This window comes from Chelmon rostratus, chromosome 12, assembly GCF_017976325.1.
Source record: "Chelmon rostratus isolate fCheRos1 chromosome 12, fCheRos1.pri, whole genome shotgun sequence".
Classification (NCBI taxonomy): Eukaryota; Metazoa; Chordata; class Actinopteri; order Chaetodontiformes; family Chaetodontidae; genus Chelmon; species Chelmon rostratus.
Genome location: NC_055669.1, coordinates 15,319,545 through 15,607,902, shown reverse-complemented (window position 1 = coordinate 15,607,902; position 288,358 = coordinate 15,319,545). Strand labels below are relative to the sequence as shown.

At 42.8% G+C, this 288,358-nt stretch overlaps 13 protein-coding genes across 16 annotated transcripts; 4 read left to right on the top strand and 9 right to left on the bottom strand.

Annotated features, from left to right (window-relative positions):
• Window positions 1–33,416: 33,416 nt before the first annotated feature.
• Window positions 33,417–35,408, bottom strand: LOC121614898 (piggyBac transposable element-derived protein 4-like). Its single transcript, XM_041948994.1, has 2 exons — window positions 34,143–35,408; window positions 33,417–34,036 (listed from the first exon to the last, which is right to left on the bottom strand). Exons 1-2 carry the CDS (start codon window positions 35,406–35,408, stop codon window positions 33,596–33,598), a joined length of 1,707 nt encoding a protein of 568 aa, XP_041804928.1. The 3' UTR covers window positions 33,417–33,595.
• A 54,123-nt stretch (window positions 35,409–89,531) lies between these two features.
• Window positions 89,532–91,649, bottom strand: foxc1a (forkhead box C1a). Its single transcript, XM_041949294.1, has one exon. It carries the CDS (start codon window positions 91,347–91,349, stop codon window positions 89,928–89,930), a length of 1,422 nt encoding a protein of 473 aa, XP_041805228.1. The 5' UTR covers window positions 91,350–91,649; the 3' UTR covers window positions 89,532–89,927.
• Window positions 91,650–96,499: 4,850 nt separating this feature from the next.
• foxf2a (forkhead box F2a) lies at window positions 96,500–99,933 on the bottom strand. The gene is made up of 2 exons (XM_041950011.1): window positions 98,674–99,933; window positions 96,500–97,513 (listed from the first exon to the last, which is right to left on the bottom strand). Exons 1-2 carry the CDS (start codon window positions 99,641–99,643, stop codon window positions 97,341–97,343), a joined length of 1,143 nt encoding a protein of 380 aa, XP_041805945.1. The 5' UTR covers window positions 99,644–99,933; the 3' UTR covers window positions 96,500–97,340.
• Window positions 99,934–101,364: 1,431 nt separating this feature from the next.
• foxq1a (forkhead box Q1a) lies at window positions 101,365–102,669 on the bottom strand. The gene has a single exon (XM_041950012.1). It carries the CDS (start codon window positions 102,501–102,503, stop codon window positions 101,664–101,666), a length of 840 nt encoding a protein of 279 aa, XP_041805946.1. The 5' UTR covers window positions 102,504–102,669; the 3' UTR covers window positions 101,365–101,663.
• Window positions 102,670–135,072: 32,403 nt separating this feature from the next.
• irf4a (interferon regulatory factor 4a) lies at window positions 135,073–142,081 on the bottom strand. Of its 2 annotated transcripts, XM_041950009.1 has the most exons (10): window positions 141,952–142,081; window positions 141,148–141,347; window positions 140,772–140,958; window positions 139,954–140,039; window positions 139,681–139,846; window positions 138,434–138,499; window positions 137,674–138,060; window positions 136,364–136,476; window positions 135,331–135,512; window positions 135,073–135,298 (listed from the first exon to the last, which is right to left on the bottom strand). In XM_041950009.1, exons 2-9 carry the CDS (start codon window positions 141,343–141,345, stop codon window positions 135,363–135,365), a joined length of 1,353 nt encoding a protein of 450 aa, XP_041805943.1. In that variant the 5' UTR covers window positions 141,346–141,347; window positions 141,952–142,081; the 3' UTR covers window positions 135,073–135,298; window positions 135,331–135,362. The 2 variants fall into 2 exon arrangements, with proteins under 2 accessions (XP_041805943.1, XP_041805942.1); XM_041950008.1 differs by having other exon boundaries at window positions 135,073–135,512.
• Window positions 142,082–142,806: 725 nt separating this feature from the next.
• dusp22b (dual specificity phosphatase 22b) lies at window positions 142,807–146,829 on the bottom strand. The gene is made up of 7 exons (XM_041950013.1): window positions 146,562–146,829; window positions 146,165–146,198; window positions 145,982–146,064; window positions 144,997–145,046; window positions 144,063–144,137; window positions 143,256–143,427; window positions 142,807–143,141 (listed from the first exon to the last, which is right to left on the bottom strand). The coding sequence occupies exons 1-7, from the start codon at window positions 146,580–146,582 to the stop codon at window positions 143,001–143,003; spliced, it is 576 nt and encodes a 191-aa protein (XP_041805947.1). The 5' UTR covers window positions 146,583–146,829; the 3' UTR covers window positions 142,807–143,000.
• A 2,619-nt stretch (window positions 146,830–149,448) lies between these two features.
• On the top strand, window positions 149,449–155,414 carry ripk1l (receptor (TNFRSF)-interacting serine-threonine kinase 1, like). The gene is made up of 11 exons (XM_041948753.1): window positions 149,449–149,520; window positions 149,848–150,014; window positions 150,881–151,037; window positions 151,208–151,345; window positions 151,449–151,680; window positions 151,810–151,959; window positions 152,507–152,583; window positions 152,694–152,769; window positions 153,112–153,729; window positions 153,881–154,024; window positions 154,547–155,414. Exons 2-11 carry the CDS (start codon window positions 149,854–149,856, stop codon window positions 154,843–154,845), a joined length of 2,052 nt encoding a protein of 683 aa, XP_041804687.1. The 5' UTR covers window positions 149,449–149,520; window positions 149,848–149,853; the 3' UTR covers window positions 154,846–155,414.
• Window positions 155,415–159,332: 3,918 nt separating this feature from the next.
• On the bottom strand, window positions 159,333–165,563 carry opn7a (opsin 7, group member a). Its single transcript, XM_041948754.1, has 5 exons — window positions 165,465–165,563; window positions 163,941–164,103; window positions 163,510–163,637; window positions 161,409–161,743; window positions 159,333–159,971 (listed from the first exon to the last, which is right to left on the bottom strand). The coding sequence occupies exons 1-5, from the start codon at window positions 165,550–165,552 to the stop codon at window positions 159,333–159,335; spliced, it is 1,353 nt and encodes a 450-aa protein (XP_041804688.1). The 5' UTR covers window positions 165,553–165,563.
• An 11,633-nt stretch (window positions 165,564–177,196) lies between these two features.
• Window positions 177,197–183,477, top strand: mep1bb (meprin A subunit beta b). The gene is made up of 14 exons (XM_041949521.1): window positions 177,197–177,308; window positions 177,419–177,437; window positions 177,533–177,583; window positions 177,669–177,712; window positions 177,825–177,903; window positions 178,631–178,748; window positions 178,940–179,118; window positions 179,743–179,961; window positions 180,124–180,276; window positions 180,888–181,103; window positions 181,227–181,694; window positions 181,810–181,989; window positions 182,361–182,544; window positions 183,133–183,477. Exons 1-14 carry the CDS (start codon window positions 177,234–177,236, stop codon window positions 183,353–183,355), a joined length of 2,208 nt encoding a protein of 735 aa, XP_041805455.1. The 5' UTR covers window positions 177,197–177,233; the 3' UTR covers window positions 183,356–183,477.
• A 164-nt stretch (window positions 183,478–183,641) lies between these two features.
• phlpp1 (PH domain and leucine rich repeat protein phosphatase 1) lies at window positions 183,642–225,843 on the bottom strand. Its single transcript, XM_041949718.1, has 17 exons — window positions 223,990–225,843; window positions 199,745–199,941; window positions 198,555–198,680; window positions 197,606–197,754; window positions 194,016–194,162; window positions 192,549–192,776; window positions 190,981–191,183; window positions 190,534–190,594; window positions 189,837–189,932; window positions 189,041–189,196; window positions 188,487–188,687; window positions 187,911–188,073; window positions 187,691–187,821; window positions 187,241–187,354; window positions 186,705–186,899; window positions 186,375–186,603; window positions 183,642–186,267 (listed from the first exon to the last, which is right to left on the bottom strand). Exons 1-17 carry the CDS (start codon window positions 225,611–225,613, stop codon window positions 184,948–184,950), a joined length of 5,340 nt encoding a protein of 1,779 aa, XP_041805652.1. The 5' UTR covers window positions 225,614–225,843; the 3' UTR covers window positions 183,642–184,947.
• Window positions 225,844–230,080: 4,237 nt separating this feature from the next.
• LOC121614958 (phosphatase and actin regulator 1-like) lies at window positions 230,081–277,824 on the bottom strand. Of its 3 annotated transcripts, none has more exons than XM_041949063.1 (12): window positions 277,743–277,824; window positions 251,842–252,006; window positions 244,303–244,383; window positions 242,548–242,751; window positions 241,764–242,106; window positions 240,351–240,556; window positions 239,286–239,442; window positions 235,799–235,854; window positions 234,631–234,692; window positions 233,331–233,471; window positions 231,450–231,526; window positions 230,081–231,284 (listed from the first exon to the last, which is right to left on the bottom strand). In XM_041949063.1, exons 2-12 carry the CDS (start codon window positions 251,978–251,980, stop codon window positions 231,269–231,271), a joined length of 1,482 nt encoding a protein of 493 aa, XP_041804997.1. In that variant the 5' UTR covers window positions 251,981–252,006; window positions 277,743–277,824; the 3' UTR covers window positions 230,081–231,268. The 3 variants fall into 3 exon arrangements, with proteins under 3 accessions (XP_041804997.1, XP_041804998.1, XP_041804996.1); XM_041949064.1 differs by lacking the exon at window positions 277,743–277,824 and adding an exon at window positions 265,933–266,173; XM_041949062.1 differs by lacking the exon at window positions 277,743–277,824 and adding an exon at window positions 254,707–255,241.
• Window positions 261,297–266,596, top strand: LOC121614957 (zinc finger protein 585A-like). The gene is made up of 6 exons (XM_041949061.1): window positions 261,297–261,372; window positions 262,872–262,973; window positions 263,049–263,144; window positions 263,301–263,411; window positions 263,778–263,901; window positions 264,008–266,596. The coding sequence occupies exons 1-6, from the start codon at window positions 261,355–261,357 to the stop codon at window positions 266,302–266,304; spliced, it is 2,748 nt and encodes a 915-aa protein (XP_041804995.1). The 5' UTR covers window positions 261,297–261,354; the 3' UTR covers window positions 266,305–266,596.
• Window positions 277,825–278,807: 983 nt separating the features above from the next.
• On the top strand, window positions 278,808–286,151 carry LOC121614967 (NAD-dependent protein deacylase sirtuin-5, mitochondrial-like). Its single transcript, XM_041949076.1, has 9 exons — window positions 278,808–278,915; window positions 280,155–280,262; window positions 281,336–281,469; window positions 281,923–282,148; window positions 282,840–282,927; window positions 283,036–283,089; window positions 284,395–284,518; window positions 284,657–284,772; window positions 285,051–286,151. The coding sequence occupies exons 2-9, from the start codon at window positions 280,160–280,162 to the stop codon at window positions 285,121–285,123; spliced, it is 918 nt and encodes a 305-aa protein (XP_041805010.1). The 5' UTR covers window positions 278,808–278,915; window positions 280,155–280,159; the 3' UTR covers window positions 285,124–286,151.
• Window positions 286,152–288,358: the final 2,207 nt, after the last annotated feature.

The following is a 288,358-nucleotide window of genomic DNA, read 5'->3' as shown; positions in this document are numbered from 1 at the left end:
AAAAGGATTAGCAAGTTATCGCATTCTGTTTTGCACAGCGTCCCAACTTTCTTCGCATTGTGGTTGTAGTTTCATAGCCATGTCATGATGGCATTGTACTAAGTTTAGCTGGATTCTATGAACCACTATATTTGGAGGTTAAGGGAAGAGTGATAATAGTTCCTCCTTGCACTGACAAATTATGGTAAGTCCTGGAAGTTGAACCAGGAAATCAGTTACTGTGATGGATATTTAAGGAATAATTTCACAGCTGGCCTCTGTTCCAAATATATTTGGTATTTTGGTTCTCTCTAACTTCGTTAATATGCTGTTATTATCAGTGTTATTATTGAAATCACTAAAACAAGACCGAAGTATAAAAAAGAAAAAAAACTGAATTTTCCATGAAGTGTTTTTCAATTTCAGGAGTAGTAATCATGTTTTCTGTTTCTCAGAGAAACAAAAGTGTTTTCTTTCCAGGTCGATCATGTGACCCTATGTATGTCTCACTGTGTCAGAGGCCATTAACGTACACGTGGCTACTACTGCACAAAATGACCTGCTGTTCCCAATACATGAAAGATGTTTGACAACCTGTTCCTAAAAAAGAGGAAACACATGGTGCGTTTACCCTTCAGATCAAGCTGAGCACACCACTGTCAGTCAGCTCATGTCGGTCTGTCTGTCCAGCACACCCCATATCAGGTACTGACGGCAAGTTTGTCTCTGCCATTAAACAAAAAGAAGAAAAACAAAAGCAGTTTTTATATTGTTTTGGTGTTTCCGTGTGGTCAGCAAGCTCTTTTTTTTTGCAAACTTTCTGAAAATGCAAGCGTGGGCGGAAACATCATCAAATGTAAAAGTTGATTCCTAATTTATTCCCATTAAAAACCTCAAACTTTAAGGACCATTTATTATTAGCTGCAATTAGCGCTCACATACAGAGTTTGTCACAGCAAGATTAAGAGCCTCAGTGCAGAACAACTTTAACTTTAAGTACATAATTGTCTCAATCTGAGAAATACAAGTCCGGAGGGGGAGTGTTTATGAAAAGTCAGGATATTATTACAGCCCAGCTGGGGCCACTAGTGATGCTAAGAGTCACCTGCCTGTGGCCTCAGTGGTACTTTACAGCACTTAGCCTGTAGGGCTGAGGTAACAGCCATGACATCATTGTCTCCAGAAATGCCGGGGAGGTACAGTGCCACACAGTTGCCAGACCTCATAGCCCAGATCAGGAAATTACTTCATCTTCTCAGTTTTCGCACGAGGCCTGTTTACCAGTTTTACCCATGGGAGGTGGTCAGCGTGGGGCTGGCACATTCAATCAGCCCGAGACGGTTACCATTAGGTAAAGGACACCTCTAAGGTCGTTTGTGAGCTCTCCCAGGTCTCTACACCTGTATTTTTGTTACAACACCTGGTTGCTAGGGGAAATGTGAATGTGCTGTACATCAGGGAAATGCTTTGAATAAACAGGTTTTCAGAGGCTGTATGTACAAAACTGTTATTCTTTATTTTTACATTAAGTGAATGAACACTTAGACGTTGTGTCACTCCTGTTTTGGCCTTTATGAAACTAATTATCAATACAAATTATTATTATACAGTATCTATATGTAGGCTTGTCTATAGGGTTATAAATATGGCCACCAGCTGAGGCCTATAAAAGAAGCAAATTAGCACCAACAGCCATCAGAGAAAACAACAAAAGTTATGCTGATTGTATAACACACATTCGATCAGGTTATTCAAACAGAAAAAGGTTCACTTTATTTGCTTAAGTAACATTTGCATAGAACTGTTGCTGCAAAATGCCATTTTTTATGCTTAACTGGTCACATTCAGGCTCTTTATTTTTATAGGCTATATATTTTTTTTACATTCTTATCGCATTCATACATATTTACATTGGAATTGTTGAAGTTTAAAATATGTTTGACTGAGATTGAAATCAATGCACATCAAAGGCCCTTTGACTACCTGAAGTTCAGTCGTGTTGGCTTTGGCAGAAGAGAAACAGCAAATGATCCGTGTCTTCTGTCTAATGTCTTGTGATTTCTACAGTCCAAATCATTGACCAGAACATTTTCAGTATTTCTCTTTATTCCAGAAGGACTCATATATATTGTAAAGTCCCATTATGTTCATTCACACACAAGCACACACACTGAAACTGATACAGGGTGCAGACAAATAAGAACAGAGACACACACACGTGCAGTGTTGTATGCGTAAAAGCAAGTCTCATACAGTACATACTGCGCATAATTGTCTCTAATCCAGCAGAGAGATATAAAATATCCTCTGGTGTGTGTGGATGAATGCAGCTCAAGATACAAACCAGTGAAAGACCACGGCTCTGTTTCTGTGTGTGGGGAAGCAGGTTACGACAGTTAGATCACCTTTTAATGCTGCATTAGCCTCCATCTTTACATAAATGAATATTTGCTGTATGCACCTGTTCTATATGCTGTTCATATTTTTTTTCCTGTTTTATATTTTTACCTTTTTAGAATATAAATGCCAAATTTGTGTCGTAATTTCTGGACCAAATCTGCAGAATTACTTTGAAATATGAACGTCTCAGATGTGTCAGTGTTAATTTTGTGATGCATATTTTGACATTTAAATAAAGATTAACATATTCAAGGGAACTAAATCCAGATGAATTGCTCATTACACATCCGAATGCTATATGGAATTGTATAATTATATCATACAGCTAAATAATAACAATATCCATGTTCCTACAGTGAAAAAGCCTACATTTCAAATAATCATTATGTGAATACACTGTTGTAATAGTACTAAATGATCACAACTGATATAATGTTCAGCAGAGTATAATCAAAAGACTGATGTTGTTAATCTATAACTGCAATAATAAATATTTAGCATTACAGCTTTTAGATGTAATAAAAAAGATAATATTACCCGTTTTTCTGGGTCCACAAACTGAATTCCATTTAAATTTCATCTAATTTTAAATTTCAACCAGTGTTATAATAATTAACAACTGACTTACCTGTCCCATTATTCTTTTCCCTTCTACAAAATATGATCAAATAAAATGAAGTCAAATAAAACAGTAAAATCAGGCACAGTCACCTCCTCACTGGACACTTTGTCTTCCTACGCATTTGAGCTCCTGTTAGTTTTAGCGGCCTGAGTGCTGCAGATCAAGCTGCTTGTTTTTCTGGTTTGGGGCTGCCCATGGACTTTGCTTTTTTGCTTTTTGTTCTAGTAAGACGTAGGGGAGTTCAGTGGTGGAGTGGCTTAGGTTGTTTTCTGGCCTGTGGGTAGGCTTTAGGGGCTTGAAAGCCAGGGTGGTCTTACAGGCCTACAGCAATATAGCCTCTGATTTACTCACCACCCAGCGCCCGCCTCACAAAGCCATTTGTGTAACTTTGTACATTTTCCGTTGATAAACTTAAATTCCATCACATTTTCTTTGGCCCTGAGCCCGACGGCTGATACTGACCTTACACAAATGTGTTGTGTGGTTGGATGAGAATCAGTGAAGTGAGAATGGCTAGCTTTGACTTTTCATGACGAGGCCTCTGGACTTTCTCTCACGATTGGTCCCGGGAATCGTTGACATGTGGCCGCGACGGCTTATTTAATCTCGTTGTCTATGATTTCATTCCTTCTGAAATATTTTAATTTTCGTGTGCTGCAAAAGAGCTTGTTTGGGTTCATTTAATCATGAAAATAATCACAGTGTAACAGATAAATCTTTTGGAAGACTGAAATCGGCAGGATCTGAAGCGCTCTGAATCATTATGGTCACAAGTTACAGACAAATAAAGTCTTACACAGAACAGCTCATAAACACACACACCGACACACACACACACACTCCCATCCTTCACAAGTACACACACAGTACACGCCCACTTTTAACCACCCAGTGGGAATGTGTTTTTCTAGTTCATTTGAAGCCGAAATATTTGAGCTGCATGAGTCCTCTTATGAAGTTCTGCCAAGAGGGAGTACAGAACTGCTGAGACCCTCAGACAACAACTCAGAAATTCCCAGAATTCAGCAGGGCCAAAAACACCCACTTTTGTTCCAGATAGTAATGCTGCACAGGAAACAAAAAATGGTCAGACAAGAAGACGGTTTACGTCACGGAGTGTGGCAGGGAATAAAGCCATTATCTGTTAGAGGTCAGAGGTGGTTGTTTTCATTGTTCTTTGAGCTCTGTTGAAATGTGATCACTGTTAATGTACAACAGCATATTTTCAGATGGCTTGTATTTGTTTTTCCTTTCTCTTTTTGCTCTTAACTTATTAGTCTTAAAGGATAAATCTGGGAATATTCCATATTTTGTCTTACTGTGAACATATCCCATGAAAAAACAATGAATTGATCCTCCTGACAGGTCGCCAAAGTCTGATACAGCTTATTTCTCTGTGCCACAGACCTCCATCGTTGTCCAGAAACTATTTAAAACACATCAGTGAGCCACACAATCGCACCAGGTGACGTGTTCCTGTATTTGGATGAACAAGGACACTGAGTCAATAAGCGTATACACTGTCCTGCTGCCATAAGGACTCACTGGTGCACCAAATCTAGGCTGCAAATAGTCTCCAATAAACACACATTTACTGCTGGTTGAATAATGCATTCAGTGTGCAGCTCCTTTGGGAAATTATTCATCCTTTTTTAAAAATCAAAGTATATATTTACAACCTATTACAGGCTCAGTCCCTTTTCAGGGACTAATGAGTGAGAACTTGAAATCTTCACATCCAAGCAAAACTCCCTACTTGTTTTTTGTTTTAGCATCTCCGTCTCACAGGTTTCATGGTAAATAAAAACCTGTGTCTGTTTTTATGGTGGATGGTCATAGTGGTCAGCGTTATGGCTGTTGGTTTGGATCTTCGTCTGGCCAAGCATCATTTCATTTCATCTTTCCTCAGTCTCTCGAAGCAGACTTCATCCCAATGAGCTCCCCAGATATAACAAATAGTTGGAGCGATACCAACAAAGCAGACTTGTTTCTTAGTGACCAAGTACAAAAAATGAAAACAGTCTGATTATTGACAATACAGATTTTTCTCATCTTCTGTAATGGAAATTCCACACCAATATTTGATATTTACAATCAATAAATGCTCAGTATGCTGCCGTGTCACATATACAAGAGATGAATGTACCTTTGTTCAGGATGACAGCTTGGGAATTCCTAAACTGTGACTCCCTCAGTAGTTTAGAGTATCGTTTTGCTGCTTGTTCCCTCCTGTGCAATTACAGTGCTCAAAGTGATTGAAAAACACTGGTGTAATGTCTCCTGTTTCAGGGCTGCCGTTATGCTGAACAGTAAATCTGTCTCAGCCATTGGTCCATTTAACCAGATAAGGAGTTATTCCAGGCCTCACACAAGTCTGATGTCAGAGCCACTAATGACTTTGCTGGCTTTCAGTGTTTTTACATAGACATATCACAGGAAATAAACTGTCAAATGAGCCTGCAAAGCGCGGATATTTATAGGTTGGTATAGGATGAATATATTTCATTGTATAGCTTGGACACATGTGAGCCTCAGTTCAGAGCGCAAGGTGCAAAACCGCTCAATTCATATATCTTTGAATATAAGAATGACTTTTTCCTGGAATTGATCCCTTCACAGTATTTAGACTTCACTCAGGATGACCCCTAGAATGTGTATTTTACAGTCTGTGTTGTAGCCACAGTGGTACCATACAGTAAGTCAGGTTTTTAAGCAGTAAAAATGACAAATAGTGAGTTATTTTTATCATATCGTCCAAGTTGTGCATCTCTTGTGGCTTTTTGACGGTCAAAACCAGCAGGCCTATCACAGTTTACTGTAGCTTTCAGGTCAAAGCTCACTCAAAGTGTCAATTCTTGGTTATTTTTTTGTCTTCACACTAAATTCATATTAAGTGCCTGAGCCAAGATGCCTCTTTTCCCATTTATCCTCCAGTCTGGAGAGAGGAGAAGCTGAGCTGTGAAAAAGTCCTGCGTGAAACCCGAGCTACGTTTAAGCTGTCGCGCAATAAACCCTGGGCTGTAAAGTGAAAGCCTCCCATGTTGATGGGCAGTTAAAACACGTGGGGTCCCACATCTTTACTGTCAAACTGGCTTTGGTTCTAACCAACCACCTGGATTACAGGAGAGGAGGACAGATAAAGTTGTTGCTGTCATTGCCATTGTTTTCAAAATTGCTTCTGTTCATCATCATTATTAAATTAGATGCAATTATTTTCCAGCATTATTGTTCAGAAGGTTTCAATCTCTGAAGAAAAGCATCAAGAGACAGCATTGGGTTGTCATCTGGAAGTAAGCCATGGGAGTGTTTCAAGCTGAAATAGGCCTTGTCATTGTTTTTTTCCAAGGAGGCCTCCCTCCTTGGAAAAAAGTGCTTTTCTCAGCACCGGCCTGTCTGGCTGCACTTCCTGTCCCTCAGCTCTCCCATTCACGTTGTTATTAGGCCCACCAAATGGCCCTGGTTCAGCGGTGGTCTCCTCTAATAACTGCCACTGATGGACAGGTCTCGCTGCTTGTGGCCTTGGGCTTCGCTAGACATCCAGCAAACAGGCCAAGCGCACGTCACTGTAACATACACAAGAAAATGCTTAACCGCTGTAACATGAGCATGGAATGAAATAGATTGTAATGACTTAAAACACATCTAATTAAGAGAAAATATTGTAGGGCCACCAGTTGCTTTGGGATACTGGAGTTGGTTTCCTTAACTGCACTGTTGAGGGACGTCAGGGAAGAAAGGGTAATCTGATCTGCAGAGTTAATCTGGATAAGTAAAGACATGTTTACACCACAAATGAGGTCTGAATATTCTCCAGTGCACTTTGCTGAATTAAAGTTTCAGTGCTGTAATGAGGTGTATACGCCTTTTAAATGTGATTTACACGATTCCTCAAGCATGTAAAAATGGCCTAAATAGAAATATGATCGCAGTCATTTTAAGGAAACAAGCCAATGATTTGTGTAGGCTGCTACCAAATGAACACCAGATACTACAAGCATGCTAATGACAATGGTGATGACAGTGCGGATAACTGTAATGATGATGTTGATGATGATGAAGATAGTGGCGATGACAATGATAATAAAGTCAATGATCTGTATAAATAAGATTTTACATTTCTTTGCCCTCAAGAAGAAAAAGATTATCCGCAACTGACTGTTCATACAGTTTACAGTAACAGTGGCAGATTTGCTACTCAAAACTCACAGTCGTTTTTTTTAAACTATAAGTCTGAGATTTCACACAGCAGTAAACAAAAGCAGGCGTATCATTTGTAGCTTATGGACAGCGGATATGATGACTTTTGCCAGCAGATTTGATAATTTGAGCAAGCTAGCATAAGATAATAGTACATTTCGTGTTGCTGTTGAGAACGAGACCCTGCAGAAGGGTCTTAAATATGCACCTGATGGCTGCACATATGATATAACACTAAAACGCTGTAATAGTCTATGTCCCAGGCCAAAAACTCACCAGCTGGTTGTCCATTTAATAGACATGTAAATAAAGCAGCACTGTTTGTGTTGCAAGGCGCTAATTAGCCCCTAGTCTCATAGGCCTAGTACTGTCTGAATAAAATAGGCCTGGGGTTGGTGGGGACTAAACGTCACATTAGCCTGATCTCTGGTAGTTTAAAGGACTGGAAATATTACGTGGTGAACACACTGTTCATAAATGTGTCTTCTCTTTAGCTTAACCTGGAGCGCCACAAAATGTGTACGTAATCTTAAGCCTTGGAGCAATCACTGAGCTAGGGAGTAAGCTAATTAGCTAGAAATGCTAATCTTTGCGGTTTACAATGGAGCAGACACTGCTTAAGCCATGTACCTAAAAGCTAAGTTACATCGCTGTTCGTGGGGAGGGGTTTAACAAATGGTCAATTTCATGATTAATGGACTAATGAAAATTGGTTTGTGAGTCCAAGCAGTCTCACAACATTTGTTCCAACACTGCTACGGTGTCATGATACATTTTATTGAGTGCCTTTAAAATGGATCCCTGAAATTCCCCCGTAGGATCTTTTAAGTCTCAGTTTCCTGCTGGCACTTGCAGTCGCTCCTGTCTTTAATGCCACAAACCCCCACAATCTAAACAAGGATATTTGAGTAAAGATTAAACTTAAAAAAAAAAACCCGTCACTCTCCTTTTTGGCATTTTACATTTATAAAAGCACATTCCTTGCAATATTAGCGATTATATGTCTATGAAAAGAGGTCTTGCTTAAAAATATGTTCTAAGGGGGTGGCAGGCTGAATTCCCCATTTCCCATGGGTGTACTGAAAGTGGCCGTCTCCGGACGATGTGAGGGAAGGGGATAGGGAGGGAGATATGAGTCTGCGGTACTCAAAAGCCCCAGCCTCGACCTCACAAACAGCCCAGGCTCATTCCACTCTTGGCAAGAGCTTAAACTCTGTTGCTCTGTTTCCCCTCTGGCAGCCGTGAAGTGCTGGCGGGAAAATTCGGGACAACGTGAACCCTGCTGGCTTCTAGACCAACTTTCTAATGCGGCAATTCAGGTTGTGGCCACTGGGTTGTAGTTTCTTCTTTCATTTGTGACCTCCTCAGATTCTGACACTGAAGGCTATATCCTTAACCAGTCAGACATAATCGCTTTATTGTAGCGCTGCTGCGGTGGCTGGAAGATGTTGGCAGCAACATGTCTGTCTCTCATGTGAGGGTATTTCCCATTTCCAGTGAATCCTTAGTTCACTCTCCAACAAGCCTCTGGCCTGCTGATTTAAACCCTTCACAGGCTTTGACACATTACAGCTTGACAATTCTTCTTAGAAAAGTTACTTTAATCCTTTAAAAAAGTTACCATTCACACAAAAATACAATTAAACCATCTGTTGTCAGGTATTAGGGCTATTAGGATGTCAGAGCAAAATTCTCATGACCACTCCAATTTCAGAGACATTCAATTTGAGTACAGTAATAAGCTTTGCTGCTTTATTTTGTCAATGACTCTGCACAATTTTTGCCTTGTGTCACAGAGCAAATAAACTTCAGTATATACACCAGCAGGTGAATGCATCATCATTCATCTGTTGTTCGCTGCTGGGGGACTGCCCATTGTTCTGACGGCCCATTATTATGAAATCCAAATAGTCTAAAATTGCTCAATTGGACTGAAAGCCCATTTGTACGATAGATGCTATCCTGAAAACAAATGCTTATTGTTACGAAGACCCATTGCTCCGAAAATACATACTGTCCCTGCAGTTGTTTGGGTTAGGAGCTAAGGAGTTACATCTTCACAGAAGAGGCTCCATGCAAGATACTAGAACATATTTGGTTTCACTTTGGTGCGTATACCCATGAGTTTTTAAATGATCAGCCAACCAGTTAATTTGATTGGATGTGGGTACTGTTGGATTGTAAATAATGCTGTTGCTTGACCTAAAACTAGAGTGACTTGAGTTTTTGATCAGCCAACCTCTAGCAACTTGAGTGACAGGGGTGCACAGCAACTGAGGTAGAACTCTAGTTTTAGAACGACAGTGGAAATTGGTCTGTGATGGTAAAATTGCTCGAAATGTCATTTGGTGTAAGGCCAGAAAGATAGCATATTAAAGGCAAAACCTCAGCCGATTCAGCAACATACACAGAATCAGCAGTCGCTAAACAAATTACTGCATGGAGAGTGTAGATTTTCAGAGCGCTGGGTGTTTGTTTGCAGGATAATGGGCTGTTGGACAAATGGGCTTCAGTCCAACGGGAACTTTTCGGACTATTGCCAAATAATTGGTAGTCGGACCAATGGCAGGGCAGCTGCTGCTGATTCCTACTGTCTTCAGTTCAGGAGCACTTTTGCTCTGTTGCAAGTTCAAGCTGTCACATTCAGTTTAGTACAAAACTAATCAGATAAAAGCACCGTCTATAAGGCAATCATTATTGTTTCTGTGACTTTCATAGACTTTTGATAGCTGTTTATGAAGAAGTAACCTACTGTGTATCATCACTGAGCTGACAACAATACTGTCTGTAACCAGTGCTGTGAACTAAAAGCTAATGGTTAACCCAATGATTCAGTAGAGTGGGTTCATTTTGACTAGTTTTGGTTAGGTGTAAAAGGTTCATGCATACTTAACACCTCTGCATCTTTCAAAACAAAGTGCTTTATATGGGGGAAAGAACATCACAATCAAATATTGCATATTGCATTTGTTTTTGTTAAATATTGCATATAGCAAAGGTAGACCTTGGTGGATTACATGGAAAGTGGATTACATAGAAACAATAATGTATTTTCTTCCCTGTTTAATTATTTTAATGAGATACTGTATGTATGCATTATTTACACATCAGTATGGTTTTTAAGGAGTCTTGGGCAGAGACCTCAAAACAGTAAAGTGCTGTTACGACTGCTATAGAGGCTGTATGGGTGAAAACACATCTTGACAGAATTTATGTAAGAATCAGCCCCAATTTAAAAAGACACCAGCTTCTCATAAGAAGTTGATACCGTAGCCAATAACAAATATTGCTTATGAGTCCACTGAGTTCTCTCATATTTTGTGACTTGAGAATAGCAAACTCAGGGGTGTGAGCAAGGTGATAGTTGTGGATTTGATGTCTATGCGATAGTGCCAAAAGGCCCATTGAACACAGCAGGCTGCTGCATTCAAAGCCAATCGCCAAAGAGATCTATGAATGGCAACAAGCAGATTAATTCAAATACATTGGTGCCAGCAACCTCATTTTCACAAATTTTTAAATTGATTTTTTAAGTTTACAACAGAAAGAGCACAACCAACAACAGCAAAAATCTGTATCGATTCCTTTGAAGAGATGCATGAGCATAGATAAGATTATTCATTTTTTTTACGTGAGATCTCAAACTTCTCCGCTGTGTATTGGAGTATAAGTTGACTGTCATAAAGTCCTTATCAGGGGGAAGCATGTTGAGGGCACACGCTGACTGAGGCTCGTAAAAACTCAGCCTCACTTGGCGTCTTTTCCACAACACGTGTGGATCACTGAGTCAGCAATATAACCCAGTGCAGACCAACAGAGGCACACACACAAAACGTACACAGCTATCGCATTCCACGGCACTGTGGCTACTTGATGCATGTGTTAGATAATAAAAAGAACATCCTTTTTTACAATCTGCCCCTGTCGTCCAGAGAAGAGGCCTGGGGGAGGTGAGAAGGGGGAAGGGATATGCTTTCCTGTGTTTTGCTGAGTTCAGATGACTGTCATGATTAAGTCAAATGAGCAGAGGAGGATTTACAGTCCCCCAGTGTGGGGAGATAAGGCGAGAGGAGTCACTCTGACTGACAGCACATGCCTGGGAGGGAACATAACCCACCTGATGGAAAGAGGTTTTCAACTTTCATAATCTCTCCCTCTTCCTCCATCACATTTATCATCCCTTGCTCTCTCCCTTTCTCCACCAGTTGACTGCTTACCAACAGTAAAAAGAGCCTCCAGCGATATGCAAAGCCTGCTTTTAAAACAAAACATCACAAAGCCACCAGCTCCCCTTGTCTTCACCCCTGCCCTATCAGTGTGTTACTCACCTTTTTCAATTCCTCTTAACCTCAGTGTCTCACTTCCCAGTGTAACAGTGCTGTTTCTGTGTCCACCCCCCCGCCAATCCCCTTAAACACACCCCCTCTACTCTCCCCTTTCCTGAATCTGAAATAAATCAATGCTGGTTGGAGCTCACTTGTAATAAATCAGGCCCTGTCCTGGACTGGAGCCTGCCCAGTCAGCCTGTCACTGCCTGGCCTTCACTCAGGATTAATTAAAGGCCTGATATAAAGCCCAGATGTGCTGCAGCAAGGGCGCCCTGAACCCCTTTGAGCAGCTTTAGGCGCTCTCTCTCTCTCTCTCTCTTGCTCACACACACACACACACACACACGCACGCACGCACGCACGCACGCACGCACACGCACACACACACACACACACACACACACACACACACACAAGGTAACCAAAGTGAGCATGCATGCACCTTCCAAGGCCAGTTACTCACACAGACATGGGGCAACAAAGGTCTCCACATGTGTCTATGTCTTTCTTGTAATTGTCATATGGCCATCTTGTGCTCATCATGTCCTCTGTCATCCTCGTGTCCTCACTGTCAGAAACTCTCTCCCTCAGTGATGTTCCTACATAAAGTAAGTAGAGGCGGGGATAGAGGTAGGGCCACAGCAGATGTATTTGCTGCATGTTTTTGCCTGCCCGAGTCTGCATCTGTCCAAAGCATCTAAATGGACAGATGCCGGAGAATGTGGAGACCCTCTAGAGAAACGTTACAGGATGACAAATTTTAAAGGAGGGGTCAGACGTCAATGTGCGCAATTAGTTAATTGGAAATGTAAAGGACAGTTATTTTCGAGCATCCAGGGTTATGGGAGTAAAAGTCCCATCCATTTTAGACAGAGACAGCGTTTGGTGATCTGCAAGTGGAGCATTTCCAAGGTTTAAGTGAGTATGAAAGCCTCCTGGATGAGTCATCAGTTCAAAAGATGAGCAACCACATTAGAAACTATATCGTTCCCATGTACATCATTTGAGGTTGGAAGTCGCTCCCACAGAGCATTTGGTAAGAAACATCCAGTCATCGACCTAAAATTCTGTTGTGTGCACCGCTAATGGTGGACAGACATTGGACAGAATCAAATGTGAATTTACATATATAAAATATATCTCCCTCTTCTTTACAACTTTATTGTATCAACATTTCTTAACAAAATTAAAAGTTTATATCAATTTTTAAAGTGCAAGTTTTAAGATTGTTCTACCTTGGCAATGACAGTGCTTTTGAGGCCGTTAATTGTGCTTCCAGTCCATCTTGACTTTTCTCGTCTTTATGGGTCCCTTGGTGGGGGTTGGCAGGGTGGTGTTGCTGGAGGGTGGAGGGGTTGTTGTGAGGTCAAGGGTTGCGAGGCATACTTTATTGCATGACGACTGAGAGGGGGATTAGATGAGTAAGATATCACTCTGTTTTCTGGTCACGGCTGAGCGAGGTTAACTCACAGTGGCCCTGGGGCCCGGGCTGAGAGGAAAGGGGGGTGGTGGGAGAGGGTATCGCGAGGGCAGGGGTGGCTCGGGGGACCGCTGGGCTGATTTCTGATAGCCGCAGAGCGCCACGGCCTTCCCGTTCTACGGCAAATGCTCACACAGGAAATTAGAGGTCTGGGCTTCCCTTTTTCACACGAGCTCCTCTTGCACACAGCCTCTTTCTTGTATTTTTGCAGATCCGACACTTCACAATGCACAAAAGGCTATTTCGACAGAATTAGCATATGTTGTTTCATGAGAAAACATTTGACATTTTATAGACTACAATTTCGCCTCTGTGGAGCTGTTTTGCCTCTGCAAACTCTTTGTCTTTCTCCACAGCTCAAACTACACACAGCGGAGCCCATTTATTTGTCTGGTCTGTGGGATGTCTGCACCCATAACACATTTATTGTTTTAAGTTCAGGACATATAAATGACTATCATCCTTCTTCATATCTCTGCTCGCAGAGGTCAGTCTGAAGATGTGGGGCCCACGCAGTCAGAGATCATGGCTTAAACAGATTGAGGCCATTCTCTCGTGTCAGATATGATATAGCCGCTTGGTGCCTAATGGGCCTGGAAAAAGAGGTAAACATGTCCTCGACCCTGTGAATTCCATTACATAAAGAAGTTGATTTGCAACTCTGGGTACACTAACAGCGAAGATGGAACTGAACTTCCCAGATAAGCCCCAGAGCTCGAAAACCCAAGGCCACAGAACTCGCTGAAGAAAAACTCGGACAAATAAACAAACTGTGCAGCTTTTAAATCGCTGCTATAACACAACATTAACATGTTTGAGTGTATTATCAGATAATAGACAAATGACTCTGCAAAGTGTTCTCACTTAGACCTTAAGATACAATCAACACCCAGGATGAATTTAACTTGGTATCCAGGCGTTAAAGCAGGAAGAAAAATAAACGCAGAGAGTAATTGCTGATATGTTCCTAATGTGCCCCCTCACCCTTACCTCCCCTTCTCTGTACCTCCTGCTGATGGGCCACCCCTGATGGCTGTCACACCTGGTGTTGAAGACGGTAGGGTGTATTTTATCTGCTCAGGGCCCATTGGGGGGCTATTCGTCTTCCTCCAGTCTGGTGTTGGGAGGTCAGGGACAATCTCTCTGTTTATCCCCCTGTCCGTCAACGCTGCACACATCCCCAGAGTTTCTCCTGCATCTCCCCCGAGAAAGTGAGGCACACTTGCACTGCTAGTCTGGAATGCAGAATTAGGGCAATCAAGATGCTTGACGCAAAAATTCAACGAGGAAGGAGGGAAGTTTCAAAATATATTTAATGCCCACATGTGCGATTTATGCCTCTCGTCCTGACACAGCATGTGGGGTGAGAGGTAAAAAAAAAAGTTTTTACCAACTTGACTTTCTTGAGATGAACATGCTTGTGTTTGTGTTTGCTTTTGCTATATACTCCTGCAAAGTAGTCAACTTGGCATTGTTTAGATGTGGAGTGTGCCCAGTGGCCGGTAAGAGCACTGTTTATCTACTCTGCATTGCACTACTGCTTCTGCCTGCGCACGTGTGTCTGGGATTCTTGGATAGGTCCCCTGGGCCGACAGACCACACATGTGGAGAACGTGAACTCAGCACTCGAACCAGTTCCTCCATGACATACAGAAAAAAAAGGAAAAACAAGAAAATGTAGTCAACGGTAGAAAAGTAGTTAAAATGAATGTTTTTGACACACAAACGAGCATAAAAGGATGCATTAATCACACCATAAAATTGATATGTGGGTGCAAAAAGTTGCTAGAACAAATAAATCTCCTGCATTTGAAATTACATCACACACAGATGAGGTAATGTCTTGCTTTAGCCATCGGGCTATCTCAAGCCGCATATTTCTCTCCCAGTGAACCTTTTCCAGTTACATAAAATAAATCCAACAAGTGCTAGCTTTATGGGGCATTCATTAAACAACGTTTTATGTTTTATTCCCTTTGTTTCCAAGAGGTATCTCTACATGCTTAAAGTGAGAGAGAGCAACGGGGAGGAGACAGGGCGAGAGGGACGGAGGGTAAGAGAAAACGAGTGGAATAGGGGAGGGAGGAGTATGCGAGTGTAGAAGTTGAAATTTGACTCACAAGCTTGCACTCTTGCCTCTCTCTCTGGGACTCCTCTACTTGGCTTCGACTTAATTGCGTCCCCGATATAAACAAGGGGGTTAGTGTGAGAGCAGACCAGCAGCTGAGGGGCTCAAGCAGAGGGCCAGACTGGGGATTGAGTTCAGAGGGGAAGGACTTAACGCAGAAAGTGATATAAAATATGCGAGAGAGCGCAAAGGAGAGGGACATGGACAGGGGATTAAAGATGGAAGGGAAGAAACGATAACTCCTGAGACAGCCCAGATGACAAAATTAGAAGTCAGAAGAGAAATGCGCCGGCCTCGATATTTCACATCTCACCATATTTTTCATCAAAGCCAGCTCGACTGGCGTATCAAGTGGTAATGCTGCGCCATAATACCAGAGCCGGGGCATCAGACGGTAGCCCTTCTGGCTCCAGCGCAGTTAAAGATGCCTCTCTGAACATCTCTTTCACAGATGCTCCCCTCTGATCGATTAGTTCCAGCCCTCTCAAACAGACAGCTAGGGATTGGATTCCATTATAAGTGATCCCTGCTCAGAGTCTTAAGCTGGCCAGTCCCAGGCAGATGCCACTAAGGTGTACCTCTGGATTAAGCTCCTAAACTAACAAAATAACTGAGTAAAGGCCGCATACAGTATGCTTTACAGTAGCAGCACCAAATACCTGTGGCTGATACAATTTCTGGACTGGTAGAGATTGTTGGAACCATGCTACGGAAGGAAAACACTGCTGGGCAAAATACTACTGTGTTTTTTTTTCCTCTTACAAGGTTTAGTTTAAGGGAACAGTTTGTTTATTCACCTTCTTGCTGAGAGTTAAATGAAAAGGTCAAATATGAAGCTACTACTAGTTGCTGGTTAGCTTAGCATAGAAACTGGAAACAGGGGAAAACAGCTAGCCTGGCTCTCCACAAATGTTGCAAAATCTGCCTACAGCACCTCTAAAGCTCACTTATTAACATGTTATATCTCATCTATTTAATCTGTAAAAAAAACCACCACTGTCTGGAGAGTGATTTTAGGGATAATTTCCATGCATATGCATCTCCTGCGTTCCTACAATGCCTGAGGGTCTACAGTTGCCCTCTGTCATTTTCTCTTTGATTCAGTCCTTTCATTTAGCATCTCCAGGTTGATCAGCTTGGCCAGCCCGGCTCCTGAGATGACAGGGGCTATTTTTCCAGTCTTTGTGCGAAGCTAAGCTAACAGACTCAAATAAGCAGGAAAACATCTATTTATATTCCTTTGAAAGCCTTTTCTTCTGGTTAGATGCAGCTTGTTTCCGCCTGCTTCTGGACACCTTGTCCATGTACTGTTAGTGTAGTATTCATATCATACAACACGTAACAAATGAGCTGATGCATAGACAAGTAACCAACATTGGCCACAGAGAGGAAAGCTGCACCTACACCCCCTTAACTTAGTATCCCCCTTTGCCAAAACCATTTACTTTAAGAGCAATTAGGACTGCTTTTATTATTGTGCCACCAGAAGTCATTACTCAGTAACTGCATGTGCTCATGTGTGCTGCCTTTTTATCTGCAATATCATCATGCAACCTGTTGGAAGGAGAACACAGCTATAACTGCATGTACGCTATGTCGTGTTTCAGTGCTTGACAAATACAGTGCAAACAGATTTTATGAAATGTTCGATTCAGTATATATAGGGAAGTAGTGTACCAAGCCTACAAGCAGCATGAATTTAAAACAGAAATTTCAGCCTTTAGTCAGTATTTACATGTTTCTGTGCTGGAAGAAATTTTACACTGATAGAAAGAGGAAGTACTAGATATTCTACACCACCTTTCACTGTACCTTGAGTGTATAAGCCACAGAGATTAATCACTGCTGATCCGATGTTATTTTCTGATGAACCCTGTATTTTTCTAATCACGGTTCTATACGACGCAGGATATGAGAGTTCCCAGGAAACTGGAATTTGATGTGGCATGCTACTCAGGCTATGTTGTCCTCTAAACTGGGACAAATTGTGTCTTGGGCAGCTGCCAGGGTGTAAAATGCCCAATTTCAGTCCCAGCTATTTAGGCAGCAATCATCCACAAGGTCAGACCAGTCTCAGCACTTCATTTCTCATCTATTTTGTTTCCACCCCTGACAGCTAAATGATGGCTGACGTCGACTCCCATGATTTGCACATTGGCTGTTGTAGCAGACGTGTGTGTGTGTGTGTGTGTGTGTGCGTGTGTGTGTCCTGCACCCCTGACCCTTCTGCTCATGTCCTGCAGGGGATAAAGGAGTAGGAGGACAAACACATGTGACATCATTCTAAAGCCATGGATTATAGCACTGACCAGGCTGTGATGTGTGTGTGTGTGTGTGTGTGTGTGTGTGTGTGTGTGTGCGTGTGTGTGACCGAGTCCGAGACCGAAGATGTAAATGATTAGGAGATTTGCTAAGGCATATCTCCTTATTTTCATCAAAGTTCCCATGAACTCCCCCCCCCCCACATGACATCTGGATGCCATCCTATCTGAAATTAGATTATCTTTCTACTCAGATCGTTTGCAGTATGTGCCAGTGTGCATTAAGGGTCAAAATCCCACAAAAGAACACTGCAATTACAGGCACAATCAAGTGGCCCATTAGCAAATCAGTGTCAAAACTTTGCAGCCCTGCAGCATTGGCTTTCAACTGATGATGACGTTGCAGTTAAGTTTAAGTCAGAAAGCCCCCATTGCAACCCATGGACACAAAGCCCCAGTTTATGTAACAGACACAATGCCGATAGCTGCCATGAATTGCAATAAGCACATCTTAGCTCAGAGAACATGATGCTGCATCTCTATGAAGTGACTTCGGAGGGGAGGGTGAAGAGGGGAAGAAGAGGCTTCACACACACACACACACACACACAGGCTGAGAGCTTAGGCAACTTAAGGTGTTCCCTGCTGAGAGCAAGATGAAAGCAGATGCTTGTTTTTCACTGATTGTGTAACCAGAAGCTTTCACATCAACTGGAAATCTATCAAATACTATCAGGCCAGTCAGGCAAATAAAGTAAGTAGGTGCAACAGTTAAAAGTAGCTGGTAAACATTTTCACATTTCACACACGTTTGAGTTCAGTGAGTTTAAGTAGTGATTGTTTCTGAATCTCTCCAGTTGCAGTGTCACATTTTTACACACTTAACATTGTGACATAAACGATCACCTTTAATGTCCAGGTCTGCTCTTGAAGAAAACATGGGTAAACTAGTATGTTTAAAGGTGAGTGTGTTATCATCTCCGCTGTCCCTTTTTGCTTTTTCTGAGACTTCTGGCAGCATCTCCAACCTCAGTCCGCTGACGGATGCTGTTCACCCGCAGGGACATGACGACCATCAGCTACCCACCAACCCTCTGGCTTTTTAGCTGGAATAAACAATTAATGTTTGAAGGCTTTAATGCTTGTCAGTTGCCTTTAACAACTACCTGCTACTAAATGGTAATGAGCGTCATTAAAGGGAGTCTTCCATATGGCTGTTCCTATCACATGCAAACGAATGAACACATGAAAACACTCACATGCACATTTGCTTGGCATTAGCCTTCAAAAATGCTTGATATCATTTATTTATGAACTTTAATTTCTTTAGTAATCTTACAAACCCTTAAAAAGATACACTTTCTGTGAGAGTATTTTTTTCTGCTATAAAAATTCTGATTTTTAAGTTTTAAGTAGAAATCTGTAGTATCCTTTTTTATTCTGGTGAATCTCTGGTGACAAGCAGATATTTACAGTATTTTTTTCCTACTATTTGGCAGCTTCAAAAGGAGTTTCTGTTCATGACATTGAAGTTTATGTAAATTTCTTTGTCAGTCAAGCCATGGTTTCAAATATTAGTCTTTTACAAACATGCAGCTCCTGCAGGAAAAAAAATACTGGGATGAAAAAAACATAAATAGCAAAGTTTTAGACAAAAACAGTGAAAATGTTGTACTTGGATGTGTGTGTTTTGTGTGTGTGCGGCATGTTCACACACACACCGTGTATGCGAGTGTGTGGTGTTCATTGGAGGAGAGCTAACAAGAGGTCACTCTCTGAAAACACTGCACAACACACTTCATGGTTGTACAGCAGGAGCCAGAGAGTGAACCTGTGTCTCACCTGCACAGACATCTACTAATCAGTTTTACACCACAGCACATATTGGTGAGTGAGTGGTCCAGGCTTGTGGACTGTGCCACTGCTGGTAACCACTAGGGTGCAGATGGTCTAATCATGTGTGAGTGAATGAAGCAGCTAGGGAACGAGCTACTTCCTGAACCCTCGAGGTGCTTCACATTCACATGCTTTCCGATTCATTGTGGGTTAAAGGGGCAACAGTTCAAATATGACACTTATCCACATCTGTCACAGAGTTGCAACACTAGCAGTTCCTCGGCCTTGCACGGCTCACTGTGGCTTGTATAGAAAATAAAGTCACCCACAGAGATCTGACAGAAACACTGCAAAATGCTGCTTTTTGTTTTCTTTTTTGGTTTGAGATGAAAATGCTCTGCAATGCAAGATGCTTGTTAATAGCGCCGTTCTCAGTTCAGCTCTTCCTGAGGCGATGCATGGGTCGGGACCAAAGCTTATCAGTTTACAGTTTTATTGTTTAACAAAAATAGATTCAATCCATCAAAGAAACGCTGTGATATGGGCTATTATTCTCAGAGCTACTGAACTGTCAAACACATGGTCTTACCTTAATATGACCAGTTTTACTAACTTTGATACAGGTGATATCTGCGGCGTGCAGCTTTTCTTAAGGATCAGGAAAAAAAAAAGTATTAGATTGAGACTCTGCAGATATTCAAATAACTCTGCTCTTCATCAGGATATAGGAGCTGAAATTTGAGCAGGCGGTGGTAGAGTGAGTTTTAAGACAGGACAGAAAGTGGGTTTGGAAAGCCAAAAATATCACCACCTGGCTAAGTGCTCGATGTCTCACTGCATTGATCTTACAACCCTATAAAACATCTGCAGGTACTGTACTGTGGTCATTTAATGCAGCAGGACTGTAAAAAATCTCACTTATTGCACCTTTAAATCACAGTTTATAGAACAGCTGAGCGCTGACATTATTTAGGGCTTTGAATTATTTAATCACTGAATTATTACGTCTTTGTAACAATATTAATGAGTCTTTAAATATTTTGACTTTCATAATAATCAGCTGTGGCAACCTATGAAATCAAATACAGTCCTTATGAAAAGTTAAATCCTAGAAATCAGAATAAATATACGTATGGATGAGAATGACAACTGTTTACAAACTTTCTTCTTCAAGGATTTATGGCGGCAAAAATATGCCATCTTTATATATACGTGTGTGCTACAAGTTTATCATAACATAAGTGGTTTTGCTGATGTGGAAACCAAATTCTTTCTTCCTATGTGGAAACATTTGAGTGTGTGTATCTTAAAATCTTTGGCCAAAAAGTCTTGAATCTCTATCACTTTGTGCTTTATGAACTAGCGGAGTGTAATGGTTTACCCAGAGGTATTCTCAGGTACACTCACTATGACACTGAGCAAGCAGCTACTCATTGGCCATCATGGTCAGACAGTAGCATAAAATCACCCCATTAAAAGAAAGCTAAATATTGACAGAGGGTTTAGGCTTGGCTGACTGGAAGTCAAAATTTAACATGTGTGAGCTGCATTAGGAGTTTGTATTTTTAAAGCAGTTTTCAAGCCTTACAAGAAGCTATTTGCAATTCTATTATTTTGCAATCAGGCTGTGAAAAATCACCGTCATCCTGCTTTTTCCTGCTTTCTTCTGCCTATTTAATATCACAGATGACTTGAAAACATTTGACCCCCATCTCGGGTTGATTATTTAGCTATGCCTTCACTCAACACTCCACGGCCGCCCCCCCCCACTGACCACCTCCTTTCCCCAAAAGACCACTATTCTCAGGTCAGATTTACTGCAAAATGTGTGTGTTCCACCATATTTGTGAAATTCCCCATGTGTCAACCTCCAGCTCCCCTACGCAGGACTTTGAACCTGCCTGCGAGCTCGAGAGCGCACATAAATCCAGCACGCCCGGTGCAGAGGAGTAGACCTTCTTTATATAGGAGCCTAATTGCTGAACTTTGCCACAGCCGAGTTTGCTGAGCTGAATGATTTGTCAAAATTCCTGTCTCTTGGTAATAAATTACGCGGTCAGCTTGGCCAGCCAGTTAGTGTTTTAAATAAAAATGGGTCCCATTTGGATTCTGTTGGTTGGTAACAACATCTCTCTCTCTCTTAAACGTTTAACTAGGGCAAGGTTGCCTGACAACTGAGAAATGTTTTGACATTTTCGACCCTCCCTATTAATATCATTATGAACTGGCAGAGCCGAGCTGTCATGAAACACGAAACACAGCTCTAAATCTATCATTGTCATTCTGCGAAAATATATAACATGCATCACATATGTGGCAAGAAAAGTGGACATTTTTGCGAAAATTAAATTACATCTGGAACATTTTGTTGTGATGAGTTTCATGACCACCTAGTTTGTGTGACTGTGAATTAAGCTGTTCTGGAGGATTGTGGGAAAAAGTGAGCGCGCCGTCCCATCAGAAGCCAAAAGCGAGTGTTTGTTTTGACTTGGAGTTCTCTTTGCACTTGGACTGACCCTCAGCTAAACTGACTTAGCTCAGTAACGGTGCGTTGGCTCACGCTCGCCGTTCTTTTTGCTCATTTCCAGTTTGTGTATCCTTGCTTAGCTTCTTAAGCCTGTCTATGAATTTCATATTCCCCTGGTTTATTGCACTGGTAAAGCACACACTGTTAATTGTGCATTGAGTCTATTCAGTGTGATGGCAAAACGAAAAGTAACTAACCACATTTACTCAAGTAGTGTACTTAAGTACAATTTTTAGGCACTTGTACTAACTTGAGCTGCTACTCCTACTTCAGATATAAACAAATAAAAAAATAAACCTTTTTTTTACTCCACTACATTTATATTACATTTGTAGTTACTTAAAAAATGTGATTGTTACAGAATAAACTACCCCAGAGCAGAGAACGTAGTTAAAATGAGAACCTCCACCGGTCACTTCACTAATAGAGTAATGCAGGGTAACATGAAGCCTGTGAAATCAGCTGAATATTGTTTTCTGGTACTGTTGAGGAGCTTTGTCAGTCTGTCAAAATAACCCTGCTGATGTTACAGACTACATATTCATAATGGAAAGATGCCGGTTGCATGATGGGATTCAGATCTGTCCATATTAGGGACTAAAGGGCAGGATATCCTGGCCTCTGCTGCTTTGATTTTGGCCATTGTTTTTCAGATTTGCCTCATGCAAATCCCTGAATGGTCTGGAAGCACAGAGTTCCCCTTTAACATTCTGTTAATGCATGAATCGGAAATAAAAATCAAACTACATAACAGTCTTAAAGGAGCAATTTAGCATAGTCAGGAGTTCTGCTTTGAGCTCTATTAATTTGGACATATGGACCTTTCTCACATTTCAACCATATTTGAATTACTGTTATTATAAATTGTTGAACATTAAGCCGAAGATGCTAATAATGCACCAGTCCTGATTGTGCTATGTTATGTAGATCCTCCATTTCATATATGTTTGTCTTTTAAAGTCATATGTTCTTGAGTATATCTGCACCCTGCTGGGCTGATCCACGGGCTTTCAGGTTTTCCAGCCACATCAAACTGGGAGCCAAGATTCTTCACCCTGAGTTCCCCATGAGTGAGGCACTTTGTGCTCTGAGCTCAAAATAGCATGCAGCTCTCAATTATTGGGTAAGGAGCAAACACAGGTGTGGAATCCCAACCACCACCACTGGTGCCCCCGCCACAGAATAAAGCCACTCTTGTCCCAAAGAGCCTGACTAGGAAGGCCAGGTCCATGCCAGGCTTTGAACTGCGAAGACCACTTGGCCTGTTCGTTGCCGGAGCTAAAAGAGACCTTTTAAAGGTGTGGAAATGAAACGTCCCACATCAATCATGCATTTCCACTTCTGAATTATTCAGCAGTCACTGCTGCCTCCTGTTACCCTCCGTGTGTGTGTGTGTGTGTGTGTGTGTGTGTGTGTGTGTGTGTGTGTGTGTGTACCCGCTTAAGCTGTGTGATTGTGTCTTTATCTCGTGTGTATGTGTGTGTGATTGTCTGAGGGAATTAAGGGAAGATTAAAGGTCTTTTTAAACCAGCAGAGCATACGGTTGAGGTACGCCTTTGAACTCTGGTTTTCTGAGTTTTATTTTTAACTGCAGTGGAATGATCACATGTCCCTTATTTGCAGTTTTCACAAACAGCTTTTCTAAACTCAAAAATGAATTCTTGCACCCTAAAAAGTAGTTTTGCAAGCACAACATGCCAGAACAACAATAAGCTCTACATTTCTTCCTTGCAGCGAGAAGTAGTGACGGACAGTGTGCATGGAGGTGGGAGGGGGCGACAAAGAGCAGAGCTCGGTTGGTGTCTGCCACAGACAATGAGCGCTCTGTTCGGCTGGCTGTGATTCTGCTGGTGTGGATCAGGTGGCCTCGCTTAATTCCAGCTTCTTGGCCTCTCTCTCCTGCCGCTCTGCTTTTCTCTTCTCAGCACGTTCTTTGCATTTATTGGGCAACCGGGTCCATCCTGTGAGGTGGGTTTCTGCAGGCTGGCCGGGGCTGTGCACTGATGGATCGCTGACTAATTGGCTCAGATCAGAAGATGTGGACCTTGTCTGACTGCCAGCTGTTTAGAAAGAGCAAACCAAAAGCAGAAGGAAATAAAGGCAGTAATGGTCAACAGGATTTGTCATCAGCTAATTGTGAATGAGTCGACATTGATGCATTAGAGAATAAATGCCTAAGAGCACATTGTTTAATTATTGGATGCTTAAATTCTCCTATTCTCACATCATTTAATATCACTTGTGTATTATTTATATATGTAAAATAGGTATTTGCCGTTCTCCTGCTCCGGGATTGTGGGAAAAATTCTATTCATCAGAAAACTGCTGGACACAGAGGAACAAGTATTAAATTAATCCATTAATTATTTTGTTAACTTTTCATAAGTGGGAGACAAAGCCCTTCACTGAAATCTATTTTTACTGTAAAAATAATGACAGCGGATTCTGCGTCTTAGTTCCAGAGTGCAGTGTGTAGCCAAAAGATCTGTGTAGTTGCGTGTGGCCCACACAGGAAATTAAGAAACCTCTGCAGCTTTAAGCATATTTGTGTCTGAATTATCTTGGAACAGCGGATTTAAACAAAAGTGAAACAAGGTTCAGCATGTGCTCATTCTGGACATGTGTGGTCAGTAACAAGATTCACTTTGACTGCAGATTTAACTGTATTTTTGAGAGTTTAAAGTTATAACGTAAATGATTTTTAAAGTATGAAAGTGTTGTAAAAGTCATGTTCCCAAAGATTTTTGATTTTTAATTAATTTTGTTATGTATTTAGATGCATTTTTCTGTTACCTTAACCCATTTTAACATGGGTGTATCCTAATATGATGAGTGTTACATGATATTACTGAAACTTCAAAGGAACAGGTAAAAAAGTGGAAACAAAAAAGAAAACCTTGTTTCCTGATGTAGTTTGACCTTGAACATGACAACATCAACATCACACTGGCTTGTGCCTTTGCTTTGTTTCTTCAAGTTGGACTGAAGTCCCATTAGCTACTGTGAGTGTGTGTGACAGATAACAGTGTAGGCACTTTACATTTATACAGAACCAGAATAAAACATGCGACTCCTCCACTTACACATGTGAGAATAGATCCAGTATTAGTCAGTGAGTGTGTGTGTGGGTGGCCAACAGAGAGAGGATTATTTATTTTAGAGTGTGAGGAGCACAATGAAGATGAGACAGATCCCCCTTTGAAAGTCTTGAGCCAATCGCAGTTTTCTCAATGCCGTGCACAGCGGATCCAGTACAGTGCAGCCAGCGAGTGTCCGTCCACTGTGGGCATGAATTTACACAGATGGTTCTTATATCAGTGGATTAGAGAGCATATTTCCTCAATAAGTGACAAAAACAAAGGCTTCGCTGAATTTATTATGTCTTAATTGAGGAGACCTACATCAATGTATATTTGTGTGTGAACGAACCTGGATTTCTTTTTGTTTTATCAGTAGAGCTTAAATGTGGGGCCAGATACGTATTTAGCAGCTAAGTTCCAAAGGTAGGTTCTCTGGTTTGTTGTATCCTGTGATGTTTTTGTTGGAAATAGTGTTTTTGATTATGGTTTCGGTTGGAAAATGCGTTCAAAGGGCTTGGAGAAAACAGTACACTATAAAACATGTAAAATGAAATATTAGACAGCATATAGACGTACATCAAATGCTGTACAGTTACTGATGTCCTTTTTTTATGTTTATATGTATTCCCAGAAGACGCATGTTTTGTATATCTATAGTATAGCGGTATCTTGTAATTCCACATGGAACAAAAATGAACTAACTATATAACACACAGTAATACAATACAAACCTTATGCAAAATGGCAAATGTTAGAAGTCATATACACTGTATCTGCTGTTCTTTATATTGCATGTTTCTATTTTATGTTTTATTCAAGTTTAGCTTCTCTATTTCCTCTATTTTGCTTCTCTCCTTTTAAAGCCTATTTATAAGTGTCTTTTTTATATTGTATTGTTTTTTTAGATTTTGCATTAATGGCTTTTTGTGTCTTATGGAGAACACTTTCAATTGCCTTGTTGTTGAAAAGTGAAAAAGTCAATTCGCATGGCCTGACATTAAATTTATTCCATTTAAAATTCGCCCATGTATTTACATGCATGTACTGTATAATAGTTAAAGACATCCAGTGAATTAAGGCTAAAATAATAATTCACTTTTCTTTTAATTTGATTTTTACCTAAATACACGTGTACTGTCATCTACAAAAAAATATATTTCCTTCACATTTGATTTAAATCTTTTAATTTCAATTAATATATAATCATGTATTTTAGTTGTGTTGGCGACCATAAACAAATCTGTGACAATCATTTAAAAGTCAAATATCTAACATTTAAAAATTCCTACATTCCCGCAGAAGCAGTGCAAATGTAAGCAAATACATAAATTGTCTGAGACGAGAAGAGTTTAATGTATACAAGTCAGTCTTACATGTGGCAGAGTGTTAACAGCGATGGCGGAGCTGCCTGGACTCCCTGTGCCCTCCAAGGTGAGCTCTGTCTCCACCAGGCAGAGGGGACCATGGGAAAGCTCACATGCCGATTAATCACGGCTAATGAGCTGGAACAGTGTAGCTCGAGCTGCCTTCCATGACCATCGAACCTCTCACACACACGCTCGCACACACACACGCTCACGCACACACACACAGTCCCATATAATGTCAGACACAGACAAATGTGTGAAGGGCAGAATAACAGACACATTTTTACTTGTAGTGTTAGTCTGCCATTACATTTAAACATGTCAAATGAAAAAGAAGCACACACCTTTTATTGCAGGTAAAGGCAGCATCAGTATGATCAAAATATTGCTTTTTGTTTATTTTTTTTTAGAAGGCAACATTATCACATTGTTAGTCACATGGCTTAAGTAATGCTAACCAAATTCTTGGAAAAAGAAAAGCACTACATTGCCTCAGATTTTCAGAGAAAAAAAAATAGTCTGCCAAATTTCTTTCCTCAATAATGTTGACAAAATTGCAAACTCACCATTGTGTATTCACAGCTCTTGGCATCAAAGTGACCCCTGCAACCAGTGGGCTGTAATGAACAGAGTTTAAACAAACAAGAAAGCAGAGCGATGAATGAGAGACGGAGGGAGGCAGAAATAAGTGATGTCACGTAGAAAGTGACGAACGACAAAGTTGAGGTTGATAAATATACGCCAAGTATTTTTCAGCGCTGAAAGGCATGCCATGCTAAAATGTATGTCTCCATTACATGTGTGGGCAAGAGGCAAATGTGTCCATATACTGCTCTTACTGAAAATACAGCCTTTGCCTTATATATTCTACCTAATACCCAGTTATCACATAAAAAACTAAGAGAACCAAAGTGGTGTAAGCAGAAAAAAAATAATAAAAACATCATCCCTGTAAAGGTCCAACATGGTGCAGCTGTTATTATTTCATGTTACATATGGCAAAACCGTACATAATGTGGTTTCTCGACCTCTCTCTGGCTACTGAGGAAGCTACAGCTGTGGGCCTCTTACTGTAACAGTAATCCTTGTGGCACATATATCTTAACTGACGCTTGTGAGTGCACATTTCAGTTATCATTCCTGGAGGCTCGTATATCTTCTGTCCGACTTCTGCTGCAGCGTCCCCTGTCCTTGCACCGTAGCAGGTGATGCAACCGAGAAACCGTGGAAGGTGATTGTCATTTAAATTCTGGCTGTTCGCAAAATAGACGCATTTGTTGTGTGACTACAGCCTCTGGGGGTGGAGGTCAAGAAGGTAGGGTGGTCTGTGTGTTGTGGAGAGCTATTCTATTGGCTGTAAACCTTCATGGGTAATCTATTTGACAACAGGAGGAGCACTAAGGCAACGGGTGTGGCTGTATGACCAAAAGTCATTTAACTATGAATTTCCTCTGTCTGGGGTTACATTTTTAGATCGCAGCCTGATGTCCACATGTTAAAAAAGGAACTGTGGAATGTATACCTGAGCAGTGTCATAGACTAGCACTTATGGATATACACTCGCTCCTACAGATGCCCGCTTTTAAAGACACACACCTGTCTGCAGTTAAAAAAACGACGAATGGAAATTTAAGCGAGTGGTCCCTGCCAGAAATTTGTGGTACGGGTGTTCGTGCGTATGTCATCCAAATAAAGGAAGGTTTCGCACAATCCGCCAGCTGCTTATGGCACATATCCCACCGTAAGGCATCCAAGCCACAGGAAACCTCCCACCATAACACGCTGTAGTTAAGATGTTATTCTGAGTGTTGCTTCTACAGTAGCTTCACAGTCTCGAGGACTTTAATTCGGTTTAGGGAGTCGATCTTTAATTTGAAGGCAGACGCGATGGTTTTGTCCACCAATTAGTCATAAACATGTCTCATTCAAATAAGTAATTGCTTGTAGTTGCTCACAACATGGAATGCACTGACTCAGTCTCACCAACGGGCCTGGCTACAAACGTCTTCTGCATCCATACTACTTCGTAATTCTCAAATCGACCCACGCCATTTTGCTCCATCAGTGTGGGAAGAGAGGAGGGTGGGGTGACCTCTCTGGTGTGTTTCTAATATCTCCCCAAAAATCCCTGCGGGCAGAATCGTCTTGGGTGTTCCAGGGTGGACTCTGGTGTTGTTATATTTAACGGGTTCCCAGCGTAGAGAGCAGGGAGAAGAAAGAAGAGGAAAAGAGAGGGAGAAAGAAAGCTGTGTGGTGGCGAGCTGACTGCCGAGTATCGGCCTGACCTGGAGGAAAATGCACCCTCTGTGCATGGTTTGGGGTAAGATCTACATTGCCCTTTCTCTTCCCCTCTCACTCTCCTTTTTCTCTTTCTTGGTGGGGAGGAGGGATGTAGGTAATGAAGCTTAAGTGAGCCTGGTGTCTGGTAATGTAATATACACAAAGCCCTTGTCAGGTCTGGATCCAATAATGTGTCATTTACCACGTCTGGAACAGATTGGCCTAGATGATCGGAGTGAACCTTTGCCCGGGTGAGTACTCAGCATCCCTCGGCCTGGAGGCCTTACAAGCAGGTCCTTGCATTGCCCCATCTCCCTTGCACCTTTCACCTCTCCTCACCCATCTCTTGTAAAGGGAGAGACATGGTTCAAATGATACAGCTTTTATGACATTTTGCAGGACCACATTAGACAGTTAGTCTTAGCTGCATCATTCATACCTTTTACAAACCTGATAACTTTTGCCCTAAGTTGTTTTTTGTAAGCAGTTAGTTGACCAGTGTTAGAAGTGTGACGAAAGCACTGACCTGAATTTGCAGACACTTTAAATCCTGCCCATATTCGCACAAAGGCACGCTTCACCACACAGATCTCAGAATGTGGTTTTTGGACGCAAAACTCTCTGGTCTGTCAGAGCTTTCTGATGCTTCAAACAGCACTTTGAAACATATAGTGGTATTAAGGCCATTCAAAACAAACTCCAACACAAGCACATTGCCACTTAACCTCAAATAAAAACCATTACTGCCTTCATCCGGAGAACAGGTGCAGCTGAATATAATAAAGATAACTATAAGGCATTTATTTGAAATAGAGACCCCCAAGGCTTGAGACTTTTACCACTTGCTGTTACATCCAAAGACACACAAGCCTAACATCCTAGAATTTTGTTCATAGACAAAGAAAAAAGCTAAGGTTCAGAGGTCAGGGGCTGTGGTTGGGGATGTATAAACCTTTTGGTCAATCTCATACTTAAGTCTAAGTAATGAGTCAAGTCCCCTCTCCATTAACAATGGGGTGCCATAGGGGTCTATTCTTGGTCTATTACTATTTAAGTTACACATAAATAATACCATTCCATCAGTATTTCAGTGTTCATTTTTATGCAGATGATACAATTTCACATGGCCCTTGTTCCACTCACCCCAGGCTCACCTTCAGTCTACCACTTCTTCTTTAATCACTTGTTAATTATACAGATGAGTATACAGTACATGTACATGTACAGTACACAGTTTTCTCTACACCCACCTGTGTCTCCGCCTACTCTGCAAAACTTTACACTTGGTGTATCCACTTGCTAAGTTATACACATATTTTAAAATTTACTTGACAGGTCATTTATGATTCAAGTTGCATCTTTTGAACAAAAAAAAAAAACTGTAGCACAATCCAGTAACTAATTAACCTTGTATATCCCATGTAGACACTAACCTTAGCAGAGCTAGTTACAGGTATAATGAACCTTTTAAATGGAAAAAAACCCACTGTAAATAATCAAGATAGATTTTCTCAATCCTCTTGGACATTTCAAAGCCTAACGTTTCATGATTTCTGCAATTACCTTTATTAATTCCACTTTGCTCATTGCTTGAAAGCAATGAGCAAATTGGTTGCTGATGTCACTCTTGTATGTTGGCTGTGTGGTTGTCTGAGTCTCTGAGACTAACTCATAATACTAGTACCCAGCATTGTTGATTTGGTGTCCAGTTCAGAGGGCATGCCTGTTAATGTAGATTTGTAACTTTGTTCTGTTTAGAAGTAAAAGGCTTTAGTTTATGATTGACGTGGTACCAGCATTGGGATTGTGCCGTCCTATTTTCAATTCCGGTCAAAAGTGTGATGGTGAGGTCTGAACAAACAACTGAACATAAGCAATTTTCAGATAAAATCAAAGACCTTCATACACAGTGGTGGCACTTTCAAACATTAAGCCAACCATCATGAAGTCTGCCTCACTTGGAACCTGTGTTTTCACAGGCGTGGGCACATGGTATGAGATCATGTTGTTAATGACTGGTAGTAGTGGGCTGTGTTTTAGAAAAGCAGCTTATCAGCAATTTGTAGCTGAGGGAGAGTGCATTCGCTCACAGTGGTAATTACAAACGTAGGGGCCAATGGAGTTGCCGGAGAGCAGGAAGCGCAGGGCTAGAAGGGCATGTGTGTGAATTTACCACTTCATTTGCCAGGGTCCTGGACGCAGCCCCCGGCCCACACAGAGAGTGGGGGGCCCTGGAGGTCTACAGCTGTGGATGAGAGAGAAGGGAAAGGCAAAGAGAGATACTTGGTGTGGAGGTAGAAGGTTTAGAGGAGGCACAGTTTTAATCCGCTGGCTTTTTCTCATTGCGGGGAGCTCTGCACCGGTTTTCCTCACTGACTCTGATCTTCCATAACATATTAATAAAAAGACTGTGAGCCTGTGGGAAAGTGCAGAAGAACCTTCCTCACTTCAGAGGTAATTCCTAAAATGAATGCGTTTTTGATGAAGCAAGAGACAGAGGAAGAATAAAGGAGGGGATGCAGAAAAGGTTTCTGTCTTTGAAACTCCCACCCCTCCTATTACATGCTCCAAATGTGCAACACTGTGCTCACCCAGGCGGAGTCATTCTGGTGGCTCCTCAGGAGTATTAGCTCCCCTCCGCGGCGCAGACTCTGATTTAGTACTGTTAATAAACATGATGTAGAGCTTGCAGCGATTGCTCAGACAGGAATGTTTCTTTTTTACTTCTCTTTTTTGTACCTACACACAGTTTTGCATGTTTGCATGTGGCCCTGAGAGAGAAGAAGAGAATGTGGGACTGCATGGTTTATTTCAGACCCTCGCTGCTTTAATTATTTAAGCAGAGGACGCAGACAAATTGTTTTGGGGGCAGGTTTAGCACTGTGAAATGCCACCCCATTTCCCAGAGTTATGACCAGGTCTGTCCTGTTGCTTTCTGGAGCAAATCCAGCAACTTGTTGAAACGAGCACCAAGGTGACAAGTCTCACTTTATCCCCGTAAAATTCTGAGCTGTTTTTTCTGTTCAGTTGTGTTTACAGGGCAGATGTATTTGTGTTATGTGATACCATACCAGCAAGTGTAAGATTCACTGTCGCAGGATGTCAGGTGGCCGAAGCTGCAGAGTACCTGACACCTGTGTGCAGGAGCATTGAGGCAAGGCAAGCTTTAGCTCTCTTGTGTACACAGCCTGTGTGCTTAAAGAGAAATTTGTCTGATCACGTGCTGTATGCTCAGGAGGGATTTGTCACTAATTAAAAGACAATTTGCTTATTTCGAGTCTCCTCAAACAAAACAACCATACCCAACAAGCTGGATTTATGATTTGCCTGCCAGCTTCTCCCTGGCGCAAATCTTCCAGCAACACGCTCCCGGCGCAGAGCCCACATGACCAGCCACAGCTGGCTCTTATTACAAACCCATACAGTAGCCATTCTTTTTCACTTACCCCCCTCCCTGTTTGGTGACGCTTATTAGAAATGTAACATACTAGACTTGGAGTTTGTTACAGATTTATGCGTCGCAGGTGTTCCCTTTAAAAAAGTGTGCAAGGGTTACTGTACAATCTGCGCTAAAAAAAACACATCTACATGTAAGGAAAGAGTGTCACTAACGCTATTTTTTTTAATGCTTGCTTGCCAACAAAAGCATGTGTACTGAAATTGGAGCACAGATTTTTTGACCCAAGGTTGGTGAGAAATATCAATTCATTTTTACAAAGAACAGGAATTTTCTCATTAAGCCCAGGCTAACTTTAGCTAAATCTTCCGTAGTTCATGATTAACCCTCGTATTGTCTTCCCATTTACTATGCACCTTTTGTCTTCCCGGGTCAAAATTGACCCGGTCTGGTTTGACTGCTTGTAAAGCATGAAGTATAAAATAATCATCAAATTCTGTGTTGAACCTTTTTAGTCAACTTGTTTCCAACACATCAACATATATTTTACACTTATTTTTGTAATGTTTGATATAATAGATGTAATTTATAAAAAATTACGCTTCATTTTTGATAAAAAAAAACAGCAGAAATTCTGATTATTTTGACTATGGTTATGATTTGAGGCACATAAATTGATGTATTATCACAGACTGGCATATGTCAAAGTTTAGTCAGGACACTGTTTTGAAATAATGTAAAATATTTTAATGGCAGCAAATAGTCACACCTGTTGTCCTCCCGGGTCAAAATTGACCCGGTGTGGTTTGACTGTTTATAAAGCATGAAGCATAAAATGATCACACATTTCTGTGTTGCACCTTTTTAGTCAACTTATTTCCAACCAATTACCACAAATTTTACATTCATTTTTGTATTATATGGTATAATAGTCCTCATTTACATAAAATTATACGTCATTTTTGAGTTAAAAAAAGCAGAAATACTGAACTATTTTGAATATAGTTATGTTCTGAGGCACATAAGTTGATGTATTATCACAGACTGGTATATGTCAAAGTTTAGTCAGGATAGTGTTTTGAAACAATGTAATTTTTTTTAATTGCAGCAAATAGTCACACCTGTTGTCCTCCCGGGTCAAAATTGACCCGGTGTGGTTTGACTGTTTATGAAGCATAAATTATAAAATAATCACACAATTCTGTGTTCCATATTTTTAGCCAATTTCAGTCTAACTCATAACCACAAATTTTTAACTTTTTTTTTACACTTCTTATTCCTTTTATTATACTTCACTATACTTTTAATTATGGACAATATACCACATGTACATGAAATTATATTATATTATTGTATTATGTTTTCAAGTAAAAAAAAAAAAGGTTATTTTGGATAATCACTCACTGGTATATGTCAAACATTAGCCAGGACATTCCCAGGTCAAAACTGACTGATACAAATAACAAACAAATGTGATTTCAAAAGTATAACATTTATTTCCAAAATTATTTTGAAATTCATATAATCACAGAAACTGTGTGTGTGTGTGTGCGTGCGTGTGCATGTGTGTGTCAGTGTGTGTGTGTCAACATGTAGGTAGGGGCACATCAAAATCATGAAATCAAGTACAACATTTATTTCTAAAACTATTATGAACTTCATATAAACAGAGAAAAACTGTGTGTGTGTGTGTGTGTGTGTGTGTGTGTGTTCCTATTTGCACGAATGGCAGTGTATGGTCATGATGCAATGTCTTTTGCAAATATATACACCGCACTTGTGGCACGTGGTGCTCGTTTTCTTGTCACCCACGCAGAATCGGCACCTCTTCCTTGCGGGTGATGGAAGAGGAGGAGCAGCTTTGTGAGGGGGAGCTGCTGCAGTGGTCATTGCACCCTGCTGGACTTCCATTACCAAGCTGGCAGAGGCTGGTGTGCGGGGAAGTACCTGGCGTCGATTAATGAGTGGTGTCACAAGTTCTCTCCCAAGCTCCTCGAGGAACAGCCTCCTCTTGTGGCACTTCCCCTGATTCCAGGTTGGGTTGATCTCTCTCCACAGGATGAAGGAGTTGTATGCAGACACGTCAAGCATATTATAGAAAACCACCAGGGGCCAACGGGCTGTCATCCGTTTGCAGCTGTATACACTGGTGACCTGCAGCAAAAGTAATAAACAACAAATCATTCAAAATTTATTATTTGCTTATTTACACAAGCTTTGTATGAATATCAATAAATATTACATGAAAAAAGTTCAATACCTTGTCGAGGTTGTCGACTCCCCCCTTGTTCTTGTTGTAGTCAAGGACGATCTGGGGCTTTTTGTCCTCCATGGAGCTAACTGCAGTGTCCCGATGCAGAGTGCTCATGAGAAGCACATTCCTTCTCTTTTTGGGGCAGTAGGAGACCAGAGCATGCGTGTCAGTAAACACAAACTGGGAAGAGAACTTTTCCCTCTCTCTTGTCGCCAGCAGTACAGGGGGAAGCTCTGGTCTGTTCTTCCTCACTGTTCCCACCATGGCCATCTTCCTCTTCAGCAGCTCCTGGCCAAGGGCATAGGAGGTGAAAAAGTTATCGCAGGTGATGGTGTGTCCCCGAAGACCCTCCGTCACCTCGAGAACTACCTGCTGGCCCTGATTTTTCTCCGGCTGGCCATCCACAGGTTTGCCTGTGTACATTTGCATGTTCCAGGCGTAGCTGGTCTGGGCATCGCAGGCTACCCAGATTTTGATGCCGTATTTTCCTGGTTTACTTGGCATGTATTGCTTGAAAGCACAGCGACCTCTGAATGGGACCAGGCGCTCATCCACTGTTACATCAGTACCAGGATTGTACATGAGCGGCAGGCGACACAACCACTTATCCCACACCTCTCGGATGGCAGCAAGTTTGTCTCTTGCACGGCGTGTTGGTCTGGTGTCACGATCATCAAAACGAATTACCCTTGAGAGGATGTGAAATGTCTTCAGTGGCATGGTGGCACGAAAAATTGCCCTCCCAGATTGAGCATGCCATAGGCTAAACGTACTCTCTTTACTGGACTTGTAGACGCCAGCAAGAATAAGAAGACCCAAATATCCTTCTAGCTGAGTTTTGTCCATCTCGTCCCACTTGTCACCATACACACGACGCCCCTCCTTATTCGTCATTTGTAGTACCACCTCTTCAATTTCTTCTGACATAAACAAGTGAAATGTAGACTTTATGCTATCAGCACGAGAAATAGCATACCTTGTTGGCCCTCTGGGACTTCTCTCCCTCTCTGCACCCAACATACGCCTTCGGTCAGTTGGAGGAATGGAGGACCAGACTACATTTCCATTTTTGGATTGGAAATGATTTTCAGTGTCAGCAGGTTCCTCTTCATCAGATGATTCCTCCTCGTCAGTTGGAGCATAATCTTCATCATTTTCAGTGATGTTCTCTTCCTCTGACACTTCTTCTGCAGGTTCTTCCTCATCTATCTCCTCCTCGACAGGGCTCCAAATGAGCTCAAGAGCCTGTGCTAAGTTGTAGCTCCTCTTCATGGTGCTGTCTCAAAATGAAATGTGAATTGCTCTGAGGGAGCTGAGGCATATCAAAGGTGTGATGATTGCATTATTTGGAGGCATAATGCAAAGTAGTAACACCTGTTGCTTTGAAGCGTGTGGCACATCAAAGTGTGTGGTGCATCAAAAGTTGTCATGGAATCAAGTTTACAAATTAGTAACTTTGTGTGTGTGTGTGTGTGTGTGTGTGTTGTGTTGTGTGTGTGTGTGTGTTGTGTGTGTGTGTGTGTGTGTGTGTCTGTGTGTGTGCGCATGTGTGTGTGGTTATTGTACTGGAAAGCACAATAGTATGATCCATTATACCACTTATTGTGGCCGGGTCAAATTTGACCCGGGAAGACCACAGATGCTATAAATTTTAATAAAACACACATAATTCAAAGAATATAGTCATAATTAATTTTACTTGCAAAGAGCATAGTATGGAACCATCCATGTCATTTTCAAGCAATTATATAAAAGAAAACCATAGTTATGATATGCAAACACTTGAAAACGGGTCAAAATTGACCCGAAGACAACAGGAGGGTTAAAAGAATGCGATGTATTTCATTCCTATGACTTTGTATGTGGAAATATACTAGACATATTAGAGTATATTTGTTTAAGTATTTATTTGATACGTCAGTGTTAATTATATAGGTTTTTTCTTTTCCCTGAGCATTTATGGTCAGGATATTTGGTTTAATGAATAATGCATTCTGTGAATGACACAAGAAGTAAACAGGAACAAATAAAACAATAAATTCATTGTTTATTTATATCCATCTCTCGCTGTTCTGTCTACTGGACTTATTCCATCGCCAAATGAAGTTACTGTGTGTGTTACACCCAGCTAGTAGCTCTGGAAACAATTATGCATAACTTTTAGTACATTCCCGATTCCAAGAAAGTTAAACAGAATGTGATCATCTGCAAAAGAACTGTTTGCAGTTGTAGTAATAGTGGAATAGTTTCTCTGATTGTTCCTGAGTCCATGTGGTAACATCCTTTATACAGTCATGTGTTCACAAAGTGGTGAATCTCGCTCCATCCTTGCTTGTGAACGACTGAGCAATTCATACATATCACCTGTTACCAGTTAACCCGTTTACCTGTAGAATGTTCCAAGCAGGTGTTTTTGGAGCGTTCCACAACTTTCCCAGTCTTTTGTTGCTCCTGTCCCAACTTGTTGCTGGCATAAAATTCAGAATAAGCATATTTTAACTTTTCCATAAAAGTATGAGTGATATGTTTTAAAAGTGAGTCAAACCTATTTTCATTTTTTAATTCTAAGCACATATTGGTTTGCAATCTCAGTATCTCCACTGTAGCATTCATTTCCCCAGACAATCTGAACATAAAAAAACACTAGACGTACTAAACTAGTGAATGTTTGAGCTTGCAGTAATTTGAGCGTTCACTCTCCACGTTGTAAGGATTGTCTGTATTCGAATGAATTTCCAGAGCTGCCTCTTGATGGACTTTGACTGGTACCTGGTGTGTCTGCTGCCCGTCTGTCAACACCAGATACCCTGAGCGTGAGCCTGTGTGCCGGCAGACCGTTTCAACCGGAGTCTGTAACTGCTGCCAACACGTAGGGGTGGATCAGACTCCTGCCCAGAACATGTAACGGGGTCCTGAAATTGCTCCTGACTGACTCCTGGCTTTGAGCAAGCATGGACACATTTGAGAAATAGAAAGCATTCTTGTCCAAGCTACACAACATGTGACCAAAGGTGATGAGTTCATGGACTAAGCTGTGAGTCGTAAGCCGGGGTTCTGACAATGTCTGCCTCTTTCCATCTTTGCCTGTGTCTTCAAGTTTCACAGGCCGGTCTCCCTCAGAAGTGTCCCTCCCCTGCCCCTGTCTCGACTCCTCACTTTGTCTCCACGCTCAGCTACACTTCTCCAGTTACTTGGCACCACACCTCCTGGTTGTTATCCCCACAGCCTCTCTCCTTTGACTCCATCCCCACCCTCTCATGCTGAGGGGGGACACTCAATGCCTTTAATGTGGCCTTGGCCCCGTGTTCCTCCTGTCTGTCGAGTTGATCCGTGAGCCGTGGGTCCTAGCTCCACCCCGGGTGATTGATAGCAGGGATGCCCTCTCCTCTCACCCTCCACGCCCCCACCCCAGCTAGGCGGACAGCATAGCGTTTCATGAGCTCATCTGTGTGGCGCCCAGGAGCTGCACCTCAAACGCAGGCACCACTCTTGTCTCATCCCGCACGACTCCCTGGGGGACACAAAGCATGTGTGACCTCCCTTTACCCAGCCTGCAACCCCATCTCCACACGACCCTCCAGTACCCTCACTGTATCATCACTGTCTCCATGCTCAATCCCTCCGACAGCCAGACTTTAACTCTCACTAAACACCAGAATATCCCTTTGCTCTGCATTTAACTTTCCATCCTAATCTGCTCATTATTAGTCGGATGCCACAAAATCAAATGCTCCCACTTCATTTACTATACTGTAGGAAGCTATCCTTCCACCAGCTCTTTACTACCAGCACTTGTAAGAAATCTGAATGCAAATGCCAGAATTTTTAAAAAGTCCTTAAATATCACAAACAAGGTTTTTTGGTTGGCTGTGGTGGAAAAGTTTAGGAGATACAGTAAAGTCTGACAAAACATGCCTTGCCATTGCAGTGCTTGCCCCTGATTTTTCTACTGTAGACAAAGCATTCATGACAAAGCACTGTCGCATACTTCCACTGAACCAGCACCCGAGTATAACTGGGAGTATTCTTCTTGGAAAATTCCACAGGTCCCAATTTAAGTTCAATGCTAATATTAAGTGCCAATGAAGGAAGTACTGTGTAACAAGGTGAAAATAGTGGATTTACCAAAATGATAAACTTTCCCTAACCCGTAACAAAAGCAATTATTTTAATTCAGACCATGATCTTTCCCTAAACCTGACCAAGGAGTCTCGCCAAAAGGATCAAATCACATCAAGAAATGCGCCATTCTAACACGCAGGTACAAACAACATGTCTGAAGTTTAATTTGGAGAACTTGTTGCTTCTGCTCCTTCTGCACCCTGTGGTGCAACAGCTGTTGTTGTGATGGAAAGGGGGTTGATGTGCAACACTGGCCCATGTTGGTTACAGCCCCAACCCCACCATTTATTCACTCATATACCTCTTCTGATGGCAAACTTTACGCCAGACAAGAATTTATATATGAAACAATTCAGCAAAACCTTAGATTGCATTCAATGACATCCAGTGCCAACATTATGTTAAAAAAATGTACATTTCTACATTATCTGTACATTAGGATTATGCAGCGACTGATGGAAATGGCAATAAACTATGGTAAAGGTTTGACTAGGGTTAGGCAACTAAAACATGTGGGTAAGATAAGGGATCATTTTGTGGTTTGGATTAAAATTTAGTTTGTTAAGGTTTGGGGACCTTTGTTGTCATGGCTACAAAAAATAGGGGAATGATTGTTGTCATGCATTGAAAAATAAAGAAGAAACAGGGACCCTTAGAAGAAAACAAGCTACTGTGTTAGGAGTCCTTTGTGTCATTGTAACATCCATCTTCTAACCCTCCCACCCTCCTCCCTACATGGACTTCGTCGCTCTATAATAACATCGCCCAACTTCCTCCTTTGTCACTTGAATGTAAACAGATGGCATATGGTGAACATTTTGAGGGACTCGCTGAAACATGTGAATCTGTTGTTTTTCTTGGGAGGACAGTCTTAATTGGAAATTAAAAAAAAGCTATAAATCTTCTCTTGGGCACCAACATCTTTGTAGGAAAGCAGCAGTCAAATGTCATGATGTATCAGACTTGTATATTACTTAACAAATATGTTCGCATGACAGCTTGTTTTGTCTGATCAACTATCCAAACCACCCAAATTATCAATTTACTTTCACATACGACAAAGAAAAGCAGCAAATCTTGACAACTGACAAACTACAACTAGGGAGTATTTGGTATTTGTACTTGTTCTTTAGTAACTTTAATGATTAATCAATCATAATCAGTTAAGTGTTGCCAGTTGATTTTATCTGCCATTGATTGTCCCTCATTCTTCCTCAACAAGTCACCCTCACCCTTTCATCCAATTGCCCACCTCACCTTAACCTCCCCTCGGGAAGCCTGTAAAGGTCTGTCCTACTCTGCGTGTACAGCATTCCAAGTGGGAAGGAATCTGAGGACACTGATCACCTAATCTCTCCGACTGCAGCAGCACCTGTTGGGGAGGCGCAGGAGCGGAGGGGGGGATCCAGATCAGTGGCAGCTCTGCGTTGACCTGATAAATCTCCCTCTGTATCAGATAGTGCTGGGTGCTACTTGACAACCACGCGTCAATTTACGCAGACAGGATGAATGATGGACTTCCATAAAACTTTATGTGGAACTATGTAAGAAGTTAGTCTGTCATATTCACTTGATCTGAAAATATTATAATATAAGCTGTAATGAGATGTCATCTGTCATTTAGCATTTTGTTATCTTACCTTATGAACCCTTACTCCCCATGTACTGTATTGTACGTGGGTCTATTTTGAGGAGTTTGCTATGCTGAAGGAATATTAAAGTTTCCTGGAAACATTAGGGCAGCCTGATTGCTGTGACGACATTGCTGAGGGAGCCATCTGACCCAAATGAAACAAGATCATGTAAGAATAGAGCACCAATGAAAAGACATACAATACAGTCTATGAATCCTGCCTGACAACCAATCAAATACCTCACCCAGCTGTTCACGAGGTGACCATGTGCCGAGGAGGACCCTGAGAGACTGAGAGCAGGGACATAAATCACCCAGGAGGACGCTGCAGTTGCTGCTTGTGTCTGCGCGTGGTGAAGACATTGAGATTTTTGCCATAGCTCCTTTTGAGACCTTGTCATTGGACGTCTTTGTGTTATTATTCTGTTTACACATGGGTTTTGTAAATGTGTCTCTCAGTAATAAATCGCTCACTGCCTACAAATACTTGTTTCTTAAAAGTAATCCACCACAATGTCTGTTACATTGGAGCGGAGGAGCAAGCAGCTCTATAATAAGCTTGTTTATTGGTTTCAGATCAGTTCTAAAACTGGATTCCGTGATTAATGTTCTCTGCTGGTCTTTGAAAACTCACTATAGATGCGTAGAACACATGATACTACGCCACATGTGTTCTTTGTGTAGACTACAGCATGAGCGTACTCATGCTTTGGTTCATCTTGACAAATGATCTGGATTTCTCTTGGAGTGAGATTGTTAATGTGGCCAGAGGAGGTCTAGTTTTTCCTCTTGTCCAAGGTTATTTAAACTAAACCAACCATTCCTTTAAATGTCTCAAATCCCGTACAGCGTGGGCCACAGCCTTAATGCCTGACAGAGGAACGCTGCTTTGCATGTAGCCTGATTATTATCTGCTACACAAATTGCTAGCAGCTGGGTTGTTCACGGCTGACGGTCCCATAGTTTATGTATTGAAACTGTTGGAATGTGGACAATTACCACTTTCACTTTCTCACAAAAAGCCTAATACAGTTTACATAAACTGTTCTCTTGAAAATCCTACTTTAAAGAGCTTTATGAGCCTCCAGGGCTGGTTCAAGCAGATAAAGAATTTTGCTTCCCGTTTCATGCTCTCTGGTAGCAAGGACAAACAAAAAGGGAGACCATTTTTCATGCAAAAATAGATTTTTTTTCACATGATTTCACTTTAACCAGGCAAGTCTTTTACATAATTGAGTTTTAACAAGGCTTCATGTAAGTGAAATATGTTCTACCACCCACCACTAAGGTCTGCTGAAGGTTAGCTTTTACCAGACTCTGCGCTGGACTACTACATCTTTGTTGTGATTTAGGGGTCATAGAAAGAGGAAACCGCAAAGAGGTTAGCCAGAAAACAGTTGAACTCCCCAAAACCTACTCCTTAGATATTTTTTCTGCACATCATATGCTGATTTGTCACAATGCAAGGTATGTCGAAGCCGAACTATGTTCCTGCGGAACGAGTTGACATGAGGGTTGATGAAAGTGAAGTTTTATTTAGGGAATGATCATGACTGCTCATTCAGGTAAGACAGACACAAAGCACAAGATTCTGACATTCTTGCATCATTACAAATGCAGTAAAATGGCAAAATAATGAAGTGCCTTTATTATTAAATCTCATAACTTTGAATGTCTATTTTTTTAGGGGGAAAGAAGGAGTAAAGTAGTGGAGAAATGTACTGAAAGGAGTCAAGTTGTCGTCTTGTCTAAAGCTGGTGAGCACCTTGTGAGTGGTCGAACAGTTTAACCTATAATTACTACAATTAAAATAATACTCATATTAACAAAGAAAAATTGCTTCCAAATGGTCTTTCACATGCGCAAGAAAGGAAAAACAAAAACACATGGGCACAGTTCGGCTTCAGGATTTTGGCACCAGAGCGTGACATGACAAATCTGAATTAATCTTGCATAGAAATGAGTAACTGTAGCTGGTTTTTATGATACCATACACCGCGCAAGAGCAGTTGTTGCTGCATGACAGGGTACATTTGCAGTCTGACTTACAATTTCAGGTTCTAGCAACAGAATGCATGCTTAGTTTTGTACAAGAGATATATGGCTATTTTGTTGCTGTGCTCTTACAGTGCATGCTGGGAATCCCCCATGTATTTTGTTGGACATGACTCCAGAGCTTGACGGCAGGCAAAACAACTTTAATGTGTCTTATACCACTGAGAGGATTCAGAAAGTTGTTCATGGATCACAAAACTAAAAAGGTCAAGAAAGGGAGTGGAGGACAAGATGGGGTGTGAACACAATACGATGTGTGTGTCCGTGTGTCTGCGTCTGTGTGTGTGTACTGTAAGTGTGTGGATGTGGGAGCTTCAGTGATTGATCATTTCCATTCTGATCTCTCACATTTAAGTGGTCTCTCTGGACAAAAAGTAAGGCACAGAGAGGTAAATACAGTAAATAGTGCACATACTACCCTGACGTGTCACAGCCTTTTTTTTTTTTGCAAGGAAAATTGCGGGGGCTGACATCAAAGTCAAAAGTACACCGCCGAAATCAAAATGTCAGCCGTATGCCCAATAAAAATCACTGGACCCCTCACTCCTGTGATGAAGAGAAACAAGGGAGACTCCAAAGTCAACACAATTTTCTCCCTTTCTCCAGAAAAAAAGCCCACTCGCAGGTTTGGCCTTTTTGCTGCTCATAGACTGAGGAGCGCTGTTAAAAAAGACCTCCAGCAGTATTACGGCTTGAAGATATTTTTTTTTCCCTCCTGGCAATAGCGACCTCATGTCCAGTAAGTGCCCTCCCAGAGAAGTACTGATGCAGGGGCCTGTTTTGCCGAGGAGTGTGAGGGAGTGATCAGAGGAGTCCTGCAGACAAAATCGCACCGCTGACCCTGGACATCAGTGATTGATGTCGAATGTGACCGTGAAACCCAACAGGGGTTGTTGTACTTTTGATTTTATTGGCCACCATGTCAGGCTGTCTGCTCTCTGTGGCGAAAAGACCTGCATCGCTACAGTGCAAGTCTTTGTACATGTACAGACGCTGCTGGACAACAGGATAATGATACGTTGGGGTTTGGTGATTGAATTCTTGACGTATTTGTAGAGACAACAATACACAGAGTGATTCCCATATGACTGTCATCTGACCACGGTGATATAGAATATTATACCCTGGGTAATTTCAAGCTATGATAATAATAAAACTCAATGTTGCTGAGCTTTTCCAACACATTACTCTGCTTTTTAGTTGTGAGGCACTGAAAGCTGCTGTTTAGTTTTAAATACAGCACTGTTGAGATTGTGTATGAGTGTATTGCTAAACAAAATAGCAGTGAAATGATTTCAGAGCAAACCTATTTGCAGTTTCAGAAATGTTTAGTAATAAACACAATACTGCATAGAATACATTTTTATCAATATAAAGAGAAAATGTGTTTATTCAACCCTGAATTATTAAATTACATTTAATAATACAATATTTTTCACACTTATGTTGTAATGCAAAACAAAATTGCTGTTAAAAGGAAGTGGCACATTTTTGTACTGTATGCATGTTTTTAGAGAGGTGGTCACAGTGGACTGTGGGTGTATAAAGTGCAGGAGCATAGCGGTTTGCATCCTGAGTCCCATCTACAGTAAAGTTTTGTTAAACATAAGGTGTCTTGTGCTTCAGGTCATTTTGGGCTTTTTCCTCTTTTAAACCAGGACCACAATCTTGAGTGAGAACCTGAACATAACCATAAATAGTCAGAGACAAAAACATACGTTTTTTTTTTTTTTTTTTACGTACGAAATTTTACTGATATCAATATATGCAACTTGCCAGATAAGCTGATTAACAGCAGCTCCCTCATTATGTTTGTAAATCTGGAGGACATAAAAATATTTTTTTGGGACAACGTTAAGTATTCACGCTGTGCGCATGTGCAGAACTTTGATTTGAAGCAGAAGACAGGATGTGTGAACTTCTTTAGTATCTGAACATACGATCTTTCTCCTAGCGTTAACAATGTTAGTAGCAGAAAAACAACATTTGGGAGGCAGGAGATAAACTGGAGTCTGTGTAACCAAAGCTCTGGGCTTTCTGCAGCCAACCATTCACCCCGAGCCCCTCCCTACAACCTCTCTGTGTTATAGAAAATATCACACCTCCTTGACCCCGAAAAATATTGCCACTGAACATAATCCATCCAAAGGAAAACAGTAGCGTATGAACATATTTTGAGGAGATTTTGTTAAAGATAAGTATGGCGAAATTTTTATATCCTTCTCATTAGGCTCAATGATGATGAAGGAGGTCCTGATCACCATTTTACAGGAGGTGATCTTTTGAAATCGAATACAAAACTATTCTCCTTTAAAATTCCTAAGCAGCTGCAAAGTGTTGAGAGAAAGCTGAACTCGCTAACGTCAGGTATACAGTGAGCACAGGTTTGTATACAGGAGCAAGCTGGGCGCATTTTACCGATGAGTTGCTCAACATCTGGGTTCTAGGGTTCAGATTTAAATTCTCGCAGTTACCCCTTGCTGCCATTCGAAGCGTCAAAATGTGCAAAGCTGATATTGTTGGCAAGTGGTCATCTTGACCATGCCTGACCAGAGGGTGAGCCACAGGCAGTGGGTGGTTTTACCAAAGGGACCATCAAACTTGACTTGACCAGGGTGGAGTCTGATAAAAGCTGTGCCTGGAAAAACGCCTATTGGCTGCCTCACTAATGTGCTGGTTCTTTGTGGAGACTAAACTACTGGAATATCCCACACATCACCATCCATCTAAAAGCCCACCTCCACCCGTGTTTTGCTTGAACTTGCATGCACGTACAACAATTTGTGGAGGCAAACATATATACAGATATGCACATAAATCCACTTTGAATATACTGGTTACACAAAATATCATGACTTTCAGACATAAACTTTACAGTATTTGTTCTACAAATTATACTTTCATATGGGTTAGCAAGGCAGCAGGGGAGGTGCTGTAGCGCCGAATGTAAAATGATTGTTATGCAGCAGAATATTTCTCATGCGTGTATGTGTGTGGGATTACTGCAGAGGCTAGATGTGTGGAGGAAAGCAGCGATGTAGAACACCCTCCCCTCGGTGTCCGCTGAGTGCAGTCAGAGCAATGGGGGAGACGTAAAACACTGGCTGCATTTTTCTCCACATTTATGCATACTCAGAGAGGAGAAAAATAGACCCGTGGTTTATAATTCCCTGATTTCTCTGGAACATGCATTGAAATGTAAACGAGTACAATAAATTCACCTTTAACTGCCTTCCTGGGAATTAGCCACGTAGTCTGGACTTAAGGAACTCTCATGCTTTCATTAAAAGCCACATCATTCCTTGTTAAAGTAACAATGTCCATCTCGTGGAGGCCGCAGCACGTGTGTAGTGAAACCGTGTGATAACATCTGTGCTCAGACATGTTGCGGTGAAAACGTGGAGGCAATGAGTGCGTTGGGTTTTCACCGGTATCTCTTCACACTTTCCAAAATTGACCTTTTTATAGCTACGTTGTTGATTATTTTTCATATGGCGCAGCCTGTTTATGTGGTGTTGTTTCTGCTGAGGCTCCACTCGCTGAAAGACGAAGATCGAATACGGATCTCGGGGGAGGTTGGCTGGACCAGGTCAGACAGAGGAGAGGATTTCTGTGATGCATAAATGAACTCTGACTTAGGTTGCATATAGTTTTGCCACAGGAACAAGCACTCTTTCGGGCCTGAAGGGTGTTAGTCAGAATTTCTGAGCTAGACCTCAAATTCAAGTCACACAAGTACCCTGTTATTCATGGATCCTTACATTGATCAAGGTACAATTACTGTTTTAAAATATTTTATAAAACTAGTGAGGCTTTAGAGAATAGTTTGACATTTTGGGAAATATGCTTTTTTTACTCTCTTTCCGACAGCAAGTTGAGAAGATTGATTCCGCCCTCACATCTGTACAGTAAATATGGAAGCGACTGGTTAGCTTAGCTTAGCATAAACACTGGAAACTGGGCCAAACAGCTAGCCTGGCTCTGGCTCCATAATTTTATTGTGCTTAATTAATTCGTACAAAAACTGTAAAAACAGCAATTTACTGTTTTACATAACCTCGTGGAGTCTCCGATGCATTGCTGCTCAGAGCTAATAAATAGCCCGGCAAATAACCCCCCATTAACTACAATTTCTCACTTTTACAATTTGTTTTTGGTTTTGTACGGACAAGAGACAATGTATGTTATAAGTGAGCTTTAAAAATGGGCTAGTGCTTGTGTTTTGTTGCTTTCGAACAGAGACAGGCTAGCTGTTTTCTGTCTTCATGCTAAACTAAGCTATTTAGCTGTTGGTGGTAGCTTCATATTTACTGTACAGATGTGGAATCAATGTGTATATATATATATATATATATATATATATATATATATATATATATACACTAAAAAACTGGCATTTAAAGCCAAAAACCAAACTGAATAATGTATTTGTTATTTATCAGCTGTTCTCTGCATCAGTCAGCAATCTACCTCGTTAGCATCTTGTGGTCTTTCCAGAAAAACGTGGCTTCGGGCAGGGCAGTTGGAGCCAATAGGAATGGAGAGAGAGAGAAAGAAGCAGAAAGAGAGAGAGAGAGGAGAAGACAGCAGGAGAGAGTGGAGCTATGTGCAGGGGAACTCGGGAGGCACTGGGGCGTAATTTAAACAGGCGACGGCTGTTGTGCAGACAGGAAATGAGAGGAAGGCTAGTTCCTGGGATGGGACTGAATTGGATGTTTCAGACCCAGACCGGTATCAGAAAGAGGAGACTTATGTGCAGTTGTTAAGGGTAACAGTAAGGTCATTGAGAGCAGCATTTCCTTTTCTGATCATTGGGCGAGCTTGTCAGCACCACTATCTCAGTTCCCACATCCCTCTCAAATCATTTCAATGGGTTGGATTCAAAGTCTGAAATTCAGGCCGGAGCTGAATAAGACCTCCTGTTGCTGCGCCTGTTTATAAGCTCCGCTCCACTCTCATATGCTGACTGCTTTGATTTGAAGTTTTGGGCAGTTTCATCCGATGGAAGGAAGTCAAGTTGAAAAGGCAAGAATGATTTCAATATTACATCAAAAAACAGGATAAAAATATGCTTAGGACCGGTCTGAGAATGCCCGTTGTGACTGGGTCTTTTTTAGTCTGCGGTTTTGATTTAAAACAGACACCAATACCATAGTCAGGACCTAACCATTCACATGTCATTGCATTGGAGAAGCAAGCAGGCCTAAGCTGCTCTGGACTGTGTAACATCCAGCCATCTTGTGAGTTCTCACTGCTCAGCCTCATGAAGTGCAGGGTCCAGTGCCAGCCCGCCAGATTACTGCTCCTAATCAATCTGATTAGCCTGAGAGGGCGGACACCTTGGCTCACATCTGGACTGCATGCTCCGACTCCCCACAGTTTAGTCTGACAGCAAAAGAGCCAAAGCATTCGGCTACACAGGAAGCCGATGCTGATCGTTCAGTGACGTCGGTGGCAGAAGTCTTTGTGTGCTGTGTGTGTATTGCAAGTCTACAGTTTAGAGAGTGTGTGTACTGAGTCAACCAGGCCAAGTCCCGATAAATGAAGCATGGTATGTACAATCATTGGAGGGATTTCTTGCAAGCATAAAATTTTAGGTTTGGAGTCGATATAAAGTTTTATTATGACAGACGGCATGAAAGGAATTCATAGAACGTGTGGGAACTGACGTATCTGAACATTTAATGTGATCCCAATCTCGCTGTTCGAATGAATTAATTCCTGTGGTAAAATTTCGGAGTGCTAGCTCGTTTCAACCATGCTCTAATGATGTTGAGACACAAGGCCACACGTATCAGGGTGCGTTCCCTTTGCTTTCTCTGCTCAAAGGCAAGAATAACAGGCACATAAGTCATCCCAGGCCTCCTATTATAAACAGGTGTCACTTTAGTGATAAAAAATGACATCTTAATTCAGAGGCGAGACGCTTTGTCAGAGCGGATTAACACATCATCAGGAGCGATTTATTTTTATTGTGCCAGCATCGCTTGGGCGGAGGTCGAGCATGTCAGTGGGCCTGGCCTCTGCTTCTCCCGGGGGAGCGCTGGAGGGACGCGTTCAGCCTTGATGTCTCTGAGTCTCCTGACAGGCAATCGGTGCTTTACGGCCGCTTCTGGGAACATATGAGAGCGTTTAAGGTGTGTTGCAAAAGAAGTTGCTCAGCGGTCAATTTAAACATCCGTGTGTGCTTATGCTGTCGGACACTTTGGATTGCGTAACATTACCGTCAGCCAGACCAAGCTGCCTATTATCACAATAACTCCATTAGAGTCAGCTGGAAATCAATGAGAAGTTAATGACAGTATCAGAGCAGAGTTACAGAAAATGACAAAGGCCTGTTTGCTTTTTTAGGTTTGCACCAGGTGTGCTCGGATGTGGGTACTCCAGCAGGGCTGTTAGCTCATCCAAAAAAATGACTGAATTAATTAAAAGTAATTAACTTAAGCATTCATTGGTGATGCTCACCAAGGGATCATTTGTGTTTATTCATGTTTCTCGCACAAATGATGAGCCTGCATGTTTATTTGCCCCAAACAGCTACAGCACCTGTACATTAGCTGTAAGCTAGCGAGCATCTGCAGGCACTGACCGCGTGTGTGTGTGTGTGTGCGCGCGCGTTCAGTTCAGCCTTTAGCACTCACCAGACAGTCTGTTTCCCTCCAGTCCCTCTTCTTTTTCCCCTCTCCTCTCTGCACCCTCATTTCCCCTCCAGTCAGCAGTCAACATGGACAGAGAGGCTAATTACAAACACCTGACAGAGGAAGTCAGCACCTTAGTGAGTCGGACATTCATGCAATCACGGCGTGCGAAATATTCGCTTCACATTGGGTCCGAACACGGCATAAGGCAGCCTCACCCTTAACCAGTATTTTTCCATCGGTGGTGTTGATTCAAAAATGCTTCCTCACATTTTTTTTTTAACCCTATCCCTTTTTTATCAGCAGTGCCTGCTGGTTTTCCCCATTTTGCTTTAGCAAAGAGAATAAAAATTGGCTAATTCACTGATGCGGCACAGGCATGCAGCAGGTAAGACATTTTGACCTCCTGCCTCCACTAATGACATAGATGCTATTTCAGATTTGAACACATGACTACAGATCAAGTATTAGTATCAAGCTTTTTTTTGTTTGATTCTAGTGGATGAACTAGACAGCTCACGTAGCTGTGGATCAGACCAGCTCTCATTCTTTTTATCCACGGTGAATGCTTAAAACTCTGTCAAAATAAATGTGCTGAAATGGCCCATCCTTCACCGTCTAATAGCACAGGGGAACTGACATGCAGCGGTCTCCACAGGCTTGTGCTTGCTGTGTTTATGGACACGCCCGGCACTTACCGTCTGTTTCTTATAAAGGATATCAAACAGGGAGAGCTGCCTGAGCCACAAAGCACCTGTTTCCGACACTTCCACTACACGTGTTTGCCGCTGTGTTCAAAGAGCCTTCAGAGGATGGAGACATGGGTTGTGCTGCCTTGGAACTACTGTATACGTTAAGCCTTTTAATCAGGAGACTTCATCAGCTTTGGCTTGGAGTTTGGAGCAGCGGTGATCTCTTGCTGTCGTGTTTTAGCTGTTGAGATTCTTGACAAATGCATTCCCACTGAAGTGATTTCATTTAAACAGATGTGTTACAGTTGTTTTAGCTTTATTAAGACACTGAAACTAACATTTTTTTGCATTTTGGTTTGGATATACAGTCATCCATCTCAGTGAACAGTAACACGCATCCACCAGATCATTAAAAGAGACCTGCTCTTGAAAAACAAGCTATTGAACAGTGCGTACAGTCCGGTATTATGATGACATTGATGGTGAAGATGTACAGTCAATATTGTGGTTGTTGCAGGGGATGAGCCATGTGTGATAAGAGCAGAGGGAAAACATTTTCAGGAAGAAGGCAGGATTTTTGTGGCTCGCAGCTCCTGCTGTATGAATAGATACTACCATTTCTAAACACACATGTGAAGCGATAAAGCCAAGCCCATAGGAAGGAGAGGAAACCGCGTTATCTCCCACGCTGTTGGTAATGGCAGGGTGTTTCAGGTAGGATGTGATTGTTTCTGTGTGTGTGTGTGTGTGTTTTTACAGGATCGCTGACACTTTACAAGTCCTTCTGTACTGATAAACACCTTTGTTGCTCTTCGGTTGATTTAATGACTTTACCCCCAAAGATTTTCAGTCATATCATCTTTCAACAGAGAAATCAATGGCAGCTGGCTGAATAAAAAGGGTGACACTGTGTTTAAATTGTACTAAAACCGGTCGACAAAAAGTGAATGATCGACAAAGTGTCACTTTGTTAAACTTTGTGTCAGTTTCACTTAGTATGACTTTGAATTTTTGAAGTTTTAAAAAAGGATAAACCAGGCCATGTGTATACATGGATAAGAAACCTGCTGTGTAAAGGACCTCTCACTAGGTTTCGCCTTCAACCCTAATTATGGAAACTGTTTTTTACTGTGTTTTTGTGGCATTTAAGATATCAGATTATCGCAGAAAAATGGCTGTAACATTGTTGCTTGTGTTTATGTGAATGCATAGAGTCTGCACTGATACACGTGGAGTCATCTGCTGCTTCTTTTCACCTGACAGCAAGGCCTTTCATGGGAACGTAAGAGGTTCAGTAGTAGTAGTAGTCTAGTCTGTAAAAAGTCCCCCGACCAACCAGGAGGAGTCACTCGTCGGTTTCCCACCCAACCAAGCCAGTGGAATCCAGGAGAAAAAAGTACAGTTTTGGGCGCAATTTTTTCATCACTTGAAAGTAAGTAGAGTATGAGCATTAAAAATCCACAAAAGAAGTTCCTGTTGGCCAATGGAAGTCAGAGAAAGCCACCTCTGGAGAACCAGTGCCTGCAGAGGGGTCAGCAGTTCATGGATGACAGCAGGAAGGTAGCCAGGTCAGGCAAGGGGGCATTATACAGAAGTTTTCTCTGTCTCCTTTCTCTCTCTCTCTGTGTGTGTGTGTGTGTGTGTGTGTGTGGCGGTGGCAGAGTTAAACTTGTTGACCACATTACCACAGTGATCAGGCAACACGCTGCTCTGCATCAACAGAAAGTTGTCACAGGCGGAAGCAAAATTGGATGCTTATTAATGTCATGTCAGCTAACCGCAGTTCTTTGGTGACAGATAGCTCTGAAAAAGGGCAGTGTTTGTCATCTGGATGTCATCAGCTCTTTATTCTGTCTTTGTCCGCACAGACTCTGCACCATCTCCCCTCAGGGCTAATGGTAGTACTTCGATGGACAATTACACACACACACCACATTTACTGTAGACATCTGTGCACACATGTACACAGAAACATACGCATTAAACTGCTACCTCCACTCGTCTACCCTCCCTCTGCCCTCCCCCCACCCCTGACCCCCCAGTAATGAAAACAAGATGTTTTTATTCTCCCAGGACGGAGGGTAGCAGCAGTGCAACTCAAGTTAGGGCTCCCTCTCCCCTCCTCACTGAGGACGCTCTATAAATACGCTTACGACTTTCTTAAATATGTGACAAAAATACATTAACAGAGAGTTTATGGGCACACGTTTGGCTGGTGAAAGTAAAAGGAGTTGTGCAAACTAAAACCAGCCTGGCAGAGGCGGGGAAGTGACAGCTGAGCTTCGTGGACCTGCAGAGGATCCTGGAGACGCTGATGGACTGAGATGGGGCATGTTGTAGGGGATAGAAGTAAACGGGGAGTTTCTGTGCCTGTGGGCATGTGTGTGTATGTACTGTAGGCATTTGAGTATGAAGTTTCCACTCAGGGAGGTGAGCATTGGTCCCAGACTCTGCACCTGATCTTCATTTTTCAATTTGTAACCAATCTTTTCACAATTGGGCACCAAACATAAGCATAAACATGCCAGATATTCATCTTGTTTACATCAAAGCCCCAAAGCATCACTATACCCGCCCTGCTCCACCTCCCTCACGCAACATCCCGCCCAGGCTAAACCATGCCGCGGTCTGTCCCTGCTCCTTTCCTGCCATACATTAGTCCTAATCAAGGTCAACTCCTTTTTGTGCTTGCTTTGTTTGAAGCTGGCTATCTGTTGTCTCTCTGCATTGACTGTGTGATGAGGATAGATGGATCCTGCAGTGCCACTTTTGGACATGTTTTCTCAAAGCCAGAGGATGTGGCGAGCCTCCTAAACAGTCTGTGACAGCCTAAACCGCAGTTCAGTGTTTTCTGTGGGTCTGGATCGTCTATTTTTGTTTTTTTCCAAACAGAAAAGTGTGCAATTTGAAACCTGTGTAATTGCAAACAGTGTGCAATTAAAACGTCAATGAGCCAATACAATAACATGGCTTTGCATGACTTGTCTCAGGTTTCAAAATACCCGTGCCATTGGTTGATTTAGAGGAAAATGAAAAGCAGGTATTAAAAAAGCCTTTGTGACGTCTTCATAAAATCCAAGCAAAACTCTTCCTGTGTGAATATTTTACATTATTCATAACAAGGGAGCCCTGCTTGTTCCATATGATTGTACTTTAGCAGAGGTTCTCTCAGGAGAACCACTACCACCATGTGAGAACACTCTGTGCCTTATGGAGGAAACCTGGGTTAGTGATTAAAGCCAAAATCCCAAAGTGACAGAAAGGGTTACTTTCTAAACCACAGCCACACTTTACACCGGTATACAGAGAGACTTAGACTCAGAGAGAATAGAAACTGATTTGCTTTGTTGTGGCTTGAGCTCATTGTTATTTGATTGATTAACCTCACCTTTGCCTTTGCAGTGCTGTACTCACAGTTCAAATGATTTGAACTTTACACTGGTTTGCCTCATTACAGCATATTTAGTTTATCACAAAGCCCATTTGAGTCTCCAGAAATATGAGTTTTTCCAACGAGTCGGCCCGTTTTTGCCATGCTGTGTCAAGCTGTGCCATAGTTTCCACTCCTGCCTCGCAGCTGAGGATAGGCACACCGAGCCACGCTGCTGTGGTTCTGCTTGGTAGCAGGGCCAGTACTCCTCCTCAACAGAGCAGAACAGAATCATTGCAGCCACTGGATTGGCTTAAAAATGTGTCGAGAAAAGACAGCGCCATTTAAAAACATCGTCGCTGAGCATTTTTTGTTGTTTGGAAACTTAAAGAGAGCAATGGATCATGTAAGCAACTGGTCAAATGACTGCTCATCGCAGTGTGGTTGGAGGTCAAAATCCAAAATGTCATGCAAGGCTTTGTCAGGAATGATAAATATTTATAGGGAGATAGTAAGCAGAATGTCGACTATAACTGCACATACAGCCAAACCGTGAGGGGAAGCAATTATGAGAATTAAAGCAAGAGTACAAGGAACACAATAGCACAAGTTGAGCAAATCGTAAAACATTCCACGGCTAGACATCCCTCCCACATGATCAAGGTCAGCAAAGTAAGCAACACCTTCAATCTCGCCACTAATTGAAAAAAAACTCTTGAGTCTTGCCTGTACAGCTTGCCTGCAAAGCACAGCACGACATGGCACGATTACCTCTCCATAAAAACCTCTGAATAAAAGAGCATTGCATGTATTGTCAGAAATCTGACAAAGCGACCATGTTTAGGCTCTTATTCTACTGCCAACAACAAAGCTAGCTATGACTAGCAATCCACCATGCATATGCTAATTACCAGAACTGTGCTTCGGCAGCAGTCTAAAGGCACTTGGCAGAAACACTCAAGACTCACTTTAAACTATCAGATTCTAATACAGACATGTTCATTTTTGAACAGCTGTAATTTATCCACAGTTCTTCGTGTTTTTCCACTTAATCCAGCAGGATCTGATGCAGTGTTTCTGGGTTTTTCTCTAACACACTGGTTCTATTATAATAAAAACTTGAATGGCATATAAAGTAAGATCAAGATGTAGATTAAGCAGTATTCCTACCGCCTGTCTGCCTGTCTCCTTGTTTGTGAGCTCTCAAGCATGAGAGTGTGAATGTGTGTGCGCTGTGATTGACACTGGTGTTTACAAAGCTGTCTCACAACACATTTCGGGTCAACCAGGCATCTCCATTACTTCAGGACACCTATTGTTCAGCGCTTCTACACATTTTAGCCTTAAATTGATTCAGCACAAGTTTACACCACTGCTGTGTTTGGGAAAGTCATTGATCTCAATCAGCAGTCCATTATCTTTTGCGGGCAATTATCCACATTGTCACTTTTGCATTTAGCCCTGTGACTCCGAGGTCACAGGGGTCTGGTGTAACTCAAGCCGTGTGGACGACTCCCCGGCCTCTCGTATAAAGAGTCTTCCAGGGTAAAGCACCCCCAAGGGGCCTTTCTGCACAAACACGCAGAATAACCAGTTTCATTCGCTCCTTTATTGAACTTCCACTGCAATGTGTCACAACTGGATAATTCCAAGCAGCAAAGAGCAGCTTGAGCTAAGAGAGAAGCTATGACTTTGCAAACCCATCATTCGTCAGAAGGTATGACGCCGTCCGTGCTGAACTAAACATTCAGGAGATGCAATAACATGACCTCGATTCTCAAATGCCTGCAGGTTTTTATTCTGACCACTGACAGCTGATTTCACCCTTAATCAGAGGAGAGAGGTGGTTGAGTGAAATCACCTGGTTCAGTGATTAGAGTGGAAATTTGAGTGAAAAAAATTTGTTTTTTTGTTGCTTAAGAATCAACATTTGTGCTACTGTTTTATTCACGAGATTGGGGGTATGTGCATGATTAGAATGAGCGCTATGTTTATTTCACAAAAGCTGCTGTGGTAACATGCATTCTACATACATTCAGGCTAGAAATGCACAAAAATGTGATATGCACATATTGAAAGACACCTTTGTTTTCAGCAGCCAATCACATATTCATGTTTTCATCAAATTCATACACATTAATGATGAAGAGCAACCACAGATTTAATGTTTCAGTTTTTCTTACTTCATCTGCTTCATCCACCACACGTGGGACCAAAAATCCTAAGGATATGCAGTACCTCGCCCCTGAACTGGCTTGTGTTTGTGTGAGTTCTACAGTTTAGATAAACAAGTGCATGTAAAGTCATATGAAAGTGAATTTGTTGGTTATAGCATGAAATGAGGCAAATTGTTTCGACTTAAGCAACAAATTTGTGTTTATCCTGATGCTTTATGCATCTGCTTTACCAACAGGGACAAGAATAAAAAGGAGAGAAAACTGGTCTAAGTTCAGTTCATTTTATGACTAAGCACGCTATTAATCTTCTACAAGACCATTTTACATTGATATAAAGTGAACCAAACCAATAAACAGGTACACGGGATCTGGCTCTCGTGTTTTTTGCCCATTAGTGGCTGGCGACTGGAGGTGGTAAACAAAGAAAAATGGCTTAGCTTCAATGATTTGATTGCCAAAATTGAATGCCACGGGCTAGTTGTTCCTCTCTGTGCAAATTTCCAATTCAGCTTGTATAAAGTAAAACATAACAGGCTCTACCTGCAGGAAAATCAGAAGGTGTAGTTTGGCTGTATAATATGCAAGGTGTTGAATGATGCCTAGTATTGCAGGATGGTAAGGCATGATGCAGCGCACTCTCAGTTAATCACCATGGCTATATTTCATGAAAACATTTCAGGGGAATATTTAAAATAGACAAAAGGCGATCCAGCACAAATATGAATGGCTGACTTTAAACACCTTAATGGCCCTCAGACCAGAACTTGGCAGTGGCTGCAGTTATGAGTAATATCCGTCTGCAGGCAGCCAGTCCATTTAAGAGACGAGCAATAAATGGCTCAAGTGAGGGGGAGGAAAATGGTGCAGTTCATTTTAAACAAGGTATGGACTTGTCCATTTCCTTTGTTTTTCAGTTCTGGAGTGGAAATCGTAAATAATAAATAATAGCCAATATTTTGTGGTTTCATATTTAGGGTGGAGCAACAAGGGTGCACTGAGAAATGATAGCACAAATAATGTGTAACAGAATAACCAAATCCAGATTTTAGGCTAGAAGTTCATAGATACTTCTCTTATTTGAAGCTCCACACTCAAACTTTGACCTTCCAATCGAGCAACTCTGCCCTCAAGCTATTTTATGTCTGTGCATTCTTTACTAAACACATTCTTTCGCAACTTCTCTGCAGTGACACACTTTTTAAACAGCATTTGTCCATTTCTTTTTTAGCCCCTCTAATCTCCACGTTTCCTCTTTTAAGCCAATCCTCATGTTTTCTTTGTGGCGTTGCATGTCCCAACCTTGGGAAAAAGCCCATTTCCTCCTGGTTCCAAGTTCTCCCACTGAGGGACCAAGTGTGTCCCTAAGTTCATGCAGCACCCCGGGCAATGTGAGGGGTGAGGAGAGCAAGAGGTGGACCAGTGCTAGAGCCAGGCAATACTAACGAGTGTGTGGGAGAAAGCTGCGGGGTTGCTGACCTTACAGGGAAATAAGAAAGGCTTGAGAAAATACACAATAAACAGGAGGAAGATCAGTCATCTTCAACTCATGGTCCTGATAAATATCATCTGCATGACAGGGAAAAGTCAGAGCATGGATCAGACATTCAGCTCTAAAGGCCAGTGGGTATATTATCGGCCTGTTTTCTGTTTTTATGGTGAGAATAAAAATGTTTGAAGTCCTTGTCATTGTTTTTATTTAGCCAACCCCTTCTCACTCCCAACTCGTCACATATGGACCTCGATCAGGACCCCTTTAGTGTCATTCTTCAACAAGAGGGTAGTTCAATAGATTTCTATAGACAGCTCATTCTCACTCCCAATGCATATAAAGCACAAGAAAAGTAGAGTCATGGAGGAGGGCTGTTGCTGTTATATTATGTTGCATGTTTCTTATTGCTAACCTGACCACTGAGCTCTGCACATTGAAAAATGACAACCATGATAGTCTTGTAAAAAGATGAATAATGCATAAGGTAAAAATAGTAGAGATTTTATGCATATCATTAAAAAGACCTCGTGTTTATTTCTTACACATATAGCATACAATCTTGCAACTTGCAACTTACTCACCTTTTATACAAACCTCATTTATGCTCAGTTGTATGTAATGACCAAAGAGAAATATATCCTGGAGCTGCTCTTGATGTAACTAAACTTCCTGTGTTGCCGCTTCCCTGTAGTTACCATCGGCATGCGCCTACACACAGACATACACAGCTGACACACAATGGATGTGACTGACCTGTACAACTGTGATGACATATGAAAAGCTCCCCACGGCATCAGCTTACGCTGCAGAGCTGAACAGCAGCTTCTTCCAGGTGATGGAAGCACATGGGAGGTCAGCTCTGCTCTCGGCAGCTGGAGAGGACATCATTGTAATACGTTTTCGGTGGTATTCCACTACAGGGTAATTTCTTACAAATATGTGTTGCACTTCTGATGAGTTCGGTGTGTGGTCGCATACAGTACAATGACATTTCTCGGATGTCACACATACATAAATGAGGCTGATTGAAACTGAAAATGTCAGAGCGTGAAAGACAAACTTGAGCCATCATATACCAACAGATGTCTGGTTGGCACTACTGCCCAGAAACGGATTAGCAAAGGAGATTTCATCAGTGTCTGGGCACATAGTGTGAGTGAGGAGGACAGCGGTTGAAAGACAAATTTTGCCAAGGGCCAAGATTAGACAGTAGCATGATGGATGTCCTCCTGCTTCTAATGAAGCTCCTGTCTCGTATTAGCCCAGGGTGAAGGAAACAAAGAGGGAGGGAAGGAAAAGAGGCTGCAATGGGGGGCAGGAGCAGAGAGTTATCTCATGCTAACTTCGTTAGCTGATAGGCTCCGGGGATACAGGAGGAGAAGGGTCAAGACCCCTACCAACGTCCCCCAGGGGACCAAGGCACAGAGAAGTCAACATTCCTGAGAAACTCTGAGACCTTGCTCCCCTAGAGAGATGGAGAGATGAGGGAAAGAGCGATGGAAGGAGGAGACGGAGAGAGCCTAAGAGAGAAAAAGAATGACAGAAGTTTGCATGTTCTTTCCATTTGGCGCCCTGACACAACAGTGAATGCACAAACACACAAAAAACACACTTCTGTATGCATCACATACATTTTCCAGCCCTGCTGCAATCTCAGGCATTATTAGTGACTCATAAACTCACACTGACCTCTGTACACTCATTCCTGTCATTATTTATGAAATATTTTTAGGCAAACTCCTAAAATAGTCTTTCTCTCCTCTGCTCTCCTCCCCTTGGCTAAGTCATTTCCAGTGCAGTGGTGGCTGGCGCCTGCAGAAGTCTGAGGAGCAGGAGGAATTCTTACTCGTTGCTTGGCAGGGAGCCATCGCTCTAACGATATAGTATGTCAGGTTTATCGCTGACATGTGCATGCAAAAACAATTTGCATAATCTGTACCTGTATTTGTTTATGAGGCGCAGTTTAAGGAAAATATGTGTGCAGACAGCTGATCTAACAGCATCTGGCAGCTGCGGTGGTGGTTGAGATTCTGACAAATGCTGTGGGTGCAGGACACTGATAATCACATTATTCATCCGCCTTGTCTTAGACGCTCACTCAGCTGATACTGGAGCTGGCCTCTGAGATCTGTGTGCCGGATGCCGACTGCCTCAACCTTGAGTCAGACCAAAAAACTGCCCAGTTTTATGTTTTCCTTTTGTTTCTTGATGAATGGAGACACAAAATTACAAGCAGGGAATTACAATGACCATCAACCTTTATGTTACATATATTTACTTTTATTAAGTGCTTGAAGGAGCTAACGTGGGCCAGACAGGCTGTGTGAACTGTGCACCACTTGTGCGGCAGCCAGGACCTCTAGATGCAGTACATTTCGAGGTCTGACATCGATTCAATTGACGCACTGTAATCGCACTTTATCTGACCTCGCGACTAAACCCCCATCACTCCCCCTACTGTACAGAAAGCACACAAGACTCAAAGGATTTTAAATCTGTGCAGCCAGTGTGTTTGATCGGCGTCGTGAAATCAGAAATATGGGGATAGAGCTGAGCTTGAGCACACATGATATAGTTGTTTGCAAACACGTATTCCCGTGCTGCAGTGCGTGAGGCATCATTTGTTTTCATGACAACCTGCAACTGTAAGTAGAAAAGCAGATCAGAGGGGCGGCGCAGAATCACACCAAAGCATTATTGTTTTGATTTCCAAGTCATTTCAAGTCAAAGTGAGTGCGAGCACCAAAAGACGGTGAGTCCTGCCTGCTCTGTGCAGCAGACATTATTTTGTCCCATCTGTAAGCGCTTGTCTTTCTTCATCAGATCTAATACAGTGGCGCTTTGACAGCCCTCATTCTGCTCTCAATCCCAGCTTGTTATCCTCACGTCGCTCCTGACAGCCCACACTGCAGAAACCCCCTCCAAACATGTAGGAATGTAAGGGAAATATAGCTTCTTGGAATGCCAGTGGCAATCACCGGCAGCCAACAAAGGAACAAGAGGGCAGTCACAAGCCTTCACAAAGCTCCAGACCAACCTTACAGCATTCTCAATCACTCGTCGATAGCCGCTTTTAGCGTTCAACTTCGGGTTATGTGCAGTGAGAGAAAGTAAATGTAGCATTGCCGGTAATGACACAGTGCTGTCTCGCTGCTCTGAATGGGAGCCATGCCCTCCAGACACCCCTTGTCTGGGCTGAAACCCTGCAATATCTGGCAGCGGGTGTTGGTGTGCTCAAGGGGTGGAAGGATATTCAAACTTTCATCGATGGTTAAAAATAGCCTGCCCCCTCTCTCGGACAAAAAAAAAGAGGGCCCAGCTAATAATCACAGCTCTGTGCAGGCTGTCTGAAGCATCTGGTCTGAGAATGTGTCATTTTTTAGGAGGGGCCTGGGAAACTGTAGACACCACGCTTGCTGCCCAGAATAAGAACCATGGGAATGATTGAAAGGGTCTTTTTTTTTATGTGTGTGTGGGCCGCGGAGCTAGAACTAGCCTGCCTCCAGGATTGGGCTGCCTTCCTTGCCGCCTCCCGGCTGCTGAGCCAGGCATAAGTCACTCAGCGGCTGGTTTGCCAGAAACAGATGATTTTATGGTAACACATAAATGACGGGGGACACGATGAGGTCAGGGAATCGTGGACATGGGAGAGATGTCATCTCTCAGGGGTCAGACAGAAGTCTCATATCGCTAAGCGAGAAAGCATTTGAGTGGTTTGTGACATGGCTATGCAAATAAAATTACTATACTATTAAATGACTGCATGACTTTTGGCCTAGTTTTCCAGGCATGCCCTTCAAACATGAGGTTCGTCTGACCCTTAAAGGAATAGTTTCACATTTAGACTTTCTTGCACATTAAATGAAAAAAAAAAAAAAAAGGCTACAGGGCAGTTTGCTTAGCTTTGATAGCCTCACAGTGAACCCATTCAAGAGCTAGTCCTTAACATAACCCCCTTTTAAAACCACAATTTGACATTTTGCTTTTTTGTATGGATTAAACAAATAAGATATGTTCATTACTGAGCTTTAGAAGTTGATTTTGTTACCACTGGAAAGAGCCAGGACAGTTGTTTCCCCCAGCTTTCAGTGGTAATGCTAAGCTAAGCTAACTGAAAGCTGGTTGGCTGGTTGGCCAAATATGGCGATGGTATTGATCTTGTCCTTTAATTCTCAGCAAGAGACCAAAAAAAAACTTCCCAAAAAGTTGAATTATTCCTTTAAGCCTGAAGATCGCTTCATGATTTTGTGTCACAAGGAATGTTTGGTCTGTCTCTGGCTGGGAGACAAATATCCACAACATCTAGACGATAGTTGTACCATGTCCTTGTAACAAAAAATGCTGATACCTAACCAGTCATGTGAGACTTGATGATAGTAATTCTAGTAAATACAGAGCATGACGCTGAAGATCCACCTCAGGCGGGATCGGTCCCCTGCATACTAATTAGTCTGTTATCAGCAATGGATAATCAGCTACTACAACCAACATGGATGTAAAATGCACATGTGCAAACACACGCCTGCTTGCTGAGAGATGGTGAGTCTTAAAAAGAACAGCACTGTCAAATCAAGCTGCAGTCACAATCACTCTCTTCATTTTAATAACAAATCTAGTGCAGTCATTTCATATATATATATATATATATATATAGGTGATGTATTGCATCAGGGCAATGAAAGTGTCAAAGGGCTCATAAACTATTATAACTACCACTCTTTGTTTATTATGTGGAATGTGACAGGTGCACAGGGGTAAATTGTCCCAAGCAAAAATGTGGTGTGCTGTAAATCGGCTGGCTGAGGAAGGGAAGTCGCTGCTGCCGTTAACTTGGCTAACAATTAGCCTTTGTAACAGACAGAGGTTTTCATGGGAGACAAACTGGTTAATGAGTGCTGTCCGACGAGGACTTATCATGGGAAGCCTGGAGAATGTAGCCTTAGACAGTCTTTGCAGTAGTGCAGCCATGATTTTGCAATTTGCTACGTTGCTGTAATTTGTAAATTGCAATTATGTTTTTAGCACTTAATTGTATCATGCAACACTGCGAATTTCAGCACATGCACTTTTAAAAAGATGAAACCACATTTTACTAAGGATGGAACAAGAGGACTGAATGACATTCATCTGCAAGCTACTTTGCGTCATGCACATGCCTCATTTGTTTTGATGGGATCTCTATGATCGCATACACATGCAGCAGCTTTGCCCTCTATACAGTCTTAACTACAGCCAACAGTGATACAAATCAGTCTGGTGGATGCTCACAAGCATATAAAGGTTTCCCCCATTGCAGGTGTTTAAATATGTTACATTCAAACTGTCTTTTAAAAGATAACGTTAAATTGGAATAAGATCCGTTACCTTACGTGGTGGTTGCAGACCAGATTTTTGTATACTAGTTGTACCCAACCGAAACATGACTTGTTACTACACTGATCAGTTATGATTGTTTTTCATAACTTTGGTATACAAATTAGTTTCCTATTTTGCTCACATGTCATTTTGTGGTAGCACCGCAATGAGCGAGCAACAAACTGTGAATGAGGCACTTGATCTTTTCTTGGATTATGGCCCTGCGGAGGATAAGCATATTGAACATGAAGTAGGTAGCCTCAGAAAAAGATGACAGCACTGATGAAGAACAGATGACAGCGAGGCACTTGCAATCACTATCAAATACGGGTCTGGGAACTCCTACAGGCCCGCACAAATACAAGCACTGAGGCATTGAACGCAACATGATTAATAAGATCATGTAAGCCATTTTGGCAACACTTCAATATGGTGTAAAATCATCTTATTTTTGCTATGATATTTGCATTTTGGCATCAAGCATTCAGTGATTATCATTTGAGCATTTCCTCTCTTTATCACTATCATTAAAATAGAAAATGAATTGTGCTCTACAACCAAATAAATCAGAATTTATGTGTTATTGTGATTTTGAGAGAGGTGAGTTTTCAAAAGGAACACAAATATTGGAAAGCTGCCAAGATTAAAACGGCAAAATCTAAACGATCATTTTGTTCAAGAAAATGCACGTCAGTGAAGGATGTGGCAGCTTGTGTTTTTTTTCCAGTAGGCATCTGATGTTTATTAACTACACAGCTTAATGCTTAAACGTCGCTTTGTTGACAAATAATCTCCCATCACTCACTGATAAAAAATCAACCAGCTCACACTCGTCAGCCCGGTTCATGTGTCGTGAGATCGAGCCGCCCTCCTCACTCATGTGTGTCAGGCCAGTCTGACCTTTATTGCGATAAAAAAAATAAATCACGTATAAAGTCGAAATGTGTTACACCGCAGTTAGTGTGTAACCGCAAACGGAGAGTGCACAAGATGGTGAATCTAGAAATCCTAGCTACACATTATTGTTTGTTGATACTCTGGCTGTCACAAGATTTAAAAAATAATCAAATTAAGTCCATGAATTGCGTCTATAATCGGTCACAGGTAGAGTGTGATTAATCTGCATTCATATATTGATGTATTTTTTTCTCTGTGATTAATGCATCAAAATTAGTGCATTATTTCGACAACCTTGTTTCTTTCTTCATCAGTGATTTGGAAATTTTGTATTATTTTACCTTCAAAAAGACATTGTCCTCTCCAACCATATTTAACATCAACTCTTCTGAGCTCTTATTCCACTTCATGTTGAATGTATTTGTTCAGAGGAGGCTGCACAGAGACTGCAGTACAGTGGGGGAGCTCCATATGTGTGTGTTTGTAATCCTGTCTCCACTTACTACCAATCAAAGCTCCATTACTACTGCGTTTTAAGGCATTAGAGATGTCAACATTGTTAAGGCATGTGTATTGTTTTCTCAGTCAAGGAAAATTAGAAAATGAATTCCTCTGGGCTGAAGTGGAGCGTGTTCACGAGGGGCGTAAGCTAGGGGCGGCGCGCATGTGTGGGGGTCACGGGGCGGGTGTGTGTGTGTTGAGGGAAGGTGGTGGTGAAGGAGGACGGGGAGGGGATGGGCATGCCAAATTGTGCTCAGTCACTGGCAGATCATTTTCACTGAGACAGCTGAATTGTGGGAAAAGAGGAAGCGGTGGTGGCGCTGCCATTTGTTTTGCTTGCCGCAGCCTCTCACCCAGGCGTGCTGAGTGCATACTGATTAAAGATGCAAACACACACTACTCTATCAGGCATCACTGGACAAAATTATTCCAGAACATTTTGGCTTCTGCAAAGTGCAATCGCAGCTTTTTAGCAGGATGCTGTGGTTCAGGTAAAGAAAAAGCACATGAATTTAGGGTATTTTTGTCCTCGCACAACTGGTATAATAGCTAAACCATAGTATGTCCATTGTGTGCGCATATAGTAGTAACTATTGACCTTATACAAAGAAACTCCTCTCTCTGTACCCATACGTCCCCTCCTCTCTCCATCCCTGGAAAGGAAATGGCAGCCTGAGCGCAGTTGAGAGCAGTTATGGCATTAGGACAACAGAGGCGTGGCTGGCCTTAAATGAGGGGACAAATTGTAGTGCAAGGATGAGGAGGAGAGGGCCAGCAGCCAGCAGTGGCACATGGGAGGTGGCCCCTGAGCAGCCCAGCAGGGTCAAGCCGGCCTCCCTGCCATGTGAACAGGAAAGGTGTGTGAACTTTTGCCTTGTCCCGCTCAGTCCATCATCCAGCAAATGGAGCACATCAGCCACACTGGGGGAGAGAGCCTGGCTGGGGTGGGGTGCGGAGAGGTGGGTGGAGGGGGTAGGTGAACACCTCACACAGGCTCCCTTTGTGCTCTGGGCAGGGGTTTGCATTACTATGGGGTTTGGGGGGCAGCTGCAAACTGCAGTAAGACAGATGGGCGGGGTGTGTTGGAGCAACACAAGGAGAAGACCATACTGTTGGTGCAATTACCACTCGGTCATTATCATGCTCAAACAGATGATCATCTATCTTTTCATTTAAGGTGTCACCGGGTCTTTATTTTCTACTCAATAACCATTCATTATTCTGTGAGCTGTCACAAACAGGACCCAGTGCTTTCTCTCCTGCAAGCAGTCAAACACAGGTGTAACTAACAACATCATAATGGCTGGAGCTCATGTAGCTGTGGCAGTAACAGAGTACTGCTGGCTCACCGGCGCAGCTTAACGGAACAAGATCACAATTAATGTTATTTGATGCACTTGTGCTTTTCTTGCTAGAACAAGTCAATAACTCCTGAGTGACGCCACTTGAGGTAGACACTGTATATAATGCAATCAAATTGGTTGCCCCAACAATCGGTGACCTGGCCATTGCAGGATTGCTGGGATTTCTTAGTTATCTATTGGTTTCTATGCTGGGTCCATTTGCACAATAGTAGTTTCATCCCACAAAGAAACCTTAAAGAGGAAACAGGCAACTTTCCTATGTTTTCTCGGTAGATCATACAGACAAACAGACATTGCAGACAAAGTTGCATAGTGAAATCAAGGCTTGTAAGGAACCAGTCTCAACGCAGATGGTGTCGTTACTCTATAGCCAGTACATTGTGCAAACAAAATTTATTTCATAATGATACGTTAAAGCAAAACAAAAAACAAACAAACAAACAAAAAAAAAACGTGTCTATTGCCAGTTTAAGTTAGCAGGTCCAGTCTCTCTCTCTCTGTCTCTCTCACACACAAACATAACAGTTTCCATCTTTACTTCCAGTTTTATTTAGTTCACTCATGCACGCACCCATCCACACACGCCCTCACGTCACGTCACAGTCCTGTACAACCAAGTTTAACAAAACTGATATTCCTATCACTGCAACTGACTCTATTCTGAGGTTCGAGTAAATATAGCCGGCCAGGCTGCTCTGCTTCCTCCCAATGGGAGCTGCGTGGGAGTTCAAAAAGATTTAGAGGAACAGTTAAAACCTGAATATTTTAAGATATGTTTATTATTCCGGAATAGCTGTCAAGATATTTCAGAGAATTTCTGACGATGTGGCTGTTTATAGCTAACGCTGGTGTTGCTCCCTGGCAAAGGTGCCATCACTAGCATTTTTTAAATAATTAATAGGTTTCTCATTTTTTTTTCTCATATTTGTTGCTTCTACATTGTACTAAAAAATATCAGCTTTTAATGTTTCTAAACTACCGGAAGAGCCAGGAAGACACCTTGGTAAAGAGCCCCACTAAAGTGTAAAAGGACTCTTCCATGTATGAGAGGGGGCGTGCCTGGGTACTGAGGAAGAGGAAACTAGGAACTGTAGGCTGCATGTTCAATTAATCATCAACCATTATTTAAAAGGAAATACCCAGTATAACATACAGAAAAAGGAGATTTTAAATAAAGGATTTTTCAGTCAGCTCTCTGAAACAAAAAAGAATAAGATTCAAAACTTGATTGTGAAATTAAGTCATGTAATCTAATTAAGATGTCACTAAGTGGATGGAATATTGAAGGGAAAAAGCCACAGATTTTGTCAATCTCTACGATTGATTTAATTAACTGCAAATCTCTTGCTGTGACCCCTGTAATCCTGTTTTTTTGCCTTTTTTCACCCGGTAAAAATTAAAGTTTAACTATAAATAGAGGTGGATAATGCAGTTGACCCGAGGGGTTAATTCTCAGGCTTTTGGATGCTTTCATCCCCTGGAGGCCCTCAGTCCATGCTCTCCTCAGGTTACATTGCCATGAACTCGAGAACCACCACAAGGAAATGAGTTCATATGGAGAAATGAAGCCAGGATTTGGTCTGCTCGGGCACCTTCGTAGGCACTCCCAAGATGAGAGCCCGGGAACAGGCTGGGCCTAAGTCCCGATTAATACCCTGATTCCACACTACGTCATGAGGTCAGCGAGAATTCAAATAAAGAGAGGAATCGTGGAATGATAAAAGGAGTGAATCACTGAGCTGGACCACGGCAGACATGACGGCTTTGTTAGAATGTGTGGTAGCTTTGCTTTTTCAACACCTGTCAGAAAGATAGACAAACTTACATGTGAGAAGTGAGAAACTTAAATGAAATGTCTCAATTAATACCAGATGAAAGGGCTTGCTGAGTGCAGCCACTCTGAGCCGTGTCCGTGCATAGCGCCGAGCCAGCGGCTTTTTCTGACTAATTGCTCCTTTACATAATCCTAAAATGTTTTTACATAATCTCAAATGCTGTTTACACATGAAAACTCCACAGGATTAGTGTTATAAAGTGCTTCGCAGTGCCAGGATAAATATACATCTTATGCGACAGACCCGACTACTTCGGCATTTATCTTTCTACATTTGTTCACCTAATCAAAATACAGTTGGATAAATAGATATATGTGGCCTGAGTACACATACAGAAGTCAAGCAGCAACGACACGTCAGTCAGTCCGCGCCTGAATTTCCAGTATTTATTTGCCCTTGTTGGTGACACTCAGGCCCGGAGGCCTTGGGATTTATGTCACACTAATATGTTATATGCATCACGCTGCAACGCGTTCACACACTACGCATATTCACAGCGTACAAACAAACACACGTGTGTGCGCACAGCCACGCTCGCTCCCAAATAAAAAAAAAGCACTGATTGCCTGAGCAGCTGAGCTGAGCTGAGGTCTGGAAGCTCCATTTGAAAGTGCTACTGTGGTGGACCTGGAGGTAAAAGTGCCTCCTGGGGTGGTGGGCTCTGGTAAAAAGGCCACTGAAGATTTGTTACTGGGGGCATCAAGTAGCATGTGGCCATCCAAACGTCTTGGTAGGTGTAATTTTTTAACGCTGAATTCACAGTTGTTCAATCAAAACACACGGTGTTGCTCGATTATTTGTCTTTGCAAAAGACCGTGCCTGCGTTCACGCCAGTTTTTAAGTCCTTAATTATAAATCATGTATACTTTATATTACTGCAGACCATTTCTCAAAGAAAGCACAAGTTTCAGATTTTTTTCATGGTTTCCAGGCAGCCATTGATTTTAGTTCATTCCCATATGTTATTAGAAGATTATTGAGGCTTGCTACAGACAATTAATCCATCACCTTGTCCATGTAAAAACTTGGATTTCAGAAGTAAGTGAATGCAAAACCTGACAGAAAAGTTGGAAAAACAAATACCAATACCATTGCAAATGGACTACAACATGCAAAATCACTGTTATGATCCTTAGAAGTGTATGAAAGTAATGCAAATGGTTCACTATGCTACGCTGCCTGTAGGAAAATAATATACACTAGGAGAAAAAGGGAAATTTCTCTGTCCCCAGAGTGTTTGGTGTGTGTATGTGTGTGTGTGTGTGTGTGTGTGTGTGGCCTTGAAGGAAACAGTACAAAAGTTCTGTGTAGCAGTGTGCTGCAAGCCTCATATGAACCAAAATGCATTGTATATACAATGCTGAGTTTTTTAAAAACAAGTGATGTAAATTCTCAAAAATGCATAAGTTGTTCAGTTATGCTCCCTTATAACACTTGTCCCATTGCAGAATGTCCTGCTGAGACCCTGACAAAGCGCAGACCTGTCCTGAATCACTCCTGATCCAACTGCACATGCCCCGAAAGCCCCCCCTCTGCCTCTGGACCCCCAAACCCCAATGCATGCATTAATCTTATACACCCGAGAGGGAAAAATCCAGCAGCTGCCAATGCTGTCCCACCCAGCAAGCTGTGTCCCAGGAGTTCCACTAATTCCAAGGTCATGTGGATGCCTCAGCCCCTTTCCTCTCACCCCGTCTCCTTACCTCAGCAGCAAGGGAAGGAGAGGAAGTGAGGGAGAGAGGACGACTCTCAAAAGCAGCTCTGTCACACAGACTTTTGGCTGTGAAGTGAGAAGTTCCCTCGTGCAACAGATCTGAGAACACAGATTACTCAGGTGTGATGGGGCATGTATTTCTGGAGGTGGGAGGACAGGGGAGGCCTGGTGCTGTCTTCTGAGCCCTCTCCATCTTTAATGATAGAGTATTTCATTAGAGGCGCCAAGACCAGTACCAGACATTCCTAAATCTCTGTCCGCCTCAGTGAACCCTCTCTGGTGGCGGACACTCGAGATAGGACCTCTATCAAACAAATTTCACTGGAGACAAGCAGGTTTGAGCAAAATGTGAAAAATCTGTGATGTCATATCGGTTCTATCATGACAGCAAATCTGAGCTGGTATAAAATGTATCATTTTCTGCATACAGTCAAGTGTCAACTGTTTTGCAGCTGCTGTTAAAATCAGTATTCTGAACAGTTTCAAAACAGCCAATATTCTCTGCAAAATCAGCACATATATGACAAATGCATAATAAATGCACTTACACACAATATTGCATGAACACAGACAAAGCAAGAGAGACAGACTGCATAAACCCTTTTGCCGAAATTACTTTGATAATAACCTGAGAGGAGAAATACTGTCATTATTCTATCATTGGCTTTTTGCCTTCCAGTGATAGAAGTCATGACCTCCTGTTGCGCCTCTGAATACGTGCAAAGCAATGTTTCTTCTTCTTGCTTTGTTTGCATGAATTTGTCCACAGTTTGCGCGGTCTGTTTTAATTGACGACAAACAGCCACTGGACGTTACACACAGTACTGCCAATGTATGTACTGACTGTGTGTGTGCAAAGTATGCCTACACTGGTGTGACAGTTCAGACCTGTACAGATCTCAGAACTAACCGCCTCCACTCTGTTATTTTGCTTCTCTAGAATTCACTAAGGATTAATTTTGAACACACTGTACAGGTTTCTATTCTAACGCTTGGGTGTAAACTACTGTCCCTGCATTGAAAATGAAATAGTTCGACTTGATGATACTGTCTTCTGCAGCATTGCAAGACCTGAATTAAGATTGAGGAGTGAGTGAGACACCGTGCTAATGATTTTTTTTCTTATGTAACTTCACTAAGTTATTTATTTTCCCTACTTTGTTTCTTTTTGTACTTTTGGGAGCCACTCTAACAACTGCATGCTCACATGTTGCCTATGACTCATGTGCTCGAGTTCTGCATGAGTGCAGTCTTTTAGTCCTGTTTTCTCAACACCTCTTTTCAGTACGGCAAACGTGTTGAAAGGATGCCTTCTTTGCATTGGTTATAAGAGAGATACTCACCGTAATAAATGGCAACTCCTGTCAGCGGCATGAACTTTCCGGCTAACCTTGGATGTGCAGTGAAATGTTAAACTTTGGACAGAGGCCTTGCGACGTGTGGAAAATGTTAGCCGACAATTCTCACATAGCGTTCCAAAATGCTGAACGTGAGTGAAAACAAACAGATCACCTGTTGTAAGTCATGCATTGGACAGGAGTGCACTAAGCTTTTGTTTTCCTGGGTAATCAGGTTGTATTTTGTCCCTTTGCCAACCCCATTTTTAATTCTAATTCTATCAGCAAGTCCATGTTGCATTACTTCTTCAAGCATGGGACCTATCGTGCTGCTGCATTAATCATCCCTTTAAGCCAGCTCTCCCACCAGTGTCCAACAGACTCATTAGGTGAACCTGAGATGTGGTAGTCATAAATCCTGTTGGGGGTAGGCAATGGTATGCGACAACCATGGGAGAAATTATCAGCTAGGTGATCCACCATGTCGACTATTGCTAAGAGACAGTGGGGAGTTACCTACAAGAAAGGGACGCAGGGACTAGGAGAAAGAGGTTAGGTGTCAACAAGCCCTGCATCCAATCCTCAGCTCAGGTTGGTGGGCAGCGGGACCCTGACAGTGGGAGATGAATGGGAGGGAATTATCTACTCACTCGGCCAGATAATTGCTCCATTTGGCCCTGAGTTAGAGAATAGCTTCTAATTAGCTCCCTGCAGTCTCCTAGACCTTCACTCCTCCCCCAAAAGAAAACACTCTCACACATGTTGGAGGTTCAACCAACTGGGTCACTTTGATGACACCTAAAAAGTAGCAAACTCCGCGGCCAGTTGGCAGCATGTCTGATTTGAATGATTTTCCACTTTAAAAGAGAGAGAGAAAAAAAATTCTGAGTCAGTCAACCCTGATTACCAATTTGGTGCAAGTTTCACACCTTAGCAGTCCCATGTGAGTGAATGATCTGCAGATCTGCACTGTCATCTGCATGAGTATACGTGTTTGTCATATGCAAATGATCATGGCGTGATGTTGGAGTTAGATAACAGATTACAGGCACGTTAGGTGGGAAACTGACAACCCTTTATGATATGCATCATCTCATCTTTAAAGGTGCAGTTCAACAGTTTGTGATTTATGCTTATTCTCTTTCTGGTGTGGATGAAAAGATCAACACCTCTCATATCTGTGCGGTAAATACAAAGCTGCAGCCAGTGGTTATCTTAGCTTAGCATAACGGTTGGAAACAGGCAGAAACAGCTAGCCTGACTGTCAAAAGGTAACAAAATTAATCTACCAGCATCTCTACAGCCCCCTAATTAGCACCTTATGTCTTATTTGTTAAATCTGTAAAATAAATAAAAGTGCAAAAACAACAAGTTGTGGCTTTTAGAGAGAGTCAGCTGTTTACCCATACTACCAGCCTTTATAGCAAGCAAAGCAAACAAGCTGCTGGCTGTATCCTCACTTTTAGATAATGGACATATATGACAGCGGTATCAATCTTATCATCTAACTTTCCACCACAGAGTGAATTATTAGAGTGAGTGTAGTGATTTGTGATATTGCTATTGCTATAACTAATGTATGAGATTTTCATGCACCTACCTCTCAGTTAAGTTGCAGTTCTAAATGTGCTAATGTAATAAACATTTCAACAAAGTTACTACACTAAACTCGAAGGACCTTTTGGGCCATCATCACCTTAACAGTAATAAAGAGGTGACGCAGCCACCTTCCTGATTGGCAGCTTTCACCATCAGTGGGGGGCCATTTACAACTGAACTTCTCTAATTAGCATTCTGTTTATTTGTTCTCACAGTTCAAGAGCAACAAACCTCACCCATTTCCTCCTGTTGCTGATAGGATCCATAAACCCCTAAGTCTCATCAGCGGTCTGGCCTGGCAAAGACAAAAATTACAGTTACACTGCAGCCAAGCTCTTGTCTGTATTGTTGTGGGCTGCCAAGTGCATCAAACGTCAACCATTGGAATAATGAATGTTTTCGAGTCACGAATCCACATACCTTGCCAGACCTTTTGCAAATCTCAAATCTCAATTCAAAGACGGTTAAATGTGGGGGAAACGAAAGTCATACAGTAGTATTAAAGATCAAACAGCCACAGTGGGCCAGTTGGGACTTCTGGGGGGAAGATAACCTCCAGCACTGGCAGCAGTAGGAGGCGGTGACAGCTTTAGTGCACATGCCTGTGTCCCTGCGAGTGGACTGCACAGGGACCCCTGACATGCGGAAGCCTGCAGAGAGTGGCCCAGCACCAGGCTGCCGTCGGGGTTGAGCGAGGTTAAAGTGAGTGATGACGGTTGCAAGGATGGAAGGGTAGGAGAGGGTTTAAGGCATTGTGATAAGCATCCCGACAACATCTCCCATTAGCCTGAGAGCGTGATGAGGACAGCAGGCGACAGGAGACACTCATTGATATGTAGCTACGTCAGGTGTCAGGACTTTATGAAGCACTTTGGATGTAGTAGATGCCAAGCTTTACTGTCACCGGCATGGAAAGGTGTCCTCACCGTTAAAACGAGCATGAAGCTTCTCCCCCTCACTTAGTATTCATAGGTTTTTCACGCTAGACTCAATTTCAGGTTCATATTTTCATAAATGTGGAATTCCATCTCATCTGTCAGCTGTTTGTTTGAAGTGATTTGAGATATCCCAAAGTAACCACAGGAACTAAGAGCTGCGGAGATTTCATTGGCAAAGGGGTGGGGATAATGGGAAAGGCACCCTGGGAAAATAAACCACAGCCAGTGATCCCTGCATGCAACATAATCCTTTCTCAAACTCCCTTGTTTATGGATGTTGGGATTTCTATCTGCAAGTGTGACATATTTCTCATCCAGATCACATGACTTCCTGTCAGACTGAAGGTGCTACGCATGGAGCGGAATGAGCAACAAAATGCCTCGTAGGTTGTGAAAGTCGACGCTGTCGCATGATTCGGCAGTTGAACTGACACGTTCAAGTTCAGGCAAATACTTCAACACAGACTCACTCGCAAACTGATGGAGGTTCAGCAGCGGCCCTCAGAGACAGCAGTATATCATTAAGTCATTAGTTATTTGTTTTGTTTGACAAGCAGGGATTTATCACTTTCCGCAGGAGGAAAGTTGGGGAAAATACGGGGCAAGAGAGCATTAAAGTTTATTGTGCAGGTAGATAAATGTGTAGTTAGCTGTAGTCATTATACGTTTTATAAGTCAGATGCTATGTTCATGTGTTATATTCAAACCAAAATAGAACTTTGGCAGCATATAACCCAGTTTTGGAGACGTAAATACGGTATAAATCACCCTGTAAAGCCAGTATTGGTGAGTTGAGAATGTGTCACACATCACCTCTGGGAGAATGAGTGTAGCAGAGCTCAGCGAAGTGGATGGAGCTGATAAAGCTGGATTGTCTGGCTGTAATCAGAGCCAGATGTGGTCAGGCCCTCGCCATGGTGGTCCGACCACATCTGCTGTGTCAGGGGGAGAAGAAGGGGGGAGGAGGGGCCACAGCTGGATGACCTCTGACCCAGAGAAGGGAACCACGAGCCAAGCCTGACAGCTGCCATGGACGAGGCAGGCGACCTGCTATCATCTCTTTCGCTCACATGGTTTACAGCTCTGCTTACAAGTTTCAGATCAGCGTCTTTCTAGCCAATGTTTACAATTTATTGATTTTTTTTTCTTTCTAAGAAGTTTTGAGATTGTGTTTACTTCCAAAAACAAGCGGAGCTAAAATGTCTGGAGATATTGATCACATCTGTTCATCAATGTAAGATACAAACACAATTTAGTATCCTCACATGAGCCGATTGACCTGATTTGATACGATACATAGTTATGAGCACATTTGCTGGAAGTATGTGTACAAGTTATTTGTGCACTAGCAAGTTCAAAAGCAATCTGATCTGCGCTGACTATAATTCGTATATGATTAAACCATTTTTACCCATATTTCTAAAATAAAACATCTTACTTTGACTTGCTTTACCTTTTGATTAATATTTAATATGATTCCTCCTGAAAACAAAGATCAGTCAAAGAAATATTAAATCCTCAATTCTGAGACGCTGCCAGCAAAAGTTCGGTGCAAACATACCCCAGTGAAGCTGTCACTACAGCAGGTAAACTGACTGACATTATCTGCACGTTCACTATTAACCCAGAGGCAGAAACTGTAGCTTGATGATGGACAACTCTGTGGTTGAAGCCTGCCCGGGGCTATTAGTGGATCATTGGAGGAGTTGCTTTTCCCTTCATGTCCTTTGCTCTCCTTGGGAGGAAAAAAAGGGTATTTGATGTGATTCAGCTGTTAAACAGGGAAAATAAGATAGCTGCTGAGTTTAGCCATTTATTCCACCTTCATGGGATGTGTGTAATTCCAGATACAGCAAGGACATTTATTTATTGACTGTTTTTTTCAAGCCACTACAAATGAACTTGTGCTGTTTATGTGCATCAGACCTTATATATATGAGTTTTTCAATGGTCTTACACATATGAAGAAAATATTTGGTGAGTGTGTTTTACATGTTTCATCAATAGCCCACAGAGTAACACACAATTTCAGCCAAAAAGGTGATATTCTTTATCACAAATAGTTCTTTCATATCTGGTCTTGATGGATACGGAGGGCAGGCAGTCAAGCATAGCTCCCTATACTTCAGGCCTGTGTGGTGCAGTGATAGGGGTGAGTCGTCATCACTATGGCAGCGGGTGCTCTATCTCCTGTGCTTGATGATGGAGTTACCATAAAAAAAAAGAGATTTATCTGTCCTCACAATGCCAGAGATGAACGAGGTGCTGCATGAAGTATCGCCACGTCAGGTGCCTCATATTTCCTTCCCTGCACCCCCTCATTTTACTACAGTGAAGGTATGCATTTATCAAGAGGAAGAGACCTAAATCATTTCTTGCACCCAAGCTAGGGGTTGGAATGCCAGGGCTGATATGGCTGAACACACTTGTGCTTGAGTGTGCAGGCTTGCTTGTGTGCATGCCTCTGCTTATGCGCAGTTTGTCTTGTTGCTGTTCAAGTTCTATCTTCAGTGTGGTCTAACGTGTGTGAGCCGTGCTTCCAGGTAGCCAAGGTAAGGAAACCATCCATTTGCAGTTTGATTCATTATGTAGAGCCACCTGACCTCCAAAATCTTTCAATTATCTGTGCAAATGGCGACCTGTCCAGGGCGAGCGCCACCTCTCGTTCGGCGTCAGCTGGGCTGAGCTCCAGCTACCCACGACGCTGCGAAGGATGAGCTATTATGGAAATTGGTGGGTGAATGGATGGATGAGTTCTCTGTGACATTTTTGGCAACATTTAATATATCTGGAGTTATTTCAGGCACCTTTTTGAAGGGCCGTTTGATTTACAGTAAATAAATAGTCCCAATATTCCATAAATCTCTACCTTTGGATGCTAATTGGTAAGTCCAGAGGTAAGTGAGTTATTGCTTGGGCAAAGCCTTATTGCCAACTGTTTCTTGCCACCATGAATTAACCCATCATCACCTATACATCATATTATGAATTATTATAACTCATGAAACAGGTTTGCCATTTGAAGTGAGGCATTTAAGGCTACGCATGCACCCATGGTGACACCAGTGTCATGGAAACAAATTCAAAACAAAGACGAGCAAAAAGGAAATTCTTGTTATGCCTCAGAATTATAAACTCAAAATGGTGAACAAATGGATAGAGAAGCAGGCAACTGCTATCGTATGCAGCAACGCATCTAGATAGCTAATAATAACAATGGACTGCACAGCAACAATCCATATTTTTGCCTGTTTTGAATGATAAAGCTCAAAAATAACACATATATAGTCAGCACAGCAACCGTTTTTTCATCTTTCCTACAGCTCCACTGATAAAGAGTAGAGGTAGCGTTTCTCCATTTGCAGATGTCAAAAATCGTAACGTAACATGATAAATTCCTTACAGTCTGTCTGTCACCAAAGTAGCTGTGTTTTTGCCAAGAAAGAAAAAAGCAAAATAGGAGTAAAGTAGTTGATGTAATTTTTTCTTACATCCTGTTATCAGCACCCAGCACTCCATTACATGAGAGCGATAACACCCAGGACTACGCTAAAAGTAATGGGGGGGGAAAAAAAAGATAGAGAGCGCAGGCACCTCCTTCAGAGCTCAGGCATTTCCTTCTGGGATATCCCCCTCTTATGACCTCTGAGGGGAAAAGGAGAGATGGTGGCAAGGAAAAAGTGAGTGTAAAAGCTGGCAGGGTTCGTGAGGGCGTGTCCTCCTGAGGGCTGGAGGGTAGCGAGCTACTCTGACCTTTAACGGGTTTGAGTGACAGGCAGTCAGTGCTGGATCAGCCGGCGAGGAGTGGCTGGAAAGAGGCCCTTTCTCCATTGTTCTCTCTGTGACGTTCCCTGCCATGCTTCAGTGAGGGCAGGTGCTTTAGGGTGTCAAAATAGGAAGACCCACGGACAGGCTTGGCTGCTGTCCATGCTCCTCTGACATATGACAAAAGCTCCGCTCTCGCCGCGGCACAAAAGGGATACCAAAAGTGAGAGCAGGTCGTTTACAAAGAGCTGCTAGAGACTCCGTGCTTCGCTCAAACGGGAAAGGGCTGACTAACCTTTAGACCCAAATGAGTGTGTTCTGGAAAGATTTGGTCATCTCCTCTTTCTTCTTTTGTGAGTTTGCCATAATATGAATGTCGCGCTGATAACTGTCTTTCCATGGGAGATGAAATATGAGCACCATCAACCAATGCGTACCATGACCTTTTGTGTTGACCAGCTCACTGGGAAAGATACCTTTTTTTCTGCAACTTTAAAACATCACTAACGATCAATCACAGGCCTGATATGTATTTCAGATGCAGAAAGTAATTTTAATTCAAAATCATTAACACGGAGATGAATGTGATGGCAGCTTCAATGCATGATAAATGAATAAAGGTCACAGATAAAGAATAGCAAAGCAGAACGGGGCACTGTCTAAATGAGGAGCAAAAGAAAGAGCCAAGTTGTTATCAAAGCCCAAGTGATTATTTTCCACAAGATTTTCCTGTCAGGATGTTATGAATGTCTCCATGTTCGGTGGTCGGTGATAAATGGTGTCGCTTTTGCTGCGCTGATGTCATATGACAGCCTCAAGGCCCGACTTCCCCTCCAGTAAGTGTCAGCTGAAGGATGCACTCGCTGTGTCCGGTCCTGTGTGTGTGTGTGTGTGAGAGAGAGAGTTGTAGTAGATGTGTATTTCATTCTTTCCATTAATGTAAAATGTCTTTCGGCAGATAGCCACCCGTTACCCGCATGCTTCCCCATTTTTAAGTTTCAGAAGCCTGAACACATTTCTGTACAGAAGCAATTAGATCTATCATCATTACAGCTGCTCTCGGGGCTATTATTTACACTAGTTACTGCATTATTGATCATATTTCATCCCCAGTATGTGCAACATGAGGGTGGAATGTATTTATGTTGGCAGTTAAAAACGTTTCCTCTGCAATAATGTATAGGCTACCATGGCATTAAATTAGCAAGTCTCTATGCTTTGTTTGTTTTCATAGTGTATCTAGCTTTTACTTTGCAGTTGTGTGATTGGGGTTAGATTTCCCGCTATGTAAGAAAAAAAAAGCCATGGTAGGAATGTTACTGCTTTCTAACCAAAAAGACACAAAAATGTTCCATCTATGTGAGGTCTCAATGTGGGAGCTGACCTTTCCCAAGAACAGCGACGGTCCATGGATCGATCACATCTTAGCAACAGTAACTAAGCATTTTTCCACTGGCTGAAACAATGTGGATGGAGCTCTGATACTGGGTCTCTGAAGAGTTTTGAGGATGGCATATTTTTTATCACCTTTCCACAACCAAAAACACAAGAGCAAACATGTGGGGACGGATTAAACAGTGTGTTTACATGCTCAAACATAAGCTGTGAGCAAACGTACTAGCAGTAGGTTGCTTACTTCCAATGCCAAGGAACTCATCATTAACTAACTTCGCTGACATTAGCACAGCATAAATTAACTACATTGGTTTGTGGGGTTACAGGTTAGCCTACTTTTAAAAAGCTAGCAGAGTTTAGGCTAAAGTTAGCAGCCCTATGCTGTCCTTTATTGGATTTTTTTCCACCTGCAGCAAACAATATAAACATGTGTGGTCTTGTGTTTTTCATTTTCATGCTACGACTAACTAGCTCTGCACCACAATGCAAGAATACTGCCGCTAACATACACACACATCATTGACTGGTGACGATGCTAATGTTTGTCGTGCAGCTTTAGCTTCACTCTTTCAGCACAATGTGATATAGGCCTACAGTATGTAACCACTAAGTGCATATTTAAGACCTTCTCATTTAGAGACGCTTTTTCAAAAATTAAATTGCTTATGAAAAATGTGATAAAGCTGCAGCTGTTTCAACAGTAAAGTGTTAATGTGGTGTTCCGGAGCAGAAAGCAGCTATTAGCCACTAGCAAGAGCAGGGGAGGGCTTGCGATTGTCAATATCTCCCTTGCGATATGTCTTGAGTTGGAAATATGGAAAACATGGGTGCATTATCATTACGGTAGCGTTAGTGACAACTTAACTGTAACTTCACACATTCAGTTAACTTTCCAACCCACTTTCATGACTCAAATCTTAAGTTATCTTGATTGAGATAGGAAAATAAGAGGTGGCTCTAAACGTGCCTGTGCGCCCACATGCATGCAAGTAAATGTAATTTTTGGATTACTTTCTCTGCTTTTCCTCTTAACTTTATCTCCTCCGTCAGTGCTAGTAAGATTGCAGGCTGACTGCGTCTTCCCGATGCCAGGGGAGCCTGTGACTATTGTTCTAGCCTCTGACGGCAGCAGAGCCGTCGCTGATTGACAATACCACTGATCCCCTTGTGCTTCCTGTTCAGACCCAGACAGAGCTCACAGTTTGCTTCGCCGCTCTTATCATGCATGTCACCGTGCCAGGAGAGAGGAAAAAGAAGGGAAAGCCGGGGGAGTATTAAGAGCAAGAAGAGGGTTTTTCCTTTACGCTCTTTTGCTTGACAGAAAGCCAATATCCAATCTGAGCCGATGACAGAAAAAGCTACGTGTTTGTTTCAGTATGTGCATTATTTGTGGCAGAGGTGGGAGCTAAATTACCACTTATGATTCTGTTTCTCCCTGTTTGGGCACGACGAGATGCAAGATTGTTGCTACTGATAAGATAAGAATGTAGCAGTCGCCTGCTCTGGTTGCTGGTGCAGCAGGAGGAAATGCCTATCTGATGGGATTTTCAAATTGGATTTTGAATGGCCAGACAGGGAAGGAGAAAAATATTTACACTATTGACATCTCCATCCCTGGGAGTTGTACGCATGGCCTCTGGGCAGTGATATAAACAACAGAAACACATAAAATAAAATGGCTGTTTATGAGATAGGGGGAGATTTGACTAGAGGCAGTTTATTAGTGTATTTAACATATTAGTGTCTCTTCTCTTGCTACTTCTCACCTGATTTTTCACTCATTTGTATTATAATAAATCTCGACGAGCTGAAAAATGTGTGAATATTTAAAGGCAATATTGTTGAATCAAAAACTTTTTATCATCACATTTTCTTTTTGGATACTCAGACTTGAACATAATGTGAAAGACTGGGTGTGTTTCAAACTTTCACCTGCCTGTTCCTGCATCTAAAATAATCTAAACATAATTATCCTACCTTCCATGTTGACATATTTGGTCTGACTTTAATCTATAGTGACCTGCATCTGGTACATATGTCTGGTGAAACCCCAGACTGATCCCAAAGCCACTCTGTTATTATCTACGTACTTCTCATCTCTTTAAATATCTTACCAAATAAGTTAATAAGTGCTGCTGCACACATGCGTGTTAGTCATGAAATTTTTGACCTCAAGCCCTTTGTAGGTCAGCTCCCAGCATGGCAGTATTGTTAGTCAGCAGAAGAAAGAATGACTAAGTAGATGTGGGCAATTGTCTGTCAATGGACTGAGGATTCAAAGTCGTAATCCTTTTCTCCCAGAAATTGTGCTCATTTGACATGAAAGGACTCTAATTCGTTACCTTATTGCTTAGAAATAAGTAAATAAGTAATTTCATTTGAGACCTGCATCAAAAACAGGCTTTTATTCTTTGACTTCATTGAATACTCGACGCTTGTATACAAAGATTTTATGGTGAGCCGTCAACTGTAATGAAACTAGAAGAAAGCACGTGGAGCCAACGCCTTTTACTGCCTGCATCAGAAAGGCGAAACCTGGGTATGCCCCCGCAGCCGGTGGAGATAAGGGCCCGAGGTGGCCCCTGGTTCCTTGTGTCCCCCTTCCTTTCATTTCTGCTAACATGCCCCATGCCAGAAATATTTCTCTTTACTTTCAGAGGAAAGGTATTTGAGTCACTGTAGCACAGTCCAGATCAGATACGCAAGGTATAAGCATACAACCAATATGACATCATATCATTTAAATCTCTCACACAAAGCGACTATTGTGTTTATTTTCCACAGCAGAGCAGACTTTTGTGTACGCTGCACCCAGGACTGTTTGAGTCGCTCTCAGCTGCTACGCTAAATACCAGAAAACCACCAACAGAAGCTGAATCCAAGGCGCTTTAAAGTGGACTGACTTACTGGACTCTTGACCTCACTGTCAAACAGTTGTCAGTGCGCATATTTGTGTCCTCTTGTCTGGCAAAGACGAGTCAGTTATTGAGAAAGTGCATGAACGCAGGGGTCAGCGTGTTCTTCCAGAGGTTAAATCGAGTGCGTAACCTCCACATTGCAGACTGATGGCTGCCTCATGACAGCCAATGAAACACACAGCCTGGGGTTTTTGTAAACTTCGGAGTGGCCGGCAGCTCTGGCCCTCGGTGTGACGGAGGTGCTGTGCCAGGTGGCTGAAGCACAGAGCTGTTTATTTCTGTGAGCTGCTGGGGACTGCAGGCCTGCAAAGCACTCCCAGCGCTTTCATGTTTCCCCATACGGCATGCCCTATGCAATCTGCCTGCCTGTTATGAGCATGAAGTAAACAAAACATTAGGTCATCATAAATCACCAGCCAATGACATGTCTGGAGCTGAGATTAGACAACCAGTGCAGAGCCGTGGAGCTCATAGCAGGGAAGCCAGCCTCCCGACCTGCAGCATGCAGCTCCTTCTCTCCTCCTCGGTCCCAATGTGTAAGATCATTATTAAAATTGCAGCTCAATTAAGATAAGGCTAAATTACTTTCTCTGTCTCCTTCTTTGATGTTCAGGGGATTTTTCTTTTTTTCTCCAGTTGAAAAAGAGGCAGTTTAAAAGGAGCGAGGGGGGAGACGATCGCTTTGAGCGCGCTTTGATGTTGGAGTCGTGGCATCGCATGGGGTTTGGGTTGGAAATGATTGTTTTTGTTGTTTTTTTTTTTTTTCTTGTGAGATTAATTTCAGACAAAAGCTCCATTTTCCAGAGCGAGAGCTACATCTCATTTGCTCCATTGCAAAGACAATTTCACCTTCTGGCAGAATCAGTAAGAATTGTGAGTAAGCATTTACGTGTGTGTGCATGTGTGTGTCGCATTCCACTTTTCCTGAACTCTTCGTTTCGGTTGCCACAGGCCCTGAGCGCTGAGACTTCTGTTTTTTTTTTTTTTTTCCTGGGTCGGGGTCCGCCCATGCTGAATAAGTGTAGCTGAACTTGTTTCCTACTGCGTGTGGAGAGTGGTGTGCAGACCGGGTGTGCAAAGTGTGCATAAAAACCTGAGACGGGATTAAATGCTGTTTGTTAAATCCCAAGATCTGTTTGGGACTGCAGGCGATACAAAGGGAACATAATGTGCAGTAGAAGCAGTGTGGCTGTCACTGTTTTTGTTTGGTTGCTAATAATTTATCAAGAAAAGCTTTTTGGATTTTACAACATTTAGAATTTTTCTTCACTAAAGCTAATTCAAGCTCTCTGCCACTGAGCCCATTGTTCATCCTCGTTCCCTTTGTCTTAAAGTTCACGTATTTGCCTGACTTCTCACTGTAAACACAATGGCAAAAACATCAGAGGGCCATGGACTGGGGATGTTTATATGAGCGGAGAGCCTGGAGATGGAACAGAGATATGAGTGCTGATCTGTGAAAGGAACCACCGCTGTATCGCTGCTGCTCGCCATCACACACAAACACCATCTGGCTGCCTCTCACCAGACGGAGAGGACCTCACACCTGCACACCTCAGAGAAATGCATGCCGAGCCACTGGAAGTATATGAGTTTGCAGCGAGTGTAGAGACTGACTTTTCTTTGGGTTTGCTCAACACAGTGAAATAATGTGAAATATGTGAAATATGCACTGATTTATATTCTAGATTTTCAGTGTGAGCCACATGAGATCTTCATTCATTTTTTTTTAAGGTTTGTCAAGGTCACAGTAGAATTTTAGCTTTGATAAATCTACCGCAGGCTGTAGCGAGCTTTTAAGATGCCTGCTTTCAGTCAAAGTACACCAGAATCCAAAGCTTTTTAACACTGCAGTGATTGAGGCATTTCACTCATGCGTGTACTGGTATAACATGAAGTCCTCCTGACCATTACATCATCCCTGGCACTATCCCTCACCCCCTACCCTTCTCTGATATTTTCCCAGCTAATTCCCTCTCTTGGTGTCTACAGATCAAATTTGCGTTGTTTTTAAATCTTTCGTTCTTTTCTGCTTTTTTTGTGCCCTCTCTTCCTTGACCCTCTCCTCCTCTGAATGCTCTTTGCAATGCAACCAAGCATGACAACGGGGCGAGAACGACTTGAAGAAAATTAGTTAACTGGCTGAAGAGTAAACAATGGGAGGAATGGTTTCCCCCTCAGAGGTCAAAGGGTAGATTGTCCATTGACACAAGCTCAGACGACTGATGAGATCTATTTTGCATCACTGCAAAGACTTTTGTTGCACTTCTCATATGTAGGATATTTTTTGAGCGTGGTTAAAATATATTACATATACTACACTTGTTTCTCACCATATTTTGCAGATTTCATTTTGGTTCCATGCTGCATATCTTAATACTACTTAACCTTATACTGTATTTTGACGCTGTCAGGAAAAATGTCCATTCAAGGGTAATGCTGCAAATCAGATCCATGTGATTAATTATATCATGTCCCATCTGCACACTAGAAGTTTGCATCTCCTCAGAAACTGTGAAAATGTGTGATAGTTGTTGCTCAGGTCAGTGTTTTTCTTTTAACCAGTTTGTTTTTCCTTGCCTTTGTTTCACCTCACACCCAGTCTGTGTAGTAATTCTCCATCACGGCATGTTATTCATGTGTGTGTGTGTTTGTGTGTGTGTGTGTGTGTGTGCGTGCGTGCGTGCGTGCATGTGTTTCTGAGTTTGTGGTGGTGGTGCTGGTGGGGAGAGCTTGCAGGTAAATCTCTGCTTCCCGCGATCCTGATTGCAGGGACAGGAACACAGTCCAGGTGAGACACAGCTATGCCTCTGGGTACTCTCCCTCTCCCTCTCTCTGTCTCTCTCACACACACAACACACACACACACACACACACACACACACGCACACACACACACAGTGACATGCACTTACAGTCTTTCAGAGGCGCACTGTTGCGAATAAAACGGCAACCGTGGCAAAGTGAATCAGTCACAGTTAACAGTCTACAAGGAAACTGATGAATAAGTGCTGAGACGTGCTTAATGCTTCATCATGTTTCAAGCTTGAAATAAAGTTTAATCATGATGACAAGCTTCATCATATAAATGAGGGACATGTATCTGAAGGCAAAGCTTCCAGTTAATCAAGGAGAGGCAGCTGATTCATTTTTGTATCTACACCTCAGAACCTCGTTTATCCAAACATCACTTACCAAATCTGTCAACATTGTCAGAAAGGGGCAGTAAAACTGGAGATTTGGAGAAGGGAAGAATGGCACGGCATTTCCCCGATTGGATGTGTTATTGTTGACAGATTTGCTGCAGCAGCTCTGAATTTTCAGCACTTTTTTTTGCCAGATAGTTTCATGACCTACTGACCTCTTTGTATGATTGACAGAGCTAACACATCATAAAAAATGTTCATCATGGGATGGCTGTAAAAAAAAATTTGCACATGTTTCTGTTTCTAATAAATCAGACAGAGTCTATTGGATTAGTCCAGTGTCGATGTCCCAGGGAGCACAGAGCTGTTGTCAACACTATCTTCTTTTGGAACTTCAAAATAAAAGCGGAGAAGAGGGAAGACTTGACGAGGCGCTTAGTGGGAAATAGTTCAAGAGGAAGTCTGCAGAAGACAGTTTTGCTTCTTTTTCTTTTACATCACACACGTCAAATCCCCTCTTTCACACATGATTTCAATCCTGCATGGAGGAGCACACTTCCTCTGCCAGGAATTAACCGCCAGTGGGATTCTTAAAGAGTTTAGATGGCTTTACCTCTGCACACAGGCACACACACAGACACACCACCTCCCCCTATCAAAATCAAATTTCAAGTTTGTTTTCCTCAGTGATCCACCTCCTGTGTGAGGCCACTTTTTTTTTTCCCTTCGTCTATTTTAAGGAAAGATGACATTTACTCTGCAGCCCAATTCATCACTGTCTCTCCCTTCTGGTTGCTGTGACACTCTCTTTTCTCCTCCTTGGAGGAGACTAAAAGGACTCAGGCTTGAGATGGGTCACTTCCAGCACTGTCTCCTCCTCTTTTGGTGCAGATTACACCCGCCTCCCTGGGCTTTAAAAATGTGAGGATCAGGGGAGAGTCTGCTAGAAAACTAAACTGACGTTGCCGTGTGTGTGTGTGTGTGTGTGTGTGTGTGCGCGCATATGTGCAGAGCTACCCCTTGGGCAGGAAGCATATTGCATTCACTGAAATTCAATGTGCATTAATTGAGAATTAATGTGTTAATTTGTCTCTTCTTCTGAATGTTCAATGAGATAAATTCTGGGACAAAAGACGTTCGTCAAAGTCCTAAAAAAAATTGCTTAATTTACATTTTATGTGGTATTATATAGCTTTTTCCCTCACTATTATAAGTACAAAATATATTATTATATTATTTAAATTTAAAACTATAAATATATCCTGTAAAATCATACATTAAAATATTTATATTTTTAGGATATTAAAACGGATGTTTATGCATATTTCTTATATTTCTAACTGTGCTTGTGTCTTCTTGTCTCTGTCCTACAGCAGTCTGAGTCTGCTGTTGATGTTTTCATAGCCCAGTGGCCGCCTTGCACCATAAAATGAGATGAGACCCGCGAAAGACACAGACAACTGCTACTGTGGCTCAAATAGCAGGAGCTGGACAGCCCTGAAGTGGCCCTCTCATGTCACAAGCTACAGAGTTCAAGTTTGCTCCCTGCGAGGAGCCAACTTTTCCCCTCTCAACATAAACCCTCGTGAAGTTTTCAGTTCATGTGCAGCATGTATTTTATGTGCATGTGTGCATGCATTTGTGTACATGTGCATATTGTGTTACACCGTATGTTTTTTTATGTGTTATATATTATTATTCATTTAATGAGGCGAAACAAAAAATCACTGCGCTAACTTCTTGTTTTGCTCTATTAGGTTGTTTCATTCAATTCTGATCCACTTAATTAAAATGTTTATTTTACTTTGAGCTCAGGACTCCATGTGTTTTGCAAACGTAGAAAAAAAAAATCATGCTAGATGCATCAAATCCACTGAAGAGTTGGAAAGTCGCTCGTTCGTTTGACGCATTGGTTTGTTTATTTAGTGATGTAACAATAAACTGTATGTATGCATGTTTCTATTTTTATGAATTTGAGAGACTCGACTTATAATAAAGTAATTATGGATTAACGTAAATATGAGAATGTAATTTTACCACCCACACCTGCGACAGAGTGACGCTTCATTCCTGCCGTTCGGCTTAAACAGAAGGTAGTAAAGTTTAAAGTTGTCGGCTACTAGACCTTCAAAACGATATGCATAAAATTAAACAGCGCTTGACAATAAATTACTGTATGTCCCTCTGTATAATGTGGACATTCAGGTGCTCGGACGTAAAAAGGTGCTATAATTAGAAACCGCGGGCCCGAGCAGCAGAAAAGCCGGTTTTGTGTAACTTGAAGGCAACTCTGTTCCTTTTTGAGGTATCTCGCCAAGGCTGTCGGGTTATTCGCAGGTCGGCCGTTTCCCGTCGCTCTGAATTCACAGTGGCCCATTATCCCGCAGCCCAGCGCCCAGAGGTCCGCACCGCGTCGCTCCTTCAGGCTGGAAGATGCGGCGCCATTTCAAGCTCATTATTTAATCCAGAAGCCTTGTTTACACCTCATCGCTCTGCCTGTTTTGACAAAGCCGAGTGAATCATTTCATCGAAAATGACCATTTGTCTCGAAAATGAGACACGCAGGATAAGAGGCTGCACGCGGCGGTTATTTTTTTTCCTTATGGGAGACAAGTGTTGGACCTCCAACCTTTCACTCGTTTGGCCGCAGACAGAATTTGCGTCTATGGACTGCTAATTAGAACCAGATGGCGCTCGGAGCTCGGGGTCCTGTGCGCTCACCGAGAGCTGCAGCACAGCATTTTCCACAGCGAGCTGAGCGGGTCACTCAGGCATACAGGTGCACACAGTCTGCGGGGGCGAGCCTCTGCGCAATTACATGTTTGCAGGTAGCCACGTAGGAGACGTCTTCTGGGAAAAGCTCAGCCTCAGTCGCACTGCGCTTTTACGCATAGCTGGCACTCTGTACAGCCAGTAACATGGAATAATAATCGGTTGTTAGAGCACCAAAAATTGCAAACATTACAGCCTTTAGATTCAATGCTCTTAAATTATCTCCGCGGCAGGAGAAGGGTGGAAATACATGGTTTCATATTTAAGGGAAAGGAGTTTCAGCCCGTCTGCGCCTCTCTGTTGAGATAAATATCTAAAAACTGCTATCAAATAATTTGCTTCAACACATGAAGGACAAAAATATCAATAATGTCAATGTAATTCCGAGCAGTCTCCATTTGGCCTTATTCACGCCTGTCGAGGTCATGACTGACAAAACTGAAGGTTGCAAAGCGAAGTTTTCCATCTGATCTGCGGTTGTGCTTGACATAATTGTCGCCTACAGCCTCTTAGTCGTAACAGACATCGGTTTGCTCTCGGTCCACATTTACTGAAAACCTCAGAATGACGAGATTATTTCATATTTAGTTAATATTTTATATTAAAATAATATTCTTCTATTATGTTGGTTTGAACTTTGACCTCCGAACACACACGGGCGAACACACATCTCACCTACTGAGCTGCCAATCTATTCAGAATATATAATAATCTGATATGACAGGCCTGTAAACCAGCGCTCTAAAATCACCTTTCAGAAATTCATAATCGGCGACTAAACAGCAATAAAAAAAGACAAAGACATAATGCCCTGTCTGCTTTTAAAAGCCACGACGTCACAGAGTCAATGCGATGGTGCACTTTTGATTTGTTAAATATTAAAGGCTTGGCTAACACAGGCGCTTTTGTCTTTGCTATTCGACCCAAAGCAGCGAGGGAAGTTGTGCATTTTCAGGAATGTAGCGGAACGTTGCAGGAAAAAAGCGCAGCGCGGGCTGAAACAGGGGTCCCCAAACGTCTCCGCGCTGAGGGAGCCCAAAGAGCCAGACGCGGGCCCCCGTTTGCTCGGACTGAGCCCTGAGCAGCATCTGATTATTGTTGTTTTTATTGTTGTGCCGCAGCAGTCTGCGCTGTGTGTGGGGGCATGGCTGTTAAAGCGAAAACGACTCTTTCTTGGCCAAACCTTCTCCTGAGAAGGGAAATGAAAGAGAAATCAAATTTGTAGCTGTTTTGCTGTTGGGCCCCTCGGGACAGGCTGAGGACCTCGGGGGCCCCGCGGAAACTATAGGCTCATTGCTAATTACAGTATCACTTCATTCCTAGTGCCAAAAGTGCAGGTTATACTTTCCATTCTAACCGTTTCTAAGGCGTTTGTGTTTTATTTCGGGATGTTTTTTTTTTCCTTTTTAATATGTAGTAGCTACTTACAATTTTAAGGCATTCAAGTCACAACCACCACGCTGTACCCTCTCTCTCTCTCCCTCTCTCTCTCTCTCTCTCTCGCTCTCTCTCTCTGTGTGTGCTATGTCCTGTTATATTGTTGATGGTGCTTGGGCGGCCGACATCCTCCTCATTGACCCCCGTCTCCCTCTCTGCCTTTTCCGTCTCATGAAAAACGATTCCAGCTCTCTGATTGAATTTTATTCCTTCCTGACCTGGTCTATTCTGCGAGGGCGCCATCAATCTTTTGACTAACACGACGTTTGTTTATTAGGCCTATACTTGGGAAAGTATCGCAGGACTTTTATGAGCCTGATTACAGTTGGTGCAATCGGAGAGTCTGGAGAGACACACAAGCGGCGTTTCATTGTGGTTACACTGAACAAGTGAAATATTTTCTGTCTTACTTTTTTTTTTCGTTCCTGTTGTTGTTCACGAACATTAAGCATTACACTAAGGCCTGTGTAGGCTAAAATGCGCACACGTCCTGCAGTTTGAGGCCTGAAGCTACCGATGGGATGTGAGAAATAAGCCCTTAACCCACCTTCTATTTCAGAATCATACTTCCCATGCTGTACTCTGTCTCTGTCCCAGGCTGCGGGACACGCTGCCGTCCCCTCTGTTTCTGTTAGAGAGCACACTTTGGCAAAAAAAGCCTCTGAACTGGTCTCAAAAATCACTTGGTTAATGAGTTTCGATAGAAAATCAAGCAACTCGATTTTAAATGTAATTGTGCAGTTAATATGCGTGTATTGTAATTGTTGTTGTTATTATTATATTCATTAACAGGAATTATCTTCTATCATATTTATAGACAGACGATATTGTTATAATTGTATACACTCCGATTTTCTTTTGATATAAGAAGTTTGTCAATAACAGCGATGTAGGTAAGTTTGTCATTATTCTTATTCTTATTCTTATTCTTATTATTATTATTATTATTATTATAGACATTGTCTTTGTACGGACTATAGCCTTGCGCAATTTCACGCACACCTCACGCACAATTTTATCCAAGCGAATTTAATTAAAAATAATAATTAATGACATTTAAAATAAATATCTCTGATATTTTAAATTAAATTGAAAGTCCCACCATTAAAAGATAATAATAATACAAAATAAATTAAAAACCCCTGCTTTGATTGTCGACTGTAGATGAAGATCAACAGTACTGTATTTATATCAATCAATTTCCACGCATACGCGCAATAGTACTCAATAAATGGCTGTTTGTGAGTTTCCACTGAACGTGATTAAAAGAGACCGGTTCCCATTCATTAGTGTCACTGAGGGAAAACAACCCTTTAATGCTGTTTCTGAGGAAATCTGCCATCCAGGATCACAACAAAACATCAATCTGACACTTGGAGTACATAAAAGCCAATTTAATAATCTATACTCACTCTTGCAGTAAAATATCCTGCAAACTAAAAAGACTGGGCTGAGGTGCGCATAATAATACGTGGCCTTGGTTGTCTCCCTTTCATGTCCGCGTCGTTTCAGACTGGTGAGAATACAGACATCAAGACTGAAGTGACAACGGGACTATCTTTGGCATGTGTGGTATGATATTAAGTAAGCACTGGTATGCGCCAGTAAACACACAACGCGATCCAAAACAAAGTTGTGCTGTGCGCAGGCTGGTTCCCAGGTCTAGGCCTCGGGTCAACATCTTCTCTAATCATCTCGTATTAAGCCTCTAATTTGACAATAAAAATCGAAACAGGAAGTGAAATATGGATGTTAAAAAGGTCGAAATAAACACATCATCAGCAGGGGGTTCTCACTGGACGTGCGCGTGATATTGGATGCAAATTTGCTTTTTGCTTTAATCTTTTTTTTAATGCTACCTCCAAGTTTTTTGTCCCAATGGGATGAGAGGCGAATGTGTGCTTCTAGGGCATCATTGCAAAAAAGTATTTATCGTTTTTTTGTGAGATTAAAAATATGATAAGATCTAGATCTGTGCAGCAGATTCCAGTCCGAGCATCCTTCACTCATTTCAAATATATGAAAGAAATAAGAAAATGTCAGAGGGTCAAATCAGAGTAATAATTTACCCTCCACACAACACTAACACGAGCCAGACCGAGTGTAAAATATCACTAGCCTGTATTCAAGTCTGTAAGAAACGAGGCGTAACTTTAACTCACATAAAATGACAATTTATTAAACAAACAAACAAATCCTTCAAAATACTTTTCAACAAAGGAAGAATCTTTGAAATAGTACGGCGATATAGGCTACACGTTCCTTTATCTTACTTTTATAATGGAACAATTTTTTTTATTTTCTTTCTTTTTTTTATTTTGGACAATTAAGGCAATTCAATTTCGAAACACTTTTTTTTTGGTGTTTGGTCCATAATATCCGGCTACATTTAGAAATAAATTACTATATGCAATTTACACGTCCAAGAAAACTGACATATCCTTAACATATAAAGCCACAAAAGCGAAGAGAGACTTACGTGTTATTTGCAGTAACACTGTTCTTTAGAAAAACCAAGATCAAGTCTTTTCTGTTTTGTTTTCTGTCTCATGTTAGTCCATGTGGTGCGGGAGGGAGGGATTCACTGACACAGTTCAAACACCGTGCGGAAAATACTGAGCCTTTTTTTTTTTCTCTTTTGGTCAGAACTTGCTGCAGTCATACACGAAAGCTCCCGAAGTGCGATAGATGGATTGGCTCGGTGGGAACGACATCTGACAGCTGTTATTCCCATTCACCGGTGAATTATTCAAGCCAATTCTCTGGGATTCAAACATCTCTCGGACTGAGTGGAAGTTCTGCTGCTGCGCTGGGTACGTTGCGCCCAGATGGCCCAGGTCTCCGGCCTGGTTGAGGTACCATGAGGTCAGCCTCCCTTGGTGGGGATGGTGGCCCTCCTGGCCAGAGTTTAGGTTACCGTGGCTCAGGGAGGATGAGGTGGTCGTGACTGAGTAATCTGGCAACGTTTCGTCCACGGTGGTGCTCGGTGCCAAGTGGCTAGATCTGTCCCCGGCGTACAAGCTCATGGCTTGCATGTTACAATGATAGGTTGCGTTGGAGGTAGTGGAGATGGAGTTTTGGTTACAGGGTGAACTATAGACAGATGTCTGACTTGGAGAATAGTTTAAGGACAAAGACGGTGTTATACCTGTCCTGGTGGAGGCGGTGAGGCTGGAGGTGAGCTCGGTGGCCCCTTGTGGAGACCCCCGGAGGGAGGTCATGATGTTGTCTACGCTGAAGCCCTGCGTCGAGGCCTGGCCGTGGTGCTGGTGGTGCTCGGAGCTGTCCATGCCGATGGACCTATTGGAGGGGATGCTGTGGGGGCTCCCGCTGGACATGCTGCTGCTGTCCGGGCTCTCGATTTTGGGCACGGTGCTCAAAGAGGGCGAGTCGGCCTGCGGCGGCGTGACTGTCCCGTTCTCAGTCTTAATATCCTGGATCCTCACAGGCTTGGAGCCCGGCTGCACCGGCTGCTCCTGGTCCCGGCCTTGCAGCCTCGGCGGCACATCCTTCTGCAGCCGCTCTTCTTTCTCTTTCATCACGTCCTTCTTTTTGAACCGCCGTCTCCTCCTCAGGAAGCTCCCGTTTTCGAACATGTTGTACGAGTCCGGGTCCAGGGTCCAGTAGCTGCCTTTACCGGGCTTTTTATCGTCGCGGGGCACCTTGACAAAACACTCATTCAGAGACAGATTGTGCCTAATGCTGTTCTGCCAGCCCTGCTTGTTGTCTCGGTAAAACGGAAACCTTTCCATGATAAACTGGTAAATCCCATTCAGGGTCACCTTCTTGTCAGGCGAGTTCTGGATAGCCATGGTGATGAGCGCAATGTAGCTATAGGGGGGCTTGACCATATCCTTGGGCTGAGGTTGGGGGGTGTACGGTCCATACGCCCGGGCCATGCTGGCGGGGTATTGGTCATGAGCCGCATGAGAGTACATGTTCATAGGTGCTGGCATCCCGGTGTATCCCCCACCGGCAGCGGCCCGGTAGTAGCTCGGGTCGCTGCTGATGTACGGCACGACGCCCAGCGAGTTGGGACTGGAGACGGAGTAGCGAGCCTGCATGTCTTCACTTTGATCCGAAAATAAAGCTCCAAAATAGGCAGACGGAGAGCTCCACTTCTCCCTCCTCTGACGGCTGAGGCGCTCAAATCACAGTTCCTCACTGCTCGGATCAAAAGGGGGGAAAAAGAGCGAAAATGTCAGCAACAGTGCAGCGTGCTGGAGCTCAGCAGTGTTTAAGCCGTCCCCATCTCCGTGTCTCTACGCAACGCGCATTGAAAAGTTCTGAACTTTGGACATCCGTCACCACACAGGACTTTTGCGCAGTTAAATTCTTTCCTCCTTTTTGCTGCCAGTGGAGCTCCTCCCTGAAAGTGCGCGGCTCGTCCAATGGGGAGTCGGGCCGCGCGGAGGGAGCCCAAAGCTCCCGGCCACACTCGGGGTTTTTCAGAAAAAGCGAGAGGAGGTGTCGGTTAACTCCCAGCCCACTCCAGCCGAGACTCCAGACGTGACAGAGCGACTCACATGTGCACAATGAAGACCATGCAGGGCTTATCCACGCACACTTTGTCACAAAAGACACCCTCTGTCAGACCTGTGTGCGTCTTAAAATAACAGAAACAGATGAGTTATTGTTCGTATTTAAAAGTCCTATATCTGTATATTAATATGGATATTATAGAATTGAATTGAGTCAGGTGTATCTAAAAAAGTCACAATTTTACGCATGGCATGCAGTGAATTCATTTTAAACTAATTAACAAAACAAAATATCTCCACTTTTATTTATTTATTTATTAGACGGATAGAAACACAAAGAAGCCAAAATTACGTGCAGTTCCAACGTCTTTAAAAGTGCGTTTTATTAGTCAAGCGCCTCCTGAGCAGCCGCAGATCAAAGCGGGGCAGAGCCGCGCATCGCGGGCAGTGGGCGGTAAGAGGTGAGACCTCATTACGGCGGGAATTAAAGGCAGTTTGGGCCTGAAAGGTGTGAGAGTTTATTCAAAGGAAGGGTTTGAAAGACGGGGAGCCAAACGGGAAGACCGTGACACCTTACATTTGCTTATCTGTTGTATTGTGATGCTGGAGGCCCCTTTTATTGTCCCTGCAGCCGAATAAACAAAACTAAAAGCAACTCCGCCATCACCTACGATTTAAATAAAAGGAAAAAAAGGAATCCCCGGAGAGTTTATAACGTGTTTTATAGCAGATTGTGGAGTTTTATGTCAGGTAATTATTTTAAAGGCTGAGTTTTGAAATTAAATCAGATTTGGAGCAAAGATAGAATAATCCGACCCCGAAGGCCTCTGTATGGCCCTGCTGTCAGAGAAATTGTAAATGCTCATTGTGAGGCAAAGTTACAGTCCCAATATCGATGTAATCCTCTGCAGGTCGTCTTAATTAAACGTCCGTGCAGTGGCCTGGTGCTCCGCCGGTTTCTCCTTACATGGACCCGGGCATGAACTTTTTCCACCGCCCTGGGCTGTTTACACAGTTCAGGACGGGCTTTTTGACTTAATACCACGGCCTGCCCACCCAGTCCTCCTTAACTCTTTATTATTTAAGGTGTCCACGAGTGCAGCACAGTGGAAAACTGGATGTCAAAATAATCAACAAAACAGGCGCAGCATCTGATGGCTTTAGGCCATTTTTAATGTAATTACAGTAGAATGAGGACAGAATTATTATAAACATAAATGTTATGTTTTATGGTGACGTAGACGCTCGTTCTAATATTATTTGATGTACAGTTTAATTCAGTTTAGGTTTATTTTATTGTTATTGTTTTTTTGTTTGTTTGTTTTTTGTGCATTTGTACCACTTGATCTTCCCTCATTCCAAAGTTTTGCTTGTAAAAAAGGGCCGAGATTAGAGTTAATAATCAGACAAAGGGAATAGAATATATTATTATAAAAGTATGTGATGCACTAAAATTGAAATTAAAAAAAAAACTAATATCGAGAGTCAAAATCAAATCAAATCAAATTCACAATGCTGAATTTTTTAAAACTATTAGATTCTGTTATTGTGTACAAATAGTTGGACAAATTAGTATTTTGATGCTTTGGCAACTTTGTTATCAATGCTCCAATGCCAATAAAGCCCTTTGAATTGAATTGGGAGGAAAAAAATAGTCTATTGAAGTTTCATTATAACTATAATTTTGGCTCCCTCTAGTGTTTCCGTCATTTAGCCTGCATTGATTTGTGTCACTTAATTGGAGTAATTTATTTGAAACCCTCATGAAGTCTTTACTGGCCTGCAACTATTTCATAACAGAAGTTTGAAACCTTCGTTTCTGGAGACAAATTAACAAATAACGGATCACTGACCAGAGGCTGCCGTTAAACTGGAGGTTATTTATTTGGAAAAATAGGTCACTAACTCAGTACTATCATTCATATTGCTCGCTTTTAACAAAGCATACAGCCTTTTTTTATTATTGATTTTAATTTAGATCATTCATTTTATAAATGATAAATACTGTTGAGACTAATTTAACCAATCAACATTAACCTAATCTATCTATGGCGCGTGCGTGTATGGTGTTTGATCTGTTGTCCTACAGGAGCCTCCAGCAGGCAAAGAGGATGCAGAACATTAATAAGACTCTACTGCCACCTCACGGTGTATTTCAGTACTACAGCCTTAAATGAATACTATCCAATCCCATATTACTTCTGAGAATGGAGGCATGAGTTATGAGATCAGGGGAAACCATGACCTTGAATACAGACAGACAGACAAACAGATAGATAGACAGATAGACAGACAGACAGTTAGACAGATAGACAGATAGATAGAGTAAAACTTTATTGATCCCCATTGGGGAATTCACAGTATACTTGGTTACTTTCCACCACTCCATGACGTTATGCATTCAGTGTCCGCTATAATCTGCAATTCAATGGAGTGAGTGGAGGGGTGACAGATCCAGAGAGCTTTCCTCAGAATAAATACACATTGTTTTGGGTTTTGTTTTCACACATTTCATGTTTGTAAAACCATGCTGTTCTTTGTTTAAGGAGTCTAGACACGTTCATACCTCCTGCTTTTCCTACATGGGCACATATTGAAAAAAATTTAATGCACCATAAAAAAAAAATTGTGGTGTGCAGAATTTAAAAAATACTGTGTATCCCTGTATCATTCTTTTCAGCAAAATCTTAAGATGAATTGGTAACTTGCGTCAAACAGGCCAAGTATTGATTTAATTATTCCTTCACTGACTTACTACTACAGGCCACCAAGACAGCAGCGATGAAGATGATGATGATGTGCAGGAGCATTTCCATGCTTTTTTTTGTTGTTGTTGTTTTTTTTCCAGGAAGGGCATGATTTTCATTCAATCTTAAAGAGACATCCACTTCGAACTAAGCCACTAGTGTGTGTTCCTAATGGGATACTTCAGTCTGTGTGAGTCACGCTAACCCTTTGGTCCTAAACATGTGGCAGCAGCCTAGCAGTCTGAAACACTGTCTTCCTGCATCACACAAAAACAATGTTGTTTGTTTTTCTTTGTTGAATTTTAAAGCAAAATAAAAACATAGATTTTCTATACAAAACAGGCTTTTTGAGCTCCATTAGCTCTCACACAGAGAATAATTATATAGTTCAGATAATAATGCTCATAAAAATGAACTAGATTGAGTGTTTCTGTATTATGAGTCTGCATTAAATTGCTTTAGTCTGTATGATGCCATTTCAAAGTTGACTTTATTGTATCATGGTGCAAGTTTTTCCCTCCTTGGGACACTTTTCTGCAGATTCCTCTTTCAGCCTGGTCTTCTCGTCAGTGCTGAAAATCATCTAGAAAAAGAGTATTTATGAAAAACATAAAAATCAAATGTCAAATCCCAGCAGATCGAAGGAAGTGCAAAGAATAAAAAGCTGTTGGTGCAAAGAAGCTTTGTTCAAAACGACCAAAATAAGATAAAGAAATTGAAAAATCAAATAATAATAAAGACATTTAAAAAATGAAAACTATAAATTCCATTAATTATTTGAGCTTGTGAACAACTGTGAAATCTGTATTTTCCTTTTCAAACATAAATGAGATTCACCGTAAAAAATCGCAGACATAAAACAAATTCATGACTAGAGGTGGAATATTTGTACATTTGGATTTAAGACAATTTTGGACAAGCAGCCATTCTGCCAAATGAATGAGGTGTACATGACATGTTCCAGTACATCATGGCTAATGGCTGCAAATGAATAAAAAAGAATGAATAAAGTAATATTAATACCAGTCGCTGACAGAGGTCTAATAGATACATGTTAAATTGATGACTGATGGTGTTTGATTCAGTGCGTAATTGAATTTATTTTTGTAACATCACGTTTACTTTCTTAAACTTACTTCCTCAGTAAAGTATCACAAAACGTCAGCAAGCTACACACCCTCAGTGTTGAATAATATAATATAACAGAACATTAATACACTTCTAATGAAGATGATTCTAACAACCAGCCTGTTCTCACTCTTACAGCCATCATCATCACCATCATTATCATCATTCTCATGTGTGTAGCAATGGTCCAACAGCATCCACTGACAACCCTTACATTACTTGTATACATGCTGTACATATAACCAATCTAATTCAAACATGCAGTTCAATAATACAATTTCTGCTTGACCTCTCCCACCAGGACTCATTATTAAGCTTATAAAATTATTAAATTGGGGCTGAAAACACAGCACAGACTGCTGTGCATCTGATGTTTCAAGACTTATTACAGCATGATCAAATTAAAAAACTCAAACTGGGTTTAATGGACTGGCACCTAGCGCTGGTTAAACCACCTTGATGACACAGCTTTTAGGTTTTAAATCAGTATAGCCTTTTATTTTGGTGTGATATCGAGTCATTTAGTTGAACTGCATCTTAGGCGATTCTCAGGCAACCTGACTGTATGACCAACTGATTGTTCTGCATAACATTTTATTCTCTTAAGAGAAGAAGAATCCATGAACACATCCTGTTAAGATATAACCGCAGAACTTCAACTTTCAGTCACGAGGCGGCGCTACAGTCACGTGAAAACCAACAGGACTGAACCAGAATGAAGGATTTTTATCCAAGAGGTGAACATCGACTGCGCCTTTCATTTTCTTTCTTTTTAGTAATAAATTTAATAAGATAAAAACTATTTTTAACACAAATTCGACAGGATACATTAAAAAAAACATATCTTTCTTCATATGTTAAACTGATGAAAAGTTCAGTACATCGGCTTTCCAGGAGGAAAATAATGTTTATTAAAGTAAGCACTGATAAAACAATTGGAATTCCGTGATGGACGTGAATGCGACAACAGTGTCTCTGATATAACATTCATACCTTGAAGCAGCAATACTGTACTATAAAGTATTTATTTGTTGGTCGCAAATAAAAGAGTCGAAACGCAGTCAAACCCAGCCTGAAGGCTCAGAAATAACGGGACACATGGAAGTCTGCGAAATCGCCCACAAACGGCCATGTTTAGAAAGCTTTTCACGATTAATCAGATTTTGGGGTCATTCTGGGTAATTTAGTCATTATGATGATCATAATCATTATCTTGTAGCACAAACAAAGAAAAGGGAAAACATGAGAAGAGAAAAGGAGAATTGCAGCGTTGGTAAAATTAATGAAAAAAAGAAACCCAAAACATTTTCATTCGAAACATTTATTGCTTAAGACATTAAACGCCTCCACACGATACCTTAAAATAAATCTCTTTAAAGGCTTTCTGCAGGAAATCAGCAACAGTTTCAGAAATTTCAGGCCAACAAAATTTAGTGTACGAATAAGGATTAATTCGGGTATGTCTACGTCGTGCATTCTTGCTGTCAAAATGTAGGTATTTGCTTATCCACGTGCGTAAAGTCAGTCCTAGAGGTCCGAGAGGGTGTAGTCCTCACATCATAACCATCATAAACTGTTAAAAAAAAGGTCAAAGTTCACCGGAGAGAAGAGTCTCTGTCCTCTCTTCACCACAGATCCCGTTGATGGCTCCACCTGAGGCTTGAGGAGAGAAGAAGGCAGCTGCGTCCTCGGCGTCCGGTCACATGACGCACGGCTTTACGTCCTGATAGACGCTCTGATGGTGGTGATGAAGCTGATGATAGTAAGATCCGCCGGTGCTGGGATGAAGAGAGGAGATTCCGTTTAGGTTCAAAACGAAGTCCTTCCTGTCACACACAGGAGCCGAATGGCTGGAATACCGAGACAGTCCCACTGCGAACACACAGCACACATTAGGTCAAACGATCGCTTTGTCATCAGGTCGCATCTCTATGTTTTTATGGTTAAATCTCTTTGCTTTTATTCAAACAACATAAAATATATATTGCGTTTTCAGTAATGTGTGCTGATATTTGTTGGTGCCCCTTGTGTAGTGTTTTTAGGATGTATCTAACGGTTTTATTGATGGTTAAAGATCATTTACAAACGCGCCATAGATCAGTTTATTAGAACGACGTATGTGATAAATCCTTTGGCTGATGTTTATCCTTTTATTTGATAATGTAGTTCTAATGTAGTTCTAATTAATGCTGGTAATCATTAATTCATCATTACAAAGCCATCAGTTTCTGACTGTAAAACAGCCTTAAGGGTGATTTATTATGTTTTGTTATGTGCATTTAAAGACAATGAAAAAGAAAATATCTGAATGGAAACAAAATAACAAAATAACACTTCCTGCTGTAAATATCCTGATTATTGTGCCTCAAGTTAAAGGCCTTAATGAAGTGGCACTTGCACTGAATAAAGCAGCTGTTTTTTCCAGTTCTAAGAATGTGTTTGTGTTCATCGCTATTTTCGTTACTTCTTCACGTTTTATCGTGTATTTATCCTATTTTCTATACGTTCTCCAGCGCAGAGGCCCCTAAAGAGGATGGAAATGCCATCAAATGGTAAAAGAAAAAATTTAACTAAACATTTATTCAGCCTTCTCACACGATTTTTATGACTGATATTAACAAAATAATAATAATAATAAAAAAAGTTCTAAATTGCACCCAAATCTGATCAGTTAATGCAGGTTAGTTTTGGTTTTTACTTTTCTGTGTTTAATTTTAATGCTTTTCCAGAAAGGTTCGCTGATGTTGGACAGATGTTTGGTCAAAAACGGATTCACATGTGCATTTTCTGCAGCCTGTGACTGCTCATCCAATGGAGCTTGATTTGATTAAAATGCATCATGAAAATAGAATTTCCACAGATTTGTTAATAGTTCAATGTATGTGAACTCTTTACGCAAACAATGGCTGATAACTCATCGCCACAGTTTCATGTTAAGCATTCTTACGACTCACTACAGCGAAAATAAGAGTGAGAAAATCGAATATTTTACATTTACAGCTTATGCATGCGGTTATTCAGCGAGGCTTCACCTGAAATCTCGGAGGAATCTCGTGCGTTGTGGTGCAGATAGCCTTGATCCAGAGAGTAAGATGACATTCCCGTGTGCAGAGCAGAGGAAGAGGGACTGCTCGATGCCAGCGACTGCTGCTTGATGTATGAAGGTACACCAGGTGAACTCCAGTGAGAGGCTGCATTTGCATAAGGAGGCTGACAGTCCAGAGTGCCTGTCATCGCTGGGGAGGACTGCAGGGGGCTGCTGCTGCTGTCCGGGCAATAGTCCGCAGAAGAAGCCACCTGACATGCAGCCATGTACGATGACCCGGAGCCTGATGACATATGTGGGACGTGGTGTCCCCCTCCGAGTCCCTCGAAGCCACCTGCCACTGCATTACCCATCAAGTCTATGTTGTAGCTGTTATGGCATGCTAATGAGCCCGAAGGTGACTGGAAATCAAAGTTCTGCGGCAGCATGGAGGCACCAAACCCGATGCCGTTCATCATCCTGTACATTGGCTTCAAAGCTTGGCATTTCCTACGGAACCCTCGGGGTCTGCGACGGAAGGAGCCCTCCTCGAACATAAACTCACTGCTCGGGTCGATGGTCCAGTAGTGCCCCTTGCCAGGTCTACCCAGACCCTTCGGCAGCTTTATAAAGCACTCGTTCAGAGACAGGTTGTGTCTGACGGAGTTTTTCCATCCCTGGTACGAGCCCCTGAAGAAGGGAAAGCGGGCCTGCAGGAACTGATAGATTTCACTCAGAGTAAGCCGTTTACTCGGGGAATTTTGAATTGCCATCACAATGAGGGCGATGTATGAGTAGGGAGGCTTTTCGGGGCGCCTCAAGCCAGAGTTCCCCTTTTTCCACTTGGCTGATGCGTTCTGCGCGCTCTCCATCACCGGCTGCGCGCTCAGCAGAGCGGCGTTCAGAGAGCCGGCCGCTGGGCTGGAGCGCAGAGGATTAGATGGATCCAAATGGTGCTTCGAGCTCTCAGTTGTCATGGTTTTTAGATCCGTTCACTGTGCGGGCCGTGTACCGCCGTGGCAACTAACTTTTCCTATATTACAAATGCTGTCAAAGGTTCCCTAATGCGATGATTAAAAGGTCAGTGTCCCTCTGCGATGCTCTGCGCGTTTCTAACCGTGAAATTCACCAGCCGCTGTTGCCCCTTCCTCTCTCTGGCCATCGCTGCCGGTAATGATCCCAAAAAAGAGGGGAAATGAAGCTCCTCGACTTTGCTTGCGCATATCCACCCGGCCAAACACAACTCGACCACCTATCAATTCGTAAATCTCTCTCTGCCCCTCGATCCCCCCAAAATCCCTCCAAGAAATCGCCAGGAACTACTCCCTCCCCATCTGGCCAGGATCCAGACTAGAAGCCGGACGCAGCGCAGTGGAGTAAGACAAATCTCCTCCCACGACTCACTTTCCAAAACACCTCTGAATACATTTGTCAGACAAGTATTTGATAGCCTTGCAAACCAGGATGAATAAAGCGACACTGCTTGGAACAAATCAAAATACCCCCCCCCCCTTGTCCTCACATGTACCTGCAAACAGTGACGATGCCCACTGGCGGTGTTGTTTTGTAAAGGTGGACGGGAGAAGGAGTCGTGCAGCGCTCGCTTGTTTGGGATCTGTTCAGGGTTAGGACTCTGACATGAGAGGAAGCATGCTTTTTCCATCACAGCGTGCCAACGTACCGCACACAGCGCACGAGTGTCAGTTTACCTCTGGGAGCCTGGGTTACATCCCTGGAGAAATGAATTGATTAGAGGCTCTAAATAAAGTCTCAAGAAAAGATCCAGACAGTGAAATATTCCGGTACATTTCCTGCAAAGTTTACTACTGTAAATGCCGCTTTTTTGGGGTGCATTTCTGGAGTTTTACGCACGCCTGCTGTCACTCATTGCTGGAGCAGGTCGCCGCTACAAGGACGTGAAATAATTTCTCATGCACCAGCAGCAGCTTCAACACAATCCGCCAAGAACGTGTTGCGAGATCAAACCCGCGACCCCCGCCGCGTCCAGGATGCACAGCTGCTTTGAAGGAAATTTACTTTCTAGCCTCAGAAGAATGGGCCTACTTGGAAGACTTTTCTTCCTATTGTGGATTCGAGTCGACTTCGCTCAGGATGCACCATTTGTATGAAGCCCTTCCTGCGCATGTGTGGTGACTGAGGCGACAGCTATTTGCAGCGCCAGACAGAAAACATAAATATTCGATGCCCCTTATCCGGCACCAGCGAGCTTCATAAGCACTGAAAAATAAATAATTATAAGGCGAATTTTTATCGTATTATGCATTATGGAGGGAAACGGATATTAAAAAATAGGCTGCATTCATATTATTAATATTTTATATTTTATTTTCTTACTATTAGCAGTACTGTTGTATGAGCTGCAGGCCTGCACATGGGCCGTTAATGGGTTGGGAACTTCTTCTTCCTTATCGGCTAAGAAGAAATATCTTATCTTTTACTAAATATGGGTAAGGCAAAGGCTAAGCACGAGGCTGCTGGCAGGCTCTTGGTACACTTACAACCAATCAGCTCTCAAAGAATTTTGCAAGGTCACATGAACACACGCCCCGATAAACAATACTGCATTGGGTGTACAGGTGTAGATGTCTTCAGCACGTGTCAGTCCCAATTTGGTGGAATCACCTGCTTATCAGTTTGATATAGAGTCATGTTAAAACCATAGAAAACACAAACCATCACTAGTTGCTTTTTTTATTTCATTGTACAGAGCGTGTTTTTTGAAAGAAGAAGACACAAAAACAGTCAAAGTGCAAATTCTCAACACGTTTGTTAAACAAACAACACCGTTAATGGTCAGTTCAGTAACATTTACAATAAAGATTTGTGTATAAAATTTCAAATCTGATGACGCTTTAAAGGGGAAATGACCAGAGGTACAAAGCTGAGAAAGTGTAACGCCTTGCCACCACAATGATGTCCATCATCAGTGCACATTGATGACTTTTAATCATCAAATCATAAAAAAGAGGTCCAGGTTTATTTGTGGTATCTCAAGACTGCGTGTGAGAGCAGCCCACAGTCGTAGGCGTTTGACACCAGCGCAGCGCAGGAGCCCATGCGACAGGGTGGCTCGGCGTATGAAAGCGAGGCAGGTGTATTTAAATGAGGCATCATTAGTTCAGTGTAGCGCGGCCAGGTGAAGGCAGGGTGCACCGGTGAGCGCTCTTCATGCGAGTCCCTCTTGAACGGCTTGCTGAGGATGCTGTCTATAGCAAACGAACTGATAAACTTGGCACATGAGTCAGTCCTGGTGGGTGCAGGCTGCTGGACGCCCCGCGGCTCCTCTGCGCGCTCGGGCACCTCCGGCTCCCTGCTGATCTTCTTATCGATGCGCTTCCTTCTGCGCCGGAACACCCCATCAGCGAAGGTGTACTCGCTGTGAGGGTTGAGCATCCAGTAATTGTCCTTTCCCCAAGGTCTGGACGGGTCCCGGAGCACTTTGAGAAAGCAGTCATTTAGAGATAAGTTGTGCCGAACCGAGTTCCTCCAGCCGGTGTAGCTGCCTCTGAAGAACGGAAACTTTTGCATCAGATAGTCGTTTATTTCCGCCAAAGTCAGACGTCCAGAGGGGGAGTCCCGGATAGCCATGGCGATGAGAGCGATGTACGAGAACGGGGGCTTGGGTCTCCGTGTGTACGGCTTGGACTTGGTGCCGGTGCACGGAGTAACAGGTGGAGGGCTGTGCGCCACGCAGTCCCCATCCGACCCCAGCTCCTCCTCAGCAGAGAGTGGAGAGCGCACACTCCCCTCTGCATCACTGGACACCTCCAAGTGTTTCATGTCGTAGTGGCTTCCACACAACACCTCCAACTTCATGCTTCCTGATCAATTCTCCTCTTTGACAGTGCTGTAGGAGACCTATCCAGTATCTCTCGGCGTGAAGTCCGGACCTTGTGTGCGTCAAGACGACTTGAATCCAGTGAGGTCCTTTTTAGCTGTCATACCTGCCAGAGAGCTGAAGCCCGTCTCACCTACATATGTGTGTGAGCTGCAGTTTATAGCCGGCTCACCTCAGGACCAACCCAAGAGGGTGGAGTTAAATCATTACAAAAGATTTGGAACACCGCAAAAAACGCTCACATTGCAGCGTGATAATCTACAACAAATCTGTGATCGTACTAAAAGTTTCATCACGACCCAGTAATCTAGTATTTAGAAGATCATGAGATGGTGTTCGCTGAAAACACCATGAGGTGCAGTTTTATCACCGCCTCACCTGTGAAATGTGATCCGGCGCACACCTCGGGACTGTTTCACCTGAGACAACCAGGTGGCGTATGTTTCCTTTGTATTTAAAGGTGTGGTGCCTGCAGGTAGTACAGTATCACTTGGCAACCTCAGTCAGCGCTGCAATCACGGCCAGAACTGTCCTTTCATGCAGGGATTGAAATGATTTACAGTGATCTGCGCTATTTTTCTAGGTTGGGGTGTGATATTTAAACAAGTCTCTGTGAGAAAAGAAGCTTTCTACAGGCATCCACGTGCTCCCGAGATCTCTCACATCAAAGCACTCTGGTTATGGTGCACTTTAGATGTTCATGCCAGCTCAACAGGCCCCATGGAAACCATTGTTATTGTGTTTCTTTCTCTTAAAACAAATAGCGAGTCTGGTCCTTCCTGTTGCTCAGTGCCAAGAAAGCGGATTCACTTAAAAAGAAAAAAAGTAATTTCTTTCTCCATGAACCGCCTTGAGGTCTTGGATGGCTCGGGAAAGGGGAGAGTCACTTGTGATATGATTCCAAGGAAACAGTGCAATTATGGCAACAAGGCCAACAGGTGAGCAGACCCACTGAGGATACTTGTGACATTATACCTTCAATAGCGGTAGTGTGTTCCATTCTCATTAGCCAGACCACATTCTCCTCCCACTCACTCCCTGCAGGTTCATCTGGCAGTCACACTGAACTTGACTACCCATATTTGTATAATTGTCAGTGTTGTTTCCTGCAAATTACCAGACCAAATCACTGGTTTCATTGGTTGTGCTGCAACAGTGTCACCAAACAGCCAAACGGAAAAATAATATCCTCACACATCACCTGGAAACCAATGTTGACATCACACTAAGCCGCTGATATGTTGTTACTGTGACAAGCGGTTCGACTTTTGTTTATGCACACTGTACTTTTCAAGCTGCCTCCGCGTGCAGGTTACACGTGTTTGTGCTGGTGTGGCTGTTTTGATTTTCAGGTAATAATCTGTTTGTGCCGTCTGTGACACCCAATCCAGGTTGAAGTCTCTATTTTGAAAGGTTGGATTCCAGTAAGCTAACCGCACAATGGCAAGAGCTCAATACTCCGGTCACTGCATGTAGCAGCTTGTGAGGCCATCGTGTGACTCTCTCTCTCTGTGTGTGTGTGTGTGTGTGTGTGTGTGTGTGTGTGTGTGTGTGTGTGTGTGTGTGTGTGTTCTCCTGTGCATCAGGATCTGCTTCATAAAACCTTATCTGTCATGGCTTTACAGGTGGAAGCGGGAAGGAATACGTGTGCCTCATACTGACTGTAAGGCAATATTCCTCCCTAACCACTGGTTTCATTTATATCTGCAGGCTTTATGGCTTATTCGAAACTGAGAAACCCATATCTAAATTTATAACTGCATTATTAGCAAATAAAAAGGATAAACAGCAGCCACTGAGTTTTTACAAAACCTGGCAACCCCAAATTTGTCCTTAATAATGGGTTATGTTGGTAAATCATTTATTGATCATTACACAACCCATTACAACCTATGAGCCCTTAATTAGACAGTGTATGTTCTTTAATTTTTTTTTTTTTTTTGTCATGTGTATCTGTCTACAACAAAGTAGAGTATAATATAAACATATACATTTAAAGTTGCTTAACATTGGAAAAAAGGATTTGCCCTGAGTTTATATATGTGTCTCTTACATTTTCCTGAGATTTATGAGCATATTAGGCTTCACTACAGTGCGGTGCCTCTCTGCAGACACTTGATCAGATAAGAGCTTTCCGCTTTCATTAACCCAGTTTTTAAGGCGCGCACCTGTAAGCCATGGAAAGTGTGAAGAATGATGTAGTGGGAGCAGTGAAATAGCGACATCAGTCCGTGAGAAGTGTGTCCACAAACGCTCCGTATTTCCTGTCACATTGAAACTGATTTATACATTTCAGATGGAAGTGTGTGTTTGAGTGCAGTATACTCTGAATCTAGCCTTGAGGTTTCATTCCTGCGCAGTCAGACTTCAGCTACTAACACCCAATTGTCGCTAATACACTCCAGTGTATTTGGATTTGTCGGCACTGTGTTAATTTCATAAACATTCAAGAATCACAAACTGGTGCCAGCATCATAAACTGCATGCAAAGACTTATGAATAGTGCACTACAGCTATGCCTGCACACACACATACAGAAGTTCTATGCAGTTACAGTTGAATTGGGCATTGTGGATGATGTATTGGAGGCCTGCAGTTGCTAACAATCACTTTCTTCCATATTATTTTTCAAGCTCTGAGCTCTAGTTAAACATTACTTTGCGAAGGTCTAGAAGGTGACTGAACCCAGTGGTAACTCTAATGAGTTCCCTCTGTCTGTAGTTGTTTGTGGAGGAAAATAGTTTTCCACTCATTTGTTAGAGGGCACGAGGAAAAAGCGATGCATATTCTGAGTCGACTGCAGGTGTAAAGAATGAAGCTGGGGCCGAACACAGCACAGGCACGCCAAATGCTGCCTGATGTGACAGTGAAATCCATGCTGAGTTTTGAAACCTTATGGTGAATCAAGCTCTTGTGATTAATTTGTTGGCTGAGTAATACACTTGGATACACAAGGGTCCCATTATGACTTAATGAGATTTAAACAGAGCCAATAGTTGTTAACAGAGCTATACAACTGGTCCCAGCGGTTCTTTGCAAGCTGGTTCATGTATTGTCTTCACGTTAAGTAAACAGATTTGTGTAATCATGTATTGATAGTGTGCTGGGGATAGTTGAAAGGTGTGTATTGTCACTCCAGTTTTACGACTGCAATCATGTGAAATACTTAGACTGGGAGGCTCCATAACAAAAGAACAAGAGTCAAACAGGTGTAAAAGAGAGAAGAACAATAATGCAATAATGTAATATGTATAGGAAGACAGAAATCTATTATTGCACACAAGTTAGACTGCACTGTGTGTGTGTGTAGTTTAGTTATCAATTCAGTCTTATGACTTGGGAAAAACTGTTATGTATCATGATTATTCTCAGAAAACTGTGCAATATTAGATTTAGTTTTTACATTTTCCTCACATGTATATTCCAGTTAGTTCATTCAGTGCATCATCTTTTTACGAGTGGATAATTGTCTTAGACAGCAGGACAGATTATGGCACTTTTCTTGAAACACCTGAGAAAAATATTTAAACCCTGCGCAGCATTTCAGTCATGTAAACTGTTGCAGCAAATTCCGCAACATGTCTAAAAATAACCCTGCGAAGTTGTCAACCTGACGGGATTTACTTTGCATAACTCGGCTCACGGCTTGTCTCTCCCTCTCTCTGCAAACAAAAGGCTTTTGCGTGCGAGGCAGCCGATAATTTGAGATGCTGAGATGTTTTGCGAAAGATTACGTCGCTGAGCGTAGAGCTCCCTGAGTGGGGATGTTTTCAAAGGTTGAAAATAGAAACTGAATTTTAGGCTGATTCCAGGCATTACTTCATGCTATTTATGGCAGCCGTGTGTTTATTATCACTGTACAATACATCCCACCTCAAAATATTTCATCAGCCACTAATTATAGTATTTTGGCAGCTCTGTTTTGACACCATGTTACCAGTGTCTCAGTGTTTAACTGGAGCATTATGGTTTTGCACAAAGATGTGTGTGTTCTTAGTCACCATCAGTATGTTTCTTCATGTTTATTTGGCTGCACATGTTTCTTCATGTGTATCTGGTCCCACCCACCGAATGCACACATTCTGTCCTCTCACCTGTAAGTACCTCATGTAGGAAATATCCTGTTTATGTGTCATTTCCGTTGCCCTTTGATACGCTTAAATATAGGTGATCTGTGAGATGCAAATTTAAAGACGACAGTAAACAAAGCTCAAGTTCTCTCATGTCTCCTGGTAGCAGAAGCAGCAGTGATAGGAGGAATGAGATACAGGCCCCTGCCTGCTGCTGGTTTGGAAAGTTTCTATTTTGGTCTCGTCACTTCAGAGGTGAACCGAACGAGCTGCCAGAAAACTGGGGAAAAAAATGTGTTGAAGAAGCAATAAAAATTTCAAGCACGAGAGGTTATCCACAGGTGGAAAAGGATGGACATGTAAGCTTGTTTTCCTGACCACTTCACCACTTCAGGAACCAGAATAAGAAAAGTCTGTCTATGAGTCTCTGTAGATGTGCAATCAACTCACTTTAGATATAATGGAATTGTGTCTTTTTGACCAATCATATGAGTGTGTATTTTTTCATTTTGTTTCATGCAGAATATTATTTTGTATACTTTTCCCCTTAAGTTGGTCAACAATTTTTTCCTTTGTTGTGTTTCTTTTTGTATATGCTATCTATATTTTCTTATTTTTCAACAATGCATTTTTACATGTTGCATAGTTTTGCATCCAGTAGTGTTTACTCAGCCCCTATATTTTATGACAGAATCAAAAACAGGTTTATTGCCAAGCAGACTTTCACATACACAGAATTTGTCTCTGTGTTTTTGTTCATATCAGTGAACACACTGAGTGAAAATGTAAAGATAAAATGCTGATACTGCAAATCAGGAGGGATAAATATAAAATTAACAATAAGAGGATATATATATTCTAAAGTTTTGTACAATACAATTGTTACTTAAATGAAAGAGCTGGACAGTTTTGTACAGGAATGTACAAAATATTGACCAGCGAATGTGCAAAAGTTCAAAGTATGAAGCATAAAGACTATTTGCAATGTGCAAGACGCTCTTAAAGACTTAACATTAATGCATTCTTGTAGTGACTGAGGAGGGGGTCTTATTCGGGGTCCCGGGCCTCCACTGCTCACCACCGACCAGGCAGGAGAGCGTTGAGACGAGGAGAACTGTACATGAAAACTCGTGAAGCTCTAATCTTGCTTTCATATTTGCATCAAAGGCCGTTTCAGTTATTACCGTTACAGGCTTGGTTTGATAGTCCAGGTACTGCAGACGGTTATGGTGTGAAAGCAGAAATGTGCACTTCATGCACGCCATCTGTGTGAGTATTAACCACTTAACTCCTCTCTCGTGTTTAGACAAAAAAGGGGAAATGGGGTAAACACTGCAGCACAGAGGGTGGGGTTGAGATAGGGATGTGGTCTCGCTGGCGAATGGGGAAAGTTTCCACCCTGAAAGGGGCTTTGACGTCATCCCAGTGTGAGTGATGACAGTGAAAGCATTAAGAAAACGGGCTGATCCTTTCACTATTTATTCTCCCTGGGGGTCCGGGTGCTGAGGTCCGTGTTGAGGCCGAGCGTGTAAGAGGAGTCTCGTAAGCTGTTACTGACAAGCAGCAGGGCTGAAACAGTTAACGTAATCACACTATGGATATCCATCTGAGTATGTATGGAAGGCATTCAAGATACTTACAGCTGGCTCAAATTTTTAGTTCTATAATTCTTAGTATTCCTTGTAGAATTTGGGATCAAAACCCCCATGAATCATTTTAATTTTCACAGAAAGGGATAGTTTGAAACTTGTGAAACAACACACAATTAACAAGTTTAATTCAGCAGCTGCTGAGCATTTATCACCTCCCCCACCTCACAGTTTAGAGACACGTTGTCCCAGAGGGAAACATTATATGACATCTGTGTGATGATTTGATTACAGCATTTCAGACATTGTAACAGCTTCATCATTTATGCTACTTGGTGTCTTTGTACTCAGATGTTGTTTTATACAAGGTTTCTGTATGCAATGCTGTGCTTCTGAGCCGTTAGAGGAGATACAGTTTTCAGCCATAGACTGTAATGATTTTCCTATTAAAACACATCATTTGTACCAGGTAACTGTAAGGGCTTCTGGTATGTCTGTAACTGAGTAGAAGGAAGGCAGTTCATATTAGAAAATGAAACAGTATTGCATGATTTTTGCGTGATTTTCATTTATATAAATGTTAATGAAATATGAGAAGTACATATAGCCTACATATCCTAACTCCCCTAAACAACTGCACTGTTCTCAAAAGTCATCAGACCTAATTTAATCACAATTAAACACTAAAAACCTTTTGGCGGCATCAAATTCAGAATAAGCATATATTAGCAAAAATCAATGAAGTTGATGAAGTCAGACATGAAATATATTGCCTTTGTGCTGTTTTCGGAGGATGCAAGTCAATGACCAGCCATTATGGGTGCTTTTAAAGGTCGTCTATTGTAGATTATTTAGTTTACTAGGATGCCCAAAGCTTCAGGACATGGCACTGCATAACTACCACAGAAACAATTCAGAGCTGTAAACAATCAAAAGCACGTTCTCTCTTTTCTTCTTGTGTGCATGGCTTGTGTTGCCATAGCAACGGGTAAATTCTGTCCAGTTCAGTCACATGAATCACAAAGCACGGCTGCAAGACGGAAATAAATATCAAGGCAACTGATCTTTGCGCTGAGTCAGCGCCTTGTGTAAACTGAAAGACGATATTTTACATTTGTGAGTGTTTTCACCCAAATGAAAGTGCATCTCTTCGTCATTCGTTTGCTCCGCAATGTGTGTTATTAAAGACATATTCTCGCTCATCTGTTTGTTCTCCCATGTTTGCACGTTACTGGTCAGATGTTGATGCTGATGTCAGCAGTGACTGCGACCCAGCAGGAAGTTGAACCGCTGTCAAACCTCTGAAGCAGCTGAACAAGTTGCCTTTATTTCCCTCTCTGATCACGCCGACGCCGATACAAAGCTGGTTATATTCAGTGTGACACCCCAGCTCCCCAGAGGAGCAAATGTAAATCAGACAGCGTAAACATTATGGCATTCCTCGCAATGACAGGAAACTAAAAGACCTGCAGGGTTTTATTTCTTTAATCTGGGGCTTCATTACTTCAATGGATACAATCATATATAATCTGTACATTTGTCCTCAATTATTTTAGATTATTTTGTTATGCGTGGCCCAAAATCACAAATGTTCATACTTTTTATTTGTTTTCTTGCATGTCATACTAATTTTGTTTTTTGAGATGTCCAGAGAACCAAAGCATTCTTTCTGTAGTAGACCCACATGATTCTCTGGTGAACTGAAATACACCTTTTCACCTCCTTGTTACAAACAAGTCTGCAAGGACAGCAGTTGCGTGCGGCCACGCTCTGCTGCCCTGTGCCTAAACATTTAAGACTGCTTTCGTACATTCGACATGTGGGATCTTGATGACAGCTCTGATACAATCAACGTTTTAATCCGACTGTATTTGAAGTCTCTGTTTTTTAAGATTTACACACTTAAAGACGCAAGTGGTCTCTGTGCAGCAGCATCTCATCTTAAAAACACAAAACTTGGATTTTTATATTCTAAAATCATGATAAATAGATCAAACATCATAAGGCAGAAATACCCTATGATGCCCTGTACCGTAGCTTACCTGCTAATCATTTGTTGTTAACTAACAAAAAGGTCCTGACACCTCACTTGTATTAACCAGGAAAGTTTTACAGCAACTTGTTCAATAAAAGCTGCTGGCAGAGCTCAGTCTGCCCCAATCGTGCTCAACTTGTCTTGCCTGCCTTCAGGCCTGCAGGCCTCATCCGTGCATGCATAGAAAAAAAAAGTGCGTGTGATGGGATCCCCTTCAGGTCAAGTATGCTTAGATAATATCTTCGTTACTACGTCTACAGGACCTGTTTGGGTTATTTTCAAATGAGAGAAAAGAAGACAGGGGGAAAAAAAGACTCACAGTAGACAACAAAGGGCCCTGCGTGCAAATGGGAGGAGGAACTCCCTTTAGGTGAGTGCTTGTAAAACGGCTTTGCACGAAACCGGCACAGGTTTACCAGCACACACCTTATTTACACCTACTCACATAGGAGTCAATCAGAGGGCAAATGCCATCTTGTCAGGAAGATTTAATGCCCTGTGGATCCAGGGTAATCATAATCTTTATCATCTCATTTATTTTTAGTGTTTTGTTGCCATACTATATATCTGTTGCTTTTGTTACCAGGGTTGTCTTTTCCTAATTGTCCCATCTCTATAAAACTTAAAATTATTTGCTATCATGCATTAAGCTGCAGACCAGTAATCCCACTCCATTATGTGTTTGTGATTGTTTACAGGAGCAGGTCTTTGTCTGTGATCACAGCATAACTTTGTAATCCTCGTTCTCCAACGACAAAAACTACAGTCTGGATGTAAATGAATGAGGCTATTTAGATCTTTTGGGCTTAAAGTGAAATAAAAGCAGCGTCTGTTTCTCGTGTGGTCTCTGTCAGATTCCATAAACAGATCTCCCAGGTGGTCTGAAGTGTGTGTGTGTGTGTGTGTGTGTGTGTGCAGCTTTGTCCCTGCATGTGTTTGTGTCTGTTTCTTTGCAAGTAGTGGTGGTTTTAGCATATGTGTGTGTGTGTGAGAGAGAGAGAGAGGGAAGAAAGAGAGAAAACCAGCGTTCGCGTGGAGGACAGCCAAGTCCTTATGGATGGCGGCGCGCTCGGCAGAGCCAAATGCAATTTGACAGCTGAGTTTAATGATATTTATTTCCAAGCCACACGCTTCCAGACCTGTTCTGGATCTGTTCTCCCTGCTGGACCTCAGCTCAGCACAATGCCTCAAGCCTGGTGTGAGTTTACTCGTATTGTCTGCGAATCCAGAATGTTTAGAGCATGTTTGATGAGTGTGGCCGTGCGTTGCCATCTGCATGTGTGCCGAGTCCTCTTATTGTCTCTATGGGAGTGTGATCGCACACATGCCGACAGCAGTAATGGATCTTTTATGATAGTTTGGATACAGACAAACTCTCCTGAAGGTGAATTAGCCTGCTCATACCTGCCATCAAAAAAAGGTTAACAGTCTCAGCAGCAGGCCAGACGTCTTTGTTTCTTCAGCCCAACCGCAGAGCTGCATCAGGTCAGCGCTCTGTTCAGCATTACCCTAAAGACCAGGGCCAGGCTCAGAAACACCATGAGCAGCATGGCTGTGTCGGTCAGCTAGTCACTACCCAACAACTGTTGAGTTAACATGCCAACAAAAGTGGGTTGCTAATATTTTTATAGACATTCATGGTGTCATCCTCTGGGGGACCATGAGTCTCCTCTTCTTGCTCCACAATGAACTGCTTTAGTAGGCTCAACTTCGAGGTTGTATTCCTCTGAAATTCCAAATCTGAAAATCACCCTCATGGAGATGTGATTGTCTGTGGAAAGTACAGCACATAAACACTTGGGGTTCACATTTTTATGTGCGCCAATTCAAAGTGAACCAATGTTTGAGTCATACGCTGTTTAGTTACAACCTCAGGGATATAATGCAATCATTCAAACAATTCAAAGAACATTTTTCACTTGGTTCAAGTGGAAACATAACTGTGCCATCTTAACTTGGAATTTGAGATGTGTACATGACCTACATCAGCCACAGTAAACTGGCACAAGGTGCAATAGTACCATTAACTCGTGGTCTTACAGCATTTTATGATCTTGAAGTACAAGTTTAAATACACACACTATCAGTGGAACAAAAGCAATCCTTGATTGTGTCGTTGCATATAAAACCATAAAAATTTGGGTGTGTGGGAGCTTTCAAGCAAGGTTGTGTTGATATAAAGTGCATTTTAAGGTTTTAAAGGGTTTTACAAGGCCGTGGATTTTAGCAGTGCTTAACCTTGATATTTCAGTGAGATCTACAATCAGTTCAGAATCACATGATGCAATGTGGAACAAGGTGAGGCTGTGTCCACAATGGGATGAGCAGATAATGATTGACAGCGCCCTTTTTTTATATATAAGCTGCAGAAAGATAATTTCTCCATCTTATATTGTAGCACAGTATCATAGTTTGTCTGCAGTATGCTAGAAAAATATAAGTTTGTACGAGAGTTTGTCCGATTAAGTCCGCAACTGTTCCGAACAGCCACACTCAAAGGAGGAGTGCAATGCTGGCCATCATAGACAGGGGAGATAGATATCATCAAATATGGGGATAACTGCGTACACTTTCAGACGGTCTCTTCTGGAAGGCGTCCATAGTGTTTGCACTCTGTGCACATGAAAGGTTAGGCTGCCCCAATAAGTTGCTCAAGACTCTCCAGCTGATCCAGAGCACTGCAGCTCATGTTCTGACAAAAACTAGGAAAAGAGATCATATTTCTCCCAGATTAGCCTCTCTGCATTGGCTTCCTGCAAAATCTTTGATATATCTCATAGTACCCTAAAATCCCACAAGAACGCTGCGCTCCCAGAATTCAGACTGATTTGTGGTTCCTACGTAGTCCTGCTTTACTCCCAATACAACTGTTATTATTAATCATATTGCTACTATCATTATATACATATGTACATACTACCATACACTAAACATATACTAATACTATCATATACCATCATATTAATAGGCATTTGCCTATTATCATTAGCTGATACTTCAAGTATTATAGTCACTGCTGTGCATGTTTCTGTCTTTGTCTCTCTCTCTCTGTCTGAACCCAGAGCCTGGTTGTGCTGAGAGGTTTCTGACTCTTAAAAGGAAGTTTGTCTTCACCGCCGTCACCAGGTGCTTGTTCATGGGTGAACTGCTGTTTCTACATTAAAGAGTATGGTCAGACCTGCTCTGTAGGGAAAGTGTCCTGAGACAACTTTTGTTGTGATTTGGCACTATATAAATAAAACCAAGATGATCTGAATTGAAAACTGAATAGAAAAAAAAGCTAGAGAGAAGTGTAAACCCTGGCTCCTTTCTCACACCTGGTAGAATGGCAGCATGACGTGGGCGTGAATGTCGGCTTGTCGGTTTTGAAAACTTACAGATATTGCTGGACACAGACCCCTCTAATCCGATGTCTGAAAGCTGTCGGGGGAAGGGGTTTCCAAAGCTATTTGGCCATTCGTCAAGCAGTTCTGATGAAGCGTGCTAACAGCTTTCCCTGTACTAGCAGCCTTGAGTTGTTTGCACATGCTGAGGTTTGCTAAAGAGTCAATATGAGGTAGGTCACACAACAAATATTTGAAAGAGAGTTATCATTCACAAATTAGTGTGCATATGACAGATTAATAAAGAAAAAGTTTCTTATATGTGCCACCTAAGTAGACTTTTTTCACACTGAGGATCTATTATATTATTTACCAGCTTTTAAAAACAACTGTCAGTTGTCAGTCTGTGAAAGAACCTTCCCACGCCTTCTTTACCTTTCTCACAATCTTTGCAAATTCATGCTTAGCTGTCAGTTGTTAGATGTCATTATAGATGTCATTTAAAAGAATGTCACTAGTCCAGATGTCTCAGCATGAATGTGTGTAATAGGATCCGACAGACAAACAGAAGTTGAATAACACATGCTCAGCTTCGCATTTCAGAATTTTTAATGCTGTACCTTCACACCCAATAGCAGATTTATCCAAATAAAAATGTGGCTGTATTCCTGCATTTGAAGAAATCCTCTAAGTCAGTAATGAAGGGATTAAACACAACACAGCATACCAAAGATGGAAGTTGTTCATTGAAAAAAAAATAATGTGACATATATAAAATAAAAGTTCATCTCAGTAACAACTCTGAAGAACTGAGGAATAGCTCATAAAACTAATGACTTTTAGAGCAGGCGACTCATCTTTAAGACCCACATGTCTCTGCTTACCAAGAAATGAATTCTCTCTGAGCCGTGGACATTTTCACTCTTCAGCAGAGCAAGTATGTGTCTCGGTGTGTGGTATGTCTACAACGAGGAGAATGTAAACTGTGCTTGAAATGCGATCTCCTCTCTTGTAATCTTCCCAGGTCTAGAGCGAGATTAAAGCTGCATGCAGCGTGTTTGAAGTCATCAGCAGTGATTGTTCCACTCAAAAAGCAGGTTTCACCATAAAGCGTTGCGACTAATAATTCCCTTGATCATATACGAGCTATACCTGATGCCATGGCAACAGCTCATTTCTTTTTTCTTTTTTGTTTTCTGCTCTTTCTTGCAGTTAACTGACAGTTGCATCCAAAGGCTATCTGCAATTGGGCCACCTTGGCAGTATGGCTTTCAATAAATCTCGCAAGGACAAACTTACACAATCACCCAATCAGCCCATGCCAGGAAAGGTGCGTGAGAGACTCTGCTCCACCCCATTTTATGAATCATTCCTCATCTGTCCGATCAGTAACATCAGATAAAGAAACAAATCAGTTGTCTATATAAACATTCTTGATTGTGACTGGTGAACATGAGAGATTGAAAATGAGCCAAGTCTGTGAATGATTCATGTGGGTAAGGCTCAAACCAGATGACAGAATAATTTGAATTTCACCCAGAGTCTGGTGAGCTGGAATCCAACCAGTGTAAACAGAAATGTCAGGTGTCTTGTGACCTTGTCAGATACAGTGCTGCGGTGGATCTGGAGAGGCAAGGTTACTCAACTAAATCCTGCACTGGTCCCTTATTAGGTGTGTTTAATTTGCATATAAGCACTGCTGACACATTCACTCTCCCCCTTGAGAGAGTTCATTGTTATCTGGAATTAAAAACTTGCCTAATCCAGCTCTTTTAAAGATGGTTAAATGCCGCAAATGAGTGACTTTCGGTGAATCCAGTTGATTCTCTTGGAGGATGAAGGAAATCTGTACGAATCTTCCCTGTTGCGTTAAGTGACCTGCGAGATGCAAACTGCAAATGCAAACAGAGAAAGCTATCATAGTTTATGGGTAATAGTAATCTCAGAAGATTCCGCCATCTTTGGCGGATAGTGCACCAGTGGTCATTGTCTGTCACGGTTATCGCTCATCTTTGAATTGTTCTTTGTCAGAAATGCATGAAGTATGCACTAAAGACAAATTCCCATACAAAGAGAAGCTCTTTAAAGCAAAGGAGCAATACATTACAAAACCGAAGTTAGTTATGATAGAGTTAGAGTTGGCTAATGTTGGGCTAACTGAATGTTAGCCCAACATTGGCTAATCATGCGTAATTAATCTACCAGTCTAGCAAGTTGGAACTTTAGCTTGCATTTGTGTATACTGTCACATTTTGGGTTTTGAACCTTTTTCAATAGTGTCTTTTGTGTTAGTTCAAATACATTTTTTTTGTTTAACCTTCCTCTGATGATTAAGTGCTCCACCAAAGAGGAACGACTTGACAGTTACAATGCAAGTACAAATAGCTGCTAGCCTTCTTATAGTTAGCAAGCTAGCTTGCTTGGAGAGCTAGAGCAGCCTAGTGTGAGTGACTAGCATTAGCTTGTTCCCATGGCCAGTTAGCTCATCAGCTAAAGTAGCTCATCAACTAGCCGGGTAAGTGATCACTAGAGTAGAACACCTGGAAATTCTTGAAAGTGCGTACATGTGATGACTGAACTCAAAAACATTCCCAAACTTGTAGCCTACACAGTGACCAGACTAAACATCTGCATAACAACAGAGGCCAGGAAAAGTAAATCTGTTTTCTAGACACAGCCTTATGCTAGAAAAAGATGAGAAACACTATTGTTTGGTTAACTGTATTTTGTAGACCAAACTTATTGTCACTGTGTAATCTTTGGTGAGAATCTCACAGCCCACTGCCGTGACTCACAGCTGTTGTTGCTAAACAGGGAAGTTCAGGTTCTGAGACGCGCTGCGAGAGACTGGGTATACCTTTGTCAGGAAACTGGCAGTGGGACAACTGTTGGAAGGATGTTTTCTTTACTACACCCAGTGTTTGTCAGGTCTGAGGAGGGAAGGTGGGTTACGATGAGGTCGAAGGAGAAATTTGGGTGAATTGTGATTTCTATTTCAGTCTCTTTGAAGGACAGGGACGTCCGTCCTTTGGGGGTCTGTGGTCCTTATCTTACCTTTGACCCAGACTGTGACATGAGAGAGGAAGAGCAAACAGGCAAAGTAAATCCCTTTTCTGTGTCATGCAATTTCATTGCAATATCTTTGCATTTTGCCCAAATTTTTCAAATATTCACATAAATATTTGAGTAAAATTTACAATCTGGTTTGCCTCTATAAAGGGTATAAAAGGTAAGGTATCATTCGTTGGTTCACCTGTGATTCACTTGAATGAGCAGCAACAAGTAAGGACATCTGTCGAAATGATACAGCGCTCTGGTACCTAATGATGATCTGGGAACTCCATCGAGAAGCGTGAACTTGGCCCATAAACACAATGGAGGGCCAGAGTCAAAGAGTCAGGCACGATGAAAGCATTTCCCGTCCATTGACCTTGTCATTCCAAGCCTGGCGTGTTGTGGAGCGAGATCAAAACAAAGCCTTTGTAATCTGATCCTCATTCAGCATCAAACAACCACTACCAACAAAACAACACAAGATGAGGTAAAAGGGCACAAAAATAGCCGGGGAAAGGCTCATAACGCCACACCATTGTAAATGTAGAAAGAGACACGGGAGACTGGCATTTGGTCTGCTTTCGATGTTGGACAAACCTTTCTGTTTTTTAATGAATTTGTACTTTAAGGTTTGATCAGTCTGCGAAAAGGTCAAAATGAATATGGCAAGTAATGCAGGAAAGCTTTTGTTTTTGACAAAAAATAGCAATAAAAGTCAAATATAATCAACAGGACAAAAATGCACATCTCTCAAACACTTAAGAGAGCCAACAATAAACACAGTATCATGTTTCAACAGAGCTAGGAAGTAAGGCTGCTGGAATAGCTGAAATTCCTCACACCACAGGTGCAAATAACTGAAGTTATGGTGAGTGAGAAACGTCAGAATCTGAAGGATTTATGCCTTTAAATCACCCTGTGTTAAGTTAATCTAAGTGGTAATGTAAGTGAGTCATGTGTGTTTGTTGGTTTACAGCCCTTTTGAATTCAGCGTACACATGATAAATCTAGAATAAAGGAGATAAGATTTTCTCCAGGTGAACGGTTACAATGGGAAAAACCAGCAAGCTCATCACAGAGTGCAAAAGTTTACGATGTCCAGTCAGAAAGCCATAAATACAGTATGACACATCATGACACGTCAGGGCAACTTTAGAAAAACACCTTTGTAAATCTTCAGCGGCCTCCCTTAATAAGCAAGCCATTCTGATATAATGGGGGAAGGTGGTTGTTTTTCCACGTAGGAGGAGAGGAACAGAACTTACATTGTGTTGAACAGAAGTTGTTTTTGGCTTCTATCACATAACGACAGGTAGTACTGTCTGCCAGCATATTGTTGCTGCTGTTGTGGCACCTTAACCATCACTATCTTTATCCTCACACAGTACAACACAGTGGCAGATATCCCCAGAGAAAAACAACAAACAAACTGGGGTGGTGCCATCTTCCCATAGACACACTAGCTGCCTTTGCTATACTGTTTGGTTAAAGTCACTTTCATTAGGCGCATGTTTGGAAGGGATCTCTTAAAGGCCAGTATGAACAAGAGCGATTACAGCAAGCAAAACCAGTTTCCGTGTTTATTTGGTCACTATTGTTTGAGACCTATCCTTTAACACTGATGTGGTCACTACAGCTGCATCAATACATTTTCATACTCCACTAGAAGAGATACAGTGCGCAGTCGGACTGAACAGAGCTTTTTGTTAGAGGGAATAAGTCTTTCAAGGATTTGTCATGTATCAGTATTAATAATATTGTATTTAACAAGTTGATTTCAGAGGCGGCACAAATACATATGTCAGTGAAAAGAAGTGGGTGCAAAATTGCCAGGGTGGGTCGAGATGCGATCGTGTGGGTTGAAAAATTTGTGTTTATCCTGAGAATTAATTAATCTGTTTCATAAAGATAGAAATGAGAGGCAAAAGGGAGGGAAATGGTAGGAAGTGCTGGAGTTAATGGTGTGAACAGGCAGAAATCAAAGCATAATGTCATTCATTCACGCGAATCTGATTGCCACAAACATGCAATGTACCAACTGCATAGATGTTAGCTGTAAGTTAGCGAGCTACCATCCCCATGTGGGGGAGTTTAGCTCAGTTTGCCTCTGTGGCAACATGTCAGGATCTGTAAAAAAAGACACAACATCCAGGTTAGGCGGAAGAAAATAAAAGAAATGACGGCAAACGGCAAAATTATTACCCAACAGATCAACTTCCTGGTTCAACTTTGGAATACTGCACTTATTGTTGTGCAACAAGGGACTTTACTGACATTTTGGGTGTGCTCACCTTCAGTTTACCTCCCAAATAGAGCGATTTAGATAATCTGATCGTCCTGATAATGTTTATTGCCCAATTGGATTTCATTCTATTAATGCCGCCATTTTCACAGATCGCAGTAAAAACTCAGCACAGTGTTAAGATAGCTGATACAAATGACGGCCATAACGATGAAAATGAAACCCGAGTAGTAATAAACCAGAATTATCCTTTAAAAAACACAGAAACATGGTTCGGTGCTGCAGTAAAAATATGTTTATCGCTAAGAGATTTGCACGAGGTGACGCTTAGACTTTGAATAGTAGGGAAAGCGTTTACAGTATGAAGCAGGCCGGATTTTTTTTTCTTCCCATAAATATGACGCTTGTAATTGTATAGCATTGCTGTCTATGTAATAACCGCTCTGTGGAAACCTTAATCATCGCTGAGCATGATTGACCCCAAATGATGTATTATTACTGTTTTTAACCAAGGTCGAATACATACATAGTTAAACACATACTGCTTAGCAACCGCTCTCAGCTGAACTGAAAAGACATTAAGTTAACTGTAGTTACAAACACCTTCTCATTATGATTTTGGCAAAGGTGGAGAGCTTTAAACGCACCCTTGTACCATGCTACGTTCGGTGTGTCGTTTTTATCTTTATGTACAAGCTAAAGTGAAATAACTGTCTGTGTGCACATTTTGGAGGAATTTAAATATCACCCGGAGTTTGCATGTCAGTTAAGAAAATTAAACCCGTCTAGCACCTGGGCGCAGATACGCTTTCAGCGCCGGCTGATCTAGTTCCGCAGTAAAAGCAGCATTAGCTGAATGAAAGCTGTCAGTTGGGGTGAGGCCCATATCTAAACAACCTGAGGAGAAGCAGCGAAGCACACATTGACGAACAGCGTTGAAATTCCTCAGTGTTATTCTTCTGGGGAGTTTAAAGCTTACTTAATAAGCTAACTGATGAGTAAGGCACAAAGTAATGACAGTAGTAAACAGTCATGACTAATGTCTCCATGGATGGGAATTCTATGCTTTGGGATTGGTGTTGACATGAGTGACTCTTGTCTGGCACGCGATGTGGGCTTAAGGACATAAACAAACCTGCGTCTGGCTCCGCCCGAGGCTCACATGCACAACCTTCCTGATTCAGGAATGTCCCACCAGAGGCCTCATTTATAACACAGACTTATGATCAATTTTGATCTTAAGTGTGATTTAGGACGTAAACCACGTATAAGTAGTTATTTATAAAACCTGGCTTTGTCACGGAAATTACCTTTACTCTGAGGAAGGTCTATACTTTTCCCTGCTGGTTTTGTAGTGATGCAGTTTTGGACATGCGTCCAAACCTGTGGTGAGTTTTATGAGCCTGATAGGGATAATCAATTAAAGGTGTGATGAATAAGCGTATTTGCAGTCATTATTTTTGGACATCCGCATGAATTCATCTTGTCATATCGAATTATTTAACCCCCCTCCCTTTGTTTATAATCCTCTGTTAATTTTTTATTTATTTTTTTTTATCAGCCTCCTATTTAGACCAGTGAATAATCTGTGTTGCCTGGCTATAATCTCCTCTACCTTCTTCAGGAGGAGTTTGCCTTTCTCCACAGGTCAGTGGCTATTCCTGACTAAACCCTCATGTGTCCTGGCATCACAGAAGGGGAACTTGTAAGACAGGTGTTGTCAATTTAAGATGATTTGAGATTTATAGATCACAGGTGCAAAAAGTACAAATGGGATTTTTCGATCCTGCAAGAATCGAATGAAAGCACTGCGTCAGATGTGATTTTAAGACCAAGTTCAAGTATAATTCTAAGAACAATTTTATAAATGAGGTCCAGATAGAGACTGGCCCCATGTATGATCCATCTGAGACCACAAACAGCCGACCGTGTGACCTTAGACGACCCAAATATACCACGTAGGGCTTCTGTGGGTAATCTTACCTGTTAACAGACATATTTTCACGTTAGCATCACCTTTAATAAACATATGATAGAAAAGAACTAAGACTAAGAAGAAAACTTTAAGTATGCTAAAAGGATTATCATCCCCTCAACTCATTGTTCTGATTTGTATTTAATTTTTGATTTCCAACTCCTAATTTTAATATTTCGGTTCAACTTCACTGCTCTCATCGACATTGTCACTATTAGCCACAGACAGCTGTTCTCAAAAAAGCTCTAAAAAACAGCTTTACGTTACCTGCATGGCAACAGATGGCAGACGGGCAAAGCATCTACAGTAGCCGGTGAACACAGTGCAAATGTGCTAATGTTTCAGTATCTGCTTGAATGAGTCAATACACAAGTGTTTGCTAACACAGGTCACCAGGTCACCTCCAAGGAGGCAAAATGTCAAAATCATGTAAATGATAGCAATTTCAAATCAAGCCGTCACATCGTTCACATACTTTCTGTTGCGCATCAGAGGGTCAAGATGTTGGATGAGCATCTCAAGACAACAGTCTGTCTATGCCACTGGAGCACCACAGGTTAGTTATACTTGATATATATATTTTTTTCCCGTCTTGTTCTTCCTTTCTGTGTCAGGCAGCATCTCTAATCTGTTCAGTTAATTTATGGGTCATGCCTCGGTTGAACTTTAAGCATATTTATTTGATACCGTCAAGTAATTGAAGAGTCATTTGGAGTCTTTGGAACAATAAATGGTGAAACAACATCCACTTTATAGCCCCGATGATCGAGTGACCTAGTTAGACTTTTGGCATTTTGTAAAACACGTCACCTACTTCTCTACAGACGACCTCATTCCAGCAAAGACAGTGTGTATATTCACCTGTGTGTTTGAGCAATGGCTTGCTGGACCTTGTGTCTGTCTGTAAGTGCATCATATTGAAAGACTATGTAATTTTAGCCACAGTGCTGCCACAGATTTTGTGCAATTTACCTGCTGCACGTTTGTGATCAGCTCCCTGATTCACCCACTTTTAACATGCTTTATGCTGTAATGGAGGAGCTACTGTGGATTTGTTGTGATATTTACAACCAGGATGAATTGTTAATGTGCTGTATTGCGGCCAACAGATAAAAACAATCAGCTCCGGATGTACTAAAGGCTAATTAAAACTGTACTTTAGTCAGCTGTAATTCCTCTTTTACAACACCAAAGAACTTTAGGGACTATTGATCATGTCATATATGACATATATGACATGATCCAGATTTATTTATTCATGGACAGATAAAGAATCACGAGATAATATGAAAATCCATCTCTCTGCATCTGTGTGTGTGTGTGTGTGTGTGTGTACGTGTGTGGGGAGGGCTTCTTGTTAACTGTTTTCACAGCTGAGAGCAGCGGAGAGGCCTTTCCACACCTCTTGACAGCTGTGTTCTGCTCAGTCACGCAACAGAGGCCCAGCAGTGGCCTCCACCTCTGACTACAGGGCCCTCTAGAGTTAGGCTTACAAATAAAGAGTCGCACTCTCACAAGAGCACACCATATTGGACTAAATTCTTGCAGGAACTGTTTTCGTCATGTAAATATCAGCTCTTCTTTTCATTTGCAAACAACACCTTGACCACAAGCGCGCCCAGGCAGTGCTGACTGATTGATAATGTCCACATGAGTGTGGCGTGTTATTGGGCACACGTCCAACTTTTCACTGTTATTACCACACCGAGGCATTCGGTGTAAAAGTGACGCTCCCACTCTCCACACAATGCGTTTGATAATGTGACTAAAATGATGCAAGTTTCCTGGTTTAACTCAAGGCTGCTCTATTGTCCCTGCATGATGAATCACTAACAACCAGCAATCATGCTGCAAATAAGAAGCTAACGTAAAACAGTAAATTCATTTAATATGTAAACCAAATTCTGATGCTTATTAACCTGAACCTCAAAGCTTAACATGTACGCACGACACCATCTAAAGGACAGAAAAATTATAGAAAAAAAAATAGCATGTCCCCTTTAAGAGAGAAATGTGTCTGAATCGAGGAAACCACATGAGTGAACCTATGCACGTCTAAAAGTCATTTGAGAAGATGCACAGAAGTCACCCAAACAGGTCAGACTTCGCAGCCTCTCCAAGCTCTCAGGCTATTGATGGAGAGAAATCCCTGTGTTATTGCAAAAACAGACAGAAAGACATGAGCCAAAAGTACAATTTACACTCTATCAGCTGCAGGAAACAGTAGATGGGGTTATCAGTCACATAGTTTACTGTGAGCGAAGATGAAGAAGAAGGGGAGAAGGGCAGGTGAGAGGACCCATACAGGACCTGACTACTCGTAACACGCTGACTAACACGAGACTGTCATATTTGTGTTTGGCTGAAATTAAATGTTATTACCACCGTTCCTGTTTAGAGTGAGGGCGTGCGCTATTTACACATTTACAGCACATAATGTAGATAATATTGTCTCATTTGACAAAGCCCATTTAATGACTCCTCTGCGTTGTGTTTGCAGATAAGGGTGCAGCTTTCACATGCATTGTAAATGCAGCATTATTCATTTATGATCGTAGTGTTATAAAATGACTTAACGATAGTCGAAATATACAGTAGTTAAGTGAAGTCAGCTTTGTTTATACAGGCCGGAATCACAAATCACAAATTTCCTTCGAGAGGCTTCACAGTCTGTACAGCAGACGACACGCTCTGCTATTAAACCCTCCTTTCAGAAAAAAACACTTTAACAGCAGCAATTCATAACATCAGAACATGTATTTACTTATGTTCAATTGTTTGCAATGCAACCATTTTGTTGTAGGTAACGAGTCACTTTCAGGTTTAGCTCAGTAGCTTTGAAGATGCTTCCTTGCGAGATAATGTTTAGCACCATAGACAGGTGAAATTACTTGCACTCTTCAGCTGTATAAATTGGCTATATTTCAAGCTGTTTATCTTTCTAAACTCAAGTTTGTGTAATTAATGTGAGGCAGAGTCTGCCCGAGACTACACTTCACTACTATACTCACTGCTGGTGGTATCCAGCCTTCAGATAGTTTTTACTCTATCTGACCAGGTTTTCAAATGACTCTCTGGACCCCACCACAGTGGAGGTAAATTGAATTTTGTAGAGCTGACGATATTGAAAAATGGCATTTACATATTCAGCAGCAGCTTGTTTATCGAGAAACAGTGCCCACGTTACTCTGGCTAATCCACAGAGCGTGCTCTGTCGGGGGTGTGCTGTAGAGTAAAATATTAAAGTTACATCAATGTCTCTGCGCACATTTGTTTGTCAAATCACGCTGGGCCCAGCTGTAATTTGCCCTTTTATTATTTCATCTGCATGGAGTGAGGGTGGCTTTGACAAAGCCTCGTTGACAGCCACTTGACACACGTGTATTGCCTCCTGAAGAGAATCTTTCACAGGGCACTTGTGTATAGTGTTAGAAGAGGCATATGGAAAACAGAAAAACATTGCAAACGAGTTAAGCAAGTTCACGTTTGAGTGTACAGTCCATGTAAATGAGCTGTAAGGGTCTAAGGAAGGAGTAGCTACGTGGCACTAGTGAGCAGATAAGCTTTGTTTGTGCCAGAGCAATGCAGACAGTGGGAGGATCAAAGGTCAGACGCTGTCCAAACTGAAATGCCATAGCACACACACACTCCAACGCACACACACACACACACACAGCATGGAACATAAAGTGGGTGGTGCGGTGTACAGAGGGCAGCTCATTCAAATTTCTAATCAACTGCTTGAATGATAACATTCATATGCTCCTCTAGATCCATTACTTTTTATTGGCAGGATAAGCATCCCACATTTTGTGAACAACGTTTAACAATTTATTGCATACTCGTAGCCAACATCTGCTAATCTAGAATCAGACCTACATAGAAATGAAACTACTACAGTAGCTGCTCCCCTGTAGGTCCGATGTTCAAGCGGTTCTCTGGATGCAGCACAGAATAGACTTAGAAAAGTCTCTCTTGCACCTTCTCAGTAAACTACAGTACAGTAAGCCAAATGTCATTTTAAAAGGGTCACAGAGGTGCGTTCAACCATGCCCCCTGCTGGGCAGAAGAGACAGGATGGTCCCGTGTGTGTCAGCTGGACAGATCCAGTGACCTGCTGAATTTACGAAACTGACTTCAAACTGAAGCAAAAGGGAAAAAAGGATGAATGTTGTCTATAGAAAGTTCTGAAATTATCCACCAATGAGGTATTTATAATGGCATGCTATTGATATTATCACACTGTGTATATGATGGTTAAAGTTTAATATACATTTAAAAATTGAGCAGCTGTTGTAGGATTTACATACAATGTACAATACATGATTGTTGAGCAGTGATTTAAAAGCATCAACATACTGAAAATGGGGGGTTAAAGGCACGATGGAAAGAACACATAAGGAGCATCAAACAAGTCATATTTTTATCCCAAATATTACAAATTAGTGTTCAAATAGAATTTGTGTTGCATGCAGCACAGATCAGGGTCCAGTCCATTTAATCAGAGGGGGAAAAGACATCATCTTTCATTGACTCTGTCTCAGAAATGAAAACATCAGGAAAGTACTTGAAAAGGTTTGAGAACAGTTAAAGGAAGCGTACGCAGAAGCTGCTGTGGACTCAACTTTTTCAAAAATTGTGCTAATCGGTGCATTATGATTCTGATAAATGTTTCACCTTTTAAAATTAAACTTGGGTTCACAGCAAGAAACTTAGCGAGTATTATTTTCAATTATTGGGATCATTCTTCAAGGTTTGATGCATTTTCATCCATGCATAGCAATTTTTTTTGTCACTGAAAATAAGAAGGAAAAATACACAAATTCATGGCATCCCAAAATCAAAAAGTAGTGTTGTAAAAGCAACTGTGTTCTAAAGATTTTTATTGGTTTGAGGTGTTGAGGAGAAATTTACCACAGGTTGCCTGCTATTTGTCTCCCATGAAAGAAGAACAGGTAATTATTAGACTCTGTACATAATCATTGTGATTAGATTTGAATGAAAATAATTAAAGCAGCATTTACAGTAAAACTGGTCTATTATAGGCTCAAATGATTTTTATTCATCTACTCATTTATATTTTCAAACCACATAGACTTTATGATTAGTTCAGGCCTAAAGTTCATGTATAAAACTCAGTAAAAGTTATTGGAATTTGCTTTACATATTTAGAAAATCATCTTAGCGCTATACCTCAAAATTTACACTAGGCTGAAAAACTATATGACACCAAATTATTCCCTAATATGGACACAAGCACACTGCACATTTTCAGCATCCCAAAGATTCTGCTTGGAAACTGTTTTCCAGCTTGTGGCATCACCCTGCCATGAGCCAAAGTTACAAATCAGATTGACTCAGACGACATTAAAACTGTAGCCGTAGCACACAAGAGCTGCATTCATGTTCTATTGACACACCAGCTCGACACTAATCTTTATTATCACACAACAAATGAATATTCTCTAGGCAAATACACCTTGATGTTGTTCCCACTGATGTTAAGCAGCCCATTTAATCTGGCAACGGGGTGTTTCCCTGCTGTACCGGTCTGCAGCATGTTGTTCTAACCGAGGTTGTTAAAACCACTACGCTGCTGTTAAAAATACATTCCCCAGAGGGCTTGCAGAGGTTTTAACATTTAAGCAGGACAGAAAGCTTTAAGTCTCATTTAATGGAAGGTCAATATTAGTGAAAAGTTCGCAGTGTGTCCTTTTCATTTTTACACCTCGAAGAATGTAATTGCAGCGGTGCACTTAAGAATTAATGCTGCCTTATTGTGTTTTCCCATATTCCAAATGCAGTCCGGCCGTCTCCAATCCTGAACTGTGGAACCGACTAAGAGGCCTGATGGACTGTGTGCAACTCTGGGCTTCCACTGTTTCATGACTCATGAAAGCTTTTGACCTGTGGTTTACTTTGTGCATTCAGAGATGATGCACAGATTTCTGAGCCTTAATTATCTCCATACTTCTAATGTGAACACCCTTGTCTATTTTAGCTTGTTAGCTGTCGGTCACGCCACTAGTTTGGTCCAGACTAAACGAAATCTCAGCAACTATTGGATGAATTATCAAGTCGTTTTATATGGACACGTGGTCCCCAGAGGAAGAATCTGTTTTCAATTATCCAGTCAAATAACTCAACTTCTAAAAGATGGATTAGTACAATTTTTTTGTCCCTACATTCATGCTCCTAGATGATGAATCCTAAAGGCCATAGCGCATCCCTGACTTTTCCTGTAGCGCTGCCATGAAGCTGTTTGAGTGAAACAGTCAAAGAACAACTGGACTGATGTTCCTTTAGTGATTCCATCAAGTCGGTTTATAGCCAAATGTCTGATTCTAGCACTAATAAGAAAATGTTAGCGTCATGCTAGCACAATGACATAAGATGGGGAAGCATTACCTGGTAAACATCGAGACATCGGCACGCAATGCCACTGTGAGCATGTTGGCGTGCTGACCTTAGCATTTAGCTAAAAGTACCAGCAATCTACAGCCTCACAGAGACACTAGTGTGACTGTAGACTGTGGACTGCAAGTGAAATGTGGATTTGTGTATATGCAGTAAGAGGACAACGCGGTCTCCAGCATATATTCCTGAATCTCTTACTCGTACAAGAAGTTGCACGAAATTCAAAATTCTGCTTGAGTGGTGGATCGCAGTTTTACCAAGTGAGTAACCAGTGTCTCTGTGTGTTTACACTGAGGTTCTGCGTCTCAGAGTCAAGGCAGGAGAGGATCTCCCCAGCCCTGTGTTTACACTGTCTGTTTCCTGTATGGCTGTTTGGGAGCCTGCGAGGGAAGAGACGCCGCAGTCAGAGACCAATCAAACATAAACACCGAACAATGGATGATGGACGGAGGAGGATTTGCGCTAAAGTCCCAGTTTTGGGGTATCTGTGTTGGTGCCATCCAAGGACAACTGAACAGGACACAGTGTGAAAGTTTGTCCTTTTGCTCCACATAAATACACAGTGAGGAGGGCAAATCATTACCTCAGACTTTATCTAAATGAGCTCTGCCCTTTCCGGGTGAATTATAGTCATTAAGAAATAATGTGGTGATGTCCCTCACAGCCATATCTGGAGTGAAAGTGACTTTCATGACACAGCTATTTGACTCTCTGGGGTAATTAGACTAAGTTGTATGTTTATCTTAACTAATAGGCCCTGTGGTGTTTGCCGACTGACCACAGCTGAAGCTGACCAACAGGCAGCTCGACCCAGGGAATGCCAGGCGAGCCTATCAGACTTTGATCCAGCAGCTATCAGGCGAACTGCGCTATGCTATCAAAGCACCATCTCTCCTTAGAGAAGGCTTGTCTTTCTTATCACAACAAGGACCTCGCCTCTGCCTCGCACAACTGGACCCCAGCTCCTGGGTGGTCTCGGGGCTTAGCCACATAATAACGGTGCATAGCTGTTCCAAGAAGACGTGGAATAGAGCGAGAATGCCTCATTTCAGCCAGATAGGAATCGCCTGATAACCTCGATGGGACTGATAAGGCAGGCTGGTGTGAGGCTTGGTTTGAAGTAAATGAAATGTTTGCGAGGTGGAGACATGTGAACCAAAAAATCTTATGTATTACCAAGATTATGGTGATTTTCATTGGTATAAGTATCAAATCCCATGCATTCGTTCCATGCCCATATCTGAGTTTGGTGGAAGCTCATGTGAGTCCCGTCCTTGAGAGGCAATGAGAGGAGGAGCACGCTGGAGCTGGAGGGGGATGTGCAAAAACAGCCGTAAGTGGGGTCCTGAATGCTGTATTCCCCTCTGTACTGCTACTGTCCCATGTCCCTGACCTGGACCTGGACCTGGACTCTGAGAGAGTGGAGGATAGAGAAGGGGGTGTGGTCTCTTCTTGTCTACCCCATTTCCTGCCTTCCACACCAGCTCTAATTGGAAATTTGGGTGGCCCTGTTTATTTACATGGTTGAAATGCAGCGAGGTTGTATTTATATTTTCATGGCGCGTTCTCAGCAGTGCTGCATTACATAGCCTTCCCCCGAGACCGCTGTGGGAGAGGGAGAGGAGTGTAGAGTAGTGAATGTGTGTGAGTGTGTGCGTGCATGTGCGTGTGTTTGTGTATGTGTGTGTGTGTGTGTGTGTGTGTGTGCAGAAGGGAAGAGTGATGGATGGAAGTAGCATGAGGTCTAATTTCCTTCACTGTGAATCTACACTTAATGATATTAAGGAAAGACCTTTAAATTATCTGTGTCACCTTTATATAAACTGAATGAAATTGAATAAAACAATGTAATAACTCGAATTGCGAAACTGACTAGATTTTATCCCAAACAAAACACACTTAACAGACTTTATGTCAAAATATTCACAAAGCAAGAAAACGAGATTAAAAAATAATAATAATAATTAACCAAACTGAGCTTTTACCCTTTTAGAATGAGGAATCCCATCAGAATCATGAAGGCATAGTTACACTATTCATAGTGCTGAATCAAAAAACACAACATGTATACTTGGCTTAATTGTAAAAGGGAAAGAATTTGATCATTAAGGAAAAATATGTGCAGTAAAATGCTATCAAGGCCATGCTAAAAGACAAAGGATTAGAAAATTTTAATGTGTTGTTTTCTATGATAATTTTAAGTAAGTATGTAAGTAAAGTGTCTTTGATTACCCAATAAAGGGCTCCATAAATAAATTGCATTATTATTATTGCTGTTGTTGTTATTATATATTATTATTAAAGACATATAAAGGCTAAAAATTCAAGGCAAGAAATTAATATATGCAAAAGAAATAAAATGTGCATACATCAAAGTGCATTCACTGCATGTCCATGAACCCACTCTGTAGGAAAGATTAAGGAATTGTGTCAATCTCTAATCCAGTACTGTTAGGACAATGACTCTATACAAGGCTATAGTTTCAGAAATTACACACCAGCCTAAGACCCTCTAACCTAAAGGTCTCTCAGGTCCCGTAAGTATACAAGGATAAAAATGATCCTCAGATGAGCCATGTCAGAGTGGTGGCAGTGTGTGTTTATCTTTCAGAGCGGGGCTGTTGAGTGGCGGAAGGCAGAGCTTTCTAGTCAGGCCACGGCTACGGAGAGCCTGGACCTGACTCTGGATAAAGTAAATACATGAGCAAGCGCGCGCGCGCACATACACACACACACACACACACACACACACACACACACACACACAGTCAAAGGGGTCTCCCGTCCTCCTCCCTGCCCGTCAGCTGGAGACCACACACCCAGACCACACAGAGTCTGAGAACAACCCGAGTCACTCTCACGCAACACAGCCCACGAGCTGTCACTCTGTCCACCGGGCTGTCCGTCAGCGCTGGCTCTGCGTGTCACTGGACGCACAAAACAAAGTGTATCTGTGTTTAGAGAGACGGAAAAGGACAGAAGTGGAATACCAAAACTCTGTCTTGAAACTGCAAAGAGCGTGACTTGATCTTAAGAGGAGGAAATACTGTAAATCATGCGATTTTATCCGTGTGTGTGTGCGCGCGCACTCCTGCATGTGTGGCTGTATATTTGTATGTTGAGGCAGGGGTGTCACAGGGAGTCACGTCTCTGGGCCATAGTGAGTGATCAAAGGGTTTGTGAATGCTATGATTCCTGCAGTCCAACCCCTCAAACGTGTGAACATCTTTTTTTTTTTTTTCATGAGGAGATTTCATATTTCCACTACGCTCCAGCGACCAACCAATGATACATCACTCCCTGCTGGTCGTTTGTTTTACTGCACGCATGTTCATGCACGGCCACACTTTCCTCTCTGTTTCTTGTGTGTCTCTAGAGGAAATCCACATTATGGTGCAAATGCATCATTTCCTACTTTGTCTTGTGATGTTTTAGCAGAACATCCTTTACCTCCGAAACTTCTGCAAGTTGCCAGCCAAACTAAACAGCCGGCCCACCCCCTTGCACCAGTGCCAGGCAGACCACCATATTGTTCTGCTTATCAACCCTTATCTGTTTACACGTGTGTCCCAAGTCATCTGATTGTTTTCCATCACTTTGTGTCTCCTTATCCGACAACTGTTATTGCTTTCCTGCCATCATAATGCATTGGGTCGAGTGCATTGTTATCTGAAGCATCTCAGATAAACAGACATCTGAAAACAATTCAAGCCGATTAATTGTGCTGATAACATTTTTATTTACTGGTGATAAAGGAATTCTCATGCCTCGTGCAGGCCATATGCTGAGATTTAACAATAATAGGTTTTTATAATAACAATGTAGATAATGCATCTGCTCCCATGAGCTGCTGCTTCATAAGAACACTGACTCAGCAGTGGGCCTGGGAGTGATGATTTGTGGATTTGCAGTCATTCTGAGGGGTTAGAATAGGTTAAAAAAAAGGAGAATGAGGTCAACACCTTTCTAACCACGGGGTCAACAAGCAGGATCAGCCAGAGTCGACCAGGGTTAAACAAGACTGTCATCAAATCCTGAGCAGGGGTCTGACCCCAAACATACTGGGGTCTGAGTCCAGGGTAGAATTACCAAAGGTACGTTCTCAGGGATAAGGGTTTAAAAAGTAAGGGGGTCTAACCAGGGGTTCATCAGAACTGGTTGCACCATGAGTTTGAATGCAGAATATAAAGTCTATACTTACAATGTGCAGCAAAAGGTTATTCTTGTTACTGTAGATTTTTCTCTTTAAGAAACCCATCAGGCCTGCAGGGAGAGCAGATTTCTTTTTTTGTGCCAGTTTTCATCCCCGGACTCCTTTTAATCTCTGATACCACAGCAAGTCAAGTTACTATGACCACATGTGGCACGGTATGTAAAACACTGAGAATGATGTATGACCAGTGGTGGAATGTAACTAAGTACATTTACTCAAGTATTGTACTTAAGCACAATTAGTAGGAACTTGTACTTACTTAAATTATGCTCCTTTATACTTCTACTCTGCTACATTTCAGAGGCAGATATTGTATTTTTTACTCCACTACATTTATTTGACAACATTAGCTACTTTACAGATTCAGGTTATGAATTCAAAATATAAATCAACTAATAAATTACTATACAAAACAGTATTAGAGGTTAAGCCACCCTGCAGCATATAATTAAAATCACTCCACTTTTATCACCTGCAACAGTAAAGTGATGCACACATCAATACATCAATAATTAGAATCCACTAATACAATACATATGATTCTGAAATGGGCCATTCTGCAGAATGAGTGCTTTCACTGTTAGTACTTTGGTTTGGCATCAAAACAATATCATCAAATCACTTCTCCTCATAAAAAGTTAGATAATTCAATGAACTCTGAGCAATTTCTTATCTCCTCCAACTGTTGAATTTCAATTATTTTTACAGGTCTGAAGATGTAAGTAGTATTTTAGAATAAAGAAGAAAGCACAGAACAATATTTTCTGTTGTAAGATATAAAACAACATTATTTTAAGGAGCAGAGACATCTTTTTGTTCTTTCCTGACTCGATGATAACCTCGCCAGCCTTCACGTTCATCCTCTGGACCCTCTGGAGCTCAACGCCACAGCAGGAGCTTTTTGTTCAGTTGCAGCTACACAAACCAGCAGATGTCAGCAAAACATTACCACGGCTTTCTTGTGATACATTTGTTCCTTGCCTCAGGGCCTCTGTGTATTATGGCACATAAATAAATAGATTAAGAAATCAGCACTGCTTTGGATACAAACTAGAAAGAAAAAAAAATCAGAATAACAGAAACATGAAATGAGCATCAGAGCGTCTCAGCACAAAAGACTGAACAAAGCTGCACAGTAAGTGTGATTAGTGTTAATGCCACTGCAAATGTGGCAAAACCCCCCAGGAGATGTGTGACAGGGAGGCAAAGTAACTATAATGGGATCAGATGGAGATATTTACAACAATTCAATGGGATAGTGATTCTTTTCTTCTTCTTTTTTGACACAATTAGTTGCTTCTCTTATGAGGTGGAAAAAATAAACATAGACACCGTATATACATACTGGATAACGAATCACTTTTGGTCAGATTAATCATAGTCACTGAGTCAAGGCAAAACCAACAAATCACTTTCTTTGGGAGAAAGTGTGGCACATTAGTGTCAGTTTCATTTCTCTGAAAAACGCCTTTTAGGTGATGTTTGGGGCATCGGTTGACTAAGCCAGCCGTTCCGAAGCGTCGAGCGAAAGGCTAAGGCCGTGTCGCCTGGAGTAACGGCTCGTTTGGGCGGAAAAACTGAAGCCTGACTACTAAATGATGTGGCTTCCTGCAGAGGGGGAAACACCATGGCAAATGTGCTTTTTTCTTTTTTTTCTTTTTTTGGGGTCTTTTTCTTTCCAAATATGGGTCTTTCATTCTCTCTCCCAGTGTTTATAAATCAAGAACAGCTCAGCAGACATGTAGTAGAAAACTGATAACTTTATTTCAAAATAAATCATTTGGCAATTTTATATTAATCAATCTCCTCAGAAAATCCAGTCCTTGGCATTATTCAGATATATTGTACAAAATGCTAGAACGAGAGTAAAAAGAACTTTTTTTTTTCAGTATACACACTTGTTTAGTGATTTCCTTGCTAGCGTGTTCTGAATGTTTTATTGTAACTGTAAAGTGTGAAGTGAAAAGAGTGTGCGTGTCAGTGTTTGAGTCACTGATGGTGTTGTAGGTGGGGGAGTCACATGTTTTATCCTGAGTCCATAAATGTCAATTACTGATAACAGTAATAGTGCAACTGTGTGACACAAATGTACCCACCCACACACACATGCGGGCACACACACGCACGCACACACACGTGCACGCACACAGTGTACAGTGTCTACCACCACGGTGCACTGTACATGTGCATGGAGTAACATTTTCACATCGTATCACAATTTGGTTTTGAATGAAACAAAAGTTTTCAGCCAGCAGAGAATCGGGGGGACTGATGAGATGTTTGAGAGGGAAAAGGATTTATGGTTCACACATACACACACACACACACACTCAGAAAAAACATTCCTGCCTGTGATTTTGGTCGTAGTTTTGAAGCCATTGTGAAAGTGATGTGGTTTAAGCGTGAAGGAAGTAAATGCAGAAATCGAAACTCTGGACTACAGAAGGAAAAACACAGCAAAACCTGCATCCATTCCACTGCAGCATCAGCTGTTAGACCATCAATAGCATGAGGAATTCCATCATTCCCACTGTTGGATTTCTATGTTTCATGAAACATTCACATTCCCGGGTTGTTAGGATCTTAAAGTAGCTTTTGTGTGGACGTTGCATCCGGCCTGTGAACCTCTTCCAGTCTCTCTGGTTCTCTCTGGTGTCTGAGAGACACGGGAACCAGAGAGCTCCTCCCTGGACCACGTAGACCACAAAGGGAGTTTTCCTTCTCATTTGTGAGGCCGCTGGTTTCAGGTCAAGAGGAACAGGTGAGGTTTCCTTGCAAGTTACGAGATGAGTGTGAATTTTCCAATCAACCTCCCTCAGTCCAGTCAGGTCAGACCTCGAGGCCTAAGCTGCTCTCTGATCAGGTGCTGTTGCGGGCACTGAACCAGTCTTGTAGGCAATTCTGTGCTTTGGTTTATCTGTACATGATAAAAGAAATGTTTGAAAAGCTTCTGCACTTGTAACTTAATCTACAAATGCTTTCCATACCTAACAACCATTATTTACATATGTAAACAACCCCTGAATGGCTTGAAATTACTATTAAAGCTCAAGCTTGGTCAGTAACTGTCATCTTACAAATATAATACAATGCAGCAAATGCTCAATGCATGTATATAAGGTGGACGTATGGGCTTTAGTTCTGCTTGCTGCTGCAAGCAAAAGAGGTCATTTGTCCTGATTGCCTCCTCCTGCTTTGTCATTTCTGTTGACAATTAAAAAGATTGAGATCTTTTAAAAAGCTGATGAGATTCATTAGAAACAGATTTGCATTAACACATGCAGCAGTCCAGAGGTAAACAATTTGTGATAACTGCTTCCTGCACTGCCAGACCAGTGATAACATCGGTTTCTCTCACATTCCAGTTGTAGCTTTTCTGTTTTTGCAATTAAACCTAGAACTGAGGTCTATAATAGATGAAACAATGACACTGCTGACACAATACATAATAATATAGTCAGTAATCACTCATGCTCTGTTTTAATCCCTTTGACATATCAGTGTTTGTCTTAGGGGCCATTCTTCCTGTGCACCTGTGCTAGTACTTCCTGTCTCAGTCGCCCTCCCCTCATTCCCCCACCCTCAAACCGCATTCTTCACACTGTCACAACAATACTTGTAGAGGAAACAAAAAAAAAAAAAAAACATTACTCCACAGTCACAGAAACAAAGACTACGACGCATAGGTGTGCAAGTAAAAACAGCAGGGTCTTCCCCATCTCTACCCCCCAGTGCCATGACAGCTTCTATCATTTACAGTACACAGCACTACAATCACAAGGTGGCAAACAGGCAGTGGTTTACATTCACATTCATGCCCTCCTGTGCGTAACTGTGTGTGTGTGTGTGTGTGTGTGTGAGTGTGTGTGTGTGTGTGTGTGTGTGTGAATGTGTGTTTGTGTTTGTGTGTGCATGCTTGTCACTCTTGAATATGCTGCAGAGGCCTCTGGGATGGATAGTCAATTGTTGGAGATGTGCTCTGCTCCTGGATGTGATCATAAGCCCGCAGGTAGTGGCCATTGTTCTGCTGGTAATAGTACACCAGTTTTCTGGCAAACACTGGCTCCACCTAAAACAAAATTAGGTCTTTGTGTGAAATGTGTCTGCTCAATGTTGTGGCCTACAAAGGAAGGAGTGCAGTACCTAAAGACACAGCGAAAAAATAAAGGTGACTAGCAAAATGCGGAACAAAGATCGATTTAATTTCATGTCTTTCTAATTTAAATTTTTTTTCCCAAAAAAGAAATCATTACCATAGAACAAACATAAAACCTTAATTTATATTATAATACATTTAATGGCAGCTAAAACGCACTGTATGCATGAATGCACCTAGTGAGAGAGTCACAGAGAAGTGCTAAGTTAATCAGATTTAGCAGTAGTTTTTCTTTCTCATGAATTGTTGGATTTAGCTGCTGCCTGATTTATTTATGTGGGAAAACTACTTGAATAACTAACATGTCAGTTCATATTAGATTCAGTAAATTTAGCTTTAGTTTTAGCTGAGGCTAGCTGTGGCTATATCACCAGCGAGCGGTTAAATAGTGGAATGGTTTTGTTCCAATGGTTCGGCTTCATTTGAGCTCTGTTCGGCAACAAGTGCAGTGTTTTCACAGAAATCGCACATCAATATGGTGTAATATGTTCCGAAACAAAAAGTTGGATTCAAGTCATAGCTAAATTTTGACTTAATAAGTTGGCTTGTTACTGCATTTTGCATTATTAGGATATTATTGAGGTCTCTAATTTGTAAAAAAAAAAAAAAAAAAATCATCAACCATATATGCATTAGCCAACAATATGCACATATGGTCGTTAGAGTAATTCTGACTTCTTTTTAGCACCAGAGAATGTAATAGCTCCCATGCTTTTTAGAAAATGCACCCATTTAGCAGCTAAAGTCTCGTAGTGTATTGGTACCTGTGCTGTGATCATCTTCCTCGGCCGCTGTGGGTCGGGGAACTCGTCTCCAAAACACAGCACCACCTGGTGTCTCGGTAAGTGACGGCCATTATGGACGAAATCTTGGAGCTCTGAGAGAAGAAGAAGAAGAGGAAGAAGAGTGAGAAAAGAGAGGGTTGCATCACCCTCAACAAACCAGCTGTGTGCTACTTCTCACATATCTCATTTAAATGTACATGAAAGAAACACTTAAAACCCCTGATTGCTCACAGAGCATTCTCCCGAATCAAAACGGCTTTTCTGGAAACCACTGACGAGGATGGTGGAAATTTCAGTGTGAAGTGGCACAGAAAACACCATCTTGTCATGGTGTTGTGGTGGACCACAGTAGGTGGGTGGGGACTGCACACACTTTGGCCCCTTGTTGTGAATATGATTAGCTTCTTAGAGCCATCTCAACAATGACAGGGACTTACCCAGCTAAAGCACCTGCTGCTCCTTCATTATCATCATCATCATCACAGCCATTACTGGCATGATCACAAGCATCGTCATGTAGTAAATAACTGAAGAAGAGTGGTTATCAGTGCACTCTAGTTATTAAAGCAGTAAAAGCCAAATCTGTCACTTAAGTCCATCTCATGCTATACTTATACGATATAACTATACTTTTGTATTTGTTTGGTACTTACGTATTGTGCTTTTAATACTACCAGATTGCTTATTTAAATTAAATTTTACATAAAAATCAAATGATCATTTATTAAAATATGATGCATCACTATAGATCAAACCACCAACTGTATATAAAGCAGTATATAATCAATAATTAAGTGGTTTATATCACACTGCAATGTAGCCGTAAGCAGATATAAGAGTTTATTGAAGTATTTGTCATCTCCTCCTGAACTACAATATATTAAAACACATATTTAATGACATCAAATACATAAGTTATATTTTTTGATAAATACTGTATGACTTTACTTGTAATGGAGAATTTTTATTTTAGGATATTGTTACTTTTCTCTGGATAAAGTGTGTCATGTGGTGCACAGACTCGAAAGTCTGAGGCTAATTTGTGAATTTGGGCTGTACAAGTAAAAAAAAATTAAAGACTGAAAAAGACGAGTTGAGTTTGATGCTTCTTCCTCTCTGGATAAAAAGTCAACGTTATAAACTTGAGCATAAACAAATAAAACCAAAAGTAGTTTTTATACTGTCTTCATACTGTCTATTGAACAGCATCCTACTGCACAGGTGTTCCTGTCATTGTGTCCAAACCTGCAGGTGTGAACAGAGCGCTACAGAAACATACTGATGCTTACCAATAAGGAACTGCTGGGTGTCAAACAGTTTGCATGGCTGCTCCTTCTCCAGCTTGTTGGGTTTATCCATATACGGAGCCAGAGGTCCCTCCCAGTACACCCGTCCCTGGCAGAGGCGCCTAGCGTATAAGCCATCAGGCGTCATCCACAGAAGCACCCCCCGCTCCAGTATGTTAGAGAGCATCTCGGCGCCCTGCCTGTGAGACTCAGGGTAGGGGAATGGAAAAAGGATGATTTCGGCCCCGCTGTGAGATTTGTCCTCTGGGCACGGGGAAGAGGATGGAGAGGATGAGGGAGAAGAGGTGATCCGACAGCCCTCTGGGCTGGTGGTGGTAACCTCCTTCACCAAAGACTCTCTGTAGTATAGGGACACATGCAGGCTGAAATCTGGAAGAAGGACATGAGGATTTAGCAGATTTATCCTTGATGGAAACATTGTCAGCAGCACTATTTGAGCCTTGCAGCCTGATCAGAAGGCGGCCCTGAAAGGTCAAACTTCAATAAAACTTAATTCTCAGTTATCTTGGCAGGCAAGTATAACACACTTCTCTCTTATCGTTCCAGGCATTTTTTGAACCATTTTTTTTTATCTATGATCATGTGAAAGATTATAGAAACCTCACCGCTCACTATCAGGACCTGCTGCTCAGAATAGGGAAGTAAGTATGTGTTTGTAGTTTCTTATCTCCATATGCAAATACAGTATAGACCTATTGAAAAAACAAGCATGTCTTAAAGTGAAGGAGAGAAGATTCTTTACCTGTTATGGCATTGTTGAGGTCCATTGTATACACGGGCGGTTGGGTGTGGAAGGAGAGCTGAAAACCTGTGTTGAATAAATTAAACTCTGGTCATAATTAGACTATTGAATGTAATTATTATTGTTTTCTTAGTTATTATTGAGGTCTAATTTGGAACAAAAGCAAGTCTGGAGACAGCATGAAAAATCCCAGGTGAAGTTTCACATTCAAATCCATGGGGACTGCACACATGTGTCCTTTCAATATGGTACATGCAGTGCACACTGTGTTGAATTGTTTGATTAGTCACTGATTTCTTGTCCAATACATCACGTATTTGGTACATGGTGACTTTATGGCTAGCTCTTCATCTTTGTGCATGAGAGGATCAAATCAATATATCTTGACCTACATGGAAGGAAATATGTGCATCTGCTGCAATTAATTCCTTTGCAATTAACTAATTTCTGTCATTTCGACCCTAATGTTGCTGTAATGATGTAATTCACCCAAACCTAACCCTCGGTCTTGCCTTAAAAAATCAGAGACTGAACGTCTTTGAACTTGTATTTGTGAAGGGGATTTCCACCTTAAAGTTCAAATCTAAATTCCACTTAAAACTATATGTGAAGGATTGTGATAAGGGCATTAGAAAGCATCTAATGTAGCATTTTAAACTACCTAATGACCTATGCATCAAAGATGACTACCTTATGAGCTGTTAAAGCCATAGCTCATAGATGGATCGGAGCATTGTGCAAGGAAGCAAATCTGCATGATGGCAAGCGCTTAATGTAAGGCCAACTTCTCTTTTGATAAAAGGACTGACAGGATGCCACAGCCCTGTGTTTGTGGCTGGAAGTTGATGCATTATTTGGATAATATTTGTGACATCTGAAAAAAAATGCTTATTTTCATACAGTAAAGCGATCAAGAAATCTATGTAATACACCAGACGATATCTAACATTGTATCATACTGTAGATTCAAATCAGTTCAGTTCCATATAAAAGCTGTTCATAAGTGCTTTACATAGAAAAGAAAAACAGCAAAAGGGGCTTATTGGTGGAGACATCACATAAATGCACACAAAGATACACACATACAAACCACACACTGTACGACTAAAAAGGAAGGTCTTTAGTTTGATCTTGTTGGAGCAATTCTGAGATCATTATGTATGCAGTCAATGAGTAAATTTATCTGTATGTTTTAGGATGTAAGATCTAAATGGTGTGTCCGCCATATGTGTATGGTCATATCTTACCATTTTCTGCGTGTGAACCAGACCAAGCCCGGGTGAACGGCGACGTGTAGTGGCACTGACCATACTGCACCTCTGCGTGGTGATGTGGAGGAGGAAGAGGTTGTTGCTCTAGTGGTGAGTAGTCCCTCCAGTCCCTTCTCTCCTGAGAAAGCATGTAGCCAGGTACCTGAGCAGAGGCCGCAGAGGTCACTCAGAGGAGGTGTCGTTAAAACAAGACATGTGCAATCATTGCAGATCTGTAGCACACAGCAGCCAAAGAATCTATCTACTGACCTGGTTGTGCAGAGACGCGTATGGTGGGATGTAGCCCAGGGAATTTACATGTGACGGTGTCTCCTCCATACTGCTCATCTTTATCCCTATAAATGTAAAAAGCACCAACACATTTTTCAGATAACTGCTCCACAATATTGGCCGTGCCTTGCTGTGAAGACATTGCCCGTCCACTGTAACAGCTCCCATCCTAAAAAAAAAAAAATCGATTGTACATATCAACAATAAACTTAACTAACCTAATTCAAACTGTGAATATGTTTTGTGCTCTTGTGAGGTCCTGCTGGTCTCGCTTGAGTGGGTGCTTTGAAAAAGTGAGTGCAACTGAAGTGCCAATCTAAACCTTATTCATTTCGAGAATTTAACAGCAGTGCAGAGAGCAAGAACTGCTCTGGTGGGACAAAAACTGTTGTACGATGGCAGAGACTTAGTTATGCAAGGCTGGAGGTCGTCAGGCTGTGTTATGTGCACGCTGCACTTAGTAACCGAAGCCCTCTAAAAAAAGCACTATGGCCTTTTTGGTACATGCTTTGGCTTCCTTTGTACTTCCTGCCTCATCAGAATCAACTGCAGTGGTGCATATGTATGTGGAGGAGAAAAAAAAATGCTAATAGTCTTGAAACAATGCGAGATGCTTTGTGAAATGCAGCAGCACATGCAGATGAAGCATTGCTTTGACTTTAGATTAGCTTGTTGTGACATTTCATCCAATAAACTATTTCACACCTCACCTTGTCACATCTGTCACAACATGCAGGCAGCTGTAGTTCTCACACGCTATGGTGCATTCTCTGTGTGTGATATTTACATACACGCACCTTTTTTGGCTTCCTCTGGAATGATTCTGTAGACTTTATATGGCTCTGAGATGTCCAGTTGGCTGTTTTCCACTATCTCAACAAAGTCATTGCTTTTATTAAGAGCACAGCGTAATCTGGTCTTCCATGTGGGGGGATCCGGCTTGTCGACTCCTTCCTTATATTTTCCCTTAAACAGTGCCCATGCCTGAAACGATCAGTGAAAAGAGTCATTTGCACCTCCTCTATAGTCATGCACATGTTCCAAAAATTTGAATGGAGACACAACTTTAATCTGCTTTTTTTAGAGTAACCACATTACTACATGTTGCATGTGCAAAAGTGTGCTTCAAATGCAGTGTGTGCAGCGTGAGAGGACGGGTGGGACGGGTATGACCTTGAAGAGCGCAGCATCTTCCTCTCTGTTGTAGTCTTGCTTTCCTGCGTGCTTCCACGGAATCCTAAAGATGGACTTTTCATCGTTCTCCCAGATCAGGCCGGGATACCTCCTGCTGTCTATCTGATCAATCAGCCACTGTCTCAGTTTGCCGTTGCCGCAGCTGACTGGCAGGCTGCTGTCCTCATCCAGGTTCATCTCTGAGGAATGAAACAGCACGTCTGGGTGGTGCAAGTTTGACTCAATCCAAGATTTAAGTGGTTAGGATCAGATTAAAACAGTTATCATGACCACAACTGCCAGTTAAAATTACTTTCCAGTTACACTTTTCCCCCTGCAGCCCTGCAGCTGTAGTATTAGTAACCACTTTAAAAACATTTTATCTGGTCATCTAGCCACGGTTTTAACACTTCAGGCCATGCTCTTTCACAAAGGGAGGGCATGGGTGTATGGAGGTTGAAGTGGGCAAGTGCAAACTTAATCACGTTTCTCACAGTTGCCATTTCTGTCAGGGAAAATAATTGTGATTCATTTGAGATACGCATGAAGAGAAACGACGCCAGTCACGCAGCTCTAATGACATCCAAAAAAGTTTTAACACGGCTATAATACACACTGGACTATTTAAGATCATCATGGGGTCTTAAATTTCACGTCATCACTTCAGTAGGACGTCAATTCAGCTCTACAGAGGCGAGTGGCTGAAACTGCAGGGGGTCAATCAATCAATCAAGTTTTTTTTTTTTTTTTTATCAACTATGATGTTGAAAATCGTTCGTTTCCAGAGGAGCTGCTGCCGCTTACCTTTGATCGGGTGAGCTCCCCCGCTGAAATCTGTTTTCAAGCCCTCGGTGTCCTATTCTTAAATGTGATTCTAAAATGTGACAGATTTGAGACAGGGAGGAGCCTGTCGGAGGTTCAGCGGGAGATGCGCAGCTCTCATTTCTGTGAAAGTCAGCGCCCACACGGCGCTGCGGTGGGGAATCCCTCTAGTGACACCCCGCGCAGACACCGGGACGCAATGGAACAGGCACCTGTGCACATTACCGACTCTGAAATACCCCCCAGACATATTATTGTTTGTTTAAAAAAAAAAAACCTCGGAGTTCAAACTAATTTCCACTGCCATGACACCTGCTGACGGGAGATTTGTAGAGCGTCTTCATTTTCTCATGTCCTGATGAGGCATGAGTCCAGAAGACACGATTCTCAAAATCTATGCATTTTAGGCAACTTTCTTAGTATTACCGCCCCCTAGTGGCTAACCATGAATATGCCATCATATCTGCAGTGTTAGAGGACCTCTGCATGTAACGTCTCACCTTGGTGAAGTGAATGTGTTTCAATGCTTTACAGTGTCTAAAGACTGTGGAAAGAGTTGGAGAGACAGCGCGGTGAAAGAACGTGATCTTGGTGTTTTTGATGTCACCATGCATGACCTCCCTTGCACATCAGACAAACAGGAAGACAACCAGGAAACGGAGACATAAACACAGAGCAGAGTGTGTGCTGTCACCTTCGACGTGGCAGCCCACCGACTGATGAGCGCACACACACAAAGCTTGACTTCAGCGCCTTTTATTTCACTCGTTGAAATCATCATGACACAGTACAAAAAAGTTCACGACATTCAGAAAGAAAGAAAAAAAAAACAGCACCAGAACTATCAATCGATGATTAAAAAAAGGGTCATATGTGCTGCACGTATTAATGGTCTCTTCAAGTGTTCACGTCCTGATATTTGGAGGATACCTCATCCTGACTCCGCTCCAAAGCATACTAGACTTTCAGACAGGTCCAGAATACTCTAGCATCACACAGTGGTGTGATCGTCCAGGCCTCGAATGATCTGATCAGATGCCTCCTGGTGGGGTAGATCCCTGTTTTTCCACCTCCTCACTATTGACTTTGCACGTTCCAACAAGCAAGTCGCGTATATCAGCCTCATCATTGAAGGGGTTGTCTTTATATTCCATCTGCAGCCATTCTCTGAACTACAGGAAAAGAAAACAGCTCACAATTTCACGAAATGCAAAATACCGATGGGGTACTCGTTCTGACGGCAATACTTGCACTCCATCGTACCCTCGCTGAGTTCCCGGACTCACCTGATCCGCTTGAGTGGCCTCAAACTCCTGGAGCTGGCGCTGGAAGCCCAGGTTGGGCCCGGCACAGGGCCGGACCACCTTCACTGCGGCCAGCGCCTCCTGCCAGCCGAGCCTCGTCACCGTCATGATGTAGGCTACCACCAGGGTGACACTGCGGGACACGCCTGCCAAACTGGAAGAGACGAGGGAGGGACAAAGAGTACGACGAAATTAATTACACTTCATGGTTAGCATATTTTTTTAGACACTAGATTGTGTGTGTGTGTGTGTGTGTGTGTATTCCAGTTAAGTTTTGCACATGTAACTATCCTATCCTGGTAAAATAAGCGGCCTGAGGTGTAGAAAGTGATTAAACACACATTTTACACACCACATATTCGAGTGAAATCTGAATTCTTTGGTCATTAAGTGTAGGAGAGAGAAACCTGTGCTTATGCAGCTCTCATAAATAGCCTCTTGTTCCCCTGAGTTTCTCAGAAGACCCTCTGATAACCAAATATATCCTCCCCGCTGTGAACGCATGCTCAGCTTCTCGGCTGCAAACACACAGTGATTGTACTGTATTACTGTACTCTGTTTTGGGAAGTTCAAGAATAGGCTTTTTGCTTATCATTCGATCTCTTCTGTGCAGCAGTTACACATGGGTTCACTAGCGCGCTTGTCTGATCTCTCTTTTTTTTCAGCTCTACATGAACTGCCCTTTATATTTGTCCGCGATCACAAGATGTTTGGGGGAAATCAGCCGAGTTAGTTAAGCAGCAACCTTGATTCCAGCTTTGAGGCAGAGACACGACAAGCATTTCTCACCAGTGAACGAGGCAGCCTTCTCCTTTCAGGCGGGACTCGTGCATGAACATTATACTTTCTTTAAAGTGCTGAGTCCTGTGGAGCATAAAAAAAAACGGTTGTAATAGGCCACGACCACATTAAACACAGCAAGAACTGCTTTAAGAACTGCGACTTTGTCTGCACCGACACTTAAAGCTCTTACATGCATCTAAAAGCAGATTGGTAGTGTATATGTGAGGTGTTTTGTTTTGTTTGTTTTTGTGTGTGTGTGTGTGTAGCTGTGCATGTTTTTGCACCTGACTTATCAAACCCTTTTAACCAATCAGGTCCAGGATAAGAAATAAGTCTTCACAGTCTGAAGACTAAGAAGTGGGCAGCAAGAGTGATGGGGCATTAGCATGCATGTATGTGTGTGTGTGTGTGTGTGTATGTATATATATATATATATATATATATATATATATATATATATATATACACACATGCATGTCCATGTGTGAGTGTGTGCAAGTGTGACAGGGAAATAGAGGCACAGCTCCAAAACCATCATGCTAAGGCTGCAGAACAGAGCTGCGACACTTCCTTCCTGCTAACACACAGCCTGACATGTGAATCAGGCCCTGGCAGATCTGAGCGCGTTTGAGTGTGTGTCTACACCTTCGGCACCACATGCACGTCACATTAAAAACACCTGCACGTGTGTGTGCGTGTCAAAAGAGAACGGCCTCGCACCCAGACCAAGCTGCCGCGATTTAGTCAGACAGCAAGTTCACAGTTAAACGCTGGGCTCGTGAAAGCATATCATTTACACGATAGCTTGGAGAACATGAACCTCAGACACCCACACGGGCAGCCTCGAATGGATGTGGTACTCGCTCTCTCTCTCTCTCTCTGTGCCTCAGCCTTTCATTGTTCTGTGCCGCGTTGCTGGGCTGCACATTTTGGTACTTACAGGTTTTGTGTGGGCAGGTCAGCTGCTGAAATGCAGAGATAGGTCATCTCCTGAGGGACAGAGCACACTGGTTACCTGTCAGCATCCACAGATCAGTAAGCAGCATACGCAATCAACCCTGCTCAGGGTTCATGTGTGTGTGTTGCTGACAAACTGTGCGCTGCTGTGTGCGGTCGAATAACAGGCCATCTTAAGCTGACTTGCAGGCAGATTCGTGCGTGCCTCTTCTTAAAATCACCGGGAACAGGAGCTGCTTTTTCCACTTTTGCAGCTAATAGAGTAACTTTACATCAATAGAAAAAAATAATAGTAATGAGGCGAGACAGTCCACACTGGCTGAAGCAAGAACAACCGCCTACTCTCAAACCCACACAACTCAGCACACTGACCAAACCAACTGTTGCTGACTGGCGTTTTGCTCACAATACTCCCAACAAATCACATGAGTAAGACACTGCCCTGCTCATTGTTTACTCCATCTGGGGCTGACAGCTGTTTGCTGAAGACGCAGCACGGCCCCGCTTCCTGATCGTCCTGACAGACCGGTTCACGGCCTGCATCGGAGCTCGGATCACGAGAGGAGCCTGAGCCCATCGAAGCTGCTCAGCCTCGTTGGCTTGAATTGATAAGTTGTTACCATTAAGTTAATCATCAGCTATTCTGATAATCGTTTGATTGTTTTGAGTGTTTTTTTAAGAGAGAAAATTCTGTGATTCAGGCTTCTCAAATGTGAATATTTTCTGGTTTCTTCGCTCCTCTATGACAGGAAACTGAATATCTTTGGGTTAAGGACAAAGCAGGACACCTGAGGACGTCATCTTGTGCCCTGTCTTTCACCATTTTCTAACATTTTGATTGACCAAACAACTCACCGATTGATCGACAATGAAAATGCTGGTTGGTTACAGCCCTATTAAAGATAAATGAGGGAATTTCAGGTGCACACTGGGGAAAAGGTGTCATGCGTAAGGAGGGACCTTCTCACCTGGAGGATGGGAGCCGCGCTGTCGTGAATGGACAGGATGTGCGTGATGTTGTTTCTGCCTAGCTGTTCTCGGTCTCTCGCGTCTGACGAGGACAAATAACAGCAGAAACATGGAGCGTGGGTACATACCCTCATATGCCACAGCCAGATCAAAACATTTAAAGGAAAAATGCTGAGACACACCTTTGAAATTCCCCAAGTACAAGTCAGGCAGGACCTGGAAGGACAGAGACACAGAAGTTTAGAGGAGACACATACAGCACTGAGGTCCTAACATGTGACTCTAATGACACCCTTAATATATGAGGTGATCATTAGAAATGACAGCTAAGGGTTCAAATCTAAACTTGAGATCATGTGACTAGAAAAACAAGCAAAAGATCAGGTGAAACATGTCAGTTACATGTCAATATTCACAGTCAGACCACTTATTTCAGCCTATACTTAAAGAATCGCGTTAAACTAACGAGCAGACACAACTTTCCTTGCTAAGCATCTCACAGACTCACGCATGACGAGTCCCGCATCAACAGATCACCTCGAGGACCACCCGGTCGCGTGCAACAGATGAGGATCATACCTTGTTGATGCCGTTGCCCATGCTGGCAGCCCCCGTCTGACACACAACACCGAAAGCAAACGCCACGCCGTGTCCCACCGGTGCTCGAAAACGCCCATCCAGCGGCTCGACGGCTGCCCAAACCTCGACGCACTGCCGGGGCGTAAATGCTGCAGCTCCGCGTCCGAAACGAGCCGAGCACCGCTGCCCAAACCGCCCGCGGTGAATGCTGGGAGTTGCAGTTTGCCGATCCAAGGAGTGTGGCGTTTTAATGGCAGGACTGTTAAAGGGCTGCAGGTGATCCAGGTGTGGCTCTAAACCCAACCGTGGCTTTTAGATCATATGTTTGCAAGAATATTAATAGTCCTTCCTCCTTGGCCTGGTGACAGCAAATACTTCACTCTAAAATAAACTACAACAGGCTGTCCCTGCATGCCAGAGTAAAATTAGCCATCCCCTTGTGGACATGTGAGGCTATATAATGGGCCAGCATGAAGTGAGATGGAAAGTAGTGGGGTGAAAGAATGGAGGACAGGTGTCACTTTCAACATTTTGAGATGTCGAAGAAATCGCCAGTTTTCATGATGTGCAAAAAAAGTTAGGTATCAGCTTTCTACCCGTTTAAGCTTGTCTTGTCTTGAGCTACACTAACAGACGATATTTATATGACATATGATGCTAATAAATATACCACTAACATGCTCTAAGGTCCTGGACACCGTTCCATTGGACTTTATGCAAACTGAGAAGCACAGAGGCTTTCAGAAATGGCAATTGCCTCATTGTTGAATAGCAAACAATGTTTATTAACAGTCTTACTAACAAAGTTGGTGAATTTAAGCTCTCCAGCCATCATCCAGTGAGGAAGTGATGATGGGCTGTGTAAATTCACACCTGAGGAAGACTCAAGCTAACCTTGAGTGATTTACTTAAGCCTCCAACCATCTTTAAGAGTAATTTTGCCTCTTTGTCACAAATCCCTGTGCTGGTGCATGAGCCTGAAAAAGGGCAGGATGTGTAAGCACCAAGGACCGCCCTCCCCCCTCAGCACCATGATGTTCTCAGAAGTGGAGTAACAACTACAGTGGCAGTGAGGAGATGGGTAGGATCGGCCACACCAGCCACACACAGGGCCTCTACCTTCCCTGCGCCCTGGATGGTCGCCCTCTCCACCATCAGAGCATCATTTGTGACTTGACACCATTGGAGAGGGTTGTCCAGACGCCACCCGTGCCTAAGGGTCATGCCAAACACCAGGAGAAGAGCCAGCTGTCAGCACGGCTGTACCAGCAATGGACATCCGGACCACCTCCACTGAGAAGCATTTCAAACCTCAGGGAAAGAAACAGACAGTGGTGCCGCCAGTGAAAACGACCACCTGGACTCTGCCCTGGGAAGCTCCTGTGGACCCTGCTAGTTGACTAGTTTGCCACCAAGAAGGGCACTCAGACCAGCCTACTGCAGCATCATCCACCATCAACCGTCATCCACCTCCATCTCCAACATCTCTTCTAGCCAAGGGCAAGGACGCTGAGCAGAAAACCAGCAGGATGACTCAGGCAGGCAATCGACGCCATCGGGAGCTTCTTTGGTGCTGTTACAGAGAAGGGATGGCACCTGGTAGATCTGCACTCATTATTATCATGTTAACAACATCAACAGGAAGGACTGCTACCCACTGCTCCACATTGGCTGCACATTTACACCGCAGGCGCCAGTTGATTTAACTTCCTGAGGATCTGTTGTTGTTCTGTGTGGGCCTGGGCCAGTGTGTGACCGACAGACTACAGCTTGAATGTGAGGACTCCTCCATGCTATTCCTCCGTGAAAGTGTTCCTGTTATTCTGCTCAGTTAAATACCTGTAACTCATGCTGTTAGTAATAAAGCCGGTTGAGTGCATGGAGAGGGTGTCTCATTTGTGACAGGATGCATAATTTGTCAAAATACTGCCAAAGCTGACCGATAATGCACCCGTTATGGAAATTGGTCTGACCGCTTGATCTATAGGTTAAAAACTGTTCATCAAACAGTTTTGATTGCTGATGGAAATGAGGCAATTCCATTCGCCTGTTCATCTGTTTAATATTATACCATAGTGCTCGTTATACTCTCACTGCTGGAAAGTTTACTAAATAACCTGAACATTACCAGCAACAAATGTGAATAACAGAGAAAGAGAGAGAGAGAGAAAAAATGTAAACTAGAAAACCTAGGCAATACAAGACAGGTAAATATGATACTGCTTTGTTGTGGCTTTAGGGTGTAAAAGGAGGGAATTATAGTGTAGGTGTTCGCAGATAGGCTGCCCAGAATGTAGGCCTTCATGTCATACATCGCCTACGCTTTCAGAGGCCACAATTCGGGTGGTTTCCCACTCTAGTTTCACATAAACGCTTGTTTTATCAATGAACTTGTTTGGGGTTTTTTTTCCTCATTAGGCTGGGACATCATTTTGATATAGTTTAGCTCCTCGTTATTTTAGGTTCTATGAAACATTTGGTCTTTCAGATGACAGATGCTGCTTAGAAGCAGCTGATAATTGTGTAACGGTAAAGACAACTAAGCATCACCGTCAAATCTCGATTGGGCAAAGCTACAGTCCTGCTAGGCATTGTGAGGTTGTTTAGTCTGCGATACTTAAATACACCACTAGGCGGCAACAACGCACCACAAAATGTACAGTGGTCCTGTTTCAGAGGAGTTATACATCTCAAAAAACAATTTAAAATAAATGAAGTTTGAACGGAAACAACTTGATATCACATCCAGCATTTGTGCCTTGTCACAGGACGCGTTTTTGGGTTCTTTGCAGCAACAAACACCGGCCGCTGCTAGCCGTCCTGCTCTGTTATCGACTTGAAAGGCTGTTTGTAGTTTTCACTGCTCCTCAGCTGTCTGGTTTCGCTTTTGAACGAGGGCCTCGAGGAATTTCCGGAACTACGAGCAAAGCCCTCTCCTTGGATTGAACAGCACTTTTTGGTAACAGTTTTACCCCAGTTTTTGTTTAAACTGAAAGCAAATTAGGTGTATAATGTTTTCGGGTGAAGAGTTTGGTTTATGTTACGAAAGCTAAGTTTGACTTGTTTCCGAAAGTTTGTGAACGTTAAGCTAGCTTGCATCCTCAGCCTGTCGGAGTTTTGTGGAAGTTATGAATGGTTGTGTCGTACCTTCAGTCATTCAGTTTGCCTCCTCGGCGCATTATCGTTTGCTGTATTTGACAGCACAAGTCGGTTTAGCCTCTTGTATGAGTGTTTTCCTGGGCTGCTGTGCACCTCGTTCAGCTGTTTCATTGTGACTTGTGAACAGGTAACTATGGCCACTGCGCCACACTCTTCACTTCACATGAGATCGACCGATCTCATCAAAAAAGAGCCCCTGGACTACGGAGGTTTTGGAGAAGTTTACCTGTGCTACCATGTGACCCTCGGCCAGGTGGTGTTGAAGACAATATATACAGGCCCTCTTCGGAACGAGTGAGTTGTGTGTGTGTGTGTGTTGTTGTGTGGAGTTTGCCGGGTATTCCCCGTCAGCCAGACGGTAACTTGAGTCATGTGTCCGGCTGCACACTGCAGGCTCCCCACACGACTCAGTCAAACTCATGTTTGTTTCTTTTTACCCTTTTAACAGGATATAGAAAGCAAATTTAAAGTAATTTGTAAGCCTAGTTTGGCATTTTATCATGTGTGTGTCCATCCCCTAAAAAGCATTAACTGATTTCTCAGTACTTCCTTTTAACAGAGACACTTTTAAGAGAGAAGTGTGTGTTTCTCTCTTGTCATTTACAGCCCCGCTCCTACCACCAATAATAATAATGGTAAACTTTATTTGTATGGCACTTTTCATACAAGAATTACAGCTCAAAGTGCTTTATAACAAAGGAAACACAAGTTCTTCATATAATGAATAAACCCCACATGATGATGATAATATAAATGAGATGCTAAACTTAAAATTTAGGAAAATATTAAAAATATTATTACCCAAATAGTATACAAACTAGTATATGGTACTGTGGACTGATCCAATACAATGCTTTCCCCCCCTGAATCTCAAATCCGCAATTCACTGCGTGGAACATGTTTATGTCATTTTTATGTAAGATAACATTGAGCAATAGATTTCTGTGTCTGTGGCCACTGAGTTGGTGGCACAGATTGTCTTAATGATTATAACTGACAGCAGAAACACTGAAAATATATAATAATGATATTGACAAAGACTAACACGGATCAGTCACATCATGACTGATATCTAATCAGCTTAAAACGAGCACTAGCATATCAGATAGGCTGTGTGAGATTGGCTCTTATTATTTTATTTTTTTTACTGTACTTTCCAGGGAGAATAAAAAGTCACTGCTGGAGGAGGGGAACATCATGGCGAGCCTGAACCATGAACGGGTGGTCAAGTTGCTGGGTGTGATCATGGAGGATAGCGACTGCTCTCTCGTCATGGAACTCCTCCCCAGAGGCAACCTGTTGGCCATGCTAGAGATGGTCAGCAGCTTCGATATCTGTGGTCACATTGAAAAATAAAAGATTCAGAATTCATGCCTGCTCACTTGTTCCACTGGTTTCCATCCATAGTTTACAGCATTTAATAACTCATATTATGGTATTTTTATATGAACTGGAGGATTAATACATTAAATTCTCCCTGTTCCTAGGTCTCTGTGCCAATATCCATCAAGGGCAGAATCATCGCAGAGATTTTGGAAGCGATGGTGTACCTCACAGAGAGACAAATCATACACAAGGACATCAAGCCAGAAAACATTTTAGTGGACAAGGATTTTCACATCAAGGTAGTTTGCATAAGGCATATATTATATATGACATATTTAAGATTCCGACAGCATGTGTGTACAATCATGGTAATCTCCGTATATTTTCCTCTCTGTTGTCTAGATTGCAGACCTTGGCCTGGCCACCTGCCAGACATGGAGCAAACTCACAAAGGAGGAGTCCCGCAGGAAGAGTCGCAAGGGTCGATCAACTGGGGTGAGATGTGCCGGCACACTGAGCTACATGGCCCCCGAGCACCTGGAGAGTATACATACGGTCTCCACTGAGAAGTCTGACGTCTACAGCTTTGCGATCGTGGTTTGGGTCATCCTCACCGGGGAAGAGCCATACGCAAGTGAGTCGGGATGCCAGAACATGCTCAGGTCCAAGTAACAGGACATTTTATCCATGAATAACAGTGAGGCACTGTTTGGAATAATAACTGCCCACAGACAACCAAACTAAGTGTCTTTTTTATGTTCAGATGCCAGAAGTGAAGACCAAATATGTCAGTGTGTCCGAAACGGCGACCGGCCGGCAGAAGACCTCATTCCAGACGATACGCCTTCAGAGATCATTCAGATGATGAAGAGGTGCTGGGATCCCGATCCACTGCAGCGGCCAACATTTAAAGGTGCTTTTTGCATGTGTGTTTTGAAAATTAAAGATTAGAGAATAGAGTCCAGTGCGGACCAGTGGAATATGGCCCAGTCTAATGTACAGGCACAAAGAAGGTAACATTTATTCTAATTATTTGATGTCAGTTAGTTACTCAGCAGCTAATATGCACCTTAAGGATAAATATTACGATACTGTTGTAACAATGTTTGCAGCTTATAATAGTGCTGCTGTTGAAAACCTAAAATCATTCTTCTTCACAAATATATATATATAAAGATGTTTACGATATACAGGAAGTTCCTGTCGTTTTATGAATCTTAATTGACAAATATGTAATTCCTGAACTCACAAAAAGATTTGGAATATATGTAAAGACGTCTGACAGGATTTTCACTGAACAGCAGGGTTTTGCTTTTGCTCTTGGCTGTTGTTGACAGTAAATGTGTTGTGCAGACATACAGCATGTGAACTCTCGAATTTCAACCTCAGTCATTTGAACCCTTCAGTTTATTATGTGGATCTTCTTCTCATCCTTCCCCTCCTTGTTCCTTTTCTTGCAGAGAGCTACACCCTCTTCCTCCCGTTCTACATGGAGAAGCTTGAACCACACGTAGAGCAAGATTTACTTAAACTGAGGGTAAGTCTGCATAGACACTAAGCACTGGATTTGCAGTAAAAAAAAAAAAAGGCAGATAAATACAAATTGTGAATATTTTGTATCATGATTCTCTGTGCGTTTTTATGCAGGAGTTATACGAAGGCCCAGACGACCTTGTTGAGAAGATGAAATCTTTATCAATGACCCATGAATGTTTTTTGGCAGGTGAGCATTGTTGGTAATCTTGATGGCCTGGATATACTGTACACACTCGACTGCCCACACATTACATTTAATGTTCTAAATGCATAGAAAGTTAGCCACATTAGCTGTGGGATGTGCAAACAGCAAATTCAACAGACTAACCAGCAGAATAAACAGTAAAGGAACATAAAAATGGTGAAACTTACAGGTTTTAAGTTTGAAGTCAGTATTGATCCACCCATCAGCTTCAGTTTTTGAAGCGAGTCCTGCTTTTTATTGGCCCTCAAAGCGGTCCGAAGTAAAATTATTCCTGAATTCTGAAAGAGTAACGTCATTGCTTTAACTTGTCTCCTTCCCTTGCAGATTGCCCAGCTCCTTTGGTGAGTTCAGACAGAAGTGTGTCCGTGCCAGTTGAAGCCAGTATTGAGGACATGCATGACATCCAGTATGAGCCGTCCGGGGGGTCTGTTCAGGCAGATGCGAAGGCAGGTAGCAGCCCTTCGGCCTTGGAAGAGAAGCTGGATCGGGAGCTGCAGTACCACAAATGTGGCAGCTATAACTGTGAGAATCAGCCCGATGCTGTCAGCTCCTTCCAGCACGGCAGCTCAAATCCTTTCCTGCAAAACTTCGGCACATGGGATCACGCCATAAGGCAACCGGAGCAGGACAGACCCTCTTATGTATCCTCTGTCCATTCCTGGACAAAAGCTGAGCCGGTGCAGCCCACCAGCCAGGACGAGGCGTGGCATCGTCCCACTGCTGGTTTGTATGAGTCCATGAACTCTTCCACAGTTACTCCACCCCCCTTGCCAATGTCTGCCAGCACCTCTTGTCTACCGCAGTTTAACCAGCAACATCCACATTCCCACTACGACCGCCAGCAGTCTTGGCCAACTTACCCAGTGTCTGATACATCTGCTCCTGACATCAGCCCTGGGCATCAACTGGCCCCTTCAAAGAGCAGCATGCCACCAGATCCAGGTACACACACACACACACAAATGTCTGTTTGACGATGCATTCCTTCAGTAAATTCGAGACGCCTCAGGTGTTCACAGCTGCTTCTGTCACCTCTGACTGACGTGTATTGGAGAGAGATTGTTTATGTGTGTTTGCTTTGGGCTTGTTCCAGGATCTCTTTTCATTCAGAATGCCAGCGGGATCCAGATTGGGAGCAACAACACGATGAGTATCAGAAGTTACGATTCCTCCCATAGTTTATTGTCTCAGCCCGGCTCAACTAATTCTCCCTTAAAAGAAGCCATTCTGAAATATGGTGAGCTATAAAAATATTTCTTTCACATGGCAGGTCTGATACAGTGTCCGTACCTTTAAGCTGTAGCTCAGTTTGCAAACATCGCATGGCTTACATGGCGGTAATTGATTATGAATTAATTATTTAGCCGTAAAATGACAGAAAATAGTGAAAAATGCCATTTGTTATGTCCCAGATCCTGGAATTAAATTTTCAGATGTCTTGTTTTATTCAGCCAACAGTCCATAATGTGAAGACACCCAGTTTGCTGTTATACCTGAAACGCACCAGAACGTCACATTTCAGAAGCCGAAATCAGACACAAATGATGGAAACATATAACTGATTTTTAATATAAGTGCTAAGTATTTTATGTACGTCAACTTATCAATTACTTCATTAATCTTTTCACCTCTAGTTGTTATTTATAAGCAGAAACACACTGACAGGAGCAGTAAATAATACAGTACACTATTTTCTAGTGTCTAGTAACAGTCTGAAACAATAAGTCGCCCTAATAGATGAGTGTTTTGTGTCATTTAGAGGACCATGCTGTGACGGAGGAGCACCTGGATCTGCTGAGGGAAAACATCGGCAATAAATGGAAGCGTTGCGCGCGGCGACTGAGTCTGACCACTGTGGAAATAGAGACCATTGAGCATGACTTTTACCGCGATGGCTTGCCAGAGATGGTGCACCAAATGCTGGAGCGTTGGAAAATGAAGGAGGGGAGCATCGGCTGCACAATCGGGAAGCTGTGTCGAGCCCTGGAAGGCAACATAAAGGTAGATGTCATCCAGAAGATACTGGACGCCTGCGGTTCTTCCTCCTCGATTTCATGAACTTCCCTTGTCCCTTCTAAACGGCTTCCTGCCTTTGGCGGATTTAAAGGCTTCCTCTCAACCAAAACATCGTTTGGTTTTTATGTGATCAAAATGGCAAATAGAAAACTCAACAGCTGAACCAAACTGTAATTTTCCAGAAAAAATATCAACCGCTGCCAGCTGTTTTCAAAGGGAAAGTCTCTTTGATAATCACTCTGACTTCTATTGTGACAGTTTAAACTTCCAAAATTATTATTATGAGCAGTACAGACAAACATGGTCAGGGAGGGTTCAGGTTCTTCTAATAATGAATTTTCAAAACGTGTAATGTAATTTACTATAAAGTAATAATGGCCTAAATAATTACTTCTGACGTGTGGCAAGTCAAAGTAAGAACCATTTCAGAGGTAATATATTTGATATAAACATTCTCAAGTGTTTATACATCATGACTGTGACTTTAAAGGTTCCATATTATGCACATTTTCAGGATCATACTTTTTATAGTCACAATCCATACATTTTGAGTGTCTACCAGGAAATGTTTACATGCTTTAATGTTCAAAAAATACATTATTTTTCTTAAACTGTCCACTGCTGTTATCACTTAAGCCATATTTCCACCGCGTCATTCACAGTGCATCCACTTCTTGCCTGTATATTGCTTTGCACTGTTTCGTTGATATTGTGAATACATCCAAATACATGTAGCGTTTATATCAACAACAAAAAAACAGTCATCATTACGGATGATGTGCCCAGGTGCCACCCCTCGCGGTAACCAAATAGAATATTTCCAGTTAGTCAGAGCACATCTGACACGGATAAATGTGCTGAGAGGGCAACTCTGGATAATGTCTGGACCTGATTCTGGGGACATTGTCCAGGGTCCATATGAGGAATCAGCTTTAGTGTCTCTGCTATAAGTTAGCAAACCAGCTGCCTCTCAAACATTAAAGCTTCCATTTCTTAGTTTTACTGTTTTGAGTCTTTTGTTTTGAACTCAAGTGTTGCCTCATGTGAGGCAGTTGTTTTTGAAAGTTCCAAATAAAAGAAGACATACTCAAAAGTGATGAAATATGGCATGGTATGGTTATTTTAAACCATTTCTTAATTGAATTTACCTAACTATTAACTACACTGTGATGAATAGCATTATGTGATATAAAATGGTTTCTGAATACGCGCCGTGTGCATTTCTCAGTGGATTGTTTTGACACTTTCTCAGCATCTATATATCACCTAGACCTGCTTTATGATAAGAAGAAGATAGGGAAATCTCACTTTCTTCAATATGGGACCTTAAACAGAATAATGAACTCATATTCAATCAAGTTGTGTGTGGTAAACATTTATTCCAGCCCAACACAAACATAATGACTCCAAACACAGAACATATAATGGTGGAGGGTTACTTTTCTCACCATCCAAACATCAAAGGTCTTTAAGTTGTGTTCATGCCTTGTTCTGCTTCATTACAATATTAAAAGTAAGGTTGTGTAGTAGGTGATAAAGTTGTTTTCACTACACATTATTAGACTGATGTGCAGCATCACAAAAACACCCTGTTCTCCCTCCACAAGCTTTACCCAAACCTTGATCTACTGCAAAGCCATTTTGACATTTAAAATAAACTGTGTGTACATATGTTTCTAAAATTCCAAATTGAATGTGTATTTCATGTAGTTCAGTGATTGCACTACATAGCTTGAGCAGGTATTGTTTCTAGTCGAATATTAATTTCAGATCTTATTGGGTATCTCATGTAACTAGCTGAAAAATGTAGATCAATATACTGAAAGCATAATGTGACAGACTATAGCAAGTATCCCAATTCCACACTACATACTAAATCTATGCTAGTGCTGAGAGTGTAGTGGAAATGTGACCTGGAATTTTGACCTTGCCGTTGGACACAATTTTCCCACCAATGCAAAGCACAAAGGAAATGGAAAACTAAAAATACCAAATGAGCTTAGAAAATCAATGTAATGTCTTGATGTGTTTGTGACAATTTGTATCACAGTAAGTATGTTGATATTTTTGTAGAGTAACTGCAGAAACAGTAAGCTAAGGCAGATAGTATATTGTATAAAACCACATTTCCAAAAAAGTTAGAAGGCTGTATAGAATATAAATAAAACAGAATATGATAACTTGATCATCCTCTTTGATATACACTCAATTGAAAACAGTATAAAGAAAAGATATTTAATGTCTGACCTCATCAGCTTCATTGGTTTTTGTAAATATCTGCTTATTCTGAATTTGATGCAGCAACATGTTTCAAACCAGTCGGGACAGGAGCAACAAAAGACTGGGAAAGTTGTGGAACGCTCCAAAAACACCTGTTTGGATCATTCCACAGGTAAACAGGTTGATTGGTAACAGGTGATAGTAACATGATTAGGTGTGAAAGGAGCATCCTGGAAAGGCTCAGTCGTTCACAAGCGAGGATGAAGCGAGGTTCACCACTTTTTGAACACATGATTGTATAAAGGATGTTACTACATGGGCTCAGGAACACTTTGTAAAACCGCCGTTGGTAAAAACAGTTTGTTTGCGAATGACTGCGTTCTGTTTTCATTCAGGTTTACAGCGCCCCAACTTTTTTGGAATCAGGGTAGTACAATCAGTATGCATTATGAAATCGGGACACGTAGTTTTAATGGATTACAGATGTGATGATAGCATGCTTGCAAATCAAACAGCCACCACTGTTATTTTTTTCCTGGTGAGTTCGATAATCTCGTCAGTAAACAGAAGAAAATGAATTCCTCCACGGCATGAACAATAAATGATAAGGTCCAGGGATACGGGTGCGGACAGGATTACTAACACTAATTGCATCTGTTTTCAGATCAGATTTAGGAATACTGTTAATGTGGCACCCCACTGTTAGATAGATTAAATCTAATTAGCTACTTTTGTCGATCAAAAGCAGTACACCGTTCAACATGACAAGTGCTTAAAATATTGGTAAAACAACATTATTTTAAATGAGGTGATTAGATGAAATAGCAATAGGGCTATGGGATACACTGACATGAGGTTAGCACTGGGTGGCAAGTCATGTTTACTTTACACAATGGATTTACACACAACAGCAACTACAAACAACACACAACACAACCAATAGTCTTTCTCCACTAATGAATTTATCTACAGCTTCATTATTTGGATTTGTTTCATTTGTCCTCTCTTCCCCTCTGTTGTACTGAAATAAATGTATACCATTTTGTTAGATAGTCAAGTAAAGAAATCTTCCATTTTCACTGAGCACATAATAAAAAAAGGCTTGAAGTTCTCATAATACAGATAAATAGACAATACTGTGCTGTGCCATAATAATGGTACGGCCTGCAGCAGCGTGATGATCAAGCACCATGAACTATATACCTGCAATTGTCAAGTGTAAACGATACTTGGGCTGGCATTGTAAAGGAAGTGTTAACAGCATTTCAAATGAGATGGACCTCATATAGACATACTGGTATGTTGCTATAATAATTAACCAAAATATGAACATTATGAAATATTAGTCATCAGTGACTATCATACTTTGTTCCCAGCCAGCGTGATTCCCTGAGGTTTAACTCAGGTTTTACTAAGATAATGCTATCAAGCAAATGAGTCAGTGACTAGCAAAAATGATATCATCCCAGAAAAAACACTCTGAACTGCTAAACATAGTTTTGCATTTCACTTTGGAACAAAGTAAATCTGTTTTACTGGTTCCGATATATATTTTTTGAGTACTCCTGGAGAAATGCATATTAAAATCAAGCTTTCAGTGGCGTTCAAATGAAGCTCACAGTTAAAACAAGATGCATCCTAATTGTGATGCAGTTGCTCTTCGCCAAACTTGACCAAGCTCATGCTAACTTGGAAGTAAAATAAGGGCACTCCCCTAAATCCAACTGTGTTAAGGTAATGCATACAGCAAAATCCACACTGAGCTGCCAGCTTCAAGGAATGCTTGAGGCAGGACAATATTGATTTAAATAGAAATATAAGTTGCTGCAACACCAAAAACGCAGCATAGGGGGATTGAATACTTTCAAAAGATCTATAAATGTGAACCAGCTTTAAAGACTGGCACTAGCAACTTTTTGGATTTGGAATTGAATAGCTGGAAAACTCCCAAACCTATCCATCTTAAGCCACGGGGTCCTGGCAGAGTGACTGAGAGGCTAGTGCGACTCAAACAACAATGCACTGCTCAATGCCAGGCCAAAAACAACATTTCAGAAATACACTGAGTGCAAGTAGTACAGCATAACTAGGTTGTTTATGAGTTGCAAACAAAACCCTTCAAAGTAAAGCACAATGGGCGACACAAGATAGATAAGATATATGGCTGCTGCCCAAACACAGGGAGCATACGCTACATTCCTAAACAAGATCTCCTGAAAGTATAGATTAAGTAGTTTCACATCTGAAAGAACATAACCTGTAAAATAAGTCCAGAGTTATTCTGTAAACATTATGAAGTGAGAGAAATGTCAAGGCCAAGCCACTTTCGCATGCCCTGGAACCATCTCTAAATTAATATGGAAGTTGTCTGCTTCTGAAGTCCTTTTTGCACACATGGTGGCCAGCAGAGACTTCTTGTTGCACGCACTTTGAGGCTTCTGCTTATGTGTTTGTGGAACTGGAGTGCCTTGATCCTTGGACGAGTCTCCATCGGCGTCAGGGTGAGAGACGCCGCACATTTGAGGGTAGTGTCTGAAGCATTCGAAAGCATCCCTGCACTTCTCACAGCTGTGGTCTTTTAATGCTACCATAGGAGGCTGAGCAGAGGAGTTGGACGAAGGGAACTGCTTGGTCTGCCTGTGGACCGTACGAAGTCTGACCCTCATCCCCGGCCTGGAGCAGCACTTAGCTGGCCCATCAGACCAGTGGCAGCCCCTCAGGCAGGCGTGACATAGAGTACCCAGGTCCCTGCGCATCACCTTGCGGATGTTCGGCCTCAGCATTAGGTAGATGATTGGGTTGTAGATGGTGGAGGACTTGGCAAACATGGCTGGCATGGCGAATGCCAGAGGGGGGATGTTCTCAATGTGTCCAAAGGCAGCCCACATGGACACCACAGCATATGGACTCCATGCCGCAAAGAAACCGATGCAGACAGCAACACTTAGCTTGCAGGAAAAAGAGCACACAGGAGGAAAGAGTAACTGATAGAATTTTGAAAACACATTTAAGTGTAAGTCTAGTGTTATTCTAAAATTATGTTATTGTCACAAATCCTGTGAGAACACCAAAACTGCCACCGCATTAGCATGTCTCTCAATACTTTCCAAATTCATCATCCTGTCTGTGGCTCTCAGGCCCAAAAATAGATTGTGAATACATGCTGTCATGTTTAAGAAAGGCTGTAGTTTTTAACAAAGTCAGTGAAACAAGTGTAAATATTGTATTTGTAGGTGACCATTGTAAGCCACAGATTGTAAAGGTTTATGCCAAACTGAATCAAAATAGCTTGGGGACAACAATGAAGGTCTATGGCACAGCAGTGTAAGCTATATCAAGTTTTGGCTAAACAAGCAACACTTGGTCTTTCTATGGTAACTGGTGACAATAAGAAAAATACAGACTATCCCCAGATTCTTCTGTACGCTTGGAAAGGAAGGGTGAGGCGAGCTGGTTGGTTGCTATATGAAACCTCACCACTAGATGCCACTAAGTCCTGTATACTGGTCCTTTAAAGGCACAAGATAAATGGCTGTTGTGGCTGACTGAGTTTATCTTTACAACCTGAACATTTATTGACCAACATCAGTCAGATGCTACGTGGGCAGAAAGGCATTTTTGTGCCTTTTTTACCCATATAAATCATTGTTATTCTTACAGAGCAGGATATATGATAATGATCATTTATCAGAAAAGGCAGCAGCAGCTTCCCATCCATCTCAATGCAGCCAGAGCCAACTCCTGCTAATGAGGAGCTGCATCACTGGAGGATCTATTGAGGTCACTGCCAATTTCTTCAACAAACGGAGGAGTGAGGAACTCTCCAGAGGACTCTGGTCTCTAAGGAGGCGCTTTGATATTTTACCCCTGAACCACCACGTTTCTGTATGTGCATAACCACGTGGTGTCAGTTTGGCAGTTCAGCGCTCACAGATTGGATGGGTGACAGTAATCAGATTTGTACCAGTGATCACAGGTATGACCAAATGAGTCTCAGACTCTGAGTTCAGAGTCGTTCAGGCTTAGCACTGTGTTTGTCTGTGGGTGTGTATATATTGCATGTAGTTGAAAGACTGCAGCTGGATTAATAGTAGTCTTCAGGGATGTCATTATACAGAGACAGTAATGATGAGGGCAAGCATGTAAAGGTGAAAGGAGACAAAGACAGTGGAAGCAACTGCAGAGGCAGTCAACGAAAGCTCACAAACATCTTTTTTTAAGTCATTTCCAACAGTGCTTTAAAAGTTTATTCTGAATTTGTTATTTCTAAGTCAGTACTTAAAATTTAGACTCTGGAAAGTGTAAAAGCACTTAATAGTATATGGGCCAAATGAGATGTGTTGTGATGGAAGTGGTCATTTGTCTTTATCACACTTTGCTCTTACCTTGACGATAATTGTCTGCATGCTGCTTATGTGCGTCTGTCTCGGTGCATGCTGCTCCATATTCTTGCGGGATGCATGCACCGTGGCCAGAATGCCTGTGTAGGACGCCACAATAACACAGCATGGAAGGATGTAGCAGAAGATGAACAGTGCCACAGTGTAGGAGCGTGCCGTGGTGTGCTGATTGGACAGGCGCCAGTCAATGCAGCAGGCGGTGCCATAAGGCTCTGGTCCATATTTCCCCCAGTGGGCAAGCGGGGAGCAGGCGAACAACAGGGCGTAGACCCAAGCACATGCGACGAGCACACGGCCATGAACAGAGTTAAACCTGTTCCCTGTGGAAACAGATTAAGTTTATGTTTTATTACTCATGTAAGATTCTGGCACAATCATTATTTATTGATTTGCCCCCAAAAATGTGATCTTTAGGCTGTTTCATAACCCTGGTTCTCTGAGTGGCTTCAGTGACCCCCTCCGCATTTAACTAACTTTAAATAACATTTAACTCAAATGGCTGATCAGCTGTTTCCGCTCTAAGAGGAGGAGAAGAAAACGAAACACACTCCGCAGATTTAAAGGCCTCCTCATGGCTCCACACGGATCTGATGTGACCTTCCTCTGCACCATCCTGGTGCTCTTTTAAATGAGTCATCTTGTTGCGCCCTCTTCTTCTGCCATACTATTATATTATCTGATTGGAGAATCGGTGCCACCTACTGTTTAGTTCAATGAACCAACTCCTAATAACTGGGTAGACAAAGTAATGGATGCAAACAAGCATTCAGTCACATTTTCTTTTGCTGATTTTTCACAAAATTCAGTCAAAATTTTGGATGGAAACCCAGCAAGGGTGATACGATTCTCTGTCACTGGACACTGTGTGTTCTCCTGTGCCATAAACACATCTTCCATCACTGATTCATTGAGGCACCATGAAGCTCCCCTTCTCTTTAAAGGGGACTGCCATTCGATAATGCATCCATGAGTGTGTGTTGCAAGCACAGAGAGGAGATATGCATCACCACTCTATCAGTCTGAGTGCCAGCTTCTGTAACTGGACGGAAAAAGAGCCCTCCTTGATAGCTGATATGTGTAGCTTTAGATGACGGAGTCTGTGGTCTAAATGATGCAGTTGACCATTCTGGATGGAGGGCTGGTTGCCACTGATGGCTTCAAACTCCTGGAAAGATGGTCCTTGAATGGGCGTCTTGCAGGAATACGGATCCTCCCTCCAGGAGATGAGTAGGGGTTATTCTCCTCACTTACAGTCGGTTGTGTTTCCTCAATGGCGAATAGGGTCATTCACCGAGAGAGCAGCTTGATACATGAGTCCACAGTGGGGGCTCTTTGCTGTAAACAGCAAGTAGAAGACTAGTCTCTGCTGCTGTTACTGCAGATGCCAAGCCCAGTGCCAGAATCTCTTTTTGTCCACAGCTTGGCAGTTGTATCCATTTTGCTGAAGTGCTAAAGGAATAGGATACATATCTGGATTGATTATGGTCATGCTAGCTCAGGTAGCGCAAGAACAGATAGGGGCCTGCAGACCTGTAGCTAGCCTACAGCAACAGGTGAAAGATGACACCTCTGTAGCAAGAAGAGGTGAGTGACGAGTGATCAGCCTATATGTAGACATCATGACGTAATGAAATGTGTGCTTCAGTTAATATGCAGGGGGTGAGACACCACTGCGAGACATTAAAATAACTGCAGTTAAAGAGAACATATCTTTTTGTAGGTCCACATTTCAAAGGAAGGCTTTGAAATGGCTCAAAAAATAATTCACACAAGTTTTGTATTAGGAAGAGCTTCTAATTGAGAGTTCTATATAGAAACCCTTCTGCGACTCTGCCTGGGAAAATACAATTTCTTGAGGTCAAACAGAAGGGCCCGTTGCACTGCATTAACCAACATCACAAGTAATTCTTATTGAGTGCAGACCCTGGACTTGTCAGTCATCAAAGGAAGGCTAATGTGCAGTGCTTCATGGTGGGATTATCACTTCGTTTCCTTCCATAGATAAATCAACAATCAGCCACTTAGGGATGTGACGGTTAATCCTGTGTCATTTCACTATGCAAAAATAGCTTCTTTGAAGACTTACCATAGAGCGGATAACATACTTTTACAAAGCACACCATGCTGAGCAGAGTTAGAGTGGTCAGGCTGCAGATGCCAAACAACATGCCACAAAAAGCGTACATGGAGCAAACTGTTTTCCCATACAGCCACCTGCGTAGGAGGGCAAGGGGGTGTGAGAAAGAGGTAGAGGAAAGCGCAAAGAAGACAGAGAAGAAAGATCAATGAGGGAGAGGGCGAGAGAGGGAAAAGAGAAGAATAGCATGAGCATGACACTCCATATGCGTGAACTCAGAGGCAATCATACTGCTAACCAACCACGCAAGACCTAAACACAATCTTCCCAATAGCACATGCGTTTCACATGAAAGTATTCCATTTTCTGGTGGTGAGAACAGCTGCTGCGTCTTTGTGTCCTTGCCTTGATGATGCTACAGTAGCTGCCAGGTGCTGTACCTGTGGTAGAAGCTCGAAGTTATCGCCATGGGGTAGAGGGACAGAGTCAGGCCCAAGTCACTGACGGCCAAGTTGATGATGAAGAACTCGGCGGGTTTCAGGAGGTGCTTCTTCTTGTAGGAGACATAGAGCAGCATGCTGTTGCCAAACAGTGAACATAATCCTGCAGGAGAAAAAGCCCTGAACGTCAGGTAGTGCTGAACGTTTGCCACAAGGCTGCGGTGCTAAAGTCTGCAAACTGTTTTTGGCTTTTCTACTGTGTATTTAAAGCTCATCATTTTGGGGAAATTCACTTATTTGCTTTCTTGCAAAGAATTATATGAGAAGATACCCCTGATATCTGTGTGGTAACTATAAGGCTACAGCCAGCAGCTGGTTAGCTTAGCATAAAGACAGGAAACGGCTAGCATGGCTGTGTCTAAAGGTAACAGACTGAGGTGCCTACTTGTACCTCTAAAGCTCACCAATAAGCACAATATATCTGTTACTTTAAGACAGAGCCGGGCTAGCTGTTTCCCTGTTTCCAGGCTTTATACTAAGCTAAGTATCCTACTAAGCAGCTGCTGCCTTATATTTACAGAGTGGTATCAATCTTCTCATCTCACTCTAGGCAAGAACATAAATCTAGATAGATAGATAGATACTTTTTGAGAAATTTGCAGTTCCAGCAGCTCAAAAGGTGGACACACAAGGGCATGCAAAATAAGAACAAGAACTACTTTCAAGTAATGAGCAACTTAATAAGTAGAGATCAACTTTCTTGTAAAGAACAACTTTCAAGTAAGAGGTAAAAATACAATACAAAATACAAAATAACAATATAGGAAAAAGAATAGTGAAATAAAAATAAAGAACTAGGCTATCCAGGATAAACATCTTAACATCTGACTATACAGGATACTATGGGGAATAGAACTTTGATTATCTTTAAGAAATGATCACATTATATTTTATTTATGTTTCACACAGCGTCCCAATTTGTGTTGTATCAGGGCTGTAAATGTAAGGATTCTCTGGTAATTGTCTGGTAAATAATTCTCTGCCAAGATAAAAAGACTGAGATGAAAGTTAACCTTTGCATGATTTTTTTTCAGTGAATAGCCAAGCCATAGAATTCATGATCAGAGGCCCTTTATGCTGTTCGAAGCGCAGATAATACATGAACAGATGCAACACTGGCTGCCTCGCTGGCTCTGTACATTGATGTGTGCATATCTGAGAAAGGATGCAGGTATAGAATTTATACATAAATACATCAAATATAGATGGTAGTGACACATATACGCAGTTGGTATTACTGATAGGTGGAAGAGGAATGCATATCACTGAGTAACACAGTCCAAAATATAAAGGTAAACATGCTCCCAAGGCTTCACAGTGTGCTGTCTTGCGTCACGCTGTTATTCATTTCAGCCTGAGCAGAATGGGTAGAAAACTCATTGATGTCATTATTGACTTCTTATCATTTGTTAAGGATTTATACGTCAAACACTTTACATCTGAATTTCTGTAGACTTTACTCACCAAAAATAGAGTAGACCACAGCCACCGTTATATCCAGTGGCACAGGTATGTTGGAGTGGAATGCAATGTCTTCATCTATCAGCGCCATCTGAAAACTGATGAGAGTTTTTCAAGAGCAATGTCAGTCTGACTGATTCATATATTATCTTTCAATCGGTACATTTAATGCCTTATGGGTAGGATTGGGACATTTCAGGCTTTAGACTCTCCCACTGGGCAAATGAAAAAAGACTCAAAGCAATGCACGACTCTGCAGGTTGATGCAACCAATCGTTTTGCCTCACGCTCAGGTAATGTAATGTCTAAATATAGTTGCCTTAAATTGTTGCAGACGAGGCTAAACTTCAAACATGCTCTGAGAGCTCTCTCGTGTCGCTGTTTATGGTGACAGCATTGGCCTTCTGCAGTGCTGCTGGTCAGACGGTTTGTTCACATGTAAGGGTAATTCTGCTAACTTCAGGTTCACATGGAAAAAAAAACTTGTTGCATTTACACATGTGAAAATGATCTCGAAAAGTAACTTAATAGCTTTGGCAAGAGTCATATGATTGAGTTTGGTTCGTGACTGCACCTTTTCAGCACCGCGAGTCACTGAATGTGACTTACAGGCGTCTCCAATTCAAAGGAGAGGTTGAAGCCGTTAACATGCCCTCGACCTCGACCAATCATCAGCACCTTCCATGCCATGTTTTCATTCTGCTTCAGCAGCTAAATTGAGGTGGTGAGTGACAGAGATAGATCAATGGATGACGTGAGGGTCACTACACAAGTGGCTTAATAATAGCTAACAGGGAAACGGTGCCGTTCCTGTGGTCAGCCTCATCACTGAATTGTCATTAATTCCTTCAAATTCTGCTCATTGCAAGATTTTTACAGCCAAGCCACAACATGTACTGACATAAATACTGTACATATTTACAGGAGCATTTAAACAAAAGCAAAACTCTCTCTCACACAGATATGTCTCAGGGTTCTTTTCTAACAATGCAGTGAAAAGCATTCGGGGAAACAGCGTGAAAGCATGCACACTGATCTGTAGCTGCTGCATTGTCTGCCTTAATCTGCCGCTGACTGGTTCGCTATAGGCTGCTGAGCCACACATGTTGTATGCATAAAGTAGACTCGTCAGAGAGGAAAGCTTTTAACGCTTTTCATGGTTTCCCTTTCATGTGTAACTAAAACAGAGCAGTAGAGATTCGGTGAAAAATGAACGCGCCTGTACAGGTCAGGTCACGGTGTGGCTGCAGCACCAATAACTGCAGCAGATTTTTCAAAGAGGATGTACAATCCAGTAATTTTATGCTGTTTTTCTTATGTCTGGGTGGCTCTTCAAACATTACAATTAAAGATTTGAAAAAGGACACATGGGAGCCTTTTTATAGTTTGGGGTATTGCATTAATTTGCTTACAAATGAACAATTTCACTTCTCAGTTTGTTCTGTCTCCTATCCCTTTACAACAGAATGCCTAAATAACTACCAATGCAAACAAGATTTCTGCCAATATTAAAGGGTCAAATCATTGAATATCTGAGGTGGAGGTGTTGGCTGGGGAGCTCCTGTCCTCATCATCCTGGACGGACAGACAGATTTAAAATCAGTTCATTGCTGATCTAATGATAAACATTATATCCAAAGTATGCATCCTCATATAAATATACACTGTAGGTCAGAGGAGTCCTCACACTAGTCAGGCATGTATTTAGACTAACTTAAGTCAAAGACTATGTACTTTCTGTCTGCGTTCTTCCAGCTTGCAGTTCTGTAAGAGACAATAGACGGACAAGAGCTACAGATGGACAGCTGGTCGGACCTGTCTTTCATCACCTACCTCCAAACTCAGATAACAACTTCTCGAAGCTCAGAAAGCCTAAAATCAGGTAGTTACAGTAGATCCGACTGATTCCCGAAGAAAATGTGAATACTTTCGGTTCAAAGACCAGTCAATCAGTTTGAAAGCAGGTTTCTAATCACCTGCTGTGTGTTTGACACTTTTGGACACTCTCAGATTACAGCCAGACTGACCTCTTGTGATGTTTAGAGCGCTTAGCTGCGTGCAAACGGCACATATTCACAAACTGCATTAACCCTCGTATTGTCTTCCCGATATGCAAACACTTGAAAACGAGTCAAAATTGACCCGAAGACAATAGGAGGGTTAAAAAAAAAAAAGCATGCTCACAAGACCACTTTGTCAAATGGGTTTTAAGTAATGACAAATAAAAACAGCCGTACCTTGCTCAATTACCTAAATCCGTGTCCCTGATGCAACGCTGGATCCAAGTAAGATCCAAGTAAGTTTCCTAAATGAGTTGTTCACCTTTCCCCGCCGGCTGTTGCCTGAGCGGAGCGTCAGAGATGCTGATCCGGGGGCGCAGCAGCAGAGAGCGGATCACACTGCGGCTGGACACCGCTGTGACTGCGCGTCTGGAGACACAGGAGCAGGAGGCTTCACTGTCATGAACCTGAGCGCCAGATCCTCCAGAGCTGCTCCGACCAATTAATGACGTCAATTACGATTCATACACAGTCGCGTGGGTTTAGTGACTGAGTGTACCTGTGTGTGTTTCATAGTTAAGAGAGTATTTCTGAAACACCTAGATATTAAAACACAGCTGGAATGCAAATCAAACTTCAGGGATGGGGTTTGAAGTAAAGACAAACAAATTCAGTGAAAAAGTAAATTCCATTTTGAAAGAAATAACATCTCAGTGTTTTGACCCCATATTTCCAATTAAAATTCCCCTCATAGCTTTGACAGCAGATTAAATAGTTTTTCACACTGTCCAACCATGTTACATACACAGTATCCTGTACAGAATCTGGTCATTTCAACACACATCATTTATCACACTACAGGACACAGTGACACATTTTCTATTGCTTTGGCTCCGTGCTTTGGTACATTGGATTTGATGGGAAACACTAAACGACGGTGTTCACGCCCATATTGTTCACATGAAGCATTCAAAAGCCTTTTTCATGCATATACTCCCTTTTTTTAAATAAGAGGGTACTGTTCAACCAATGCACAAACTCTTTTAAATCAAAGCTGAAAGTCTGCTTATCATTGTTTCTTTAAAATGCAAACACAAAGCCGCCCCCAACAAAAATGTGTGAATGTCCAAATACCTATACCTATACTTGTGTACACTGTGCACATGTGGAAAATTCAAATCAGAGACAGTGATCTGTCTGCAATTCAGCATGAAATACTGTAATGTTTAATCTTTGGAGACTCAGCAATCTTTAGTGGAATTGAGGTTGAAATTCTTTGAGTTCGTGCAATCCTGCTCCACACATGAGCGTGTAATAATGGACTCGCCAAAGGGTCTTAGGGGTTGAAATGGTTAATTATGAATCTTTATTGTTTTAGCAGTGCGGTGCTTTATGGGATGAGGGTCAGTTTCAGTCCTGTAAACATCCCCTTCTATATTATGAGTTAACAGTTGTGTCAGCAAAGCGCTGATGCTTTTAATTACACCTCGACATTGAAAATCTTGCACACAGCCATAAATGAAATCAATCACAGCGAGTCAAAGGCACATATGGGGCCACTTGAAAATTAATTTCGAGTTTGTCTCCGAAAATGCAAAAAGGAAACAATCCGGTTTGTCACACCTTGAAAGCAGGAATGAATTATCTTCAAAAGAATTACACATAGCGAAAATATTGCCTTGCATGCCATTTGCTCTCCTTCTTTTCTTTTTTTTTCTTTTCTTTTTTCTTTAACATGTGTGAATTCACACACACACAAACTAACACACAGGTCAAGGCTGGAACAGATTGAGCCAAAGCTTGAAATGAAAGCTGTATTCAAGGTGTAACGGTGTTGTCGAAGAAGTAATTGTGGTAGCCACAGAGGGTAGAAATAAATGAATGAATGTCCACGATAAGATAAAGCACAGCATGAACATCAAAGTGGTCTGATGGGAATACAGAATAAGCATTTCACACAAACCTTGCCTCACAAGGAAAAAGATAGTCATGACTGCAGAGGATCTGGCAGAATATTAATCATACTTCTTCTAAAACATGCACATATAGTGGCTCCTTGAAGGTTTTTATTTGTCAAACATTACGGTTGAGCAGGAGATTTTTATTAGCAATGAAAAGCAACTGACCACAGTATTACAGCGGCTTCGATGTTTGTACCATCACATATCGTCCTGAGATCTGTTTTCATTTCATTTGCGAACAGAGGTCATTGATGAATTTCATTTGACCGACTGTATATTGCTGCAAGGACACTTTTGACCTTGGAAACAGCAGTTAAAATTGGAAATTTTAACATCTACACTTTTATAACAACTATCCCCAACTCCATCTGCTGTGGAGGGTCATATGATATGTTTGAAAGCTGCAGAACAGCCAGTAAACCCCCTCCACATCCTGCTGTCCCTCTCCCTCAGCATTACATGTGTTAGAAAAATGTACCCAGAAAAACAACCCTGAAAAACATCTAGAACTATGGCAACACCCAAGGAAATGTGAGGTTCAGTCCATGCAAAAAGTGCATGTAAGCTGTGCAAGCATGCAAAAATATTGTACAGCGATCATTTTTAAACAGTCTGTCCTCTAGGAAAATAAAAATCTCTTTTACCCCCTTTGAATTAATGTGAAATCAGAAATGAAGCCAATGCTGTGCATGTTGCCGTGTTTCATATTCTCTAGCAATCATTAGAGTGTGGCCCAGGAGTATTTTTTCTGCCAAACAATGCATTCATTGCATAACGCTCTCACTCATACTGCCATGTGCTGCACGAACAAAAGAACCATGGGCGGATCTGCTGAAATAACCAGGTCTTTTTGAGGAATGTTGCTAATTTGCAGCGTGCAGGCTGATCCACGCAGTGCGGAATGGACTGGGAGCCATTAAATGACTCCCTCGTCACATGCTGGAATTTTATAGAATGGGAGCACTTATGAAATACAGTGGCCACAATATGCTACCTTGTCCAGCTTTATTTATAAATGGGATTACACAAGCTTTTATTGTAATAGGTTCAGCTGTCTTTATGTTGTTTTGTCCTAAGAGAGTGTTGGCATAAAAAAAATCACAACTGAAAAGAAATAATACTTGTGGAAGATGCTTTAACACATTAAATTCAGTGCAATTATATTAAAAACAGGAAATGTGAGACACCGGTTCAATGAGCTGAGAATAAGCACATCAGACACTAAAAACAACACTATGGCGAGTCTACAGCCATGCTAGCAGCTCTGAGGCTGTTCTTATAGCGCATTCATGTGAGGCTGGAATAAGCGGAAAAATGAGTTCTGTGCTGGGAAGATTCATGTGGGGCCCCCTCAAGTCAGACCAACAACTCAGAAAGTCAGCAATTGTTTGGTAAATGACTTGCTGACTTTGAAGTTATATATAACAAGTCCTCATACCTAAATGACTGAATAGATTGATCGCAGATGGCTCTCAAACGACATATATAACTGTTCAAGAGTACCAGCGATAGACATATTTATTGCTTAGGACTTTCCACCCTCGCAGTCATGCTGCAGTTTTCTATGGTTATTTGTGCGAGTTGTTTGCATTACCGCGAATGTAATTATGACAACACATTATTCTCCAGAGAGCAGCTTTTGTTTTGACAGCGTGAACATGTGACAGTACGGCTTAAAGGACACATTTTTGAGACTCACATTCAATTGTTTAAGAGTAATTAATCTACACACACAAAAAAAAAAAAAAAAAAAAAAAAAAAATCAATGAGCTTTCCTAAATGCTCCTTCAGACCTGCTTTCACTTGTCTCTCCAGCACCACTGATTTTCAGTCACACTCAGCCCCCTCAGAAAAACCGACAAAAATACGACTGTAACTAGTTTTAAACAGTATTTTACTGTGGTGTGCACAGTGAGATCCTGTGAAACATGTTAACAACATGTTACTGTCAATAGCAAAGGATGATGGGAAATATTTGGTCACCACTGTAATTCATCTCTGCTGTTAATCCATTTACAGTAATAATCCTACCTGCAAGAATCAACAAAAAACACAAGTATATTATTTGTTACTATTCTGAATGTCACTTCTATTGGGAGAGCTAAGCAGCCAAATTTACATGCTTTCCCCCCACTGTCTTATATGTCTATATTGTAATGTTCGCTAAAAGTTACTTAACTATAACTTACCTGTGTATGTTTCAGCCAAGTTACATAAAAGTTTAATTGCAATAAGTTGAAACTGTCATGCCCCCCACTTCGGGCTCCTTCTAGTGGAGCATTTTGTTATCCTGTTCCTGCTCATTCTCACTGGCTGGGGGCGCACCTGTTTCCAATCCGGAATCAACTGATGATCACAGCTGCGGCGAGGAGTGGCCCTCCATTGTTCACACTGCAACCTTCAAGTTATAAGAAGCCAGCTGACCACGACTCGATGCCGGATCGTAAAAGTTGTTTTGTCAGTCTGTCTGCATATGCCTAGCACTTTTTGTCCTCTGGCTTGTGAATGGTTCAGATACCCTCCTCCGCGCTGCATCTCATCTCCTGCCATTCCACAACCTGCTCTGCTGCTTCTACTGGCTCCTGTTCCACCTTCATCTACCCTCACCCTCCGCCATCCAGGAGTTTTTCCTGCCCTCCATTCCAGTCCGTCATCTCCGGCTCTGTTGCTAATCCCCAGTGTGCTTGCACTTTACCATTTCTGTTCGTCCTTACAATAAACCTAGGTAAGGGATTTTGTGTTAGTTATTTAGTATCTGTGTTCTGGTTAGGTTTGGTAGTTCACCCTTATAGTTGTCCACCAGCCTGTTAGAGGACTGTTTTTTTCCTATGCCTGACCTGCATAGCGTTTTGTGTCTAAATAAATCTTATACATTGCCCTTCTTGTGTCTGCCGAGTTTTGTGTCTGCACCTGAGCCTCTGAGTCCCGAATTGTGACAACTCTGAACATTTGTCACCATCTTGCATTCATTGTTCCTGACGCTCAGAAGGATGATTACCGATGAACTCTCAATGTTCACATCAATCAGTGCATTCTCATCTCTCTACTGATTATGCATTTCATTGGTAATTGCATATGTACGCTGACATGATCACAATGATGAGACCCATGTTATTGGTGGCTGGCTCATCGCATGATAACTAAATCAGCACTGATGTCAGTAGAGACCAAGCAGGTTCAGTTCACTTAGCTTTCATGTCTGTAGCCTGTTTGATTCTTTACTGAAGCATCACTGGCACAGACATGTATTAGTCTTCATCTCCTGTGAAAAATATGACCCTCGTAATTGCTCTCTTTACGTCATCGTTGACAGGAGGTGATAATCATTTAACCTCTGCTCTCATCTCTTCTTTCATTCAAATCTGGTCACTACATCTTTTAGCGTACTTGACCGTACAGAGCCCATACGCATACTACACAAACTCCACTATCTTTGGCCAAAATGGATTCAGCCTACTTGGATTCTTTCACCCCCCTTTGAAAGAAGAACGAGTCTGGTAATCGATGGTGGAAGGGCTGCACCTCACAGCAGGACTGATGTTGCAGTGAACAGCTGGTATTACTGCACATGAATGCACTGTCTGTAAATACTGAGGAAATTAATATAAAGAGCATTTTCTTTTATTTCTTAACTCTTTAAGTGTGAGGAAGTTTTAAAGGGTGGAACCGGGTAACTCAAGAACCACAAGCAGTAATACTAGTGCATGTATAGCCGTTAATGTTCATGCAGCAGCCTTTACGTTCTGCTGTTTAACAATAACAGCTGACTCCACAGCAGAAGTGACGGCTTTGCCTTTTGACGTCCTTGAATTCATGTCATGTCTCAGCTGTGGTTTCATCCATGCGGATCGGTGCAGAAAGGCGCATTGTGAAATTCATTCGTCACAGTTTTTCTTCTGTGCACCTGTGTACGCTTTGTTGATCAGCATAGAAAACATTTGTTGATTTCCACGCCACTTCCTGCAGGAAGGAGACTGAATCTGTATGCTGGGATTACCTTCTCACCTGCACGCACACACACACACATGCAAACTATTCCAGGTATGCAGGCTGGACATCAGCATCATATTAATGTTAATAGTAATATTAATAGAACTGGATTTAGTTTATCTCCTTTTCTTTTGATGTCATTTGCAATACATGTGTGATTTCGTGCACCACATCTTAAAAGCTTTCTTGTAGCGGTAGCTTAAGTAATTATAGTCCAAAGTGTGTTTGTACTAAAATATTGACATTTTTGTTACCACTTGTGTAAAATCCTTGTGATCCAGCTGGGAGGCACCAGCAACATTCATAAAAAAACATGCTCCATATTCTTGTGCACTCATAAAAAAAAAAGTAATAAATCCATGTCAATATAAACAGCCAATAATATAGGAGACAGACCCATAGCAAAGCAGTAAATCACTTTCTATTAACCCCCCCAGCTGTTTATCATATTGTTTCTACAGATTCCATATATAGAATCAGAACGCAAAACTCAAAACGTTCCTCCTCTTCCTCTTGACTTCCTCTAACTGTGAAGTAGTAAGTTGTGAGGCTGGTACGTGGAGATTGTCTGCTGAAGGGGGCACAGTTTCCTATTCTACACTGTACATTGACTCACCTCATCTTCAAGCATGCTGGGGTTTTCCAGTGGGAGCAACATGAAATCAGGAAACAGATCACGGTGAAACGGCTTATCTGAGCCTGAGCGACACCTTCAGAGAATACAGCGATAAACTGTAACGTTTCAGTAATGAGCGAATCAATGAAAAAGAACTGAGCAGAGGCACAAATCTGATTTATCCCAAGAAATGCTTGAAAGTAAGTGCCAAGAAAGTGCTTCGGATGAGATGAGAGTTCACCACAAAAGGCCGGATCAGCCACCAGCCAGCCAGTTCAGCTCAGGCACCACCCACATGAGTGAGTCGACAGGAGTGAGCGTGCTAACCAGCTAGCCCCAGCACGTCTGGTCTCGTGATACCGCTTTGAAAGAGAGTCTGATAGCATCTGGGAGCTGGGAGATGTTTGTGAGCGGCGAGTTTGCTACGTTTCACAAGCTGTCTTAGCTGGTTTAGTCTGATAAATTAACAAAATGAACTTGCAAAATGTCAAGAACGGACATATTCTTCCACCTTTTTACTCTGTTAAACAGAAAAATATGACTCGACAGAAGTTAAACTCACTGAAAACCATCTTGGTTTGTCGTTCCTAGAATCAGCAGCTCTGGTTTGATTGAAATAAATCCCTAATTAACCCATGAAAATCCCTGTTGCTTATGCCCAAACTGCTCAATCCTCTTCCTCTGCTCTTTTTCCTGTCGTCAAACTGGCCTCCATCGGCTTCAGAGGCTGTCTTTGGTCCTGAACACATTACCCCGGTGCCCTGAGCTCCCGGTCCAGGCAGACTCAGCTAACAGAGCCACTACCTGCACGGCTAACTGAGCTAACTAGCTAACAGCAGCTGGTAGCCAGGGATAGCAACAGCAAAGAGCATAGTGAGCAGTATTTAGCTGTTTCTCTGGTGTTATGCTGCTCCTATTTGTTTGGAGTGACCTTCAACAGGTGATCAATTCTTACATATTGCACCTTTAATGTATTGCATTGCCTGAAATTTAACCCTACCAAACCTTTCTTCTTTTTGGGGGGGTTACAGTGTGCAGTAGGATTCCATCAGGTTATCAGGTAACAGGTTTTCAATCGTCTTATTGTTGCATGTGTTCCACATACTCGTATCCAATCCTGTTGCAGTCGGTCACAGCAAAAATACGTCCAGAGCCTGAACTGCATCAGTTCAGCTCCATTAGTTCCATCTATTCCATGAATCCATCTTATAAGTAATATGAAGCAGAGGCCAGGAAATATCAATAAGTAATCACCAAAGCCTAAAATATGTCACTGCCAAACCACCCAAAGTTTGCATGAAGGTGACAGCTGTGTTTGATTGTTTCCTCCTGCTTTCTGCAGTCACCAAGGGCACGACTGCAGATTTATAGACAGAAGCTTTGCAGTGAGAGACAATCCTTCACTGACTAATTAAAAAACAAAACTTTTATTCATGAGACTCACGTGATGGATCAGCAGCCTTAGTTAACGTAAACTGACATAATCTTGTGGTACCTATACATGGGTCAAAGGGCACTGTTTTGTTGTTGTTTCTGTTTTTGTGACAGTTTCTCCACACAATGAGAAAAGGTTAGTGTGATTTTACTGTGGCCACTAAACTGCAACAAAGGGTTTTGCTTATGACTCAAGATATCTATTAGCTTTAAAGACATCTGTGCAAATGCCACTGGTGGACTACTGGATCTACTGAAGTACAACGTACTAAGTGCTGGACTTCAGTAGAACTTTGAGTATTTTCTTTTCATGCCACTTACAATTTAATTCAGAGGGAAATATTGAGCTCTTTTCTCATTTTCATTCGGATTTTTCCACACAGATGACAGAACATATGAAAATGAACAAGTTCGGCTTAAATGACTGACAGAAAATTTTGATAATGGTTTAAGTCATTTTTCATGGAAAAAAAACTTTTTGGTTCCAGCTTCATAAATATGATAATTTGCTGAATTTACTTTCACATTAATACATGGCCGATAATAATATAATGATATTATTCATGATAGTATAGCAGTCACAGAGGATTTTTCTGCAGAGTACTTTTACTTTTAAAAGTACATTGTCCTGATTATACTCACATACTTTTACTCAAGCAACCTTTTCAATGCAGGGCTTTTGCTTGCAATGGAGTATTTTTAAAGTATGGCATTAGCACTTTTATTTATAAAGGATCTGAGTATGACCTTCACTGCTGCAAAGTACTGCGGCCAGACCGCATGAAGCTGATCAGGAAGTGTCAAGTGATCAGTAGCTTTCAAAATTCTGTGGAAAGGTTGCAAGAGATGCATATATAATGCAGCTGCAAAAGATAACAAAGAACCACCTTGAGCAGATCCGGAGTCAATGTCACCGCATATATGCAGCATATATACAACACCAAAGGGATTCTTTTGTCAGCGCGCAATTGCTTGGAGTATGTACAGTGATGGGGTCGACTGTTTAGATACAATCCTTTGTGTGTTTCTCTGAAGGTTTATATGGATTGGAGCATCCCATTCTGTCTTGCCATTAAAAAAATCAATGAAGCACAAATAAGAAATTGAAAATAGAAATCTTTTGAAAACTAACATAAAGCTGGAACTCTTGGAAGGCCCTGAGAGCAACACAGAGTTGCCCAACTATATCTGGAGGCTGCATTTTCCTTCATTCAATGTAAGATTACATTGAAAAAAAAAACAGCCTTTCGCCGAATTTCCCCAGATGAGGATTAATAAAGTCTTATCTTATCTTATCTTATCTTGGATTAATAAAAGTGGTATTTCAGTGAAAATTAAAGACGTACAATGCATTTACTTTGCTTTATCAGGTATCAACATATACCAAAGGTGGCAACTGCATATCATTAACAGCTACAATTTATTATTGTGTTTCTACAGGCTGTAAGAAAAGGTTAATAACAAACAAAGCATTATAATTTCAGCAGTTTTCCAGATGGCTCTCGTTGGAAATTAACCTGGCTGATACAGAACATTACCTTCAGATGTGTTCCTTACTCTGGCAGGTAGAGGTGTAAAGATGTGTTAGCAGATAGCAGAGTAGACTGAAGCTGTTTTGTAAGTCCAACCCTTCACAGCTCTGTCAATAATCAGCTTGTAATCACATGTTTTTCGTTTTATTCCCCGCATGCTCTCCTTAAACTCCCACTATTTCTGTATTCACTCAGTATCTGTTGTGTGCACTGTCCCAAGTAGAGGGACACTTCAGGACATGGCAGGAAGAAACCCTACAGGTGTACTTGTTCTCCACATTCTTTGTCTCTTATGTGGGATCGCCCTTTGCTTGGTGAGAAATTGTTTTGATTTTGTTAAGATTCTGTCACATGATAACAAGAAATTCGATTTCAATACATTTGAAGATCAGTAACATTTACATTGTAATTCTCTTTTGTTTAGCCCGCTGCAAAAATAATAGGTAAGTGGTTCTTTTCTCAAGCAATGCACAGACTTTTCAGTCGCTTTTGTTTGAAGCTTTTTCACCTTTATTTGTGTCATATCACACTTATGCAGACTATGATGTGGACGGCGGCTGGGACCTTGACATTTTTGACATCAACGAAGGTATGCAAAAGTTTTTCAGATGTTTTTCAGATTAAGATTCAAGCAAGCCTTGTAAACCAATTCTCTTTGTGCTCGGTCTCCACAGAGGCAGGACTGAATCTCGTAGAGGGAGACATTGTGCTTGATGAGGTATTTTATCTGAACTGTTTGAAATTTTCAACCTGCACAACCGAATTCTGTGAAATGAAGCTTAACTTTGACCAATGATGATGTTTGTGATTGTTTTTATTGACCACCACAGAGGCAAACCCGAAATTCCATCATAGGGGATGAGTACAGGTGGCCAAAGACGATCCCATACTACATGGAAAATGACTTAGGTAAGAGTGCCGAAATACTAAGTTCCCACTGAAGTTCACTTACACTTAGAAAATGTACATTAATGTTTTGATAAGGAATATGGATGGATTTATACAAAATATTCACCTATATTAGTCTTGTGATAAGAAGTGGTGGAAAGTAACTAGGTACTCTACTTAAGCACAGCTTTGAGTATTTTCATTTTACAGTTACTAGTTACTTTTCAAATTAACTTTTACATACAGAATACTTGATAAGTTTATAAAATGTGATGTATTGTTGTAGATTAAACTACCTAACACTATACAAACCAGTTGTATTAGCTCCAACTTGAATTAATATTAAAGTACTGCTTACATGTATGTGTATGTGTATGTATGTAGCAGACAGGAATAGACATAAGAGCTTAGAACAGAGACAACAGCTGTAAAACCTGATTCAATGCGATGATTTTCATCTATTTGTATACATCTGGAACGATGTTGAAAGTATTTTAAAATACAAATAGTCTGTTGTATATCTGTTGGAGCTACCAGGTAGACAACAGGGAGGCTGACCTCTCTGTGGTCTAATTGACTCCAAACATATACACATATCCAATATAACATAGAAAACACTACAGATTTCCTTGTTATAACAATTCTTTATGGTTATTTTCATATTTTTACCACTTATAAATACATACTGGGTTTTAACAACATCAACCAAAATCAAGAATAAATCTTTGATTTATCATCTTCTCTGCAGAGATCAATGCAAAAGGTGTGATTCTGAAGGCCTTCGAGCAGTACCGGCTCAAGACCTGCATCGACTTCAAGCCTTGGAACGGAGAAGCAAACTACATTTCCATCTTTAAAGGGAGCGGGTGAGGCAAAAACATTTCTTATACCTCTATGGTCTGTTTAAATGGCAAGACAAGCTGTACTGTCTCAAGAATTGACGCATTATATATATTCAAGTCTTTGAGAAAAGACATTTTGGATTGTATTGGATGTTCATAAAAGCCTGGCTGTTTTTTTTGTTTGTTTTTTTTGTTTGTTTTTTTGTTTCCAAAAGCTGCTTCTCCTCTGTGGGAAACCAGCATGTTGGGAAGCAGAGACTGTCAATAGGGACTAACTGTGACCGCATCGCCACCATCGAACATGAGTTCCTTCATGCTCTGGGTTTCTGGCATGAGCAGTCCAGGGCAGACCGCGATGATTATGTCGAAATCATGTGGGACCGCATCTCAGAGGGTACTGAACCTCTCACTGCTACGCAGCCAACTCAATTCTCATTACACACTGATCATTCATGCTCCCACATATCATTCATCCCTTTATGACATGCTTGCTTTTGCATGCAATTTTGCCAGAAGGAGAATGACTGTAAAATAGCTTTTGTACATTACATTTATACAAGCTTTTTGGTTCACGTTCTAATGAATTGGAAAAATCACTTCAGCTTATGCAGTGTTCAAGAGGTTTATTATGCAGGCCTTCATGGAAAGCACTTCATGCTGCAGATGATTTATTCCTTGATAAACATGTGCATGCGTTCTTTTTGTGGCTGCATAATCTTAACAAGATAAGCAAAAGACATTATCAGCACATCGAGGGCTATCAGACTTTGTATCTTAGCTGCATTGGAATGCGCTCTTCAAATGGCCAATAAATCAAATGTACTGTGATTAAAGAGTACCTTATGTCAGCAGTCTTTTGTCAAAAGATTAAACCACTGTCAGATGTTGATAATCAACTTTTATTAGAGATCCTAAACATATCTGACATTCACCCCTGCAGTTGCAGAATGTAATAAGACATTGTGATGATGAACTGAACAGCACTGAACCCTGTTTTCTGATCTGATCTGATCCACAGGTAAAGAACACAACTTCAACACCTACAACGACACCACCTCCAGCTCTCTGGGCGTACCCTACGACTACGGTTCCATGATGCACTACAGTAAAAACGCCTTCCGCAATGGCTCTGAGCCCACCATCGTCACCAGGATCCCCGCTTTCAGTGATGTCATTGGCCAGCGTATGGAGTTCAGTGACAGTGACCTGCTCAAGCTGCACCGCCTCTATAACTGCAGTAAGAATCAACACCTGACATGGTTTTTATGATCTGCATAATTGTCATGTTATCTTGCTCTGCCATTGTTACATCAAATCTTGATGAGTCAAACACTCTCCTCATTGCATTAATTTATAGCAGCTCAAAGTCCTACAACTCTGTTCATGAAATGTCTTCTAGCCCAAGCTGCCACATTCCTGGACTCGTGTGACTTTGAACGTGAGAACATCTGTGGTATGATTCAGGGACAGGAGGACAAGGCAGACTGGGACAGGGTCACCAAAGCTGCTGGAGGGCCAAACACTGACTACTCCAACATGGGCAAATGCACTGGTGAGAGTGATCCTGCAGGAATACACATGGCCCGCGTTTAAGGATTAGTTCACATTTTATTCTGTCTTAAAACAACACGCACATGCCTGCACTGTATGTACATTGGAAAAGGTTTTGTTCACTGCAATTGTTCCTCCTCTTCATAATGATGCTGGAAAAAAAAAGTCTTATGCGTTTTTAATGCAAGTGGACAGAAGTCAGTCCCTGTTCTGTGTAGAATTCAATCAAAGATAACATGAGGCTTCAGCAGCCTGTGTTAGACAAATTCGAGAGCATAAAGTGTTATCACCACAGCTCAGCAAGAAAAAAACTGTCCGGCCAGAACACAGAGAGGGAATTTCACACTAAAAGAACCAAATTTAGACCCAAGACCCAAAGAGTTAGACAGATGAAGCCAAGGACTGTGGATTTTGTCCCCCATGTCTCTTCACAGCCAATATGGACAGGAGTAACATGTTTCAATATGCAAAAAGGCAAGCGAGGGTTGTTTCAAGATAGACTTGAATCGCTGCTATGTGAGCCGTTGGCTTCTTCACTCTAATCAGTGCTGGGCGCACTGAAATAATGCTTAAGTATTGACATAATTAATCAAGTGAAATTCTAACCTTTAGGTTCGGGGTATTTCATGCACTTCAACACTGGCAAAGCCACCGCTGGGGATACAGCTGTGCTGGAGAGCAGGCTCCTTTACCCCAAAAGAGGATACCAGTGTCTTCAGTTCTTCTACTACAACAGCGCCGGCCAAAACGACACACTGAAAATCTCTGTCAGAGAGTATGACAAAGCTAACCCCAAAGGAACTCTGCGCTTTATAAAGACCATAGATGGTGAATATGACTAAATTCCAGTACAGCTAAAAAATCTACTAGAACAACCTTGTCGGTGGAATCTGGCCACCATGAACTTGCCGTTCAATAAATTCTATGTTTTTACCTCGTGTGCTGTAACAGGGTCCCCTCAGGAGCTGTGGCAACTGCACCACGTGAGTCTAGACGTCAAAACAAAATTCCGGGTTGTCTTTGAAGGGACCAAGGTGGGTTCTGAGTCCTCAACAGGAGGGCTGTCACTGGATGATATCAACCTCTCTGAGACCACCTGCCCAGAGTTTGTGTGGCGGGTGAAAAACTTCGATCAAGTAATGAGCGACACCCCAGTTAACGAATCAATCTTTAGCCCACCATTCACCTCTAAGGAAGGTTACACCTTCCAAATGCAGCTCTACCCCAGCGGTAAGGCAAGCTACCCTGGTGAGCTGTCAGCCTACGTTCATCTTGTGGCCCGTGAAGGGGACACTGGACAGATATGGCCGTGCCCCTGGAAACAGATGACCATGATGCTGATGGACCAGCACCCACACATCCAAAAGCGCATGTCCAACCAGCGCAGCGTCACCACTGACCCCAACATGAAAGCAACAGGTGACTTACAAAAAGATTCAAATTAGTTGTCCTTTTTACGCAATGACAAATCATGAAAATGCTGTTTTTGCTGTGATACTGTATTCATGCAACCTTTCAACACCCTTTCAAACAGACTCGGACCAGTTTTTCTGGGACGACCCTCGCAAGGTGGGCGTTGAGGTCAATGACACAGATGGCTCCACATATTTCCGAGGGCCGGGCTGCGGCACTGCAGTGTATCTCACCCACCTCAGAGCCAGGAGCAGGGATTTTATAAAGGGAGGAGACGCCATCTTTCTCCTCACCATGGAGGGTAAAGCCACCAGATTACATTAGAAATTCAACAGATTTCTACAGAAGAAACTGTGTTCAAAGATGTCAAAATGTGCTCCACAGTGATCAAACCATCATTTTTTTGTGAAGCCACATCCATCCTGTCATACATTAGATCAATTACTTATTGATTAGTATGCAACATATTCATCCCTGCCATCCACACAAACAGTATATTTGTGGGGTCATGTATAGCAGTGATGCTTGATTACATCCATGATTCATATGGCCACTTGTAAGAAAAACACTACAGTCAATCGTGTGATCCAATCATTGCTTCATTTCATGTTCTCTATATGCTCCTCCACGTGGATCCAATTAACCACTTTCTCATTTGCTGTCCCTCTTCAGATGTGTCTCATCTGACAGCGGCCCAGCCGACACCAACCGCACCAACTACAACAATTACAGCAACCCCACCAACTACAACAAACGCACCAGCCACACAAACCAAACCAACCCCCGATGTTTGCTCCGGTGTGAAATGTCTGAATGATGGAGTCTGCGTGGTGGACGAAGATAAGGCTGTTTGCAGGTGTGTTCTTTTAAGCTTACTTTGTCTCCTTTTGCTGGATAGTAACAAGTGAAGAGGCAGACAGGAAACGGGGAGAGAGAGGGGCACGACATGCAACTGAAACCTTTTTCAGCTACAACTACTTTAATTCCTCCTGCGAAGCATCCAATGATACATGCTGGCATAGAAACAGATAACCTGTACACTGATAAACAGTTTACGGACAGTTTATGTACTGCTTACGGATGATAAATAGGAGCTCTGTCCAAAAGTAATAAATCCTAGCAGCACCTTAAACTCAGTTATATAATGATAAAAACATGACACGTGTAAAAGCAACACATTGTGGTTTTATTATGCATTAGTCCTTGGCCAGGGTGTGGGTGCAGTAACTTTTTGTTACCTTTAGACAGAGCCAGGCTAGTCACGCCCCCCGTTTCCAGTCTTTGTGCTAAGCTAAGCTAACTGCCTGCTGTATCTCTTCTCATGTAGCTCTCAGCTAGAAAGTGAGGAAGCGGAATGTCAGACTGTTCCCTTACAAGCCATTTGGGCTGCCCCTTCAGGTTTGATTTGTCCACCTCCTCCTCATCCTTTTTCTCTGCTCTGCAGGTGTGCGGTGGGCGGTGACTGGTGGTACTACGGGGACCTCTGTCAGCACAAGGGCTCCGTCGAGGAAAACACCATCATTGCAGTCGCCTCGTCTCTATCTGTGCTGGCAGCGATGATTTTGATTTTGATAGTCAGTGTCGTGTGTGTGAAAAAGAAGTATAAGAAGCGCAGAAATGACGACAGTCTCGTCATGAAAAACGGAGTCGTCGTGAATGACTTTTGAGGCTCCTCTCCAATGACAATAACTTTAAGTGAAACAAATCAATGCCTCCCAGTTGAATGTTGATGCTAAATAGATTGTAGAGGCGACTCTGGATTTAAAGATTCTTTGCTTTTAGCTCAAAAGTGAAGCTGTCATGCTGCAGATCATAACACTATATGAGATTGCCCCCTTCTGGTCATTTTATGTAAAAACAGTAGAGCAAATATTATTGTAAATAAATGATCTCCAAATTCTGAAGTCAACCGTTCATTATTAAAAAACAAATCCCAGACAACATGAGTTATATTCACAAATTTAAAATTTATTATACCAAAGACAGGAACATCTGTGTTGTCTCTTTTCCATGTGGATATATTTGTTTGTATTACTGAACTTGACACAGTCATGCCGGTGATAACAGTTACTGTAGGAGGGAGGTGGGACTAATATTACGTGTGAGTGTGCGTGTGTGTGTGTGTGTGTGTGTGTGTATGCGTGCATGCAAGTGTGCATGTAAAAGATCTGTCTATTAGTGTTCATTAGATACAGTGATGACGACAGGACATCACAATCAAACAAAGTGGAGCAAACCATAGCAACTCTGTGTTATATTGCATGGAATGTTGGGACTTCTGATCTGCAACTGCACATATACATTTGTGTGTGTGAGTGTGTGTGTGCCTGTATCTGTGGGTGTATGTTGTAAGATAAAGGGGTCGGGGGGGGTGACACCTCCATAACAGCAAACTCTTGGTGAACCTCACATCCTTCCCACCACTAAAACCTTCACCGACATACAGGTACGCAGTTCCTTTAAAAAGCATCAGTATACAACATTTCTCTTATTTACAATCATTGGAAAAAAAAAAATCACCATTTCTCTCAGAGAAGATTAGTAAAAGTGACTGAGTCACCATAAAGAGTATGCAACTCCTAGGAGTTAGTATTTCAAATTTCTACAAAAAATTTCTATGCCATTTTACAGGCCGAGAGCCATGATTTACTGAAGAAATACAGTATTCTAAGTGCCATATCTACAACAGTTAAGTGTGGTATTACTGGTGTACCATCCGACATAGTTCACTGATAATAAAAAGATTATGTGTCTCTGTTTTTAAAAAGTTCTTTCAGCAACTTCACTGCTTTCACATTAAAAGATATGGTAAGTTCTTACAAAACAAACAAACGAACAAACCATGGAATTGTTATCCATATTAACAAGTGTTGTGGCGAGCTAATGCTATTGCAAAGAGACTAGTGTTGATTACATACTCAGCTGGTTGTCTAATGTAAAAACAACGCTCCACAGTCTGTGAGAAGGGCACAACCGTGGACACCAGGAGCTGTGTCCACAAGAGGGTTGAGGGTCATTAAAGGGCTCATTTGCTTGTTTCATTCTATGAGTTGAATGGGTAAAAAAAAGGGTGGAGCGGGTTACAGTGCATGGTTCTTCAATGAAGAGGCCGTGTAGAGCGAGGAAGGCTGTTTCGAAAAAGTCCGATCAAACTTTTTCATGTGCATTTCACAGCCTCCGCCGGAAGAAGATCAATGGCAGGCTTCTGTGCATGCTGTAGCTGGGAGGGAGATGAGGCTGTGGTTGGTGGTGCTGCTGTTCAGAGAGGGGTGTCATAGTAGTCCGTGGGCTGATCTGTCACAGGCGGCTTCTGCTGTCTCTGCTGATGCTGCTTCATGATTTCCTTCACCTCCTCCTCCAGCTCAGGCGGGATGATGAACTGGTCGTCTGGGTCGGGCTGGGCCGGCGCCGTGAAGTAACCCCCCGACTTTTTAGATGGAGCGTCAGCAGCCACCTCAATAAGGTTGTGACTCTTTTCCTGTCGTGCCACCGACCCATTAACCCTCCTCTTGCCTGCCAACTTCCCTCCATCGCCACCTCCTGCTCCGACTCCCTGCCACGACTCGTCTCTCTCCAGCCCGTTCTCAGCGTCCCCGAGGCTCATGTCGACCCCTTCCTCCAGGGGCTCTGGCGTGCATGGCGGTGGGGGAGGTGGGGGAAGCGTCAGCATGGCGCGCTCCTGGCTGGAGGATGAGGGTAATGATGTTTGGGGTGATGAGGAGGAGGAGGACTCTGCTTTGAGGCAGTGGACATCCGCTTCTACTTCCACACGGCTCCCATTGGAGAAAACACCAGCGATGGGCTCTTCGTCCTCGCTGTCCAGCCCGTTGTCAGACAGGGCGCTGGAGAAGGTGGCACTAGACAGCTGCCTCTGGAAGGAGCCTGCTAAGCAGGCAGGATGGACGGCACAGCAGCTGCGGGAAGAGGGCAGCTCTGAACCTGGGAACAGATACTGGCAGGGCTGGGTGGTTGTGTGGGCCTGCTGGTGCTGTAGGGACAGCGAGTGGGCTTGATGGTGCAGGTGGAGGTGAGGATGGTGGGGCTGCTCGTGCAGCAGCACCAGGGAGCTCTGCGGTGGCTCATCGGACGAGGCTGTGGAGCCCACCTCGCTGCTCATCTCGCTGGTACTGATCTCACTGCTGATCTCACTGCAGGAGGACGGCGGCACAGGGAGGGAGCCATCTGAGGGACGCTCCTTGATGGCAGAGGACGATGGGGGATAGGGGCCCAAGCCGGGGCTAGGGGGTGGCTGGGGAGGCTCAGAGCAGCAGCAGGAGCAGCAGTCTTCGCTCACGCTGAGCTGGACCACGACAGCGCTGAGGCTGTCCGTGCAGCCGTAGCCCTGCGCCAGCGTGCACAGCTTCTTAGCAGCAGCCAGGCCATCGGGGACGTTTCGAACAGCCTCCACAGCCTCGGTGGGTGACACAGCATCCCACAGGCCCCGGCTACCCAGAATGAAGAACTCATCCTGGGGGGTGAGGGTGACTGTCTGCACGTAGGGGCAAGGGATGACGGATGGGTAAAGGAAGGAGTAGCCCATAATTCGCGTTGAATCGGTCACGCCGTTCACCTTGTTGTCCTGTGGAAAAGAGCATGAACAACAATTCAGTGCTCACGTGGCTCACATTTAAAATGACACCTGATTTAATTTTCTATCGGTTTCAATCTACTTTCAAGGATCTCTACCTCAGTGATGATAGCCCTGTGCTGCCTGATCCTGCGGTACTCCTCCTCAAGCCCTACGTTGTGAAGCAGGGACAGCGACAGGGGCTTTCCATCGCGGCACAGGATGGCTTGGCACTTGCCCACATTAGCAGCTGTGAGGGTGAAGCAGCCGCCGGGGTCGGTGGGGTCATGACGAATGTGACACAGAGCCGCTGAGCCGCCCAGTTTCTGCCCTGCAGTTCCCAGTTTCCTGTGGGGGATAAAAAAAGAGGAGGGCAGAGGGAGCATTTAAAATTTCTACTCTCCATCAATCAAATTTTGCAGGTCGTACTGCTGAGGCCTGTCGTGTACCTTTGCATGACAAGGAAGGTGTTGGTCATGTAGTCCTCTTCGCTCTTGGTCTTGTGCAGTTCTTCGGCCAGCACGTCGTTCATTGTGCACTGCAGAAGGTAGGGCACTTCCACATTCCTGTCCCCATCAAACACACCGTACAGAGCCTCACGAGTCCCGCAGAAACTGTTCACGGAGAGAGCCGCGACACACAGCCTGAAAAGAAAACAAAAGGCGGCCATGTGTGAACACGTGACTGGCCGACTGGACATTACCTGCGCATATGGAAGGGTGGATGTGGATGTAATATGAGGAGTCGCTTGAATCTCTTCCTTAGCATTCACATGTTGAAGGTGCTGAGTTGGCAGTCCAGCCCATTCCGAGATGTTCTGACATGTGACTATACATGATTCATGAGTAAGCAACGCTCCAATATCTCCTTCATCTGAGTCATCTGGCCTTAACAATGCACATTCTCAGGAGGTCTGGATTAGTGAGGCTTCACTGGAAGAGTGAGATACTGGTTGTTTTTCCGTTATTGACTGAACTGAACTCACTTGTTCTTGACGCCCGAGGCCTCTGTGTAACCATGACTCCACACAGCAGGCCCACCAGATGTCTCATTCGACGAAAAGGTTGGAGGAGGATCAATACGGAAGCAGCGAATATTACTGAAAAACAACAAAACATGAAAAAGATGAAATTCACTGTAACATTTAGAGGAATAAAGATCCACAATACACTACTGACAGTCTTCTATTCAGGATATTGAGTAATAGGTGGCTTCTATCATAAAATATTACATTACTTAAGGTAAGAACATTATAAATAAGAAGCATAATATAAAAACAAAAAACAGCATATAAAAGCCAATGAAATTTTAATTGAAGCATGAAAACAAAAAGAATTAAATACTCCCTGAGCAGAATGTAGGTCACAGTCACAGTCGGATATAGATGCAGAATAGCAACTACAGCAAACAGACCTACAAAGAAATAATGACGTACTTGAGCTGCTCGAGGGTCTTGTGGTCCAGGTTGAGACGAGGGTTTCCGGTCAGGTCCAGCTCCTGAAGCTTGGGAGGCAGATTCTCGGGCAGAGTGATCTCACTCAGCTCATTACAGCTCAGATCCACGCACTGACGACAGAGGAGAGGATGTGAATGCTCGCAGGCACGCACGTGCATAATGCTGTACATACAGAGGTGTGCTGCTACTACGGTCTTACTTTCATCTCCATCAGCTGCATGACCTCAGGAAAGACCTCGATGGAGTTGGAGTGGGCGATGAGTGTGTGCATTCGCCGGCAGTTCATGATGGTGGTGGGCACAGTCTTCAGCATGTTTCCGCTCAGGTCCACCTCCTCCAGCTCCTCCAACTTGGCCATTTTACTGAAGAATGAGGTATGAGACGTTGGGTGAGTTGAGCACGTAGAATGATGGTTAATTAGTCCATGACAGCTCATTCATTTATGAAGGAGAATTTGCCCGTCAATGGTTCATTCATCCCCAGTACATGCAGATTTACTGCCTATTTCATTTTTTCTATCCTTGTAAACTGAACCTCTTAAAAAGGAAGACAAGAAATTTGAAAGTGTAGACTCTTGGAAATTGTGTTTCCAAGAGTCTAAGCCTTCAAATTTCTTTCCAACATTTCTATTTTCTGACATTTTATAGTCTGAATAAAGTAAGAACTACATGTTAACTGGCTATATATCGCTGATATATCAATATCTATAAATAAAATCTTACAGTTCTGATGTTGATAAATAGCCAAAAGATGTAATAGGATATAAGTTCTTCACCTGGCCGGGAAGGTCTGGAGATGGTTGTAGGCCATGTGCAAAACACGAAGGTGTGTATGGCCCGTTAGCATGGGCACACACTTATCCGTCAGCCGGTTATTGGTCAGGTAGAGCTCCTGCAGGATGCTGTGGCTCTCCTCTGATAGGCTGGATGGCGGCAGGTGCTCCAGCTTATTGGCCGACGCGTTTACGCATCGTAAGCTGAAAGTAAAAACGAAAATACCGACTCATTTTTGTGCTGCTTCAGACGGAGACATGAAAAATAGTGACATTAATTACAAACTTCTGCATGAAGTCCTGCTCCTATAACACCCATTAAAAGCCGCTCCCTCCCCCATCCTTGTGCAGCCTGGTCTTTTTTTAATCACCATTCATCCTTGACCTTGGATATCTTGTCCTCGGTTTAAATCCCATACATAATTTCTGCACTTCACATTCATATACCTGCATTTCTCCTTATGCTTAATGTTCTTGTCAGATGTCGGCTGCATTATCTGATTTAAAAAAACAATAAAACCAACAACAAATCACTTCCAGCCAAGGATTAATGCTACCTGTCAGATTTGAGGAACAGGTTGCAGGGCAGCTCCACCAGTTGATTGTGTTGTACGTCTAAAACCTCCAGCAGAGGGCGCTCCACTCTTTCAGGCAGCTTCTGCAACTGGTTATGTCCCGCACTCAGCTTTCTCAGACTGCTGCTGCATAACAACCTGCGGCACGAGGAACATACAGACGTCTGGGTCAGAGCTGGAGCATTAAGGATAAACATGCAGACTCTTATGAACCTATGGCGGTGTATAAGTAGATGGTGATATGGTTGGAGAGCAGGTAGCACGTGATTCTTCCACACAACTGGCTTGTGAATTTGTGAACTGTAACTGAAAGCTGAAACAGACATGGAAATGAGGATAATGCAGGAGGAGGATAGGGGCGAGGATGAGGATGTGAAAACAGAAAATAGCAGCGCCTCTAGCGGAGCCTGCGGCTGGAATTCATCATCCTGACACTTACAGGGTAAAAAATAAACCTGCAGACAATGAGGGGACGAGAGGAAGAAAAAGAGAGAGAGAGGGAGAAATGAAAAGGGAGAGGCAGAGGGAGGACAGTTGACAGAGCCGACGCGAGACAGGGAGAAGAGGAGGAGGTGAGCAGCAGCTGAGCTGACCTTCCAAAAAGCTATATAAAGAGGAAGAGAATAGGCCGAGGCTGTGGAGGTTACAGGCTATCTGTGTGATTTATGAGGCCCTATGGGGGATAGATGACTGGCCGGCAAAAGGGCAGGAAGTATAATGCAGCACAGTGCTCCATTTACAGGCTTACGGACACGTTCTCTGAGAGGGAGAGACTCACCGCGCCGGGAGCTCAGCGATGAGGTTGTGGCTCACGTCCAGAACTTCCAGTTTCTTAGCTTCACACAGCCAGTCTGGCAGGGACTCCATATGGTTCCTACAGGAGGAGGAGAAGGGGGGCGGTGATGATGATGTTGTAAAGTGAGATACCGAACATGGAATGTAATGAACCAGGACACTGCGTGTGTTTGCATTCCTGACAGTCCTGCTCTCGAAAACACAAATTAGCAACTTCATTGGTTGAAAATTGGCTTTTCCTCCCACTTCATCAGATAACTGAAGTGGCAGCTCTGTTGTGTTTCAGACACACACACAAAAAAAAAAAAAGGCGATAACAATTACAACTCTGAACAGATTATCTGAGGTGAGACGCTCTCTCAAGGCTTCAGATGAAAAAGGATTGAAAAAAGAACATTTGCAAATAGATTCATCACTTAGAAGCAGACATGCCGAACCACAAAGAAGCAGTACAGTAGCCTATCTTTCACTTTACGGTCAGAGGTGAAAGGTCGGGGCTGACACGGTTAAAGAATGACAGCCCAGTTTACTACACTTTCAAAGACCCATGTACAAGATCTGTAGCACATTTCCCCCTTTCTTGGGCAGAGGGGATATACTGTTAATGAGCTACATTTAGTTAGAGATGCTTTCCTTTGTGTGTGTGTGTGTGTGTGTGTGCTGTGAGGGACTTTTCTCACCTCGAGAGGTCCATGTAGCTCAGATTAGAGGGCACGGGGCTGACATCCAGTCGTCGTAGCTCTGTGAGGAGAAATCCAAACACATTAACCTACAGCAAGGACGGACGCGGTCGACTACAAGAGCAGGTAGATGGGAAATGGAGGGGAGCGTTTGGGAAGAGGAGGAGGAGGGGGGTTGTGATGACAAGTTGGAGGGAGATGATGGAGAGGGACAATGAGACTGCAGCACTGATGAGAAAAATGAATGCATGGGAGGAAATGATGTTATATGGGAAAAAGGTGAGGTGAGATCTATGTTGTGGACTCAGACATAAACGCACATCAGCGATTTCAGGTTAGAAACCAGTGAGGCGGGGGTGGTGATGTGAGAGGGAAGGGGATCTGTCGTTTCTAACCACACATGATTGCCCTGGCAGAGAACATGGAGTCCTGCGTGCTGAAACCCACCGTTGTTGGAGGCGTAGATGCCTTTGAGCAGGCAACCCTTGGCCTTGAGGCCGGCGATGCGGTTCCGCTCGCAGTGAAGCACCTCCAGCCTGGGGAAGACCGACGCGTCCAGGTCCGCCAGCCTGTTGTCCCTCACGTCCAGCTGGGTCACGTGCCTCAGCAGGTCAGGCTCATCTGGCACCATGCTGGAGATCTTATTCAACCTGACAGGGGAAGCAGAGGGGAGGCAAAGGTTCAGCTCCGGTCTGATCAGGCTGAACTGCCCAGGCTGTGGCCTTTCTTGCGAGGCAGGGAACATGCCTCAGGTGATGGCAGTGCAGCTTCTTGACTCCTGTTTAGTGCTCAGTTGTTCTGCGCTCAGCACTTTAAATGATTATCATGTCGTCACCTACTGGTTTTATCTTTAAGCATTCAAAGACTAGAAAGCGAAATCGATGGCATAAACTGATACTGATACGGACATGAGACGTTAATACATTATTCTGTAAAAACAACCAATAACATAACTATTTGAACTTAGATGAAAAGAGGCATTATGAAGGGAAACTGAAATAAAAACAAATGCTGTTGCATCAACTACTAATTTTCATCTTCAATTAATCTGTCAATAATCTTCAAGTTAAGCTAAAAGTGGTTTACTTGCATCTGTTTATCGATGAAAGGACACAAAACAGAGAAAAGCAGCAAATTTTTCCTGTTTTGTGAAGCTTGAAACAGGAAATGTTTGACATTTTGAGGTGAAAGGTGACTTAATGCATCAACATAAAATTGTTGCTGATCAATTTTCTGTCAATCAAATCATCTTGAGTTGAAATAGTCGATTAATCGATTAGTCGTTTGGCAGAAAATGAATCAATGAATTCATACTTTGAAGTAACTTTTCATGGGAAAAATTTGAAACCTCTCAAAGATTTCCTGTTTTTCTTTGTCTAGAAGATAACATAGAATGCATTTTAAGAAAAGCCATCTTTGGAACTCGTGTTAAGCATTTTAAACTATTTTTTTGTCAGATTAATCTGTAATGAATACATGAGATATTTGCAGCCCTAAACTCATCCATTAATTGGCCAAACGAGCACTGACACGTTTCCTGGATCGGCAGAGACAAACAGCCGCAGCACAGACAAAGGAATACCAACACATCCTCATCAGAGATACCAGGTGATCTTTGTCCAAACAGGTGAGAATGCTGGACAACGTATTTACTAAGCTTGTCCAAGCAAAGTCAGAAGGAGTGAACTATTAACTGGAAATAGTGCAAGTCACCCCAGCTCTGTGCTTTAGCAAACAATGGGAAGACACCTGATGGAGCCACTGCAGGCAAATGATTTCCTGATTTCGTGCCGTCTGCCTGTCTGCTCGTGTTTTGGCTGCTCTTTGTGTTTTTGTTTATCATTAGTGGGATAACATGTGTCATTGAGTGCACTGCTTTGTCCAAGCATGACTGAGGACATAATGTGATGCTTGCTCTTCACAAAGTTGTCAAACTTCAGTCACAAACCCTCTATTATAATGTCCTAATCATGATCTTTTAAAGCCTTTGTAATAATCCGCCTGCCTTGTGTTACCTCAGATCGATGTGTTTGACACGGAGCAGCCTGAAATTCTGCAGGGTGAGTGTTTCTAGGTTGTTCCCAGCCATGCACAGCTTCTCCATGGAGGCCAGCTGCTCCAGCACTTGGGGCACGTGGTTGAACTGGTTGAAGGAAAGGCCTACGTAGCTCAGCCTCTGGAGGGAACCCAGCTCGTTGGGCAGCTCATCTAGACTGTTGCCGTCCAACAGGAACGTCTGCAAACTGAGAGAGGAACACAAGATTAGACAATTGACCCTGTTCGTGACGGCGGGGACAGGCGGGATGGCATTTTGTCAAAGAATTGTCTTTATTGGGACGGATATTGTAGCTCAGGATCAATGACATTGTGCCAGTTAGGACTTATTCAACGATTTCAGCATCCATAATCAGTACACTTAATGTCCAGCAGATGGCAGTAGCAGCTTGAATGCCCTACTGGCCACTTCAGGAATTTACAGGCATACCAGATCATTCCTGCAGATTATCTAGCCCACATACAGTATTGGTATGTTCAGTTTTGAGTGAGTTTAAAGCACATGTACTATACATGTGTCAGTACTGACCCAGCCACGAAATGACTCGCTTAATCTATGTATTGCCTATTGTCATGGTGGAGTCAATGCGGCAGAATAATGCATGAATTATCAAGTTTAGGATCATTTAATTCCAGCGAATTTCTACATTTTGCTGACATTCCTTTAAAGAGTGAGTCAAACGGGGCTGATCCTGGAGCTCAGCCAAAACTCTCTGAGCATTCCCATGAGGGAAAACATGGTTTTCAGCCAGCAGAATCAGATCTGTTCCATCCTCTTGAAAGATTTGGCTCAAAAATGTAAAAAAAAAAAAAAAACTGTGATTTTTCAAGGGACAGAGTAACAGTGTCATCAACTAATTCAATTCAAAAATGCAATTCAGTAGTTCATCAAAAAAAAAAAAACTGGAGTGGATTCTCGAAAACAGACTGGATCAATAACAAGTTGAACAAGCTTTTAAAATAACAGGGAATATATAAATGATATTTTAGTAGCAAGAAAGGACTGGAGCAAATTGACTCAAAATGTCACAGGCGCACACCGAGGATGATCTGTGCAACATTTGTTGTTGTTTGCTCACATGTTGAACGTAGCAAAGTACACCGTGGTGGTTGTTATGCCACGTGCTTGTTCCTGGGCAACTCACACATTTGGCTATGTAAAGTTGGTTTCCCAGCCCTGAGATGGCACCAACTCCACAGTGAGGGGCCCGGACAATAAGTGAAGGAGGTGGATGATTACCAGCATCATGAGCCAGGGAGGGAGAGGTAAACACCGTGAGCAGAATCAATAGAGGAATAATCATTGAAGGAGGTACAACTCAAGTACAGAAAACTAAAGATTTAGAACTTGCGACATGAATACAACTGGCTCTCATTATAGTTCTGATCAGGTCTGTCTCCGCCATCGACTCCCTGCTGTTACTTACTTGGCCATGGCTCCCACAGAGCAGGGGACAGAAACCAGGTAGTTACAGCTGAGGTTGACCTCCGTCAGCGTGGGGATGTCGCAGATGGCCAGGGGGAACTGACCGAGGTGGTTGTTGGACAGGTTGAGGCTCCGCAGACGAGAGAACCTGAAAGTAGAGGATGAAAAGTGTGAATTTGGAGACCAGAAGAGGAGGATGAGCGAGTGATTGGAGATGTAGTTGTGTCTTGTCAACATGAATACTGCAGAAGAGTAGAAGATATTCACAAATATATTACAGCAGTACAGCTTACACAGAATTTGTTTAGGTGAAAAACAGACACTGTAAACGAAGGCGTCCTCAGCATCAAGACTAAACCTTCACGGTTTATTGTTGAGCAAACAAGTGCAGCACTGACGTCTGTGTTGTTCATTCAAACACCAGTGACCAGTGGCATTTGGAGTCCTATGGCAGAGTGGTGACCTTCAGAGGGGTTGCGGTGGAAGGGGGGTCAGGGGAACAAGTCGAAAGAGGGTAAAGGACTTTCTGGACTGTCTTTATTTATCCACCTACACACACACACACAGACACACACATGCAACCTGCTATCACCTATCATGTGCACAGAGAGAGCAGCTATGGCAAGCCGGCGATGGGCAGCGCGCCAATTTAGCACCGCAAGCTGGAGCAGCTGCTTCAACTGGCCCGACTTGATTTCCCTCACTGTGTACACACACACACACATGCACACAGTATATCACGGTGATGGGGAAAAAGCAACTGAGACGTCAGGGCTATTGATTAGGGTGGCCAAGTAATTCCAGCTGAGGGTGACTCCTGCAGACGGTGGGTGGGGTGTGTGTGTGTGTGTGTGTGTGTGTGTGTGTGTGTGTGGGGGGGGGGGGGGGGGGGGGGGGCGATGTCATTCCACCATTAAATCATCCTCTGCAATCTGCTGAGTAATGCTCACACCCCCTCCTCAGAGCCTCTCCTTGGCTGTGCCATGCTGTCCCATCACGCCATTCTCTTACCTCATTATTACTACTGTGTTTGTGTATTTAAAGCTTTATTAACAACAGATACAATGACAAACCGTTTATCACAGAAAATCATCAGTCAAATAATGCAGTTCCCCTGAGATCTACAATCTACGGAGCATTTTGGCCTCTTTAAGCTGATATTTTTAGGGGGGTCTTCTGGCCCACAGCTCCATTTTCATCAACTTTATTTCCACCTGCGACCAGCAGCAAAACAGCTCTTACAAATCCAATGTATGCAACCTGTCCTACACCAGATCAAAGGTAAGGTAGGCCAATGATGCCTTTCAAAATGCGATTGAAATGAAATGAAATGTTAAACAATCTTCATATGGTGATAATGCATTTATGTTTTGGTAAAGTTATAGCTTGTTGCACTGCCTCCAAATTGCCCAGAAGCCCTGTTTATGTAGGTTTAACACTGCAAATCAGTGGCTGTTTTTTTTAAGCGACCCTGTGGTTCCCTTTAGCTCTATGGAGCTTTTTGGCCTCTTTTAGCTCATTGCATTGGTATTCGTACTGGTTTCTAGCCATTGTAACAGCACTGATATACTTGCTGTATGCCTGCCCAGCGCCAAACAGCAGACAAACAAAGTTAGCAACTAGCTGGTGAATATATCGGAGCATTTTGAAGCTAGGAAGACGGATCTGTTTCTCAAGAGTTGGTGATAATATGTCAATATTGTGTCTTTAGCTCCTTCTGCTGCCCCCAAGAGGCCAAAAACTCAATTAATTCAACTCTAATCTTCTCACTTGGCCTTGAATACCCCCCCTCGTCTCACATCTTGTCTTCCTGCCACTATTCTGTCTGACTTTCCTCCCTCACTCTTTCCCCCTCCCCTCATTTCCATTACAGTTGCGTCCTTCAGAACTTGCTAAACTATCATACATATGTAAATAAACAGGCCAAAGGTTCAATCATATTCACGGAACGTGGAACACAAGCAGTGACCTCTGTCTCACAGAGGGAAGCATGCTGGGAGGAAAGTCCCATGCCAAAGCAAAGCGCTAGTATCCACGAGAACTGATTATGCGTTATCTGATTGGCAAATCACCCAGCGGTTAGTATTTGGCCCGAGAGAAAAGAGAGAGTGAAGGGGAGAAGCATGTGGCAGGTTCACACATTCCATTCCTCTTGGAAAAATACAAAGCGCTATGACCCCACGTCAGATGTCGGAGAAAGCCAGTGTTTATACTGAAACAAAAACAGACTCTCACACAACTGTCCACACCAAAACACATACACCCACATCCACGGAGGCTGCACACAGAGTATTATTGTTCTGGACTCCAGCTCTTTTGACTTCAGCCTCTCAGGGGCAGAGCGAGTACTCAAGTAACTCCGCTACACGTTTTTTTTTTTTTTGTCGAAACGCCTCTATTTTCAGCTAACTATTCATCTCTTTCTCATTACTGACCTCTTTTTCTGTCGTGCTGGGTCAAATGCGGATGAGCCTACTTAGGTTTGGCAAAGCTAAATGGATGTTATCTTGCTTGACCAGCAGGGGAGCTGTGCATCTCTCGCTCAGATTTAAAAACAAGTCATTCCCCTCGTGCCGCTTGCCTTTTTAACGCCACTCATTATTCTCAGGATTAACAAAAAAAAAAAAAGGATGATTGAGAAAATGTGGTGGAGCAACATAAAATCCTGACCTCCTACTCATTCATGGTCTTCTCTCGGGATGACACACGAGCGTGCAAGATTACACATGCGCAGCCACACGCACGTACAAATATACATTCCTGTTTAAAAAAAAAAAAAACAAAAACAAATGCCATACTGTATCAAGACTCTGTATGCACTGACCTCAAATCTGTAGCCTGCAGCCACGTTCTCTATTGCAAGCAGCTCTCTCTCCCTCTCACACATACAGGCGCTCCATTCTGCAAACGTTGCTAACACACACTCGCATTCACACAACTTACTTAAACAGCAATGATCTTGAAAGAAAGGCTGTGACAGGCGTGCACATGCAGCACCGTGTGTGTGAATGCAAATACACGCACACACACACACACACACACACACAGAGGAACACACACATACGTCTTGGCTGTGGGCTTTAATCTGGGACCATGATAAGCATGCAGCAGATGGTGCCCACAGAGAGAGAGAGTGAGGGAGGCCAGGCACATTAAAAGCTTCCCTGCAGACGCATCTACCCTTCTGGGCTCTGGGCTCGTTTGGCCTAGCCTGGTATAGCGCAGTCCTGGCTAGCCTCTTTGGTCCCTGCATGCCAATGGCCCCGGTCCTAGTCTGCTCAGGTTGATGGCTTGCAAATGGTAGGCAGAAGCTAAAGCTGTCCGAACCAGCCAGCCATGACCTGCTGCGTCCGGTGAAGCCTCACTGTGTAAGTGTCTCATCTCTCCCCTCCTTGTGCAACAGCCCAGCTCCTGTTGTGCCCAAATTATTCTAAGCTTTGCTAAACCTTCTCATGTCTCGTCTTGCTTATCCAAAACCACCCTCGACTGCCTCCTCAAGTCGGTCCGCTCCTTTCTTTTCTTTCACTTCTTCCTGACTCCTTGCAGTTCTGCCTCAGGTGTGTTTACTGTGGATTTGTGATGCCACCGTACCTCTGCAGCTGCTGCAGCCGCTGGTCTGCAGGCAGGAAGTTGTGTTTGAGGTTGAGGTGGGTGAGGTCCTGGCTGTAGAAGAGGTTGGGAGGAAGCTGCTCCAGGCTGCAGCAGGACAGATCGACCGAGTTGATTCTCTGGGACACCATCTAGACGGGGGTGGGGAGGAGAGGTAACAAGAGACAAAGAGGAACGTGGGGTTAAACCGGATTATCTCTACCACACAAGACTTTACTGCTTTACTGTGTGTGTAGGGGTCAAATGTCATTCAATGGCCAATCTTCTTAGGATTAGAGAGTCAGGAGAAGTCAAGGGAAAGTCCAACAGGTTAGTGATCTAACATCACACTTTACATCATTGTGTAATCTAGTTAACTGCAGGTGCATAGAGCCGTTACCATGCGAGCATTTGTTAGTCAAATGTGCAGAAACGTACAAGCGACCATCTAAAACGAAATGGCAGCAAAAGCGTCCGTCTCGTCTGAAAGCAGAAACTCTACAGTCCGTGAACTCGAGCTCTTCGGAGCGGAGGCTCAGCAGTCGTCACTGGGGCACGTGCTGCCTCTATCCAGGCTTCTATTCTGAGTGGCCCTCTGGGTGCTGGTGACATGCATGTCCCTGTTAATATTTAGAAAAGAGGTTTTCTGGCTATGGCCTACTTGAGTTCAAAAGAAAGGAGAGAGGGGCCATGAGTGGTGTTTATGTGTCTGAGTGCACCCAGAGACACTTAGGTTACATACTACAGGGCAGTGCTACGGACAGCAGTGAAATATGTGCAGTTGTCTCCCACTCTCGTGGTGGGAGTAGCGTCGCATTTTCATGCTTCCACCTTGCAGTCACACATGTGCTGATATACAGTGCATCGCCGCTGACCTGTAAATAGTGCCTGGGAGCATATGCTTTCTTTCCCTAAACTCCAACACACACACACACACACACACACGCAGTACCTTAGCAGCGTGTCTGTGCCAGCGTAGGTGCTCCGTGAAGCTGTCAAAGCTGACGTAGTAGGTTTGACTCTGAGGCCCCGCCGAGCTGAAGGCCAAGCAGTGATTGTGCTTCTTCACCTCCTCCACCTGCAGCAGGACACACACACAGGAGTGACACTACAGTCTGAAAAACTGACACCCCTGACCACTCACCCGTCTGTAGAGTTAAAGTAAAAAGGAAACAGAGAGGAGTAGCTGCCACATGGACACATGTCTCCACAGATTAGCTGTTACTCCAAACTGCTTCCGCTGAAGGAAATAAGATGCTTAACGGCTGCGGGGTGGACAAATTCAGTCAACCGGAAGCACACTCATAAAAATATATAAACCACGCATGATGATTTAATGAACACGTGTGTGTGATATGAGCGAGAGTGAATGTATGTGAAATTGGCTTTTGAGACACGCAGAGTCAAAAGCACGTGGTCTCTGTGAATGAGTGGCTGACTAGTTATGGTGTTGGAATAGAACACTGGCACGCAAGAACTCGCCACACACAGGCACATGCAGAGGCAGCGTACGGGTGAATGGCTGACTCGAGGTCATGTGTTGTGTGTTAAATGTTGATAAACTGGGTGTGGCGGAGTTCGGAGCGCCTTTTGTGTCAGGCCGACGGCTAGAGAGGGCTTTCGGGAGAGCGCTGAGAGCTCATTCGCTGCAGATACACAGATCCATAAACCAATAAACGGATCAAGGCCATTTTTCAGGAAGGCACTTGGAAAAAGTACAGAGAGAAATGAGGCTGCTTGAATGTTATGGTGTTCCATTACGCTAGACATTACAACACGTCTTGAGTCCAGATTAGAAATGGACAAAAACATCCCCGAAGAGTGCGGAAAACATTTTGAATATTAAAAAGCAGGCTGCCACCATTTCTGTGCAACCTTGAGCTAAAATGAACAGGAAGCAGTGCAGGATGTCACACTGAAGGACAAACAGTTGCTGAAGGTGAAATGTCATCAAGAGCAAACTTCACTGCGCAGGGACGTTCGCGGAAAGTAATGAGACTTTGTCAGGTCGCTCTCTGGCGATGTGACATTGAGAGTTTATGATCCAAAATGTAAATGGCATACGGTAACATCAGCATAAAAGACCAGGATGAGAACAATAAAAGGTGATGTGGAGCCAGCTGTGGCGTGACTTGAACGTACTTTTCCCCCGATGAGCGGCAGGATGTGCATCTTTCCCGTCTGGCTCTCCTTGACAGAGGAGACGATGAGGCAGGTGCCGCACAGGATGACCTGCCGCCTGGTCCAGCGGTTGACCGGCAGCTGGAGCTTCCCTTTCCGAACGTTGTATGTCCCTGATAGCTGGACCCGCTCTGAGCTCTCGATGCTTTGGGGCTTCCCTGGAACAGAGAAAGAGGGATTATATGCAATTATACTGTCAAACTTGACACAAATGCTAACGCTAAAATCAGCATGCGTCATCCTCTGGAGACAATGCATGTGTGTACGTAATTTCATGACAATCCAACCAATAGCTGTTGCGATATTTCCTTCTGGAGAGCCGCTAGCGTGGCTAAAAACGCTGGCTGATCTGTAACAGTGGTTAGCAGGAGAGATCTCACCACAATAGCACCACAATGCAGGGTTAGCATAAGATCTAAACACATTCAGCACAACTGTCAGCCTTGGATGTCCTGCTTTGCACATGCAATTGAATAGGCTGGATTTGCATTCAGTGCAGCTCCACATTAATAGAGTCTGAAATTCAATACCAGGTGCACCTCTTCTAAATTATGCTCTTACAATTTCTGAGCTGCCTTTATTCATTTCTCCCCATCTGTCTACCTCTCCTCCATGCACTGTTCTCTTGCTTCACTGCCAGCCTGCCAAACCTGACAGTCAGGCTGCTTATCAGGCGTTGTGTCAGCCAGGCTGTCTTATCGTTCTGTCTAAACATCCACCTGCTTTCTGTCTACCTCCACCTCCGCAAAAAACCTCCCCGGGCTGCCTTGCTCTGTCCTCCTCCCCCCCTCGCCGTTTCTCTTCGATCTGTCCAGCTGCCCGGCCTTCGGGTTCCCCGTTCTATCTTTACGTTTTTTCTGCTCGCTGAAAAAAACATTCGGCCGAGATTGGTGGAAGCTTTCCTTTCCGAGCGACAGATGGCCTTCGAGAATGTCTCACGTCCCGTGGCCTACTGTAAACTAGCTGCATCCATCTTGAACTGTCTCTTTCACACATTTTTCACTTCACTCCAAACACACAGGGCGAAGCAGAGGGGGGTGGCAGAGGTGAGTTAAAGAGAGGAAGAAAGAGTCAGTAGGGTAGGCAAGTGCAAACTTGCACACGGTCTCATGGCTTTAAATAATTCAGGCCTTTCACATGCCGACTGTATCGCGGTGGATTACTGTACTGCTCACGCTCGGCAGAGTTTAATAACGCTCTGAAAGAGGTCTGCTTACTTAAGCTGATGTGGCTGAACGTGAGGTCATGACAGTGCATACATATTTTATTCCAATGACTGCCGCGAGCATACACCCCGCTGAATTCAACTACTCCAACATGCAGAGTTTCATACAAACTGAAATCTTCATGTTGAGCCCTGACCATCCCTCTGTGCCACGAGCTAATCACAGCAGAATCAGTAGGTTGGTTTGCAAAAGGATATTTGCTCTGACTGAACGCTGCGTAACATAACAACACTATTGTTAAATGCTGATCATGAGTCATGTTTGACTACAAGGCAGAGCTGTCTTGGTCTGCTCCGACAGCAGAGACGATCATAGGCAGAGTGAATGCAGAAGAGCACGAGCCTGTGAACGACTGAACAACGTGCAACAATGCCGCTGTCTTACTAATTCAATTTTCTGAGGAGGAGTGAGAATGCGACCCTGTAGATCAGAAACTCACACATGTTAGTCACACGTGTCAGACCTTCCCGACAGCATGCATAACATCATGCAGCTATGTAGCATTAATATTTATTCCATGATGAACCGCAAACTCCAGAAATTGCTCTTGCTATTATGCAAAAACAAAAAAAAACAATAAAGCAAAAGTAAAATCCATTTGTGTTTAAACTGCTGTAACACCAGTGGGTGGTTCTGGGGAAAAAGATATGTGTCTTACTCCATTAAGTGAAGGACTATTTATAAACCTGCCTCCAGGCAATGCCAACTTAAATATGTTCCTACAATAGCAAAAGCAGTTCACACTGTGCACAAAGCAGTGGAGCTATCCATAATATACTGTGTAGGGCAATTTAGGTAGCATAAAAGCACACCTCTTTTTCGTGATTTCTCTCTGTGCTCTGGCAGTCTGCCTCGACACAGCAGTGATCAAAAGCTGGCGATCATACGGTAGAGATAAATATGTTTTAATGAGCTATCAGGACATGAAAGACGTCTGTAATGGTCCAAATTCTCAATCTAATGATGTACTTACTGCTGAAATTCAATTTGGCATTACTGTACATTATTCGCAAAGTCACTGTTTTACCTATAAGGCCTTCAAATCCTCACAGACATCTTAAGCTATTGTGATGACATACACAAGGAACAAATTGTTATTGCCCCGCCTCCGTCATCCTTCTCTAAACTGGGACAGAGAAATATCTCTGTGCCTCGCAAAAAAACGTTTGGTTAACACATTTTGGCATTTCCAAATTACGACTTATATCAGAACTGAGGGCGTGACATTTAAAGGGCCATAAACAGTCGTCAAACACTTAGACATCATCTCTCTGAAAAAATGGATCTGTTGAACTCTCTGAGAATGAAACATAAGTGAAAATCAACATCCAATGCCTCCAAACGGCCCCTCCTCCGTGCCTGCTCCCCTCCACTGTTGAGCTCCACGCTCATTTACTTCCACAAACAAGTGGAGTGTGCAGGGAGTGAACCAACCCGCAGGTTTTATCTGTCTTTAAAGGGTCATCATTACTGTCCACTCCACATGAAATGCTATTAAATGACCGGCCATTTGTATTGCTGTGAGTGTGTGTGCACTCGTGTGTGGTACAGCTGCAGGCTGGGAGCAAAATGCCAGATGTTTTGAGGAATATTTTCTAGGAAAGAAGGGACGGTGGAGGAATTGGCCTCAAGAAAATGTTGATTTTTTTGAACAGCCTGGATCTTATTTTCATAGTTTTGACCATAATTTCTATTGAATGTAGCAAAATTTCCTGCATCAACTGCATTACTGAATGAGGAAGACTTAGCATGATAAGGCTTTAAAATGAAGAGCACGAGGCAACCACACAATCACGCATTTTCACACAGTTTAACCAAATCTAAATCGTGCTGCCTCACTCACTTATTTGGAAGTTAAACTGTCAAAAGCGCATCGCTGGGCCAACTCCTGCTATAAATTTGAACCAGTGCACACAGCTGAACAAACACACAGCTTTACAAGACAACGGAGGAATACAACAGGTGTCCGCATTCATTTTCACTTCCAAATAAGTGGTTTAGATCAGTGAGCTAAATTGGGAACGTGGGGAAGGAAAGATAAGGAAGAAGAGATAAGGAAGCAAATTGAAGATATGATTTTTAAAGGGAAGTATTTACTTGCATGCACCTAAAAAACACAACACATGACTTTAACAGAAATACACTAAAACTATCATGCTGCTTTTATGCTGCGACTAATATTAATGTATCTGTGTATCTGGACTGCAACAATTATTTTCATTGCTGGAAAATGGTGTAAAAGATTGTCTTTCCAAAAGCCTGAGATGTCTTGTTTTGTCCACAATTCAGTTTACTGTCATAGAGGATTTAAAAAAACAGAAAATATTCACATATAAGAAGCTAGAATCAAAGAATTGTAATTTTTCCTGGGAAAAATGACTCAAAGCCATAAATCAATTATCAGAATACCTGGCAATTACTATAATGGTTGACAACTAATCAATTAATCGTTGCTGCTGTAGTATCTGCTCTAAATTTAAATAAAAGAGGGGTAAAATGGATGCAGCATGACAGGTGCACCTAAATCTTAAAATCCAGGTTATCGCCAAAAAGAGCCATTGTCCAATAATTTCATTCAAAGTCTTGTGCCATCTTGCTAACAGAGAGGCAAACTGAGCGGTGTGACTTGAACAGACTGGTTACCCCCTTTCAATTTCGCCAGCTGGCCGAGGTAACCAGCAGGCACATATTTTCATGACTGAGTTAGGAAGGGGGTATGCGTTGCATTAGACAAATTATTCACAAGCTTTTAGCCTCAATATGTCACATGGGCATATTCCTACTATTTTTAGGCCCCCCCCCCCCCGAACGTTGATGGACCAGAACCAGCAAGAGACTGTGCAGAGGGAGAACAATGCAGACAGCTTGAGTGGGCTGCGTTTGTGATGAGAGAAGTTTTGAGAGCCTCTCCTGTGTGGATGTTCGCCGTTTTACAACCGTCTCACATGGATGTGGGATGGCTCGGATGGAGGCAGACGTTTCAGTCTGGCCATGGGAATGCACGGTGGAGGAAGCAGGGAGATGGGTGGGACTCCCACGTGAGCATCCTGTTTACGGGGGTGGGCCAGGGGAAAGCAGGATCTCTTGGTAGCCCTCCAATAGGGGAAGGAAATTATAAGAGACAGTCGCTAAATTGCAAATACTCTGACTGCAGGCCACCTACACTAGAAATATTTTTGAGCAGGGATGATGTTAGTCATGGTGGTCATCCCATAATCTATCTGGGCGATGCATAAGATGTGAGTTTAAAAATAACAGACAGGCCCTGCAAGGTGGGTGTGTGCAGAAGTTACAGTCTATTCCTAGACCTGCTGTATGTGGGAGCAGGACTACTACAGTGTGTGTGTGTTGGTTACTGGAGATGGCTTCCTTCCTTCTCCCCGTGCTCAGGAAAAGAGTGTTTCCCTACTGGCTATTCCTGCAGAAACTTCAAGGCACAATCAGTGAATCAAACGTAAACACACGGGGAGCCCCAGCGCCAAAAATACACCAGCTCAAAATTAGAACCCGCTGTAAAAGGTTTGCTTACGTTGGGAATGTCTCCAAATATTATAGTGAAACATGATTAGTGTGTGTATCTTAATCAGTTTAATTTATTCCACTATATAATCCACTCAGTGTGAATGCAGCTTTCCAGGGAGTCCTCGCTGTATATATTAAAAACAGACAATAAATCAAATGAAACACATTTAACAGTATTGAACGCTCTCTGTAGATCAAGTGCACAAGCATCCAGGCTGGTGTGTTCCTGTGTAGTCTTGTCTAACTGATTCTAAAAAGCGGCGTTACAATAATGGCAGACGCTCTTGAACGCAGCACCTCTGGCTGCAGGAAATTGCAGTAGACGTGGATCCCACCTCTCAGACGCCACCGATGAGCTCACAAGGCCTGTAAACATATGAACTAGCATCTTCGGAGCAAGCGTTCGCATGCAAAGGCAACTTATTTGAATTCATGCCACCACGAGCCTTGCTTCCTACTGATAAACTTCATCACCATTTGCATTGAGAGGGAAACTTTCAAAATGATGCATCCTAGAAACTATTTCCTTTCAACAGTTTATCTTTTGGCGGCACGCTGGCACTGTGCATTTCCAGCTCCATCCAGGACTTAAAGCCCGTGAAACACGCATTACAGATGCAGAACGAGCATGCAGATGTGACAACGGCTTTAACTTCAACTCTGAATATTGATACAGTATGTATTTGTAAAGTATATACGGTGTATTTTTGCACGTCAGCCACAAACAACTCCTGGTTGCTTACTGGCAGTATTCAGAGCTAATGTTTCCACTGACAGGCTACAAAGCTGCCTCCCAGACGCCCTGCTGCCCTCGTTATCCATCACAGTTAGCGATCAGCACCGAAGGCCGACCTCCCTCCATCCATCTCCCACTTAACAGATCAACACTTCTTTCTTCTGGCTCTTCTCGGTAATAACAAGGACACATCCCTGGTTAATCATCCTGCCCCGCTAAATGCAAGCCGACATCAGCACACCTCCACTGCAGGACCGGGCACGCCGTACCGTAGGGCATCGATGACCCACATAAGTCACGGCGGCGCGCAAGCATGCGTAGACACACACTTGCTTGTTCTATAGGCGGTGACAGCTGTGATGTTCCGGATGGCAAGACTCTGGGACTTAATATAAATGCTTCTAAGCCTATACCGCTCTCCTATATCTCCAGCATTTTTTTTCCTGCTTCTTTTGAAATGCATCTCAACTGAAGCATCTCATTACTGGGAAGCGCGTATAAAAAATTCATATGAGACAGGAGTTATTAACTTATAAAGAGCAAAGCAGAGTTGAGGAAAGTTGGGGGAGAATGGATATAGAAACTGATGTAAGACAGAGCGATGCCAGCTGTTACTCTGCGACACAAATAGCTGCACTGTCCTTCTGTTACAACACACACACGCACATGCAACGTCAAAATGCATCTACATAAAGGTGTGTTTGCAGGCCCGGCGCTACCCACATCTGATCAGCTATGCCTCTTTGCCCAAATCGCTCCACCTCTTTATTTGTTCCTCCACCTCTCCTTTCTCTCTCTCTCTCTCTCGTTCTCTCTGAGGTGATTACTCAGATCCAAAGCGACAGGCCGTGTTAAGCCAACTGCCTGCTCAGGCAGCGGTCGACGAGCCTCGCTGGAAGGTGGCAAAGGCCATCGCGGGTGATGGGCCGCTCGCCGCACTCTCCTCCGTGCTCCACATCTTTCTTCGCATCACGCTCTCCCTCTCTGCACCTTTTGCAACGATGCACGTGTTGAACTGTGAAGGTGCGGGCGGCGAAAAAACTCGCAGCGGCGGTTTTCACAGAGGGCCGTTTAAAACCCCGACACTTTCACAGCTTTCTGAGATGAGTGATCCTTAATTAGTAGCTTCTTAATGCCTAGGAACGTCCTCTTTAAAAGTTCCCAGATGTTCTCACCCAAACGGTCCACAGAGATAGAGGTAGAAGGGGCTGCCTCCCCCTCTGGGACCGAGGAGGTGTTGATGTGTGAAATGTGTCAAGCTGTCCTTTGTGTAAAAGTGATAAGAAGATGAGGTACGTGTTTGCATGGGAAATAAGTGAGATGCTCATGCATTATCGCTGTGCGGCACAGCATTTGCACATCCCCATATATGTCCTCACTTTGAATCATGTTCAGCATAATTATGCTGTGTTTGCTGTGTTCTCCTCACTTTCTAAAAAGCACAGATGCAGCATTTCGTTGAGGGCTTTTAATATTTTGACTGTCAGGGAGGTTAAGAGTCCAGCAGTCAAAACATCAAACCAGGACGAGCTGCAGAGGACTTGAGCGGCTTTATTTTGTTTCAGGTAGTTTTCTGCCACACTAGAGCAGCACGGCTTCAGGGATGGCAATGTCGGTTGCTCAGCTGGTTCACCACTTTGGTCCTTGGAACACTATTGATGAAATTTTGGACATTTATGATTTTTTTCTGTATCACCACAATGAGGTTAACATTTCTGGTTTTGAGTAAAACGTCTCAACAGCTTTGGTACAGACATTCACATCACCCTCCTCTTGCAGCATCATCACACCAACATTTTACATATAGTTTGGCTAAGAACAAATACCTGCAACACTATTTTCCATCAGTCTCGGCCGTACTTTGTGTTTAGAGCAAACTAGAAAGCGTTAGCATGCAAACTCGCTAACACGATAAACATTAGACGGGCTAAGCATCAACATGTAAGTATTTAGCCCGAGAGCCCTGCTGGGCCTCAAAGAGCCACCCAGCATGCCTGTAGACTCTTAGTCTTGTTTTAGTGGCACTTGTTGTTCCAGTCTTGTCCAAAGGTGCTGACTGATAGACATTACCAGCAGAAACTGAAACTAATCTAAAGCATCTATTGTCAGTGCTTGGCAGTACTTTGGATTATTCTGTTGGACAACTTTCTGGGTTTTACTTCGCAGCATTCAGACAAAACAACCTTGACCTGGCCAAATAACGCAAACTCAAGAGTGCAGTCAACAGTAAAATCCTGATAAAACTGTAAACTCTGCGGTGTTTGGACAGCACCACAAGCAGCTGATTAGCTGGATGAGTGTTTATTTGATCATCCATGTTGCAGCTTGCTTTCATTATCCTCTTTTATTAATAAAACAATTAAACATGATTAAATTGTTATGCATTTTAGATGTGTTCAGACACACTTGAACAGAATTACAATACAGAATATTAATTATATGGAATGTATTAAAACAACATCTAGCCCATAATTCCAGATCGGAGACCGGCTGTGTGTGCGTGCATTTATTTTTTTGTTCTCTAGAGTGCTGAGGAATGCCTCCAATCCCTCTAGGAGAAACTGAGTGACACTGCTTTGTGCTCCTGTCTATTGTCAGACACTGAACATCCTTCAGCCTAAACAGCTCAGTCGGGGTGACGTTTCTTCTTCTTCTCTTTCCCTCCCCTCATCCGCCCTCCTCTCTGCGGGCGATGTAGCATTCGCGAGCGGAGCCAGCGAGACAAGGGGCTCGGGGAAAATATGTTGCCGGGGCGCGGATGACCATGAGATGCCCCTCTATCCCCGGGGAGAGCGCGGAGTGGATAATTAATAGTTTGATGGATGCCCTCAAATTGTGATAGCTCATCTCTCTTAAGCATGTCACCAGGAAGGACACAATCAGACAGAAACACACACACACACACACACACACACACACACACACACACACACACACACACACACACACACACACTGACACGACACAAAACCTCCTCTCTCAGTCCAGTGAAACACATCCTGAATCCAAATGAGGTCACAGCCTGCAATATCTTCCCCATCAAACCATTATTACCCTTTGCCCCTGGGGAGAAGGGAACTAAACAGCCCTCTGCTATTAAAGGCATTGTACAAGTCCAGTTATCAGGTCAATGCATTACCATCCACCACCTGTAGGAGCAGTGTGGGGATGCATTACAACAGCGGGATGACTTGAGGGAGGATTTGTAGTGTGCTCTGTAATGCTCAATTATCTTTTCTATTTTTTTTTTTTTTTTTTTACTTGACCCACTTGCACACTCGGTTGCACTTCTGCATTTTTAATTTCTAACATTTTCTCCGTGCACAGCAGCAAATACGCACTATACATCACATCTTCCCATATCGGGTCACGTTAACCTGATGCAATCTGCGTTTATGGGCATAAGTAGAAACAGATGCAAACAATGTGTAAATGTGCAATCATAACTCACTCGCCTGACAGCTGGAATGAGGAACTACAATAAGAGAGAGCACCCGATAAGAGGTTAATAAATCAGGTTGTGCAGCTATGAATTTTTAAATAAATGGCTTATGTGGTCTTAAGTGAAAGAAATTACAGCATTTTCCATCCGCTGCACCGTCCTTCACACCACCCGCTGCACTGCAAACATGCTTCATCATGTAATTCAATCAATAGCAACTATAAATAGACACATAGGCAGCAGACGGAGAAGGGAATCACGTTATGGATGCTTCGAATCGCAGGTGTTGGCATTGGTGTGTGAAAAAAGACGATTTTCCCCAGTGATTCCCTCCGTCGGTGGAAGGGTTGGATGCTGACGTACATACAGTAGATGTGTGCTCCCTCTCTCCTTTCCCCCTCTCTTCCCAGCTCCACTCCTGCTGCTGTTATGTAATGAGTGTGTGTTACGAAACCTTACATTGGAAAACACGAGCCCACTGATCAGCTAGCTCAGAGCGCACAAACACACATACGCACACACACAAGGTCTGGGGATTGTTTTCACCCCCATGTTTGTGTGAGAGCGAATGCAAATGTTGTTACCGTAGTGGACAAAAGTGTCTGTATTTTCTCATGCATACCATATATGTGTGTATGTGTGTGTGCATATGTGTGCACATGTGTGCATAGAAAATTAATTGAATACATGGGTTTAAATCTGAGTGTGACTGTGAGGCTGTGAAAGTGTGCAGCGCTCCCAAATGAATTATTTAGTGTGCTCGTGGGTGAGCCTGTATATAAAATACATAAATAAAAGCGAAGAAAAATGAGGGTCCATACAGTGGAATGTGATGCATGAATACACGCATGAATACTGGGAGCAACGTTGGTGCAGAAAGGAGTGGGGCAAAAGAGAGGGGGATGGACACAAGGAGAGGTTTATAGGAAGGAAAGAAATTAGAAAACAAGATGAGGCCAAACAGGTATGGCAAAGATGGAGAAGGAAAAAATACTGTACACACACATAAATACATGGATAAACAGACAGAGAGGGAATTGGCTACGGGCGTATCCTGTCACCTCAGGCAGGGAGACTGACGAGAGGAAAAGCGCTGTCAGGCGAGGTGAGCTCATTCCAAGTCAGCTGTACAGGTCTGACTCCAAAAAAACTGGGACGCTGCTTAAAATATAAATAAAGGAGAAGGCAATACTCAACCGACAATGGTTTTCCTCATCAGCTTCACTGATCTTTTAAAAATATCTGCTTATTCTCAATTTGATGCAGCAACACGTTTCAAACAACAAAAGACTGTGGAACGCTCCAAAAACACCTGTTTGGAACATTTCACAGGTAAACAGGTTGATTGGTAACAGGTGATAGTATCATGATTGGGTATAAAAGGAGCATCCTGGAAAGGCTCAGTCGTTCACCATCGAGGATGGAGCGAGGTTCACCACTTTGTGAACACATAACTGTATAAAGGATATTACTGCATGGGCTCAGGAACACTTTGATAAACCGCTGTCTGTCAACACAGTTAGTTTGCTAACGATTGCACTCGGTTGTTATTTATTTATTCATTTAGCATCCAAACTTTGCTGGAATCGGGATTTCAAATTTATATTAAGACCGCCACAAGACAACATGCTCTAACCCAGACCCCCTTATGCTGAGAAAATTGAATGTTTTTAATTGCATCAAATCATGCATGAACGTATACTAAAGGATAATTACAGGCCATCATTTTTACCAATTATGATAATGTATGTAATCTGTGTGAATGCACAGTCACAGCATAGACAACAGGTCAAAGATGCACCAAGAACGCAGTCTGTGAACTATGATAGGTGATTACAACCAACAGCGCTGGTGTTAGTTTTACTGTTTGCCTTTGCTTCTCCTACAAATGAATCTGGCTAACCTGTGGGTTTGCTTAAAGTTGTAATCCTTAAAATTCTTATCGCATCAAATCCACCGGTTGATAAGATGTCTGGTGGAGAAGCGGCAAGGTCTATTTACTGAGGCCGGGGAAGCGAGCAAGCTTTCTAACAATAGCTTGCATCACAGAGGGCCAGGCTGATTTAAAGCAATGATCACGTTCTTCCCTTTCCTTAAGGTTAACAGCTGAGAAAAGACTGATGTCTCGCTCACTTCCAGCGAGCACCTAATATCGTGCCAGCAAAAGGTCAGATGCATTCTCCATCAGAGCCCTCCGAGTGTTTATGTAATGCCGTTTTCGCGTAGATTGACTCAAAATGCATGATAAACATGTTCATCGGGGCGGAAGGGAGCGGCTATTCCATGTTGGGGAATAATGAATTACCAGCAGGTCATGAATGCGTGAGAAACAAATGGGAAGGCTGTGCTTTCACGCACAAAACGAAGCGAGCCTGCACACGTGTGAACTGAGTTAATGTTGTGTGATAGTAAACTGGCAGGAGAGCCAGCGTTACGCTGTTATGTAACGCGTCTCTGTCTTGCTTGCGCGCACACACACACACACAGGTTATGCACGGTGAGGTTATGATTATGTGTGCATATTTTAATGTTTCTGAGGGCAAAGAAGGTCTCAGCTGAACTGAAATGTATTGTTTTTTCTACTTATCCTCCTTCTGAAAGAATATGTCAGGCTTCAGTATCTCCAGATGTCAGCCGTGCTCTAACTCTGCCTACTTTCTTCTGTTCAGATTTAAATTGTAAGTGGTTTTATGTGTCGGCCCTGGCAAGGAATCACCATTTCTAGCTCGGCTTACTCCCGACCTGACCTCTCTTTACTTCACACCACAAAGCCCCTGCCCTCTTTTGAAACGTGTCAGCACGGAGTCCATCCTGCTTAAGTGTCCTCGGGCAGCGCACAGAGGCTCAGGCTTGCCGATAATTCTCTCTGGCCTGCCCAAAGAGGAAGAGAAGTGAAACGAGAACTTCCAGAAAGAGATAGATAATGTGGTACATTAATATTAGAGTCCCGTTCAGCCCTCCTCGGCATCCAGAGCTTCCTCTCCCGGCCCCAGGCTGGCACGCCCACGCCCCGGCCCCACCCACAGCCCTCCACATGCCAGCGGTCCCTGCAGTGTGTCCTCAGCACAGCCTGTGCCATCACGCTCAAGGATACGCTGTTGACAGCTACGGGTCACTGCAGTCCAGGCACAGGGTGGCACACACTCATGAATGATGCAGCACTCGCCGTCAGTTCTACAGCTCTCTCGCTAACACATGAGGACACATAATCAGGCGATGCATGCACAACGGCACAAAAGCGGGCCGCGGCGCATAGTGAAGACGCAATTAAGGCGAATCTAAGAGGCCAGCGAACAATGTATGACAATGCTGAGATAGTTTTCTGCCCGGAGGAGCTTTTAACAAGGTATGAACTGAGACATAAACAATATATCCCCACTATGAGCTCTATGATGCTGAGCACCATTCTTGTTTTCATGGATCACTGCAGCTCCAGTTTAATGCCGAAACGATGAGTCGATTAATCGATCTGTGGATCAACAAAAAACTAACCGAGAACACTTTTGCTTACTGTTTGTTAAAGGGTGACTCAAGTGATTTTTGTATTGTGCTTCCATGAAGCTGGGGCACTTGCAAGAAGAGTACAGGCCCAGATATCTTCACTTTCAGTTCCTGCTACTGATCAAGTTCCAAACTTCTGCATCCTTCACTACCCAGAATGCAACCTGATAGCATTAGACTTCCTCTGCCTGGTAAATTCCCATATCTATCAAACACAAGCCCCAAGCTTGTGACGATGCAAAACAGACACAATGCAGAGTTACTTTTATAAAGTTGTTGACTCAAAGCCAAAGACAACATAACCCTGAAGGCGTCCCAAGGGTTATTGTACCAGATTATGGAACTGTTCTCACACTGACTGCCACTTCTCATGACAAGTAAACTTTGTAAAATGGGCGGAGAAATACAAAACATGCTGGTTTTAGCCTCTCAAATGTGAGGATTTGCTTCTTTCCCTTGTAAATTCTGCAAATACGAGACATCACCTTATGTCTGGGACACAATGATGGGCAATGATGGGCAAAATGATTAGTTGATTAATCTAGAAAATAGTGATTCATCTCCAGTAAAAACAGCCTACTCTTCTCCAGTTTGAGCATATATTCTACATTCTGCCATAGTGACAAGCAGAGACGGAAAAAACCATCAGACTGGTGAGATTAGAAAAGGGTGATTATAATGCTGCGCATATTTTTTTTTTAAGATTTACCCACAGCGTGTGAGAAGTTTCTCAAACATGCATATTATCTCATAATTCAGGACACCGGTTGCTCATCAGCACTGTGTCACTTCAGCCTCCGCATTCTGTCACTCAGCAGTTGCTAATGGCCTGTATACAGCAGCAGCCTGTCTCTGCAGCACTCTATATAGCCTTGATGAAAGTGCGGCACCTTATACTGTATGGAGGGCTTAAAGAACGCAAGAAAAAGAGGGGAGAGAGGCATTGTCATCTTAAGCACCAGTACAATAACCCCTTCCCAGACGCTGAGGGTTTAGGCTTACCCACCTCGCATTCAAACCCCCCTGGGAAGTGCATCAGGGGAGGGTGAAATGTGAGAGCCGGGCATGAAGGGAGAGTCGTGATAAAGGAGCGGGCTGACAACACCTCCCTCTGATACCGAGGCTAAAGAGGCGAGATGGGAACACTAATTGGTGAGCCGGCGAAGGTTTGATGTGGCGCAAAAAAGGTTACAGCTGAATGTAGCGGGGTGCGCATGCATAAGCGTGAGTTTATGTGTGTGTGCTTGACTGTGTTTATGTGTATGTCAGTGATAAATTAGCTAGCAGGGACTCCCGCCTGTTTGTCGCCCTGGGTTTCCCTGTTCATTTGTACCACTACATTAATAATGCCTGTCGCTGATAGAAACGAAGCGGGGACATTATACATTCAGAACCCGCCGCTCTCAATCCCTCGCTCTTCCTCTCCTCTTCATTCTCACGGCCCTTTTTGACAAGATCATAATCATGGTCAGCATTGCCTTTAACCAAAAGTGCTTCCCGGAGTGTCTCCTTCTCAGTACCGGCATCAGAAATTCTCTTTTAGTGAACCTGACAGACAACTGAAGCTATTCAGCAACTGTATGTCCAAAATCACGTAGGAAGGAGCCCATAATGCTCATATGCTGCGGACAATGAGCCTCACCTTTACAATATCCCAGCATTCACAGTTGAACATAAAAGCCCAGTATGTTATCAGTACAGTGGAGAGAGTCCACGCATTTGAATGACTTAAAACTGTATTTTAATAACACCTGAATAAACCATGCTAATAAAGTTATACCTGACTGGGAAGTAAAAACATCCTGATTTTCAGCAAGGCACTCCACCTATACTAATCAAATTAAAATTGAATTCTTAAATTGAAATATAAAAGTTGAATCTTGTTTTTCACACTCAAAAACTGAGGCAATAGGGGAGACTTTTCCAACCTGAAGGCCAGCATGCGTGTCCATTAGGAGGAGGACATTTAAAAGGTCACAAAAGGGCAGAACTGCTAAAAAGATAATCAGGTGGTTCCTTGTGTCGCAGCACCGGGGGAGCTCTGCTGCTACAACGTTTGACGATATGCAGCACTGCATAAATAACCTACTTCCTGATTTATGAGTAGTTTTTAGGAGTGCATTACACGGCTGTAAAGAACACTGACACTGAAAACTCAGAGGAACTCAAGCATCAGTTCTGAAGGGATTCACACTGTGTCGGAAAGTTAAAATTATTGAGATAAGTGAAAATTACAAACTGCAAAACCCCATCTCCTCATTCGTTACAGTGAAGGTTGTCATGCTACAAATCTGCGACAATTACACTTTCTTTTCCTGTGTGTGTGCGTGTGTGTGTGTGTGTGCACGAAACAAAAACGCTAATCGGCTTTTAACACACACTCATTTTCAACAAGGTGTACTTATACACTGGAATTAGCAGCATGGCAGCATGCGAGTACACATTCATGTGTTACAGAAGATAAACCGGCCTGCGTTTTGAAAGGATGACATGGCAACGTTTGCTGTTTTTTTTTTCCAAGTGAGCAGATGTGATTTTATGTACTGTGTGTGCACTGAGCATGTGCTACCAATCAACAGAAGAGACAGATTCCTGAGTAGAGAACAGCAGATTTAAGTAGGCGGCAGCAACATTTTCATGGATACAGTACGAGAATAGCAGTGGAGTGAGCAGGAGACAGGGCGAATACCGGAGCAGTGTACTGTACTGTAATATCATGAGGAGTGTGTGTGTGTGTGTGTGTGTGTGTGTGTGTGTGATTGGTGGGATGAATATCCTGCTGCATGGACCGAAAACCGCAGCCTGCTTGAGGCTCCTGTCTGAGCTTGTTTTGCTCAACAACACGGATATGAAAGTGAAGTATTTGACAGATTTGATTTGACAAATACACCAAAGCTGACACACTTTTTAGACTGAGTTAAGACTGACTTAATCGCTGTGAATAACACAAAACAGCAACTCTGGAGCAAACGAGGGCCCAAATTTGGCCCGGTTGATTCCAGTGTCCCATCCATCATAATGCATTACGCATGATGCCAGGAAACTGTCTTTATGGGAGCAGCGCCTGGCGACAATGACATAATTTGTAGCGCTGATTGGAATTATTAACCGCTAATCCAAAATGAAAGGCAGTCGGGACCACTTTCAGTTCCCAAGTTTTTCCCTGAGGGTAGACCACTGACACACAGATAAGCACATTGTTGTTATTGTTTGTACTTAACCTCTAATGCCATTCATTATCGGGGGCTATGAAGGACTCTTGTAGCTTAGCTAAAGCTGGTGGCGAGCCACAGGGATGATGCAGGCATCCAAGATGGTCTGGGACACGTTTTATTAAAAGCTGCCATGTTGTGGCCTCCCTCTGATAGTGAAAATAAGTACATAAGGAGAGTCATACAAGGTGAGAGCACATGCAATAATAAAAGGTAAACAGCGCTGTTGTTATTTCTAGTACAGCTATTTTCCCTTTCCACATCAAGAATGTGATGGGCAGCAGTTGCCTTGTGGGCACTGAGAAGGAGGTTGTCCGTGAAGACGGCAGCTACGGAGTCAGTTGTTCTTTAATCCCACAGAAGGACAGGCCGCAAAGTAATCAGACCCCAGATCTGTGGTTAAAGCTACAATCAGTCCAGCTCAGAAGCAGGGAGAAAGGAGGGAGAGACAGAGAGGGAGGCTTTCACACAGGAAGAGTGAAGGTGAAGGGGGAGAGAGAGAGAGCGACAGGGACAGCAACGAGTGAATGAATGAGATTGTGATGTTGTTGCACATTCCCCTGGTCCCACGTGCTCACTTTTCTCTTTCTCACCCCCCCCCCTCCCTCCTTTCCTTTTCTTTTGTTTTGTTTAAAATTTAACAAGGTCTGGAACAGCGGAGGGCTGAAGCGGGCATCCGGGGTGTTTTGGCTCAGCTTCATGTCACATGCAGGGGCCATGTGAACACAGTGGCACTGAGAGAGGGGGGGTGGTGGTGGTGGTGGTGAGGGGGTGCTGGGGGACGTGAGGGCAGTGAGAGAGTGAGGGGGATAGTGAGGGAAAAAAAAAGAACTAAAGAGGGAAGTCTTTAACCGGAGGGACTGGGAAGCAGTGGGAGCTCAGAAAGAATTGGGCGGCAGTCAGGATGACTGCGTTTACGAGACGGACGCCACGAACGAAACAGGAACTACAGACAAAATAAAGCCGGCCCGCGAAGACTGAGCATGTGGAAGAGAGAGCAGAATCAAATGCAAAGGTGAAGGACATGGCAGAGAGAGTGAGAGGCAGCTTCCTGGTGCAGCAGGTGACAGCTCCGCTCTTTGTTTTTTTTTTTCAGGGTTAATCAAACAGCAACAGGCAAGCAAAGTGCCATGTCAGTGACTGAGGCTGGCACATGCAGCGATGCCTCCCTGAAGTCTCTACGGACTGAAAAATGGACTTTTAGTTTCACCTGTCTCAGCCCTTACCGCCCTCATTTATTAGGTACACCTGTGTAATGTAATACAACCCAGTATAATAATCCGGCAATGAATCCAGTGTTTATGAGGCTTCTGTTTTTTATAATGGAGAATATTAGAAATTAATAAAGAATTTTAAGGTACTTGTATTTGAGTATTTGCATTTTTTCACTTCCTGTTCCAGAGAAATACTGTACTTTTTACCTCCACCACACTATCTGACAGCTGCAGTTACTAGATCACTGTACAAAATGTGATACACTGTTATAGATTAAACTATCCAGAAGTAGATAAAGTAGATCTGCAATCTGAACCGCAACAATAAAAGATGCTTACACATTAACACATCTGTCGTTACAATCCATTTGTGATAAAAGAGCTTTCTGAAAGGGGTCGTTATTCTGCTTTTTATGTTTCATACTTTAAACTTTCAATGCCTGATTGTGAGATCAATGATTGTGAGGTCAGTGACAACAAGCTGCGACTGACAAATTAACATTTTAGGCTGAACTGGCTGACCTGCTAGCAAACAGTTTTCTATCTACGCATCCGGCCACCTGATGATGGTTAATCCCAGTATTTGCTCTCATTCTAGCTCTGTTTCCGGTCTCTATCAGCTCCTGCGGTGGTAGAGTCACGGGTCGGAAAACCAAAACAATGAGCCGATATTAATTGTAGATTACTTAAGTACTGCAAATGACCTGAATACTTCTGTCAACAATGCCGATACAGCACCACAGGTTTACTGTAAAGCATTAGACTGCACAGGTGTACCTGGCGACTCAGCGTAAGATAATGCTGAAAGGGTAGTAAAAAATTGGAATTGCAGTATCCACAAGAACGATGCGCTGTGGATATACCTGCAGGATCAAAGTGTAGTAACTGTACAACAACAAAGTTGCTCCTGCACACCTGTGGAGCTGTAGCTGCCTCCTTCCGCTCACTTTCAAAGCCTCTCCCTTAAAAGACAAACTTGCCAATGAGGAAGTATCATTCTTGCGCTTCAGCATTTTTTGATAGGGATGAACTTTAAACTAGGTCATTTTAAATCAACAACTGCTAGAGCAGAGTCCACAGAAGCAAGCTCAGCTCCACCCAAACGCAACTCATCTAGCTGAACACAGATTTGGGGACAGTTTGGTAACACGAAGTCTGTCTCCGGGGCGCGTGAAGGTGCCTCTGTGAGATCGAACCTCCGATAAAACAGGTGCCCCAAAAACAACCTGATTCTATCCTTTCTGAAATACTAAATGTGTGTTAAGTAGAAAATGGAGCGCTAAGAAACTGAACTTTTAAACATAATTCAAAAATAACCTCTCCAGAGACCGTGGCTTTGTAAAACAAATCAGTGCGAGCGCCACTGAAGCGGTGGTATTTAAAAACCGCCCGTCCAGGAATTGACACAGTTCTGTCCTGTACGCTAGCAGGCGAGCAGGCCCAGCGCTCCCTAATCGGAATTTTTGGGCCTCTTTAATGCTGAGGGTTGCAGATGTTGCCTGGTATTAGACCGTGCTGCTGCTGATCAAAGCTGTGGAGAGTGAGCCCCTGCTGGCCTGCCTCTAATCCCCACCACCCCCCCCCCCCCCCCCCCCTCATGCATGCGGTCTGGGCAGGGGCTGGTGTTCCGCTAGGGGACAGTCAGCCTTACTCCACGACCCAGCTGGAGGGAAGACCTTTTCACTGCCCTTGCTTGTGGAGAACACCACCTACTCCACAACCCTCCAAGGTTTACTGGGGAGCATTCGGCACGGGCAGCCTGACAGACAGCCAAGGGGCCGGGCTGCTCCCATAAGGCAGGAAACGCTGCTGCCCTTCCCTGCCCCCCTTCCCTACTTCCCTATCTCAGAATGCGCCAGCAGGCAGACAGGACTGACATATCAGCATGACATTGTTCAGCCTACATTTCGCTGCTAGCCACAAAGCAGTGAGAATCTTAATAGCGTGCCCCTCTGTTTCTCTTTCTCTTGTTTCCACGGACTGAAGTACACACACACACACAGGGAAGACTGCGAGAACGGGTGATTTCAAAACTTGCAAAAAATACTTACCTGAGCCTTTTATTAACGTTTTTTAAAGGCGAGCAATAAGCTCGGGAGAGATGAAGAGATACGAGAAGATAAATGGAAACTGTCAGATGGTGTGAGGGAGGAAGAGATGCAAGGAAAGATAGCGAGAGGAGAGGGAGGGGGATCGATCATGAGAGAAATTGAGAGAGGGAGGAAGATTCGGCGCGAGGGGAGGGTGGGAGGATGTCAGCCAAGAAGGCAATCTATATTAGACTGAAAACAGTTCCCCTGGCTTTAACTGCTACAAGCTGACACCATCATCCTCTCCATGCCCGCCTCGGTAGACACACACGTGTGGACCATCGGAGATCCGCACATCCAGCTCCACGCTGGGGCTGTGCGGCCAGCATTTCATTTAAGACCACTTCTACACGTGTGGCTCGCACGTGAAGAAACACATAAATCTATTCTTTGATTATTTATTTCCCATCTTGGGTGCACGCATACACTGCTGGTGAACGCAAAAAGCTCAGCGCACACCAACACATGCGTATTGGATTTGAGCTCTGGAACGTGTGAAATCTGATTACACAATTACATAATGACTCAGCAATAGGCCATTTAGAAAGACCATTAGCTGTCAGGCCAGGACATGGATGTGAGAGAGGATGAGGCAGGGGTGTTTGCATGCACGGGGATGATGCAGTTCAGTAATCAAAGCCACATTTTTATACATTCAAGTGAGGCTGGAATGGTGCGATTCACAAACCCCCACTGACCGGTAACTCATTATTTGAATGGCAAAATTCATTCAAACTAAATCACTATGAGGGATTTCTCATATTGTTAGCAGGATAACCGGTGACCGATGATTTAAAAAAAAAAAAAACAATGACAAAATCGGTGCAGACTGGTCTCCTTCTGCCTTTGAAAATCTTTTCATAGAGATGCAAGTGTGAGCGTGGGAGCAATCTGGCGTGTTGACTGTACGCGGAGAGAGACGTTGCACGGACGAGACGGAGAGAGCGCTTCTCTGCTTAATAGCTGCCACAGCCTGCTGGAGAAAGCTAGCATTAAGCCTTTAAACCCCGCAGAGTCCCTTAAGTCATCACGTCAGCAGCCGCTGCCTCCTCAGGAAGGGCCTGAGGTCAGAGTGGAAAGACACGGCCCCGAACTGAGCTTGCAGAGCAACCGAACTATCGCTGTCGTCTTAAAAATGTTAGCATCTTGTGCCTACGCGCTTCCATTTCTCACGCATCTGTGGAGATGTCTGTATTGAGGTTTTGTATTTCCATGATGACATGTGATGATACTGATATTGGGAAAAATGTATCGTATTTTAACTCCACTGGGGTCGTCTATTAAGCATGTCTGCTGAACTTGACCGAAAAATTTAAACGGAGAAGCGGGAGAGAGAATCTAAAGAAACTGAAAAAGGAAGGATGAATACACTAAGTACACATTTAAGGGATATTTTATCTTCTAAGTGTCATATTAACACAGTGTTTTGGTCCTTTTAAAGATGTTGTAGAGTTAAACTGAGCAGTGACAAAGATGCAGAATCTGTGCAATGTTAGCCTCACAGCTGTAACTGAGCCCCAAAGCAATAAAACTGTATGTTATTTTCGAATTTTGTAAATAAGCACCTCAATAAGAGCAAGGCGATAAGGATGAAATCAAAATTTGCTTTGAGAATTATTGCAGAGGAAAGCTTATATTAAAACATGCAATAAAAATGGCGCACCGCACAGTCTGTTGAGAAAGCGAGAAATCACAACTTTCTATGAAATTAGAACTTGTAGCTCTTTCTTTAGAAATGTGCAAAGCTATAAAAAACGTGTAAGCAGGTACACTTTTGTTTTGTAAGAGCAGAGCCATTATCTGCAACATTCAATTAGATATCTCCGCTTTTATTAGTTCTGCCTGAACAATCCTTCCCGCCAAGTTCACCTTGCTGGCAGACACTGAAAAACAACAAGGGATTATTACCTGAAAATTGGGTGCAGCATGTTGAAACTGTTATCGAGCCTGACTTTGTTTCACAGCAGCCTGAGCCATAAAACCTGGAGGAATTAATACCTTGATAGTTTCTAGGCCAGTGTACGCCAGTGGTCATTAATTTCGCTCGTAAAGCAGGCCAAATCTTAACACTACTTTAGATTTACAAGAAACTGCTTTTAAAAAAGCCAGCATCTCAACTTTAATAGGGTGAGTAGAAAGCTCACTAAAACGCAGTGGGTATGCTGAAGTGCATGGATGAGAGTGTTTGCAAAGCTGAGTAGCCTAATGAATCTAAATAATTTAGTGTGCTGCTTTGGTTTGGTTAAGAACTGCAGGTCCTCCGCCTCCAGGGAAACTCTGTGCCAGTGTGTGTTAGGGTTCAGCGTGCCATTTCCTTTTCCTGCGAGTTTACACACACACACACATAAACACTATTACCTCTGGGTAAGGGACCAGAGAACCCCAAGCAGGGGGCAGCTTCATTACTTGCTGGGCTGAGGATCTCCTGTCCTCAGAGCAGAAGCCCTATTAACTTAGCGACACTGACCTGAATCCAATACTTCTACCTGAGCGGGCAATTAAATCATGCCTACGCCTCCAAGCGTAGGGTTGAACGACATGTACGCCACAATGCTTCATTTATAACGGTAATAACGTTGCGATGTGTCACGTTTTACCTTTAGCACAAAATTGCAGCAGCTGCGATTAGGATATTGCACTTGGTCACACAGTGACTTCGAAAATATTTGAACTAATTGCTCAGCCCGACTCAAGAGCACAATTAGAAAAATTTGTTGAAGCAACCCCTCTTGAGGAAGTGTACTTTTTATTTAAAGCTGTGGCATTTTGGGCCACTCTGCAACAGAGTGCGGATGTATTGATTACATGAGTCTGTGTATGTTTTTTTTTTTTTTTTTAAAGTCTTTACCCTTGTACTCAAAACTCTAATAAAGCTGGCTCGGCATTACAAGAGGCTCCTGTGTGGGCAGTTCTGAAAGGATCACTCGTCAGCCTGCCAAAGAGGACAGCGGCCCTTTGATCTAGGCGGACTTCTGTACATGTGTATGTGTGTGTGTGTGTGTGTGTGTCTAGCAGTGCAAAGTGAATTCTCTCATCTGGCCACTGCAGAGCCTGTGCACTCAAAGCATGACCTGGACCCTTCAAAGTCAAACTGGCCTCTGCATTGTCCAAAGGATCTGGCAAGACGCACCATGGCAACTCAACTTAACCTTCCCATCATTCTCCTCTGCTTCCCTCATCACGCTGAGGGCCGAATACCTCATCTGTCGCTCCTATTAAAGAGCCGGGCTGCTCATGCGCTTCATATCTATGTCACATCTTGCATTAAAGCTCTACAGTGCTCTTACTGAGTAACTGAATAATAAAAGAGAGTTTAGATACTGGACTTCCTGTATCAAAAGCCGCTCGCTCTGTATGCACAGGCGACGCAGACAAAAAGGCCCTCAGTGTGACTGAGGTCTACAGTTGTGGCAGCTGCGCCAGAGAGTCGGCCAGCAAGTCAGCTGAGACCGGCCCTATCTTCACTATCTGAGCAGGACAACCAGTCAGTCAGCTCAACATGTGTCAGCACGGCATCCCCCCCCTCCACCCTTGTACACCCCCACCCCACTCCACTTCCTCCTCAGCAGACGTGCCTGACATTCTAGACGAGCCAGCGTACATTCCTCACATGCTTCCATCGCGTATGGACACAGCGTTAGAGCATGTCGCAAGAGCATCAGCTTTCTCTTTACAGTGAATGCATCTGTGTGGCTGAAGGAGAATTAGGCCTTTTGTGCGGACTGCAGCCTTGGTGTTGCGTGGTGTTATTGGCTGTTGGGGGTGGGGGGGCTAGAGCGGGAGCTCAGGTGACCATAGTTAAGCTGTCTCACATGGGATGTGGAGGCGTCACCCTCGGAGGGGCATCAGGGCTACTTTAGCGGCTGCTGCTACTGGTTGAGCTCAGCTGACTGCACGGGCTTGTGAAGGATTCAAATGGGTTTTTTTTTTCCCCCTAAATGCACATCCATCCACATGAGCCCCAGCGTGCACGCTCATGCAGCCTGCCATATGATGCTATCTAAATGAAATCATTCTACCTCAAGCAAGCTGGGATTCAAGAGCACGATAGGTCATGAAAGGCATGTGACTGCGAACGGGAGCACATGTGACCGTTTGCAGCTTCGCATTGAGTGACCTCTAGTTCAACAGCCTCTCGGGACAGGAAGCCAGAGTGTTAGCGCCTCTCTTGTCCATACTTCAGACCCAAAAAACGGTTTATCCTCAACTGTCCTCACCAGCGGCAGTGGTGGAGGCAGCGGCGTGGTGAAGAAAAGGGCTTCCTGAGCTTTGGAGGAGCACGTTAACCCAGCTTGGCAGGCAGTTAGTTAGTGTGACAGTAGCCATGCTGGATGCCAATAGGACAGGCACTGTGCAGCATCTCAATGACCAGAATTCACTGGGTCCACAGAGAGGGTTTATGGTCCTCCCAGCCATACCGCTCCCACCCCTACTCTCCATCCAACCACAAAGGCATTCAGCCTTTTCATTAGGATGATAATGGGGCAAAAGCCGGAAAGGGCCCCATGTCTGAGCACCATAAGTTGTGGTGATGGCTTTGTGACGATGTCATGCGTGTCCATGGGAGCACAGTGTGCCGCTACGGTCCAGCAAAGACAGTCCAGGATGGAAGAAAGAAAATAAAACAAACGACAAAAAAAAACAGACCTGAAAATTCAGAGGAAGCTCCTGAGGCAAAGGTAGATCTGACAAAACCTGCAGCCCTTGGACCATGACCTCACTGTGACCCTCTTAAGCCACCACACAGTTAAACCTGAACATGATGGGAAGCACGCTGGGGCCTGACTCTTAATAATAACCCTGAACATGCCGCTGTTATCAGGAAAGGTCTTTCGCTGCACTCACCTCGCCTGACAGCATTCGCAAACAATGTGTGACAGTAATATCAGCAACGTGTGGGCCTGTTCTTATCAGTCCTGTTAGAAATTTAAACATCAGACTCTGAGCTCATGATACTAACTATCTGCACCCAGAGCCTGGACACTGCTCAAACTGACAAACATGCATTACCCTCCTGTCTCAGCAAAAAAGGAAATAAGTTGTCACTTTGCTCTATTAGTGCTCTGTCTTGAAGTACACCTGCATGAATGCACCTGCCTCATTGTGTGACACAGGCTGACAACCTGTTACAAACACCACAGCCTAGGGATCACAGTCCAAATGGTGTAGCGTGCCACAGGGAAAGGCCTCAACATGTCCCTGAATGAGCAGAAACATGATCGGGAGGCAATGAGATCATATCTGAATGCATCACTTAACTCACCTGCGTAGAAACGCAACAAGGAGCCTATTTCTGTGTTAAGGCCTTCCTCTTGAACTCTCCACGGGTCCTTAAATCCAAGCTTAAAGAGAAAGTCATTCTGGATCTGCAGAGGCCTCTCATCTGGGCTAAGCCTCCTGACAGCCTCACCGTGCAGCTGAACATACAGCGTGGGGCTGGAATCACAGGAATCTCCGCTGTGAACTGCTGATCTTAGAGCACTTTGGCCGCAGTCCGGATCTTGGATGTCAGGTGTGTTACCTGTAGAACAGGCCCTGGACAATGAGCCGGCACTGCTGCTGGGCGGCAGGCTGCCCAGGCCATTCGTGTTAAGTCTGCTCTCTGGGCCCATATTGTTTGCCATGTTGTTTAAGTGTTCCATGTTGCACTGCTTGTAGCTGGCTGTGACGGCACCGATTCCATTGGTGTGATGTTGGGAGATGGGCTCCAGGCTCGAGCTGGACGCAGGACAGTCGAGCTCCAGTTCATCCGAGGAGCTGCCGTACATGTCGTGGCCCTCTGTGGCGCTGTCGAACGAGGGGCTGAGGATTGACGCCTCTGTGCCCAGGACCATGTCGTCGCTGAGGGAGTCTCTGTGCTCGCTGAGCCGGGCCCCGGAGCTCAGGTCATCAAAGGCGCTGCTCTCCACGTCCGAGCCAGAATTTAATCCATAGCTGTCCACGCCGTTCCTGTGCTCCGAGTCTTCATCGTTTGGGGTATCCATGTTAGAGTTAGAATTTAAATCTGACAGCGAGCAGGCTATGTTGTCTTGTGACTCTGATTCGGGGGTGAAAAGTTTTCCATCAACGTCCTGTTGCTTTTGCCTCTCATCTGCATTCTCCATGAGCAGCAGTCTCAACCTGTCACTCGGAGGGCCCCTTAATTCTGTGGGTTCAAGGGGAGTCAGGTGGTTGCATTTCATACTGGAGTCTTCATTCACCTTGCATGGGTTATCGTTATATTCGTACTTCACATTGCAGTTGCCATTTTGGTCAGTCTTGGGGTTATCTTTACAAAAAATGCGCATAACGGAGCTCGACTTACTGCAGAGTTTGCTCAGACGGAGCGCCACCTCGCCGGCTGTCGTGTCCATAGTGCAAAGGACCGGTCTGGGATATGAGGGCGTCAGTCTGTCGTGGACATGTATGGAGCCCCGGTGGAGGTCTGCTCTCACCCACTCGCGATCCGCGGGCTGCAGCTGCATGTTCTGTCGGTGCTTCAGCAGAGTCTTCCTATCCAGGCTCCGAGTGTGTAAAGACGCAGAGGACAGGGCCGAGTTCATCTTGGCGCCGCAGGCGGCGGTGACAGCCGAGGTGGCGGTGGCTGCAGCTGCGGCGGAGAGGTTCCTCTTCAAGCGCCTCCGTCTCAACAGGAGGGAGCTGGAGTTGCTGGACGAGCCCCGGCCATTAGACGCCGCGGTGCGGTTTGACGCACTCGATCCCACGGCAGAGGCGGAATGAGAGAGGCTATTCCCGTTCTTCGCATCTACGCGGGAGGGTGCCAAATGTCCACCGCCATCATCCGCTGGAGTCCCCCGGGCGACAGACAGTCCGCTGGGCTTCTTCATTAACTTGGTCGCGCCTCCATCCGACGCGCCATCCTCAGCGACAGCCTGCACACTTTCCATCTGTGCCAATGAAAAGTCCCCCCACTCTAAATAAATAATGGTGCGCACTTGGTTACACCTCTACATTTAAAAGCCTGAGTACGTGCCCGACGTGGTAAATGTCCGCCGACTGGGCGGTGTTGCCGACTTATTCCGCTGGCAGTCATTCACTTCTCGCCTTCCTCTCCCTGTCGGGGTCTCCTCCGCCGCTCCAGAACAAACATTTTACCGATTCAATCCGCTGGAAAGAGGCTGGGCGCGCAGGGACAGATCAGGGCGGAGACGTGACTGTGCGTCCCACTTAGACCAAAATACAGGGCTGGAATATGAAATGAACGTCGGCCGACCTCCTACGCAAATGCTGCCTGCTATATATTCATGAGGAGGACACAAGATGGGGTCGCCAACAACAACGCAGTGGATTGTGGGAAGTGGATTGTGCCGGTCGGCGTCCCGCAGTCGCCGCCGTCGGGGAGGACTTGATGGCACGAATACATTTCCCAGGGTGCCTTTCTCCGGCTCGGTCAAGCGAGGCGGCGAACAGATGAGAGGCGTAAACATAGCTCGTATAAAATGTTTGGTGTGCGGCTGCAGGAGTGCGGCCGCTCGTCCGCTGCGGCGTCTCCTCCGCCGGCGGATGATCCGTGTGTGCGCACGGGAGGGGAATCAGCACAGGAGGAAAAACAGCCGAGTGAAGTTACTGCGCACATGGAGGCGCAACTTATCAGCTGTCAACTGTTGAACATCAGAGTAACTATCATCATGGGGCTTCACGGGGAGGCGCGCACGCTGTGGTTAATTGGCTCCCGTCAAAGTGGCCGCAGGTGTGTTAATTGTAGACTAGTTGAGACCAGGCAAACAACTTGAGCACCATCTCATCAGGACGCCATTTCACAAGGCCATCCAGCCCGGATCAGTCCGCACGCTCTCATTCTATTGTATTTCTCGCCATCTAGTGGAGCAAACCGCAAGATTTGACCTAAACTTTCTTCCCCTTCATGAGCTCTGAGCAACAGGAAGCCGCAGCTTTTTTTTTGGTTTGTTTTTTCAAGTCAACCCTTCCTTTTTTTTCCTAAATTAGTGTAACTTAATTTTCATTACGTTTACTCGAGTATTTTACAAATTCAAGATACTTGTACTTTACTTGAGTATTTCCACTTTACACAACTTAATGCGTCTACTCCACCACACCTCAGAGTCAAATACTGGACGTTGTACTCCAAAACATTTGTCTTACAGCTACAGTGAAAACCACGTACCTCCAGATTTGGTGATTTAGTTTTCTGATTACATGAAGGATTAATTGTGCCTTCAGGGGTTGAGAAAATTCTTTAACTGAATAAACCACTAAGGATTGACTGGAAAATGCATCGTCACAAAGCTGAAAACAGGACTTTTTTTCTGAGCTCATGAAAGTTGACTTTTTAGAGGTACATGTTTCTCACAGGACAGTGACAAACATATGATGGTCTTACAGTATATGATGCATTTCTGCAGATGAAACTACCTAACAGTGTACAAAGTCGTTAACATCAGCTCAATCTTCATCAACTACAGCAGCAAAATGAAACAGTAATGCAGCACTAATAATAATCCAAACACACGCTAACAGTGAACCACTGACAGGGAGCATCTGACCTTAATAAGTAGACCTTATTTTTGATACTTTAAGAACATTTTGCTGATGATACTTACATACTTAAGGTTTTGAATGCAGAACATTGTAGTAGCAGCCTATCAACATCCCCATCACATAATGGGAACACTACATGATGAGGTTTAGTGGACGTTCAGAAAGTACCTTTAGTGGCCGCTTTTAACGTTTGGGAAAATTCTACACATGCCATATTTTACTAAAGAAAATCTGAATTAAAAAACATTGGATTAACTTGAAAATGTATGGTCACACAGATGTAAACAAAGATATTTTTCTTAGCTCATGAAAAGTTGTCTTTTTAGATTTTAGAATAAATCACCTAACAGTATATAAAGTTGTTAAAACTGGCTCGACCTGAAACATCTACAGCAGTAAAATGCAACATACACATTATGCTGCTGTAATATTAATTCCAAATCATATATAATACTAACACACTGACAGGAACAAATTTTCTACATAATGAGCACTTTAAGTAAAATCTGTTGATAATACTCTGAAGAACTTAAGTGTTTCACAATGTGGTATTGCTACCTTCACTTAAGCAATCCTTCCTGACTGTAAATGTAGTGCAAATTGTAGTTCTGCTGCTACTTAACATCAAACGTTTCATGTGTGGAAGTTAATTCCTCACCTTCAAAGTCATAACCTGTGAGTTAAATATAAACAAAAGGCTCCTGTGCACTTATCTCCACCAATGAGAGAAGATAAGTTTTTCACACACACATTATGGTCATAAGGTGACTTTTTAATTAGTTATTAATATTAGAACTAACTAATATATTAAATATGTTCTATTTAATTCAGCAGAAAATAAATGGAACAATTATGTTCAGTCTTTGTGTCGCAGCTCCCATCGTGGAATATGCTCCTTTGAGGGAAAATCATAGGGATTCATTTCGACATTTACATCTTTAAACAATACTCATACTTTTTTCTCGCTGTAATCAGTCCTCCTGTTCACGGTCATTTAAAGGTCTCTTCTTAATGTACTTCCAATGGCAAAAATTCCTTCAGTGTACATATGGGCACATGCCAGTCTAAGGTACAGACAGCTCCTGGTCAACTGGTTATATTTGAGCATGCAAGATCTGTTTTTTAGAGAACTGACGTTTTTAGAGTCACATGTTTTTAACATTAAATAACGTAGCAAATTTGTGTCAGATCCCCCTCAGTTGAAAATGGGACAGCTGAGATCGACAGACCGAACCGCTTACGCGTGTGTATGTGTGCCAAAATGCTGCATTCATAAGGAATTCTGAACTACCTGACCACGTCATTATTTTAATACAAATGTCTAATGAAATGTATTATAATAGAGGCTATTTACAGGAGAACAGGAGTAAAATATGGAATAAAATACTGAATCTACAGGGCAAGAAATTTGTGAAGCTGGACTGCCTGATTGGAAGTACCTGACAAAGTTAGAATTTTTGTATCTAAGCTTTTTTGAAAGCTTAGATACAGCTGAGTGTTAAAATACTGTATGAATACCTTTACAGAAAATTTAACACTGAACAAAAGGCCCTACCGTTATAAATATCATTAAATCACATGAATGTATCAGTATCAGTAAGAGTATCTCAAAACTGTAAAACATGAACTGGATGTGAGTTTTCTTTTAACTCAAAAATGATCATTCAAACAATGCAAATGCATTCAGAAATGGAATTTAATTGTCATGACGTATCCTCTACATGGTATTCTGTATTTCAAAAATGAAAAAGAAAGGAACACTTTTAAATTCGTTGAGTTGCTCCACCGACATGTAAAAGGAAACAGATTATTGCTGAATTCATGTTCCTTGATTCCAGCAAAATGGAAAAAGCTCATGCTCAGCCCAGTGGCTCAGGTTTGTTTCTTAGAGCTGAAATGATAGCTGGAGCGAGTTTGTACAAATTCATTCCTATTTATGCTCTAACGTACTGAATTTCAAATAATGGCATGATGCTGGAATCATACAGAAGCTGGTTCTAACACAAAAATACCTCATATTTCAAAGTGGGTGACATTAGATGACCCAGTGACGTTTTGATTTGAAAAAAGGACCAATGTGACATGATCTGGGTCCTGATTCTGGGTTGAAACTGCTCCAAACTCTAAAAAAAAAAAAACCTTATTATTTCAATTAGAAACCACAAAGTGCAAAACAATTTTCTATGTTCTCGGTTCCCAGGTTTTATAGGGTCATCTAACCGTCACTGATCGGGACCTTGAAAGTAAGAGAACACGTTTTCCTTTGCAGACAGATGCATTATAGTAGGCGGCCGACAGCCTTTCACCTCTACCGCTTTTCTTCATACGACAAACACGAATTTCATATTGCAACTTTAAAAGTAATACAGTAAAAAATAATAAAAATAGTCTGTGTACATAAAGCTTATGAGCATTGGAATACTGGTGTAGGATCAGTGGTCAGGTAACAAGAACTTTAACGTGAAGAAACAAAATGGTCACAGATCAGAAATCTAACAATATTTTACACACTTGAGTCCTGACCTTAAAACAGTGACCATTGTAAAGCCAAACTCTTAACAGTGCAAAGAACTTTAGCAAAAAACACTTTAAAATCCTGACTCAATGCATTCACTAAAATCCTGTTTCAAAACTGAGAACGCGCCGTCCTGTTCGACTCCGAATCAGATCTTGTCCGATTGTGTTGGTAAGCTGTGAAAGATGCTTTTGGTGGCTCAGACGAGAAAAAATCTGAAAAGGTCCTCCTGAATAAAGCCTTCCTAAAGTAGAAAAGAAAAGTAAAACCCTGAAGTGAGGCGTAGTGTATCAGCACAGTTAAAAAAAAAAAAAAAAAAAAAAAGAAAAAAGGTGGGGAGTACACCTGTAGTTTAACCTTTTCTCTACAAACAACGGATATTGCTTGGTCAAAAGCTTATGAGTATAAAAGTAAAGTGTATAATACAATGCACATTATGAGCAAAGATCATTAAACACACTGCTGCAAACACAAAAAATGGCAGATAACAATGTGGTGAGCCAGCTCTGGTGCTGGGACATGTAAAAACATCTAAATTAATAACTTATGGTTTAAGTGCCTCTATCAAAAAAACAAAGAAAAACCTATAAAACGTAACTGGCAACACACTGGAGTCAGAATATATCTGCCAGCTGCAATTTTCACAATAAAATTCCTAAGATTGTGACGTGAATGAAACTCGGTCAAGCATGATTCTTCTTTAAACTTTCCTTCCTCGGTATAAACAAAATGTACATTTGGAGAGAACGCAGGCATTTGCCCAATCTCTCAAATTCACAGTTAGCAATTAGATGTTCAACATTGTCGGTACGGTGAGAATTGCACGTATGAGGGCAGGAGTAGGACTACATAGTAATGACACAGAGAGGACTCCAGGGGGTGCTAAAGCCTAGGAAAAGCAGAAGAAAAAAAAATATTGCACATGATTCTAATGTTGGACACCTCCCTCCTCCTCCCGTGTGTCTTTCTGAGCCGCTTCCAATCCCAGCAGGTGGAGCGAAGATGGATCTCCTGCTGATGTATTGAGCTCAGAACAGTCTCCCCCCTGCATCCTTGCACAGAGTGGTCCATGCGGGCTGGAGGAGTCCGGAGTGACGGCATAATAAAGAAGAGGGATAAAAACATGTCCACTGAGACAAGTCCACTGTTGTTATTGATGAGCCGAGGTACAGTCGCCCTCAGTTAGGTTGTCGAGAGTGGCAATCAATTGCAAACAAAAACTCTCCCGCTGTCCGTTCGCCACCTGCCTGAGAGCTCAGCGGGGAGGTTTGAGAGACAGTCGAGCAAATTCCATAAAGGGGGTGATGTGAATCAACTGGAGTCATTTATGTGCTACTACAGTGGATGGAGTAGTGGGTGTCTGCATCTTGGAGCGTAGTACCGACTCAGTTGTGTGGGTCTTGAAAAGGCATTTCAGAAGACATGGCCTTATTGTAGAAACGGGCACCATTTTACTGTCCAGCACTTAAGGTTCTCAGTGGAGGAGAGCGCCGGTCCGGCACTGCTCGAGACAGTGAGTGGTGGTCTACTATGGTCTGTGAAACCTGAAAAGATGAACGAAAAAAGTATTGTTTCAACCATTTCATCACATTTCATCACCTCATCTCGAGCGCACGGCGCTGTACGGCCAATGCCTCCAGAATACAAACAGCTGCTGTGCACGAACTGATATTAAGGTATGCACGGTCAAGGCGGACGCTGCACATTACCTGGTTAAATGGCGACTCGACTCGTGCACTTCCATCTCATTGCTCTTGAAATCGTTGAGTTCCTTCCGTATAGCTGCCTGCAGAGGACAAACAAGAAGGAAATTTGAGGAAAGCTGCAGAGGCTTAGCACACAAACGGCAGCCCTCGGAGCCCTGACTCTACCTCCTTTAGCATGCGTCATGCATCATTTAGGCTTATCTCAAGGCCATGAATGATTGTGCTGAATTCTCTTCTTACTTCACAAGAGCCCTCGATTTTCCTCCTCTTGAGACATCCAAGAGGACGAACAATAGCATACAATCTGTTGCTCGTCTACTTGGGCCGTCAGCTGGTGTTTTTAACTATAAAGAATTGGTGCTGGCAGGGATGTGCATATGTTAAAACACACGTAGAAAAAGCATTGACATACTGTTTTTAGCTTCGACCAACGCTGGCTTATTTTTAGAACGCTGCACAGAAAGCTGCACAGTATATTAAGGTGATGCAGGCTCAGAACGTACACATTTTCAGTTTGAAAAAAAATCATAGAAAACACTGGAAATTAAGCAAGCCGTGCTTTGATTGTTTCGGTAGGAGACACTGTGGGGCGATTTCTTAAACTTTAAATGACTAAATGAGATTCCTACATACCTCGCCACTTACAGAATGCAGATTAAGACATTCATTAAAATCAAATGTCTGTCCAAACTCATATAATATATGCCGATGCAGACTTTGAAGCAATTCAATAAAAAGGTATTTAGTGTATTTTTTGGATAACTGGACGGTATCTCTATAGTGACATGTATGATTGCAATGAATAATTTTGCAGTGAGAAACATGCTGTCTTCTCTGTGCGGCATCATTTGTGTATGGATTCTTGCTTTGGGAGGTGACAGCGAACTTTGACCATCAAAATCTGATCAGTTCATCCTTGAATCCGAGGGTACATTTGTGCCAAACTTGAAGCGATTTCGTCACGGTGTTCCTGAGTTATTCATGAGAGTGGGACAGATCGACATATGTAAAGACGGACGGATGGACAACCTGAAAACATAACGCCTCTGGCCTTGGCTGTCGCTGGCGTGGAGTCATGAAAAAAAAAAAAAATCTCTTTTCCGAAAAGGTCTTTGAGCACAAACCAAAGCTGTTTCCCATTAATGTAGCTATGCACGCTCACATTGTCCAATGAACCATGGACTCCAAATAGCACCACTGAGGCAGTGAATGCCTTGCCCAAGGCCTCTAAAATGTTATGTCTGACAGCAACCCAGCCAGGTGATGTCACTGCTTTTGCTACTCTGCATGACTTAAGGGGACATGTCTCCCGCCTTGGGGAGGATGCTTCTGCGACAGGAGAGCAAACAATATTCAAATCTGTGCTGGATGGTAGAAGCAGGAAAAAAAATAAGTCAGCGGAGCGGCGCTGCGGCTGAGGGGTCCTGAGGCTCTGCTTGTCCGATTACTCTCTTATGTAAGGGGAGTTGTTGCATAATCAAAACACTGAATCCCTGTGATTTCCACATGAGTGGTCCTCAGGTGTGACCTGGCATGCTCAGAGCTGCGCATCGTCGAAGCAAAGGAAGCAGATTCGTTGCGCCGTTAAAAAAAATAAAGAAAAAAAGATCAAGAACTCATTAAGTCAGAAGCGTGGACCGCCGGGCAGCGAGCAGCAGGACTGCTCCAGGGTGTTTACTGGCAAAGGGGAACCAAACAGCTGAGGTAGAAGTTGCCGTAACACGAGAGGAGGAACACATCCTTCTGCCGTTACTCCCCTGCGTTACAGGTTTCATCATGTGAGACGCGGGCAGGGCGTGGTGGTGAAATTTGAAAGCAGGCAAGGAGGGATTCTTGAGATTATTTAAAGATTATCTCCATTTAATTAGTGTAAGTGATACTGGCCTTGTCAGCTGCTGTGAGCCGGGTCCAGGGCTTATCTGCCCGCCTGTCGTAGTCCTGGGCATCTGACACCTCCACATAGTCACTGAATCGGATGAGAATTTTGGCCTGTCTCAGCTCCTCTACAGTGGGCCTCTGGCTCAGCTGGAACGAGAGCAAACAAAAGAGTTGGAGTACAGAAAACTATTCCTCATCGCTGCCACAATTTGCAGCATCTCCAAATCCTTATTGAGAGATCGGACAAAATGACTTGCACATCCAGTGTTTCTTATGCAGGTGCGTCAGAGAGGAGTTACATCACAGTGCTGCACATTGCACACACACACACAGCTCCAGCATTCAGGCCATTTATTGAATCAGTGCATCTAATTAACATTTCAGTTCCTGCAGACCTTCTTTAGAGAAGGAGTTCTTTACTAACATTGCAACAACATGACATAGTTTATCACTTAAGCTCCTTCAGCTGTGCACCTCATTTGCGCAGTTGAATTCGCTGATAAGTGTCACAGCTGACGGCACTGATTACATTCTCAGATGCTCGTGATCTGAATGAAGACGTGATATTAGGCCCATGAACTAATTAAGAAACATTTGCTCATTATACGAATCTTATATTAAATCTTATAAGATGACAGGCTTGTTTTTCCACCGTAAAATGTTCCATTCAGTAGAATTTAAGAGATCCTGATCGTGAATGTTGTTCTGTACTTTTGTACAAAAATGAATATCAGTCTGTGTGTTGTTAGCAGATTTTTTAAACTCTTTAATATCTGTATTGGTCTCCAAAAATCAATAATCATTGATCAATATAGTACATTGTCCAAAAATGCATGTTGGTTATTTACATGTGCAATGTTCTATGCATGCGTAGTTAGTGTGATATACAGTATAGGATGAGCATTTCGCTTAAAACACAAGCATCAGTGACTGGAGGGCTCGTTTAATGCTGTAAGCAAAAAGCATGTGATGCGTACAGTGAATTCCTCTGTCAGCTGTGAGGTTGTTGTTTAGAGAAGCATGTCTGCAGGTGAGCTGAAAGTGCTATAATCTAATTGAAAGTGATGGGAGCATGCTCAACACCTCCCTACGGGGTCGAAGGATTTGGCAGTCAACATGCGAAAGGGCCAAGGGCAACAAGGACACCGGTGTCTCCTGGGGGAAACCTGAGAACTACAATAACAGGCCTTCTAATTACAGATGAGTGACTGTCACAGTGTTTGTTTATACTGGCCAACAGTTTACCCCCTCCGAATGCTTGGACATCAAGTGAGGGTTCGCACCTTTGCGGCTATTTTGGACTCACCTTTCGTGTTAGCCTCCGTTTTATCTCCCTCTTCTCCTCCATTTCCTCTTGCTCATTGCGGGCTGCAGAGAATGAAATGATAAGTGTTGCACTGCGAGTACAGACACATGCAAACAGCGTGTACGAAATGTTTGGAAATTACTGAGAGGAGAACAAACACATCATTTGCATAATATGTCTCATTAGATTCACACCAAACTCGAGAAGTTTCTTAAAGCCTAAAATAGTTTCCATCATTGGCTGTTTAATACTATTAGGGATGGGTATCTGGGGACAATGATCGCTTTGTTCCTTTCAAGTTGTCTCAGGGCTTTTCGGTCTATGTTTACGAACAAGTGCTTGACCCCTTTAAAAATTAGAATAAAAAGAATTTGCTGATCGCTTCAAGTTCTTATGTCTTCCTAAAATTCATCCATGTGTTTTACTATATATTCAAAGTCAGTTACAGAGACACAACGGATCAGAGAAGCGAGTGAAAAAGAGAGACAAGAGTAAACAAGAGGCATTCTGGGACACTGCTCCTGTTTGCAAGAGCACCAGCCTTCAAACTGCATTCGTGCTTGTGCTGAAAACTCGCTGTATCCATAGTACTACTTGCAATTTTGGATTCCAGACGGCGCCTCACCGCACAATAAAGGCCTGTTTGTTTAACCTTGCTACTGTATGTGTGAGAGTGATGAGGAGGACACGACTTGTCACTCATGAATCCTTCGACTTTGTATTTTCCTCCTGCACTCCTGCCAATCATGCAGGAGCCTCTAGGAGAGCAGGAACTGCTGGCGAATCAGTCTTTGATGTGAGAGCCGCAGAGTCCCAGGCAGCAGAACTGCCTCTCTCTGATACTGCATGTGTTTGAGCTAAGAAACCAGTCTTCCTGGACATGGAGTCCTCAGGGAGCCCTGTTGCCTGCATGCCTCAGATGAAAAGGCAGACCGAAGAGGAATAAAAGGGAGAGATGTATGCCACTAGCTTTCACATAACTAGGCCTCTCAATTCACCAGGCTGCACTATGTAAAGCCTGCGTGCGAATAACGACTGCTGCAAATATGGAAGCATGCTTCGCTGCAATGTGTTTGTCATGCAGTCAGAGAGGGCATTTTGGTAAAAATTCTGAATTGACTTTAGCAGCTTGCAGACAGTGTTAAATACACATGTTTGAGACACTCACGTTTGAGGATGTTCCTCTGCTCCAGCTCCTCCGCTGTGGGTCTCTGGCTCAAGCGCCTGGTTAGAAACATGCATCCGTGGTCAGCACATAATCACAGGCACGAGGTCAGCAAGGCAACACTGAATCAACATGAGAAGAAACGCTAACGTTTCTCATGCAAATCAACCTGCTTCACATGTAACATCATGTCATCGTCAACTGTCATTGTTCAAATGGTAATCTGTGTAAATACCTCACTGGTTCAAAGCTTCTCAGTTTAGCTTTTTCTTCCCCACATTCTGCCCAGTATTCACTTCAATGCTTTGACAGCAACTCCCAGCAAGGTTATCTCATTGACATTTTGACTCACAGCATGAGTACTTTTACAACCGGCAAACGTGGCCTTAGAGTAAAATGCAATATGTGGCAGTCCCAAACTGAATTAAATATACATCAAGTCGGCGTTTCCTTACTTTGAGGACAACTTATTTATCAGCAACAAGATTCAATGTTGTTTTTTTTGCACAGCTGAAAGATTTGCATCTTACGTAAGCTCTTTATAACAGCTTGACAGGTGCACTTCCCCAAAATTCAGTCAGCCATGATTACCAATCCCTCTCCTCCGACAGACTGACTGCATGGTAATACGTTGGTGCAATGCAGGGAAGTCTGCCAGTTAAAAGCCAGATATTCCTGTAGACTCAGCTTTCATCCGATGCTGAATAAGGCTGAATGGGAAAGGTTTCAACACTCCACACGACCTATCACACACACATACACCATGAGCACCATGACACGCACCACATACACATGCACCATGTCAGCCAGACACTGTCGCAACATTACAGTTTTTCTTTCCTACGACACCTGAACGGATACGCTTTGCACAGATTATCTCCAATTTCCTCAATCTGTAAGCGGCTGAAATGACTAGGATACCCAAAGGCAATCACTGAGAGGTCACTCTAAGTGCCTTCGACTGGGGACTCTTATTATAGCACTGTGTCAGGACCCTGCGGCAGTAGACCTGAGTGTAGGCACCGGATCAATGATTGTCTCCATCTCGTTAGATCTGACAGCCATCTGGAGCTGCTCGGCCCTGTGAGCTGCTGTATGCAGGGTTAGGTCTGCGCTCAGACCGGCTTGTCTCATCTCATCTTGTGTCATTTCTGCTCCCACTCGAGGGAAAAGCCAGGACACAGAATCTCAGACTGGAGCCCTCTGCCTCTTGGGCATGGCTTGAGCATTATATCAGCCTCACAGCAGCAGAAACGCAGCTACTGTAAGTTAACATGCACAGATAAGTCAACAAACATCTGCTTCTCACAAAATTATTTCCCTCACAACCGGGTTTATTTCAGGCATCGTCATTATCAACTAAGTGCCTGCCTGCCTGGTCTGTGCAATATGAAGACTGGAGACATGAGTGATTATATAAGGAGTTACACAAGGTTTCATGAAAGGACCAATATGAAGAATAATTAGTTTAAAGCTGCATTAATAGATATTTATTGATAAACAGTGGATCAACTGACTGTGATGTGTGATGTGAAAGGTGTCGCTCATTATGACAAACTCAAAAAGAATGATCAGATTCTGCAGTTCCTCGCAGAGCAGTTTAGTGTCTTTAAGATCGTTGTTTTGGGTTTTATGTGATCCATCCATCCACCAGGTGCCCAGAAACATGACTCTAAATGAATGCCTCGTGGGTGTGTAAGTAGCCAACTGTCTGAACACAACAACTTAATGGTGATTTTATGTCAATGCTGCATTTACAGCTTTTTAAAACGTTGGTTTCTTGGAACAGTTTAAGCAGATGAAATATAACCTGCTAGTTTGTGTGCTTCAGAGGTGCTGGCATGCAGATGTTTTTACTACCTGTTCCATCTTTCCTCAAGCCTTTATGCTAAGCTAAGCTAACCCTCAGATATTTACCCCTACACACAGGTGTGCACAAATAGTAGAGCTTATTCTCCATTGGTGGTAATGATATAAAAGCACAAACAATTGTATTTAATTATTTATACTAACAAACATAAACTAACCAGTAGTCATCGTTATTGTTCTTTCAGTGACCAAAAACACTGCTTGAATGTGAGCGAGAGGCCCAAACACTGAGGAAAATATCCCTACACGTGTGGTCGAGGCTTAACTTTCAGCAAGAAAGCAAGTACGCATATTTCTTAAAATGTTCTATTCCATGAGGATACATAAACGACATAATACATAAAAAAAGAAGACTCTAAAGCAAACAAGGATCACGAACAATAAGCCAAAGTCACAGCAGTGTTTATCAACGTTCTCAAGGGTAAAAGCTGGAACTCTTCCGCTCGGCTTTCACCCTTCAGATAAAGGGTCTCAAGGGTTTTCCCAGCGAATGAGGTCAATAGAAGTAAGCTGAGGTCAGCGCGTCCTAGAATAGCATTATCATAATCAATTCCTAGCAGGAGCGACAACATTGCAGGACACAACGCTGCCGGCAAAAAGCGTGAAATTAGGAATTGTGCATCAGACGACGCTGCGCAGAGGACACTGTGACAGAGCTTTTTGGGAACATGACAACCAGGCAGGCAGCCCTTCTGGGAACACGCGCTGTGTTCCAATCACAGTGGGGAATAGCGACTTGTGTGCCAAAGTCTCCAGATAATACTCCATCTCTCCCTTGCAACCATATTTCCCACGAATCGTATTATACTATCCAGGCTTTCATTTTCACCCGTACACTCTCTTCCTCTCTCAACACATCATTACATCCCCTTCGCTCAGACAGGCAACTCATGTTCAAAGAGAAGAGTGGAATCAAATGAGGCCTGTGAGCCTTTGGGGAAAAAACATTATGTTGTTTGATCTGTTCAATTACTAGAACTCACATTTATGATCTGAACATATGTATACAAATTCCTGTGATTTGTACGCACTGCACCAGTGTAGAGTGTCTGTGTGTGTGTAAACTGCTGGTATGAAGTGGCTTGCGTGGTGCTGCTGTGTGGAGGAGTCGGGTGGAGATAGTTTGGCACATGCATCACCGTGGTGATTCAATCAGCGAGGGAGGAAGTCAGGCAGGAGGAAGAAAGAGGAGAGAGAGAGTGAGAGAGAGTGCTGGAGAGAAGAAAAGAGAAGAAAAAAGAGGGGGGGGGGTGATGCATTGCTGAAATTAGGTCAGCTCCATTTTCAGAGCCTCATTTTAACAAGATAAAGCGTTTATCCTTGTCGGATGTTGAGAAGGAAAAAATGAAAGGATATAAAAGTGTTTCGATAGAAAAAAGGCTCATATTTGCATCGGCTTTGGACTGAGTCATGGTTCCATCAGCCAGGATATTGGGCCATCGTCAGCCCAAACGAAGACAAAATGCTCGATTTGGCTGAGAAGAGTCAGTGCCGTTTTCAGGCGGCTGCTGTTGAGTTGGCAGCAAAATCAACCAGGTTTACTGAAAATATTTGGCCCATAAATTGTGCATGCATGTGGATGTATTCAAGTTTAAAAATGCGGGTGTGCAACGCGTCTCACCTTGTGAGTTTGGTGCCGATCTGCTGCCTAGACTCCAGTCTCTCCTCATCGGTCTGCATGGGCAGGATGTTTTTCTCCTCCAGCTCTCTTTTGGAGGGACGGTTACTCAGCTTGATGGCCAAAGAGTCTTTCCTCAGCACCTTCTGGGCCAGGGTACCTAAACCCAAACACCACTGTTAAACATGGGAGCAGCTGCAGGCATGAAGGCATGGACCTTTTTTTTCTTCATTCTACTGCCCGTTTCAATTGTTTCAAATAGATTAGAGCTTGGATTCAGCTGACACAATTTAAAATAAAAAATAATTCGTCATTGCTGCCTTTTTACTTAAACACTGTCATCTTTATTTAATGTTTTGATGCTGAGACTCAAATAGCTGTACAATTTGGAATTCTCTGGTGATTTGACTGTAATTTGATGCTTCCTCACAACACATATTTACCTATAATGTTCCCTGCACCTTTAAGTAGCCCTCATACTTTAAATGCCCCTTTAAGTCATGATGTGGCATAATAAACGATTCCTTCACACATGGCCAATCGCAACCTTTAAAAACTCCAGCACGCTCTCATGTGGAAACCGGGATACAGTGTCAAAGAGACGAACAGCTTTGCGCAGTTCAGCAGTTTTGCGAAGAGGTCGCGAGTGAAAAGCGTTTCCACGGATGACAGCGTGATGCTGGATACACTTCTGTGAACCTAATTTTGGCCCCGCTTTGAAGGTCAAACAGCATCTGAGTTCCAGGAGCCTTCGGGTGAAGCTAGCAGCACCGTCGATCAGGATTAGTCAAGCGAATGTGTCATCATCATGTCTGTAAACAAAACCAGCAAAATCGACAAAGACGGCTCTCCTGCCAAGGCACGCTATGCTTTTTTCTGGCACTCTCTACAACCGGCCTTTGTCTTTACCTCAGACAACAAATAGATGAGGGAAATCCCTAATAGACAGATTCTAGGTCTCTGCTGATACATTTAAAGCATCTTGGAGAAAACCAACCAACTCTCTCCTCATTTGTGCCATTTAAACATCCAGGACCCCTCAAGGTCACCATAACCGCTGCCACTCACTCGTAAATATGGAGTCGTCATCTTCGTCGTCGTCCTCGTCCTCGTCGTCATCCACGTCGTCGTCCTCGTCCTTATACATGCTGGGCAGATCTTCGTAGTCAGACTCATTGGGCATGTTCTCCTTGTCGTCCTCATAGTCGATGATCACAGACGGCGGTTCTCGTCTATCCAGGGGAACACACTGAGCGACGCCGTGCAGCGCAGAGCTAGCAGAGAGAAAGAGACCAAATGTGGGCATTAATGTAATGGGTCATATAGATTATCTTGGTATTACTGAAACAATAACCCTCATAAATCTCCTCAATCCAGAAAAAGGAAGAGATTCAAAACAACAAAGGGGCTTCTGGTGCATAGCCTAATGATAACTTAGTGGGATTTTAATCCGGATACAGAGGCAGAGGAGATGTTACCTCCGTATGAATGAAACTGGAGTACAAAGAATACACGCCGACTGCAATTCTGTGCAGTCCTACGCAATCCCATGCAATGCTCTGAACTACACAGAGGAAAAGACTCACTGATTATACAACTTGCATAATTCAAAACAGGGCGACAGAAATGAACTTTGCTTTCAGGAGCAGACACTCACATGCAAGCACTAACCAGTGACAAATCTGATAGATTGATTAATCACAGTCTAGTTGGGGCTTCTTGTGATGAGCCACTGTTGCGTAACCCTTTTCAAGCTTTCAGACTAATTGTGAGCAATGTCGGGACCATTACTTCCTTATCCCCTCGCAAATGGCTTCGGTGAAAAGGAGATCCTAATGTAAGAGGTTACATAATGTCCAATCCGCTATCCCGTCCCTTTTCTCCAAACATGAAGAAACGCCGCTCTTGTAAAGAGCAGCTGGTCATGTTATGTCAGGCCAACTGCTGGAGGGACGCCTACTCCATGAGCCTGTGCCCACACATACACACATTTACTTCAAAATTAGGCCATGTTGCCCTGTGAGGCAGTGTGCTGATTTAGACCTGTACGCCAGCGCTACATGGCAGGATGCGACCTCAATAACACCAGGATATGTTTGGGAGTAGTGGACAAGTGGCCACAAAAATAAAACCTAATCAACCAGGATGCTCTAAGCTAATTCTAATGTTTTTTTCCCCCCAGTACTTACTCTGATTAGCGCTGTTTTGGTTATAGCCTCATCAAATGAAGGCCAGTCAGTCTTTATAATGGAAGCATGTTGTCAGCAGCAACATTTCTACTGAGCCAATCAGCATGCAGCTATAACTTCCATTGGGGAAATTTTTTATATGCCAGCCTGAAACACTGACACATTTCATTCCCCAAATCCAACCAAGACATTATGTGCGATGCACAGACAAATAGAAGACGACCCATAATCCCTCCCTGCCGTCACTGGCGGACAATCAGATTTGACGACCTGAGCCCTGACGGCTACTAACCTTTCAAACCTCTGCATGGAGAGCGCCAGGGTTTTGTTGAGCTCCTCGATGATGCGGCTGGGCGCGTGCAAGCTGCCGTACTGGAGCTGGAGCGGGTGACCGTGGCTCTGGTGGAGACTGGACAGGCCAGCGAGCTGGGAGGGCAGCAGCGTGCCGTGGTGGAGCGTCATGCCCTGGGAAGGGGCGCACTTTTGGGAGAGAGCGCTGAGGGGATTGGGGGACGGAGAAGGGGACGAGGAGTCCAGCCCCCCTGGAGGCACACATATCATCACTTTCTTGGGAGGCAGGGGTGGGGAGTGCTTTCCACCGGGCATACAGGGCAACTTCATTGGCTGGCAAGAATCTAGAGGGAAAAGAAATCATGTATAGCAGGACAGAACGGTGGATTATGGAACATTTCTACTGGGTTAACTGAGGTTATATCGCATCCACGCCACTTTGCTGGTGCAGACAGATAAACAGAGCTCATGGACGATCAGACGTGGCTCAGACCTCAGCGCCGAGTGGTGGGAATTAGGCCAGGGTAATGCCTCTTCCCTTTGACTGACAGATTGACAGTGACAGAGAGAGTCCAGCTGCCCTGACCACAGGGGAATTTAATGAGACTACTATAATCCTGTGCACATGTATGGCAACGCAGGTAGGGTTTAAAGCAACAGCAGTCATTTATCAAAACGAGGACTCGATATTTACTGTGAGAGCCTTACTGGAGTAGTGAAATAAATAGGAGTAGGATCCAACAAATACTGTATGTTGGTTTGGAAAAAAAAGAAAGACCACTAACCTGTGCTATGGTTTGGGATCCTAGAGAAAGGCTTTGGAGGGAGAGCAGGAGGCTGTTTGTGGTACAGAGGCGGTTTGGCGGGGGTATCCTGAAGGTCACCTGGGTAGGTGACAGATTTCTTGGTGGACAGGACCATGGATGATTTAAGAGAGGGCTCCTGAGTGCAGACTCCGCCGTCCATCGAGGATCGGAACTCCACGGTCGCTAAACACAAACAAAGTAACAGTCTGTCAGGTGTCGAAAGTGTGTTTGACTGCATGAGAAAAACACTTGCAGAGAAGACTGTTCAAACAGAGTTTCAAATGAAGGCCCCCGCCTTTGTTGAGTTTGGAGACAGTTGGGGGGGGGGCTAAGACTGTTTAGAGCCTTTTATCGGCACAAACCAGACCAAGGAACTTTGGTTTTTGCGCGATCACATTTTAAAGCCGACAGCGTAATTCACAGCACTGCTCACATATTCCGACAAACAGTGCATTCATACTGGGAGCTCTCCCCCGGGCCCGGTCCACACGTCGGCTTGACTGAGCAGTCTTTTAAACAGAATGGTTGATTCTGTGATTTGAGGAGCAAGGTTAGTCTCCAGACATTTTAACATTCAGAAAGTCTTTCAGGGATTCTCTTTTGGGCTGTTTTTCCGGCATTATCGAAGACATTCAAGTCAAAGTCGTTTTTGTGACCAGCTGACGGACAGCTCGGCCTCAAAAGACCCTCATTTTGAAGCACCTCCATTAGGAAACATGTGATGGTATCTTTAAACTAAGCCACTGAGATGGCGACTAGACGAGCATTAAGGTTTGGCTGGCGTGTGCCACGTTGAATCCAGGCACACAGAGTGCCAGTCAAAGACGGCGTCCAGTTAAAGCAGATTACAATCCAGCAGCCAATCAGATTTTGCCAAAATGGGATTTTGTTTATTTTCAATACATTTCTATTTTTGTCCCTAAGGATCTATTTCTATTTTGAGCGTATCAGAGCAGAATGAGTATATCTATGCATCAGAGGGATGTCAGCGCCAGTAAAATAACACAGCTTTCACAGATATAGTAAAAGTAAAAATAGCCACAGCTGATCTATCAAGCTGTGCACACACGTTTTTTTTTTTATTATTATTATGGAAACTAGGTTGTTACTGGGCAGCAGAATTGAGCACACCTGCCGCCATTAATATGCATTCAAAGGTGTGGCACAGTGGTTGCATGAAGCTTAAGGTGCACATAGCACTGTAGGACAAGTGGCTCCTACTTGACTCAGAACAGTGTATAAGACATTTGTTTTAGCTTTCATATCAAAGAGTGTTCTTATTTCTGAACACTGTCCAAAAAGCTCAATTTCTAAAACAATGAAATATTAAAAAAGACCTCATATTTCCTCACTGGCGCTGCTCACATCTTGGCAAGAGTCAGTGGACGTTCTCAGCTCCAACAACTTTGTTTTTGATGTCCTGAGGCACTGGAGCACCCTGCTGTCAGGCTCAAATATACTGTCTGGCTGTGGATAAGGGCGTCTAAGGCACATCAAATCAAGATCAAAGACTTTATAAAAACCCTACCAAATTTCTATAATGAAAGATTATATCTCCAGATGCCCCGTGCCAAATACTGAAGAGTGCACTTCACAGACGGCTGATTAATGAGGAGATGAATAACTGAAGACCCTCCAATTTAACACGTCTACCCCTCTTGGGGGTTTCTGCTTTATACCGAGACAGTTTCCAACTCTATTAAATCAGAGTGTAACCGTGTAACAGCAGCTCACCTTTTTCAAAGATTTCTTTCAGCACCCCTCTCTTGATCAGCTCATCTCGGCTCTGTCGCATGGACATCTTCCTCTCCAAAGCTGAGGGGGAGGGGGAGAACATGTTTCAGTCATTCTCACATTGGTCAAAGCTTTCAGCAACACAAAACAAAACTGAATAAGATTTCCAGACATCTAGAGGTCCCCAGGCAAAACAGTTGCTGCTATCATGAGCCATGGCTTTTAGTAGATTTTCACAAGTGATACTGGCAAGATAGCAGGGCATGGCTGTCAAAAAATATCCATGTACTTGGCAAGATTTTTTTTTTTCCCAGTTGTCCGGGTAATATTACTAGAACAGTTTTGCTGAAAACACGAGAACTGGTTGATGAAGCTTACAAAACAAGGAAAGCAACAAATCCCATGAAAAGACCAAAACTAACCATGTGTTCATCTTTCCAAGCCTGTGTGTGGCAGAAGGTATTGAGCCGTTTTTAAAAATAATACTATATATCTGTGATCTGGTTAAAATAACTGGGTACTGTAGTTTTCATCAAAGGTTATTCAAACAGAAGTATGTAGTGCATTTGTTTGGGACTATTTTGAGCTGCGTATTAATACACATTTGGTGGTCTACTTAATATTTATGGTGTGAGGATGGTATGTGTGGAATTGGCTCAAACTACAGTGGCCATGTTGATTGAATGAAAATTAATGAGTATATCATCAAATATCACCCAGTGCCACAGTGTGGCTCAATTATGTGTTTTTAATAATTTTTGGACAGCAATGCAAGTGTATGGCAATAATAAGACATATCAGGCTTTGGCTACACATGTGAGTCATCTTAGTAGGATCAAACTTATCCTTTAAGTTAATTCATTTTTACTGATTTACCTTTACTGTAACCACAGTATACATCTTTTGATCATTAGAAACTTCAGTCGACAGCCTGGATTGTGTTGTTAAGATAATGTGAGAAACTGTGACTTCTCGTCTCAACACCTAAAGCTAAAAACACTGCGCCTTGATTAACAAAGAAGATAAAAGGATGGGGAAGATATTCCAACAACACCTCTCATAGTAATGCATTATGCACAAGAAAGCATGTCCCATAGCTACTGTGTCTATTTTTAGCTTCAAAAGTTAACATCTTCTATCAGCAGGCTGAATAAAAGGGGCTAAAGACCGTGTTAGCAATTTCAAAACCCACCCCTGCATAGAAACCAATTAAGAATGTGAAATGAGGATCAGCGGCAACACTTGAGCACACTGCGCAGGAATGTCCCTGCAGGCCTCCGTAGCTCCTGCTTAAGAGGGAGATCACAGATTGTGCCATGTGTGTTTTACACATGACCCACGAGTCGTGTCCCAGCTCCATCAGAGGGCGGCGTGTTCAGCGCTAATGCATCCTCACTGCGGATTCATGAAAATACTGACAGCTTGACCTCTCTTTTCCTTGCCCTTAGTCACGGCACAGCAGATTCAAAACCAAGTGCTGAGAGTCCAAAATTAAAAACATAAATGAGAGATGCACAAATGTCAGACGGGCAGGCCCCCGGGGCAGACACTCGGATACTCCGTGCTTCAGTGTTCGAGAGTCCCACAGCAGAGCAAGTTATCAAGAAACAGTACGCTCCATTACGAGTTCCTCCAGGATACCAGATGTTCAATATCACTCCACACTTCAAAAGTTTTTGAGCAGAAGCCTGTTTAAGCCAGCTCCAAGCCAGGAATTACTTAAGCAGCGAGAAATTTTTTTTTTGGGGGGGGGGGGTACGTGACCAAAATATCACCGACGTGTCACACAAAGAATCATCTCCGCTGGAGCTCTATGACATGGTGAATTGAAGAGTGTGAAATGAAAGGAAATTGTGCCGTTTTGTAGACCCTGCTCGGGATGCTAATGCTGGCAGCTCCGTCAAAGAGTGATTTTCCCATAGAGGCAGCGAATTTAACATTCAAGGTCAAGTATATCAAGGGGAAAATAAATAGACTCATCAAAGAGTTGACCCAGAATCAACACGGAGGATCTTTTTTTTTCTAGCTGACAGTGAATGCAGCCAGTTCACCAGATTGTATCCCCCAAAACACTGCAGGCATCGAGAGGCAGTCACACATCACACGTTTCACTTCTCTGTACCTGTGCATTCTCAAATGTCATTAAAATTTACAGCAGCTCACAAACTGAAGAGGTTTCTATTAATAATGTCTGCCAGCTGAGCAGTGTCTGGATGATGGGGAAAAAAAAGCAAACCTACTACTCTGAAAATTTCATCAAAAATAGGAACGTCTGCACCTTGGCAGCAGATTTTCATAAAACTCCCACAACTGAGAAGCAATGAATTCACTTTTCACTACAAATGTCAATAGCTCGGGATTTGTTTTGATCTTTTTTGGGACGTACAACATGAAAACACTGTTACAATAAGGCAAATATTTGCAGACTCTCTCCATCTCTTTTCATTAAATCCAAATTCTTCATTCTGGCAACAAAAGCCTTGCATGAAGTCATCTTCAATCAGACATCCCTATTGAGGGTCATTGCAAAAAAATATATATTTTTCAGTGTTGTTCTTGAGAAAAAGTGTTCATCAAAATGACAAACCCCTTGAAAATCATCAGCACCAGCTCTTTACTGGAGAGGGAAAACCCAGGGCTAAAGGCTGACGCTAGGCTGGCAGTGCTGTAATGTGCTCAGGGATTATACTGCTGTTTCATGCGAAGTGAAAAATAATTACTCAAAGCTTTATGACATAACTGCTGTGCCACGGGTTGTGCACAGTTACGTAACACAATTAACTCGAAAGCCTTCGCTAAGATATGTCTTCAGATTTGACGGATACCGTGCGGCCGTAAAACAAAAGAGGAAGGAGCCGTGAGATTTCAAGAGAAAACGGCAGCCGCCGAACATGGAGTCAGGAGCTGAAACACTGGCTGCTCTTGCAAACAAACAACATCTCGTTTTAATATTTGATGAATACATTTATGCTGTGCGAGAAGCAGAGTTTCATGTTCATTTCATCAGGAGGGTCCTGTGAGAGCCATACCCAAAAAAAAAAAAAAAAAAAAAACACTCAGTGTGGATAAAAAAAACTGCCAAATATTTCACAGCAAACTTTGATCCTGAACTTGACTGACTGGATCACCAGAATGCTAAATCAGTTGCCAGTTTGCAATAAGGTCTTATGTGCATGTACATATAGTGAACAGCTTGAAACATTAACCAAATTTTATTACAGGCCTATTCAGTGGGCGACTTGAGGGGGAAGGACGGGAATGCCAGGCCCCTTGTTGGCAAAATAACCAAACTGCATCCCCCTTGTCAGCCTGCCATCCCGCTTCACCATCCCCTAGTAGCAGAGAGAGCGCAGGGGCAGAGGGGTTGAAGATGTTAGTCTAGTCGTCCTGACTCATTGATCCTTTATCCTGAGGTTTGTTTAAGTTAGAATCTATGGCCTTGACCACAGATTTGAAATATCAGCAGCCTCACTGTGCATTGATGGATCCATGGTGCTGTCTGTGGTGCTGAAGTAAAAGATGGATTCGTAATCACGCCTTTTTCTCTCATTCCCCCTGCCTCTATGAGTTTCATCTGGGATCTATAATATTCTCTAAGCTATATACTATAAACACTCTTTAATACATTGTGTACTGAATACTCTATAGTGCAGTGGCACCTTCATGAACAAAGTGACAAGCAGCAATGTGTAGAAGAGTGAGAGGATCATAGAGACACACGCCGCCTGTAGTATTCCTGTAATATTCCTATGATGATTCAATAGCCTCTGCGCTGCTGAAAATACAGACCAAACCACATTACTATACGGCTAGGGTTAGTTTCCAGTTGAGTTACAGTCTGGACCATCCTGCCATAAACATGAACAAATCACAGACTCTGCGTTCCAATACCAAACAACAGAATGCAGTCTTTCATATCAGAGTATGAAAAGCAAGAGCTGTCCTCTAAATCACCTTGATTATCAACCAAGATCTATTTTGGACAGTCCACCACGGCCAAAGTGGTGTCCAACACTGCAGTCTGCACCAGGATGAGAAGATTAGACGCTCATCGGGGAGACTCAGCTGAGAGCATATTAAATCAAACTGGCATATATGAGTATAGCCTGTATTGATCTGAGAACACTACACTTAGTTTTTTAGAGAGAATATATTCCACTGTGAAGTGACCCAGATAGTCAGAACACATCCTACCAACCCCGAGGCTTAGTAGCTCAAAGTGGAGGCTTTTACCGAGGCAGTTCTCTCAGCCCGAGCCTGAGCAAAAACTGTATTAAAACTTTCATGGAGTCTTTTATCAATGAGAGAGTGAGGCGTTAAGGCTCCCGCGTCAGAAGCTTGGATATGGCTAAACGAGACCTTGACAGTTGCGAAGGATACGCCAAGTTGGGAAAGTGTTTGTTTTTACTCTGCACACAGGATATAATCAAGGGGCAGGAAGGAAAATATGTGATTTTTATGAAGAAATATGCTAATAAACAGTCAGAACAGTGCACTGGGCGACTGCTGTTTATGAGGAAACCTGCTAACTAATAGGATTAGAAGTAAAAATGAAGATAACGACATCCATGTTCTTTTGATGAATCTCCGCCCAGTGAGATCTCTTTGTGATACAAGCTCGCTGGGAGCATATACCGAGCATGATAAGGCAGCGCAATAAGACATCCAACTGTCAGGCCCTCCCCCCTTCCTTCCTTCCTTCCTTCCTTCCTGAGGTGAAGAGTACACTCCCCCTGAGCTGGCCTTCATCTGCTTCATATCACGACACATTCATAATCCTCCACTGTGCTCGGTGTCCAATTATCTATGACAACATCTGCATGCCCAGTGGCTAGTCTGCTCCCTACTGACACAGGAAACATAATCAACAGCGAGACAACTGCAGAGACAAGAAGACAGCACGGAGGGGCAGGAAAGTCCGAGATCATAGCGCCGCAGCAGGGATCGCGGCTGTGCCCTTACATCAGCTGTGCCTCTGATGGGATGAATGCAAAGTGTTACTGTACAGCCAATTTTGTTTAAGCAACAGGTTGACAAATGACCAACAATGCCCTCTGGAGATTTCAAACAAAAGCTCAAGCTGCCAGCTGACAAAGCGTTAGTACAATAAATTAATTCAAGTATAGGTCATAATTATGCTGCAGCAGTTTTCTTGTATCTGTTTAAATAAGGTCATCCAATTCCAGGCTTTAAGGACAGCAATAAACAGGCTGCCATCTTGGCATTGATGGTTTAAATGAGGGCAAAGGCACAGCGGCGTGTGCGCAATGTTCCATTTCAAAAACACGGATCGATAGCGGGGCCACAGGTCGACCAAAGTCGATGCCGTTTCCTAGATTAGGTAAGCTGAGTTTTGTTCCTCTAATCACAGCTCTCATCCAAACAAAATGCTTGTTAACGGAGGACTAAAAGCATGTGAATAATTACTCCAAGCGGTCTTTCTTGGAATAGGTCTGACAATAAGCAAAACATCTTCCACAAACTGATCAGTTTCACTTTTTTTTTTTCATTTTTACTCTGATACAAGAGTTTGTTAGTAAATGCCATCAAGCATGCGGCTCAAAATCCACTCCACGCTTCACTCTGTTGTTAGCTATTCATACACACCACTGGATTCAGGCCTTGTGCTGTTCAAACCACTGAATGGAATACATTATCTGACACTTAGCCAGCCGACAACAGAGTGCATTAGACATTCAAGCAGGCGAACACCATCCTGTACACCAGCATACGGTTGCCTCCACTTTGCAGATACTGTGAGTATGAAGCTAGGAAGGACATCCGAAGAATTCAAAATGCATGTTGTATTGAAATTTTTGTAATTACTTGCTCGTGCAAGATATGGTTTCATACATTTTGATTTGATGAGTTGCAGCCCAATCGGAGTAAAGGACTCTATACTGTCTTTAATCCATTTTTGGCCACTTTGGAATTTCAATGGATGAGCATCGCAAATTGGTAGGAATCTGAGCCAGTGTTTAAATAAAAGCATTTTTAGTGCAGCTTTAAATCTCCATTTAAGTGTGATGGTCCATGTGTTGACCGCTATGGTTCCAAAAGTCCCTGAGCCACTTCCTGTCATTCCAATTTACTGCACCGGCTCATGCTTGTCTGACCTCGACTCTTCCACTGCCTGCTGCACGAATGCAGGCCACATTCCTTTTATTTAAGACTTCACGCTTCTTGCTGAAATTGATGTGACAGTGTGTGTGTGTGTGTGTGTGTGTGTGTGTGTGTGTGTGTGTGTGTGTGGTGGCGTCACTGCGGCTGAAGCACCTGCCTGATCATTGGAGCTACTTGCAAGATTGCCTACTGCTCGAAGCAACGCAGAGATTCCACTCAAGAGGCCACTCCAGTGAGATGTGCTGGTAGGGCATTATCCACCATGATGCTGCTATCAAAAGGGACTGAACAGAACAATGGTGGCAAAAGAATTATTTGGAGACAGCAGCGTTATGCATACAAAACAAACGGATAACAAAAGCGATGGAGAGAGCTGTTGCGCTCAACTCCGCTGTGCATTAACACCATTGTAACAGAAAAAAGGCCTTTTGTTGCTCAGCTCTTGATTACTGTCCTTCAGCAGAGGAGGGGAGATGCTGTTAGCACAGAGCATACACGAGCGCACCAATGAACAGAGAGCTTCTCCATGAGTGTTTCATCAAGTACATGTTCTCTATTAAAATACAGTAAAACATCAAGAAATCAAGCACTTGGCCCTAAAAAAGAATAGATTTTGTCAGCGCTTTTGTGCCTTTCTAACAACACCACTCAGTCCAGAGAGACTACTGAAGAGACAGGGGGGCCAGCGTTGGGCCAGAAACACAAACTACAGCCAAACAGCACTCTGGGAACAGTAACAGTCAAGCTGAAAGGTAACACAGACCTAAAAGTCAAATGTTTTGCGCTTGTGTAAGTGATGACAAGACATCGCATTAGCCCCTGTGATCACATAAGAGGCTGACCGGAAGCAAGAGAGAAATGAGGCAGTCACAGCACAACATGATCGAATCAGACAGGGACTGATTCATTCATCGAATTCACACCTGGAAAAAATGCTAATTCAATAATGTTGCCAAATCAGAGCATCCAGTCCTGTTCAGACCGGATTCAGGTCTCTGCTTCCAGGCCACGAGACGCCGTCTGACAAAGTGCCTCCTCCTGTCCAGTGGGCTGACAGCAGAATCCAGGATGTGTCAGCCAAGGAAAATAAATACAGCCACATCTGAAGAGAGCATGTCCTTCACTCGCCTCTGACAACACCAGGCTTCGAGATCAAAGGAACTCTGAAGAGGCCTCAAAACATAAAACTCCAACGCTGCACTTTTGCTGAATCAATTTGCTGCATTTTCAATCACCCTGGAGACTGAAACTTAATATTTTTTTTCTTTTGGCCAAAGGACATATAAATGAATTTCTTTCCACAACTAGAGAGGGTATAAAATAACGGTGGCTACAGTTGTTTATGCTACACGTGGCACCTGCATGTGTTTTTTTGTGCATATATTAACATAGAATTGAGAACAAATTGCCACATACCAGCAGAGGTCTGCTTGAACTTCTCACTCTTCTTCTTCCTCCATTTCCACGGCTTGAGGAGGCGCCCCAGAGTGGCGAACTTGCTCCGACGTCGGATGGGCGGAGTGTGGGTGCCGGAGACCAAGGACTCGGAACGCATGGCGGCCAGCCTCTCTACTTCCTCAGCTGTGGGGGAACAAGAAGAGATAAATAAAACGGGGTCCACTTCGGGTGAGGATGCAGAGGTGGGGATATTTTGGTGATCGTGCAGGAGAGCTTGCAGTGAATGCAGCAGACACTTTTTGATTATAAAGACCCAAGCAGCGAGAAACTGTGCCAAGCGGCCTCCTGAATTCCCTCGTAACTGGATGAGGTTGGGGGAGGATAAACAAACCTGCACATCAGATAGCATTACGGAGGATACGCTCCGAGTCTAAACAGTTTGAGGCTGCATCACACTGAGCTGTTGGCATTAGTTTGCAAAACACGCTAAACAGACTGATAAGCACCTCATTAAGAGGAAATCTTTCAACTCCTCATCAAATATTCAGAAGGCCCAGCCCTTCAGATTCTTACGCACCGGTGGACATCAAAAGCAAACGCTTGAGTATTTATTCTAACACAAACTATTAAATGAATGGTGAGTACGTGCTGTGTTTGAAAGCCCTGCTTACAAAAAGCTAGACGCCACAGCACGCACAATGTGCCCAATGTGATTAGAAGGCACAATCTAAGGTTTTAGCTCCAGGGGCATGATCATAAAGAGGCATTCAGACTAAAATCTCTGACTCAGTGCAGACTCACCAGCTTGTGAACAGATCTAAAAACTGTGAGCAATGCTAGCAGCGAATAACCGAAGACGCACCTTCAGATATGGAGCTGTTTCTACCCTGCTCTCCAGTCTCCTTACTACAAAACTAATTGAACAGACATTTAAGAGGCATTAAAGCAGTCTTTCAAAAGCAGCATAAGTCAAGTCGAGTCGGTCTTATTTATATAGGCCAGAATCACAAATCAGTTTGCCTCAAGGGGCTTTGCAAACTGTCCAGCATACAGCACAAGCTGTGCTTAGATCCTCGGTTCGGATAAGGAAAAACTCCCCCCAGAAAAACCCTTTAACGGGAAAAAAAGGGAAGAAACTGGAGGAGCAACAGAGGGAGGATCCCTCTCCCAGAATGTGAACAAAATATCATGCCCAAACTCAAACAGTCAAACAAAAACAGACCAGCGAGCTATTCGCTACAACAACAACTCTCCTCACCTAAACTGTGGCAGCACCATACAAATGTTTCATATTTCTCAATACAATTTATCATCCGTGCCAACTTGCAAAGACTTAACACTTGCCTGAGATGGGTAATCCATCATTTTTGTCAAACTTACTCATCATTTGCACGGTGCAAAGGCAACATAGTCTTGCATTGTCAGACGTCAGGATTTCTGGCAGCTTCTGGAGCAACAATAACCCAACTTTGTCACCAATGAAAGCAGACGTGTCCGCTCACTTGTACAGGTTCAAGCCTCTGCAGAGGGAAGTGACACTAGCGGCTGCCTATGAGGTGGGAAAAATAAGACGGCCGAAGGAACAGAAATGCAGAAAAGGCCGTCTGGGTGTGCGAGGTGACCTCCGGCGCAGCGTCTAGATGTCAGTGTCACCACATTGCATCATCATCACCCATGACATGCCGCCAGGGAATGTGCTGGTTGTTTGTTTTTGAATAATTGCATCGCACTCGTGATGTTTGCCAACACGGACGTATCACTTTGCAGGCCAGCCACCTCCCCAGGGCAGCGGCGTGACAAATAATATGACAGTAATGCAGTGGAAATCAGTCCCACGGACCGTCACTTTGAACGCTCCGGCGCCTCAGAGCCAACCGTCTGGCAATCCTGCCACCAACACCACTCTATAAATAGCTCTACAGTCAATGCTGATCGAGTCCAGCACAGATTCAAATGACTTCATTAGAGGTCCGAAAGCTGGGTAAAGACAGGAAGAGGAAGAACAGCCAAGCAGCGGCCAGCTCTGTTTACTGTACACACTTAAGTTAAGAGTGTTCACAAATCAGTTCACACCATCAAACAATAACTCAGCCACTGCTTTTTGGTGCATCATGGGAGGATGAACTGTGTGTCCTCCATAAAGAGGTTTGTGTCTATTTGGTGCAAAGGACTGATGATCCTCAAATACTGTGTTTAATACAAACCAGCCTTTATTTATTTTACTCAACCACTTCAAGGCAAACAACCAGAACGTCTTGATGATGTAATTAATCACAATCTCTTTACTGGCAGTGGAGAGAGGAGCTCAATCTGCACAGCAAACAGGAGAAACTCATCCCCCAAGTATCCAAACAGTGATTAAAATGCGCTGCTCTCAAGGCAGGTGATCATCTCAATGGCGTCAGTCTGTGCCACCTCCATCCTGCTGCATGTAACCTACATTCTCCACTCCTGTAGCACAACACGCTGGCTGCTTTAATTAAAAACACTTGTTTGCATACCAAGATGGCAGAGTGGTGATGTAATGACACCGGGCTGGAAATGGCTCTGTGCAAACAGCCTGCACACACTTTCGTGCCATTTTGAACGCATCTATAGGCTAAATAGGTCAAGTTGAGAAATGCACAAGTTTATAACACTGATTCACACGTAAACCAACAAGAGGCCGAGCCAATAATAAGAAGTTCTGATCCAGTTTCAGTGCAGCTGCGTTTACAGGTAGGCACTGACCCACTTCGGATTTCAACTACACATGAAGGAGACGCAAAGCACAGTTCACGATCAGCCTGTCGGAGGAGCCCAGAGGCTAAGCAATGGCCAGATAAAGGGAGTGTATCCTGGATGGCAGCACCGCAGGGCTGCCATGGGCGAGAGCCTACTCACCGTCCTGCGTGTCGTTCCCGCGGCTGCAATTGCTGCAAATGTGCTTTATCTCTTTCCCGATGTGACAGTGGATCGTAAAGGGCATGTTGTTGTTGTGATGCGGATGCTGGCCGTGCCCTTTCTTGTTGCCGAGAGACATGATTTTGACCAGGCTGAACGCCTTTTTCTTAGGCTTCTCCACCGCCACGGGCGTGTTTTCTCGGCAGCCCGCGCTGAACCAAGTGCCGTGCATGATGGTGGGCGCAGGATCCACCGTCGGGTAATTGACCGTCTTGAACATTTGGACGCGAAAACGGGAGCTTCGGTGCTCGCTGTTGCGACGGCGTGTATTTAAATTAAAGGGCCCATCAACTGAGTCCTACCTGACCTACTGTAGCAGCTTCCATCGAGCCCCAAACCAGCCGTTTCTCTCTGCTGCGTCCCCACACCTTTACCTGAGATACCCGATACGAGCAGCCGCTCGGCTGCGCAACGCAAAAAGTCACCGCTGCCGAGAGGAAAAGAAGCACTGCTGCTAGATCCAAGTGAGCTAATAATAAAATAGAGGGTGAGTAGTGAATGGCAGTGACTACCTCTCCCTCCCAGAGCTGCAGACTGCAGTCAGTTGTAGCTAATCCACGATTAGTGGAGCTGAGCAACGCGCGCCTGTGATTGGCTGCACGGTGCGCTCCTCTATAGGCCAGTGTGGACGGGGAAAAGTTGCTAGTCTCATAATAGGATTCCAATCACTGTGCTTTTTTTTTTTTAGCAAGCGAAAGACCCTTTCTCTATTGAACAACAGCTAAGCAGCAGTCCTAAATCCACCACTGGGTAGCACGCTTCAAAAGCATAATATTGGCAAAAACAGTGAGTTATGATGTGCTTTGGTCTAATCAACACATGCAGGCCTAGTGCTTATTCAGAGGACTTAAATAATAATAGAATCTTTACTTGTGAACTGAGTCTAGATTTCTAAAACCATAAAAATAGGGAATAGAGCTATAAATGAGTGGTTGAACTGATTTCCTTTAGCAGATTATTAGTACTGCGACTTGACTTGACTGCAGGGGGACTGGAGCCAAAACAGTCCTGTGGTGCCTCGAAGCTTTTATGTGGATTTTGAGTTGCCACTAACATAATGTAGAGTTGTCTGTTTGAAGGGAATGAACTGAATGACTGTTACCATGTCAGTGATCCCAGATGATTAAGACACTTGATTAAAATAAAAAACTTGATAATGAAATTTAGCAGTTTCCTCTTGTATCTTTTTTTTTTTTTTGGTCAAAATGGCTGAACTTCTGAAATAGTGAACGTTCACTGTGCTATTTAAAGCCCTTAAACAAGGCTGTATAGACAAGTTGACAGTAGATTTATTTTTATCTTTCTTGAGGTGTAGTTGGAGGACTAGCTTTATACACCTTCTAAAGGGCAGGTAGATAATTGAATTATATCTAAATCCTCACCAGGAGGGCACTTCAAATCACACAATATTTACTTGTGTGTGAAATGCAGAATATGAAGCAGCTGCAGGTTTGAAACAATGACCTTCTGGTATGTGGGTCACATACACAGGTACATCAATAAGAGGATTGGTGAGCAGGATTTAGTGGCCTCTAGTGGTGATCTTGCATCCCACTGAATTGTTTGGTGGCTGCTAAAAATGTGATAAAAGTAAAAGGCCCTCTTTTTAAGCCAGTGTTTGGTTTGTCTGGGCTTCTGTAAAAACATGGCAGTGCAACCTAGCAAACAACATAGAAGAGGCAAGTAGTTCTATCTGCAGGTCCACAATACTACTGGATACGCCTACTACATGACACACCCTCCAAGTTCAGTTTGGTTTAGGCCCCAAAAGTACTTGGTAAGGTTTAGGAAAATAGTGGTTTGGGTTGAAATAAAAACGTTAATCCTGACGTGAGTGTGTCGTATAGCCTACAAGACTGTAGACCCTTCTCAGAAGACAAGCCGCTCCCTCTGTAGAGCTCATTCTGAGATAACAAAACACAATGATTCTTAATTTCAGGTGATTATACACTAATGACAACATAATTATGAATATTACATCCCATTTTGTCAATAGAGCTCCCTAAAATCCCTCTACTGGACCTTCAAGTCAACATTATCCAGATAGCAATCAGTGGATTGCAAATTACATGTATGTTGACATTTATGCACCCCGTCACTGATGCAAAACTGATTACAAAGGCTAAAACATTAAGTGAGATTTAGAAAGTCAGTTTTAATTTGCGGGACAACTGAGGTGAATGGAAAAAAAAACTAATTTGGGCGTAATAACAGACAAGAGTTAAGAGAATTAAAATCAAAGAAAAGAAACACAGCACAGGGGCCGTAATCAGTGTTCAGAAAGCTTAATACTTCAAATGAAAGAGCTCAGCTGAAAGTGATAGCAAAGCATTAAATATTCTGTCTTTGCATCACAATTTCCAAATAGCCACTCGCTCGATCCCTTGAGTTACTGAGCACATTTTGGGGTAATTGATAACATTAACAGCCAGTTAATGAAGCGTTAATCATGGAAAAGATATGGAACCCCACGGCATTCCCAATCACGTTTCCTGCAGAGCAGTCAATGGTCGTGGGCTGGGGGTGAGTATCTTTGATGTTCCTTCAATGAGCTGCGGCTTATTCCAGTGACATCAAAGCGCTCTCTGAAATGAGGGACAGAGGAACTTGATTTACTCCCACTGTGGTGCAATGCAGCAGCTGCCCTCAGTTGCCACTTTTCGCTGCAAAGTTTCACCCTCTTGCGCTCACGCGCGTTAAAAGTTTAGGAAGCCGACGAGAGAGAGCTATTTTTACGTATGAAAAACACAACAGCAAAGAGTCAGAGGTTAACCGATAAAGGGGAGAAAGTGTTTGCCACGCATGAGGTACATAATACTGCAGCAAAGTGTGACCCCCTTCAGTGCACACTGTTCTTCCTATAGGCCTTGAACTATCTTAAAATATACTGCAAACACTGGCATTGGCCTCAAAAGCATGTTCACTTCCAGTACACGGGCGGCATCTTGTTAAGCTTAAGGCCCCTTCGGCCTCGCTTTCCCATTAGATCATTCTTACAATAATCAGATAACTAAAGCTACAAGACAGGTCATTTGCTGGCTGCGAGGAAGTACGGTCACATGTGGCAATGTGGTTATGTATCTGTCAGGCAGTGCTGATCCGTGCTCCGGCACATTACTTTGGTTAATTCATCAGAGAAGAAGGGGTGAACATGCAGAACGTGATGAAAAAAAAAAGACTTTAAAGGTTTAGAAGCGGTTATTTAAGTGAAACTAATAAGAAAAGTGGTAATCTCAGGTTTCATGACCAACAGTTCTTGGATTGACACTGAAATTTCAAGCTTTGTTTAACTTGAAGATTTCCCCCAGACATGTTTTGAGATGCATATAAAAACTCCAGTTTGAATAATAATTTGTGTCTGATGACATCTACTCCTTCTTAATCACTTAAAATTCAAGAATCTATGAATATAAAAATGTTTTACAAACTTTTACAAAGTTTAACTGTTGAACACAGGAGGTCTCCCCCTTCACTAAAAGGTTGATTCTCAGTGTTTGTGTACTGGAGGCTTCACGTTGCCACATCACACTTCAGTAAGTTGAATACTGGTCCAGGATTGGCTTCCTGGTGTCAATCCTGCTCGTATACCCGCCTTTTTAAAACTGGCTCTTCAGTGAGCACAGAGAAACTTTCAGCTGATGAGCGTAAAAACGGCCTCCTAGTGTCAAACTCTGCACATATGTCATGCTGCACAGTGAAGCTCACAACATTCAACTCTAGGAAGAAAAAGAAAAACATTTCTGAGTGGAGGGCACTTTAAATATTAACACGTTTTAAGAACAAGAATCAATTTAGTTCAGGTCAGACCTGCTCAGATACAATTTGCAAATAGCTCTCACCCCTGTCCTGACCACAGAAACCATTACCTGCCTCCCTGCCTTAGAAAAAGCTAATTTGATCAGACTCATTGGAGAGTTAGTGGCCGTGTGGTTGTTTAAACTTTACTTCCATTGATTTTTTTGTTTTTGCTTTGCTTTGTGCGTGGGTGAAACTTTGACTCGTTCAGCATAAAATCCTGGGATCAGCGCTGGTCTTCAAAAACTTAATATATTTTCCTGTGGTTGACAACATACCTGACACTTGTCAAGAACTGTCACAATAAACTTAAACCGACACAGTAAGCTCATCCAAAGCTGCTAAGAAGTATTTGCCAATCCTCTCTGACTCACATCTGATGGGTATGTTGGCTCATAGTGTTGATACCATGTAGCCTCAGTGAATGTTACATCTTATGTCCCAGTAGAAAGCAGGAAAAGCGTGGCTTCTACTACACTTATTAGAATAAAATCAAAATACTCTGTAAAAAGGGTGATATTTACTTCCTTTTTTGATTTGGTTTGAACTGGTTTCCATGGCTGTGGCGCAGGTTTAAGGCCAAACAATCTTACAACTTCCGACTGAGCAGCCTGTCACTACAAATCTGCTGTTCCCGTTCTCCCTGTATCTCTCTGTCTCTTCCCATCTGTCATTCTCTCTCTGCATTATTATCTGCCTTACTCTCCCATAGTTACACACACACACACAAACAGTACCACACTGCCCTGACACAATCTAAAAGAGAATGAATTAGATGGTAAAAGTGCAGCGCCTTGCCTTCCCCCCCCTTTTCTTATTTGCTGCAGGGAAACGTGAATGATAGTTACGCAATTGTAATCTGTGAGGAGAATGATTCCTCGCAAATCTTTTATGCAGTTCTTGGCTCCACCTTCAGCATTAAGCTTAGTCTTCCTCCTGACAGGCAGCAGAGTAATGTGACATGATTATGTAAAGTCCACGGAGTGCAACATTTTCAGGAGGGACACTGTGAGGTGTTCCTTTGGAAGAGAACTCAAACACGGACACAGAGCAAGAGACAGACAAATGTCAAACGGAGACAGAAATGTATCCATTTGTTTTTTTCCCCCACAAACGGTTGTGCATGTTGACAACTTTCCCTCTTGACATTAATAGTCACTGTGAATATAATTCTGCTGTGCCACTGAAGCCAACAGAAATGTTCATAGAGGACTGTCACAGCCTGTCAGGGATTGTGGTAAGATGCTTGGGACTGCAGTTCCAGAAACCTGTAAACGGATGACTGCTCGCTTGTCAGCGCTGTTATAATTCACTCCTGTCTGTCTTTGCCTCCTCTCCTCCTGTCTCTCTTGCCTTGTCTCAGTATGTTTTCTGCATTGCTGGACAAATTGTACAACTTTTGAATTCCAAGTTAACAGGTTTTAATATATATACCAGGTGCTACCTGTTATTTTTTATCTATTGTTTTTTTTTTATAATATGAAACAGGTAAAACTATATGGGAACATTCCTGTTTTTGCATTTAGGCAGGACGGTAAAGTAAGAAGCTTATGATATGTGAATAAAATTGACTGAGCTAAATTGGACAAAAGTGTGCATACAATAATTGTGCAAGTAAGACTATCATCTACAGAACATTTGACTTGTAGACTTTGTATATTATTGCTATTTATATTTACAGTATATATACACATTTTCCTCACTACTTGTATGTACATAATAGCTCTTTGTCCTGCACTGTTGTCCTGTTTTCTAGCTGTATCTTCCTGCTTGTTCTGTGTGAGAGAACAATTAGAGCAACTTAAAAACTGGAGTCAAATTCCTGGTATATGTAATGTTTTAAAATTTACAGTAATGGCTAGAAATAACATTTTTATTACATTATATGCAGGTGTCACATTCTTCATATTTTGAGTTGCTGCAAAAGTCCCCAAAAGCACACAAAATACTTTGCTTGTTGCAGTGCCAGTTGAAGGAGGCTACTTCAGAGGTGCCAAGATTAGCCCATGTCACAATGCTACCATCTAGTGGGCTAGTCTAGTAACTTCGTGACACATTTAATTAATGATGGAGAGTAAACGTGCTTCTTCCCTCACAAAACCGAGTGTGAGTGTTGTCCGTAGAGGCAAAATAGGGAGAAAAGTATGTCATCAACCTGGTCGTCGTTGCCCTAAAATGCCAGGAATGAGAACATGCTGCTGCCTTGCACGTTTGTGCGTAACGACGTAATGCGTCGTTTGGAAAAATTCCCAAAGAGAAGCGCGAGACGTCCGGACGTAGCTTCCATGTTCCACAGTCTTATGGCTGCAATGTTAGCGAATAGCCTGCTTCACAGCTAAAATAATGGTGTCCATAACGCCAAAATGAGCAATATATCAATGGACGATGGTGAGTGTTTGACACTCAGCTAAACCTGCCTCCATTCAGCCCGCACTTGTCCGAACGGTTGATAAGAAGATAGCGTTATGTGATGTTTCGGGTAACCTGAGGCTAATGTTAACGGAAAATGTGCAGCACTGCAATAAATGGGTCATTTATCGTAACTGTGGTGATGAAATAAACAGCCGTCTCTGTACTGAAACCTGACGGTGTTAACGTTTGTCTCCCTCAGGCTTCCTTCCCCTCTCCTCTCTCCGTCTCATCGTCCCGCCTCTGCAGCTCGTGTCTGCGGCTCTGTGGGAGATAGTGCAGCAGGGGGCCGTCATGTACTATGGGCTGCTGGAGGAGTTCGTTAGCACGGTGCTGGAAACGGTCCCTGAACTGCTCACTGACACAGAGAAAGGCCAGCTAGTTATGGGTCTACGTGCCAAGGTAACAGCAAGATAGTGGATGACTTAATAAATCTGTGATGCTGCTGCAGACTTCTACCAGAAATACCAGAGGGGGGATGTAACTAAGTACATTACTCCAGTACTTAATGGAAATTTGAGGTACTTGAGTATTTTCTTCTCATGCCGCTTTCTACCTCCACTCCACAAGTACCTCTAAAATGAATAGTCAATTAATCCATTGACAGAAAATTTATTAGCAGCTGTTTTGGTAAGATTTCATCATTCCAGCTTTACAAATGTGAAGATGTGCTGCTTTTCCTATTAAATTACTTTAATCATTTTTAACTTATTTGTGATACTTTAGTGTTTAACTGTTGGTTGGACAAAACAAGCAGTGTGAAGGTGTCACTTCGGGCTCTGGATAGTTGTGATGACACTTCTCACCCTCTTGATCAATCGATGAAATAATCAGCAGATTGATCCGTAATGAAAATAATCATTAGTGCAGTCCTATATGAAATTAGCTAGCACTATTGAGATGAGGGATTAGGCACTTGGTTTCAACTTAAACCAGCTACTCAAGTACTTGTACAACTTTGAGGTACTTTAGTTGACTGTTTTCTTGTTCTGTGACTTTATACTTGTCACACTTGTGCATTAAGGGAAATGAGGAATACAAAAAGGTAGGGTCTGAATGCAGACGCTAGAGGCAGACTAGAAGCAGTTCAATGGATTTATTAACACCGACATCTAAAAGTTCAAAAAGGCTTACAGGATGGTGAGGGAGGCAGAGGTCAGAACCAGGTAAGGCGGTCCAAACAGGTGTACAAACCCGAAAGCAAGCAGGAAGGAACAAAGTCCAATAAAGCAGGCATCCAGTGGAACAAAGCAAATTCCAAAATCAGTGAGGAATAAAGCCCAGGAGAAACACTAGGCGCAAGCAACACAAAGAAGCCGCTACAACACTAGACACACAAGGTACTAAGATGAACCTGGAAGAAGTGAGGGGAAAAAGGCTTAAATACACTAGGGAGGGAAGGTTAACGAGGCACAGGTGAAACTAAACAATCACAAAGGCGGGACAACACAAACACAGGAAGTGAAACCAACTTGACACATAAGGAGAGTGATCATCAAAATAAAACAGGAAACAGACTCAACTTAACCCCAATGACTTATGAGCTCTAAACCAAACTAAAACTTAAGAACTGACCACTTCTGTTTAGTTTTTACTGAGTGTTTGAAGGCAAACTGATTTTATACTGACATATAAAACTACTACACTTATTTTGTGTTATGCATATTTAGCATGTGGAACGTATGAGGAAATCAAACTGCATCATACACACTGCCACCCAGGTTCCTCATACTCTGGGCTAAGCGTTAACTTCAGACTGAAATGATCGCCATGCACAGACTCCTCTTCGGCCCATACATCTGGTTCTTCATGCATGTGCCACTCAGGACCACACCTCCACATGACAAAAGTTGACAAATAAAGCACCAACTAAATGGCTCTGTCTCCTCATTTGCCACCAGGTGGTGCTAGAGTTGTGCCGTAATGATGGTTTTGCCAGCCCACAGGCCATGCAGCCTCATCTGAGCAGAATAAACACCTACATTACAAACCAGGATAAAGAGGTGGGTGCTCTTGTTAATCCTCCAATGCTTTTTGTGTCATTTTCATTCGATTGATTATTATTTGCTTTTTTCAAGACTTCTGGTTCTGAGGTAAAAGCATCAGTGACAAACTTCATGGAGCTTGTTCACACTCTAGTAGATGATCAATGCCAGAGGGATATCTTTTATCAGGTATATCATATATCATCATTACACACAGTTCGATTTTTTTTCGTTGGTTAAATGTCTTTTTATTGATTTGACGGCAGCCTTAATGAAACCCTTAAGACATGTAGTGGGGCCTCTATTTTGCAAAATGTAATGAATACTTTTCTTTAAATCCTTTAGAAAATCTTCCCAACAGTGTTCGGTCCTAAATATGACTCAGCCCTACAGGCTCTAATGAGAAAGTTCCTCTTCAATCTGCAGATGCTGCTGCCCGTTCCGAACCTTGAGCAAGTAAGTACATGATGAATAATAGTCCTGTGACAAGTAAAGGAAAAGGAAATTATAGATTTTTAACAGTTTCAGGTGTACAACTGCACCTATTGTTGGTTAGCACACACATAATTAAATGTTTATATTTCCAGTTATTCCATCCTGCTCAGTCTCTACAGAGCCTGTTAATTGTAGCTGTTACTCCCCTGATATGCCCTGCTGCATGTATGCACGTACGTTTTCCCTTCTCTTTGAGATGTTGAGAGACATTCTGGGAAATGTAGAAAAGCATTAACCGATACAGATGTGCACAAGAAAATTAACAAAATGTATATCTATATCGTGTAATATCTGATACTGATTTGAACTGTTCTGTTCCGTTCCAAGACTTCCCTTTGGCTCAGTCTCTCCCCTTCTATCTTGAAAGAGTGTGTAGACTTCATGAATCGACCTGAGCCCCTGCATACACTCATTAGGCATCACAGACATCATGGGCACAAAGTTCCACAAGGTAGTACTCAGAGGAGTTTTCACACAATTCCTGATTGACTGTTGGATTATTAATTTTTTTCTTCAGTGTTAGTGTCTGAAAATACATTGTTTTTTGTTTTTTCTAGATTTGTCTTCCACTGCTGGTGACTGCATCCTTTCCAGCCTGTCCTATCACCTACCAAATGTGGACAATGAAGAAGGAGACGTGCTTATCAAACCTTTATCCCTGTGTGTCTCAGAAGATTGGCAGAGAGATAGCTTACTTGGCAGTGAGTCAAAAAAGGATGAAGAGGAAAACTTTCAGGAGACAAATTCAGAATGCTTGAGGGATGCAGAAAGAAACGGACAGCAGCATGATGATGATCTGACTGACGACCAGGGAGCCTCTGTTGAAGTGATACTTCAACCTTTTGATGAAGGTGAGTCTACTGATGACGATTGCATGGACAACAAATGGTTTCGCCATTTGAAAACCGACAGTCGGACATCCTCAAAAACCTTCAAGTGTCTTGTTTGTGGCCAACATTTTGGTTCCCTGAACAAACTAAAGAAGCACAAGACTTCCCACAGTGGCTGCTTTACAGACAGAACGAGTCAGTCAAACTCTGCCAGCCGAAGTAGCTTTTTTAAGAAGATAAATTTACATCCTAAACCAAAGACTTCCGTTGAGAATAATGCTGCTAGACGTGTGGCTGAGCTTTCGCCATCACCAGGTGCCACAACGCATAACCCATCAAATTTAAGCAGTCTTCCGAACTTCGATCGGTCTAATGATGACTGTAACCTTGTTTGTCATGTTTGCAGCAGGGTTTTCACTTACCAAAAGAACTTTGACAAACACCAGAGGATTTGCATGGTCGGAAGTAAACGACAAGCAGAGGCGGACCCACAGTGTTCCACAAGCTTAGCTTGTCACGGCGATAAGCCCAAAGAGTCTCCTCCCAGTGACACAGAAACTGGGCCTTCACATGTGTCTGTAACAGTGGAGTCAGTGTCTTTGCACTCACCTCAAGAGCGATCGTGTAAAAGAAGCCGTCGTGCCAAACAATGCTCCGTATGTCGGAAAATATTTACCTGTTCTCCTGACTTGATGAGGCACATGAGATGCCACACTGAACAGAGTCCTTACCTTTGTTCTTATTGTGGGAAAGACTTTGACAACTGGGAAGACTGCAACACACACCAGGAAGGTAAATGTGGAGTTTCAAACAAGCATTCACAGGACAATTCCTCGAGCAGCACAAAGGAAAGGAATCAGGAGAATGCAGTTGTTTCAGGTGATACAGATCAGGTCCCAGCAATCACAGATGCACCTGCCAACTCGCAGGCTCTGCAGCCATGTAAGTCAAATCTGATGTGTCAGGAATGTGGCCAGAGTTTTACTTACTACAAGAGCTTTGAGAAGCACCAGAACAAATGTCCCAAAGGAGCTCCTCGAAGGAAAAAGCGAGCAAACATGAACCATTTCGTTATCAGTGGGTGTAATTTCCGATCAGCCGACAATACGAGCGGGAGCCGTGCTGAGGCAAGTACTGAAACAGCAAAAACTCCATCCTCTGCAAACCACGCAGGCGGCACCCGGGCTAAACCTCGCACCATCAAGTGCAGCATGTGTGAGAAGAACTTTTCCAAGATCGTCCTCATGAAAAGACATTATTCAAAGTCACATAAAGTTCGAGGCTCATACCCCTGTCCTTTGTGCAAGACAACGTTTGTGAGGTTGTGCGAATTGGTTCGACATCAGCAAAACAAAAAATTATACCAGTGCGCTACCTGCAAGAAATGCTACACAAAGCCAGGACTGGATTATCATGAAAAAGTGCATACTGCGAGCGTAACGCCACGCATTTGTGAAACGTGTGGGAAAAGCTTCAAATGTCTCGCTCATCTGATTATGCACCAGAGCAAGCACAAAGAGCGTCAGCCTAGCATTTGCCCCTGCTGCGGGAAACAGTTCAGTACAAGAGACTGCCTGAGAGCACATATGGTGAGGCACACCGGTGGTTACCCGTGCCCAGTGTGTGGGAAGAAATTCTATCAAAAAACCTACCTTAAGTGGCACCTGTACAAGCACTCGGGGCAAGAGCCGTACCTCTGCGACACCTGCGGGAAAGGCTGGCCGAGTGCAGCTCAGCTCAAGCTTCACATGATTCAACACACAGAGGAAAGGCCGTTCAAGTGCGAAGACTGCGGCGCGTGTTACAAGAGGAGGTCCCATTTGATGGCCCACCGCAGAGCCAAGCACATCCAGCTGCGGCCGTTCGCCTGCGAGGTGTGCGGCAAAGCCTTTAGATTAAACAATGAGCTGAGGAAGCACACGATGGTTCACACGGGGGAGCGGCCGTTCACGTGTCCGAGGTGTGGCAAGACGTTCACGAGAAAAACCCGCCTTAGAGAACACGGAGAAAAGGCTTGTGTGTGACTCATTCTGCCACCACATACAGCACATACGATAAGTTCTGTCATCACCTTTGTCTCAATGCTGCATCTGTATGACGGCTTTTATAATTAAGCGACGGATGTGTAAATGACCTACAACATTTTGTCTGACACTGCGAATGATTTTCATTCGCTGAGATGAAAAGCAGCCTCGGTCCTCACAGAGTGTGTCAAATCAAAGTCTTTTCCAAAACGTGCTCATGTCTACAAGGTTTCCCTGAAGGCTACATGAAGCTCGAGGCTGTCTGATAGAAGTAAGAGGAGCAGACGGCACATTTTGGGTAATTTTGGGTTAATCCAATCCAAGAGAAATAGAACTGACTGAAACACTTACAGGGCTATAAGATGCTGTAACATCTGTTGTGACATGCTTAAATAAACCCAGGAGACACAAAATGAGTGCTTTTCTTGGTAACCCTTTGAGCAGGGCCTTGTCTTTGCATACATGTGAGTGGAGCTGAAACCATTTCTCAACAGATGAATGGCCAACTATTTTGATAATCAGTTATTTTTAAGTCATTTTTCAAGCAAAAGATTGGCTTCTTAAATGTAACTTAAATTCTGCTTGTTTTGTGTCATTGTAAGTTGTATGTCTTTGGGTTTGGATCGTTTGTCGGACAAAACAAGCACTCTGAATACGTCACCTTGGACCCTGGGAAACATTCAACATGTCATCCCGTGTTAGATTACTTCAAAATGGAAATGAGAAGTAGCTGCAGCCCTACACGGGAGTATCAGCCAGCCAGAAAAAAGCCTGTCGCAAACAATTTGATTAAAGAGATTCAGGTTTCTGAAATGGTAATGGAATTGTCCATATACAACAAGGTCTCATGTTTGTCATTGAAAGTTCAGACAGAGTATGAACTTCTTCCGATTCCTGCAGCAGCTTTAAGCTAAACCAAAGATACAGATCCTTTACATAAGTAAACCACAATGTAAACATTACACTCCATTACAAGTGAAAGTCCTTTAAATAATATTACTGATGAATTTTACATATACATCCCAGAGTCCAAAAAAGTTGGAATGCTGTGTAAAACATAAATGTAACAGAATGTGATACATAGCTAATCCTTTTTGAGAAATACTGAATTGAAAACAGTAGAAAGACAATATATTTAATGTTTTACTTCACTGATTTTTGTAAATATCTGATGCAGCAACACGTGTCAAACAAGTTGGGACAGGAGCAACAAAAGAGGTTGTGGAACTTTCAAAAACACCTGTTTGGATCATTCCACAGGTAAACAGGTTGATTGGTAACAGGTGATCGTGTCATGATTGGGTATGAAAGGAGCATCCTGGAAAGGCTCAGTCGTTCACAAGCAAAGGTGAAGCGAGGTTCACCACTTTGTGAACACATGATTGTTTAAAAGATGTTACTACATGGCATCAGTGTACTGCTGCAGAAAAAGCATTGCTCCACCAGGGAGCAGTGGTGCTCCAGGGGCTGCCTCAGCCAGAATCAAACTGCACCGCATGTACAGGGCCCATAAATGGATTCATTCTTAATATTGCAGACCAGATCCTATGACATGGCAACGTGCAGCAAATGTCTATGAATTCCCTGCTGTCAAAATGAACGTGACTTTTGCACTGCAGAACATGTTGCTGGAAATTGTTCTGTGTGGCTGTAATCTTGCAGTGTCTCAAGCATCAGACCGATTTTCTACAGTGAGCCTCGTCTCTGCAGAACACAGAGGAACCTTCAGTTTGGGATTGTCTGCTAATTAAGAAACAGTGTTGCAGGCAAGGTGACAGACAGCAGCTTTTTCGGGGGGAAATGAAGATCTCTGAAATAAGCACACAGTAGGGATGCAAGGACATTTCTGTTAGTCCTGCTTAATGAAAGTCGCAGTAAGGGAAAAGGGAACACTCCATACTTTCCGATTTCGAGTCTTTTGACAGGGCTGTGGACAGGATGTGCTGCACAAACGCAAATTATGAGGCAATAAGGTTTGGTTATACGCTCATAAAATCAAACTTCTTGACAGCGAGCTTGTGAAAGCCCAAAGAGAAGAAAATCCCACTAAATGAAAGCAGTCTTCGCCGGGCTCTGCAACACTTACTGGTAGGCAGACTGTGCCACTCCTCTGGGACGTTCTGGCTGTCTCTGTCTGCAGAGACACTCAGATTTTTCTCTGCCTGAGACCCCCATCGGTCCTGCTCGCTCTCGATGAACACCACAGTATGGAGTGAACTATCAAATAAGAGCTTAGGTCCCCTCTGGCCTCTTCTGGCTGTGCTGAAGCTAAGACTAATATCTCCTGGTCTCAGGCACAGGTAGCTCAGCATTATATAACATGTCACATTACGGAGTTTTACTAGTTATGTATGAGCCATGACTGCTGTCATAATTGCAGGTGTTACTACAGAATAATTCTCCGCAGACAATGATCCAATGAAGCACACAGTATGAGCCATTTTAACTGTGTAATGCCTTCTGGTATTGATACAGTAATTACTCTTGATGTGACCCCATTCAATCCCTAGTTTCTAGAGTATGAACAGAAACACACATCGTCAAAGGTGCCAACCATGAACTGCTATGTCCCCTGTGCTTGTCCAGCTAGGGACCTTAGCTTCCTCAGTCATTCCCCATATCACTCTCATTTCCTGTCATCTCTATCACTGCAATTATCTACAACCCTGATTACAAAAACGTTGGGACACTATGTAAAACATAACAATTGAAAACAGCACAAAGGCAATATATTCAAAGTTTGACATCATCGACTTCATAGATTTTTGTAAATATCTGCTCATTCTGAAGTTGATGCAGCAACACCTTTAAAACAAGTTGGGACAGGAGCAACAAAAGACTGAGAAAGCTGTGGAATGCTCCAAAAACACCTGTTTGGAACATTCCACAGGTAAACAGGTTGATTAGTAACAGGTGATTGGGTATGAAAGGAGCATCCTGGAAAGGCTCAGTCATTCACAAGTTAGGATGGAGCGAGGTTCAACACTTTGTGAACACATGACTGTTTTAAGGATGTTACTACATGGGCTCAGGGACACTGTAAAAATGTTGTCAGTAAACACAGTTTGTTTGCAGATGATTGCATTCTGGTTTTATTTACATTTTACAGTGTCCCACTTTTCTTGTCCCGCAGTTGTAATAAAGGCAAAAAATAAAAAATTAAAAATTAAATATTCAATCTGTCATTTAAAACAAAAATAAAATAAAATAAAACAATTATATCCAACCTTCCATTCATCAGTAAGATGCTGAAAAATGAATACCTTCCTTAAACAGTACAATTAAATTCAGCAGCTCAGACTTAATTCTAATGGAAATAAGCTCTCAGTTTTTGTCCTCTTAGACCTCAGTGCAGCATTTGATATGAATGACCGTGATATCTTAATCAATCGTCTTGAACGGTCGGTTGGTCCATCTGACTGCGTGTTAAACTGGGTTAAAACACACATCAAAGGGAGAAAGTTTGAGGTCAGCCTTGGAAATCATGTGTCTGAGAAACATGACATCTCTTCTGGGGTTGCAGGGAGCTGCCTTGGTTCATTACTGTTCTCATTATACATGCTGGCACTCATTAGAGAGCACAATGTATGTTTCCATAGTTACGCTGATGACGCAGCTTTAGCTTCCATTAGTTACAATCTTTCGGTGAATGTAGTAAATGGATGAGCAATATTTTCTTCAAGTTAAATGAGGACAAAACTAAAATCCTACTAGTCGAGCCTTAAACGAAAAGAGAAATCTGAGGAAATGAACTCCATGGAGGTTACAAGTCTTGGTGTTCCTATATTCAGGTCTAAGATTCAAGTTCCACATTAACAAGGTGATGAAAACTTTAAAACAAGCTTAAGTAGCAACATTTATAAATCAGAAAGATGCTGAAAGATGCTAGAGACCTCAGCTCATTCAAAACTCTGCAGCTCGGTTATTAACCAGAACCAAGAGGAGAGAGCGCATTAGTCCAGTTTTAGCTGCTCTGCACTGGCTTCCTATAACATTCAGAATGGATTTCAAGGTCCTCCTCATTGTATGCAAAGCCCTTAATGGACTAGGACTTAGCTACAATACTAACTCCCTTGTTTGTCATTTGCCTTTAAGACTACAACAGTCATCTGCTGCTGGTTAATTGGAGGTTTCCAGAAACAGGTGAAATGAAATCGGAACTCTGGAACACACCACCTATAGACATCAGGGAAGCAGCTCGCTGAATATTTTTCAAAGAAAGCTAAAACCTCATCTCCTCACTTTAGCCTTGAACAAGGTGTGACTTCCTGATACAGGCCTGAACCCTTTGCGCTTTGCCTCACACTTACACACTGCCGCACTTCTTTTTTTGACTTTATTTCATTACGATTATTCTGTGGTTTTATTTTCCATCTTACCTTATGTATTGTCTTCATTTACATCCTTTTTCTATTTTTTTTTTCCTGTCATTATTAAGTGGATTTTATTCTGCATTCTGCCTATATTGCTTTCATTTTCTGTCCCTGTTTTAAAGTCTTTTTTTATGTGAAGCACTTGGTGCATGTGATTCATTTGTTGTGAAACACTTTCTGCTGCATTTCTTATATGACAGGTGCTATAGAGATAAAGTTTATTATTATTATTGTCGTTGTAAAAATATAACTAAACCTTTGCCTTTACATTTTTTTTGTTTAGTTAGCTTGAAAGCGCACATGTAGTGAATATTTATATAATCACAGAAGTTTACTTTAAAAAAATGACATGCATTGCTGCATTGCATGTCTGTCCAAGTGTATTTGGCCTTTAATTAACTTACTATACTATACTAATATTTACTGATTTGTGATGCAAAATAACTACAATATATATGGTGGTCACAGTTAACACCAAGATTTTAAAACAGATGCAGATCTTCTGGGAATTAACATTTGCAGATGATGAGACAAAATGTATTTAACTGATTGCATCCTTAAATAGGTGCTGGTATTAAGGTGAATGCTGTTTAGTTCAGTACATTTTTCTCCTTTACAGTTTTAAAACACTATAATTCAAAAAGGGGACAAAGTCAACTTCTAGTTATTATGTGATGTGATTACAAAATCAATTCCAGGATAGGAGCAAAATGTCCTTTTGGTTCAATCACTGAACTTCACAGAATTATTCATTTATTCTGTACGATTAGTCTGTTTTTATACAGGCTTATATAACTGTCTGAAAAGTGCAGGCATAATTTACCATAATGTTCGGTGTAGAGCATAAACAGTACATCTCTGTTTCATTTGAAGAGCTTCACTCCATAATTAAGTTTATACTATGACATAAATGCAATATTTATTCTATATTGATGCACAGCAAAACTGAGGTGTGACATGACAAATGTAATGCTTTTCTAAAATTTATGTTGGAATATTATTAATTTGTAGTTTAGTTGTGGCAAAACATATGAGCATTAACAAAGATCGAGTGGTGTCGCTAATCAAATATGGAATAACACATCAGCTGTTAATGTAAATGGTTTCTATTATAGGAACATTGACCGGATTTGGAAGCATAGGAGCCGGAAATTTTGAAGGACTGCTGAGTGGTGCAATGCAGCTTTGATTGAATTGAGTCCCTGGTTTGCAGCAGCATCGAAGGGATTCTGACTCTGTAAAGTCTCTTACTCAGCAGAAATGTCCTTAAGAGCTGGTGCACTATGGGAGCTGCACTGGTGATGCCAGCAACAAATGCCGTTCTGTAGACATTCATCATATCCACGTGATGGATGTCCATCGTTTGTCTCCAACCTGCCTGGCATTATCTTTCTGGGAATATACATTTTGTTATACTGTAGTTATCACCCACCTATTCTTCAGACAACAGCCTGGGTCCAGCATGCTGCCTCCTTTGTTTTATTTCCCCAACAACCCCACAGAATTCATTGAATGTTGCTTTAAATTCAGGAAAACCAGCATTGGAGAGTGACAGCGATTCAGGCAGAGCTCTCTCCTCCGAGCATAATTGGTCCTTTACCCCTCTCTGCCCAATTCACTGCCACACTTACTATAAATATGACCCATAAGTACATCGTCATGCAGCTTTCTTCAGCTTCGGAGGCTTTTGAAAAAGGCGTTATTTCTCAGCTGGCGTGTGGAAAAGCACATCACAGCCAGGAGCCTTTCCCACACTTCCAAGCGTGGCAAAGAGAGAGAAAGTGAGGGAGATGAAAAGAAAGCAGAGAGAGGGGGAGCAATTGTGGGAAGATGCAGCTTCCTGCGGGCTCTCATAAAAGACACCTGCCTGTCGTTTCCTTTGAACCATCTTGCCACAGAGGTTGGCAGGTGTTCTGGCCCGGTGACACTGATGCTTGGTTGAGCATTCATGCAGCGGGAGCATCCAGTAAGGGTCCTGGATATAGCACTGCTATTTTTGATCTGATTTTCCCACTCATGTTTTATTCAGACCTGGGATGCTTCAGCCCAAGAGGGCATATGTGGAACCGAGAAGGGAAGATGGATGCTTGGTTGTCTTTTGAGATGCAGGGACGTGAGTGCATCATGTGATGGCGTGAGACGCCAGTCGTGTGCCGTGTGTGTGTGTGTGCATTCGGGAGAGAGAGAAAGAGCTGGTAGAAATCTCCTGCCACTAATTATCAGCACTTTGTTAAACACTTGTGCTAATAGCCTCTAGTGTTGCTACAAACAGCTAAAAACATCACAAATTCACCAGCCGCTGCACTGGCGCCGGTCCATCTAGTTAATCTGAAATTCTCTTTCCTTTTGAAAAAAGCACTGACAGCTCGAATTTGTGATTGCAAATTCTGCTTGTTCTTGACCTTGCAGTCACATTTAGCTGCCTTTTGAATTCCAACAAAAACTGGATCATATGACCAGACTTTCTTCCACGAGAGTGTACATGCAAACCATCGCCCGAATGATGCGACACAGCACAGAATATGTGCACACATTGAGGCTCCAGTGAAATCTGTCCCAGTGCCGGTATGAAGTGTTTCTCCGACATACTGTAAATCCTCTGGTAAACCCTGCTGGCACACAGAGCTCTGCAGCAGAAATTTGTCCCGTCCCACCATGCATCTGGTGTGTATTGATTGTACTCTTTCGGACAGCGGTGCTTACTGTACGCAGGGATTGCAACACAGAGCAGCAGCAGCAGCAGAGAGAGAGAGAGAGAGAGAGGAACAGGGAGTGGTGGGTGGTGAATGAGTTGAGTTTAGCTTTTTTTAGCTTAATGTGGCTGCAACACGCAGCCAGATTTGAACATTGGATTGTGAGACAGAGAGTGCATGTACATGTCCATATACTGGGTGTTCAAGCTTGCGTCTCTGTGCTCGTTCACACGTGTAATTCCGTCTAAATTTGTCGACATATTTGAATTTTAAACCCAGAGTATGCATGATGTGTATGTATACACATCTGTTAGGGAAGTACCCCATATTATATCTCCAACAACTGCAATGCAGCCTTGTCTGGGTTTCAGATTCGTCTATTTGCATTCATGCCAGGTATAATGGCAGGAGCTCCAGCCATCGACGTCCCCACACCTCGACAATGCACACAGCTGTTCAGCACATTTGTACAGTGGGTGTGCTGTGTTTAATGTCCCATATTCCAGAGCAGACCTGAGAAGACCTTAAGCCTGTACGGACAGGCTGACCTGCGTGCAGAGGCTGCAAGGTGCATGGAAAAAACACAACAAAATGAATATCAAAACATTTTAGTGGCTAAATTGCAATATGCTGCATGATTCTTGAACATTGTTTTCATGATCTGTGCCTAAATAATACTGGCATGGCTAGAAGCAAGTTCTATTTAGAGAACATCTTTGATTTTATTATAAGTAAACAAGGTCTCCCTAGATCACTGCTTCATTTACTCATTTGTAGCACAGATGAAAAAAACAAAAAAGAGAAAAACTCTGCCATGTAGCCATTCCTGTTTAAATCACAATATAAATGCATGAATGTGCAGTGTTCACAACTGCACTGTAGAACACAACTGTAATTGCACCATGCAGTCAGTCACTCTGTTATATCAGCAACAAAGGAGTACTACCAAAAGGAGCAGAATGCAGAGAAAGAACGGATGAAGACAGAGTAAAAAGGTTAGGCTGAGTGTGAAAGCACAGAAACTCAAAGATGTCTGGTCTCTTTGGCAGGAGGATGTCGGTGGAAAATCAAGAGCTAGCTCCTGTAATTGGGAGAGTTTCTTGTGTGTAGCAGGAGTGTGCAGACAGAAAGCAGATGGGGCTGTAGTTGAGCTGCTGAATGATGGGAAAATGAGAACGAGTAGACAGCCTCTCCTAGTGAGACGGATGCTGTGTCAGCAGGCGACACATGCACATCGCAGCGACAAAGGGACCAATATGTATGCGCACGTCGCCCTCGCTGACATGCACAATGACATGCGCACGCAAACACACATGCACACGGCTAAAAACACCCCCCATAGACAAGATCCTTAGGTAAACAGCAATGATTCTGCTTCCACAAACACTGTATTCTCTCAACTGCTAGTGCAGATGACAATGTGTGTGTGTGTGTGTGTGTGTGTGTGTGTGTGTGTGTGTGTGTGTGTGTGTGTGTGTGTGTGGGGGGGGGGGGGGGGGGGGGGGGGGGGGGGTGCAAAGGCAGTAATGACTGAAATCAGACCTGTGATGTAGGTCAACCATCCATCTACACCTGTATCCTCTAATGTGTTATGACAGGTGACACGAACGCTGATAGCTGCACAGTAACTGAGGCCATTATGTTGTTATGTCTTTGTGACTGTGTGCAGGGCCATTTAACTCTGGGGCAAACTAGATTGGTGCAGACACTAAACAGGTCAACGCAATAAAGCGATATTTCATACATGCGCTCTGATTCCATTACAAGCCCACAGAGTGTCGTTTGTATGCTACAAGCCTTGTTTCTGCAAACGTGCAGCAGAGCGTGCGTCTCCACAGACGCCACCGATGCATGAACGGCCTCACTAAGCGCAGCCTCAACATCAGCGGCTTAAACACAGAGCAGTCGAGTTGGCTTCGAACCGTCAACTTGCCTCACGAAATCACCACACATCAAGACGAATTACACAACTCGGTCTTATTGAAGCAGACGCCAGACTGGCTCCTGATTAGAACATGTTTTTTTCCTCCCTGTGAAGTATTGGCTCTTTGACGAAAACAAGGATCCACAAATGTATCTACTCACAATTCATTGATCTTGGTCTCCCCTTGTGTCACTCTTTGCACACTAAATGTATTCATTTTTATGATCTATGTAGAACATTAGGCTGTGTTTTAAACTATTATAAAGATGCTGGAAAAAAAAAACAGAACAAAGAGAAACCAAAGCCACTGTCTGGTCCAGAACTACACAGAGATAATTGCTTAGTTCTTGTTTCGCAGCCTTGGCAGCTCTGGTCATTTATCATTATTAAGCACCTGGGCACACAACCACCAGACTTTTGGTTTCCTTGGCAATAAGCAAGCTAAATCCTGCTCCACTTCTTCAGGTGGAAGTGAGTCAACAGCGCTGTTGTACAAATCGCCCCCGTACCATCCTCATGCTTTGTATGAACTCGTTGTAGAGTAGGGAATATAAAAAAAAAAAAAAAAAGGAGCACAGAGACAAATGACAGTGTCCTGCCATTGACAACAAGCTTGTCTCCACAGGCCAAACACTCATTGGCAAGAGGCAGCCTAGAACTACAGAGGCTTATCTGAGATAAACATGCTGGGAGCCGTTTTTATTCAACATTCACTCATGCAGGAAAACACAACCGAGCACTCTTGCTCTTTTCCAGCAGCGCCCCAGCACACCTGGGAGCTGTCAACACAGCAGCCACGCGGCTGGCCACTGAGCAGCTGCACAGGAGAGAGGCGCAGCCACTTCACGACGATTAAACCGACGACCCTGCATTCGCAGCTCCTGGAGTCCCAACTGCTGCTGTCCTGACTTGAGATCACACAAACTCTGCTCGCTGGCCCTCTACATTAAAACACATTAGTGCTTCAATGATTAGCTGATTCATTGATTTGCTGGCTGCTTCTCAAGTGTGATGAAGATTTGCTGCTTATATCAGTGGTAGACTGAACCTGTTCGGGATTTGAGACCGTGGGCCGGACAGTACAAGCAATTCAAAGATGCTCCTTTGGGAATTGTGATGATGACTTTTTCAAGACACTTTGATATTTTATAGACCGAATTATTCAATAGTCATTCAAAAAGCTTGGTCCTTACAAGAGAAGATCCTAAACTTTAGTTAGTTTTCTGCAGAACAATAAACATTTCTCTGAAAAATGCACAATCATGTTCTTCACGTCAGTACATTCGAGCAAAACCACAGCCATCTAAAGACATTAGTAGATACAGTGTATGCTAAAAACAAAGATCCATAAAACCCCTTGGCCAGCATCCACTGTTGACTATAGGCGTGGTGCTCATCTCACACATATTGCTGAGTGGATAGATGGGTGTGACTCCAGCAAGCCCAGATGCTGGAGCAGTGATACCTCTGTAAATTTGCAGCAGCTCTGAGGAAATGTAAAAAAAAATATGTTTTGCATCCTGTATTTGAGAACACTGGCATCAAGGGAACAAACAGCGTAGGCCTTGTGATGTCATTCTAGTCATCATAACACATGTGGGTACACTCAAATCATCCCAGTGAATGAGACTAGGAGAGAAGTAAAAACATCCCTCAGAGATCATTGGACGGCCTGACTGACACTGGATCTGTTTTGTTTTTCTCGCTAACACATTCTGCTGGACGCGCTGTGCGTCTTCATTACACTGAATCCTGTTGACTCAGTCAGCATAAAATGCCAAGTCACCATGGTAACAGGGGATGCAACACGCTTCGTAAAGGGCGATGGAGCCAGGAGGCTATTCACCACGAGCATCATCGCGGGATCTATTACAACCGCTTAAAATGCGGTGATTAAAATCTACAAAACAATGCTGGACGCGCTGGCCCATCGGATCCTGTGCGCCACAGCCTCAGCCTCAGCCCGGGCTACTACAGGTCACGTTGAAGCTTCTTCCTATTATGTAACTGCGTTGAATTACATTGGTAGCAATTACCAAACGCTGCCGACACCAGGATGGACACATGAATGACATTTGAAGCAGTAATATTGCTGCTTAATATCTGAATTCCCTCAATATATATTTCTTTTTTTTGCGCCAGACGCGTCAGTAAACCTCCAGCGTCGGTCTACAAAGTTGCATAACATTTCAGTCACATTTCCCGCTGCCTTACAAGAATATCTTTATACTGCCCGTTAATGCATTTTGGAGGGCTGGATCTGACAGGAAACTATAACACCAGGATAAGAGCCTGTAGGGACATTGTTGTAAATTTTCATTCGCGTAAACCCGGAGCGTAATTAGGGTATAATTCCCCGCTCGCCCTCCCACATAAAAACATCTGGCAAAACATCTAACAAGAAGCATTTTTTTCGGGGGGAGGCAGGATGGATGGATGCGCGCCTACCTGTCCGCAGGTTGAAGGAGAGTCGGGCTTCGACAAGATATGGGGTGTCGCTCTTGGAGCGGAGTCTCCTTATCGGTCTGCGGTCTGTGCTGCTGTCTGGAGTGGTCGCCATCAATTTGAACCAGTGTCCGGGGATGACTGCTGGCCGACCGGGGGCAGACGCAGAACCACGGCCACTCACACACTGAGAGGTAGCTATGGAGGGAGAGGAGGGAGAGTTCACTCACACACACACACACACACACATACACGCGCGCGCGCACACACACACCGAGAGAGAGAGAGAGAGAGAGAGAGAGAGAGAGAGAGAGAGAGAGGCGTCGGTGGAAATCTGGCATGGATACAGTGTGAGGAAAAAAATATAAAGATGGTAAAATATGGAGAAAAACAAAGCCTACTAAACCAGAAAATCTCACTTCTTACATCTAAATCAAATGTTCATCTTGTCAACACTCTAATTCAGCAAATATAATCTCAAGATATACAGTATATAGGCCTACAGATTTAGACCTACCGGTAACATATATTTAATTTTCTAATTCAAAGTTGTCTTTACCATAATTAAGTGCACTACTGCCAGTATTGTTTTGCATGATTCAGATACAAATATCATTGAATATATGATATATATGATATGAATAAGTATAATTATTTATAATTTCTAATTATTTGTCAGAAAAGAAATCACATTGCCACACTATACCCTATACCACAACACATAACACTGCCAGTAAATGTAACGTCAATTGTCTTGTTCAACAAATTATTATAAATACCACAGAAGAAGAGATGCAACGAAATGGCAGATTTTCAGAGGGTGCAGCACAGTCTAATGTGATGTTCGGTGTGTTCAGTTCAGTTCAAACCTTTAACTGTGAAGCACACAGTACGATTTAAATGGTGAAGCATGAAGCGTTGCTTCGTCTCTATCTCGAGCAGGAGAATGAATGAATCATCCTGAATGAATGTCACTTACAGCAGTCTACCGCTAGATGGCTCTCCCGAACTGCACTTTTTTCTTCTTTTGATGTCACTTTATGTGTATTTCTCTCTCAGAGCGCTTTACGACAGTGTGGTGCGTTTACGGCCTGCCATGATAATTGCTTTGATAGAGGTAAACAAGCGAGCTCTGCGTGTTTCCCTGCTTCGAAAGTGGGAATCTCAAAAAGCGAGGTAAGTACGATAAGGTTACAAAGGCAAGTTCATTTAAATAAGCATGTTTCCATCCTGTTTTCAGCTGATATTGCCTGTAAAGACGCGTTTGGATGTGCACGTAAACGGTAGTTCCTGTATATGTGACAGAGAGCACGACATTTCATCCCGAGCTATCTTAGTTTACAAACAACAATATGCTAATGTAGCCCAACAAGGAGTTTGTAAAGGACTTCAAGTTAACTATCTGTGCTGTCGAGATGTTGTCCTATCCTAATGGTTGGTTACCTTCGAAGAAACCTGATTAAAATCAAAGATGACCAACAAACCGCCACAGCAGTGAGAGCAAATTAGCTGTAGCTTATGGAGACATGCAGAATGACTACAAATCTTTGACTTAAGTTGTAGTCTTTATACGTTTGGTTGGTGAGTGGTAGTTTTTAATAGATTAGGCTGGGCAGCCTGTAAAACTTGTTCCGACACACTTGACACACAAGTCTATTCAGGCTTGCAGGACGCACCCAATTGTCTGTTAATGTCAGTTATTGAAGGAAGCGGTCACATCTCTTACAGTATCAGTGCCAGTTGCCAGGCTTTCTCAGCTTTGTTGAGATTGCAGGTTACATTTAAGACAAGAGTATCTCGGCTCTGGTTGCACAACCAGATTACATGCATTCTTGCAGCCAACTGAGATATAAGCTTGCACATGTGCAGGCTCACTTCTGTTGAATTTTCTACCTGAAATAACCCTAAATTGTCAGAATTTTCACACTCTGTATAACAGCATCACATATTACCAGCTGTGCTTTCTTACTACACTTCACTGCAGTGACATAAACCAAACAAGTCATGTTTTTGATGGCTGCACCATTACACCCAGTAGTAAATTTGCTGAATTTTGTGCATGTTATGCCCCAAATGTAGTGTGACATATTTGGTATCTTTGCAAACTTTGGGATCCTGATAGGATTTAAGGTCTGTGGATTTGGCTGCACAAAATGAGCTTGTAAAGATCTACATTTGACTCCAGTAAAGTTAAGGTTTGAGGATGATTTGCCATCTTCATCTTCGGTACAGAACAATCACAATGGATTTAATATAAACAGAGAAAATCTGCACATCTGCACCACATACTGGAAATCAAAACAGCCAGTTGGTGAGAATAAAGACACAAGTAAAATGTGGGACAATATTTTTTTTTTCATTTTGTGTTCTCTGTCTTGTTTTTTTATGTGTCTGTCTGGTCTGCTGTAACAACAGTGACAATGCTCCTCCAAAATCGAGCTGTGTTTGCGCTTGGTCTGCGCATGTGCTCCACTAGCGTGACCACGAGAGGACCCTTGACAGACACAGCAAGGCCCAACTCAGGTAAAGTGAAAGCGATAATGCTGGTAAGAACATGTTGAAATGAATTGATTTGAGTAACACATCACAATGAGGTACAGCAGTGTCATAGCATCTTGGAAATGAGTGAAAAATCCATCAATAATTAATTAGAAATGACATGTAGTTCCTGAATAAATATTTAAATAAATGAATGAATGAACTGTGTTGTAGATATTGATAAGTTACAATTGATTCTATGATAGATTCTATGTTAATGAAGTTGTTCCTGACTCAAGAATGAAAAATCTGTGAAGGACAAAAAACTATAATATATGATGCAAACATTGTAATGCTACAAACTGTACTACTGATTAATACTCAGGCTTAGTATTAATGGACATTGTTGGGAGGACTGTTGTGAAAACTTAAAATTGTTATTGACTACCAGGCCTATAACAGTTATAAAATAAATGTCTGATAGCTATTATTTGAGCTGACTGCAATCATTTTGCAAAAGCATTAGAATCATTTCCATTCACCTGTACAAAAACAGCTGGATAAGATCGACAGAAATGTCATGTTTCCATGTCGTTTTCCACCATTTGGGGTTTGACTGGTGCTCTTTTAATGACGTCATCTCACTGGGAGGCTTTAATAGCACCTGAGTAGAGAATTAGCACCACCAACTGTTTATCTCAAAGGATTTCACTTCTAATGTTTGCATAGTGGTAGTGGATGGAAATACACATTATTTAGCATTTTCTTTTGCTGATATTCTATAAATGTGGATAAAATCAATGCTACATGTTGATGGAGACCTGGCTTATGTCAGAAATATTGCAACAAATAGTGAATTAGGTGCATTTCAATTAGCTGGTGGAGGCAAATAAACTGTCAACCTGAGCACAAAGTTCCAATGTGAGGAAAAAAGCTTGGAACAAAAGAGCTCGGCTGCCAAGACCTTACTGCTGTTGGAGAGATTGTGTTGTTTCAGCTCGTATGTGAACAGAAAAAGACAGTTAAATCACTAATTAATGTTCAGTTATAGGATGGTTTAAAAAAATATCATAAGACATTTAAAAAACTACATGTTGCTTTTCCTTTTATTTTCCCAGACATGTCTGAATTCCGCAAGGTGTTTTCCAAAGCCAAGCACATAGCAATCATCACGGGGGCAGGTGTGAGTGCAGAGAGCGGAGTACCAACCTTCAGGGGAGAAAATGAGAAGTGGAGGAAGTGGCAATCTCAGGTAGTGTCTTAAAAAGCAAAGCACACACTTGTACTTGTCTGTATTATTGGCTGTATTCCTGGCTGGGGGGGTTGTCTTTTTATTTAGGTCGAAGTTTTGTGTTTGGTCTAATTTCCAGCTGCGGTTCAGAGTTGTTGCTGTGGAGTGGGTGTATTTTATGTTTACATAATAGATCTTCACAGCTCAGTGGATTGATGTCAGCAGCAACAGCCAGAAAAGAGAGAAACGGTGTTTGTTGCATAATCTGGAATCTTGTCGTGGGCTGCAGCAAGATTTACCTCCAGGAAAGAATCAAAAATTGTCTTTCTTACAAAAAATTATGATCTCTCTCCGTAATTGGGGTGTTTTAACCTATGCTGTTTTATTATTGCGTCTGAATCCCGCAGCTTTGATTATCACCTTATTAGCCCTTGAAGTTTGACCTAAAATGTACCCCTGACGATGCTTCCCCAGGATCTGGCGACTCCAGAGGCCTTCTCTCGCAACCCGTCTCGGGTCTGGGAGTTCTACCATTACAGAAGGGAGCTGGCTTTGAACAAGAAGCCCAGTGCTGCCCATCTGGCTATAGCGGAGTGTGAGGCCCGGCTGAGGAAGCAGGGACGCTCCGTGGTTGTCATCACCCAGTGCACAGATGACCTCCACCGGCAGGCCGGGTCCAAACATGTGCTCAAGGTTCATGGTGAGAGGCAGAGTTGGGCCAGACCTGCACACTCCCAGACATCAGACTAAAAGTGACATTTCACCGGATATGATTGACATGATCATAATAATTGTGGAATGATGGTTGGAGAAAGGCTTTCTGTTGCACTGAGTACTTATTTTATAGGAAAAATCTACCTTGAAATACAACTGACATGTTTTTCTTTTAAAGTTTTGTCTACAGACAAAAATGCAGAGGATTCATTTCCCTGTGAGGATTAATAAGATATAACTGGTTCAATTCTAACAGAAACCCTGAAGCAGCTGTCAGGGATTACGCGAAACTAGGTAAACACTGCAGCACTGGAAACGGTGCTGCATTATATCCCATAGATTTACTGGGATATGGAAACATTTTGTGAGTCATAGTTGTTGTTTTTTCAACAGCATCCTATGAGCCCGCAGAGTCGCTTATTTAATGTCAGTGGACCAACAAAAAGTGTCTTCAGAAGACATTTCAGGTGTTGTTTCTCTCATTTTAATCGGTAGGTTTCATCTTTTTAAAGGTGGATTAGGCAAAAGTGCTTCCAAAATATTTGACTTCTTTGCAAAATCTTGCTTTAATTTACTATGCATGAGTCAAGATGCAAAACCATCGTTATGAGATGTTTTCTGTGACCCCAGCGGGCCGAAAAGACAAACAGCTGTGGTTTTTTTGTGTGTAACTGCAGGCAGTCTGATGGAGACGCGCTGTGTGAGCTGTGGAGAAGTGACCGTGAACAAACGAAGCCCCATATGTGCTGCCCTAAAGGACAAAGGGTAAAAGCCAGCACGCACTGATAAACATGCAGGATTTGTGGCCTGATCTCTTCAGTTTGACCCCGTACGGTATGTGCTGTCTAACCCTCTGTGTCTCTTTATGTACAGTGCACCTGACCCAGATGTTGCTGATGCCCAGATTCCTGTGGATAAACTGCCAAGGTAGGATTCCTGTCACTACATTTTCATAACACTCAGGGTCAGATTTACTAAACCTTTTGTCGTGCTCTTCTGATGCATACTGCATCTGGTGTTTTCCTTTATCAAACAGGTGCACAAACCTGAAAACCAGCCCAGAAACACGCCAAAGTGTGTAATAGAACTGCCGATCCACTAGGGGTTAGCATGACAGTGTCATGTTTTGCTACCTGATGCAAGCAGGCACCGCAGACAAGGATTTATATATAAATTAGTCAATTCAAAGGAAAAAATCTGAATATTCCATTAGACTAAAAGCAAAAAAATGTCGGTTAGTCAGTTTGGACTCTGTAGACATTAACTTAGTGTTCACTAAACTGTGGAGTCTCTGCATACTGCCAGTTGTATTCTTTCGATAAGAGAGTTGAATGCAATTACTTGGGCTTGCTCATGAGACATTGTTGTATTAACCACCGTCTCCACCCTCCACCTGCTCCACTTTGAGCTTCTGTTGGACCTGCTGCTCCATCCTGCTCAGCACCCTCTCTGTGCCAGCTCTCCCTCACCACCTGTTGCAGTGCCGTGTATATATATTTCTTAAGCTGGCCATGTCATTAAGTTGCCTCTATTGTTTTTTTATTTTCCTTATAATTCAGTTGCATTGCATTAATAATATAGATAGACATAAAGCAATAGATCATTTTTCTTAGGTGGAGTGAACCTGGTATAATTACATCATCATTTTTCTGAGTTCAGCGGGATCTCAGACGAAAGTGAACCGTGCCCTCTGACTCTCTTTCACTCATACATTGCAGTGATGTAGCAACAAGCTGCTGCCCTAGAAAATCAGTGTGAGAGCAAATTAAACAAAGAGCACAGTGCAAATTTACTCTCCGGAACTCTGGCCCCCATGACGTGGTTTTGTCATGCATCCAGGTAACCTTGAGGGGGTCATACTCAATTCCCCAGTTCTTCTGTACCATTTACTGATAGTGAGGTCAGGGCTTCCACTTGGGGTCAAATCTAGACTTGACAGGGCCAAAGAGTTGCACACTGATGAATTGAGTTTAAATTCAAATGCACACATTGTGAACAGCACTGAGAACATGAGTTACACCGTTGAACCATAAAGAACAATATGAAAGCAATTTATTTTATTTTATTTTGTCTGTGTGGTTTTCATATGTGTGACCTTTCACTGAATTGCATGGGGCAGAAAATGTTGCACCTCTGGCCAAATAATCTGCAAACATACGCTTCGTTATCTTGTGTTACAGCCAATTATTCTGTGATAATCGTCTAAGCACTGTTTGGTGCTGCTTTGTCAAGGTGTAGCGAAAGCGGCTGCCACGGTCTGCTGAGGCCCAATGTTGTGTTTTTCGGAGAAACTCTGGATTCTCACATCCTTACCAAGGTGGAAAAGGAGATGGAAATCTGCGACCTCTGCCTAGTGGTGAGTGATCCTCATGTTTACGTGTGCACACGTCGTGCCCTCCTCTTGTGTAATATTATTATGTGTTCAGAATCTGTGAAGGACTTGACCTGGGAGAGAGTGACGCTGGTGTCATTGTTCCCTGTTGTTTACCCACAGGTGGGCACATCTTCAATTGTTTACCCCGCAGCCATGTTTGGCCCACAGATTGCGTCCAGGGGCGTCCCAGTGGCAGAATTCAATACACAAACGACACCAAAAACGGAGTACTTCACGTAAGTCAGTAAAGAAACTGAGTGCATGTTGAAAACTATAAATCTGCACCAGCTATCTGGTTCTGTAACAAAGGAAGTTAGCATGAAAGTATATGAATTAAAAGCGAAGCCAGACTAGTGAGGTAATGATGCATGTGTATATTGATATTTACTGCCACCCACTGGCAGCACAGGCAACATCCCAGTATCCCACTGCAGGGCACTTTCAACTCAATGAGTGACCCTCCACCTGTTGACGTTCGGTGTTTTCTTGTTTTTCTGTGTGTGATGTGGCACAGGTACCATTTCCAGGGCCGATGTGGGACTACGCTGCCTCCAGCTTTGGCGCGACATGAGTCAGAGGTTATTTAAGAGCCACAGGAATTACTTTCCTCACAGCAACCAGTGGCTTCTTCTGCAGACTAATGCTTTCCAAGGCTGGGGCTGCGGTGTTTCGTAGCAGTTTTTTTTTAATTCCAAATATTTGCCTTAAAATCACTTCAGCTGTTGATGCTGGTAGACGGAAAGTTTACCAGAATTAAGCTTTTTAAGGCTTTGAGATGGACCTCTTAATACTTGAATATATCTCGCTAAACTGGAAATGGAATATTGTGTGATTTAAATATTGTCTGCTTAGAGTTAGGTAGGAACTATGCAGCTTGGTGTAAGAAAAGAAAATGCACTATGTATGTTGTCATTCTCATATAGGACAAATATCTCCTCAGATATTTGTGGGTATTGTTATTCATTCTTGGGTATTAGATGCTGGTGATGGACTGTCATACTCTGGATACACCGTGCTCTAAAATGATGCTGTAGATGAGAACGGTGGAAAATATTCCTCTTTTCTCTTTCCACCAAATGAACAGGTGTACAGAGCGTAATGTAATCATGTGCCTTTCAAAATTGTTTACACAACCTTGACCAAATGCTCGCTTTAAACCTCAAGTGCAAGTCAACCAATGTTACAGAGATTTAGCCAAGTGTGCACAGTTTGCTTTTGACCAAGGACGGTGAGGGTAGGGAGAGAGAGAGAGAAAGAGGGGAAACCTTTTTAATGTAGCCTGAATCAGCATCATTTCCCTCTCATGAGGTTTGACTGTGTTTATTATGACATCAGTGCAGTTACATGTCATGGATTATTCATGATACAGCTGATACATTTTTACAAATTTCAGTGTCTATTAAAAAATGAATTCATATAAATAAATAGATAAATAAATAGAAGGAGAGACATACTGTAGCACTGTGGAAGTACATTGTCTAAAAACAAAAGTAAATCTGCAATATGTTAAATAACATGATTTTCTGTTTTTTAACAACTTTTCGCTCATAAACTTCAATTTCTTATGATGTATCCTATTATTGCAGTTATACAGATTATTAAAACACTAAACATACGTTGGCTGATTTTGTGTGTTATTGTGTGCATTGAAGAAGTGGCCCGAGGCTTTCTGTGAGACAGAGTGGAGTGTGCTGTAGTGTGTGTGCACAAAATGAACAGTAGATGCCAGCATGTAGCTTCCTATCCCGACCGTAGATAATGTAGCGACATATAACGCCGGTCTGAAAGGCACACAAGAAAACACCCTCGTGTTCTCGTGGATTCTTCTCTTAGTATGCATGAGTGAGAGGAAACGCAGACTTAAGTAGCTGGGGGCCATCAGCGAACTCAGAGTTGTTACAGCTGAGCCGGGCTGAGGAAACAGAATCGGCCCCAATCATATGCTGCCAAAAATGGACGCAGTTTGAAGTGGAAAACAGTCTGACAGGGGCATCTGTTGTCCCAACTGAACCCTTACAGGGATCTCGATAAATATATTTTTTTAATTATTATTTGTAGTAATTGCTTCTGGACAGGTGGGGTTTTATTCTGTCCTTTGACTGTGGCCTTGTGCAGTGTGTCCCAATGTCTTTTTTGCCTTGTGACCTCTTATATCAAAGGGCAGATGAGCTGTCTTGTATGGTAGCTCACAGCCATTATGAGGTGTGTGTTTGTGTTTGTGAATGAGTAAATTAGAGCCAGATTCTCAAGCAGTTTGGATAAAAACTGTATAAATGCATTTTCCACTTAAAGCAATGTCAGACTGCAGCGTTAGCAGTTTTATGTCTACAACCTGTGAAAAGTTAGACATTTTTTCCATTGTTTTATTAGAATTTTTTTTAGGAAAATGCTGATTAGTGGCTTGAAAAATGTGTTGCCGATTTGTTCCTTTCCTTTCCTGTTAATCATCCCACGACCCCCCTCAGATTCATCTTGTGATTCCATGTGAGGACCCAGCTCCAAAGGTTTGGAAACAGTGTCCTCTTGCATCCTATGAGAGAACAAATCAGCTCCTAATAGTGTTCATCTTCATTGTCTGACTGGACTAACATGGTTAAATCATTCAGTGGAAACAGGACAGACAGAAGGCTGAGAGTCATTCAAATTAGCGGTGGAAGGTTATGTTCATTAGACAGTGTTATGATAATGTAATGATAGCCATAAAGGAATTATCTCAAGAGAGCTAGGGAGAATAGTACATACACACATACTGGTATGTAATCTATCTTTGGTATCTCAGGGGAGTCACTCAGGGTTAGTTCATATGCCCACTGTGTAGGTACCACAAACACATCACAGTTCCTCCACATGGGTGAAACACTATTTCCTCTCCATTATTATTCCACTGTGGCGCCTCCCCACTTGCTTTCTTTGCTCAACAATTAGCATCCAAATCAAATCCTTCTGCCTACCATGAAGTATCTCCACCTGTTAGGGTACATCATCATCATCGCTGTGATTAGATTTCCTCATTTCCTCCTCTATGACCACCGCTTCCCTTCAAGGAGAGGTAAGGCCAAGTCCCATTTGTCATCAGGAGAAAAAGTACATGGAGAGGCACTTAAGAGAAATCTCAGCCGTCTGATGCAGTCATTTCTGGAGCTGATGTGAACAAGGCTGCCAGAGAGCAGACAACTCCACTCCCAAGTCCTGTACCTCATTCATGAATGTAGTGGGGAGGGATGAAATAGAAGTGAAAAGGTTCTTGTCTGACCCAAAAGCCTTCGGGTTAATAGACTCATCATCATTGATGGCAGCTCTACAAATGTCCCTCTGTCTCTTTGAACGGGGAGGTAGATTGACTGGGAGATGGCATCTGTGCGTGCTTTTAATGTGAGTGTCTGAGTGTGATTGACTCCGTGACTTATTTAGTTGGAGTCTCTGTGTTTAGGAAAACCTGCCCAGCTGGATGAGTGTGCATATATATATATATATATATATATATGTGTGTCATATATATATATATATGTGTGTGTGTCATATATATATATATATATATATATATATATATATATATATATATATATATATATATATGTGTGTGTGTCATATATATATCACAAACCTGCCCAGCTGGATGAGTGTGCATATATATATATATATATATATATATGTGTCATATATATATATATATATATATATATATATATGTGTGTGTGTGTGTGTGTGTGTGTGTGTGGTGTACTTGTATTTGCACTAGAGGGAAGAATGTGTGTGTGTGTGTGTGTGTGTGTGTGTGTGTGTGTGTGTGTTTGTGCTTTATGTGTGCACTGGTGTGATTTT

Bases quoted from the DNA above. Each gene is read 5' to 3' on its own strand.
- LOC121614898 (XM_041948994.1), bottom strand. From the start codon at position 35,408: ATGAAGAGGAGCTACAACTTAGCACAGGCTCTTGAGCTCATTTGGAGC. The intron at 34,037-34,142 runs GTATTGAACTTT...CTTTTGCTGCAG, and splicing joins GAGTCGACAACCTCGACAAG to GTCACCAGTGTATACAGCTG.
- foxc1a (XM_041949294.1), bottom strand. From the start codon at position 91,349: ATGCAGGCTCGCTACTCCGTCTCCAGTCCCAACTCGCTGGGCGTCGTG.
- foxf2a (XM_041950011.1), bottom strand. From the start codon at position 99,643: ATGACAACTGAGAGCTCGAAGCACCATTTGGATCCATCTAATCCTCTG. The intron at 97,514-98,673 runs GTGAAGCCTCGC...GTGTGTTCGCAG, and splicing joins AGATTCCTCCGAGATTTCAG to TGGGACTGTCTCGGTATTCC.
- foxq1a (XM_041950012.1), bottom strand. From the start codon at position 102,503: ATGAAGTTGGAGGTGTTGTGTGGAAGCCACTACGACATGAAACACTTG.
- irf4a (XM_041950008.1), bottom strand. From the start codon at position 141,345: ATGAACCTGGATGAGGACAGCAGCCTGCCAGTCAGCTGCGGCAACGGC. The intron at 140,040-140,771 runs GTGCGTGTATGT...TTACATTTATAG, and splicing joins TCCAGAGGAAGCCAAAAAAG to GGATAAAGATGAGCAGTATG. The intron at 139,847-139,953 runs GTCAGTAGATAG...GCCTCTGCTCAG, and splicing joins ACGCGTCTCTGCACAACCAG to GTACCTGGCTACATGCTTTC.
- dusp22b (XM_041950013.1), bottom strand. From the start codon at position 146,582: ATGGGCAACGGCATCAACAAG. The intron at 145,047-145,981 runs GTGAGAAGGTCC...TCTGTCCCTCAG, and splicing joins GCGCGGCTCCCATCCTCCAG to GAGATGACCTATCTCTGCAT. The intron at 143,428-144,062 runs GTGAGAAATGCT...CGTCTCTTCCAG, and splicing joins GAAGGCTGCCTCGTTCACTG to TTTGGCAGGCGTGTCCCGCA.
- ripk1l (XM_041948753.1), top strand. From the start codon at position 149,854: ATGGCCACTGCGCCACACTCTTCACTTCACATGAGATCGACCGATCTC. The intron at 151,960-152,506 runs GTGCTTTTTGCA...CTTTTCTTGCAG, and splicing joins GCAGCGGCCAACATTTAAAG to AGAGCTACACCCTCTTCCTC. The intron at 152,770-153,111 runs GTGAGCATTGTT...CTTCCCTTGCAG, and splicing joins CCATGAATGTTTTTTGGCAG to ATTGCCCAGCTCCTTTGGTG.
- opn7a (XM_041948754.1), bottom strand. From the start codon at position 165,552: ATGGCGCTGATAGATGAAGACATTGCATTCCACTCCAACATACCTGTG. The intron at 163,638-163,940 runs GTACAGCACCTG...CCTCCTACGCAG, and splicing joins ACTTCGAGCTTCTACCACAG to GTGGCTGTATGGGAAAACAG. The intron at 161,744-163,509 runs GTAAGTCTTCAA...CTGTTTCCACAG, and splicing joins AGTATGTTATCCGCTCTATG to GGAACAGGTTTAACTCTGTT.
- mep1bb (XM_041949521.1), top strand. From the start codon at position 177,234: ATGGCAGGAAGAAACCCTACAGGTGTACTTGTTCTCCACATTCTTTGT. The intron at 179,119-179,742 runs GTACTGAACCTC...TCTGATCCACAG, and splicing joins GTGGGACCGCATCTCAGAGG to GTAAAGAACACAACTTCAAC. The intron at 182,545-183,132 runs GTGTGTTCTTTT...TCTGCTCTGCAG, and splicing joins GAAGATAAGGCTGTTTGCAG to GTGTGCGGTGGGCGGTGACT.
- phlpp1 (XM_041949718.1), bottom strand. From the start codon at position 225,613: ATGGAAAGTGTGCAGGCTGTCGCTGAGGATGGCGCGTCGGATGGAGGC. The intron at 186,900-187,240 runs GTGAGTTCAGTT...TTTTCTTTTCAG, and splicing joins GCCTCGGGCGTCAAGAACAA to GCTGTGTGTCGCGGCTCTCT. The intron at 186,604-186,704 runs GTACACGACAGG...TATCCCCCACAG, and splicing joins ACCTTCCTTGTCATGCAAAG to GAAACTGGGAACTGCAGGGC.
- LOC121614958 (XM_041949062.1), bottom strand. From the start codon at position 254,986: ATGTTCAAGACGGTCAATTACCCGACGGTGGATCCTGCGCCCACCATC. The intron at 252,007-254,706 runs GTGAGTAGGCTC...GTTCCCCCACAG, and splicing joins CGGGAACGACACGCAGGACG to CTGAGGAAGTAGAGAGGCTG. The intron at 235,855-239,285 runs GTGAGACGCGTT...GTTTCTAACCAG, and splicing joins ATCGGCACCAAACTCACAAG to GCGCTTGAGCCAGAGACCCA.
- LOC121614957 (XM_041949061.1), top strand. The intron at 262,974-263,048 runs GTGGGTGCTCTT...GCTTTTTTCAAG, and splicing joins TTACAAACCAGGATAAAGAG to ACTTCTGGTTCTGAGGTAAA. The intron at 263,145-263,300 runs GTATATCATATA...TAAATCCTTTAG, and splicing joins AGAGGGATATCTTTTATCAG to AAAATCTTCCCAACAGTGTT.
- LOC121614967 (XM_041949076.1), top strand. From the start codon at position 280,160: ATGCTCCTCCAAAATCGAGCTGTGTTTGCGCTTGGTCTGCGCATGTGC. The intron at 280,263-281,335 runs GTAAAGTGAAAG...TTATTTTCCCAG, and splicing joins CACAGCAAGGCCCAACTCAG to ACATGTCTGAATTCCGCAAG. The intron at 282,928-283,035 runs GTAAAAGCCAGC...CTTTATGTACAG, and splicing joins GCTGCCCTAAAGGACAAAGG to TGCACCTGACCCAGATGTTG.